Source organism: Arvicanthis niloticus, chromosome 6 (assembly GCF_011762505.2).
Source record: "Arvicanthis niloticus isolate mArvNil1 chromosome 6, mArvNil1.pat.X, whole genome shotgun sequence".
Classification (NCBI taxonomy): Eukaryota; Metazoa; Chordata; class Mammalia; order Rodentia; family Muridae; genus Arvicanthis; species Arvicanthis niloticus.
This window is the reverse complement of record NC_047663.1, coordinates 6,125,562-6,369,370: the sequence shown is the minus strand read 5'-3', so window position 1 is coordinate 6,369,370 and position 243,809 is coordinate 6,125,562. Positions and strand designations below refer to the sequence as shown.

Sequence of the window (243,809 nt, the reverse complement as noted above, 5' to 3'; positions counted from 1 at the left end):
TAGCTAGCGGATCCTGCTGCAGGAGTTAAACAGCAGGGTTTAAACAAGACCTGGAATAATTGAATGAAACGACAAAGTGCAAGACCAATGGTCAGGTAGGGCTTTCAAAATACCACGGACTCGTTTCAGCTAGTGAGTGTCTCCCCACTGCGCTGTAGTGAACCTAAATTCCATCTCTGAGATGCATCTTTTGCAGGGCTGGCGAGGATTGGGAGAGCCCCTCAGTTTCTGGGTGGCATCTTAGCGTATCTATCCTTAACCTTAGGAGATCAGTGTTTGGTTTGAAGCAGACAGCATGGTGCCCTACATCTTGGAATATTGTCACAAATTTGAGGCCACCTTGGGCTGCATAATGATTTCCAGACCAGCCTCAGCTACAGAGTGAGACAGTTCTGGGAAATGGCGGGTACATTATTGCAAGGGACACTTCTGTACTCTTTTTTGCTAGGTGCATTCTAATAAAAGTCAAATGGCTACAGATTATTGTTTGGTTGTTTTTTGAGAAAGAGTCTCTGGTAGCCCATTCACATCTATAACTTGTTTTGTACCTGAGGCTGGCCTTGAATTACTGTTTCTCCTGCCTCAGGACAGACTTGAGCCACTATGCCTGGATAGATTCATTCATACATTCATTCATTTATTCATTTAATATACAGGGTCTCCTGTAGCTGTTCTTGGCTTATTACTGGCTATGTAGCCAAGGATAACTCATGTCTCCTGGCGCCCCCATTCCTGAGATTACAGAATCACATCATGGAAAAGCACTGTACTAAGCTGGATCATGGTCGTTCACCATGGTCTGTAACTCGACTCCAAGCAGTCTGATGTCTTGTTCTGACCTCTTTGGGCACCTACATTCACACACACACACACACACACACACACACACACACAAATAAAAATAAATAAAAGCCGGGCAGTGGTGGCACACGCCTTTAATCCCAGCACTTGAGAGGCAGAGGCAGGAGGATTTCTGAGTTTGAGGCCAGCCTGGTCTACAGAGTGAGTTCCAGGACAGCCAAGGATACTCAGAGAAACCCTGTCTCGATAAACAAACAAACAAACAAACAAAAAATAGAAAAAAAGGAGGGAAATCCTTTCCTGGGACCAAAAAATCTTTCCTGACACCCAGAGCTTTGCTAGCAGGACAGGTGCAGATTTCCTCTCAGGACCAAGTCTCTAAGAAGAAACACATCTCTAGACTCGGATAATATCTTGCAGTGGTTGAGACTCACTGAAGTCACTGGTTTTGCCTCTTGACCTGAACGTTACGATGGGCAGATAACTTATGAACAGCCTTGTATGGGCCAGTTTCCAACCACTTGACTCAATAAAACCAAAAGCCTGCTTCCTTGAGCGGACTGTTGGCCTCGCCAGAGCGGCGTTTCCTGATCAACACTTCTGTTCTTTGTAGACAGGAATGTCTAGGGTAGGGTAGCACAGGAATCTTTGCTTTATTTAAACTTCCTCTTAAGAATAATTTTAATTTAGAAATTTTATAAATTTGATTTAGAATTTTTTTCTTTTTTTAACTTCCTTTGTTTCTTTGGTTGTTTTGGTTTTTTTGAGAGAAGGTTTCTCTGTGCTCTGGGCTCATTCTGGAACTTGCCCTGGAATTCACTCTGCAGACCAGGCAGGTTTCGAACTCACAGAGATCTAACTGCCTTTGCCTCCAGAGTGCTGGCATTAAAGGCATGAACCACTATGCCTGGCCTGATTTTTTTTTTTTTTTTCTGTTTGTTTTGTTTTTTGAAGCAGGATCTTGTTATGTAGCCCTGGCTGGCCTAGAACTCACCTTCTAGACCAGGCTAGTCTTGAACTCAGAAACATCTGTCTCCCTCTGCCTCCTGAGAACTAGGGCTAAAGATGTATTTGCCCTGCTCAGCCTTCTTTCCCCCTTCATTTTTAATTTCCTTGTTGGTTTTGTTTGTTTTGCTTTTGTTTTTAACTTTTCATTGGTTCTTTGTGAATTTCACATCATGCATCAGCCCCCACTCATCTCCCATCTCCTCACACCTGCCCTCTGCCCTTGCAACCTCCCACCCCTAAAAGAAAAAACTCTCATGTGGAAGCTGTAGTGTGTCACAGTGTGTCCCACAGGATACCCTTTTGTCCACACGTTTCTGCTGGCTAGTGCTCACTGGTCTGGGTCTTGGCCCTCTGCTACCCTTTTGTCCACACGTTTCTGCTGGCCAGTGCTCACTGGTCTGGGTCTTGGCCTTCTGCTATGCTATCAATGCTGGAGTGTCAATGTGACTCTTCTCCGATGTTCTGTGGTCGTCATGGAGATTAAGCAGCTTTGGATTCTGCAGCGTTAGGACAAGCCCCTTCACCAGCTCTAAGCAACTGATTGATTATTAATCACTGATGGGTTAGATGTTACGATGGACCCACCCAAAGCCCCAGACCTGGGCCTGGAAGGTATCTGAGCTGCTCAGCCTACCAGCTCCCCAGCACCCACACCACCAGGGTGAGTCCCCCAGCACTGCTCATCCAATGCCATAGCCAGCAAGGGGTTGGGCCAGCTCTCCAGAGCTCACCTGTGCCCACACCATCAAGGATATCTCAACTCTGCTGTCCAGGCAAGGTGCAGGGTCCGCTGGGGGCTGGGGTGGGCTGTAGCGACCAAGGGGCTGGGCCAGCTCTCCTGCTTGAACACCCATGGGTCTGCTTCACCCACAACCTGCGGAACCAGGGCCAGCTTGATTTCGCTGCTCAGGCGAGGTGCAGGGTTCACTGTCCCCAGTACTCCAGCTGGTAAGGGTCAGGGCCAGCTCTCCTGCTCTCTTGCCCTCAGGGCTAGCTCTCCAACAATGCCCAGGTGAGGGGTAGAGCCAGCCCTCAGACATCAACATGGCCCTGGGTGGCATTTGATGGTAACAGACCCCTGCTGTTACAGGGTCTCAAGCCTAGATATGGCCATCCCTGGCATAGGCCAGGACATCACCATGGCCTTCAGTGGCATCACCAGCTACTCACATCAGACTGTTCCTCACTACCCTTGAGTCTCCAGTTCTGCCTGTCTTCATTGTGCCCACATGCTTCTCTCCCATCTCTCCACCACTTACTTGCTCATCTGAATGGGCTTCTGGGTGTCTGGGGTCAGGGCTACAAAGTAAGATCCTACCTCAATTTTTTTGTTTTCTTATTTTTAAAGATTTATTTTTATTTTATGTATATGGGTAATGTGCCTGCATGCTCACATATGTGCGCCACATGGTTGTCTTTGGAAGTGGAGTTACAGACAGCTGTGAACTGCCATGTGGGTGCTGGGATTTGAACCTGGGTCCTCTTAACCACTGAGCCATCTCTCCAGCCCTATTTTCTTCTTTTTATGTGCTTTACTGTCATTCATTTTATATATATATATATATATATATATATATATATATATATATATTATAATTTTATATACATATATGTATATATACACATATATATGTATATATATAATATATATTATGTATGTATATATATCCGTATGTATATGTGTGTGTGTAAATATAAATATATATATATATATATATATATATATATATATATATGCTGCCTTTGAATTTACAGATTTATGCTTGCTTCTGCCTCTCAAGTACTGGAACAAAGGCATATACCACCATAATACAACTTTGTTTGTAAAATCTTTAAAACACCCCATATACAGCCAGGTGGTGGTGCTACACACCTTTAATCCTAGCACTCAGGAGGCAGATGCAGGTAGATCTCTGTGCATTGGAGGTCAGCCTAGTTTTCAGAGGGAGTTCTAGGACAGCCAAGGTTATGCACAGAAACTCTGTCTCAAAAATATGAAACCAAAAACAATAACAAAAATTCCACATATATATGGGTGTATATATATGTGTGTGTGTCAGTGTATATTGTAGTAATTATTTTTAAATGGCAGCACCCGATCTGGCTTATAGTTACAGAGCTGCCATGTTTCTGAGTAGCCTAGGCCTGAGGTCACGAGCTGCGGAGAAGTGTTCTCGCTGCTGCTTGGCTCAGGCTGCCGGCTCAGTTACACCGGCCCTCTGCCTAGAGACGCCAGCCAGCGTAGGAGATGTCTCTGCCAATCTTCCACACTGTCTCCACAAGGCTGGGCTGAGCCCAGACCATCCCACCATCCACTCAGCCCGGTATAAATGAGACTCTAATGCTTAAAGATTATCCAACGGCTTTATAAGTTTGATAATGCTCAAATTAACAAGATGCCCACACAATTGGAGGTGTTTCCCAATTAACTAATCTAGGTATAAGTTGTTACCCAGGACTGCTCTCCGTACATGCATGGTTCTCCATCCTCCAACCTCTCTCCCTAGCTCCTCCTCTTCCGCTCCTCTTCCTCTCCCTAGCTCCTCCTCTTCCTCTCCTTAATCCTCCTCTTCCTCTCCTTAATCCTCCTCTTCCTTTCCTTACTCCTCCTACCTTAGTTCCTCCCAACTTTTGGGAAAATATGCCCCTACATGTGTGTGCATTATGTATGTATGTATGATGTATGTATGTATGTATGTATGATGTATGTATGTATGCACATGGTTCAACAGATGCTGCACTTCCAGAAGACCTGGGTTTGATACCCAGCACCCACATGGTAGCTCAAAGTCTTCTGTAATTCCAGTTCCAGGGGATCCAATACCCTCTTCTGGCATCTGAGGACATCCCTGTACATGTGATGTACAGACACCCATACACATAAAATAAAAATGATTTTTAAAAGGATTTATATTATTTTCAACTATGCATCTATGCATAGGTGCAAAGAAGTCCAGGTGCCTGAAGAGGCCAGAGGTGTTAGATCTGTAATTGTGAGCTGTCTGACGTGGGTGCTGGGAGTCAAACCTCAATCTCCTGGAAAAGCTGTATGTTCTTAACCACCTGACCATCTATCTCTTCAGCCCTGTTTATAATTTATTGCTTTATATCTTTAAATATTAACCAGGTTTGTGAGCCTTCAGGAGGCTGAGGCAGGAGGATCATGAATTTCAAGTAGCCTGAGCAATCCAGAGGGCAAGCATCCAACTTTACATTTAATAATAAACTGCAAAAAGAAGGGGAAACCCAGTCAGCCGTGGTTCTGCAAGAATGCCTATAAAATGGCGGAGAGTCGGGTCCAGCCCTCTCCTTACCAAGCAAGTGTTAGAAGCAGAGTCTGGCTCTGTGGCCCTCAAGCGCATACAGGTTTGGAAGTCCTCTTTTAGAAATACAGCGCACTTCTTTGAAGAGAGACATTCACAAAGCCGCACTGGGCCTCCAGGCGGACAGGAAGTGTTTTGGTGAGGAAGTTGGGGAGTTAGAGATAGCAAGCTGTATCGGCTCACAGGACCAACTTGGAGAGTTTTAGAGAAACAGATGACCATGTGACACATTACAAAAACAAAACAAAACTGGAGAGGGTCCTAGGAGGAAAAGGAGCGAGGGTGGCAGCGAGGAAGAGGAGAACCTGCAAGCTGAGCTTCTCAGCCCACCAGTTAATCTCAGCATCTGAAAGATGAGTGAGGGCCCAGGGCCTCAAGGTCGTCTTCGATGGTGTAAGACCTTGTCCCCCCAAATAAACAGCTATCCAAGGAATGTGGCCTTGCTGTGTTGCCAAGGCTTGCTTCAAATTCCTAGATTTAAGTAGTCTTCTTGCCTTGGCAGACAGAGTAGCTGTGACTACATGTGTGGGCCACTGTGCCCAGCTTCACAAGCCAAGCTGAGGGAGCATGGCTTAGGTAGGGTCACAGAGCCGTCATAAAAGGACCTGTCCACCACACAGCAGGTTTTATTTTTATTCCTTTTAAATTTGTGTGTATGGTACCATATTGTGTAGGTAGAGTCCGGAGGACAAATTTCTGGGGACCAGTTTTCTATCGTTTTTACAGTGTGGGTCCCAGGCTTGGTGGAAGTGCCTTTACTCACTGACCCACCCTGCTAATCAATCCAGTTTTCCTTTGTGTGTGTTTGTGTGTTGTTGTTTGGGTCCCTCTGTGTAATTCTGGCTGTTCTGGAACTCACTATGTAGACCAGGCAGACCTCAAACCCATTGGGATCCTCCTTCATCTGCTTCCTACTGCTTAGGCCACCGTACTTGACTCTTCCTTCTGTGTAAGCGTGAGTGTGGCGGGAGGAAGGAGGGACATGACAATTGTTTTTTTGTTTGTTTGTTTGTTTGTTTGTTTGTTTTAGACAAGGTTTCTATGTATAGCCCTGGCTGTCCTGGAACTCACTCTGTAGACCAGGCTGGCCTCGAACTCAGAAATCCACCTGCCTCTTCCTCCCAAGTGCTGGGATTAAAGGCATGTGCCACCACTGCCCTGCACGACAGTTTTTTTTTTTTTTTAAGACAGGGTTTCTCTTCGTAGCCCTTGCTGTTCTAGAACTCACTTGTAGACTAGGCTGGTCTTGAACTAGTGTCCTCAATATTTAGCCTGTTCTATCGTTGAACTCAAAGTCGTTCTTCTGCCCAGCCTCCTGATTGCTGAGAGTACAGGAGACACCCTGTTCAGAAGTTTGATGTCTTTCTTTTTGTTCATCTTTGTTTTAAAAATCTATTATTTTATGGGTATGTGTGTGAGTCTGCATGAACTTATGTGTGCAGGAGTCCTCTGAGGCGGGAAGACGCTGTTGGATCATACAGAATGGAAGTTACAGGCGAGGCTGTGAACTGGTTGGTGTGTGTGTGTGTGTGTGTGTGTGTGTGTGTGTGTGTGTGTGTGTGTTGGGACTAAATCCAGGCCCCATACAAAAGCAGCAAGTACTCTTAAGCACTGAACCATCTCTCCAGCTCCTGGGAAAGATGTTTTATAGGAATAGAGAGTTGTCAGAGAGCCAGGGTCGGGCCAGAGGTCACTGGGCTTCTGATCAAATGACAGCCGGGTAGAAAACTGACTTCCTAGAACAATGATAATCCCGTTCAAGTTTATCTAAGATTATTCCAGCATTTTATCATGAATGTCATTTTTGCCAGAAGGAGACTAGGACTTGCAACCAGCTGAGAAACACAACAACAGAAGCAGTGCCCAAGCCAAGTCAGGAACTCATTTTTTCTTTTCTTCCTTCCTATTTTTTTTTTTAAGATTTTATTTATTTTACACAAATGAGTACTCTATTTGTATATACACCTGCATGCCAAAAGATCTCATTACAGATGGTTGTGAGCCACCATGTGAGTGCTGGGAATTGAACTCAGGACCTCTGGAAGAGCAGACGGTAGACAGTTCTCTTATACATTGACCTATCTCTCCAGCCCCTGGAGTTAATTTTTTCTATTTCTCCTTTTTTTTTTTTTTTTTTTTTTTTTTTTTTTGTTATCGTTTGTTTCTTTTGAAATAAAAGAAAAGGGAAGGTTTGAGATAATGCCACGTACCTGAGGCATTGAACTCTTTGCCCATAAGAATCTCGATGGTTAGGGTCCAAGAACAAACATCTTGAATGGCTCGGGCAGAGTGACTGAGTGCACCCTTAACTTCCCGTGGCAGGACTGCTGGCCTAGCTGTTAGGATTCATTTCATACTTTGTTTGGCAGGAGAGCCAGAAGGCCTGTAATTTCAGCATTGGGAAGCAGAGGCTGGAGGACCAAGAGATACACGTGTTTGGGCTGCAGAGCATGGAATAATAAATCACAAGCTGTTTCTTTCCATGGGGCTTTCTCATCATGGGGCTGAAGAGAGAGCTTGGTGGTTAAGAGCACTTTCTGCTTTTCCAGGGGCCCTGAGCTGAGTTCCCACCCCTCACAGCTATCTGTAACTCCAGTTCCAGGGGATCTGGCACCCTCTTCTGGCAGCCATGGGTACTGCACACATGTGGAACACAGACATGTGCAGACAAACACTCATGCACATAAAATAAAATAGAAAAAAAAAGAAAGACAGTGTCACAGGTCTATGACCCAGCTACTCTGGAAGCTTAGGAGGCAGGAGGATTGAAAGGTCAGGGCTACAAGCCTTGGTAAGTTAGTGGGACCCTGCCCTAAAACACAAATTATAAAATGGGATGGTATTATAGCTTAGTTAAGAGTGCTAATTTACCATGTATAAGGCCCTGAGTTCAAATCCCTATTACAACCAAATATAATAATAATAATAATAATAATAATAATAATAATAATAATAATAATAATAATAATATAACAACAACAACAACAACAACAATAAAGCCTTTTTCTAGTTCTTAGGGCAGCATCTTAGTTTTTCTGTCTCATTGGACTTTTTTGGGGGGTGTGTTTTTATTTGTTTGTTTTGCTTTTGTGAGACAGGGTCTTATGTAGCCCAAGTTGACTTAGAATTTCTTCTGTAGCCAAAAAAAAAAAATGACCTTGAACTTGGGACTCTCCCGTTTCCACTTACTGAGCACTAAGGTTACAACACATGCCACTGTGCCCAGTACTGGCTTTTGGTGTGTGTATCTCTGTGTGTGTTTTTCTCTGTGTGCGTCTCTCTCTTTCTCTCTCTGTTTGTGTGTGTGTAGGGTTATTTTTAATTTTTTTAAAGTTTAGAAATATTTATGCACATGAGTGCTGTATCTGCACGTATGCCTGCATGCCAGAAGAGGGTGTCAGATCCCATTACAGATGGTTGTGAGCCACCATTCAGTTGCTGGAATTGAATTCAGGATCTCTGGAAGAGCAGCCAGTGTTCTTAACCGTTGAGCCATGTTTCCAGCCCCCTATGTTTTGATCTTATAGGTTCTTAGTGTGTACCTTAGGTCAACCCTCAAACACCTACCCTGCTCAAGAAGACTTGGTGTCAAGGAGACTTGCTGTTGAATTGTTGGCATGCACCTTTGGGTCATGGGTGTTTTCTTTCTATATATACATATAATATATATATATATTGTTGTTAGGGTATTGCATCTGGAACTGGAGTTACAGACAATTGTGAGTCACCATATGGTTACTAGGAATTAAACCCGAGTTTTCTGAAAGACTAGCCAGTGCTCTTAACCTCTAAGCCATCTCTCCAGCCGGCTCATAGTTTTCCCAACTGTCCGTTTTTGTCTTTTTTTTTTTTTTTTCAGAGCTGAGGACCGAACCCAGGGCCTTGCGCTTGCTAGGCAAGCACTCTACCACTGAGCTAAATCCCCAACCCCCCAACTGTCCGTTTTTAAGACTGCCATAAATTCAGTCTTAAATTAAGACTGCCATAAATTCAGGTCTAGGCTTTAGTTGGGGAGGCAAGGCCTATTGAATAAAGAGGCAGCGTGGCTGGACTCCGGGGAAAGAGAAACTTTACAATACTTCAGGAGAGGAGTTTAGGGGGAGGTTATTGGTGGTTCAGCCTCCTGTCTTGCTCCCACATAGTGGTGTGTGGTTGCTGGGGGCCCTGAGATGTGTTCTGGAGTGTGTCAAAGGATCTGGGTAGGGGAGAGGCCGGGTTGGGATTTAACATTTGTAGCTTCTACTAGCTATGTGAGCAGGGCAAATTGTGTAAGGAATTAACTAGGAATTGGTCGTGGGTGACGATATGCACCTCTAATCCCAGGGCTTAAGACAGAGATGTAGGAGGATTCTGAGATTGAGGCCAACCTGGGCTATTTAGGAAAAAAGAAAACAGAATTATTCTAAGGGTTTTAAAAACAACAGGCACCACTTCCAAACCCAAAGGGGATGTTGAAATTCTTACAACAGAACCTATCTTACAGAACCCCACACCAGGGCTGAGAAGGCACCTGTGCCCAGTGCTGGTGTGTCTTTGATGCTGATTGGGAGGTAGCGTAAGCAAGGGAAAGCAGAGTCAGGGCTCAACAGCTCCTAGGGAAGTGGTGAAGATCTGGGAAACAGTGAGCAGACTGGAAGCACCCAGCCTTTCCCAGAGCGCCAGAGTCTGGCAGCCATGGCAGCAGGAAAACTAAGACACCTTCCAGAGAACCTTAGACATAATTTCTCACTAGGGAGAGCTCCAGGCAAAGATCAAGATGGAGACCAACAAGCCAAGGATTGTGGGTTGCCAAACAAGGTCAGCAAGCCATCTACCAGATGTGAATCGTTCCTTGGCCCAGGGAAGTGGGTGGGACAGTGGATACAGTGAGGAGCTCTTGGGCTCCCACAGAGGGTACCGAAGAAACAGCCCTGGTGGGTAGACTATGAGAAGTGTTGCCAATTCCCCAGTACCATGTGAACCCCAGGTGGTTATTCCATAGGAGAAGACATGGCACCCAAAAGAACATGCCTGGGGTTAAACTCCTTATCTTTTTGATAAGAGGTGGCTTCTTGGTTTCTTCTCCTGTTGCTGTGATAAAATACTCTGACACAAACAACTTAAGTGAAAAGGGTTTATTCTGGCTCACAGTTCAAGCATATAGCCCAGGGGCTGGCGAGATGGTTCAGTGGTTTAAGAGCTTGTATTGTTCTTGCAGGAGACTGGAGTTCAATTCCCAGGACCCCATCAGCAGGCTCACAGCTGCCTGTAACTCCAGATCACACTGACCTCCTTGTACATAGATAAACACAGGCACGCATAAAGGAAGAAAGAAAAAAATTGCAGCCTGTCATGGTAGGAAGTCCAGGGGACAGCTTGAAGGTCAAGGTCACATTGGAAATCAGGAGGCAGAGGTGAGGAATGCAGGCTAGAGCTCTCTCAGCCTCTGCTTTATACAGAGCAGGAAAGAAAACAGAACGGACATCTCCCCCACACTGGGAGAAACCCAAGAGTTGTGGATACTAAGCAAGCCCTCAGTTTCTCTAGCCCACAAAGAGACTCTTTTAAAAACAGATTTTTATTGAATTTGTTTGGTTAGTGTGTTTGTGTGTGTATGTGTGTGCACATGTGCACACGTACATGTGTGTGTTTGTGTGTACATATTCATGTGTGTGCACGTGCGCTCAAGTGTGTGTGTGTGCATGTGTACACATGTGTGCCATCATGTGCATGTAGAGGTCAGAGGAAACTATGCTTGTGTGTGTGTGCATGCGTGTGCATGTGTGTGTACCATCATGTGCATGTAGAGGTCAGAGGAAACTATGCTTGTGTGTGTGTGCATGGCATGTGTGTGTCCGAGGAAACCTTCCTCTGTGTAGATTCCAGTGATTGAACTCAGGTTGAGTCAAGACACCTTGCTGCCTGGATTTCTCTTGTACCTGAGGGCTATGAAACGATTCCTTTTTTTCTGGATTTCTCTTGTACCTGAGGGCTATGAAACGATTCCTTTTTTCCCTTCCTAGTCAATTATCTTCCGAATAAACTAAGGAGAGACAATCCTTGGAAAAGCCTTCTCACTGCCCTTTGCTGTTGGCCGAGCTGAGGTGGGGCGGCAGAGCCATGTGGGATGGCTGTGCAGATCTGGGCTATTTCAGGGCAAGGCCTTTTTTGGCCACATGTATTTGAGGAACAACAGGTCCCTGCTCCATCAGAGGGCAGGGCCAGCACATGTTGCAGGCTCTTTCTGGTTGCTATGGACAGGGGCCCCACCCTTGGGCTCCCAGCCTGAACCTCTGTCTACTTCCAAATCCCCAGACACAGCTGCAGTTTGTTCTGAGCGACTCCTGATGGAGGAGTGTTTATGCAAGCCTCTGCTGTTCACTTCCCATTGCTGCCCACCCCCAGGGCCCAGAAATCCAGAGTGACCCCCAAAGATGGCTCCAACACCATTACTGAGGAGTCAGGGCAAATCGGGGAGGATTGTCATAAATTCAAGGATAGCCTGGGCTATGTAGTAAGATAGTGAGACTCTGTTTACCCCCCTCTGTGTGTGTGTGTGTGTGTGTGTGTGTGTGTGTGAGAGAGAGAGAGAGAGAGAGAGAGAGAGAGAGAGAGAGAGAGAGAGAGAGGTGGGGGGAGAGACAAGGAGAGTGTATGTGTCTCACACACAGGAAATGACTGAAATAGGAACTTTTTAATCTAATCATTTGTGTGAATATACATACACATGCATGTGTTACTCTGTGTGTGTGTGTGTGTGTGTGTGTGTGTGCGCGCGCATGCGCGCTGTGAATGTGTGCTGGTGTGCATTCGTATTCATGTGTTGAGGGCAGAAGTTGTTATCAGGTGTCCTCGTCCCTCACACTGTGTCTCTCCCTGAGCCTGGGGTTCACTGATTTAACTAGACTGAATAATCACAAGTCCCAAGGATCTCCTGGCTCCGCCCCCCCAGTGCTGGGATTCCAGGTGCTCCCCGTGCTGGCTTTTTCTTCTGGCTTTTCAGAATCTCTCATTCTGACGTTAGCATGTCAAATGCTCTGCTGCCTGGGCCATTCCTCCAGCCCTGAATGGAGACTTTCTTTCTTTTTTTTTTTTTTTTGGTTTTCCGAGACAGGGTTCCTCTGTGTATCCCTGGCTGTCCTGGAGCTCACTCTGTAGACCAGGCTGGCCTCGAACTCAGAAATCCGCCTGCCTCTGCCTCCCAAGTGCTGGGATTAAAGGCGTGCACCACCACCGCCCGGTGAATGGAGACTTTCTAGTTTCACACTTTTTGGTACTGAGATAAACACCTACAGCCCCTTGCTTTCCTCTTTCTCTTTGGGTTTTATTTATGTATTTATTTAGGCTTTTTAAAAGCAGGGTTTCTCTGTGTAGCCTTGGCTGTCCTGAAACTCACTCTGTAGACCAGGCTGGCCTCCAACTCTGCCTACCTCTGTCTCCTGAGTGCTGGGATCAAAACGTGTGTCACCATTACCCAGAGATTTTGTTTTTATTTTATGTGTATGGGTGTTTTCCCTGTCTGAATGTCTGTGTACCACATTCATGCAGTACCTGAGGAGGTCAGAAGAGAAGGTCAGATCTCTGGGATGGGAGTTACAGACCTTTGTGAGGCACAGTGTGGGCCCTGGGAGCTGAACCTGGGCCCTCTAGAAGAACAGCAAGTGCTCCTAACTGTTGAACCCTCCTTTAGGTTTTTTGTTTGTTTGAGAGTTCTAGGGATGGAATCTCTGACGTCCTTCATCCTGGGTAAGCATTCTCCATCAGAGCCACTTCCTGGGGCCCTGTCCTGAGGTCTCCGGTTCCCACCCTAAAGATATGCTTGTACAGAAAAGGAATGGCCTTAGCTTCCAGATTCTTCTTATTGTTGGCAGTGGGTGGGAACGTGTGTGCTGGCCATACGGCAGGATGGGACAGTGACTCTCCAACTAAAAGTTATTTTCCTTCCTGGGCCCCAGAACAAGCTGAAGCCCAGTCCCGAGTGCACTCAGCAAACCTCAGCCACACCCAGCTCAGCCCATCTTTCTGGCTAGGCCCAGTCGCTTAGCCACAGGCTCTGTCTGAGAGGAGGGAAAACAAGTGTTCCTGGAGCTCAGGAGGGAATGAGGACTGAGGGCCTCTTCCTGGCGCTCCAGCAGGGAGGGCCTGAGGGCCTGAGGGCTGCAGGGCCTGGCAGTGTGCAGCTGCCAAGAGCAAGCGCGGCAGAAGTCCATCCTCAGGCTGTTGTTTGCACTCTGGGGCTTATTTTCCCACAGAAACAAAGCTCAAGTAGAAGTTGGCTCCTTGCCTGGCTCTGAGGAACTGTATTCAGTTCATAGCTACAGCCTCAAGCCTTCTCCCCTCCACATTGTCTGACTAGCTAGGGCTCTAGCAAGGGAGCAGCTAAGACCACAGACCCGCAGGCACCTCTGCCAGGGCTGTGGAGCTGTGGGAACTGGGGCCCACAGAGAACCTCTTTCGTTTAAGCCTTTTGCTTTGTTTTTCTTTTTCCTTTTGGGGGTGCTAGGGATCTAACTCAAGGCTTCTTGTCTCCAAGGCTCAGGTTCTACCTCTGAGCTTCTCCCCAGTGAGGCTCCCTGAGCCAGGGGTGTCCTGGACAGGAAGCCCTGCACTGCTAAGCACTCAGCCTTTCTCATTTATACCAGGTAATGGGCCAGGCCACACTTGCCTAGCTTTTTCCTCTTTTTAACATTTTTCTCACGGTGGTGTATGTTTACAGTCCCAGTACTTAGGAGTCAGAGGCAGGAGGATTGCCAGGAGCTGGAGGCCAGCTTGGGCTACATAGCTCATTCCCAAGACAATGTGGGCTTTAGAGTGAGACCTTATCTTAATTTTTTTTTTTTTTTAATAATCTTTTGGTTGTGTTTTGTTTTAAGGTAGGGACTGACTCTGTAGCTCTGGCTGGTATAGACGCTAAGTATCCAGTATCTTGAGTGCTGGGATTCCCTGTGTGAGCTGCTACTCTGGGCTTCAAGCCATTTTGAATAAAACAGATTAAAGCTTTGGTTAGTGGGTAAAGGGATAGATTCTCATACTACCTATGCCTTGGGCGGTGGTGATGCAAAATGTTGCTATACTTCTTTCTAAATATTCTTGGAGAAATACTGGAAAATTCTCAGGGTTGGACATGCCCCCTTACTCAAGTATTCAACTAGTCAGACATATACATGTACATATATGTGCACACATGTACATACAACATACATGCATGCAGACAGACACTAACCCACACTGGCATTAGCTTAAAGTGCAGAGCTGTGTGTCACATTCCAGATGGGATGGGCCTATGATCTGAACCTGGGGCTTCTCAGCCCCTGTGCAGCCATGGGCCAGCCAACACCGCTCTCTTCTCCATTTGGAGCACTAAAAGCTGCACCATGGGGACTTGGGGTAACAAAGCTTACTTTGTTTCCTATTTTACACTTGTTTATGTTACGTGTGCACACGCATGTATGTGGGTGCATCCATGACACGGCCCAGGCATGGGAAATCAAGAGAACAGCTTGCAGGAGTCAGTTCTCTTCTACCGTGTGGATTCTGAAACTCAAACGCAGAACGCCAGGCTTGGCAGCATCTACCACCTGAGCCATTTCACTGGCTTCCATGACAGTCTTTGGAAACTGAAAGTCATTCTACAAGTAAGACACTTATGAGTGGCTGAAACTGTAGCTATGAGTGGTAGGGCCAGACTGTGGGAGAGAAGCTCTGGCTGCAGGGCCCTTGCCTTACATTCCGGGGCATGCCAGGGCTTCCTGCACTCGGGGAGCAGAGGGTTGGAGCAACAAAAATATGTAGGGTGGAACCTGCCCAGCTGGTGGAGGAGGGAAGACAGCACAGGTGGTCTAAGGATGCTGGGCTTCTGTGGAAGATGGAGGCTGTTTGCAGGTGAGAAAAGACTCTAGGAAGACCAAGCTGGCCCACTGTGTGGGATGGTGGAACACCCTCCTGACAGCCCCTTGGTTGGATGCAGGGGGACCTATGGGACCTGTGGCTGCCATAGCAACAGGGTTGAGAACATAACCCTGCAGGAGCAGGGAGGCCCCACCCAGAAAAAAAACATCCTGGCTGCCCTGCCAGGCCAGGCAGGCTCTGTGGGAGGGGTTATTTTTAGCAGTTCAGGCGGCTGGGGCTGGACTTGTATGGCCTTGCTGTCTGGCTGCATAACTCACCCATTGTCCTGTCTGACCTTGGATAGCTGCTGGGGGCCTCTCTGTCTGCCCCCTGCCCTCTGGGATGCATCTGGGGCATAAAGAACCTAAGAGGGAGCTAGCCTGGAAATACAGCCTCCTTCTATAGCCTAGGTTATCCCAGACAGGGCAGAGAGTTTCTGGGGGTGGTGGAGGGCACTGAGCCTTCCTGGAAACCAGCCAGAGGCTCAGCTCTTGGCTTTCGGTGTGTGACTTCTGTGTGTAATTCTGGATACAATACACTCAAAGTAGGTCCAGAATTGGCTTGTGGCACCAAGGATGAGAAATACTTGAGATTACCCTCATCCAAAGCAAATGTAGGCAACAGGGGTGGCCATGGTGCTGGACTCTGGGAGAATCCACTTCTCGCTGCCTTCATAGAGCCAGGGTGTCGCTGAAGGACAGGCAGCCCGATTCCTCCCGGGCAGGGAGCTCACTCTCTCCTACCTGCTCACTCTGGTCTTTTCATCTTGTTTTTTTGTTTGTTTGATTTTTGTTTGTTTTGATGTGTGTGCAATTGCATTTTGGTGTGTGTGTGTGTGTGTGTGTGTGTGTGTGTGTGTGTGTGTGTAAGGTCTCAGATGTCATATATCCATCTACCTTATTTTTTGAGAAACAATTTCTTACCTGAAGCTCACCTATTATCTCAGGCTAGCACCCAGTGAGCCCCAGTGACCTGTCTGTCTCTGTCTCTGTCTCTGTCTCTCTCCAGTGTGGATATTACAGGTTTGATTCTTTTCGGGGGCTCAAGCTCAGGTCCTCTTGATCTTATGCAGCAAGACTTTACCAGCTGTGCTACTCCCAGTCCTGGTCTGGTCTGCTTTACATTTATCTGTATTTATTTGCCGTGTATGCATGTGTCCCTGCCTGTGCTTGTGGCTCAGGCACCAGGGCATGCAAGTGGAGTCAGAGGACAAGTAGCAAGAGGCAGTTCTCTTTATCTACTATGTATGGTCCAGGAGTCGAACTCAGGCTCTAAAGCTTGGCCGCAAGCACCTTTACTGGCAGAGCCATCTTGCCTGCCCCATCCTCAGATCTTGAAGGCTGAGAAGTCATAGGGGTTTCTGGTAGATGAGGAATGAAAAGGGGACTCATTCATTCAACAAATGTTTATTGAGCACCTACTGTGTGCCAGGTAGTTCTAGAGACCTGGAAAAGAAGGGGCTGGGGCAGATGGGAATTGTCCTCAAAACAAGTCCTGCAAGGGCAGGGGCTGGGGACCCCACCCTTGCCTTGCAAAGTGTAAGGTCTAGTTATGGAAGGCAGAGGCCTCAAAAAGTAAGGCAGCTAGGAGTATGGCGGTCTGTACGGCTAGTGCCTTCTTCCAGCAAATATGGACAAAACCACTGCAGGATCAAACAGCCCTGCATCACCTCCTCTTCAGCACGGATATGCATGATTTCTTGAGGGGTCCAATCTGCAGATGGGCGTCCACACTCTCCAGGAAGAAAGCAGGCTTGAGCCTGTGGCTGAAGAGCCCTGAAAAATGACTGTCCAGGCGACTCTGGAAAGGGTCAGTGGGGGAGGCCAGGGCACCGCTGCGGCGAGGCCGAGAGGCTTTGAGCCTCCGAAGAAGACTCAGCTTTCCGTCCCGAACAGCATAGAAGGCCAGGGCATGGTCCGCATACTCTAGGCAGACCCCCACAGTAGGCGAAAAGGCATGGGGTAGCGGGGCCTCCAGCCCGCAGAACCAGACTGAGAAGCCACGCCCATTCCACTGCAGACAGCATGAGTGTGCGTTTCGGCCCAGCCGGCCCCGGTCATAGGGCTCTTGCGGGGAGAAGCCCTCGGCCATGACACCCACACTGACCCATCCCTCGATGATCTCCACCTCCCAGTAGTAGGTGCCCCGGTCCAGGGCACCCTCTCCTAGCACCTGCTCGCAGTGTGTGAAGCGGGTGGGTGACTCCGGGTAGTTGATGGGGCACAGTACTCTCTTGACCCCTTTGGTTCCAAAAAGCTGCAGGAACTTGTCTGCTGTGTCACTGTCCAGGTCCACGATGTAGGCAACTGACCCCAGGGATGGGAGAGAGTGGCAGATCACAGCCAGGCTCCGATGGGATCGCTCCTCCCCTCCCCCCAGCTAACCCTCCGCAAACAGCCAGAACTAATGGAGACCACCCATGGAGATGACCTTGTTCGCCTCAGAGACTAAGGAGCCTAGCAGCTAACCGGAGGCCCCTTGGTAGCAGCAGGCTGGGTACTTACACTTGAGGAAATAATCCCTGGGAGCCTCACTCTCCAGCATGTTGGTGCTGTCAGGGTCCTGGGACTCCACATCTGCTGCAGAGGAAGAGGAAGCCATCTCTCTGGAATACCTGTGGCTGGGTGCAGGACTACCCTTGGTAGTGCCACACCCCCACCTATGGATGTAATTCCCTTCTACCCTCCCCTCCTCCCAAAGCCTGCAGACGCTTGGTGTTTGGTGACAGACATCCATTTGGGACCATGTTCTCATGCAGGTGTGGTGTTTGAGCCCCCCCCTCCGGGGGGCTTCTTGCATGCAGGACTTTCATCCCTATGCAGTCCATGGGTGAGCTAGAATCCCCTCTGTCCCCAGAAGGCATAGCTTCAGTTCCTGGCAAGATTACAGACCTTCCCCTAGTGCCTGACACTCCCTCCTTCGTGCCTGGATGGACATCAGATCTAGGGGGCCGCATGGTCTATCTGGGGGAAGTGAGTCATTGTGGAGGGGCACCCACCTTCTGAACCAAGTTTCTGTAGTCCATCCTCATCACCGCCCAGCCCCCGCAGCTGCTCCCACTGGCTGGCACAGGCTGAGACAAGGATGTCTCTCACTGCTCTGGCCACTTGGGAGGACTTGGTGAAGCTGAGTTCCCTGGGGGGCCCAGGCCCAGGGCCGCACCCCTCCTCCAGGGCCAGTCGTAGTGCCAGGAGCTCCTGTGTCAGACAAATGCCTAGTAAGTCTGCTGGCCACAGCATCTCCCAGCCAGGGAAGGTAGCAACTGTTATGGAAGGCCAGGCACCCAGGCACCCATTTCTCAACTCCACCCCATCCCCTCAATTCCCTCTGTGGCTCCCGAGCTGCCCTCACCTGGAGAAAGCTGACTGAATCTGCCTCTGGAACCTGACTGAGGTTGTGCCGCGCCTGGCTTAGGCGGCTTCGCTGTTCCTCTTGTCTACGCAGGTCACCCTGGGAGCGGCCCAACATGGTGGTCTCTCCCTCCTCGATGAACCCCAGCACCTCGGTCTGGAAGCTCTGCAGGGTGGCTGTGGCCTCCGCAAACATCTGGCTCACCCTCTCACGCTCTGCCACAGCTGCGCTCTGCAGGAGAGGGCGGGGGAGGCAACAGTGAGGGCAAAGACCAGGCTTGCCTGCTGTCTCCATCCATGACTGCTTGCGCCCACCCAGCCCCCCACCCAGCCTCACTCGGAGGGCAGAGGACCAGCCCCAGCCTGCTCTGGTTCTGAGCCAGTTAGCAGGAAACAAGGTGCTCCTGCTGAGTAGGGACGAGCAGTCAATTGGGCATGGCTGGCTAGAGTGGTGGTACCACAGTGAACGCTTATGTGTGATTTCAGAGGCCTGCTTCGGGTGCACAGGGGGATTAGGCCCTGACCTTGATGAGGGCCACTGTACGGCGGGACTGTGCAATGCCGGCGCTCAGCTCATCCATGCGGTCCTCCACGGCGCTCAGGACTTTGGACTGCTCCGCCTGTGGATCAGGCTTTGTGAGATTGGTGTCTGATAAAGGTCCCTAACTTGCAACACATCTCAGAATTTGGGGGGCTAGGCAGTGACATTTGTGAATGAAGGGACTGAAAATGGCTATGATATCCCAGAATATCCCCCAAGGCAGCGCTGGTCCAAGCTGGTGCTATTTCCAAAAGCCCGGCTGTTGGCATCACCTGTTGATCAGAGAAGCCAGAGGCCACCTATGATTCTCTTTTTAGGACTGTCTTTCCCAGTGTGGAAGAGGCAAAGTGTGAGAGGGTGGGGTGTGACTGAACCAGAAGAGAGGCCACTAAATAGTTCTGGGGATTAGTTTCAAAAGAGCCTTCACCTCCCAATCCAACTCAGAAAAATGGGGATTCCGGGCAAATCCCTCGGGTCTTATGAGTCACAGCTCCAGGCAGGAGAGGCGGAAAATCCCAAAGCTAGAGGCGCCAAGACCGGGATGGAGGCCAAAGGAAACTGGGGGCGGGAGGTAGCGGGACACTGGGCACACGCTCCCAACGGGCCGAGCATTCGGACAGAGGAGAGCTGTGTGACCAGCCCAACCTCCATCGCTCTCCTGGTGCACGCCACACCCATCCAAAGTGGCTGACTCAGTTCAGGACAAATCCGAATTGGGACCAGCAAGAAGAAGGCATCAACCATGGGACCCCGCCCGCACCCAGCGGCTCCTGACCCCCAGGGCCTCCAAGGGCCTAATGCAGATCCCTCTCGGCTTTACACCTAGACTAACCTAGCTTCAATTCTCGTTTGTGTGTTCTCTCTCTCTCTCTCTCTCTCTCTCTCTCTCTCTCTCTCTCTCTCTCTCTCTCTCGGCTTTTTGCCAATCTTTCATCTACTCACTGGTCCCTCCTGACTCCCCTTCCATCCACACCAACCCCAGGGAATGACAGTGTAGACCGGAAGAGGTTACAAAGATCCTCAGGATAGAGGAAGAAACTAAGTCTATTATTGAGTCAGAGAGATGAAACCCGCGGAAAGGCCAGAGGAGAGAACCAGCCCCACAAAGTGGCTTCCTTGATCTCCATGTGCACAGCCACAATGATAAAACAAATATATAACAGACACACCCTGAGAAGAGTGAGGGACTAAATAGCTCTCCTGCCCTGCCTGTCACCCATCTCCACGTGCCCGCTCAAGGTACCCCACCTCCTGAAGCGCGCGCTCCTGTTCCAGCGGCACGAGCTCGTGGCCGCGATGCTCCTGAGTGGCACAGGCCTCGCAAAGGCACACACGCTCCACGCGACAGTAGCGCTCCAGCGGCCGCAGGTGGCGCGGACACAGGCTCTCCTCCAGCCGGCGCAGCGGGGGCACCAGCCGGTGGCCGCGCAGGGCCGGGCTGCGTTCGTGCGGGGCCAGATGCGCGGAGCAGAAGGAGGCGAGGCAGGAGAGGCAGGAGAGCGCGGCGGGCAGGGCGGCGCCCTCGGGGCACGCGTCGCAACGCACCGGCTCCTCACCCGCGGGCCACGGCTCGGGTGCGCAGGGAGCCGATGGCTCCGGAGCCGGAGGTGGTGCGCTGGGCGCGGAGGGCTCCGGCGTGGCGCCCCGGGCCGAACTTGAAGCTGGGGCGGCCATGGGTCCCGGGCCCGAGCCCTGGCGGAGCTGCAGCAACTCGGACAGCGTGTGGTTCTTGCGGAGCTGCAGGCCGTCGGGGAAAGGCTCCTGGCAAAGTGGGCAGCGAGCCGGACCTCCGGAACCACCGGTGCCGCCCGCGCTTCGGTGCGGCCAGAGTGCGCCCAGGCAAGCGAGGCAGAAGTTGTGGCCGCAGGGTAGTGTCACCGGCTCCCGGAGCGGTTCCAGGCAGATGGGGCAGCTGAAAGGCCCGCTGCCGTCCATGACTCCGCCGCTACCCGGGCACCGCCTGTGCTGCTCCCGCCTGGGAGGGACCTGGGACGGTTCGCGCCGGCACCGCCCCCTGGGACCCAGGCCAAGGGTCCGGCCCCCTCCTACCCCTCCGCAGCTCTGCTCTCCCCAACGCGGCTCTCCGCCGCCCCACCCACCGGTCAGCAGATGCCGCGGGGCCCCGCCAGCCTTCCAGGGGAGCACGACCCTCTTGAGCCCTTCACCCAGAGTGGGCGGGGCGGTGCGACTGCCAGAGGGACATGAAAAGGAGAGGACAGGGAGCGAGAATGTGAGAGGATGCATGGGAAGGAAGCTGAGAGAACATTCCTCCTCCTCCATCCTCCACCTTGGTCAGCCCGGTGCCTTGGGAGAGGTGGGCGTGCACAGCTGTGTAGCCAGCACCTTTCCCTTCCTCCAGTCCCCTCCCAGGTACAGTTAGCGAAGTTCCCAAGTTGCTGATATATAGAAAAAATTCTTGCTGCTATATGTCTGTTTTGACCCCTTAGCAACTTTGTTTACCCGCGCTGGGGAACTTAGCCTTGTCCAGATCTGAAATGGGAAGCTGACATCACTTGACACATCCCTTGTCTGAGGAATTTACTTCCGTTCATGGACACTCGCGATTGCCTGAAGTTCCCCCAAAGAGGGCACTGGTTAAGACCTGCCCAACTATGCATTTAGAACAGTGCGTCTAGTTGCAAGGACTTGCGTTTGAGATTTAGTCTCTGTATGTAGCCCAGAGTGACCTAGAACTCTTCATCATCCTGCCTCAGCATCCTGAGTGCTGGGATCGCAGGCTTATGCCATACATCTGGCTTCTTCCTGTTGTCTTTGAGATAGGGTCTTTCTTACATAGCCTTGGCTAGCCTAGAGCTTCCTATGTTGGCCTGACCTACTGATTCCCATCCTTCACTTCTCCGGTGCTGAGATTTCGTGTGCACGCCACCATGCCGGGTAACCTGACATTGTAAATTATACTTTAAAAATGCAATAGTGTTAAGCTTTAAGCTATGTAGAATTCAAATTCTCAAAATTATTTTTAATGCGTTATTTACTTATTTAATATATATGAGTACACTGCCACTGTTTTTAGACACACCAGAAGTCCATTATTATTATTATTATTATTATTATTATTATTATTATTATTATTATTAAAGAGTGGAGCCCAGTGCTGGAGAGATAGCTGTTCAGTTGGTAAAGTGTAAGGACCTTAGTTAGACTCTAGCCCCTGGTTAAAGGCTGAGCATGATCCAAAAAAAGAAACGAATTTTAAAAAGTGGGTTTAATAGTGTTCTTATAACTGTCGATAAAAATTAAGCACCCATGGGGGCTGGAGAGATGGCTCAGTGGTTAAGAGCACTAGCTGGTCTTCCAGAGGTCATGAGTTCAATTCCCAGCACCCACATGGTGGCTCACAACCATCTGTAATGGGATCTGATGCCCTCTTCTGGTGTGTCTGAACACAGGGACAGTGTACTCATATAAAATAAATAAATCTTTAAAAAAAAAAAAAAAAAAAAAAAAGAACCCATGCACCTGTGCTGACAGTTATACATAAGTGGGTAAGTGAATACGTAGGGGGCCAGTAGATACCTTTCCCAGCAGTGGAATCCCAAATAGTGTCTGTAAGCTTCCCAAAGTGACACCCTGCTCCTTACCTGCCATGTTCATTTGCCAGGCTGTACACAAGGCTCATCAGTTAAGAGCACTGGTTACTTTTGCTGAGGACTCAGGTTCAGTTCACAGCATCCACATCATTGTGCTTACGACCATCTGTAATTGCAGTTTCAGTGATCCCCTGGGGCTGGAGTTACCAACAGTGGGTGCTGGGACTTGAATCCCAGGCCTCTAGAAGAGCAGAGCAGGTTGGAGCCCTCCCTCCAACCCTTAGTTTATTTAGGATGAGGGTTCAAGGGCTAGAATTCAGCAAGCACCTTCAGCTGATGAGCCATGTCACCTGCCCAAAATTTCCTCTTAAAGAAATAAACAGGGGTTGGAAAGCTGTTAAGAACATGTTGTTCCTGCAGAGGACCTGAGTTCGATTCCCAGCATGTACTTCAGGCAGCTCATAACCACTCGTAACTCCAGCCCCAGGGGATGCCTGTAACCTCAGACACATGTACATAGGCAGACATCCACTGTGTACATGTGAGTAAACAACACTACTAATAAAACGCTTAAAAAAAAATAAACCAAGCCCGGCAGTGGTGGCGCACACCTTTAATCCCAGCACATGGGAGGCAGAGGCAGGTGGATTTCTGAGTTCGAGGCCAGCCTGGTCTACAGAGTGAGTTCCAGGACAGCCAGGACTACACAGAGAAACCCTGTCTCAAAAAACCAAAAAACAAAAAACAAAAAAAACCAAACAAAACAACAACAACAAAAAAAACCAAATATTTCCTCCTTATATAAAGACACAAGAAAATGAGTTAGGGCCCACACTATTCCGCTTTGTTCTCGTTCTAACTTGATTAAGATTGCCAAGACCCTATTTCCAAATAATGATCCAGCCCAAGGCTTGAGGGTTGGAACCCGAACATAGTAATGGGAAGCGTGTGATGCTGTGCAAGTGAGGGAAAGTGTAGAGCCACCCCTCAGGGCAGCGGCACCAGAGGCGGCCGGCCGTTCATGTCTCTCCTGGGTTCCCAGCTCTCTATATATTCTGGGGCCCCGCTCCTTGCACCCTGACTCCCTGCCCACTCCTCCAGCCAGACCTGTATCCGCGCCTCTGGTTCCCCAGCTGTTTATGCTTAGATGTGAAATTTTTCCTTCAGTTTCTGAGACCAGGTTGGAAATTTTTAGTAAGTACTTAAGAATCAACGGGAGAAAAATAAACAAAACAGGGCCCCTTCATACCCACACAGTCACGCATGCACACACACACACACACACACACACACACACACACACACGCATATATGCACGTCCCAGGTTGCCCTGCTGGCTTTTTTTTTTTTTTTTTTTTTTTTTTTTGGCCCTGCTGGAGATTGAATCCAGTTCTTTGTGAACGTTAGGCAAACACTTTACCACTGAGTCACACCCAGTGCTGGCTAGGTTATGTCAACGTGACACAAGCTGGAGTCATCTGAGAAGAGGGAGCTCAACTGAGAAAATGCCCCCATTAGACTGGCCTGAAGGCAAGCCTGCAGTGCATTTTCCTCTTCCTTGTCCTCCCTCCCTCCCTCCCTCCCTCCCTTCCTTCCTTCCTTCCTTCCTTCCTTCCTTCCTTCTTTCAGAAACAGGGTTTCTCTGTGTAGCCCTGGCTGTCCTGGAACTCACTCTGTAGACTATGCCAGCCTCAGACTCACAGAGATCTGCCTGCCTCTTTGTCCTGTGTCGGGATTAAAGGCGTGTGCCACCACATGTTGCTGCAGTACACAGTGCATTCTCTTAATTAGTGATTGCTGTGGGAGATTCCTGCCCACGGTGGCGGTGTCATCCCTGGGAAGGTAGTCTTGGGGTGTTATGAGACATGGTTGCTGAACAACCATGGAGAGCAAGTCAGTAAGCGGCACTCCTCCATGGCCTCTGCATCCATCCCTGCCCCGACTTCTCTGGATGATGGAGTATGAATATAAACTAAAATAAACTCCAGGTTGCTTTTAGCCATGGTGTTTTATTACAGCAATAGAAATATAGCAAAGACATATCCCGAGAGAGAGTCTGAATTCCCAGAAAACAGACAGGCATTGTGGTGCACATCTGAAATCCCAGAGCTGGGAGATGGGGACAAGAGGATCCTGGGAGTTTGCTAACTATTCAATCTAGCTGATAGATGAGATGCAGATTTATTGAGAATCTCAAAAAATAAGGTGGAGGGGATGGATAGATGACTTAGTAGTTCAGAACACTGGCTGATTTTCAGAGAATCTGGAGTTCAATTCCTAGCACCCACATAACTCATAACTGTCTGTAAATCCAGTTCCAAGGGATCCGGTACCCTTTTCTGGCTCTGCAGATACTGTATATATGTGGTGAACAGATATATGCAGGCAAACACACACACACACCCTACACCCATGCACCCACATCCACACACACCCCACACAAACTCAGGTGAAGAGTGATGGAGAAAAGCATCTGACACTGACTCTGACTTCCGTGTGCACACACATGTGTGTGCACACACAATGAAGTGTGCAGTCTAGAGCTGGCATGGTCAACAACACTTGTCAGGTAAAGGCAAAAGGGTCAGGAGTTTAAGGCTAACCTCAGCTACTTAGTGACTTTCTGGTTAGCCTGGGCTACATGAAAGGCTGTCTCAGAAAAGCATAAAATTAAAGTGTGTGCTTTAAACCTGGTGGTGGTGACACACGCCTTTGATCCCAGCACTCAGGAAGTAGAGGCAAGAGGATCTGTGAGTTTGAAGCCAGCCTGGTCTACAGAACAAGTTCCAGGACAGCCAGGGCTACACAGAGAAACCTGTGTTGAAAAAAAAAAAAAGGCATGTACTTTAGCTAATGTGTCAGTACATGTCTGTTATCCCAGCACAGGAGAGGCTAGGTTAGGAGGTCCAGTTCAAAGCCAGCTGAGGCTATATAGGGAAATAGTACCCCCCCCCCAAAAAAAAGGAAAAAAATACAATTCATTACAAAAATAAAATAAAATAAAATAAAATCAGGGTCTGGGGAGATGGCTCAGTGGTTAAGAGCACTGACTGCTCTTCCAGAGGTCCTGAGTTCAATCCCCAGCAACCACATGATGGCTCACAACCATCTGTAATGGGATCCGACGCCCTCCCTCTTCTGGTGTGTCTGAAGACAGCGACAGTATACTCACATACATGAACTAACTAACTAAATAAGTCAATCTAAAAATTCAGTGGATTCTTTCTCTGGAGCTGTCTTGGGCAAAGGTAGGATGGTGAACCACATCCCTGGCTTCTAGTCAGTGGATGACAGGAGAATCACCCAGTCATTATGGTCAAAATTGCCCTCAGCCACTGCCTAGTGTTGATGGAGGGCTGAGTCTCTCAGCGGAAGACCACTGGTTTTTCCCTCTACTTGGTACGGGAAGCTATGTTTTCACGGGTCTCAGGAAAAGGCAGGTGACTGTCCCCTAAGCTTCACCTCCCTGTGTGTACAAGACTTTACCCTTCAAAGCCTGTGTGGATCCCATTTCTGGACCCACTCTCCCAAGGCTATTGATGAGCTGTGGGCTGACAGAAGACAAAGAGCTGTGGAGGGGCCAGTCTCTCTGGGAAGTAGGCACAGCCCCTGCCTCACGGGTTAGGAACAGAACACAGCAGAATGCTTCCTAGACAACAGCTCTGTTTTGGGAGGTTGCAAGGCTGAGCTTTTGGGGAGGGCCAGAGCTGCAGACTAATGATGTTACACTGGGGATTATCATTATCTTAATTAAAAGTCTTTATATTTTTAAAGTTTTTTTTAAGATCAAGCTTTATAACAACAACAGATTTTTAAAAAAGATTTTATTTATCTTATGTATATGAATATACCATTGGTCACTGTCCTCAGACTCACCAAAAGAGGGCATCTGATACCTTTACAGATGGTTGTGAGCCACCATGTGGTTGCTGGAAATTGAACTCAGGGCCTCTGGAAGAGCAGTCAGTGCATTTAACCACTGAGCCATCTCTTCAGCCCCTAAAGTTGTTTTTATTTTATTTGTATCTTATGTGTATGATGTTTTGCCTGCCTGCACGTCTGGGCATCGAGAGCATGCCTGGGACCGTGGGAGTCAGAAGTAGGCATTGGATCCCCTGAAACTGGAGTTATAGGCAGTTGTCAGTCACCATGTGGTTGCTGGAAATTGAACTCAGGGCCTCTGGAAGAACAGCCAGTGCTCTTAACCACTGAGCTGTCTCTATAGCCTCCTCTTCTTCTTCCTCCTCCTCCTCTTCCTCCTCCTCCTCCTCCTCTTCCCCTTCCTCTTCCTCCTCCTCCCTCTCCTCCTCTTCCTCTTCCTCCATTTTGTTTATGTGTGTATCTGTGCATGTAAGGGCTAGTGCTTGCAGGCACTTGGGTGTTGGATCCCCCTGGCGCTGGAGTTAAAGGTGGCTCTTAGCTGTCTGCCTTGGTTCCTGGGAGAAGAATTGATATTGTAGCAGAGTAGGGAGTGCTGTTGAGTGGTGAGTACCTCTCTAGCCTGTATTATTAGTTTTTATCTATGTCAATGTTTCTGTGTAAGCGTATGCTGTGTGTGCTTGAAGAGGTTGGAAGAGGCCATCTGATCCCCAGGAGCTAGAATTACATGTAGGTGGTTGAGAGCCAGTGGCTGTTGGTGCTTTAATCCATAGTTCTTAGGTAGGGAACGAGAGTCAAAACAGAAGCACAGTGATGCCTGGGGCTTCCTGAGTGAGGATGGATTGATGGGACTGGTGAAGTGACAAGTTATGTCTGAGCTGCACGGTCACAAATGCCAGAACTCAGGCGGATAGGGACAGGAGTGGGAAAGGCCTTCTGGACAGAAGGAGCTGTGTGGGAGACGGCCTGGGTGGACCCTGCTTGGCAGGAAAGCACATAATGACTTCCATACGTCGGTCTCCACAGGAGCTCCGGATCATGACTGCCGCATTTGCCAAGCCCCAGGCGTGGCTGGGAGACTGAGCCACACACAGCACCACCCTTCTCTGTGGTTTGGTGGCCAGGAGGCTTGGGCTTGCATAGATGGTAGATTTGCCTGTTTCCGAAGAGGAGAAGGTGTATTTAGGATGGTCCTTAAAGAAGTGTCCAAGTGACCCTGATGGTCTCATACAGTGCTCACTGTCCCCCTTGCTGCCCTAGAAGGCAAGCCTGGAGATGTGATTTGTCAATATTGGTATTTTTAATTTTTGAATTTTTCCATGTCTCTGTAGGTGTGTGTGTGTGTGTGTGTGTGTGTGTGTGCGTGCATATGTTTCATGTGTTTCTGACACAGATTGCAAAGATTGAACTCAGGATCATCTTGCCTTTCATGGCAAGAACTTCTTCGACCCACTGAAGTACCTTGCTGGCCAAGGGCAGACACTGATAAACATATTTAAAATTCTTAGGGCCTGGAGAAATGGCTCAGCAGTTAAGAGCACTGGCTGCTCTTTAGAGGACCCCAGATTTTATGCCCTGCACCCACATGGCAGCTCACAACCATCTGTAACCCCAGTCCCAGAGGATTAGATGCCCTCTTCTGAATAGATTTACAAGTAGGCAGAACACCCATACAAAAAAACTCTCTCTCTCTCTCTCTCTCTCTCTCTCTCTCTCTCTCTCTCTCTCTCTCATTTGGTTTTTTGAGACAGGGTTTCTCTGTGTAGCCCTGGCTGTCCTGGAACTCACTCTGTAGACCAGGCTGGCCTTGAACTCAGAAATCCGCCTGCCTCTGCCTCCCAAGTGCTGGGATTAAAGGTTTGCGCCACCACTGCCCGGCTCTCTCTCTCTTCTTTTTCTTTCCTCCCCCCTCTCTTTTCCTTCAAGTTTTAAGTGCTACAGTGATGGCTCAGTGGTTAAAGTATTACAGTACAATAGTGAAGACCAAAGTTCTCACCCACAGAACGTGCCCCTACCCAGAAAGTTTCTGAGCTTTGATGTGTCTGTAAATGAGGTTTTTGTAAGTTACCTTTTTGTTTAGTGCCATTTTAAAGAATTCTTTCCTTTAGTAGTATTGTTGTTGGTACCACTAGCTTGTGCTTTTGATGTTCATACATAGAAGTAGTATATATTTATCATATAGATCTATATATCACATATATAGATACACAATCTACATATGTATTTACACATGTGATTATATATAGGTTATATATCTACAGATCACATATGTACATTATGAGTCACACAACTCATAATCTATGATATTAACTAAACTGATAGTCAAGTCGACACAGCCTGGGTAAGAAAGCCTCAGTTGAAAATCACCTTGATCAGGTTGGCTGTGGGCATTTCTATAGGGGATTGTCCTTGCCCACTGTGGGAGGCACCATTCCCTGAGCAGGTGGTCCAAGGCTGTATAAGAAAGCTACCTAAGGGAAACAGTAGTCAAGATACATTGTGTAATATATGAAATTTATTTTTATGTTGTTTTGCCTGCATGTATGTCTGTGTGAGGGTGTCAGATCCCCTGGACCATCTGCTGCCATGTAGGTGCTGGGAATTCAACCTGGGCCATCTGAAAGAGCAGCCAGTCTTTTTAACTATTGAACCATATCTCCAGGCCTCAAGACAGGGTTTCTTTCTTTCTCTTTCTGTCTTTCTTTCTTTCTTTCTTTCTTTCTTTCTTTCTTTCTTTCTTTCTTTCTTTAATAGTCTTCTAGTGTGATGTGACCAAGTATATGTGTTGGCAGGAAAGGAATATGGATTTTTTAAAATTTATTTATTTATTTATTTTATACATGTGTACACTGTCGCTGTCTTCAGACACACCAGAAGAGGGCATCGGATCCCATTACAGATGATTGTGAGCCACCATGTGGTTGCTGGGAATTGAATTCAGGATCTCTGAAAGAGCAGTCAGTGCTCTTAACTGCTGAACCATCACTCCAGCCCAAGACAGGGTTTCTTTTTTTTTTTTTTTTTTTTTTTTTTTGGTTTTTCAAGACAGGGTTTCTCTGTGTAGTCCTGGCTGTCCTGGAACTCACTCTGTAGACCAGGCTGGCCTCGAACTCAGAAATCCGCCTGCCTCTGCCTCCCAAGTGCTGGGATTAAAGGCGTGCGCCACCACTGCCCGGCTTGGTTTATTTTTTTTAAAGCGTTTTATTAGTAGTGTTGTTTACTCACATGTACACAGTGGATGTCTGCCTATGTACATGATTTTTATTTTTTAAAGTTATGTCTATGTGGGACTGGTGATGTGGACATGTGCTGGTTCCCGCCAAGGCAGGAGGTTGAAAGCTGCCTGATGTTAGGGCTGGGAACCGTACCTGTGTCTGGGAGCAGTACAAGCTGTAAACTGAACCGTCTCTCTTATTTCTGATGATTAGAGTGGGCGTGGTGTTTGAACTTTAAGACAGGAAGTTAACAGCATGACAGTGTCCATAACATGACAAATTGTCTGGGCCACCCCAGCCTACGGCTGTTGAGTGATCTTTTTGTTATTATTTTGGGTTTTTCGAGACAGGGTTTCTCTGTGTAGCCCTGGCTGTCTTGGAACTCACTCTGTAGACCGGCGGAAGCCATACTGTAACTTACAGGAGAAGCACATGAGTGTGCCTTGGCAGGAAGTTGAAAGCTGCCTGATGTAAGGGCTGGGAACTGAACCTGTGTCTGGGAGCGGCTGCAGACCCTGGCACTGATCCTCCGGTGGGTGGGAGCTTCGAGCCCTTCTAGCTTCAGATGTGCTTGCTCTTATGGTAATTCTTAGTTTGCTTTGTCAGCCGCCAGAGTTTCCTGGGAACAAAAGCCCCTCAGATGAGTCTTTGATAATTTTTCTAAAGTTTCAACAAGAAAATTAAGCCTCTTTGCAGTGGCTCCTCCCGTTGACCCCAATGGCCTCTGCAGTCACCGTGACTAGGCAGGAGGAACTCACTAAGGTTTCTTCTTGCTTAACTGTTCTAAGAGACAGACAGACAGACAGACAGACAGACAGACGCTATATCCCAAGAACGTAGGCAATAGTTTCCTAAAAGATGACATCAAGAATTTATAGAATGTATAAAGGAGAAATAAAGGGTGTAAAAGTTCAGACTTTGCTGGCTGAAAAAATACAGAAGCAGCGCACTGTTGAAGGCTAACCCCTGTGCTTGCCTGTCTTTCATTTCTGTAACAGCATGTCTGCTGCCAGCCTGGGCACAGCATGAATAGGTGGTGCCTGGCTAGATAGAATCATTTGGCTTACAATATAAGATTCATGCTTAGATATGAAGTAAAGGTTAATTAATGTTTAAAAATGCAGGGGAGAGGTCCATTAATAAAGGCATGGGAGCAGGGAAGGAGGAAAAGAAACCAAAATGGGTAAATGTTAGTGGTTGTTGGAAAATGGTTAAAGAGGAAATGAGTTAAAACGGCTCGTGCTTGAGTGTATTAAAACGTGTATAGATAGGGTCTGGAGAGATGGCTCAGTGGTTAAGAGCACTGACTGCTCTTCCAGAGGTCCTGAGTTCAATCCCCACCACATGGTGGCTCACAACATCTGTAATGGGATCTGATGCCCTCTTCTGGTGTGTCTGAAGACAGCAACAGTGTAAAATAAATAAGTCATATATATGTATATGATGTATATGTATGATGTATATGGTGTATGTGTCTATGTATATGTACCTTGAGCTATTCAGAGCCATCTGATTGAAAGATAACCAGTGGTCAGACTCCTCATTTTCACCGACTTACACAGACTTACACATGTGTTCTACAGCCCAGAACCGAAGTAGACCAGATCGGCCCGCCTCTGCCTCCGGAGTGTGGGATTAAAGGTGTGGGCAGCACTGCCCGGCTCGAGTGAGCTAAAGGGGGAATAGATCCTCTCTGCTTCCCATTGAGATTTTGAGCAGTTGAAGCTTTTCTTTTTTACACTGTTAAATTTTTTAGGTTTGTCTTATGTGTATGAATATTTTGCTGCATGTATGTCTGGGCACCACATGTGTAGTCAGTGTCCATGGAGTTCAGAAGAGTGTGTCAGATCCTCTGGAACTAGAGCCACCATGTGGTTGCTGGAAACTGAACCTGGGTCCTCTGGAAGAGCAGCCAGTGCTCTTTACCAGGGAGCCATCTCTCCAGCCCCGGGTGAGATTTATTAAAGAACTTAATGACCATTGCAGATCCTAGGACACTAGAGGACAATGAACACAGTACTCATCTAAGAAGACAGTGAGCTCTCGGAAGTCATTCAGGTCTATGGTGCATATCTTGTTTATATAGAAAGATCTGGTAGTGGTAGTGTTCACCTGTAACCCCAGAAAATAGCATGTGCAGTAGTCCAAGGTCATCCCTGGCTACATAGCAGGTTCGAGGTCAGCCCGGGCTATGTAAAACTATCCCCACAAAAGGGGGTGTGTATAGGTGTACATTTTTCCCAACTTACTTTAATAAGTGTTCAGACTTCCCTCTAGCCCACCACACACCAGCGTTATTAGGACGTGGGGAAGTAGACCTGTTTAGAGATAGTTCTTTGGGGGTGAGTCTACTCTTCTTTGTCAGGGTACCTGCAGTTCAGTCCAGTAGCGAACACCATGCATAAATCAGAAGCTGCAGTCCAGTCTTCTCGGCAGACACCACACACGAACCAGCAAGGGACTTTCCAAAGAAGATTCCTCTTGGGGTGGGGTGGGGCAGGAAGTGCTCTGGGTGTGGTGGGATACACCTTTAATCCCAGCATTTGGGAGGAGAGGCTAGCCTAGTGTACAATCAACTTCTAGATCAATAAGGGACACGCAGTGAGATTCTGTCTCAACCCTGCCACCCAAAAAAGATATCAAACCACCCAAAAAAGATACCAGTTTGTAGGTAGCCCGGTGGTGGAGCCACACCTATGATTCCTAAGACTCAGGTTGTCATATTTATTAAATATGGGTCTAATAGGGTATAAGACAGGGTCTCACTGTGTTGTCCAGCCTGGTCTGGAAATAATGGGTTCAGGCAATCTCCTGCTTTAGCCTTCTCAGTAGCTGAGTATATAGGCACACATACCCAGAATGGTAGTAGCCTCTTGTTTTAGGTTTTTGAAACAGGTCTGTCACCGGCGGTGGTGGCACACGCCTTTAATCCCAGCTCTTGGGAGGCAGAGGCAGGTGGATTTCTGAGTTCGAGGCCAGCCTGGTCTACAAAGTGAGTTCCAGGACTACATAGAGAAACCCTGTCTCAAAAAAAAAAAAAAAAAAAAAAGAAAAAGAAACAGGTCTGTCTATGTTGCCCTGGCTGGCCTGAAACTAGCTATTCAGACTAGATAGAGATCTGCCTACCTCCGTGTTGGGGTTGGTCTTGTGGGCTGTCTATTCAGATGCTCAGTTCTGTGCCCCAAGACCACATTGTTCTGACCAATGTGCTGTAAAGAATGCTCCCCACAATCTCTGATTGCATAATTAAAGGCCTATGGTGGGGCAGGAGAGAGGAAGGCGGTACTTTCGATGAGTGGGGGAAGGGTCTCAGCTAGGAACCAGGAGAAGGAAAAAGGTAGGGGAAGGAGGTGGCCATGAGGCAGGATGGACCACGAGGATGGACCATGAGCATGTGGCCAAAAGAAAATCACCCTGAGGACACACATGAGCAGAGCACACAGAGCAAGTTTCTCCTCTTTGTGTAGCCCCAGGTGTCCTGGAACTCCCTCTATAGACCAGGCTGGCCTTGAACTCACAGAGCTCTGACTTCTGTGCCTACTGAGTGCTGGGATCAAAGGTGTGAGAGATTGTTTTCTAATGTCTGCAGTCTTTCAGAATTGTTTTGACGTTAAGGGCACAAATAACAATTCATAGCGCTGCAAGGATGTGCTCATACCTGCCTCTAACTCCATCTTCTCTGTGTAGGAGAGGCAAATGGAAACCCAATGGGTTACACACCTTGCCTCAGCTAGCCACGCAGAGGAGGTGGGGCAAGTGTGTGGTTGCCCTCCTGTGTAACTCTGGCTGGCTTCAGAAACAATAGCAACCCACACAAACCCAGCAGGTGGGGTGGCTCATAGGTGGGGTGGTTCACAGGTGGGGTGTCTCACAGGTGGGGTGTCTCACAGGTGCGGTGGTTCCCAGGTGGGGTGTCTCACAGGTGGGGTGTCTCACAGGTGGGGTGGCTCACAGGTGGGGTGGCTCACAGGTGCGGTGGTTCCCAGGTGGGGTGGCTCACAGGTGCGGTGGCTCACAGGTGCGGTGGTTTGCAGGTGGGGTGGCTCACAGGTGGGGTGGCTCACAGGTGGGGTGTCTCACAGGTGCAGTGGTTCGCAGGTGGGGTGGCTCACAGGTGCAGTGGTTCGCAGGTGGGGTGGCTCACGGGTTATGCTTATAATCCTAACACTTGGGAGGCTAAGCAGAAGGATTGCCACCTGACTGAGGTCAGCATGGGGACACTGCAAGTTTCAGACCAGCCTGAGCTATAGATTAAGACCCAGTTTCAACCTCTCGCCCAACAAAAAAAGTCAAGGATTCCAGGAGGTAGAGGGAGGAGGACGCTGCCTGGACCACAGTGAGTTTGAAGCCAAATAGGCTTTATAGGGCGCTACACCCAGCTAGGTGATACAGCAAGACCGGCTGAGGGCTAAAGAGATAGGACCCAGGTTTGGTTCCCACCACCCTCTTCTAGCCTCCTTAGGCATTGCTCACATGCACACACACAATAATACATGTGGGCATGTGCACAAACACACACACACAATAATACATGTGGGCAAAATACACATGTGCATTAAAAAATTTTAAAAAGCAATGCTTAATCACTTGTATAAAACGTGTATATCTTCCCTGGGGGATATATTACTGCACATATAACCCTTTAAAACCTCTTAGAGGTCACTGATGGGGGTTCATGACTTTAGTCCCTGCACACAGAAGGCAGAGGCAGGCAGATCTTTATGAGTTGGCCAGCCTGGTCTACATAGTTCTAAGTCAACCATGGGTACATAGAGATACCCTATCTCAAACAACAAAAATCTGTTATTGTTGGGGGAACTCTGCAGGCAGATGTTGTGCTTGCCACAAGGTAGGAGAGAGCTGACTCCTGCAAGCTGTCCTCTGACCTCCACATGTACGCCACGGCGTACACAAGCCACCCCACCCTGAGTCCCACACTAAATAAACATAACAGAATCTCTCAAATCTTTTATTGTGAGATGTTTACCCACGAGCATACAAAACAAATGCTTAAGGAATTACAAAAGAAAAGGAAAAAACATTACAAAAGTGGGCATCCTTGTAACTACTGCCAACATCAGAAAATGGTACATCTCAAGTAAATAAATTATACCAGGCTGTAGATGTCAGTGAGAGGTCAGAACTTTGAATGCTAGCATTCAAAACACTTCAGGCTCTATACCCAGGACAAAAAAAAAAAAAAAAAAAATCTCCTTCCAGAAATGTGAGGAAAAAAAAAGCCAAACTCATCCAGGCCCTTCATCTTCCATGAAGATATTTGGGACTAGCAAAAGCAAGCGGTTTACATCTGCCGCACCTGTACCCATCACCACACTGGCTGTCTACAGACTTTGCATAGTCCCCACTTGGTGGAACTGTTTGAGAAGGATTAGGGGGTGTAGTCTTGTTGGGGGAAGTGTGTCACTTGGGATGGGATTTAAGGTTACAAAATCTTATGCCAGTGTCCCCGTCCCCTCTGTGTGCGTGTGTGCGTGCGCGCATGCACACACCCAGTGGTCAGGTTGTAAAGCTCTCAGCTACTGCTCCAGTTCTGTGCCTGTCTGCTTCCCACCATGACAATCATGGACTAAACTTGTAAAACTGTGAGCAAGCTCTGAGTTAAAGGCTTTCTTCTGTAAGAGTTGCCTTAGTCATGGTGTCTCCACACAGCAATAGAACAGTAACTCAGATAGATGTCCATGCAGTGCCTGAACTTGGTTCTTGCTTGGAGCTGGGGCTTCCTATTTAATTTCTTTCTGGCCCCTGGCCCCTGGCCCCTTCAAAGAGAGTAAAAAGTAAAGTTTGATTTAGGGGCTCCTCTCCCATCTCTGTCCTTTGAGTCAACAGAGAGGCTTGCAGCTATTCCTTCTAGAAGATTGGCCTTTGGTTTCCAAGTCAGAGGCTGATCCACTTTTGGGCACACAGGCACAGTGGCACCTGTCTGTGCCTTCCTCAGCTGGATGCTGTGACATCTTCCTGGGGCCTTGGAGGGAGCTTGGCCTCAGGCTGATGGCAAAGAGTGAGGGTCCTCCCCTCAAGGAGCCAGAAGACAGGGTAGACAGGCTGGCTGAAAACTGCATAGAAAGTGTGCAGCTTTTGCGTGTGTGGCTCCAGACTGTAGAAGGTCAGGCGCCCAGAGGTCAAGTTCAAATCTATGCCCAGGAGTCGTCCAGGCACCCCAGGCAGACGCTGAGAATTGCCATTGTGCCAGGCCTGGATACTGTCCTCCTGGATGCAGAGACCCCAGGAGTAGGGTCCACGACCAATGTTATCCGTGTGGGCCCCCAGCTTTTGGCGTGATAGCTTTGGGTAGGTGACACCCAGAGTGACGGAGTGATCAGAGGCACGTACCTCCCAGTAGTGTTGTCCAGTCTGAAAACTCTGGGTACACTGCACCTGCCACAGCTCGAAGCTGCCTGACCTGGCTGGGCCCTGGGCCTGGAAATGGTGTGTCACCTGCTGGTCCTTGTGAGACAAGTGCAAATACTGGTTGGCAGTCTCTGGGTCAAAGGTCAGATTGCGATAATCTATTGGAGAGAGATGAACAGAGGTGGGCAAAGGTGTCATTTTTGCTGGGCAGTGGTGGCACACGCCCTTAATCCCAGCACTTGGGAGGCAGAGACAGGCGGATTTCTGAGTTCGAGGCCAGCCTGGTCTACAGAGTGAGTTCTAGGACAGCCACAGCTACACAGAGAAACCCTGTCTCGGAAAAAAAAAAAAAAAAGGTGTCATTTTTTTCCCTAGAGCATAGGGTTACTGTGGCTCCGTCTGGACAGTTTTAATGTCTACTGGGCATAGTGGACCGGACACCAGGCACCATCTTACTAGTGAATCCCTCATGGCTCCCTCAGAGCTGGAATCCTGCCCCATGTTACAAGAGGGGAAACTGAGGCTCAGAGAGTTATGCTCACATACTGTTAAGAGGGAAAAAAATGGGATAGACCCCAGAATGTGCCCTTTTAACACTATGCTGGCTGAATCCACCTCAGGGTTGATGTGGACAAGGTTCTTATCTCCGTGGGCATGCGGAGATGGGGACAGGCCCAGGGAGGAGCGTGGACAGGACAGTTAGAGCAGGTAGCCCCCCCATACATACACAAGCATATGCATGCATTCACACGCTCTCACGTGCACACAATTGTCACATGCACACACACAGGCATTGTGTCTCCTTACTCTGCCAGAGCTTCTTCCTCAGTGGACACACTGTGCTGGGGACTGGTGACAGGGGACCCAGGGCCTCTAAAGAACAAAGCAGAGGTAAGGAAGACAGTGGGGATTATCCCTGACTCCCTGCTTCTACCCAGTAGTGGGGGTGGGGTCGGGCCCAGAGGGCAAGGAGAAGTCAGATTACCCATAGGGCCAGCATCAGCCGATTCGGCTGCCACCTTGGGGAGGTTTTCTCTGAGGAGGAGCTCACAGAGTGGGCTGAGCAGCTGGTTCACACTGTTCAGCTGCTGATCTTCATCCCACTGTGGAGAGGTCAGCGGCCCGAGGGACTCTGTAGGCTCAGGGAGCTGCTGTAGCTCCTGAACCCCGGGGACAGAGGCAATGAGTGGCATGCAAGGCGTGGAAGCAAGGCCCTACCCGCTGCCCTGATATCTGGTACCTGGAAGAAGATGTAATCATCCCCCTGCCCCAGGAGATCCTGCACACTGTGGTCATACTGAGACAGGGCCTTTAGGTGGTCAGTCAGCCGCTGTTTCTCATTCACAACTTGGTCCAGCGCCTGCTTCTTGGCTACCTCTATATCACCCAGTGTTGAGGCCTGCTGCTTCTCCAGCACCTGAAGCAGGCTACTGAATCTCCTGGAGACAACCGAGGCCAGGGTGCAGGCTGAACTCTGCGTGGGCACAGGAGGAACCTCAGGGGGGCAGTCTCCACAGTATAGCAAGGCAGGCCAGGCCCTCAATCACCCACTTGGCTTGAAGGGTGGGGACATGTGGAGTCAGTTAGGACCCTTGCAACCTCTTCCCCACTGGGGCCTGGCTACCCACTCCCTGGCGCTGGGAGGGATTTGCGAGGCAGCTCACATCTGTCGCCTGCAGTCCAGGGAGCAGATGGTGAGGCCGGACTGAGCACATGGTGAAGTACCTCAATCCGACTGCTTTGTAGCTGCAGCTCCTGAAGCTGGGTCTCTGCCTGGGTGACCTGTTGCCGGGTAGCCAGTAGCCTAGCTCTCAGCTGGTCCTGTGGCACCCATCCAGAGGGCAAGCAACAAAAGAAGGTTAGCATTGGTTATAACCTTCAAGCCGCCACTACCCATACAGGTGCTGGGTTCTGTCCTCATGCCCCTGATGGTAGTAACTGCCTCGTAAAATCCCGGAACTAGGTCAGAGTTCCAGGGAGACCTGGAGAGGGACCTGTCTCTACATGGAGCGGGACACTGTATGAGGAATGTGGAAATCTTGGGTTGAAGACCCCACTTCCAGTCTCACTCCTGCGTCTTGCAGGTTGAGTGACCTGGGCAGAGCTCCCACCTTCTCCTGTCTGTAGTCTCATCCGTATCCCAGGCAACAAAGGAGCGCGGTCACACTGGCTTACAGAGCCTGGAGCAGAAAGGGAGACTGGCAGAGTTATCTGACCAGTGATCAGTTCGGCTCCTAAGAGCCCAAAGGGAAGGCATGATTATCATTTGGTTGAGTTGTTTGCCCTGGAGACCAAAATGAGCTGTTACAGGAACTGGGAACACCATTCTGGTGCCTGAAACAGATACTTAACCTGGCTAAGAGTCTCATTACCTGTTTCTACTCCTTCCAACACTATTTCCGGCTGGGGCCCCTTAGCATTGTTGCTGAGACAGGGTCTCATTATGTAGCCCAGGCTGGCTACATAATGACGTAGCCACATAGACCAGCCCGATCTTGAACTTACGGAGATCTGCCGACTTCTGCCTCTAGAGTGATGGAGTTAAAGGCATGCACCACCATGCCAGCTAACTTATTTTTTTTTTTAATTTGTGTTTATGTAAGTGTGGGTACATGCATACATGCCAGCGTGCACATGTGAAGGTCAGGGGCAACCTCAGGTGTCTCAGTCTGTGCCCTGTACCTTAAGACAGGGTCTCTTGCTTGCCACTGTGTATGCGAGCCCTTGGGCATCCCTGCCTCATATCCTCTCCTCTCAAGCACAATTCTGTCCCCTGGAGCGTGAGCCATCTGGCTGAGGTGTCCTCCGTGCTGTGGGCTTCTAACCTCCAGTGCTTGGTCTCCTACACTTGTCACGGGCGGCAGTGCCTCAGCCTTTCTCCTTGGGGCTTCAGCAGCTCCAGGGCACCCCACCCCCTGAAACTCCCTTCTTTCCTTCTGTCTCTGCTACTCACTCTCCGACCTCACCCTGACCCTGTCACCAGCTCTAAACCGTGCCAAGCATCTATCCTTACCCCCACTTTCCACCCCTCACTGGTTCCTCCCTGCCTGTGCTAGTCCTCCAGTGGCCGCTCAGCCCCTTCTTCCCCATCTGTCAGTCACTCCTTGTCCATGTGCTGTGTCTGTTTGTGCCCTACCGTCCTCTCCTCTGTCCTAGCGGTGATGGCCATGGGCACAGGCCACCACCATGGTGCCAATTTCATGCTCTCTTTGCCTTTAAGTCAATCTCTCAGCAGCACGGGGCACCTGGAGAACTCTCCCTCCTGTAACTGCCTGTGCCCTGGCCGCCATCTCTGAAGCTCTGTCAGGATGTAATCTCCTGCGGGACCTCCCCTGTTCAACAAATTCCCACTCCTTCTAGAGAACTATAGTGACTTCCAGTTTTCTCCTTGCTGCTGGCATCTCCCTCAAACTCTCAGCAGATGCCCGTCACCCACCTCTTCTGTGTACCCCACTGCATCCACATAGTGCATATCCCAAACCAATCGCTCTTCACCCACCCTTGGCACACCAGTCTCCCGCAGAAACCCTTGTCCTCAGCTGTCCCCATGTCTTACTCTTTCCACTGGGCACCGAGTTCCCACTCACTTCTCATTTCTTTTGCTTTGCAGCTGTGACCTCCTTCCTCTTATCTCTCATCGCTTACCCCCTCCACACCCCAGCTGGGGCTCAGACTCCTGAAAGCGGAAATCTGATGACATCATCGCCCTTTCTCAAGCTTGCGAAGGCTCTGCATATCCCTAGAGGAAGAGTCACCACCACCATGCCACCCATCATGGTCTGGTCCCTGATGAGCTGGGAAACCTGTCTGGAGATCTCAGGAACCTGCCCATCATCTCTGCGCCTCGGCACTTGTCCCTGCAGTCTCTTTTTCTCGCTGCCGCTTCCTCAACTCTAGGAGGAACCACCTAAAGAGCACCTGCCACTCCTCTTAAGCAGGGCTGGCCTGGCTGTCTTTATAGAATGAAACCTTCACGGTTTGCTGACACACTATCTGACCCTTGAGTAGATCTTCAGTCTCTGAAGGACAGAAAGCACTGACTGCTGGCCACTTTAGCAAAGGGGCTGCCAGCCCTGGCCTAACACTGGCTCTACTTTATTCAGAGGACTGCTTATGCGGCAGTCAGGTGCACGTGCCCTCTGGGTTCATACGGGACCCCGCAGCCTCCTGCTGCAGCCCCTGGCCCTGGCCACAAGCGGTCCCGGCCCTCCCGCACCTCGCGCACGCGGCGCTCCACGTCCAGCAACGCCCTCTCGTGGTGGCTACAGTCGTGCACCGTGCACGCGCTGCACACGCAGAGGCCCTCCGTGCGACAGAAGAACTCGAGCGGCCTCCCGTGGCGTGGGCAGCGAGCGCTGTGACCTGTGGCGGTGTCCGGACGCGGGATGGCGGCGGGCAGCGCCTGCAGGACGCTGGGCAGCGCCTGCAGCAAGGTGCTCAGCGTCACGTTGCGGCACAGCTTGGCGCCCTCCGGGAAGGGCTGGCGGCACTCGGGGCACGTCTTCTCGCAGCAGCGCCACGAATCCTGGATGCAGTTCCCGCAGAAGCTGTGCCCGCAGGGCAGCGTCACCGGGTCCCGGTAGCGACTTAGGCAGACGGAGCAAGTCACCTGGTCCTCCTCCAGCAGCTGAGCGGCCATGGCGGAAGTGAGGCCGGGTGCGCAGAGCTCTTAAAGGGACCGAGGCTACCAGTGCGACTTCTGTGGAAGGGCCAAGGACAGTCCAGGAAGACGCCGCAGTGCGCAGGGCATGGGGCGCTGCACTCTGGTTCCCTAGAACGTTCCTTGGCAGGGATCCAAGTCACACTTGCCCGACTTCTGACTCACTGGGAGCTTGGGCGCGGCTCCCTCCGCTTCACCCAGATGCCTCAATGTTCCTGCTCTAGACTCTTATCTCCGGCTCCTGCTCTTCCTCCTGAGGATCTGGCCTTACAGGCTTGGAACCCCACCAGGCCCGGGGCCATCTGTTGTCTCTGGCATGTTTGCCCAGACATTGAAAATTGGAGCGAAGCATGGAGCCTGGTGATGCTTGATAAAAGCGCCTCACCAGGTCCGTGGTTTTTTTGCAGAACAGGAATTTAAGCACTGGGGTCTATCTCCCCTCTCTGGGAAATGTGTAATTTTGGTTCTTTTAAAATAGTGACATGGAAATTTCTGGTTACTAAAACCCACTTAACCTTTTTAAAAGACCCTTTATCCTTTATTCAATAAGGTTTCACTAGCGCCTAGTGGCCTGTGGACTCTGGCTCCAGCTACTTTGCCTGGTTCCCCAGCTGTTTTCACACCCCATTTCATAAGGTGATTTGATGGTTTGCATATGCTTGGCCTAGGGAGTGGCACTATTAGGAGGTGTGGGTTTGATGGAGTGGGTGTGTCACTGTGGGTGTGGGCTTTAAGACCCTCATCATAGCTGCATGGAAGGAGCCTTCAGATGAAGATGTAGAACTCTTAGCTCCTCCTACATCATGCCTGCCTGAATGTTGCTGTGTTCCCACCTTGATGATAATGGACTGAACCTCTGAACCTGTAGCCAGCCCCAATTAAATGTTGTCCTTTTAAGAGTTGCCTTGGTCAGCCGGGCAGTGGTGGCGCACGCCTTTAATCCCAGCACTTGGGAAACAGAGACAGGCAGATTTCTGAGTTCGAGGCCAGCCTGGTCTAGAGTGAGTTCCAGGACAGCCAGGGCTACACAGAGAAACCCTGACTCGAAAAACAAAACAAAACAAAAGGTCTGTTTGCAGCAGTAAAACCTTAACTAAGACAGGTGACTATCTCCTCTACAACTGAACAGAGCAGATGGGGGTCCCAGTGGGCAGTATGAACCAGAGATCATGTCTTTCTAACAGACTAGGCAGAGCTGACTTGTTTGTAGAAGGCCTATGCTTTGGTGCAGCCTCACAGTGGGGACTCCAGGTCTTGGAGCCGAGGCAAACAAGCTGCTGCCAGGGCTGCCAGGGCTGCCCCAAGCCCGGCGGCAGGACTGATTCCTGGGGCTGTCTTTCACAAAGCTTCCAGGCTGGGCAAAGGTTCACTTTTCATGTGTATCTCCAGGTCCCAGCCACAGAGCACCTACAGCTTCACTAAAAGGGCTCTGGGTGCGTATACATATATACATATTGGCATCAGGAAAAAAAGATTTATTCACATATAATCAAAGCACCTTCACAACAAGCCCCTGGGTCTCCTGGGAGGGGCCAGCAAGGGACTGTCTCAGTTGGCTTCAGATAGCTCGCTCCTGAGGTGTGACCTTCCAGCTGGGTCAGTTCACCCTCTGAGATGACTGTACTGTGCCTCTCAGTAGATTCCATAGGTGGGCTCATGACTGTCCCTGTATCGGTCCAGATAGCGTAGGGGCTGCTTGTGGGGGAAGCGCTTCTGGTTGGGGTGGTAAGGGGGTGGCCGTACAAATTCAAACACAGGTTCCCGCATGTCTGCAAGAAGAGTAAGGGGACAGGGGTGGACTCCTGCTGACCTGGGCCTCCTTGCCTGTGAGGCTGGAGTTCTACCAGGCACTTCCCACCTTTCAAAGGCCACCTTCTGGCATGGCAGGAGAGGTCTTGGCCCTCAGGCCTGCCTGAGCCCTTACCCAGAAGCTGGTGGAAGGTATGGGTGACAGAGTCGTCCCAGCGGCACTGGAAGAAAGCCAGACCAGCTGGAGTCATGGCTTCCTGGTGTTTCTTGTAGAAATCAAAAGTGTGGAAGGTCCTCTGGGCCAGCTCGTAGCTATGAGGAGATGGGCAGCAATTGAGTGGGAGGGAGCATGGTAGTCTGGGAAGCCCCTGGAGTCCACCCAGCCTGCATGTGGGACTGCTGCCAAGTGCAAAAAGGACACCAAGAGGAGGAAGGAGCAAGAGCCACCAGCCCGGAGAGCTGGCTTGAGGCTTGGGGACAATCAGAGATGTAGCTTACCAGGGTGAGGGACGGGTGTCCTCAGAGAAGTTGATTGGCTTGTCCTGCTTGAAGAGCAAGAAGGCCAAGCGGTGGAAGCCAGAGCCTTGAGCAGGGAAGGGGGGCAGGTAGGGACAAGTCTCCTGTCCTTCACCCACCCTATTGCCTGGGATGTTGGTTCTGGTAGGAGGAAAATACCCATTGGTTGCCATGCCGACAAGGTGGCAGGGGAACCCCAGTGTTGTACCCAGAGGCAGTCCCTCCCAGGGCCACTCTTGCACTCGATGACCAGGACCTCCAGGATCTCAGGGACATGCTGCAAACAGACTAGGGGACAGTTGTGGTTCAGAAACCAGAGAGGGGCTGGAGATGGCTCAGTAGCTAAGAGAACTGACTACTCTTTCAGGGGACCCGGGTTCCATTTCCAGCACCACCATGGAGGCTCACAACCACCTGCAATTCCCAGGGAATCCAAAGGCACAGGCATGCATGTGGTGCACATGTAAAACACTTGTACACATGAAATATTTGTTTATTGAGACAGGGTTTCTCTGTGTAGCCTTGGCTGTCCTGGAACTTACCCTGAAGACTAGGCTGACCTCAAACTCATAAAGAATCGTCTGCCTGTCTCTAACTCCCAAGTGCTGGGACTAAAGGCATGTACCACTACCACCCAACTGATACAATAAAATTAAATCTTAAAAAAATAAGAAAAGACTGGGCTTGGGATCTTCTGCAATTTACTGGCATTTGTAAAAATAACAAACTCCCTTGTGGTGACAAGGCAGAGCAGCTGGCTCACTCCTGGGTAGGTAAAACATTTGGTACCATCACCAGTTTCATGGGACAGAAAATAACTCCAGAGCAAGCAATGAAGAGGCTTGTGAGACTGGCCAGGGCCTGCTGCACATTTTTTTTTTTTAGACTGGGTCCCATTTTGTAACTTCAAACTCACAGAGATCTGCCTGCCTATGCCTCCAGGGTAGATACCCCTGGCATCTGCCATTTTCTCCTGTACCCGTGTTAAGAACATTCTTAGATCCCAGGGCTGCTGGAGTCCCCTAGCTGGCTTCCCACCCAGATACTCACAGCAGCCACTGAACGTACTCAGCATCTGGTTCCAGCAGGTGTCCGTCTGCAGAAACACAGAGAGAACCTTTTAAAGGAGCCAGGGCATGCCACCCTGCCCAGATCCCCAAGTTCTTGGCTCAGGGGAGAGAGAAGTGGGAGGCTGGAGGCCAGGTGACCCCCATACACCTACCCAAGTTGATGAATAGCAATGTCCACAAGGAATCCTTGTCTGCCTCATAGGTCACCTCCGGAGCCTGGGAAGCCTAACGGGGAGATTGAAGGAGCGTTCACCCTTGCCAGGGTACAGTTTCTCTGTAGAGGGCTGGAGCTTGTAGGGGGCTCTGGAGAAAGGAGTGTGCACCCCAACTCAAACCAAGACCCCTGACAGCTCCTCACAAGTGACAGGAAAGAGATGTTTATAAAGGCTGCTGAGCTGCTGTCCTGAGAGCTGAACTCTTAAGGACCACATGCCAAGAGAGATGGTCTGGGAGGCCACGGCAGTGGCTGGTCACAGAACAGGCACCGATGGCTCTTCTCTTTGTCTCGTTTCTGAAACTTCCCTGACTGTGATTTCTAGGAAGTCACAGGCAGTAACAAAGCTTCAAGCCTCGGTCCTGTGATGCCACGATCGCTGTACCCATGCATTCACAAGGCTGGGACAAGGGCACAGGAGCTGTACCTCAGTCGGGGTCACTTCATTGCCGTGATACACCGGGATCAGGTCCTCCTCTCCCACGGCATAAGCCACGTGTAGGGGGACCCAGGGCACAAAAGTGGCACCGTGGAACAGATCCCGGTAGAGGCCGTAGTACTCGGCCAGACGCTGCTTGTGGTAAGGTCCACACGTCCTCTCCCACTCTGCGCGCACGGCCTCCAGGGGGATGCTGGCTGTGAAGGAACAGCACTGTTTGGGTACAGTGTGGAGAGGGTACACCAGGGGCCCCTCCTCTGGGAGGCTCACCCGTGCGGAGGCGGGCTGCCCGCTCTTCTTCCACGTTGGCACGGAGCTCCCGGAGAAACTGTTTTCGCTCCAATAGCTTTTGGGTCCGACTGACTCTGGGTGGAGGCAGCCCGATGTCAATTTTGTCTTTGGGATCTAGAGAAGTAGGACATGTTGGGATAAGCAGGGTCAAATCTTCTCTTTAAATTGAATCCTTAAATGTGTGTGCAGTTGTGGATGTCCGTTTGTGTGGAACAAAAGGTTGAAGTGTTTTGCTCCAATACCCTTCATTCCACGCTGGCCCCCACACCCCCAAACAGGGTAGCCCTGGCTGTTGTGAAACTCACTCTGTAGACCAGGCTGGTCTTGAACTCAGAGATCTGCCTGCCTCTGCATCCTGAGTGCTGGGATTAAAAGTGTGTGTGTGCCACCATGGCTGGCCCTCAGTGTTGGCTTTTTTTTTTTTCTCCTGAGACAGGGTCTCTCACTGAAGCTGTAAATTGATGATTGGTTAGAGCGGCTGACCAATGTGCTCCTAAGATTTGTGTGTTAGGTCACCCCTTGTGGGGCAAGTGGAATTGTGTCACCAGACAAAAACTGTGAAGGTTGAATGGATTTAGAAACCCCGGTGTCCTCATATCTGAGAGGTAGGCGTTTCATCTGCTCCCGACCTGGTTCCTGGAGTATATGACCACGACACGACACCCCACCTGAGGATGTGATCACTAGTCACAGTACAGGATGCAGTTCTCCATGCTAATCAAGATGGGCTGGCCTCAAGGGTTTAGCCAATGAACCTTCCTGGACATTCTTTCCTACAAAAGGAATTTAATCTCTGGTCCATTCTGAGTAAGTTGTATGTATCCATTTTCACCACCAATAAACAGTATGGATAAGCAAGGACTGTTTCCCTCATCAAGAAGCCTTCATCATACAGAGCTGCACTGCCTGAGTCTCCCACAGAAGGCCCCTATGCACTGCAGGACACTCACCCCTCAGCTAAGCAGATTCCCCCCTCCCCCTCCCCAGGCCCAAGCTCATCAAAGGCCCTAGAAGCCCCCTTGTTCACAACTCCATGCAGTTTCTCATGGTGACTGGATCCCAGGAATTTGGGAGCCTGTCTCCTTGGCTTCAGCCTGCCTCATTTCTCATCCAGGCCGGGGAAGTTAGGCTTCATTTGTAGCTGAATACTTCCCGTTTTGTCCACCTGAGCAGAGTTCACATACCCCGTGTTGAGATGGAATGGGGAATCACAACCCCTAGCACTGGGTTAGAAGCAGACACTATACCTGGCTTCTGTGTGGATATGGGAGAGCCTACCTCAGGTCCTCATGCTCTGAGGGTGGGGTGGGTACAGGCACTTTCCTGACTGGTCCAAGCCCCTGGCCCCAAATCAAATATCATTGTTGGGCAGCCTGTCTGTATCTAGTTCCAGCATCCTGACACTCCAGCAAAGGATGGAACTATCCCCTTGATCCACTAAGCTAACCTGTGCTATCTGCTTCCCAGAACTGAACAGGGCTCAACTATTAAGCAAATCAGATATAAGGTAAAACTGTAGCGATAGGTCCCAGACTGGGTCACAGAATGGGAAACTGAGGCAAATGGACTTCCTAACTGGTTATCAGAATCACCTTTAAAATGACTCAAAGGTAGCTGGGCTAAGGAGGTTTGGTCTACTGCTGTATTATGCTAAATATTGGCCTGGTTGTCCCAGGGAGGAGATTCTCATGTAGACCCTAGACACGAGTGATGCTATGTAACCTTGCCACTCACGTTATCCTCGATTGGTGGATAACTAAAGATGCCTACAGCTGGGTAGAAGAGAGATAGGTGGGATTTTGGTCCCTGGGCTGGGATGTGGGGACTAAGGGAGATAGACAGAGAGAGAGAGAGAGAGAGAGAGAGAGAGAGAGACAGAGACAAGACAGACAGGAGAAGATGCCATGGGGTAAGGGGTTGCCAAAACTGGCCTGAGGGCAGTCCAGCTGGAGTAAGAGTGACCAAGGAGAAATATGGCAAGTTCTATCTCGGGTTACTGGCAGGGAAGTAGACTTGTAACAGTACAGAGAGTGGATGTTTGCTCAGCTCTAGTGCTTTTAAGGCTTTGAGTCTTGTATCTAGGAACTGAATGATCAAAGGTGGGTAGAATCCCCCAAGTGAGATTAAATCATTATAACACTGGGCAATGGTGGCACACACACACTTTTAATCCCAGCACTCAGGAGGCAGATCTCTGAGTTCGAGGGCAGCCTGGTCTACATATAGTGTGAGTTCCAGGACAGGCAGGGCTACACAGAGAAACCCTGTCTTAAAACAACAACAACAATAACAAGAAAGAAAGAAAAAGAAAGAAAGAAAGAAAGAAAGAAAGAAAGAAAGAAAGAAAGAAAGGAAGAAAGGAAGGAAGAAAGGAAAGAAGGAAAGAAAAATGCGATTCAAAGGTGGTTACAAACACACACCTAAGTCTTGGGTAGAGTTAGTAAGAGTTTCAGGCAGATTTAAGGAAACGTGACTCCAGCGGGTGGCAAATGCCTTTAATTCCAGAACTTGGGAGGAGGCAGGGGCAGGGGCAGGGGCAGGGGCAGGGGCAGGGGCAGGGGCAGGGGCAGGGGCAGGGGCAGGTAGATCTGTAAGGTTGATGCCAGCCTGGTCTATACAGTGAGACACTAGTTTCTAGCCAGGCCTTGGTGGTCCACAGCTGCAACCCCAGTAACTGGGAGGCAGAACAAGACAACCAGAGTCATCCTCAGTTACATAGTTGAGTTCAAGGCCACCCTGGGCTAATAAAACCCTAATCTCAAACAACATAAACCAAAAAGCAAAACAATGCATCTTATACTCCATACTACCACCTCCATCCCAAAGACAGGGTTTTTTCTGTGTAGCTTTGACTGTCATGGAATTTATGGTGTAGTTAGGCTAGCCCCTAAGTCAAGAGCTCCACCTGCCTCTGCCTCCTAAATGCTGGGATTAAGTGCATGGGCCTCCACCACCTGGCTGAGTCTCAGTTTTACAGAGATTAAACTATGCACTTATCACTTGGACGTTTGTTTAAATTCAGAACTACTCGTCTGGAGGGCAAGCAGGTCCTCCTCGTTCCGGGGACAAACGGGGACCAAGCTGGGCAAGAATACGCTAGCGGGTCTCCAGCCTGCCAAGCTCCGAGCCCGTCGCTCCCGCACCTGTCTCCTTCACGAAATGCTCCCGGTAGGTCCGCCACCAGTGCGGGGCGCGCGCCTCCTGCTCCGCCCGGCGGCGGTACCGCTCGAAGCTCCGGTACTTCTCCAGCTGCTCCAGGTTGCTCACGTCAATGTCCTCGTTGGGCATGGGCCCGAGCGGGGGTGTCCGCCGGCTGAGGGAGGCTGCGGGCACAGATCGGGGCGTCACGCAGGCTTAGGGCCGCGACTGGAGCTACAGCGGCCCAAGAGCTCCACAACCCCACACCACTCACCCGACGTGCTGAAGCGCCGGCATCTCCCAACTCCGAAAACCGCGGCACGCCACCAGGGCGCCGCCATCTTTCCTTCAGGTCGCCAAAGACCCCGGTAGGACCCAGACAGAGGTGGCCAGAGAGAAGCCTGCGCGCCCCGCGGGAGGCTCCGCCCCACCCGCCCCGCCCCCGCAGGAGGCTCCGCCCCACGGAGTCAAGGGCTGATTTAATTCTGAAATCCCTGGGACCTTCTTCCCAACGGCCCAAAGCTTAAGAGATCTGGTAGTACGGACCCGGAAGAGGCTTGTAGGACCGCTGCGGGGCTGAGAGCTGCCACTAGGGAGCAGCACGTACGTGTAGCTCCAAGAACAACTATGGGTTTTGACCCCAGGAATCCCACTCAACTTCCTCTGCCCCTGACACAGGGATTGATGGAGAATGATTCTGGAGTCAGATTTGGGAATAAAACAGGTAATAATAGTGCCCGCTTCATAGGTCTATTAGGAGGATTTGCACCTTGGTGTATCTGTTATCTCTTGATCATCTCCTCTTTATAGTTCTAGTGATCTCTTTTTGTCCCTACCTTGGCCCTTCTCCTTTGGAACCCAGGTTTCCAGTACAGCAAAGCTTTACTTCCTCAGCTTCTCCCCAGATCACAGGGTGTCTGCAGTGCTGTTGTGTCTTTTTGCTCTGTGACCTGCCTGTCCCCAAGTGCTCCCTCCAGGAAGTCCTGACATCCTCAATCCAGGCCGGTGACCACTAGTTGTTCTACTAGCAGAAGTCTGGCCCTTGAGCTCACAGTGAGATGCAATGAGGTCCTATATCCAGCAGAAATGGCCACAGCTTAGATTCCACAGCTCCCAGACAGCTAAGCCTCTCACTGTTACTTCTAGTTCCTCCAACAGTGAGCAGCTGCTGTCTGACAAGTGTCTGGTCAGGGGACCAGAGCCTTGCCTTGAGGAGGTGATCATTAGTGAAGGGTTCTTGCTGAGTGTTAGGGGGAACTGAAGCCACCTGCCGTGTGTTTATATGGTCTCACTTGCTCTTCACATCTTCCTGACACATGTCAAGGTCACTGGAAGCATTTCTGGTGCCCCTCATGCCATCAGGTGCGGTTCTGCCCTCTGCCTCTTCCCCTGCACGGCAGTCTTCCGACACGCTCACTCTTGCCCCCTCTCATCTGGATCACTGCTCACAGCCTCAGTGGGTTTCCAAATTGGTTTTTGAGACAGGGTTTCTCTGTGTAGTCAGGCTGCCTGCCTCTGTTGTCTGAGTGCTGGGATTAAAGGCATGCATGACCACTGCCCGGGCGTCTCTTTTATTCTTTTTATGAGACAAAGTCTTTCAGTGTAGCACAGGCTCTCCTAAACCTCAAGCCTACAGCCAGCCTCCCGTGTGCTGGGATTACACGTGTCACCAGCAGAGCCAGCTAAGCTCTCTCTTTAACAAGACAACACAAAGCTGACCTCACCTGCTCCCTACCTTGCTAAGCTTGCTTCATTACTCAGGAAGACCAAGGTATTGGGGAGTCTCTGCATTGCCTTTCTTCCTATGTGCTGGAAGTCACCCACTTTCCCTGTGGGGATGGCAAAAATGCAGGGTAGCCCCATAATGCCAGTTGATCCTTTAGACCCACAGTTTTCCATACAGGTTTGACTTGGGACTGCTTATGTGTTATGAGGACTGAGTCCCAGCAGGCACCAGGCTGCCTTGTATGTCAGTCACATTCTCCACTATGGGGCATCAAGGAGATGTGGTTGACAGCCTGCAGCTTGGCCTGGGCACAACTCAAAACCCTGCCCTGCTATTTGTCACTTTGTGCAGGGTTTGCAATCCCCAAAGCTTCCTTTCCACCCTTGAGGCAGGGATAGCAAATATTACCTACTCCAGGTGTCCTGAAGGTGCCAGAGAAAAGGGTGTAAGATCATGGCAGCCTTGGCCTGGCTACCTGAATAGGTCGCCTCTGCAAAGTCTGTTTTCTAGCAGATTAACAGGAGCAGAAAGCAAACATTGTATTCTGCTTTTTCCTTTTTCTTTTCGAGGCAAGGTCTTTCTACATAGCCCTGGCTGTCCTAGAACCCACTGTGTTGACCAGGCTGGCCCTAAACTCAGAGGTCCACGAAGTGAGCACTACCTTTCATTCTGTAGTCCAGGCTGATGGCTTGGAACTTCCTGTAGCTCAAGCTTGCCTTGAACTCAGGACAATATCATTCCCTCAGACACCTGAGCCCAGAGATTACACACGAGAGCCACAACACCTGGCCAAGACAGTCATTTTCTAATAACTAAGGACACATTCCAGGGGGCACTGGCACATTCCAAGACTGCAGACACTAGGAGCATAGCAGATGAGACGCAGAGGCGACTCAGGGGAAGAACATTTACCTCGAGGATGCGCCGTCCCAGGTCTGATCCCCAACAATGCAAAACCAAAACAGAACTTGAAAGAACACAGCAGTTTAATGGGTTGGATAGCAAGGTTGCAGGTCCCTCCAGGAGAGGTTCTGAAGAGCAGGGCAGCTGTCCCTTATCCTCTGGCGTGCCCTCCTCTTCCCGCCTGCTCCTGTGGACGCGCCCTCTCAGGTGGGAAGAGAGGGAGCTGCTGTGTAGCAAGTGCAGATTCCGAGTCCTAGGTCCGCTGGGTCGTCTCCCCTCCGAGGGCCCTCCTGATTCCCTGCTGGAGGGTCTTGGCACAGTGGGTTCTGGAGGAGCAGCAGCTGGCCCCAGGGCTCCTTCCTAGTCTTCAGGGAGTCTCTAGCACTCACAGTTTCCCTTCCTCCTCTACTTCTCCACACACAGCTCTACTACAACTCCCCACCCCACCTCTGGTAGGGACGGGGATGGCGCAGAAGAAACCAGTGTTGCTGCTGAGTTATCAGGTCCCTGGGTGAGCTGCCTGCGCGTGAGATGAAGTGCTGGATGAAGTCCCAGAATCCATCTGACATGGTCCGCCCAGCACAGTGCCACCCTTGTCCCTGGCTAGGCCTCCCACTCACGCAGCTAGAAGGCCCTCTCCCTGTTCCCATTTGAAAGACCTCTCATGGAGAGTAAAGGCTGATCGTGGTGTATGACCCTACTGCCCTGAAATAAGCCCCTGCCTCAAAAGTAGCCCAGGCATAAAGACCCCTAGTGGCTGCCATGGAAGGCGGTGATGAGCTGGGGTCTTATTATGAGACAATTGTGGGCGATGGGTGGTAAGATGGCCTTACTGTCACTGCTCCCTGGGGGAGACACCTGCTGCCTCTTAACTGCAGGTCAGAGCGCCTGGGAAGAACACACAGATATCCTGTCCACAGAGAAGTTGTAATCAGGCTCTGGGCAGTGCAGTGCTTCCTAGGAGCCTTTCTCAAGCCGAAGTGGGCGGTTCAGCAGCAGATGAGAGTTCCAGGGCCCGATGTTCGATGAGGAGGCCGTGGGCATGTTCAGGCAGAATGGTACGCCATATTGTAGGGCGCTTTCTTCAGCGTCTCCAGGAAGAACTGTTCGTTTTCCAAGAAATCGTGGTCCTGTGAGGCAGATTCAGATGGGCGCTTGCACTTATGTGCACTGACGGGACTCCTGATACTGGAGGAGACAGCCTGCACTTGGGAACCCCCTCTACGCACGCACTGGGTATGTGGGAGCTGAGGCACGGAGTGAGACAGGCCGTGGTCTCAGTCTTGGTAAGGACTTGAGAGCCTTGGAATTTATCAGCAATGACCTCATTTCTCTGGGCCCCAGTGTCTTTGTGTGCGAACTGGGGATAAGAACATCTCATATGTGTGTGTGCTGATTCACACCTGCAGATAACCTGTGACACCAGTGAGGAGCCCAGGGCATGTCCCACATGCTGGGCTCAACACTGAAGATGTCATGCGTCATAAACGTCCTGAACTAGACCCTTAGCGGTTTCTCTTCCCTTTCAGACCCTGATTCCCTAAGCTCAGGGGCAGCTGATCGGCACAGCCACCCTCTCACAGGGCTGTGAGAAGGACGTTTATGACGCATGACATCTTCAGTGTTGAGCCCAGCATGTGGGACATGCCCTGGGCTCCTCATTGGTGTCACAGATTATCTGCAGTTCAAGGGGGCATTGTGACCCTTGTGCCCACAACAGGCTGTACCAGCCATGTATGCAGTGTGCCTCCTCTGCCTTTCTTTCTTTCTTTTCTTTCTTTTTTTTTTGTCCTGGCAGGTTTCACTGTGTGGCCCTGGCTGACCAGGAACTTGCTATGTAGACCACTCAGATATCCATTTGTCTCTGCCTCCAAATGCTGGGATTAAAGTTGTCTGCCATTTTTTTTGTTTGTTTGTTTCTGTCCCACTCTGTAGACCAGGCTGGCCTTGAACTCACAGAGATCCCCCTGCCTCTGCCTCCTAAGCACTGGGACTAAAGGCAGGTGGCACCATGTCCAGCTTCAAAGTCAATTTTCAACAGGGGTCACACTGGGGACTGCGTCAGGGCCCTGTACACGCTAGACAAGAACTCTACCGCTCACCATCCCCAGGCCTCACCGGCTACCTTATTCTTCCCCTCATGAACAGCATGTGTGCTCCTTGCCGCCGTGGGAGTCTGCTTGTTGTGAATGTGAACGGGACCCGGCCCGGTGGACACTCACCTCTTCTGCTGTGTGCTTTAGCAGCAGCAGTTTGGCAAGAAGCTGTGTGGGCACCTGGGCAGCAGCTGCCTGGCCACACTGAGGAGTGGTGGAAACAGGGGCCTGGACAGCTAAGGAGAAAGGTAGGAGCCAACGTCAGGGGAACCGAGGGGCCTGGCTTTTCTCTGGAGGACCTGCACCTACACTGCCCACAGGAAGAACCAGGCCCAATGCCCAGGGGACTCTTCCAGAGAAGCCAGGTTCCATTCACAGCATGTACATGGGAGAATACAACCACCGTAACTGCAGGGCCAGGTCTCTAATGTCTTTCTCTGGCCTCTGTGGGCACAGAACCCACACACAACATTTTTTTTTCAAAAGGACAAGACAGACTGCTCGAGCAGGACACCCAGGAATCTCCTGTGGGCTCTGCATATGCACATGTGCACACACCCACACAAAAGAAAAAGGAAGCCGGGCGGTGGTGGCCACGCCTTTAATCCCAGCACTTGGGAGGCAGAGGCAGGCGGATTTCTGAGTTCGAGGCCAGCCTGGTCTACAGAGTGAGTTCCAGGACAGCCAGGGCTACACAGAGAAACCCTGTCTCAAAAAACCAAAAAAAAAAAAAAAAAAAAAAAAAGAAAGAAAGAAAACGGAAGAGAGAAGACTTGATTGGGGCCTGTGGTGGCAGAGCACACCTGTAGTCCCAGCACAGAGTAGCAGAGGCAGCAGGATGACTCTGAGTTCAAGGCCTGCCTGGTTTTCAAGATAAAACTCCAAAGAAACAGAAACAAACACTGACAACAGAAAAGAATGGTGGCTCATTAGTCCCCACACTCAGCAAGAGGCAGAGGCAGGAGAATCTCTGTGACTTCAAGGGCAACCTGGTCTATACAGAGAGTTCCAGGCCAGCCAAGGCTACATAGTGAGTCTCTGTCTCAAACAAACAAACAAACAAACAAACCCTCCCCTCAGAAAGGAAGGTGGGGCTAGAGAGCTGGCTCAACAGTTGGCACACCTGTAATCTAGCATGCAGGGTGCTGAGGCAGGAGGATCCGAGTGTAAACCTAGCCTGGGCAATAAAGCAAGATCATATTTTCAAACAAAACCCAAAACCAGTAGCTCCAGCAGCCCCTAAATTGAGTAGCTGGGGGAGGTCCTGCTGCTTCCTGCTCCAGGCTGTGTCCTGTCCTCTGGCGTCACTTACCATCCAGGCTGGAGGCTGCTGGGCCCTGGAGTCTGGAGGGCAGCCCTGGAAGGCTAGAAGGCACCTCCTGCCGCACACGGTCCAGCTGCAGTCTCTGCTGAGCCAGGCTCAGATGTTCCTGTGCCAATGACAAAGAGATGGACTCAGTGGGAGGAAAGGAAGGTGGGTATGAGGGACGGAGAGGGATTGGAACCTTGCCTGGTGCACACGCTGCTCCTGCTGCCGCAGCCACTCCTGCTGCCGCTGGACTACCTGCAGCCGGCCCTGCTGCTCAGTCTGCATCTGCTGGGCCTCCAGCAAGGCCTGCTCACCCTCCTCATACTTCTTGGAGGCTACCTGCATGGAGGCCACTGGGTCAGGGCTGGCTCGAATCAAAGGGTGGCTTGTACCACAACCCTGACAAGGCACACCTTACTCATGTGTTCCACCTCCTGTGCACGGGCCTGGAGGCGCAGGCTGGCTTTGTGTAACCTGTCCTTCTCCAGTCGGAGCTCTTGGCGCTCTCTCTCCAAAGCTTCCCTCTCAGCAACCAGCTTCTCCTCCTTGGCCCGGAGCTCACAGGCCCTAACTGTCAGCTCTGCCTGCTCCTGCAGAATCCAGTCATTGCAGCAGTCACTGATCCAGAGCCACACCAGGTCTATGCAGCCCTTGGGGGTCTCCGCCCCCTCCCCTGCCTCTGGAAGTGGACAGTAGAGCAAGGGGTTTCTGACATAGACCAGAGAGGCCTGGGACCAAGCCTGAATGGCTCCTGCACAAGCCACACAAATTGTCACGTCCAGCTTCTCTGAATATAGAACCAGCTAGCAAATAAGAGAAATATGTATAAAGTACCTCAGAAGAGGCACGTAACCTGACCTGCTGAGCACTGCCCCAATTTCTGTACTCTTCTATGTCTTTAGCTGTGCTCTTAGTTCCCAGGTCTGGACCTTTTGTATCCAGGTAGGAGGGAGTCCAGGGCGCCCTGGCCATGCTTGGTCCTGAAGGCTCTGGGTCCTACCTTGGTCAGGCTGATGATGGTGCCCTCTCGCTGGGAGTCTGCATGCATCGCCCTCTCAGCCTCACGCTCTGCCCGCTCCTTACTCAGCCTCTGCTGTGTGAAGTAGTCCGCCCACTCTGCTGCCAGGCGCCGCCGTTCCTCTGCGCACTTACTCATGACTGACTTCTGCTCCTCTAGCAAGGCGCTCTGTGTGGGGCGGGGCAGTGAGGGCCGTGGGAGTGTCCTCGGGCAGGACCGAGGTGGGTCCTGGTTGTGGTTCTGGACTCACCTTGGCTCTCTCCAGCTCTTCCCTCTCCATGGCAATCTGCTGGAACATGATCTTCCTCTGCTCCTCCAGAGTGCGTTGGGCTGATTCTGCCTTGGACTTCTCGGCAGCCACCCGCCAACGTTCCTGCAAGGCCCAGGGCAGGGCTGAGGGCTGACTCCCCATTCTGTTTCAGAGGAGCTGGGCAAATCTGGCTTCTCTCATGCTGTCATAAACTCCTCATTTCCAAAAACATGTGAAGTGACAGACATTTGGGGAATACTGTCCAGGTCCAGCTCCTGCAATTCTGAATTGGGAGGCTCCAGTACTCTAGTACTTAGGTCAAACTGCACCTCAGAGAAGGTTCAGGAGTGCCCTGCCCTGAACCACCAGATCTGGCCCATCACCTAGCAGCCTCAAGCACTAGGAACCCAGTTTCCATAAGCATGAGGGCAGAAGTTCAGAAAGTTTAGTCTTCCTTAAACACTAGGCCTTAGTGCTGGAGTCATGGCTCAGCAATTAAAAGCACTGACTCTTCAGGGGGCTGGGGTTCAGTTCCCAGTACCCCAGAGTGACTCACAACTGTCTGTAACTCCAGCTGCAGGGATATGATGCCCTTTTCTGGCCTCTGAAGGGAAAGCAACCCATACATATAAAAACAAAACAAAGAAAGACTAACGCTTAATTCGTCTATGAGTGACATGTAGGGAGTTCAAACATCCTTGCACATGAGGGGCTAAATGACATTTAGTAAGCAAGTGTGTCCATCCCAGAGCCACAGCTCAGGTGACAGGTCTGAGGAAGGGGAAAGTACTGCGATGGTGGGTCTGTAGGCTGGCCCTGAAGCTGGTAGCTGCCGTCTGGTATTTGGTGGCCCAACCCAGGGTTGAAAACAGAAGCAGGAAGAGACAGCAAGAGTAGGCCTTGGCCACTGCGTGTTTGAGTGGATGTCAGAACAGCTGACCATGGGTTTGGCCTATTAGCTACGATCAAATGCAGAGTGGCTGAGCTCGTCCCAGGTGGCCCTGAAATACAGACATCCTGTCCATCAGGACAGACTCACCTGTTCCAGGAGCCGGCTTTGCTCACTCAGGCGCACTTCCATCTTCCCAATGACCTCCTGTAGCCTGCTACGCTCTTCCTCCACGTCTCGTTGTTGCCAGCCCAGCCGCTCCTGCAGAGCTGGAGGAAATACACAGGGCAGTCACTGCCTGCCCTCTTTCCCAACACGAGCCCCTGTTACAGAGAGGGGGCTACCTCGCAACTGCTCATCTTGCTGCCGGATGCCCAGCTCTCGTTCCTGTGAGGTGGTGATGTGCGAGGCCTCCACACGGGAGGACAGCGTGTTCAAGCTGCTAGAGAACTTCTCCATCTGCTCGATGATACCGTTCAGGGACCTGGAGGATCGTCAGGGCATCTCATCCTGGGGACAGCCAGGACACCCTTGGGTAGCAGCACCAGGCAGCGCACGTACCGAGTATGGGAGGTAGCACTGGTGACAGCATCGATCTCTTGGTCCTTCAGCATCTTCAGCCGCTGCAGCTGGTGCTCATGGTCCTTGCGCATCTCCAGGATGGATGCCCTGAGGAGACGGCAGAGGCAAGGAAGGCCAAGGGTCACTGTGAGGGGTCACCCAACAGATGACACCAGAGAGGAAGAAAGGAACACCTCTGAGCACTGTCTCCTCTTCCTCCTTCAGGCACAGCCTCATTGCCTCAGTTTCCCTGGCTCTTCTCTCTCATCTGTTGCTGTTTCCTGCCACAGGCACCCTACTGCTCAGCAAAAGCCTTCCCCAGAGCAGGAGGAAGCTGTGTGCCTAACCCTGTGTGCTGGTCCGTGGGCTGCTCTGTCTTCCGGAGCCCTTAGGTATCTTAGTTTCCTTCTCAGTCAGAAAGGCTCAATGCTTGACTTCCCAGACTCTCCCATCCCAGAGAGTGGGTAGACCCCTACCCTTAAGGGGCAATGGACTGGTGTGCTTGGCCTTGAGCCTTTACCTCAGTGGGCTGAAGGGAGAGGTGAGTGTGCCCAGGCTGCAGAGCCACACTGCGGTCTCATGTGCACTGCTGTCTGCCAGCCCATCCTGTCACAAGCGGACTCCCCAGGCTGTCTTGCCCTCTGGCCAGACCTTGCAAAACCACTCCCCTCCACTCCCCTGTCTCTTGCCCTTACTGCTGAAGCTCTCGAAGCCGTGCAACCTCCTGGTCCTTCTCCTGTTCAGCCACAGCCATCTGCCGCTGGTGCTGGGCTATGAGCTCAGCTCTGGCCTGCTCAGCTTCCCGGCAGTAGGATGTGTGTTGAGCTGATAGCACCTCCTTCTCTCTGCGGAGCTGCTCCTCCCGCTGCTGGTAGGATGTTTCTAGCACCTTGACATGGCTTCTGTCAACAGAACACCCACCTAGAGGGCCACACTGAGCACAATGGCATGCTCCTGGGTCCAGGGAGATCTGAACCTGCTCAGGCAGGCCCCGAGGCTGGAGCCACTGGGTACCTGTGTGCATCTTCAATGAGCTCCAGGTCTGCCTGGTGCCGCTGCTGCAAACTCTCCAGCAGCATCCTGTGCTGGCTCCGCTCCAGCTCCAACTTCCGCACCTAGGCATGCATCCATCAGTAAGACTAGGTTCTTCAGCCACTAGACCCCATGCTTGTGCATGCAGTCCCTCCTCCCTCCTGGTGATACTTCCAACCACTTCCCATGAGGAAGTGGTCCCTGCTGCTCTGTAGCTCTCACCTGGGCCTCCAGCTCTGACACCTTGGTCTGGCTCTGCAGCAGCTCAACCTGCAGTTGGGCAGTGCTGCTCTGAAGCTGCCCTTGGGCAGCCAGGAGCTGCTTCTGGTATCCCGAGCCTGGCAGCAGACTGTGCATCATGGACTCTGGGAGGAGGGTCTGTGGGAGGGGATGAGAGCATGAGAGCTGTTCTAAGGTAGAGCTGACAGGATTCCTGCTGACCTTCCCCACCTTCAAGTTCTCTGCTTTTGGCTCCTGCAGGATAGGACCTGAGCGAGTCCTCTGCCTTGCAGGGAAGTAGTCAGAGCTCCCTTGAGCTCCAGTCAGGAAACTGAGCACCTTCCCTCCCCACGGAAGTCCTCCTCAGTGAGGAGATGTCTGTACCTCAGTTATGACAAAGCATCTGACCCTGGCCCATTAGGTTGGGCCTAAAGGCCTATGCTGACAGTTGGTTCCAGTAAGCTGCCCTTCACCCACTGCTTCTCAGGGACACGTTCCTAGCTCTCATATCTGCAAGGCCTGGTGTCAGATGTGACTGTCCTGGCTGAAGCAGTGGGAAGATGCAGTGACAGGGAAGCCAGGGCATCTATACCTTTTTTCCCCTCCCTCCCTTGCTTCCTCCCTCCTTCTTTCTCTCTCTCTGTAGTGAGGGCCCAGGCTGGCATCAAGCTTGATTCTCCTACCTCAGTCGTTTGGACTAGGATTACAGGGGTGTGAACCGGGCATGGTAGTTCATGAATGAGAATGGCCCCCAAAGGCTCATTTATTTATATACTCGGTCCCTGCGTAGTGGAACTGTTTGGGAAGGATTGGGAGGTGTGACCTCATAGGAGTCGATATGGCCTTGCTGGAGGACAAATGGCACTTGAGGTGGGCTTTGAAATTTCAAAAGCCCATTCCAGGCCCAGTCTCTCTCCCTCTCCCTTCCCCACCCCTTGCCTGAGGAATCAGGATGCAACAGTAACTAAGACAGCCTTTTTTTTCCAAGCTGGGGACTGAACCCTGGGTCTTGCACATGCCAGGCAAGGTTTCCTCTAGGGAGCAACCCCCTCTGCGCCCCCCCCAATTCTTGAAGCCAGGCTAGGCTGGAACTCACTATGTAGCCTTAGGCTGACCTCAAACATATGGCATTCCGTCTCCAGTTCCCTACGAGTGCTGGCAGAGTCACACCAACTCACTCGGGAGCATGAGCCTAAATGCTCAGGTAAGCACTGATGGGGGACGACATCCTACTGGACAGAGCCGTGTACTGTGGCAGAGGGTCAAGTCCAGGTCCTAGTCGCCTCTGAGCAGGGGAGAATTGTTCTCTGGGCCCACAACCTGTACCTGTTTGTCCTCCTTGCTTACCTGGATAGGCACAGAGAGCCCCGAGGGTTCCTGGGAATGTGGAGTGTAAACTGGAGGCTCTGAAAGTCACGACAGAGAAGGAGGAGGCTCAGAGGCCTGCAGAGCTCACTCGGCACCAGGGAGGGGCTAGGGAGAGCCATCTTCTAGAGAACCCAAGGGAGCTTAAGGTACCCTCATCACCCAGGGCTAAACCCCGGGCAAAGAAGGAAACAAACCTCTGCTAGAGAAGTCCCCGGAGGCGGAGGCCACTCCTCTCTTGGGGTCATCTGTAGGGAGAACAGTAGTGGCTTGGCTCCAACTCATGGAGGCCCTGGGGATGGAGAGATGAGGGAGGGGGTGTTGAATAGCTTCTGTGTGAGACAGAGGCAGGGAAGGGGAGGCAGGAACACACTGGGAAACCCAGTGTCCCACTGCTGGTTGGGTAAAGGACGTGATGTGTGCCCTTAGACAGTGCTGTCATAGGTGACCAGGCAGAGATGCTGGCTATGTCCCAGCCAATAAGCCACCTTGGGTCCCAGCACAGCAATGCACTGTCTGTTTCCCTGGAGGGAGGCCTGGCTGGCCCCACCACCTCTCACCCACTCAGCCCTGTCTTTGGACATACCCTGTGACACCAGGCCTGACAGCTGCAATTCCTTGTGTGGTTGGTCTCAAGGCTTCTCCAGCAGTGGCCTGTTCAAGGACCTGAGTGCCAGCAACAGGCAGGCTGAGGAAAGTCCATGGGAAAGGTGAAGGCTCGTGTGAGCTACAGGAACACAGTCCCAGAGAAGCTCCTAGCGTAAAACTTAAGGCAATCCTCTTCCTGTGGCTCTGCCCCCACCACTTCCTCAGAATTCTTCCCAGGATGGGCCCTGGAGTTTAGGGGTTGCCTTTCTCTTCTGTGGCCTGCTGTCCACCTTAGCACCCATCATGGTTCAGTAACACACACACTGGAGTTAGGGTCAAGCTGATTTATCTTTGCTCAGCCTTAGACTCCAGTGCTGCTCCCAGCATCTCTGTACCCGCGGGTCACTCTTCTCTCTCCTCTCTGTCCTGGCTCCCAGCCTCTCTGTACCCGCGGGTCACTCTCTGGGTCACTCTCCTCTCTGTCCTGGCTCCCAGCCTCTCCGTACCCACGGGTCACTCTCCTCTCTCCTCTGTCCTGGCTCCCAGCCTCTCTGTACCCGCGGGTCACTCTCCTCTCTCCTCTCTGTCCTGGCTCCCAGCCTCTCTGTACCCGCGGGTCACTCTCCGGGTCACTCTCCTCTCTGTCCTGGCTCCCAGCCTCTCCGTACCCACAGGTCACTCTCCGGGTCACTCTCCTCTCTGTCCTGGCTCCCAGCCTCTCCGTACCCACGGGTCACTCTCCGGGTCACTCTCCTCTCTCCTCTCTGTCTTGGCTCTCGGGGCCACAGCTTCCCCTCAATCTGAGGGCAAAATCAAAGCCACTCTCCCAAAACTAGGACCTGACAAGTCACACATCTCCTCCACTCGTCAGAGCTACAAGGCTGTTTCTGCTACCTCTGGACGTGGTCTTGTCAGCCCCTTTGCCTTCCTTCCTACAAAGGTCACTTACTACCCACCCTCACTGGACTGCCATCTTGTAGTTCCCAGGAGCTGCCCCTCAGTGTTCATGTTTACTCAAACACTTCCTAGAGGACACAGGAAGCTCAACTCACACATGTGTTAGCCGCTTTTAACCCAAGCTAAAGAAAACCAACACTTGGCACAGTGAATCTCTTTTGAGCGCCAGTTTGACAGGTGCTGTGGACAGAGCCTCTGCTCACAGGAAGGGACAGTGGACCTGCCACCTCAAAGCATCCTTTGTTTTTTCTTGCCTAATCCAGTCAGCACCTGTGCCCATGGCAGTCAGGTGAAGTGTTCCCAGCCCCTGACTGTCTGCATCTGGGCAGCTCTTTCTCTTATGCCCGTAAGGAAGAGGAGGAGAGCTGACTTGTCATCATTGCTCATAACAGTATCTCTAAGAGACAATGGAGCAGGTAAGGTGAGTGAGGCTAGCCCCTCAGACCCTGCCAAATCCTTCTTACCAACCAAAGTAGCCCAAACTCATACCTGCTAGAAGGGGTCTGAGCCAGTGACCCCAATGAAGTCAGATCCTTCGTGGGCCCAGCACGCTCCTCTCTGGCTAGACTTTGGGATTTCTTCTGAGATATGACATGGCTCAACCAGTCATCTTCTTTCTCCTCAGATGCTTTCAGTGAGGAGGCCTGGCTGGCTTTGACAGAGGGCTTGGCACCCTTGGCTGGTGGCTTTGCTGCTGAGGGAAGTCCAGTTGGGGCAGACTGTGGCTCTGGGGTTGGGGGCTGGTTTGTAGGAGGAAGGAAAGAGGGTGTCATGGCTGAGTCTTCCTGTTGGGCCTTTTGAACAGGAGAGGGAGACAGGAGGTCCAGGTCATCATCCTTAAGGCCTAGCCAGTCAGCTCCTCCTTTCCTGGGGTGGATAGGGCTGGAGGCTGGGGGAGAGCTCTGTTTGTAGCTTAGGGTTTCTCCCTTAGGGTCTGGGCCACCTTCTCCCAAGAACCTGCTTTAAGACAAAGAGGAGGGAGTTGGACAGGGGAAGAGACCCATCCATTCATTAGCTCGCTATCAGCCCCACTCTCTGCTGTTAAGGGGGTGCATATCTAGCCCGTAGAAAACTGGGCAGGGGAACTCACACCTGCAATTCCAGCACCCAGGAACTGAGGCAGCACTGCTGTAAGTTCAAGGCTAGCCTGCGCTACAAAGACCCCATGTGAAAATATTAGAATAACCACAGTGAAGCTCCCACAGCAGCTGGAGCACAGCCAGTTGGTGGACCGCCTGTCTAGCCTATACTAGGCTCTGGGTTCAGTCCCCAGCAGCACAGCCAGGCAGACATGGTGCTGGACGCCTGTAATCACAGCACTCTGCCCAGGATAGAGGCAGGAGGACAATAAAGTCATGGTCACCTTTGACTATATAGCGAGTTAGAGGCTAGCCTGTCTCAAAACACAAGTCAGTTGTCATGTGAGCAGGGGATCTGAACTCCTCTTCCTCCCTCCTCAGGCAGGTACATACATAGTACACAGACGTACATGAAGGCCATACACATAAAAATAGTGAATAAATTATCTTTAAACAAAGATAAATACTCAGAGAAAAGTTATAAATTCAGCCATTGCTGGTCTGTTTCCATTGCAAATGAGGAGCGTGCAAATGGGGACACGGCCAGTGGCAGGGTTCCTGGGAGTCACTGAGAGGCCCCACAGTGCTGCAGAGTGGTGGCTGAGCTACTCCTGGGCTGAGGTTCCTCTGGGGAACCAAGTGATGTAACAGCTTTTCATGACAATCAGAGCTTCACATACAAGCAGGCCCACCTCGTCCTTTTGCTTCTGCATTTAGGGGTGGGAGTGAGATGCTGGTCTACCCACCTCTGCCTGGACTGTGGGGAGCTCCTGGCCTCCCTCTCCCTTTTGCTCCTGTAGACTCATGGCTGCCAGGTGGGCTACGCTGTCCTTGGGGCAGACTTGCCTGTAGGTCTTACCTGACTGACTGCCTGCGGGACTGGCGGCCCTCAGAGGCCACCGTAGGCTGGTAAGCCCCAAAGGTGAGGATTTCATCACCCCAGCTATCTTCTTTGTCTGTAAATTAAAGGACATGAACACAATGGAGAACAAGGAAAGCCAAACTCTTTACAGGACCTGGCAGATGCTGGGCAGGTGTCTGCAGCCCCAGGGAAGACAAGTAAACAAGTGGTGGCCATAAGTTAATCAGCAGGCACAGAAACCCACAGAGTGCTAGACAGCCTATGGTAGATTAGCTCATGACAGTGTTTAGCAACGTGTGTTCCAAGTGAAGCTCTTGTTATAGGTTGTGGTAAGACTGTGGTTTGAGCTACATCTGGTGGCTCACACTTACAATCCCAGCACTTGGGAGACTGGCACAAAATTATCATGAATTCAAAGCTAGCCTAGAGTAATATTCTGTCTCAGAGAAAGGAAAAAACTGGGAATGGTGACTCATGCCTTGAATCCCAGCACTGGGGAAGGCAGAGGCAAGCAGGTCCTTGTGAGTTCAAGGCCAGCCTGGTCTAAATAGTTCCAGGTTAGCCAGGGAGACCCTATCTTAACAAAACAAAACAACACCAAAACCCAAGGGGTTGGGGGGCCAGACAGAGAGAGAGCAGTCACCTCATAGCCGGTACAGACGCTTTCCCTCCCATCCTCCGGGCAGCCTCACCCTCTGGCTTCTGATACTTCTTGTCTAACTTGAACTCTCTGCGGTCCCCAGTGCCTGGGCGAGTGAGAAGCTTGGCAGCTGTGCCTCGACCCAGCAATTCATCCAGCTTGGATCGAGCAGGGGGGGGCCCTTCCCTGTGGGACAGATGCGCCATGACACAGGGTTCCCACTGCTACCCCAACCTTTGAGCTTTCTCCTGGGCCTTCAGCACCAGCCTGGTCAGGGGCTCCCCCTTCATAAGGACCCTTACTGTTCTCCTGTCTTCTTCCCCTCTGCCTTGGGGCTGTCTTCAAAGCCCAGGGTCATCATGATGTCATCCCCTTCATCAAACAGCTGTTCTTTCTTCCGGATGGGCGTATCCCCAGGGGTTAGAGGAACAGAAGGACCTAGGAAAGAGAACCAAGGCCGGATGCTCGGTGATGAATGGGGTGGGTGGTAGCAATGGTTGACATTTGTCTGGTTTATCCAAGGACCTGACTGACTCTAACCCTGCTCCAGGCTCACACATTCACCTCCTCACTCTGGGAGCCTGATAATTTCCTGATTCTGGACAGAAGACACAGGGGCCTGTGTGCTGAGGTCTGCCTCTGTACTAGGAAGCTGTCAAGATCCCCAGGACCAGGAATAAACCTCTCTATTCTACCTTGGCCTGCTGCTGTGCTTGGGTTCTTGGAAGCAAGTCTACTCTCCATCGCTGGTGGCTTCTTGGCAGTTTCTTCTTCTTCATCAGAGAGAAGTCCTGCCAGTGGGTCTTCAAAGTCTCATGGCCAGAAAGAAAGACAGAGGTCAGACTGCTGTGCTTGGCTTAGGAAAAACAAGCTGGAAGCTGGGCAGCCGTCACTCATGCTTAACAAGCTCTGAGCATCCACAGAGTGGGGTCTGTGGGGGACAGCAGACACAAAAGAGCTTGCATCCACAGAGTGAGGTCTGTGGGGGACAGTAGACACAAAAGGGCTTGAGCAAGGAGGCAGGGGGTTGGGTGAATCCTGGGACTCCTAGAAATATTCTTAAGACATGAACCCATGGGCTGGAGCGATGGCTCAGCGGTTAAGAGCACTGACTGCTCTTCCAGAGGTCCTGAGTTCAATTCCCAGCAACCACATGGTGGCTCACAACCATCTGTAATGGGATCTGATGCCCTCTTCTGGTGTGTCTGAAGACAGTGACAGTATATTTACATACATGAAATAGATAGATCTTTAAAAAAAAAAAAAAAAAAAGACATGAATCTATTCATGAAGAAAAGGGACTTTGCCTTATATTTCAGAAAATCTTCAGTTTGATGCCTGGCTTCAAAGTCTTTGCGAGTAAGTTCCTCAAACACCCTGGTGGATAGAGCACTTAGTCCCTCTGGGAATTCTTGAGGACTAAATTGTGACCAGTTCTCTTGACTTAACACAAACACTTGGCTTTCAGCATCATTACCCAGACTGCTTCAAGCCACGTGTTCCAGAAAGTGGGTTGGGGGAGACAGGACTCTGATACCTTCAAAGGAAAACTTCTTATACTGAAGCCCAAACTTGCTGGAAGATGGTGGTGCCTTCTTAGTGGGAATGGTGTCCCCTATAGGAAGAACAGAGAAGGCAATCATGGGACTGTGATTTCTCTCTCTTTCTTTCTTTCTTTCTTTGTTTCTTTCTTTCCTTTTCTCTCTCTCTCTTTTTTTTTTCTTAAAGCATTATTTATTTTATGTATATGAGTACACTGTAGCTGTCTTCAGACACACCAGAAGAGGGCATCAGATCCCATTACAGATGGTTGTGAGCCACCATGTGGTTGTAATAAAACTGTAACGTCAATATCTAATATATAGGCTGATAGGCAACCCCTGTGAAAGGGTTTTTAGGTTCCCAAGGGGGTCGTGACCCACAGGTTGAGAAACAATGCTGTAGACCATGTCTTAGTGACCAATGGGGAGGGCCTAGCACCTTCTGGGTGGGGTCACCTCTAGTGGTCCTGGGTTCTATAAGAAAACAGGCTGACAAGCTATGTGAACAAGCCAGTAAGCAGCATCCCTCCACAGTCTCTGGATCAGCTCCTGCCTCCAGGTCCCTGCCCTGTGTGAGTTCCCGTTGTGACCTCCTTTGATGGTGAACAGTGATTTGGAAGTGTAAGTCAAATGCACCCTTCCCTCCCCCAGCTGCTTTGGCCTTAGTGTCTCATCACAACAACAGTAACTCTAACTATGACAAGGACTGGAGCAGACCTTTCTCCAGGAAAACACACACACAATTTGACCCTTGACCTCTTCATCCGAGGCTTGGGTGGTGGTGTGAATAAGATGGCTCCCATAGACCCATACATTTGAAAGAATTACAAGGATTAGGAGGTGTGGCCTGGTGGGAGTGTCACTGGGGGTGGGCCAGTGTCCTCTCTCTGCCTGTGGGTCAGGATGTAGCTCTCACATACTAGGCAGCACTATGTGTGCCTCCATGCTCCCAGCCATGATGACAATGGATGAAACTTCTGAGATGGAAAGCAAGCCCCCAGGGAAATGTTTGTTTTTTATAACAGTTGCTATGGTCGTTGTGTTTCTTCACAGCAATAGAACATTGACTAAGACAACACAGAAAACTCACAAGAGCTTCTTCCACACACATACCTTTCTCATTAGCTGTTAATGTGCCCGCAGGCTTGGGATTGCTAGGTACTTCTTTCCCAGAACCCTTTGCAGTTCCTTTGCCGGGGGGTGTGTGAGACTTCATCCGGCCAAACAGATCATCATCCATGCTGTCCAAGTCCTAGGGCAACAGGGAGAGCGGAGCCTGGTGTCTGGGAAGGTGCTGTGTGGTTTGATGTCTAGGATCCCCCAAGGTCCCTAAAAAAAGTCTTGGCTCAGGGCAGTGGTGTTAGGACCTGGGAACCTTGTAAAACTCCCTGGTCATTGGTGGCAGCCCCTGAAAAGAACTGCAGAACCATACCTACACACTTCTCCCCTTCTGCCAGAGTCTAAATCAAATCCTGCTCCCAACTCATCTCCGACACTGAACCTCCCAAACTGAGCTAAAGAAATGTCCTTTGTGCCGGGCAGTGGTGGCGTATGCCTTTAATCCCAGCACTTGGGAGGCAGAGGCAGGCAGATTTCTGAGTTCGAGGCTAGCCTGGTCTACAGACTGAGTTCCAGGACAGCCAGAGAAACCCTGTCTCAAAAAACCAAAAAAAAATCCAAAAAAAAAACCCCAAACCAAACAAAACAAAACCCCCGAAATGTCGTCTGTAATGGAGTGCTTTGCTGTGGCAACACAAAGCTGAATGGGAGGGAGAGGAGGACGCTGGGCTGAGAACTGTGAAAGCAACATGGAGCCAAAGGCAAGCAGAGTGGGCCGTGGGAACTTGGTCATGAGACTACGGAAGAGCCATAAGGTCACCACAAGGCATAACGTGAAGACATGAAAGTCACGCCCAGCACCAAGCTCTGCTGGCCCTGGGGAGACATGGAGACAAGAAGAAAATGGACACAGAGCTTCACAAGGCTGGAACCAAGAGCTCTGCCTTGACCAGGAAACCATGGCAAAGCAGGACAAGAGTGCTGCTGACTGAGGAGTGAGGGCCGGAGCGCTGAGGTGCAGGCCCGCTCCCTGGGCACCAGCGCCTAGATGCCTTCTGAAGAGCCCTCTTGGCAGGGGGTTTGGAGTGACACATGGGAAAGGCAGGGACAGGCGCTAGAGGGGACTTTTTCCTGCTCTACTCTTTCAGTTGCTAGTGGATGTCAGAGACCCAGTAGACATCTCTTGGCTCCCACTAGACCTGCGGCATAGACTTTCCAGGGTCCACAGGGAGAGTTATAAATGAGAAGTTCCAGTGGTGTGGACTGCTGACCGTTCACCCCGCCCCAGCCTTGAAGACACAAAGCTATTTCACTACCTTCATGTTCTGCAAAAAGACTTGCGGGTCTGCATCCGAGACGCTGGAGACCTGAGTCCACAGGCGGTGAAAACACAGGAAATGATGTTAGTCAGGACCCAACAGCACTCGGGGTCCCCAGCCCTAGTCACCCTGCTGTTCAGCTCGTGCAGAGAGCCTGACTGACAGAGCATAAACAGGAAGGTCTCTTATGCCCACCCTCCAGGGATCAGCTTTTTTAAGTTGCCCCGCTTTGGAGACCCAGAAAGTGTTCTCATTGTCTGTTCCTCTCAACTGCAGAAGCCGTTCCCACCACAGGACTTGAGGAAGACTACTTCTTAACCATGCAGCCAGACAGCTTGGACTTTCTCATGGGAAGAGGCGATCCCCAACTCCTGCAGTTGGGAGGGCTCTACCATCTGGCTCATTGTTCTAGTGGGAAGCAAATGGATGCTGTTTGGGTCCATGGACCCAATCCATGGACACTGCTCTACTTTAGGAATCAAGTACAAAGCTGGGGGTGTGGTGTCACATGGCACAAGCTAGCCAGAGCCACACAGCAAGACCCTATCTCAAAAACCCCAAATGAGCCAGACAGCGGCACATGCCTTTAATCTCAGCACTTGGGAAGCAGAGGCAGGTGGACCTCTGAGTTCGAGGCCAGCCTGGTCTACACATCAAGTTCCAGGACAGCCAGGACTACACAGAAAGATTCTGTTTGAAGAACCAAAGCAAACAAACAAGAAGAAAAAACAAGTACAGGCTGTACATGAGCTTGCGCATCTGTAATCCCCATTCTTGTCTGGGGCTGAGGCTACAGTTACAGGCTGACTGAGGCTCGAGTTACGGGCTAAGGCCACACAGTGAAAACTCTATCTCAGAATGAAACAAAATGATCAAACCCCCTGACTTTTCTAAACTCTTCTGTGAGCAGCTCTAGGCCACTCCAGTCTCACTGTCTGTGGGACATTACGAAGGCCAGGGGCTGGGGAATGGACCAGGCTCACCTCAGCATCAGCTCCTGCCAATCCTTCAACAGTGTCTTTTGGGAGGAACCTGCAAAGAGATCGACAATGGTCCCTGTGTCTGGATCACTAGATTTTAAAACATTAAGACTGAGCTGTGGGGGTGTAACTCAGTGCTAGAGCATGTGTTTAGCATGTGTAAGGCTGTGAGTTCAATCCTGGCATCAAGAAAGGAAGGAAGAATAAAAAGAAGGGAGGGAGGGAGGGAGGGAGGGAGGGAGGGAGGGAGGGAGGAATGAAGGAAGGAAGGAAGGCAGGCAGGCCGGCCAGCCAGCTGGGAGTAATGGCATATGCCTGTAATCCCATCACTTGGGAAGTAGAGGCAGAAGCGTGCCAACAGTGCTTACTTTGCCTTTGAGGACGGCCACTGAGGCGAGCTCGCTGTGTCTTTTGCATGTGAAGATGGCTTCTCAAGCAGTGTGGCTGGAGCAAGAGAACAAGAAAAGACAAAGCTGACCACTCACTGAAGCAACAACACAGGGGTGGCGGCTCCCCCACTTAGCTGTCTCCTACACCTCCCACAGGAAGGACACGGCCTGATCCCACCCCTGAGAAAAACATGAGTGAAAGAGGGTACAATTCCAAGTAGGAAGCTAATCCCAGATCCCAGGAATGCATGGACAGGTCAACCCACCCTCCCTGTGCCACATGAAAAGTCAGAGACACAAATGCTTCCCCATAGTCCTACCCATAGACTCAAATACACGAGTTCTCCCTGGGATCAGGAGCCTTGCTACTGCTCGGGAAGCTCTATCCACCCTCAGCCCTGCTCCTCAGTGCAACAACATGGATGGACACAAACAATAAGTGGCTAGCTGCCATGGCAGCTCATACAAGGGAGTCTAAGGCAGGAGGGTTTCCACGAGCTTGAGGCTAGCCTAGGCTACACAGTGAGACCTTGCCTCAGATACCCACAGAGTAGTTGTCTCTGACTTTCACATGTGTGCTATGGCGCGAGAGTGGACCACCTCTCCAAAACCAACCAACCAACCAAACAACCAACCAACCAAACAAACAAACAAAAGGAAGACTCTATGAGGAACCTGGGGCAGGAGGATGTGGCTCGTAAGAAGCACAGGGCCTGAGCTCCACTCCAGCACCACAGAAAAGCCAGAAGAGAGCTCTCAGCTGTGTGCCCCATTCACAAACCAGCAAAGCCTCTGAGCCTTTGTCTCCAAAGATGACCAAGATTGTTGTAAGTGTCACACAGGAAGATACTCAGCAGCAGTGGGAACAGAATCCCAGCCACTCATGGCATGGCCAAGACCAAAAAGATGGAAAAAGCAGACCCAGTGGCACAGCCTGTGCTCACAGCTGCTCTGAAAGCACAATGGGAAGCTCAGTGGCTTCCTGAGTCTGTGAGTTCAAGACCAGCATAGGTATCACAGCAAAAAGTAATGACAAATGAAAATGTCACAAATGAAAAGTAATAAAAGTAGGGTCAGGGAGCCAAACACTGCTTGGTGCTACAATGGCTACCTAGCATGGATCAGGCCCAGTCAATCCCCAGCTCGACAAACAAACAAATAAGAAAACACAAATCAATCAGACAAGCAAAGCGAGGAAGTGAGCACTGGCTGTGGGAACAAAGCGGGAGCGTCTTGCTTGGTTGTGGGCTGTACAATGGAATGGCTGCCGTGGGAAACCATCTGACAGTTTGTGAAAATTAAAACAGGGTCCCCACATGGTCCAGCAAGCACTATGACAATTTGTGAGAGCTGCTTCTCTCCTTCCCCACGCGCGTACTGCGGTGGAACTCAACTGGCCAGGCTTACACCTTCGCTGGCTGGGCCTCTTACCGGTTTCCCGCTCCTGCCCGGGAAAGTAAGGGGTACTTACTGTCATCTCCCAGGAGATCACCAAGGACATCATCAATGGATCCTGAAAACAAATGGGCCATCACAACTTCAGAGAGCAAGAGTGGCACTTATAAACCTGAAAGCCTGAGACTTGTGTCCCAGAGTTCCCTGATCCCAGGCCTCGGCTGACATCAGCTTTCCCTGGTCAACAGATGATTTCTAATGGCAACAATTGATGATACCTTGTTGATACCCTCGGCTAGTTTAAAATAACTTAAGAACGATGGTGGTTTGTCAGTGAAATCTCCTTTTACCCAACCTCACCCAAAACACAAATGCCAGCACTCAAGTCTTCCAGCCTCTAAGGGGGCAGCGTGGGCTCTGCACACACTCGAGCTCTCTCTCATACCCCTTGGCCTTCCATTTGACACCACCTCGAGCTGCACTGGCTGCACCCTTCCAGTTCCTTTCTGACGGAGACACAGTGGGTGAGCACGTTGGAAACGATCCTCCCAGCCAGCTTCACTTGCCTTCACCTCCCTCAACCTCAAACAGCATGTCTCTGGGTTCAGAGCTCAATGAGAAATGTTTTTTCTAAAACTTCATTTATTCACTTGATTTGAAATGTCGGGCAGTACAATCAGCCCTGTGGCTCTCTTTGGTGAGGGCTGCTCTTTCCACCCCTTCCTCTAGGAGGAGTGTATCAGCAAAGTCTGGCTTTATCAGACTCAGCCTTCTTGATCCTCCAGCTTTTTGTTCTTTTGTTTTATGACACAGGGTCTCCCTCTACACAGCCCTGGCTGTCCTGGAACTGTGTAGAGCAGACTTACTGACTCAGAGAGACCAGCCTGCCTCCTCCACCTGAGGGCTGGGATTCCAGTGGTGTACTAACACAGCCAGCTTTTCTTACTTTTTTTAAATTGGAGCAGCAATGTGTGTCATGACCTCCCATGGAGGTCAGAAGACAGTCTGCAGGAGTTGGTTGTCTCCTTCCAGGCTTAGGTCCTAGGGGCTCAGGTTGTCAGGCATCAGACACCTTCACCTGCTGAGCCTGCTCACCAACTTGTTTTGTTTTGTTTTGTTTGGGAGGGTAGGGTGGGGAAGGCTCTCAGCCAGGCAGAGAGGACTGCCAGCACTCCGGCAGAGGCAGGCAGATCTCTCTGAGGTTGAGGCTGGTGAATTCTAGGACAAAAGAAGAAAAAGAAGAAGGAAGAAAGAGAAAAAAGAAAAGGAGAAAACAAGGAAGAAGGAGAAGGAAGAAGAGGAGGAAGAGGGGAAGGAGGAGGAGGAATACTTAGATTAAGGGTGATAATCTACATTCCCACTTACCTTTCAATCCTTTCTTGGTTCTTAGTGCCTACAATGGGGGAGCGGGGAGAATAACATAAAAAAATCCAACCGTGAGCATGTGTTAGAATTGGGCAGGAAATATGCTTTGCCTTTCTCTAGGCCCCCAGAGGAAGGAGCACTTACAGACAAAGTTCTGTTTTTCTGCAGCTTCTGAGATGAGCTAACTCAGAGCCCAGAAGCAGTCTTTACTAGCCAGCAGAGCCAGATACCACACATAAAAGCCTCCCAGACAGATGCAATAATTAGAACATTTTCTTCTGTGTGTCTGAAGGGTATCTAAAACACTTCCAGTGTCCCCCAACAACTGGATGGGGGCGGGGAGGGGGCTGTCCCCGACTCTGCTGCCTGCCTATGGATCCTGTTCCCCTAACTGAGCTGCCTTGTCTGGCCTCAGTGGGAGAGTACTGGCCTAGTCCTGCAGTGACTTGATATGACAGGATGAGGTGATACCACGGGGGACCTCCGCCTTTTCAGCGTACAAGGAGAAGGAGGGGCTGCATGAGGGAGGATACCAGGAGGGAGGCCTGGGATTAGGATATAAAGTGAATAAATAAATTAATGAAAAAAAATATGTTTCTGACAGGAAATTCAGAGGACTCAGAGGCTCAAGATATAGGCCAGTGTGGCTCTCACCTTCAATTCCAGCACTTAGGGTTCAGAGGCAGGAGGATCTCTACGGATGCCAGGCCAGCCTGGTCTTCTACACAGCAATTCTAGGACAGACAAAGCAACAGCGAGACCTGGCCTCAACAAAACAACAAAAATTGAGGCTTAAAAGAAACTTTGCTCACTGCTTAAAGGTTTTTGTTTTGTTTTTTTGTTTTTGTCGGAGGAGGGCTGGGAGGGGTCTTCCTGTGTAACTACTGGCCTGGAATTACAAGAAATCCACATGCCTCTGCCTCTTCCTCCACATTCTGGGATTAAAGACCCAGCTCAATGCATAAGTGTCTCCAATGCTGCCCTACCATGGGACCAACTGCTGGTCCTTCCACAAGACCAGGATGCAGCCAGGATGCTGAGGGTCAGGGTGGGGTGGGGTGGGGTGGGGTGGAGCGGGTCTATCTTCACATATCTTATGCTGTACTCTGCCTACCATCCTGGGCTTGGGGCTTTCTGCAGCTCCTCACAGCACTGTCCAGTCATGGGAATTCTTGCCCAGTAAGTTCATCTTCCCTAATAGAGAAAATCAAAGGAACTGCTTAAAAGCTGGAGCTGAGAGACATCTTAGGAGCCAAGAGCACAAACTGGTTTTGCAGAAGACCTGAGGTGGGTTCCCAGCATTGTGTTGGGTAACTCACAAGCCCCCAGAACTCCAGGTCCAGGGGAATCCAGGCCTCTGGCACCCATGGGCATCTATACCCACACGCACACATACATTCATATAACTAAAAATAAAATCAAGACATGGCATAATCCTGAAATACCAGTACTTGGGAAGAGGTTAAAAAAAAAAAATCCAGAAGCTCAAGGCCATCCTTAGTTACATAGCAAATTCAAGGCCAGCCTGGGCTACATAAGTCTCAAAAATAAATAAATACACTAATAAATAAACAGGTAAAAATTAATCATTTCCCAGTGCTTGACTCCAAAGCTATTATGAATCCTTTACTTAAGAGATCAAAACTCTGCAGGGCAGCCAGGACACACACCTTTAATCCTAGCACTCAGGAGGTAGAGGCAAGTGGATCTCTCTGAGTTTGAAGCCAGCTTGGTTTACAGAGCAAGTTCCAGGACAGCCAGGAATAGGTCAGATTTATTCCTATAATCCCAGAATTTCTGAACCGAATGCCATTCAGTGAGTAGCGGTGCTTTTGGCACCATACCTACTACCTGAGTTGGGTACTCCAGGACACATGACTGAGGTAGAGAACTGACTCCTGAAAATTCTCCTTTTACCTCTATGTGCATGTGTGCCCCACTACCCCAAATGAATAAGTGAAGTTAAGAAAAGAATTCCTGAGGTGGGTATGATAATACACACTTAGCATCAACCCTAGAACTTCGGAGGCTGAGGCAGAAAGGGCACACGTTCTAGGCCAACCTGAGGTATGTAATAGAAAAAGTGACCTGGAGATGGTGGCGCTCAGGAGGTAGAGACAGGTAGATCCAGATCTGGGTTTGAGGCCAGTCTGGTCTAGAGTGAGTTCCAGGACAGCCAGGGCTATACCGAGAAATCCTAACAAACAAACAAAACAAAACTCAAAAGAGAGACAAGGTGAGCAGGTGTTGCTCTTCCGGATGAGCTGGACTGGATGCCCAATACCCACATGGGTTTACAATCTCTGTCACTCCCATCGGGGATGGAGGAATGGATCTGATGCATTTTCCGACTGCCCAAACACTTCGTGCATGGTGCACAGTCAGACACACAGACAAAACACCCATATGCATAAAATTAAAATTTTAAAAAGAAGAAAATGTTAGGCATAGTGCTCCATACTTGCAACCCCAGCACTTGGGAGGCTGAAGCAGGATTGCTATGATTTAGGGAACGGCTTTAACCATAAAGTGAGTTCTTGGGCTAGGGTGAGCTTCTGTCTCAAGACACAGATTGAGGGAGGGGGGAGGTAGAAAGAATATATGAGAATTCCTTATTCACTTATTAGCCTCTCCTTGGCTTGGAGAGTATTTTAAAAGTAGTCCATATCCTTTACCCTGGAAGCCACATCCTGGCCCAAATCCCTTGCCAGAAAATTCTCTGTAGGCAGTATCCAGCACAAAACCTGACAGTGAGTTCTGGTTTCTCCTTTCACAAATGATAGACATTTCAAACTGGGAACAGAATTTCCCAGCATTTCCTACCTTCCTCTTGCCTCTTTCACTTCAATCAAACCCACCTTCACATGCCTAGGAAGAAAGGCGGCTGCGGCGCTCATCTGTCTTCTCGGTGTGCCTAGCCTCTTACTAAAATGCAAAGTGTATCTGGGGTTGTGGACACAGGGGAATGCTTGTGTTTCTCCTGTGCAATGGCAACTTTAGCGACCTACAAGTCCAAACGCGTTTTGGGTCCTATCACATCAAGAACTTCTGCTATCTCCTATGCATTCTGTCGCAGCTTCCAAAACAGGGGGACATATTCTAGGAGCGGCTTGTAAGGGCCAGAATAATGTCACATCTTCACATATGCAACCAACTCCATGAAGGCATTTTAAAATTCGCGAGCCCGCTTCTCAGCCACAGCGGTTCTGGGAGTGTCGCGCCAGGCCAGGCATGGTGCCCCTCAATGTTCCATCCCCCGCGCGCCCATCCCATCTGAACCCAGACACAACAGCGCTTCTCCCTAATCCCTAGGGGCCCTGTTAAGAGCTGTCCTTTCAGAAACAAGGCCACGGAAACCCAGCCCAACCAGAGCCCCGGTTTCCGACTCCACTCAGTCCGCTCTGTTCGGCCAGGCCTACCACCTCTACGCCGGCGACAGTCCCACCTCGCCGCCTCCGGCCCAAATAGAAGGTGGCGTGGAGGATTCTAGGAACTGTAGTCCACCGCCCGTTCACTAGCGAGTAGAACCACAGAAAGTGCCGGGAAGGACTACAACTCCTAGCGTGCCCCGCGGCGGGGGCAAGGCGTCAGTTGGATGCTCCGCGAGTCGCTAGGAGCTATCTCAACGTCACTCCGGTGAAACGCAGGGAAAGCATCTCCGGACTCGGTGCAAGCGAGTTCCTCAAGCTTGGAGAGCTAATTGGTGATCATAACCTTCTTCTTGGTCAATCATAAAGTCAAAGCTGCTCTGTTAGAAAAACTAAAACCATCAACAAAGGCACACAGAGGACGCGCCACGCCCAGAATCATAGCGTTTGTAACCTAGGCTGGCCCTGGCTATACATTTTCTAGGTCAAAACTGGTTGTAGCACAAATTTGAGGTCAGCTACATCATAGTGTCTCAGAATTACAGTTAACACACTTTCTTAGGTGCAGTCGAAAGGAGTAAATAGATTTCTAGCCAGAGGTAGGGTGGCGGCTCAGTTAACACAGATGCTGCTACAAATTTTTAAAACTTTTTTGTCTGTGCCGATGTTTAGATCAAATTCACCCTCCATTGTACTTGCTTCCCATAGCTTTTCCCCTCCCAACTTCATGTGTTCTTATAGACAACAATTCAGTGCTTCGAGTATGTGCACAGGTACACTAGCACATGGGCTGTCAGGGGAAGAAGTCTTTGTGTGTGTGTAGGAGGGGCGAGAGGGTTCTTGAATAAAACTGGCACTCGTTCTCCCATCAGCCATCAGTTGCTCCTCAGCTAGTGGTGATACTATGTAAGCCTCTCCTCAATCATGTTGAAAGCTTGGCTGGCTTGAGTCAGCCTGTGAGTTCCTGTGTGCAGCAGCCCTCTCACGTTTGAAAAGTGCGTGTGTGTGTGTGTGTGTGTGTGTGTGTGTGTGTGTGTGTATTAGAGATGTTCCATTTAGGACTGCATTTTGATAGTACCTTACTCTGCACACTGATCAATTGCCTCTGTTAATTGCCATCTATTGCAAAATGAAGCTTTTAATAAAATTAACCCAAATTTAAATGGATAAACCAAACTGCACTAGAATCTAGCAATTTGCAATCACTAAAAAACTGGTTTATAACCAAAAACATGGCTTGTTGTATTTTTTACCATCATGGACTACCGGAGTGTTTAAAACCTCAGTAAGCTGCCTGTCCTGGTGGTGCTTGCCTTTAATCCCAGCACTCAGGAAGCAGAGGTAGGTGGATCTCTGTGAATTCAAGGCCAGCCTGATCTACAAAGTGAGTTCCAGGGCAGCCAGGGCTACACAGAGATACCTGTTGTCTTAGTCAGGGTTTCTATTGTTGTGATGAACAACCATGTCCAAAAAAGTTGAGGAAAAAAGAGGGTTTTTTTGTTTTTTTTTTTTTTGTTGTTTTTTTTGGCTTACACTTCCATATTGTTGTGTTGTGGATGGCAACATTGCTGTTCATTATTGAAAGATGTCAGGACAGGAGCTCAAACACAGCACGAACCTGGAGGCAGGGACTTATGCAGAAGCCATGGAGGGGTGCTGCTTACTGGCTTGCTTCCCATGGCTTGTTCAGCCTGCTTTCTTATAGAACCCAAGACTACCAGCCCAGGGATGGCACCATTCACCATGGGCTAGGTCCTCCCCCATCAATCATTAATTGAGAAAATGCTTTACAGCTGGATCTTATGGAGGCAATTACTCACCTGAGGCTCTTTCCTCTCTGATGACTCTAATGTGTGTCAGGTTGATACACAAAACCAGCCAATACAACTGACTTAGAAGAGGAGGAGGAGAAGGAAGAGGAGGAGGAAGAGGAGGAGGAGGAGGAGGAGGATAATCTTGTACAGTTTGTAGGAGGAAAATGGAACAGATTCAGCAGAAAGCAACTGTACAATGGATGTCAGCAGGAAGCTGATTTTCAGCAGTGTTGCATAAAAGGAAAACAGGGTATCTCAGGTGTACCACAGACCAAGCACAGGACAGTCTTGGGACTGATAACTCAGTCTCTTCAGGAAGGAAAAGTCAAGTTCCCACAAACTGAATCCTTAATCCTTCAAGGCCCTGGCCCCAGCCTCTGACTAGACCTTGCCAAGTCTGCCCCTGGGCGGGGCACAGACCTAGCAATCCTTTTGTCCTTTCATAGGGAAAGCCTTCCCACAGGTTAGATGATTAGTTAAGACAGAGCTCGGATGAGACCTCCAAACTGTAACAGGGCCCCAGACTTAGTAGGCACCAAGACCTTAACACAACTGACGCCATGATGGAAGTACCATTCAGGCTATAAAACTCAGTGAGCAGACAGCACCTTCTGCCAACACTAAAACAAGGACTCCATCGAAGTCCATAGTTCTGAGAACGTCTCAATGTACTAACCTTGTTTTTTGGATTCTGTAGTTCCACTTCTACCTGTTCTTAACTGAAGTATGTCAATTCAGAACATGGCTTTTGTGTTTAAAAGCTCATTCTGAGAAAGGCTCAGGGCTACACTAGGATCCCAAACACCCAGTATAGTTGCCAGCCAGCTAATAAGGACTTTGTATTGGCTTAAACCCATGTTCGAGCAATCTTCTCTGGTGGATACTCCATGACACTGACCCCAAATGTTCCTTTCTGTATTTCCTGATCTCCTGGTCCTTCCCCTCTCAGGAACCTGTCACTGAGGAAGCTGCTGGCCCTATACCTACTTCACTTCCTTTGAAGATACCTCTAGATGATGAATTTGTAAAGTTCTAGGCTGCAGCTAAAAGCTGTTCTGTGAAGGAAAGCCAGGAATTAAGATTAAAACATGGAGCTGGGTGGTGATGGCACATGCCTTTAATCCCAGTCCTTGGGAGGCAGCAGATAGCAAGGGCTACACAGAAAAACTGTATCAAAAAACCAAACCAACAAAACAAAACAAAAACCCCACTAGGACTTTTGGAGTTTTAGGGTCCAGGAAGCATGGCAGGTTCTAAGCACTGTGAAACCACAGAGAAGTCTGCAGGCGTTAACAGTAAGCACAGCACCTAAGCTGCCTTATCCAGAAGGTGAAAACCAAGGGGCATTGTGAAGCTAGTGTTGTCAGCTTATCTAGAAACATCTGGAAGATGGTGTGGGTATGTCTGGAGGGGACTGTCAATTGATGTGGGAGACTTCCCTTAAAAGTGGGTGGGCCGGTTCCTGGGCAGGATATTCTCTAGTGGAGAGAGTTGAGCAACAGTAATCTTTTGTTTCTTCCTTGCCATATGTGTGTAATGTACACGTTTAGAAACACTGCTAGTGCAACTCCGGCTGCCTGGAACTTAGTGTGTAAACATGGCTAGCCTCAGGCGCACACACACCTATCTGCCTCTGTCTTTGCCCCCACACTTTTACTCATTGTTTAGCTGGAGGTGGTTCTGGGGTGTAGATGCCCTCCTCAGCGCTGCTAAGAACCAAGGCCTATGCATCTGAATACGGTGGGTGGGTTCACAGAGCAGATGCTGCACACTAACAGTCACCTCTGTAAACAGTATTTAAATTCAGAAGTAAGTCTACATGTAACAGTCACGATTCAGTCATTTTAAATTTATTTGTTATTTTCCAGAGTATGAATTACTGTCAATAGAAACCCAACAAGGTGACATACTGTTTATTGTCAATATTCAGGGATTATCAGTCATTCCAGGAGAAAGGTTAAGGCTTGTGTCAACAAATTTGATGTTTTTGATTGTATGTCAGAGGTTGACATCATTTCCACTCCAGTTATACTGTATTCTCAGAACTGTTCTAAAAGAAATGCCACAGATACAGACTTAATAGGTTACAATGATCTCTCTACTGTGCTTTTAAGAACAAAGAATTCCGATTAGCCAGGCATGTCAGCACACACCTGTAACCCCAGCATTTGGGAGGCTGAGGATCAGAGTTCAAGGCCACTCTGGGCCCTGTCTCAAGAAAAAAAAATCACCACACAAAAAATGCACACACACACACATACTACAAAAGGTGCACGTTTCAGCTTTAAAGTCAGAATGACTGCAGAGGCTGCTGTGCGTATGAAGGGGCCATTTTACCACCTCATAAGACTGCTAGCAGCTTACCACAAAGCCAGCTGCCCAGTGAGAAAACTCCCCACAGCTTGCACTCATTCTTCAGCCGCTTCAATGATCCATCTTCTCAACTAACACTCTCAGCCGATGGCCGTGGCCCAGGGCTTTCCTGTTATTTCTGGTGTAAAAGGTGACCTGAGTGATTTATTTTTTTATATCAAAGACTTTGATGACCACTGAGCATTTTAATAGCTATGACAACAAGAAGATAGCATCTTTCAAATCTGGATTGTCCCCAGGAAATTTACTTAACAAAGTCACCAAAATAGAGTAATACCATAGCTGAGGGGTCTCCCTATACTTAATCTATGAGGAAGACCTGGTACTATCTCTATTATCTCTTCCAGGAGAAGGCAAACAAGCCAGGGAAGGTCAGCCACCATGATTGAAGCCCAGGCAATGGCTGAAAGCCTGGAGGTAAAGACAAGCAACTAAATTATGTCAGAAAGTGGGGTTAAAGGTGCAAGACCCACTACCAGGAAGACTGAGCCTGGAGTGGGTGCTCACTCCCACCGGGAGCTCTGGTTTCTTGGTGGGTAGGTGTTTAAGGAGTCCTCTTGTTGACTATGGTAATGTGACAGTTAAAAGGGGTGACACACCCACACAGCAGGCAGCAGGGGCACACATAATGGCCACACACCCACAGCAGGGTTTCTATTAGTTTCCAGGCCCCTAAACTCCTGTTCTTAGTGGGAGATCAGAAAGCCTGGAAAGTTCTACTCTATATCACACCTTTGTTTAAAAAACATATATTCAGTGATTAGCAGTAAAAATGTGAAAATAGCTAAGTATTTAGTAGTTAAACTCTGTTAATTCCCCCAGAGTCAAGGCCTACAGAGCTTAGCAGCAGTACAAACAAATGCAAGACCACAGCCCTGAAGCTTTCTGGGTTCCTAAGTCTCTGCATTGCTACACTTAAAATGCTGAATTTCTCATTTAATGTCTAAAGTCTGTTCATTTCTCTACTTAGAGAGAGGAAAAGGTCAGCCCATCATTTGCTCTATAGCTACACAAATTTGATGACGATTTCACAAGGATTAGTGAATCAAGGAGAGAATTCCTGGTGCTTTGTGGAACTCAGATTTGTCCCCAGAAAAACTTCAAAGCTTGGACTGCAGGGGCTTCAAGTGCTTGTGGTAAGATTCGTGGACCTACAGGAAAAGTGGAGACCATGAGTAAGGTACTTTCTTGGTAAATTACCATTTTTCTTTAAAAAACAAAACAAACAAAACTTTTAATTAATAAAATATATCAGTCTTATAAAAAAACGAATTCAAATATTTTTGTGTTTTGGGGTTTGTTTTTTTTTTTTGGAGACAGGGTTTCTCTGTGTAGCTCTGGCTATCTGCAACTCACTCTGTAGACCAGGCAGGCCTCAAACTCAGAGATCCACCTGCCAGGACAGCCATGGCTACACAGAGAAATCATGTCTTTAAAAATTAACTAACTAAATAAATGTTTTCAATTTTCCCATTTATTTATGTGCATATGTCTATATTAGTATGTTCCTTTGGGTATCCTTGGAAGTCAGAAAAGGTGTTAGATCCCCTGGAGCTGGAGTTATAGGAGTCTTTTGCCTAGCACCTGCCAGGGCACCCTGAGGTCCATGCCTAGCACCTGCCAGGGCACCCTGAGGTCCATGCCTAGCACCTGCCAGGGCACCCTGAGGTCCATGCCTAGCACCCAGGGCACCCTGAGGTCCATGCCTAGCACCTGCCACGGCACCCTGAGGTCCATGCCTAGCACCTGCCAGGGCACCCTGAGGCCCATGCCTAGCACTTTCACAAAATTAAATGAAAACTTCAGAAGCTCAGAAGAACCTTTTGGTAGTCTCACCTCTGTTTTGTTCAGTGGGGATTTCTTGGCCCACTCAAACAAGTTTTCATACACATTCCCATCATAGCGGCCGAGAACAGAGCCAAGTGTCATGTCCTTAAAGTCAAAGGCATCCACCAAAGCAACAGCATTGGGGCGGATCAGTGTGAGCAGCTCCAGTATCCGAGCGTTTACTTGTGACATCTGCGTCCCTGAGATGATGTTCCCCTAAGAATGAGCACAGAGCAGACAAGTTACACACACAGGACTGTAAGACAGACAACAGTTACATCAAACAACAGGCACGCGCACACACACAAAGACTCGTTTCAAAACACTGACCTCAAGAAAATCTCCTCCTTTCTGGCTGATCCCATAGAGAGAATATAAGAGACACAGATTCCTGAGCACAGCCTGCACGGCTTTGTCTTGAATCTTGGGGAGTTTATCTGAAAAGACCTTAACGGTCACGTAGTGGCAGTGCGCCTAGAAGAAAGGGAAACAGAGGGGCGTGGGGATCCTTGGAAAGGAGGGTGCGGTGCTTATGCCTCTGATTCCAACATTTGAGAGGCTGAAGCAGGACTACCAGGAGCTGGAGGTCAGGGTTAGCTACCTGGTGAGTTCCAGACCAGCCTGCCTCAAGGAAGGCCACCACAGTGACCCAGCACTAAGGCAGGGCAGCAGAGCGGGGTGAGGGGAGAGGCCACCACTGACCTCACTTGCCCGAACAAGGTCGACAGAAGTCAAGTTCCATGCCACTTCCTTGCTCTTCCTGTGACTCACTTGAGTCTGAAGGTTTTTTGCAGCAATTTCTACCAATCTGTTAAACAAGAAGAAAGCAGACAGCTGAGAAAACCATGGTTCTCCAACCTGGCCCCCAGCCAGGAGGTCCCTGCAGCCAGCCTCTTACCCACAAGGGGAGCTCACCTGGCTGCACGAAGCTTGTAGGCTTCGGTCAGGCTGTCCAGACTGTTGATGTCCACCACAGCTGGCCAGACTGCCACCTGCTGTGGCTGGATCCGCTGACTCGGCAGGTCATTCAAGTAGGAAACCATACCACCCACCAGCTTCCCCGACTGCACCTGGTCATAGATCTTCATCAAGAACCTAGAAACCACCAGAGCACATGCTTTTAGCAACTCTACTGAAATGACTTCACACTACATGACAGGCATTCAGTACCTGCTAGGGTGACCATACGTTATGGTGACTAAATTTATGTCAACTTGATACGGGCTAGAGTCATCTGAGAGAAGGGAACTCAGAAAATGTCTCCACAAGACTAGGCTGTAAGCAAGCCTGTAGAGCAGCAGTCTTCAACCTGGGGGTCATGACCCTTTGGGGTCGGACAGCCCTTTCACAGGCAGGGGTGGCCTAAGATGACCAGAAAACACAGATATATATATGCATTATGCTTCACAAAAGTAGCAAAATTACAGTTACAAGGTAGTGACGAAAATAATTTTATGCTTGGGGGTCACCACAACATGAGGAACTGTATTTAAGGGTCACAGCACTTGGAAGGTTGAGAACCACTTCTGTAGAACATTTTCTTAATTAGTGACTGATGTGGGAAGGCCCAGCCCATTGTGTGTGTCATCTCTGGGCTGGCAGTCCTGGCTTCTGTAAGAAAGCAGGTTACAACAGAAGAAGGTGTGCCAAGTCCTGCTGCAACCTGATATGCCAAGGAAGGGTGATATCCTCAGAAGGCCTCCCCTACTCTGAGGAGAATGAGAAAGGAGGGGACGAAGGGAGGTAAGAGGGAAGGACTGGGAAGAGGGGCAGGGGAGACTTTGATCAGGTTGTAAAGTAAATAAATTAATGAACAAAAAAAAAACAAAGCAGACTGAGAAAGTCAGGGAGGATAAGCTAGTAAGCATCTGTTCCTGCCTCCTGGTTCCTGTCAAGTTTGAGCTCCTGTCCTGACTTCCTCTAATGATGAACCAAGTGATGTGGAAATGTAAGCCAAATAAACTCTTTTCTCCTCAAGTTGCTTTGGTTGTGGTATTTCATCACAGCAATAGAAAATCCTAACCAGGAAAGAAGTTGGTACCAGGAGTGGGCTATTACTGTGACAGACCAGACCACGCGGTCTTGGGAGGACTGTGGAAGGACTATGAAACTTTGGCCTAGAAAAGCCATTGAGTGCTGAGAGCTCAGGGAGCTGTCCTGTGGGAGCCTGCATGGTGAGAGAGCAGTGCAGACAACAGAGGCCTGGCTTGTGATGTCTCAGAGGGATGCAAAGATTCTACATGCATTTTATGTGATGAGTCTGTGATGTCTGGTCAGCTGGGGCTGAAGAATCAGCTGTGATTAAGAAGAGACCAGCATCACTGAGGTGAAGTCTTATGAAGTGTTTCCTCAGGGTCAGCACACAGAAGCTGTGGTCCAGAGGTGGCCAACATCGTACTTCTGACTGGCAGCTGAACTGGGTAGTGTAAGAGTCACCCAGGTGGTGCTGGTTTTGAAGGCAGGAAGGAGTCATGGAGAGCAGCTGAGGCTTGACACTGTGTGACAGGGTTGGAGTCCCTGAAGAAAGCCCAGCAGAGGCTAATGGTGAGGGAGCAGCCCAGTTGCAGCAAGTGACCCCAACAGTTTGAAGATGCCAGTGCCATGGGATGACCACCAAGAACAGCAGCAGCAGCAGAGTGGAGCCAGCTGGAGCCTAGAAGGGTGGCTGTGTGTGCTGCACGGGGAAGAGCTGAAGTGACCCAAGCCACTGAGGAGCCCAGAAGATGCTGAGGGAACCCCAGACATTGGACATTGCATTATTTATACTGCTGGAGTTTGGGTTTGCCGTGATCAGACTGTGGTTGTGCCCTGGTTCTTCCCTCTTCAATAGGAAGGGATTTAGCTTACTTTTGATGTTACAGGAGCTCACCAGGGAGACTTCAAATTTCTAAGAGATTTTGGATTTTTACAGAGACTAAACTTTTTTTTTAATTTATTTTTATTTTGTGTGTTGCTATTTTGCCTAAATATCTGTCTGTGTGTGGGTATCAGATCTTGTCTTGGAGTGACAGACAGTTGTAAGCTGCCATGTGGGTGCTAGAAATTGAACCCGTGTCTTCTGGAAGAGCAGTCAGTGCTCTTAACTGCTGAACTATCTCACAGGCTAAACTTTTAAAGTGTTTGAACTGGTAAAGACTGTGGGACTTTCAAATTGTAATTATGTTGTTGTTTTGTTTTTGTTTTTCGAGACAGGGTTTCTCTGTGTAACCCTTGCTGTCCTGGAACTCACTCTGTAGACCAGGCTGGCCTCGAACACAGAAATCAGCCTGCCTCTGCCTCCCAAGTGCTGGGATTAAAGGCGTGTGCCACCACTGCCCGGCCATTTGAGGTATTTATTAATCTGAGATCTTGAGGATGAATCAAAAAAAAAAAAAACAAAAAAAAAAACAAAAAAAAAAAAACAAAAAACAGGACAGGTTAAGTCTTCAAAAACCCTTTCCTCCCCCAAGTCGCTTTGGACACAGTGTTTCCTCACAGCAATAGTGAGCCAGACTAAGACAAACCACAAGGTAAGCGAGTCAGGATGGAAGCAAAAGCCTGCCTGTATCGTGGTGGAGAAAGCAAGGCAGCAGAGCCTGTGAACAAGACCCCGGGAGGAGAAGCCAGCGGTGTGACTCTCACCTGGCTGTCTGGAGCATCATAACAGTGTTCTCTCCCTCGAAGGTGCAGGCTGGGGTGAACGTGACGTAGATATTTGGGATCCCACTGCTGTGAGAATAGCCGTGCCCACCGCAAGCCATTCGACATTCTTCGATCCCAGCATTGGCTGTCCAGGTAGTAAAAGCCTTCAGCCCAGCGGTGAGGGCATGAAGCTACGGGACAAGCACAGGCCATGAGAACCCTGGCTTCAAACCCACCTTCTAATGAGAAAACACATCCTCTCCTAAGGGTGCTGCTCACAGTCAGAATAGGCTATGTGCACGACAACCCAGGAGGCAGTCACCTGACCCATCGGAATTAGTAGTGATAATCTCTCATCTTTCTCAACTGCTATATTTGGCCAAACAGTAATCTCTCTCCTTTTAAATTCTATTAATAAAAACTCCATCTTGACATCTCAGCTTTTAATGAAGAAAAGTTCCAGGATTTTGTAATTCCTTTCAGGAAATTCCAACATGCAGCTTTTGGATGGCAGACACGAACCTAAGAGCACCCCTGGTGGAATAAGAAAAGCGAGGAAAGCCTGTCTGTACATACCTCAGGCAGCTCACTCAGGTCCCCTTGACCAATGCTCTCATTAATTCGAAGGTAGGTCTCCTTAATGTATCGTCCTACAAAGTGGAAGGCATAGGCAGTGGCCAGGAGCGGGAAGAGTTTATACTGCTGGGTTTGAAAATCCAAAATCTGTGGTTCCGGGTCACTAATAGGGGAAAAAAAAAAAAACGGTAAATGTTTACCTGCGACCTTCCAGGTTTCAGTCCAAGTGCTCTACACAGCAGTGAGCTCCTCCTCACAGACCCTCCCGGAGGCAGTGCTCCCGCTGCTGTCATCCTACAGCTGGGAAATTAGAGGTTAGGGAATCTGCCTGAGGTCACACAGCTCACAAAGACAGTCCCTGTCTCCATAAAGTCAGAATCTTCTCTCTCTCTCTCTCTCTCTCTCTCTCTCTCTCTCTCTCTCTCTCTCTCTGTCTCTGTCTCTGTCTCTGTCTCTGTCTCTCAACAGGGTTTCCCTACATAGCCCAGCTGTCCTGGAACTCACTCTGTAGACCAGGCTGGCTCAAACTCACAGAGACCTGCCTGCCTCTGCTTCCCAGATGCTGGGATTTAGGGCAGGCACCACATCCTCGGCAGTGCTCTGGCTCACTCGACTGCACTGATAACAGGACAGTATTCTAGCCGCTGCAGTGTTTCCAGTATGACTGATGCAACTACATTTCCAAGCGACCCAGAAACCCAATGGTCCACTCATATGTAAAGAGCATGCTATAAAAGGCCCAGCCTACCACAGGGGTCAACACACTGCATTCTAACCACAATCCTGGAGATGTCCTCACTTCCTTCCAACATGCATACTAAGTGCTATATCCTTGGAAGGCCTGGCATGTGTGAGGTCCTGGATTAACACCTAGCACCATGGGGCTAGTGCCAAGGGAGGGAGCTGGATAAAGTGGTTATTCTCATCTTTCCTCTTTTTTAATTTTCAGCATCTGCTAAGCAGCATAAGTACATTAGTAGAGACATCAGGGGGCAGAAAGGCAGAGCCGACTTTTGGTATGTTGACAGAGCTGTTGAATTATTTCTCTGAAGTAAGGGTTTAAGGATGTTCAAATGGATATTCAAATGGTACATAAGTTTGATTTATAAAATGTTAATTATCCTAGTATTTATTTTAGTATTCCTTTTTTATTTGATATTTTATTATTTACATTTCAGATGCCATCCCCCTTCCCCATTCTCATCTTTCCTCTTAAGAACAGGGTGAGAGCAAGCCTTCAGCACTGAGCTTCTCTCAGAGCCTACCCTCACCTTGGCTTGATTTCAGACTGGCGCCTCACAGCACTGTATCGTATGGCAATGGTGCACGCCTTGGACAGACTCTGAGCTGCACTTCCCACGAGGAAGGACCTTACGAAAACCATGGTCCCGTATGTCAGCTTGTTACTCAAAGGTTTTACATACGTGCCGTCAGGTTTCACCTGGAAAACAAACAGGCTGAAATGTCTTTCTGTGAGGTTAAGAGACCACGTCCTGGCTCTCCAAGCGTTTTTCCTGGAACAGCAGGGATCCTGGCTTCATTAGGGCCAGGCAACCCATCTGAAATACTAAACTCTGCTCACGGCTTGATTTGAGGACGATGGAAGGGGACGAGGAGGAGAAGCACGTGGCCTGGAAAAACCGCAAGTTATGAGGGATCTCATGGAGGGGATAGAGTATCGCAGTGGTGAATCTGCCCAATCCAGGTGTGCAGCTTGTATTCATAATTACTGACTTGTGTTTTCTTTGACCAGTCTTATTTAAGTTGGAGATTTACCACAACACATGGGCTCACTATGTATCTCAGGCTGACCTTGAACGCATTTCCGCCTGCCTCTCAAGTATACACTCTACTTGGCTAATGATCTGAGGTCTAACTGGCCTTTCAGATGATTCTAAGTTACTTAAAGGCTTAAGAACAACAGGCTCACCACATAGGTGGCTCACCACGTAGGTGATATTTTACACACACACACACACACACACACACACACACACACACACACACACACCAACTGCTTCTACGTCACTGTCAGAAGAAAAAGCAACTGGGCCAGAAGGACTGTTCTGACCCTCAGCTCAGCTAGTCTGGGATATACAGTGAAAACCTGCTTCAACAATAACAATCTACTACCAAAGAAAATAAACAAATAAATAAATATACCTGGGCATATTTCATCAACATGTTCTCTCTAGGAATACGGTAATTGTCCATCTTCAGGTAGCCATTATCCATCTCTTCATAACCAAACTTGGGGCCAATATCCCCAACAGTGATGCCTACCACAGACAACAGGAAGCGCGTGATTCTCATGCTTGTGAAGTCCCTGCCTCCCTCAGCTCTGGTTAATGGCGCCTTACACTTCTTGCCGTTACTTATTTTCATAATTTTGTTTTATGTATGTGGGTATTTTCCATGCATGGATGCCCATGTACCACATGCATGCCTGATGCCCCAGGAGACCAGAAGAGGGTGTTGGATCCTGTGGAACTAGAGTTACAGCTGGTTGTGGGCCACCATGTAAATGCTGGAACCGAACCCTGGTCCTCTGAAAGATCAGCCAGTGTTCTTAACTGCTAAGCCATTTCTCCAGCCCCTTGCAGTTTTAATTTTTACCTTGACATCAGATGAACAATTCTTACCTGGCAAGGGCTTGTGGGTCCCAATTTCACGGATAGGGACAACAAAGGCATGTAAGCCGTAGCACTCCCCTTGAGTGATGAGCTGAGCCAGAACTATAGCGTGATTGGAAGTCTTCCCAACTGCAACAGCAAGAAGTGGGAACAGGAAGTGTGGGTTCCTGTTTAAGGTAGGGTCTCACCTCCTGATCTTCCCACCTCTGAGTCCGAGTGCTAGGATTGTGTGAACCCCTGATCTTCCCACCTCTGAGTCCTGAGCACTGTGATTGTAAGTGTGAACCCCTGATCTTCCCACCTCTGAGTCCGAGTGCTAGGATTGTGTGAACCCCTGATCTTCCCACCTCTGAGTCCTGAGCACTGGGACTGTAAGTGTGAACCCCTGATCTTCCCACCTCTGAGTCCCAAGCACTGTGATTGTAAGTGTGAACCCCTGATCTTCCCACCTCTGAGTCCCGGGCGCTGGGACTGTAAGTGTGAACTCCTAATCTTCCCACCTCTGAGTCCCAAGGGCTAGGATTACAAGCGTGTACCACACTTGGTCATGTTCTGGTATTTTGATTTTTTTATTCTTATTGCTCTCTGGTTGCAATGCAGGCTTTGGTTCTGGACCTGTCTTTGCCCTTTATCTCCCTTCCTTTCCTGGAGGCGCCTTTCTTCTCTTTAATAAACTGCCTCTATCTCTATCATAACCTCATAAGTCCTCAAAATGTTCGACAGTAACAACAGACATCCAAAACATGTTTAAAGAAAAAAAATTCTACTTACGTCCCCCAGGCCACCACTTAATGGACGTCACAGTGGGGCTGTTGAGTATGAACTCTTGGGTCTTGGGGTCATATGTGGCTGTGGTTTCCAGGCCTCGAAGATGAGTTCCTAAGGGCAGATCACATGGCCTCAGTATAGCAGAGAAGGAAAAGACCAAGAAAACAGACCAGCCGAACCTCAGAGGAAGCTAAATACCAGCAATGAGTCTGCAGACGAGCAGTGACTGACGGGCACAGCACGGTTACTGTCCCATTAGACAATTCCCACGAGGCCACAAGCAGCAGTGTCCTGAGCGTTCCACTTGTAAGTGTGGCTCAGTGGGTGTGCCATATTTATTGAGACTAATAAAAGAAAATGTAGAGGCAACTTGTGCTTCTCTGTGCAACAGAGATGGCTACTTTCCTTTAAACCCAGTTCTTCTACATTATTTTTTAAATTACATTTCCACTGGGCAGTGGTAGCACACTCCTTTAATTCCAGTGCTTGGAAGGTGGAGGCAGGAGGAAGTCTGTGAGTTTGAGGCCAGCCTGGTCTACAGAGCAAGTTCTAGGAAGGCCAAGGTTATACAGAGAAACCCTGTCTCAAAACACAAAAACAAACAAACATTACATTTCCTCTGTGTACATATATGTCGTGTGTGCAACATTTCCTCTGTGTACATGTGTCGTGTGTGCAACATTTCCTCTGTGTACATATGTGTCGTGTGTGCAACACTTCCTCTGTGTACATGTGTCATGTGTGCAACATTTCCTCTGTGTACATATGTGTCGTGTATACAACACTCCCTCCCTCTGTGTACATTATGTGTCGTGTGTGCAACATTTCCTCTGTGTACATATGTGTCGCGTGTACAACATTTCCTCTGTGTACATATGTGTCGTGTGTGCAATATTTCCTCTGTGTACATATGTGTCGTGTGTGCAACATTTCCTCTGTGTACATATGTGTCGTGTGTACACATGAGCCCCAGCAATTACTGGGAGTCACTTTTCCCCTGCCAAGTGGGTTCTGGGAATAAAACATGGGGCCTGGCAGAAAGTAACTGTCTTTAGCACAGAGCCACCCTGCCAGCCTGGGTCCTAGTCCTAAGTTTTACCATGACAACTTTGACTACTGAACTGTTTACCTCTGTACTTGTGAGAACATTAAGCAATGTGTGATAGAAGCAGACTCCAGTTAGACCTCCTGTACAGTCACAGCAGCTTGACTTCCTATTTCTAACAGTAGTGTTAGAATGACCACTAAAATGAAAACTAAGAACTTGAAAACATTTAATAATTTATAGGTCCAACAAGGCCTGGGTTCACTCTGTGGGCCAGGCTCCACCTCAGTGCTTCTCATGAGGAAGTTCGTCTTTAGTCTCATGTGTTGCTGGAGATGGACCACTATACACTGTAATTCTTTGAAAAGAACTATTTTAACATGCGGCTGGCATTTTATACTGAAATAAACTCTGAGGACCCTTTTAACAAGCTACTTTGAGAACCTTTGAGGCCTCACTGAACACTTTGAAACATCTAGAAATTTCCAAACTGAGCGACAGAAATGGACAGTTTGTGAGCCACAGCCTTCAAAGGAGAAGAAACCAGGCGCTCAGTAAACCCTGCCGCCAAAAAACCGTGGGGTCCATATTAGACAGCACAGTAAAGAAAAGAAAAGAAAAGAAAAGAAAAGAAAAGAAAAGAAAAGAAAAGAAATAAAGCACAATGAAGTGTCCTCACAGGCACAGCTGAACTCAACTAGATGCCACGCTGCATCCTGTGAGGAACCTATAAAATACTATTCAGCACCAAGGAGGCTGTGTAGAACACACACTTTGACTCCTCAGAACTTGGGGATAAGCTGACAGATGCAAACAAATGGCAGACAGACACCAATTCAGAAACCATGAGAAAATCACCACCTCCAACCCCTCCTAGGCAGGCCTGCAGAAGGTAGACTAAACGCACTGTACCATGACCCATCTCTGTCTGCGCATAAGTGCCCGTGATCTCCAGATTCCAGGCTGGCATGAAGAAGCGCTCCTGCTGCTCTTCGGTGGCCTGGTGAAGCAAGGTGGGCAGGAACATGCCCAAGTGAAGGTCCAAAGGCTCAGGATGCCCTCGGTGCACAGAGCTTCGAGGAAATACCAAGGACAGGCATTTGAGGGAAGTATCACCGGGTGTGTGAGGATCAGAAAAGTGAACAGACAGAGCAGGGAAGGAGAAAAAACAAACTGTGAGTATGAATCGATCAGGTGCACTTCACCACGGATGGGAGCACTGCCCTTTTCTGTATTAGTTATGATTCTTAATAACGTTCATCTTTCTTACATTGGCAGAGCCAACAATGGCATCATTCTGAAGCAGCAGGGATGGGCTTTGGAAACCCAGACCCATACAGCACAGAACAGTATGTTCAAGGCAAGAAGACTCTGGCCTGGTGAGTAAATGAAAGGAAATAAAAATTTGAAAAGGAGATTTGAATGGGAGCAAAGGTGCCCTTGGGTGGGGCAGAAACAGGAGAACATGGCAGTTCTCTTAGTGATGAAACGAACCCTGGCTAAGGTTCCTGGATGCGATTTCAGTGAAGTGTCTAGACTGGGATACTGTTTGTTCAGAAAATATCTACGACAGACCCACAGTCTTCACATAACGAATTCAAGCTCACCATATCAAATATTCAGCCAGGATCTCCTGATGCAAATTAACACAAAAACTGACAGTGCTCTTCATCCCAATAATGGCAGCAGTTAAAGACATGCAACTTCTAGGACGACCATTATAGCTGCTAATTACAGACCTGTGCACGACAGGCTGTGTTACATGACGATGCTGTTTCCTTATCTTAAGAGATGAGCCTGGACCACATACCTTTCATCCTCTCCGTTTGCTCCATCTATGCTGGGGAGGAGACAAGCAGCGCTTACCAGGTAAGCAGGAGCTTACCAGGCCCTCTCCAGGACAAGCAGCTGCACTTCCAGCTAACCATTCACAAGAGATACAGTGACTCTCCCCCACTCATAGAGAATAAAGGAGCGTGGATGGCCACACGCCACATGTGCATCAGAAAGATGGTGGCAGACCAGGACAAGGGTTTGCAATCTAGTCCTGTCTCTGGTCTCTGGTTGGCGAGCTTAATCTCCAAGTCCAACATGGGTTGAGACCATTCAAAATCCACATGTTCCTTAGAAACATCAAAACTGGAAATCCCGAAAGGTCGGCCATGCAGAGAGGGTGAAAGGTCTGTGGGACGCTTGGGCTGCTTTTGTACTTCCTATGAATTTGCAGTCATTTTAAAATTAGAGAAACCAATCAATGGAACTGATTGTGATGGTGTGCATCTGTAATCCCAGCACAGAGGCAGAGGCAGAAGGATTCAAGTTCAAGGCCAGCTTGAGCCACATAGAGGAATCCTACCTTAAACGACAAACGAAATCAACCAAATTGCATCTTGAGATGCCCCCCTTTTTTTGTTTAATATATAATTTATTTTTATTTTATGTTCATGGGTGCTTTGTCTGTCTGTATGTCTGTGTAAAGGTGTCAGAGGCCCTGGAACTGGAGTTACAGTCAGGGATGTGAGCTGCCATGTGGGTATTGGGAATTGAACCCAGGTCCTCTGGAAGAGCAGACGGTGCTCTTAACCGCTGAGCTGTGTCTACCGTCCCAAGATGCCTTGTTCATTCATGAGCTTTCCAAGCTTTAAAATGCCAATGCTGGTAATGGTGGCACAGCACAGTGATAAAACAATTGGCCTTGGGTTTGTTCTATCACAAACAGACAAAAGCCAAACCACTTTTAATCCCCCACACCCAAACCTAGAACTCTTACAGGAGGCCCTGGATTTAACTAGAGATGGCGTGAGTACCAGGCTGTGGGGACACTCAGGGTAGAGCTCATGCTCAGTGTGCTTAGGCCCTGGTTTAATCCTCAGCACTCCCTTCCCAAAAGGATAGTACCCAGTAAGAAAAAGAAACACATGCCAGGTCCCCAGAGCAGTAACCCTGACCTAGCCGGGGAGCCTGGAGGCTGGGAGCACCTGCTTTCTGCTTTGGGGAGAGCTGCTTTGTGTTGCTAATAATCTGAGACTGAGAGGAGGAGCCTGGAAGCAGCCTCCTTCAGACTCGGAAGGTTTGTATCTGTGTGGGGTGCTGCAGAAGGAACAGCACAGATATTGTCAAATACACCGGAGAAGGCGGGGAAGCAGTACAGTCAGACGCTGTTAGAACGCCTCTTGTAGCTAACAGAAGTCTTAGTTGCAATGGATAACATTAGGAATGTACAAAGCGTGTGACAGCTTCTCTACTGAAGTTGCTCGTGCACGACAGGGATACACACTACTGTGAGATAATCTGTCATAAGTTATAAAGCACCAGCATTACATTTGGTGAAGTGTTAAAGTCACTTCTTTTAAAGCTGTTATGTGGAAAGGTCCCTTCAGTCTCTCCTTCCATAGGCTACAAAGCTGGGCAGGCTGGGAAAATGCTCTGGCCGGGAGCATAGCTGAGCCTTCAGCACAGTGGCTGCCTGCACGAAGCCAAGTTCCAGGCAAAGAAAAACCAGGCCTGGTGACTCACGCCTATAATCCCATCAGGCAGGAAGATCCCCACAAGTTTGTGGCTGGTCTACAAAGGGATTTTCACAAGCCCTGTCTCCCACAAACACCCTCCTCCCAAAGATCTGACTAACAGGAAAAAGCTAGTTTCTGCCTGAGACGAGCATGAAAGAATTACTTCCAAAGACAATAAAAAGCTTTGCCAGAACCCTAACTCAAATTCCTGCAATATTTTTTTTTCAGCTTGACAAGCTAAGATCAGAATTCAAAGTCAGTAGCTGGTGCTGCACCCTAGGTGGGCAAATGCTGTAGGTGAGGGAGGAGCACCTAAAGGTTGAAGCTAGCCTGGGCCATCCCCCTCTGTGAGGTGCTGCTGGGCAATCCTGTAATCCCCATACTGCAGTGGCAGAGGTGAGGACTGATGAGAATTCCAAGCCAGCCTGCTCCACGTAATGAGTTCCAAGCTACTTAGAACCCAAAAGAAAAAGCAAAGGAGGGGCTGGGGAGATGGAGACCAAAAGACCTGAGCTCAGGTCTCAGTGCCCATGTAGAACTCACCCAGGACTTCCAACTCCTGGAACTCCAGCTTCTGTTTTGTTTTATTTTTGAGATAGGGTCTTACTGTGAATCCCTGATCAGCCTAGAACTTACTATGTAGACCAGGCTAGCCTCTACCTCACAGAGATCTCTCTGACTCAAAAAAAAAAAAACAAAAAACAAAAAAAAAAAAACCAAAAAACTCTTTTCTTCAATGAAGTAATTCATTTCTGATAATAATAGACAAAAGGCATAACCCCAAATAGTATATATGTTTATAAACACATATCTGTGTATATATAGTTTTTTTTTTCCTCTTTCCACTGCAGTGCTGGGAGTTGAACTGAAGTCCTCCTGTGTTAGGCAAGCATGCTCTTATAAAGAAGTTAGATTACAGCAGCAAGGAAGGACTACGAATTCCAGTCAGTGGTAGAGTGCTGCTCTAACATGCACAAAGACTGGGTTCCATCCCAACACTAAAGGAAAAAGAAGACAGACTGACAGAATAAAGCTGAGAAAATTACAATAACCCAAACCCAAGACACAAGTCTCATGGAAACCTACAGGGTCCAGTCAGCTTGGGAGAGCTCAGACTAGGACGGGGACAGCAGTGAAGCCCTGATGCAGGAGGATTAAAGACTCATGAGATCAACTTTGCTATCTTTCAAGTTTGATGGAAGAAAGGACCCTGCCTTCCAGGGCAGCATCTGTATTACAGAAGCTTCACTTTCCTAGACAAAAGCAGTATTGGGAAATAAGGCAGAAGTCACAGTCCCTATCAGTGGCAAGATCTTCAGCTGTCACCTGCTTTGTGACCTGAAGAAGGTCTGGCTGATTTCCATACTGTCCCTCCAACACTGGAGCCTGCAAAGCACCTTCCTCAGCCCAGGCCTCTCCTTGCTTGAGGCTCACAGACCCAGAAACAGGTCTGTCAAGATTTCCTGGTAGGTCTGAAGGGACAGGAAGGCGTAAAAGGGAAAAGACAAAGCTGACAGGGCTGTCATATGTAAATTAACCAACAGATTTGACCTCTTAACCTGCAGAACTGAATGAGGGTAGGGTGGAAAAGAAGACCAAAAATTAACAAAACACCAAGAAGCAAAACTTAACCCTCTACAACTGCACCCTGACAAAGCTCTATGGAGATAAACTCAAATGACTCGAATACCAAAAAAATCCCAAATTAGAAGCACACAAACTTGTCCAGAGGAAGAAGTATGAGTTCACTTTCTGATCTCAGCTAGGAGCTCAAGTCTTCAGTCTATCCTCTCTCTAAACCTAAACAGAAAGATTAGGCCAACAAGAGAAGACTAAAAAGACATATTAACTTCCTTACATAGGCCTTCACACAGGCCTCCTATGAAGAATCAAGTCAGTACATCCAGAAAGGAAGACACAATATTATAGCTTTCTCCCCTGGGAGATGTTCTTCTGGGCCTGCCCTTTCAGTGTTGCCATCCTCAATCAAGCCTTGGGTGTCGGTGATATAGCCCACACACCACCTACGGTCTCCTGGAGATTACACTGCAGATTTGTTCAGCATCAGCACCCCACACCCTGCATAATTCTCTGAGGCAGTTTAACTTCAAAGTCCAGGTTCACTTCAAACTTGCAATCTTCCTGCTTCGGCCTCCCAAGTGCTGGGTTATAAGACTGCTCTCCCATGCCCAACTCCCTCCACCACGGCAGTGACATATGAGGCAACCATCTCAAATCTAAAACACTCACTCACACCTGCTGGGCATGTGGTGCAAACTTACCATCACATGGACATGGGGGGCCAAGGGAAGAAGACTGCATGTTTAAGGGCAGCCCAGGCTAACAAAGCCTTGTCTTTAAAAACCAAAGCAGCCGGGCAGTGGTGGCGCACGCCTTTAATCCCAGCACTTGGGAGGCAGAGGCAGGCGGATTTCTGAGTTCGAGGCCAGCCTGGTCTACAGAGTGAGTTCCAGGTCAGCCAGGGCTACACAGAAAAACCCTGTCTCGAAAATAAATAAATAAATAAATAAATAAATAATAAAAACCAAAGCAAACAACAAAAGCTAAAACATGCACACTTACCATGAGTTTTGTCTCTGAAAACAATCCTATTCAATACTGAGACTGCAACTTGCTGACTTAGCACTTAGGAAGGATGTAACCAAAAGCTACTGGCAGCAAAGGGTCCACAGACATTCACGGAGGAACTGTATGGCAAACGCCAGAGAAAACCACAGGACTCACTCGTTTTCACAAACTTCGGAGCAGCTAGCAGGCAATGCAAGAGCAGAACAGTTCCCTGCCTTCACCTTGTCACCACAGCCTCTGTGTCACTCTGACGTCACCTCTAGACACTGGTGAGGCGTCAACACTAATGCCATCTCTCCCAGCTGCACAGCATCTGTGCATTGTTAACAGGCATCTGTGACAATGACAAGCGCTAAGATGCTCATCAGAACCCTGGACCTATTTTATGAGGAAATAAACTCAGAAAGAGAAATTGGGTTTTGATGGAATAATTTAAAAAAGAAAATCCCAAACACAGCCGGGCGATGGTGGCGCATGCCTTTAATCCCAGGACTTGGGAGGCAGAGGCAGGTGGATTTCTGAGTTCGAGGCCAGCCTGGTCTACAGAGTGAGTTCCAGGACAGCCAGGGCTACACAGAGAAACCCTGTCTCCCTGTCTCGAAAACAACAAAACAAAACAATCGCAAACACACAGCGGCATGAGAGGAAGGAAAAAAAAATCCAACAGCAGGAGTCACTTTTCTTGAACTCGTTAAGTGGTCACCCCAGGACCCTAAGATGTGGACTAACCGTGGCCCATCTCCGTCTGGGCGTAGGTGCCAATTATCTGGAGTTCTTGGGACGGGTGCATCCATTTCTCCTGCTGAGCAGTGGTGCCCTGATTCAGCAAGGTAGGAATAAACATGGAGTAATTGAGGCCAACAGGTTCCACAAAATTGACCAAATGTAGTCTACAGGAGAGAAAAGAAAAGTGTCTCAGCCTCACGCTACAGACTATGTCCGCCACACATTCTCTTATTATCACTTTATTAGGATTAGTGTGTGTGTGCATGTGTGTGTGCATGTGTGTGTGTGAACATGACATGGGGAAGAAGGCATGTGTACCACAGCACACATGTGAAGGGCAGAGGACAACTGTGTGCAACCCTTCTCCACTTTTCCACCTTTACTTTCCAGAAACCACACTCCATCCGTCAAGCACCGTGAGCCACTCTGCCAGCCCCTAACCTCACATTCTTGACAAAAAAAACCAATCTTGCCGCTAGGATGAAGGATGGAAAATGGAAGGTCTCTTCCATTAAGTGAAGTGTAAAACCTACGACTTTATAAGCCAGGAGCCAAGAGCAAGGCCTCCGGTACCATCTCTTCTCACCGACACAATCGAAGACTTCTTGTTTCGTTTTTAAAAAAGAAGTCTTGTATAAATTCTACACTTATCTAAAACAATGGACTTTGTTGTTGCACTGGCTGTTCTGAGTCAGTGTGAGTAACTTTTGTGTTGCTCTCAGGTTTAACTCTCTGAAGGAAAGGCACTCCACAAACATTCTTTACAGAGCTGTTAAAAAACAACAGAGAATAACTTAAAGAAAAACATTTTTTAAGACAGGGTCTCACTACATAACCCTGGCTGACACAGAATGTATTATGTGGGTCAGTGTAGTCTCAGACGTCTGGGCACCCGCATCCATTAGGTCCAAGTGCTGGGATTACACGCACTCACCATTGGACCTGACATGGGGAGTAGAACAGTCTCTGCCCAGATGACCTAAGCATGTGCCCTGAGGAACAAGTATGTATTTCAGGGCAGGATCACAGATCTTTGAAGGTCTCCATGGTATCTAATGGGAGCATTAAAAATCACCCCAGTGGCCAGCAAACACTGCTTCAGATTAAGGAAACTGCACACAATGCTGAAATCTGGCCCTCGACTGCCTTTTCAGAAAACAACCCACGCAACAGTGAAGACACAAACTAAGCACACCAGTCACATGCTTCCTACGAGTCCTGAAGGCTCCATCTTACATTTCAGCCACTGTGCACTGAAAGAACTGGAAGTACAAATGATCTGTCACCTAAGTGACTTTGAAGACTTCTCATCCAGGAGACCTTGGGCTTCATCACAGGGCCTGACTATGGTAGGAAGGGAAGACTGTCACCCCACAGGGACCATCACCATAAAGCAGGAGCAACAGCAACCAGAGCAGCTGCCTACTGTCCCATTTCAGAAGTAAACACCACAAAGCAGCCCCGGACTCTTCCTGCTTTCCGTCCACCACAGCCACTCCGAGACACCGAGGCTGAGACGGATGCTGCCAATCAACACACATGAGCTCATGCAACTACACGTCTACCAGAGGGAGCGACTTCTGCAGTCCTGGGGAATGTTAACATGCTGCTCAGTGACCGCTCGCTCCGCCATCAATGGTTTCAGTTGTGTGGTGAGGGAATGAAGGTCACCTTTCAGCTGGGGCAAGATATTTGCCTGGCTTTGTCTAACAGAAGACACTCTGTTCACTGCCCAGCAAAACAAATAGATTACTTTTGGGGTATGCTGGAAACAAATGCCCTAAAGCCTATGAGATAGTTGACTAGCCAACATACTAAGTACATAGAAGTGCCAGGCAATGGTGACTGACTTTAATCCCAGCACTTGGGAAGCAAAGGCAGTAGATCTCTGTGAGTTTGAGGCTAGGCTGGTCTACAGAGAGAGTTCCAGGTCAGCCAGAGCTACATAAAGAAACTCTGTCTTGAAAAGCAAAACAGAACAGTACATAGATGGTAATACAAAACTCCCAATGCTGAACTGCCTTTTGTCTCTGATTTCCCTAACGTCATATTCATCAACTGTTATTTTAAACTGTGTGGAAGCTGGAGTTGAACATGCTTATAACCTCAGGAAAACAGTAGGGGGCTGAGGCAGGAGGATCTTGAATTTGAAGACAGTCTGGGCTACAAAGCAGAAACCAGATGGGAAATTGGAGGAGAGCGGAATCTAAAGGAGAGAGGAGGCTAAGCGCCAATAGCCTGATGAGAGGGACAGATGCTCACACCACCTCCAGCACAGCATCCATCCTAAGGTGTCTGAGTCTCACTAAAACCACTACCTATTCACACACTTTCTCCCCACTCCCTCATGGATGGATGGATGGATGAAGTAGAAAACACGGGAAGTTCTGAGAAATAAGGTCTAATTGAAGAGCCAAAGATGGTAAATATATAATGTACCCACATTTCCATGAAGGAACTGAAAAGACTGAGCAATTCAGTAAAATAGTCTGAAAACTGGAAACTGTAATTATAAGGATATTAACCCAAAAGCTCCTGTGCAAAATGAGAGGAACTGGGCATGGCAGCATATTCTATGAGCCTGGTACTCAGAAGGCAGAGGCACCGGCTGCTCTTCCAGAAGACCTAGCTTCAGTTCCTAGTACTCACAGGGCGGTACACAATCATTTTAACTCCAGTTCCAGGGGACCCCACACTGCTTTTGACCCCTCTGGCACCAGGCAAGAAAGTGGTATATAGACAAACACGCATGCAAAACATCCATTCACATCAAATATTTTAAAAAATCAATTTTGTAAAAATAACACATTAAAAAAAAAAAAAGAAGAAGAAGACAAACCCCAAACGACGTGAGAGAACCTGTGAAATAGCAGAGGTGAAAAGATAGCTTAGGGCTGGAGAGATGGCTCAGACGTTAAGAGCACTGACTGCTCCTCCAGAGGTCCTGAGTTCAATTCCTAGCAACCACATGGTGGCTCACAACCATCTGTAATGGGATCTGATGCCTTCTTCTGGTGTGTCTGAAGACAGCAACAGTGTTCTCATATACATAAACTAAATAAATCTTAAAAAAAAAAAAAAAAAAAAAAAAGATAGCTTAGCAGTTAAAAGTACTCCGTGTTCAATTCCCAGCACCCACATGGCACCTCACAACTGTCTGTAACTCCAGTTCCAGGGGATCTGACTCTCTCATACAGACACACATACAGGCAAAACACCAATGTACACATAGTATAGACAAATAGATTTTTTTAAAAGAAGCATTATTTGAAGAATTAGGAGGAGGAAGAAGAAGGAGAAGAAATAGTAGCCGGGGGCAGTGGTGATGCACACTTTCAATGCTAGCACTCTGGAGGCAGAGGCAGAGGCAGGCATATCTCTGAGTTTGTAGCCAGCCTGATCTACAGAGTCAAGGCTACACAGTAAAACCCTGCCTCAAAAAACAAAACAGATGGAGGGGGTTAGTAATAAACACATAACAAAGAGAACAGTAAACGCCCTAAATTCCTGGAAATCCCCCTGCCTCAATTCTAGTACTCAGCCCTCGTTGAGCATATCCACTGTATTCTACAATTATGGTAAGGGTTTTTTTTTTTTCCTCTAAATTTTTATTACTAGATGAAAAATAAGCCATCTATATCAAGTGACAAGAAACTGGGCTAGAGGGCTGGAAAGAATGGCTCAGTGGTTAAGAACATGTACTGTTCTTGCAGAGGACCTGAGTTCAACTTCTAGCACCCGTACCAGGCAGCTTGTAACTCCAGCTCCATGGAATGCCCCTAACCTTGGGCAGACACACACACACACACACACACACACACACACACACACGTACATGAAGGTAAATAATGATAATAAAAATTAAGAAAAAAAAAAAGAAACTGGGCAAGAAAGAATAATGATAAGTTTTTCTTGGGAGCACATAAAATTCAGTCAGAGTTCAAGACACAGACAGACCTGTATGCTCACAATAAGCCTTGACAACAGTAACTACCAAGTCTAGCTTCCAGTCTCCTCCTACAACTTAAACAGATCTCCCCTCACATCCTAGGAACACTTCTCTGTCTCAAAGGGCACTGAAACGTATCGCTAGTATTTCATTCGAAAGTAATGCACAGTGTGGAGGAAGGACTTTGTTCTCGGTCTCTGGGACCTCACTTGAGTCTCCTGGGTGCTGAGCAGTTACAAGGGTCATGAAATATGCTGTGTCATCCACTCTACCAAACAAAACCGCACTCCTCCATGCTGTACTGAGAAGACATAAAATTTCAGCAGTTTTTGGTTGTGAATCCAACTCAGTCCATTTTGTAACACTCTCCTAGGACTTAACTCAAATCCCACATATCATAAGCTTTAGAAACAAAAATAAGTATTTGGAAGTTGGTGAGTCTTCTGATTTGGGCTGCCAAAACTAAGCATGAAAAGTTGTAAATGTAGCCTGGACTGTCCTCAAACTGGAACTACGTAAGAGTGACTTTGATCTGCCTCCACCTCCCATGTGCTTAGATTACAGGCACAAGCAAACTAGTATTTCTGGCTAGTAAGATTAAGTGGAGTTCTGAGGAAGGCCTAAGGAACAAAGCAAACCATTTCATTGTCACAGTAATGAGTAAACTAAGTCACAAGCAGACTCTGAATGCATTGCATCTTTAACTCAAAGAAAAAAGAAGTGACCATTACCACAGAAGGGCAGGACTTGCAGTGTTTATATTAGTTCTTGAAAGCATATTTTTAATAACATTTAATATTTCTAAGCCAGGCAGGGTGGCTCACATCTGTAACCCAGCAGTTAAGAAGCTGAGGCAGAAAGAATATTTGGAGTTGGAGGCCAACTTGGACTACATAATGACTGAGACTAATCTATCTCAAAAAAACAAAACAAAACTTCAAAGGAAAACAAAAACAAGATCTTTTGCTGTTGCTAAGGTGTCTCAGAGTTACTCTAGGATCTCCAGCATGCTAGGCAAAAGTGGGTGTACTTCTGGTCTCAAATTTTCATTTTGTTTTTTTAAAAAATTAATTAATTAATTTATATATATGAATGCTCTGTCTGCAAGTATACCTGTAGGCCAGAAGAGGGCATTAGGTCCTATTACAGATGGTTGTGAGCCACGGTGTGGGTGCTGGGAATTGAATTCAGGATCTCTGGAAGAGCAGTCAGTGCTCTTAAAAGCTGACTGACCCCTTTACTATCTATCTATCATCTGTCTGTCTGTCTGTCTGTCTGTCTGTCTATCTATCTAACTATCCATCTGTATCATCTATCTATCATCTATCTATCAATCTAACTATCCATCTCTATCATCTATCTATCTATCTATCTCTAGCATCTATCTATCTATCTATCTCTCTAGCATCTATCTATCTATATCATCTCTCTCTGTGTGTGTGTGTGTGTGTGTCTCTCTAGCATCTATCTATCTATCTATCTATCTATCTATCTATCCATGTATGTTGGGGATTGAACCTAGGTAATTGTGCATGCTAGGTAAGGGCTCTACTGTAAAGGTGTATCTCCAGCCTCCCAGTTTCACCTTTATTAATGAGAACACTGGATAGTTCCTCTACTATGTAAAACCCCAAAAGAGGTTTTAAAGGAAATAAAGGAGAAGCAGCAGAAACACTGCAGGCAGAAAACCCTTGTGCTGGAATGACTTTAAGGATGGGGGGTCTTTATACGTAATTTTTAAAAAGTATTTTTAGTGACTTATTTATTCTTTGTGCATTGGTGTTTTGCCTACATGCATGTCTACATGGGGGTGTCAGATACCCCCTGGAACTGGAGTTACAGACAGGTGTGAGCTGCCAGATGGGTGCTGGGAATTGAACCTGGGTCCCCTGGAAGATCAGTGTTCTTAACCACTGAGCCATGTCTCCAGTCCCCTTATGTATAACTGAAAAGCAGAGAGCAACAGGATGAGTGTCTAAGAAAAAGCTACTTTCCTCAACAACAGGACTCAGGCGGGTTTTCCGGGCAGGACAACCAAGAGGAACCGCCGTCATCACATCCAACAATGTGAGATTCTTAGAACGAGGTTCTGAGACCATCAGGTCCATTCTGAGGCCTGAAGAACTCGAGGCTCGCTCTCCACGCACTCTCACGTTTCCTATATTCTATACTCAAAGTACCCATTATATAAAGACAGGATCTCCTAGTGTTCCAAAACAGTTAATGTCTGGTCTTGCAACTACAGCTCCTCAGAAAATCAGTGGGCCGGTTTCTTCCCTTTTTTTTTTCCTTCAGTGCTGGGAATCAAACCCACAGCCTAGTGACACTACGCAAACAGTGTCCCACTGAGCCACACCCCTGGTATCAGGAAGCTTGCTTACAAAGTGCACATTAACCTTGCACTTAACTTTCATTGGGATGTCTGGAACAAAAGGCTTTTTTAGTATTTGCCTGTCTGTCTCCCCTAGTCCCTGCAGGCATCTGCTAGTGTTTGTCCTGCCTTCTGGTTCACCCTCTCCCACAGCTTCACTGTGTAACTCTGGCTGGCTGTCCTACAGACAGAAACAGACAGGATAGACAGGAATTGACTCTGCTGACCATGCTGGTCTCAAAATCAGAGATCAGCCTGGCTCTGCCTCCTCCAGAGTGCTGGGATTAAAGCATGGGTCACCATGGCCTAGTTCAAAAGAATTCTTTAAATTAAATTTAAAACTTAATTTTATTGTGTGTGTATGTGGGTATAACAGCCACCTCTAGCAAATGGTCAGAGGACAATCTGAAGGAAGTGATTCTCTTTCAACAATGTGGGTCCTGGGTATTGAAATCAGATGATTAGGCTGGGTAGTCATCTCACCAGCCCTTAAAATTTTTTAAAAATAAAAAAACAAATTTGGGCATTATTACAAATATGTTACACTATCCCAAGACCCAGATGCAAAAGTGATATTATTTTTCACACATAAAATTGAATCATGAAATGTTCAATTTAAGCCTTTAAAAGCCATGCAAGATAAAAAAAGACACCCTCCCCGCCTCAAGACTGCAGCTGTAGTTTGGGCATACACTATAAAGTACACCTACTTTTTAAACCACATGATTTCTTCAGGGTCTGAGATGCCAAATTCTCTCATCTTCTTCACCATGGTGGCACTCTTCTTAACAGCCACTTCGTAACGCTGGCTTCGAGTAAGGAAGTTATAGTCTTCATGCTGGAAGTCTGGGTCGTTCAGAATCAAGTTCTCTGCAAGAGTTAAATGACATCAAGAGAAACAGGTATTCACCCTCCCTGAATCCCAGCAGATAAGAACGGAGGACGATCCCCTCTCAATCCTGCCACCCGACGCCCATCGAAGTGCCGGGGTCTCGGCTTTCTCTAAACTCCAGAGGCCCCAAATCCTCATTCACGGGGGGTGGGGGTCTTTCGCCTCTTTCGGTAGAAGAGAGAGGCCCGGCCCTCCAGTCTCACCGATTTCTCGACGGCGCCGGGTGTTCTCCGGACTGCCATCCAAGATGTACGTGATTAACTCCGGATTGAAGGTGGCGGCGGCCCGCTCCTTGCGCAGGTCGGGGTTCATGACGGAGGCCAGTGTTGGTGGCAGAGGAGGTGGCGACAGAAGTGACAGACGCCAAAGCGATAATCCGTGTCCCCAGCTCAAGCGCTGACGGGGCCCTAAGAGCTGAACCAGACAGCCCTCCCTCGGCCCCGCCCCCTCTGACCGGCCCCGCCCCGCGGCCACTCCTCACGTGACCAGCTGCAATCGGGGACGCTGGAACCGCCCGCCGGACCGACGAATCCCCTGCTGCGGGCCAGGGGAGGTCCCTGAGCGGCTCCACGCCAAGGAGAGCAAGGTAGAAGGTCAAGAAACAGCGGTAGCACTGGAAAGGGAGTGGGGCTCTTTCCGGACGTCACTTCTCCAGGTTCACGTGATCTTTCCGTGCGGAAAAGAGCCCAGGAAACGCGCGCAACGGATTGGCCAGGGCCTTGAGGGGCGGGATTGCGCCTGCGCTGTAGGGCTCACCTGCTTTCAGGCTTGGGCGGTAGAGGCGGGAGTTTTGGGGTGGCGGTGGGGGTTCTGTCGCTAAACTGTCCCCGGAAACGCGAAGGGAGTGGGTGTCAAGGGTCTCGGGCGGGGTGAGGAAGCCAATGGGGGAAAGTTGTTGATTTTACTGGAACCCAACCAAATTGGAGCCAAAGGGTACCAGGACAAAGGTCACGTTTGGGAGACCGGTTCATTGTCGTTGGCTAAAAATATTGCCAACTAGACTGACTCTTAGAGGCATGGGATGCAAGGTCCTGGTGCTGCGAAGCTTCCCGGTTTATGCAGTGGGCCTGGATTTAAAGCGAGAGAGAACAGGTCCAGATACTCTACCTTTTATAATACAAGACTTTTCCCACCTAAACTGGCAGGTCCTAGACATTTTGAAATCTAGACTTTACTTTGTGGTATCGTTATCATCGTCATCGAAGATGTAAAATGTACACACGTCTAAGAAGTTCTATCGTCGGGTTGATAGCAAAGAGTTCCTTAACCTCAGAGACAGCCAGTTTTCACCCGTTTGTTTTTTAGTTCTTATTCAAAAAAAAAAAAAAAAAAAAAAAAAAAAAAAAAAAAAACCGCTTAGTAGGCTGGAGATGTCTAGCATGCACTAAAGCCAAAATCTGATCTCAAAGCACAACATAAACTGGGCACAGGCTTGCAACTTCTAGTGAAGGTCTGAGGATCTCGAAGACCAAGATCGTTATCAGATGTATAGAATAAATGAAGGCAGCCTGGGCTGTGTAATGCCTTGTTTCAAAAAGCCTTAAAGTGCTAAGTAAAATGCACACTTTCCTCATTTGATTTCATGCTGCAAAAAGGAACTACATTTCTTTTTTACCTCTCTAGCTTGCCCTTGTAACTACCTAAGTAAGACCCTTTTACATTAACAGTGCTGAGAACGGGTTAAATGAATGACGGCTTTATCTTGAATACAAAATTTAAGGGAGCCCCCAGAATTCAGTATTTTAATGCACTTCTTTTCCTTGATGCAGGAGATAGACCCCTGATCTATAGCCTCATCTCCACAAAATTAATAAGTTCAAAAGGGAAAATAAGGAAACTTCTGAAAAGTTAAATAAAGACCATATCATTGTTGTTGATTGTACCTTTGGATTCAGGCTCCGTATGCCTGAGCAAGGGTCTGTTGCCGACCTTTTCAAGGACACTTGAGCACTGATATCTTGTTTAGTTTGGTTATTGTGAATTTTATTCCTCTTAGCAAAAGCTTGGATCCCAACTACAATTAAACCAGTTATTGATGAGATAAAACCAAGGTTATTGCTTACTGGGGTAAAGAGAAAAGACTACACGGCAAACCTTTGGCAGTGTCTCAGAGAGGGAAACCTATGGTCAGACTTATTGACAGTTGGAAGTTTGACCTGGCCTTTTGGCACAGGCCTGGAATCTCAGCTATTCAAGAGGCTGAGGCAGAAAAGATCGAAAGTTCAAGACCAACCTGGATTGCAGAGAAGTGTTCATTTGGTTTAAGGCAGCAATTTCAGCCATGAGTTTTAATTATAATTTTACAAGAATCGAGGTACAGGTTGGGTTGGGTGGTGATGCCTTTAATCCTACCACTCATGAGGCAGAAGCAGATGGATCTCTATGAGTTCCATGCCATCCTGGTCTACATAGCGAGTTCCAAGCCAATCAAAGCTACATATTTAGGCCCTCTCTCAAAATAACAACAAAAACAACAAAAGAATCAGTACAAAATTGGGAATGGCAAGGTGAAGGGATTCAGATAGCCTCTGAGAGTGGACTGACAGTTAATGTTGAAGCCATCAACCTGGGTGGACAGCCCACGAAGATCTATCTACACGTGCTGATAAAGGCAGACGCTGGCAGATTAACACTCACGTGGGTAGCAAGGTACAGTGGGCTCAGTGCCAAGAAAGTGTGGGATGGGTGTTTTGATTTCTATTCTCTTCATGGATCTATTTATCCATTCATAGTTAATAGTGCCCCATGGGATGGTAGGCATGGGCTGGAGAGATGGCTCAGTGGTGAAGCGCACTGACTGTTCTTCCAGGGGACCTGGGTTCAGTTCCCAACTCTTACATGGCAGCTCACAACTGTCTGTAACTCCAGTTCTAGGGGATCTGACACCCTCACACAGACATGCATATAGGCAAAACACCAATGCATATAGCATAAGAATAATTTTTTTAAAATCCTGGTAGGTGCAAAGAACACAGTCATCAGAATCCCTGCTGTTATGGGGGTGATAATCTGGTGAGCAAAATCACGTTATTTAAACACATGACACTATTCGAATCTGATTACTCGGTGCACTGCAGTGAATGAGATAAATCAAGGTTGGGGCACAGGGAGCAGGAGAAAGACCCACTGTCAAAGAGATACTTAAAAACAGCTGATATAAAAAGGGACCTGGAAGAGAAGAGTCATGGAAGTTTGGAAAACAAAACAAACTGTTCACATTGGACTGCTGAGATGGATCAGTAGATTGCGACACTTGCCTCCTGAGATGCAAGCCCACAGGCCTGAGGGCAGCCCCAGAACCCACTAAAGGTTTTCAAAGAGAACCAGCTCCACGAGGCTGTCTTCTGACCTCCACGTGTGCCCTATAACATGCACATACATGTGCACACACACACACCAATAATAAATGCAATTTATCTTGTTAGAAAAGACCATTGTCAGGCAGCAGAGGCAGGGTGATCTCTGTAAGTTCGAGGCCAGCCTGGTCTACTACATAATATTGTGAGTTGCAAGCCAGCTAGAGCTACATGGCTGGTTGGTTGTGTTTGTTTGTTTGTAGATAGGGTTTCTCTGTGTAGTTCTGGCTATCCTGGAACTGCCCCCTGGCCCTGCCCCTGCCCCTGCCCCTGCCCCTGCCCCTGCCCCTGCCCCTGCCCCTGCCCCTGCCCCTGCCCCTGCCCCTGCCCCTGCCCCTGCCCCTGCCCCTACCTCCACCTACCAAGTGCTGGGATTAAGGCGTGAGCCGCCAACACCCAGCTGCCACATATTTTTGTCTAAAACTAAATGAATAAAACCTGTTTTGAGTATTAGGACCAACTCAGGTACAGGTCCTGAGTTTGTGAACCAGAAGGAGACAGGAAATAAAGGTTAAAGCTAGGCAATTTCCCACCCAGTGTAGCACCATGGGCCAACCTAAGACTGACTTCTATTGGTTATAGTGCGAGGTGACCTTTCATACCATTTATAGGGAGTTCTGTAGTTTGACCACCAAATTACAGATTGTTTTGTTGTTGTTGTTGTTTGGTTTTGTTTTTGTGAATAGTCAGGAATCTCAATAAGAGAATAAAGAAGCAATCTACCTTTCCCTCAGAAGGGACAAGTGTGGTAGCTGAGTAGCTCCGAGCTCTCTTTGTTCTGTATATGGGTCAGTGCGTGATGCAGGCTTGTGTGTATGCGTGTGCATGTGTGTGTGCGCATGTGTGTGTGCGTGTGTGTGTGTGTGTGTGTGTGTATGTATGTATATCTGTCACTTTCTAAGCCCTTCCTACTGGAGCTAGTATTGTGTTTTATAAAAAAAGAAAGAAAGAGCCAGGATGTGCTTGGTAGAAGCACAGTATGGTGAGGTGGAAGGGGTGTCTCTGAGGGCCCATGCTGAGGCATTCCTTCCTCCTGAGGTACCAGTCATATGATGGATATAGTAAGGAATACAGTTTATTTAGGGCATGGGAAGGGGAATTGGGGAGGGAGTAGAGACAGAGAAAGGCAGAGAAAGAGAAGAGAAGAGGAGGAGAGGCCTGCCAGGAACATGTGGAGAGGGGAGAAGGGGGATGGAGAGAGAAGGAGAAGGGGTAGGAGAGAGGGGGCAGAGAGTAAGATATCAAGGAGGGTCCAAACAGCCCCTTTATAGTAAGCCAGGCATTACCTGGCTATTGCCAGGTAACTGTAGGGGGGAGCCTAGAAGAAATGCTAACAGCTAGTCTTCCAGATATGGAAAATCTCTCATGTCCTTTGGTTGGCTTGGTTTATCAGGAATCTTCACATTTCCATCCCAGCTATTTGTATCCTGGTGCTGACAATGCTCCCGAAACCTGGGATCTATTACTTCCCCTGGGAAATCAGTGACGGCCAAGTCCCTGAAGGAAGCACACTGCGAACATTTGGCAGGTAAGGGTCATCTCTTCGTGTGGTAGGAGATAGCTAAATAGCCCCCCTTTCTACAACACTCTATTAAAATGGTTTTAATATAATTTTGCCTAATTATAAACATACACACACACACGTAATTGTGGTAGTCGTATATTGTTATGTCACAAATTACCTGAGAGTAAAGTGACACAATCATGGGACATGCTGCCCCCCAGTTTGGGAGGCTGGTGCAGGAGGATCTCAGGTTTAAGGCCTGCTTAGCAATGTAGTTTCTCAAAAGTAAAAAATAAACCGGACTTGGTGGCTCACGTCGTTAATTCCAGAACTTGGGAAGCAGAGGCAGGTGAGTTCAGGGCCAGCTTGGTCTACATATTGAGTTCCAGACTAGCCAGGGATACATACTAAGACCTTGTCTCTAAAAAATTTAACAAAGTTCAAAGTTCAAAGCAAGAGTAGGAAAATTAACAAAGTTCAAAGCAAGAGTAGGAAGTTGTGGTGGCGCACGCCTTTAATCTCAGCACTTGGGAGGCAAAGGCAGGTAGATTTCTGAGTTCGAGGCCAGCCTGGTCTACAGAGTGAGTTCCAGGACAGCCAGGGCTACACAGAGAAACCCTGTCTGGAAAAACCAAAAAAAAAAAAAAAAAAAAAAAAAAAAAAAAAGTAGGAACTTGAAAGATACCCTATCTGTATGGTAGCAGGAAACACTTGTTCAGGTCTGTTGCTTATATTTTATTTCTTAGACCAGATTGAGGCCACGCATGGACTTCCTTGTATTTGCTGGCGTCTTCAAACGTTTGGAGCTTGGTGGTGGGCTTGTCTATGAGTAGGATTGATCACACTTCCTGTGCCCTCTAGGTTGTATCTCTATGACATGACACGCTCCCTCGTGACCCTGGTAGCTCCGCAGAAACCTGATCAGTGTCAGCTGCTTGTCTGCACCAACTTGGTGGAGCCTTTTGAGGCGCATGTGAACTTCCTGTACATGGTTCTTGGGGAGCTGGAGCGTGCAGAGGGTAAGCTGTGCTACCTCCAACCTGCTTCACCCTGGTCCCTGAGCTGGGAGATCTTTTCTGTAAATTGAGAATGCACTGGACCCAGAACATGTGCCTTTTAGTCTCAGCACTTGGGAGTCAGAGGCAGGTGGATCTCTGTGAGTTCAAGGACACCCAGGGCTACATAGAGAGGCCCTGTCTAAAACAAAAACAAACAAAAGAACCAGGGAAATGGGCTAGAGCTATAGCTCAGTGGTTAAGCGCTTGCCACAGAAGTGTGAGTTTCCCAGAACACAATGAAACTCAATAGAGTTCTGATTTCAGTGCTCCCACAAGGAGATGGGAAGCAGAGACGAGAGACCAGACTGGTGTACACAGGGGTGAACCAAGGGCCTAACCTCAAACAAACAGTGGAAGACAAGGTCCGACACCCATGGCTAGCCTCTGATATTCACACATGCGTCGTGGCATGCACAAGCTGACACACGAAGAATAAATTAGGATAGGAATGGGCTGGGCCTGTCCTGTTATCTAGTGGGATTATCCTTGCTTACAGATCAGCCCATGCAGTCAAGGCGTCTTGGGAAACATGTGTGATTAGTCTGGAATGAACCAGCCATGGGATGCCAAATCAGAAAGAGGGTTGGTGAAGAAATGTCACCATGGAGACGTGACAAAGGAGAAGACCCAGGTTCTGAGGGTCTGTATATGAGGCAGTTTGCTTAGATCTTTCCTAAGATGCCCACAATCCCTTAATCTCCATCTTATGACTATTTCATGGAAACCAAGGCTCAAGAGAAGAGGGGCCTGGAGTAACAGGCCAGGAAGTCCAGGTGAGAGAGAGAAAATGCAAGGGGGGAGTTTAAATAGTCCGGAGCATCGGTCTCTGTGGCAGAAAGCATCAGAAGCCAGGCTGAAGTATGGGTAAGTGGCAGATACCCAGCATGCATCAGTCCTGAGCTCTATCCCCTGCTTCAAAAAACATTACAAGAGTCTTTGAGCAGGTTGAGCTCCCGGTCATGGAGAGGGGCCCAGGGGCTTCTCTCTCTCCTGGGGGGTTTATCAATGACATCGTTGGTGTCTGTTTGTCAATGACATCGTTGATGTCTATCAATGACATCGTTGGGTATCTGTTAGCATTTGCTTCCCTAACTCTCTTATCAAAGGAATGAGTGTTCATTGCAGAGAATTCAAAGAGTAGAAAACAGAAAAGGGGCTGAGGATGTAGTTGAGTAGAGGAGTTCTTGCCTGGCGTGGGTAAGGCCATATTTAATCGCCAACAGTGCAGAGGTGGAGGGAGGAAAAGGGAAAGAAACAGAGGAGGTCACCTGTAACCCTGCCAAGAGCAATTGCCATTATTAACTTCCCTCCAGAACTTTCCAACTTTGATTTTTTAGAAAAAATGTCTCATTATATCATCCTGTCTGGAATGTTCGCCCCGAGCTCAGCTGATCCTCTTGCCTCAGCCTTCTAGGTAATTGGCACTACAGGTACTCGATGCTGAACCTGGCTCCCGCAGTCAGTCTGTCTGTCCATCTCTCTCAGCAAGCAGCAAGCAGTTTTATTTAAATATTTAAATTTACTTATTTAAATAGTACAAGGGGCTGGAGACATGTCTCATCAGTTCAGAGTATTCATTGCTCTTCCAGAGAAAGGACCCCAGTTCGATTTCCAGTACCCACACGAGGTCTCATAACCATCCATAACATCAGGCTCTGGAGATCTAACACCCTCATCTGGCCTCCACAGATACTGCATGTATGTGGCACACAAACATGCATGCAGGCAGAACACCTATATGCATAAAATAACAAAATAAACAAATCTTCAAAAAATGATTGAAGAGAGAGACAGTAGAGGATCCACTGGGGGAGCAGCACGCCATGTGGCCAGAGTGTTCCGGAGTGTTCCGGAGTGTTCCGGAGTGTTCTGGAGTGTTCCAGAGCTTCCACAGTGGTTTTCTGTACCATTTTCTTTACATGGCTAATAGCACACTGTACTTCGTGTCTGTGGGTGTTTTTTTGTTTTGTTTTTTTTTAAAGTTTTTAAACATTTGAAATTTGTTTTTATTTATGTATTTAGTGTGTGTGTTGTTTTTAAGACAGAGTCTCATATATCCTGGGCTGGCCTCAGAATGGTAGTATAGCCAAGGCTGGCCTTAAACTTGTGATTGGAATGGAGAATGGCTCAGCGGTTATGAGCGTTTGCTGTTCTTGCAGGTGACCATGCCTGTTATGATGCATATTTCCAGCACCCACATGGCAGCTCGTAACTGTCCATAACTCCAGCTTCACAGGACGTGACTTGTCTGATCTCTGCACAGACATCCATGCAGATATTCATACACGTAGGGAAATATAGCTTTAAAAAAAAAAAAAAAAAAAAGCTAAAAACTATGATCTTCTGCCTCTGCCTCCCTCATGCTGGGATTCCAGGCATGTGCCACTGGGCCCAGCTATGACATGGAACTCTTCCTCCCTTTTCCTTGCTTTGAGACAGAGTCTCTCACTATTTAGCCCAGGCTTGCTTGAATTTGTGATCCTTCTGCCTCTAACTCCTGAGTACTAGGATTCTGCATATGTGTAACCACAGCCATCCAATCTATAGACTTTTCTTAGCATTTAAAAAATTGATTTTAGGAGCCAGGCAGTGGTGGCACATGCCTTTAATCCCAGCACTTTAATTAATGTAATTAATTCATTAATTAAATAGTGCTGGTTTTAATTATATTGTCTTTAATAAAAGTTCCTCATACACAGATTTAAAATTTGAAGGTCAGAGTTCCTGCCTCCATAACTGATTTACTGATTTGAGAGTGACATGAGAGGAGGCACTAAAGGCCTTTCATCTTAAAAAAAAAAAAAAAACCAAAAACAGAACAGAACAAAACAAAAAAACCCTCCTTATTTATAGTGTGGGCACACATCCCATGTCTGCCTCGCTGAGCATAGTGTGCTGGTCCGGTGCTCTCTAAGGCCGGTGTTCCGGCTTCTGTTTGATTTCCTTTTTCAAAACTTTTGAATGCATTTTCTGAGTATTTATTTGTGCCACTGTGATCTGGAGTAAGGAATTAAAGAGCGAGCAGTGGTTGGAGCCCTGAGTTGGCAGAGTGTGACCACACCTGTCCTGACCTCTCACCTGGGCAGAAGGTAGGAACTGTGTGGTTGCTTTCATCTTTCCTGGGCCTGGCCCTAAGTCCTGGCCAATACAAAGGTCCATCAAACATGTGTTATGCCCTGTGTCCAGGTTGAAAGTTCTGAGGACAGAGGTCTGTCACAGGAACCTTTCTCACAGTTTTTGCATCTGGAGCCAGCCAGGAGACAAGTGTGGAACTGCGCCAGCTATGCAGTCAACTCCCGGGATCTGACACCTCTTGCTACCGTCCAAGGACCTGATGGGTCCCTGTCCATGTGTTTCTAAACACCTTCCCGTTTTGTAATTAGTAATAATCACACCTTGTAAAAACTTACTGGCTGTGACAACTGCCACCTCACAAACCTCTTTTCTCATCTTTTAAAAACTATTGTAAAAACTTTTAATTGACACATGGTGATTGTATATACATACTATGGGGCACAAGATGACATTTCAGTATGTGTCCATGGTAGGTAATGAATGATTTGATTACATCAGAACAATTGGCATATCAATCTCTGTAGACATTTATCTCGTGTGTGTGTGTGTGTGTGTGTGTGTGTGTGTGTGCGCGCGTGTGTGTGTGTGCTAGGAATACTTAAAATATCCTCTCTGTTTTGAAATATTCAAAGTAGTTGGCAACAAGGAGGCCTGGTGTTACAAGACTGTGATCTTAGCTACCAGGAAGTTCAAGGCCTACCAGAGATGCAGAGTGTGTTCTAGGGCATCCTAGGGACCTTGGCAAGGCCATACCTCAGAAAATTCAGAACAGAAAAAAGAAGAAGCTGGGGGAAGGAGGCACAGCTCAGTGGTGGCAACACAAAGGTAAAGGAATTTTTCTAGGAGAGACAGTTTGTGAGGCAGGAGAGTTACATGTTTGGTAATGCTTACATAACTCACAGAGGGTGAGGCCAGGCTAGCCAGGACACAGAAGAATTTCTAGGCAGAGAAGGGAAGCTGCTCAGTGAGATAAGACCTTGAAGTCATTGTGTTAGATGAATCTGTTCCGGGGTCTGTGGCCTTTCTGCACTCATCAGTGGATGTGAGCAGGGAGGGATGAGGCTAGGGATGCCTCAGGCAGACACAGGTCAAAGGCAAAGGCTGATTCCTACGATACCAGGAAAATGGCGGGGAGATACTTAGGGCCAGCTGAAGGGACAGAGAAGGTGAGGGACTCCAGGAGACCCAAGGGCTGAAGAAGCCTGCAGTGGGGCGCAAGGTCAGGAAGACACTGACAACAAAGTTTCTACAGCAGGGGTGGAAGATTCTAGAGCAAGCAGTTCGAGGTGTGAGGTGGGTGTGGGAGGGAGAACTGGAGCAGAGGTGAACAGTGCTGTAAATGGTTATTAGTGGGAAGGAGACAGGCGTGTAACATGAACTCTGGACTCAGCTCCTGCGCAGTGGGGAGTGTGTGGTAGGAGGACCGGTTGGTGTGGATAAAGCCAGATTTCAACCAAGTCCCAGAGAAAAGGTGAGGATGTTATAAAGACACTGGGAGAGGGAGACACAGTACAACACAGGAAGGACACAGGACACAGGAGTGTGGACAGGGATGAGAACTTGGTGGGGTTTGGGATGACAGTACAAGACCTACTTCTGATGTCATCGAGAGACTGCCATTAAGGAGCACAGGCCAGCCCTAGTGGCCTCCGCACTAGGCTGCACTAGCAGGGCAGCAGTGGTACCTGATAAGTGTGTGCCGAGGCTTGACCCTGGGCCTCCCACATGCTAGGCATATGGTTGTGTTTTACTGTTTTTAGATGGTCTCTCGTGTACAGCAGACTCCCCGCAAACTGGCTGTGCATCGGAGGATAACCCTGACCTCCTCACCTGAGTGCTGGGACTACAGGCATGTGCTATCGTGTCTGTTTTATGTGGTGCTAGAGGGAGCTCAGATCCTAGGCTGAGTGGGTGCTAGCCTGGTGCTCTACCTGCTGGGCTGCATGCCCAGCCTTTATCCTTCATGCCCAGCCTTTTCCCTTCTTTTGAAGATTTATTTTACTTTTAAGTGTGTGTGTGTATGTGTGTGTGTGTGTGTGTGTATGTGTATGTGTGTGTGTGTGTGTGTTCCTGTCTATCTGTATATAGGTATATATACATACATGCCCATAGAAGCCCAAGGCCTTGGACTCCCCTGGAGTTGGAGTCAAGGGGCTGTGAGCAATTGGATGTGGTGCTGGGAACTGAACTCAGGTCCTCTGAAAGAGCAGTGTGTGCTCTTAACCACTGACCCATCTCCCCCCCCCCCCCCTTTATGTTAGTTTTTGGCAGTAATGAAGGTCAAACCCAGGTCCTTGCACACACTAGAGGGCAATCGATTTATTTTTTGAAATGAGATTTTTATTCAGCCACACCCTGCCAAGGGCTAGGATTCTAGGCAAGCCCCTTCATGCCGGTTTACCTCGCACCTTCTACCCCAGTTAAAATTTCGGCCACAGGCTGCATCCTCAAATACTACACATGAGCTTCCAGAAGTTTTTCCTTCTTCCATCCAGAGTGGGCTGAAGCACCTGAACTGCCAACCGTGGTCTGATTGGGCCACCAATAAGCCCTTTAGAGGGGCTGGAGAGATGGCTCAGTAGTTAGGACCACTGACTGCTCTTCTAGAAGGTCCTGAGTTCAGTTCCCAGGAGCTGCATGGTGGCTCACAACCCTCTGTAATGGGATCTGATGCCCTCTTCTGGTGTGTCTGAAGACAGCAACAGTGTGCTCACATACATTAAAAAAAAAAAAAAGTAAAAAACCCAGTCTAAACCTAAGTAGGGGCTGGAGAGATGGCTCCAAGATTAAGAGCACTCACTGCCTTTACAGATGATTTTGGCTCCATTCCCAACACTCATACAGTGACTCAGGACCACCCATAACTTCTAGAGGATATGACGCCCCCTTCTATTGTCTGGGGACACCAGGCACACATGGGGCACATATGCCTCTATGCAGGTAAAAGTGTCCACACACATAAAGTAAACATGAACATGAATAAGTAAGTATGGGGCTGGAGAGATGGCTCAGTGGTTAAGAGCACTGGCTGCTCTTGCAGAGGACCTGGGTTTGATTCCCAGCAAGCACATGGTTGCTCACAACCACCTGAAACTCCACTTTCAGGAGATCCAATGCCCCCTTTGCCCTGCCAGGGAACTGCATGCACACTGTGCAGCTGCACACATGTTGAGTGAAGAGCCACGTGGGAGTGACTCACTCACCCCACCATGGCCAAACTCGCTGGAGCACAGTCCCTTGGACTTATCAAACATGGTTCCTCTTCACCCCTATTTTCCATGACACTGGCCCCAGAGTGCCTAAGAGGGCTTTTCCCTAGGGCAGAAGTATTGCCTCAGCCCTGGGCTTTTGGAAGGCAAAGGAATACCAGTGGGTGGGATATGTGGAGGGACAGCCTCCTGCTCCTGCGGTACAGGGCAGGCCCGGGCTCTGCCTCTTCTGGAAGCAGATTGCCAGCTTCCTTAGTGCCTCAGGAGTGAGCTAGTCTGAGGAGACCAGAGTCATCGAAGTCCCTGCTAACGCCTCTCCTCGCATCTGTCTTTCAGGTGGCTCTTTAATGGTGAGGGCCCGACTGCTCACCTGTGTGGAGGGGATGGATCTGTCCTTGTTAGAAAAAGCCATCTTGGATCAGAGGCTCCACCTGAAGAAGAGGCAGGAGCCAATAGAAGATGCTAACACCCTGCAAGCCTCTCCACCTGCTCCTCAACCTCTTCCCAGTGACAGCCCTAGTCTGGAACCAGAGATCAAGGAGGAGGTGCCCCCTCCCCAAACTCTGGACTGACCAGAAAGCTCACCCAAGCTGGCCATAGTGGCCCATACTGCAATCCCAGTGCTGAGGAGGGAGAGGCAGGAAGAGGCGGAGTTTAAAGCCAGTCTGAGCTACATGACCCCCCCCCCCAAATGAATATGATACCCCACCCCAGGGCCCTGGAGCTGTGGCTTGTGAGGGACATGAAGGGTTCCTGAATGCCTCCTGAATAAAGAGTATGAGCGTGCAGTGTGTGTGCTGATGCGAAGCCGGCTGCAGCCAGAAGGGGCCAGCAGGGGGAGCCACAAGCAGACAGCTTGCTGACAGAGAAGCTGCAGCCTGTTGAGGGCTTCTGGTGAATTCTGGGCTAGGAGGCTGAGGGGAGGATTATAGGTACCCAGGGTCAGAATTGGGAGGCCAAAGGACAAATTGGGGGGCCCAGGACACAAAGGGCTCACTTTTACTGAGGTTCTGACCTCATTGGAGACTATGAATCGCCAAATGGGCAAGGCCGAGGCCCAGGGTCCTCATGTGTGACCCAGGGTAGGATTGTGGTCTTAGAAGCCTTGGCCAACTCCTAACCTCTGCCTCATGCTGTCAACCCTCCCCTGTACAGCTTTTATGGGTAGATTCTTGTGGCCCCAGAGTGTGGGTTTGCCTGGGCCCAGGTGTGGGCTAAGGTAGAAGTTTGGGCTCTCCTGCATTCCGTAGCCAGGCACTGGAGAAGCCGCCTGGAGCTGGGTTAGGCTGGGCTGGACAAGAAGCAGTCTTCAGCCTTGAACCATCTTCTCAAGCAAGATGGGTGGCAGGCAGTGCATGGGGAGAGCCAGGCCTGGGCTGGGGCTGTGGTGGGCCTTATGTGTAGACTGGAGTCCGGTGGAGGGGATGAATTCTTCCTGTGAAATTTAAATGTCCAGATGTGGTCTGTTTCCCCCGGACAGCTCTACAGACATGGATGCGTTCCAGAAGGTAGAGAGGATCGGAGAGGGGACCTATGGGGTGGTCTATAAGGCCAAGAACAAAGTGACTGGGCAGCTTGTGGCACTCAAGAAGATCAGGCTGGATCTGTAAGTGTTGGGACTCTCCCCGACACCCTGTCTGTCTCCCAAGGGAATGCCCAAACTTGTTCTCATCTCCGGGGCTTGCACCCAACTTCTAGGGTAGCCATGAAGGGTCGGCCCCTACCTCCCTGCCCCTCTACTAGCCTTTGTCCTGGGTCCAGCTCTGTGACGTTTGGTGGCTGTAAAGTGTGTTGGGGAGCACAGGTCCCGCACTTGGACAGGCCTTCTGTAGAGAAACGGGGAAAATGGTGTGAGGTACGCACTCACATACCCTGGCCAGAAGTGGCTCCTTGTGCCCATTGGTGCTTCATCCTTCCTACAGGGAGACCGAGGGGGTGCCCAGCACTGCCATCAGGGAGATTACCTTGCTGAAAGAACTGAAGCACCCCAATATCATCAAGTGAGCTGGGAAAGGAAGTGGGGGGTTGGGGTCGTTAAATGTCATGTCCTGAGACTGTACCCTCCCTGGCAGACTGCTCGATGTGATCCACAGAGAGAAGAAGCTGTATATGGTGTTTGAGTTCCTCACTCAGGACCTGAGGAAGCGCATGGACTCCTCCCCCACCTCAGAGCTCCCTCTGCATGTAGTAAAGGTGCCCAGGGGAAAGGGACAGGGTAAAGCCACACCCAGACCCCTGCCAGCCACCTTCTGCCCCATGGCTTTTCTTGGTCATTCCCACAGAGCTACCTCTCCCAGCTGCTGCAAGGGGTGAGTTTCTGCCACGCCCACCAGGTCATTCACCGAGACCTGAAGCCGCAGAACCTGCTTATCAATGAGTGTGGGGCCATCAAACTGGCTGACTTCGGACTGGCTCGGGCCTTTGGGATTCCCCTGCGCACCTATACCCATGAGGTAGTGGAGGGCAGGGGATGAGAGGAACAGCCAAATGACGTCCCTGGTAGACTCGGCCACCATGAAGGATGCTGGTTCTTGTCTCCATAGGTGGTGACACTGTGGTACCGGGCCCCCGAGATCCTCTTGGGCAGCAAGTTTTATTCAACAGCTGTGGATATCTGGAGCATTGGTTGCATCTTTGCAGAGATGGTAGAGGGGACAAGCTGGGCTAGGGGTGTCTCTCAGTGGCAGAGTGGTCATCTAAGCTGGTGATAGCCATGGCCTCAATTCCCAAGACTGCAACAACAACAACAACAAAAAAAAAAAAAAAAAAAAAAAAAAAAGAAACAAACTTTGAGCTGGTGACCAGGGACATGGCTTAGTGGGTAAAAGTACTTGCTACCCAACCTGACAACACGAGTTTGATTCCTAGAACACTCGTGGTGGAAGAAAGGAACCAAAGTTCTCATCTGACTGCCACACATGCACTGTGACACACACACACATACACAAACACACATGCACACATGCAAATCAATACATGTAAAACGAAAACATTTTAGCCAACAAATTTGAGCTGGGCATGGTAGCAGGTGCCTGTCATTCTAGCACTTGGAAAGACAGGATAATATGCAGGATAATATGGACTTGAAGGCCAGCCTAAAAACAAGGGCTAAGAAAGCAGCTCAGGGGTAGAACAACAACAACAACAACCAGTAGTTAAGGGGAAAGGGGGTGCCCTGAGACAGGAGGATCTCCTATGGGTCAAGGCCAGCCTGGGCTACACAACCAGGGCAGCCCACCAGGATCCTACTGTGGTTAATACTTCTATTAGAAGTGGGTTGAAGAGTGTATGTGACTGGAAAGCCTTGTTCAGAAATGATGAGAATTTTAACATAGCCCTGGGAAAGACATCTTTATTGTTTATTTTGAGACAAGGTCTCACTGTATAACTTTGGCTAGCCTAGAACTCACTATGTAGATCAGGCTGGCTTTGAACTCAGAGAGATCCATCACTAGTATCATACAGAACACACATTTCTCTCCTGCTCCAGGTGACTGGCAAAGCTCTGTTTCCTGGTGACTCAGAGATCGACCAGCTCTTTCGGATCTTTCGCACCCTGGGGACCCCCAGTGAAGCCATGTGGCCCGGAGTCTCCCAGCTGCCTGACTATCAGAGTAGCTTCCCCAAATGGAACAGGAAGGGGCTGGAGGAAATCGTGCCTAGCCTGGGACCGGAAGGCAAGGACCTGCTCCTGGTAGGTACAAGTAGGCAGGGACAGCATCTGAGCCATCTCTCCAGCCCTGTGTCTGACTCTCTTGTGGGCTTCCTGCCCCATCTGGGTGGAGCAGTTCTCTGAGCAGAGGCCACACCTCCTCCTGCCTCAGTTTCCCCCATAGTCCATCTTCACATAGGACTGGCTGTGCAGAGCGTGTTCTTCCCTACCTGGTGGACCCCTGCTGCTCCCCTGATCCTTCAGCTGCCTACCAGGCCTCAGAGCCAGCCCTGTTTGCTCACAAGCCTGCAATCCCCATTTCTGGGTTTACCCATGTTGGACCAGGGAGGAAAGGGCAGGGCCTCCATCGAGGCCCTAGTCAGCTTACCAGAAGCCTGTGTGTGTGTTGTCTACCAACCTAGTGCCACCAGGAATGGCATGTGCTTCCTGCTAAGGTCTTTTCCTTCATAAGCTATTTCCTGGCATCCTGCCTGGGTTATGATTGCAGAGAGTGAGCTGCACCAGCCTGGTCCTGGGCTGTGAGCTCCTCCTTCACTTGCTCTATCCTGCCCCACCTCGAGTGCACACTCTTTGGACGGGTTAGGGACTCCTGCTTACCATGAAACACACTGTTCTCAACCAGGAGTGGGTGGAACCTGGATGGGTCGTAGGCCTGGAATCCAGACAAATTGTTTAACCTCAGTTCTGGGAGCGTCCGGACCTGGCTTAAAAGCTGGGACACACGGGCTAAGATGGTTCCGTTGGCCAAGTGCTTGCCACACAAACCTGAGAACTTCAGATCTCCAGAACCACACAAAGCCAGGGGTGGGGTGGCTTAGTGGGTCAAAGCTCTTGAGGCACAGTCATAGTACCTAAAGCTGAACACAGAAGCAGGAATCTATAACTCCACTGCTCCTAGAACAGGATGGGGGCCCGAGACAGGGGGATCCCTGAAGCTCACAGGCTAGCCTGGCCTATGCTGTGCTGGCAAACAAAGAGACCCTGTGTGGGGGCTGGAGAGATGGCTGCTCTCGCGAGAGTTCAGTTCCCAGCACCCAGACCAAGTGTCTCATAGTCAACTCTAACTCCAGTTCCAGGGGACCTGATGCTTCTGGTTTCAGGCGCGCGCGCGCACACACACACACACACACACACACACACACAAACACACAGAGCTAAGAGGCAGCTTCACAAAGTTCTGGGGTTAAACAGCCTTTCAGGGACATGGCCCTCCCTCCCACTGGTACCTGTTGAAGGGACTTCCTCTGTCTCCTGATTTGATCCAACAATCTTGTCTTTCCTTCCCCAGCAACTCCTACGGTATGACCCCAGCCAGCGGATCTCAGCCAAGACTGCCCTGGCCCATCCTTACTTCTCTACTGAGCACTCCCTAGCCCCCCAACAATGCACGGGGGAGCATTTCTACCACTGAGAACACATATGTGGCACCCGCCTCCCACCCACTTCCCAAGAAAGCCTTTCTAGGGAGAACACACCCCGAGGGGCTTGGGTTCAAATCGCCTGCAGGCTGGCAAGCTCCTGTATTGTTTGTTGGATTTAATGGTGCACTTTCAAAAGGCTTGCAGGTGCTCCCTGCATGGGGGCGGGGCTGGTTACCCCTCTGATAACAGGTGTCAGGTTAGTTAAGAGACCCCAGCCCTTCACCTTCACTGCACAGCCAGGCCCCTGCGAGAGGGTACCCTCTGCTGGTTAAACAGTTGGGGCAGGGCAATTCTCTGATCCTAGGAGTGGTTACAGCACTTGAGGGTGTTGTAAGCAGTCCCATCGTCAGAAATAGGCTGTTGATGTCCTTCTGTGTGACACATGGGAAATAAATGTAACTTGTTCCTGAGTTTTCTGGTGTCAGTCTGCGTATAGGGACATGGCTTGACAACAAGGGGGATCTTGACAGAGGGCTAGAGACAGTTCTGGCAGGACCTGAGGGGCCAGGGGGCTTCCAAGGCCTCGTTTCATGACCTCCTGTTTCTCAGGCAGGTGAGTTGGGCACATCCACCCCACATAACACATACTTGTAGGGAAAAAAAAAAATCCCCAAGCAACACTGCTTCTGGGCTCACACCCTAGACATAGTGACCCTGCAACCCCAAATGAGAGTGAGACACAGCACCAAGATAATTCATTTATTAGAAGCACGGGGTGGAGTGGGGTGGGGTGGGGTGGGGTGGGGTGGGACAATGGGGCTTCCCAAGTTTGGGGACAGAGCCCAACACCACAAATGATCGCGCAGTGAGGTGGATCCACAGGCCGAGGAACCGCTACCTCGGATTATGCTGCTCTGGGGAGAGGCCTTGCGCATGCATTCTTCTCCCTTCTGCATAGCCCTCATCAACGCACACAGGAGCGCGGCAGGGTGGGGGAGGCTGCGCGGTAGCAGCGATAGCCTTCTAGCATGGCCGGAAGTAGTAGCAAGCCACTTAGAGGATCTTTGCGGCAGCGCCCCATGGCCTCCTTGTAGCTCAGCCTCTCCTTGGTGATGGGGTCGGTCAAATCCTTCTCGTAGCTGGATTCGTCTTGCAGGAGCTGGCCCAGATCTTCGGTGATCATCCCGTAGAGCACAGCCTGAGAGACAGGGATGCGTCCTGTCTTCTTGGGGTCGATGAGGCCCCCAGTCAGGTGCTGCACCAGCAGATGGGGAAGCACGCTTTCCTGGGGCATCCAGCCCTTCTGGATGGCCTCACCCACTGACAGCCTCTTCCTGGTGACTGGGTCCTCAATGCCAGTGAAGGCCTTCTGAGCGTTGAGTAGCCGTTGAGTCGAGGTGTTCTCAATGAGTCCCCGCTCCACTGCCTTGTGTACGGAGTATCGTTCTCGGCTGAGAAGGTCTACAATGCCTCCTGTGGCTGCCTGGGCCTCCAACAGCTTCTGCCCGGTGATGGGATCCAGCATGTTCTTGGCCACAGCTGCCTTGATGCTACACTTGTTGTCTGTGGTTGTGTCGTAAATCCCAGCGATGGGGAAGCTATCCTCAGTGAGCCCAAAAGAGAGGCCTGGGGAGAAGCTGGTACTCTGGGGGCCTGGGGAACAGACTGGCGACTTGGAGATGATAGACCCAATGGAGAGTGAGGAACTCGGTTTGGTCTCCCCTGCCACAAGCAGGGCGAATTCGGAGATGGGGAGGCGGCCATCTTTGTACCTGTGGTACTCTTCTTTGGAGATGCGGCGGCAGCGGAGGGCGGCCTCAATGGAGTATTGCTTCCCGCTCTTGCGGTCCAGGAGCACGGACTCCTCCCCGCAGGGGCTGGAGGTGGTAACTTCTTCCCAGTCACATTCCAGCTCCTGCAGCTGGAGGTACTGGCTTCTGTCGATGATACCTCTCTTGTAGGCCTCGTAAGGAGACATGTCATTCCCAGTCTCCGGTTCCAAAATGCAGATCTTGGTGGAAACGTTGGTCTCCCGTGTCTGGGTTTCCTGGTTGAGCTCCTCCCGGCTCACCTTGGTGTGCAGGTCCCTGAGGGTCCTCTCTTTCTCGTAGATCTTGTCCTTTTCGTGGAGAATGGCAGCCTCGAGCTGCGTGACGGCCTGGCTCCGCTGGGCGGCCTTCTGGCGCTCGCTCTCCGTCTTCTGGCTAAGCAGCTTCCCCTCCTCCTGTAGCTGCAGGGCTTTCTGCTGCTTCTGCTGCTCCAGCTCCCGCAGCTCTCTCTGCAGCCGCCCACAGTCCTGGCTTGCCTGGTCCCGCGCCTTCTGGAGCTCAGTTTCCTCGCGGGACCAGGACCTCCTCAGAGCCTCCGCTCGATCGATGCGCTCCCGCAAGCTCCGGACATCCTCCTCCCGGCCCTTGCGGGCGGCGCGCTCCCGGTTAAGGGTCTCCCACACTCGGGCCCTCTCGCCCTCCAGCACCGGGTCCTTCTCGACCCTGATCACTTCCTTGTATATGGTCTTCTCCTGTGACTTCGTTTTCTGAAGGAGGTCGATCTGAACCTGCAGGCCCTTGCACTCGCGGTGCAGCTCGGTCACCCGGCTCTTCTCCTGATTCAGCCCTCTCCGCAGAGCTTCTGTAGACCTCTCCAGATCGGGATCCTTCTCTAACTTGACTACCTCCTCCATGATGATCTTTTCCTGCAGGGCAGGAGGCCGCTTCTCCAACTCCTGGATCTTCAGGGTCAGCTGCCGCAGCTCCCTCTCAGCGGCCAGCTTCTTGCTGCGGTCCTCCTCGAAGCTGAGCGTGGCCTCCTCCTCCTCCACACTGGCGGCCAGCTGCCGCACTTCCAGCTCCAGCTGCCGCCGTCGCCCCACCTCCTCATCCAAGCTGCGGCTCAGCCGGCTGTGCTCCTCGCGCAGCTTCGGGTCCTTCTGGGTGACCACCACCTCCTGCACTACGATCTGCTCCTCCGGCCGCCTCCTCTCCAGGAGCAGATACTTGTTCTGCAGCTCATAGACGGCATCCTCGGCGGCTCGCCTCTTCTGGACAGCCTCCCGCACCTCTTGCCGCAGCCTCTCGGCCTCTTTCTCCAGCACCGGATCCTTCTCGTGCCGCACGACTTCTTTGCTCACCATCTTGGTCTCCACCTTGGACCTCTCTCGCTTCCACTCATCACGTTCGCCCTGGAGCCGGATAAGCTGCTCCTGACAGCGTCCGTTGGTGTTGACCAGTTCATTGAGCTGAGCCTTGAGACGGTCGATCTCCCGGAGCACCTCTGGGTTCTTCTCGTGCCTCACCACCTCCTGAGTCACCTCCTTATATTCCACCACGGGCTTCTGAGCCCGCAGGACCTCCAGCTCGGGCAGTAGCTTCTCCACCTCCCGCTCCACGCTGCTCTTCTTGCTGCCTGTCTCCTGCAGCTGGGCCTGGAGCCTCAGGATCTCCTGCTCTGTCTCCGGGTGCACCTGGAAGATCTCGCTGACACGCTCCTGCAGCTGCACCTTAGGCTTCTGCTTTTCCACCACCCTGTACTTGTCCTGTAGCTCCTGAAGTTCCCTGGCCAACGTGACATTGTTCTTCTTCTCCTCCTCCAGGAGGCTTCTCAGCCTGGAGGCTTCCTTGAGAAGGCTGGGGTCCTGCTCCACCCTCTTCACTTCCTTCACAATGACCTTGGGCTCCACCGAGCTGATCACCTGCTCCAGGTCTTTGATACGAGCCTGTATCTTGGCAACCGCCTCCTTTGCTCTCTTCCTCCGTGCAGCGTCTTCTTCGATCTGAAGCCTTAGAGTCTGGGCCGCCTTAACCATTTCCAGATCCTTCTCCACCTTAACCACCTCCTTCACCACGACCTTCTCCTTCACATTCATCTCCTTCTGCTCCAGGGCCAGTAACTCATCCTTCAGTTCTTCCAGCCTGGCCACGAGGACTGCGTTCTCCCCGTGCAGCCGATGCATCTCATTGTGGAGCTGGGTGACCTGGTTGTCCAGGCCAGGGTCCCTCTCAATTTGGGTGACCTCTTTGGTCAACAGGTGCGGCTGCATGGTCTTCCTCTTGCCCTCCAAGTGGACAACCTTTTGGGCCACCACCTCCAGCTCGGCCTGTAGGCGGGCTCGCCTCTTGCCCTCTTCCTCCACCTGGGATGATGCCTGAGACACGCTACTCTCCAGCTGGGGGTCCCGGTAGAATTCCACCACTTCCTTCTCCTCCAGCCTTGCCACAGGCTGCTGGGTCCTCAGCTGCAGCAGCTGCTGCCTCTGCCCCTCCAGTTCACGCTGTACCTCAGCCACCCGCTTCCTCTCTTCCTCGAGCTGGGTCTTCAAGACCTCTGCCTCCGTCCTTGCCTGTGCCGGACTCTCAGATCCTTGTCTTGTGCTGTGGATGGCTTGGATGTCCTCACTAAGCTCCTTCTGTGGTAATGGGAAAGAGAGTCAGTACTGGGGTGATCAGAGAAAAGATTGGAGCCCCATCATTTTTCTGCACCCCACCCCTGAAGTCAGAGACCTCAGCCTGCTTTCTTAGACTTCCCGGTAGATCCTGAGCAGTGAAGCTGACAATTTGGGATATTTGCACAGGGATTTTGAAAAACTCAGTTAGATGCTATTAGGATACAAAGCAAGGTCTGGGCCTCGGGGGGCGGGGCTAACCTTCTCCAGTAGATACTGAAAAAAAAAAAAAAAAAAAAAAAAGGCGCAGGAAGAGAAAAGCGGGCAAGTCACGGGCAGCACAAAGAGTTCCTGGCTTCTGCTCAACCCCCGATGGAGACCTCAATGGCCTGTTGCTGATGTGACTGGGTCCTAAGCCTGGGGACTATGAAACAGTTCTTGGTTCTCTAGAGCTCTCTTGTCCCCATCAGAGGACTTGCTTATGGATAAGTGAAGACTGGAGAGCACCCCCAGAGCCTGCTTGGAATAGACACAGCCTGTATGACCTTCTGGAGAAATCTACACGCCCAGGCCTGTCCAGAAGCTGAGGCTGCAGGGGAGAAAGGTGGCAGCCGGGTCCACAGCAGACCAGGTTGGCTGCTGTGACCACAGGGTGGGCACCATCTTTTTACCTTCTCCAGCATCTTTTTAGCAAACTCCAGCTGGTGCAGCCGCTGCTGCTCGGCTGCGGCGACTTCAGTGTAAGCTTTGGCAAGGTTCTTCTCCTGGGGAGCAGAGTGGGGAGAGGGACAGCAGAGTCAGCTCCAGCCTGAGAAGCTGCAGAGATGGTGCCAGGAGATGCTAAACCTTGCCAGGGTCAGCCTCACCTGAGCCTGGATGCTCTCCCGCAAGGAAGTCACTCTGAGTCTCTTAGGGGCAGACACTGCCAAGGTGGGCTCCAGGGAGCAGCGGTAGGTATCTGCTTGCAGCTCATAGTCCTGAGGAGGGAAAGTCATTTAGAGACACTGGGCATCGGGGATCAGGGGCTGGAAGAAGGAGGGAGGCTGGCGGGATAACGGGGAAGAAGCCTAAGTAAAAGTACTCACCTGCAGGGCCTCCTGCAGGTCCCGGGTGAGGCGGGACACTGTGGCCTGGTCCTGCTCACGCCCCAGGATTTCTTGTATCAGCCTCTGCCAAGGAGGAAGCAAGAGTCACAGGGGCTGGGGAAAGTTCCTTTCCCCCAAGCTGGTATTCACACAGCACCACAATCAGCCAGCACACACAGGCAACAGGGACTCGGATGCCTCCCTTCTCTCCGACATTCTTGTCTGATGGCCCTAGAATTCTGTCTTGGCCCCGTGGCGCTTGTGTCATTAAGCCACAGATTTGCTGGATCCAACTGCCCAGTGAGACCCTGCAGCCCTGGGCCACTACCTGAGAAGAAACATCTTGGACAAGCTTCCAGGGAACAGCCTCTGGAAACCACTGCTTACCCAGTAATTCTGAACCCTGGACATACATCTTGATTCATCTAGAATCTAAAAGGAGGAGGAGGAGGGAAGAGGAAGAAGAAGAGGAAGAAGAAGAAAGAAAGAAAGAGCAAGGCAGGCAGGCAGATTTCTGTGAGCTCGAGGCCAGCCTGGTCGACAGAGTGAGTTTCAGGATAGGCAGGGCTACACAGAGAAACCCTGTCTCAGAGAAAGGGAGGGCAGAAAACACGAAAGAAAAAAAGTACCAAATGCTCTGAGAAATGAGAGAGAGACAGAGAGAGAGAGAGAGAGAGAGAGAGAGAGAGAGAGAGAATGAAAGAAAAAAGTACCAAATGCTCTGAGAAATCTAGTTTCTGGAAATGGTCCTGCTCCCGCCCCCTTGGACTTCTGTCCTGGCTCCTCAGAGGCCTTCATAATGTCAAGAAGAACCTGGATGGTCTGTCCCTGCTTCCCAGGAACCATAGTCCTTTGTGTGGGGACATTTCTCCTCTGCCTCCGGGGCTTTTTTCCTCACTTGCCCTAACTCCCACATGTGTCCACCAGGGGGTGCTCACACCAAGCTAGTGGCTGGCCGGTCTCTAAAAGTGTTTCTCAGCCACAGGGATGGACTTCCCCAGCAGGTGGCGTGCCTGAGGGTGTGGCTCGGTACCCTCCACTCCCACCAGGGGAAAGCAGTGTTGAGAACGCTGTGGAGGGGTAAGGTCCACCCCACCACCACCTCCTGATCTGACCTATGAAGCCTCTTGCATTTGAGCCTTGGCCTCATGAATACAGCTGTCCCTGCTGGGAGGTGGCTGGAAAGGAACAGGTACCTGGAGGCCCCGGCTCTAAGCCAGGCCCTGACTCAGGTAATGTCCACGCCATAGCCCCAGCCCCTCACCTTCTGTGCTTGTAGCTTGTAGGCAATCTGGCTTGGCCCGTCATTGGGCTGCACCTGGTGATGGGGCAGCTGCTCCAGCCAGGAGCTCAGGTTGTCCCTGCCATTCTTGAGCTGCTGGTAGGTGAGGCCAGCATCCTGTAGTAGCTTCTCCCTGCCAGAGGACAAGGTTCCGTACAGGCATGAGAAGCTGACCTCCAGGGATGGGTTGGGGGATGCACAGAGGAGGCTGGTGGATGCCTCCGTCCCGAGACAGAACGGAAGCCCAGAGTGACAGACAGGCCATGAAGGTAATGGAGATTGTGTCTCAGAGACACAGTGAACGGTGCCCGCCTGGCACTCGTGAGGAAGGGAATTAAGAAGAGTTATCCATTTTAGAGGCAAGGAAACAGCCCCGGAGGGGGTTAAGTCACTAGTTCATTGGCATCAGTACCTAGGCACCCCTTCCTTTCAGCTTACCTCAGATCCAGCTGGTCCCCCACAGCATGGTAACGGTCAGTGAGGGCACGCACCTGGCGCTGCTGGCGCGGCAGGTCCTGGCAGAACTCTTGGAAGTTGTTCTGCAGCGCGCCACAGGCATGCTCAGTGACCTTCAGCTGGCGGTGAAGCCCCAGTACACAGGCCTGTTGCTGGAGGAGCTCTTTCCGCTGGCGCTGTGGAAAAGGGAGACAGAATGGAGTGTGCTCCAGGCTCCTTGGGATACCCAGACCGCTCCTTGCTTTCCCTCCCATCAGGAAGCTGACGCTAAACCCTACCTGAAGCTCGCTGACCCTCTCCTGCAGTGCCCCAGAGCCTTCAGGGATGGGGCCCTCCTGGGCTAGGGCAGCTTCAAAGCCTTGGATGACCCTGTCTGCCTCCTGGATCTGCTTCTCCAGGCCCAGAGCAGCCTTGGCTCTGCAGTGAGGAGGCAACAGTCAGTTAGCTCAGTCACATACTCCAATGATGCCCTTCAGATGGCCCTCTCCCGAGCACTCACTTCTCCCCATAGAGGTGGCACAGGCTCTGCACGTCACTATACTTATTCTTCACACTGTTGAGGACCACAGGCAGCTGCAGGGCAGCTGAGCCCGTAGGCTTAGTAGACAGAAAGGCCTCACACTCCTGCTGGGCTCCCTCCTTCTCAGCTCCCAGGCTCTGAAGGCTCTGTGCTGTGCCCTGGATCAGCAGTGGAGCAGGCAGAGAGAAAACACAGTCAGGGATTTCTGGATCACCTAACCCTATGCCTGTGAAGGCACAGTACAAGTGTGGGGCCAGGGATAGCCTAAGGCAAGACCTTTCTCAACCCCCCACCCATACCCTTAGCCTCCTCTCTGCCGAATGATGGATGGGGGGGGGGCGGTGAAATGAGATCCTGTATATGAGGTCCTTAGCAACAAGAACCAGGCACACCATGGCCTGTCAGTCAGTGTCCTGGTCACTGTCAGGCCTTACTGTTGCTTCAGGCTAGGTAGGCAGAACCCTGGCCGAGTTCCCTCAGGGCAGCTGCTTTCAGTCTCTCATCATAATTCACCTATTTTCGGCAGGGTCAGCCATCAGCCTCTGGCATCCCATACCCATACCTTCCCTTCCACCAGTGTCCCATCTGTGAGACCTTCCAATGAGCACCCAGCTTCCTCCCCCTACGCCAGCATCCACATGTGTAGCCCCTGACTTCACATCCCCCCGCCCTTGGGAAGCCTCTCCCCTTCCCCTTGGCCAGGCTGGGCTGCTGTCCTCTCCCTCCCCCCTCCCTGTCCATACTGCATGCTAGACAGACCAGAACAGGTTAGACGGCAATGTGAATGAACATGGTTCACATTTTTTTAAAAAAAAAACAAACACTAATGGTATGCTATATTTGAACAGAAACCAGTTTGGAAGGCTAACTAGAATGCTTGGGGCACTTTCAGGCTGCGGGGTTCATGTGTCAGAGAACAAGGTCATCCATCACTAGCTGTCAAGACAGTGTTTCCATCCCTCCAGATAGGCTTTCCCTATATCGCTTAGAACTCTTCCACTATGGGATATCCCTGGCTCCCTTGCTGTTCCCACAACTCGCATTAGAAAAAATGTCATGTGTCCAGCCTCTACTCTGGCCAGGCTTTGTCACACTTTCACCTCCAGGATGCCCAAAGGATGTGGGTACCACCCCAAAGGTGAGAAAACCAAAGTCAGAATACTGACTTGTCCACGGCGACAGAGCCTGTCGGTGGAAGAATCAGGATGGGAGCCCTATTTTCTGAGTGCATGGCCCCAGGAGTGTGTACACCCTCAGGACAGGCAGGCCCCTTTCTTCTCTCAAGGCCACTCACTCACCTCACAGCTGTGGATGCGGCCCTCGAGGTCCTTCAGTGGAGAAGCCTGGTTCAGCGGGCTCCGAGCCCAGCTCAGCACCTGCCTCTCGATCTGTCTCAGATCCCCATCTAGCTGGCTCATCAGTGACAGGAGCTTCTGAGCCTGTGGGTCAGCTGGGGCTGAGCCTGCTGGAGCTGGGAGCGGGAGTGCTAGTGAGGATCCAGGCCTACCCAGGTCTGCCTAAGATGGGCCCTCTCTGGGTGCAGGCAGGACCTGGAGGATGGGCGGGGCCTAGCTGAGGGAAGAACCTTCTAGTGGTAGAGATGGGAGTGCCTCCTACCCGGCATGCCCACCCATCAGTGCCCTCCCTGACCATCCTCTGGTACCCTGCTGGCCAGGCTGTAAGTGTTCTACAGCTGCAGCCTTCAGGCGGCTCTTCTCTGTAGACAGTTTCTGCTTCAGGGTCTGCAGCTCTGTGGCCAGCCTGGAGAGGGTGAGAGGAGGGTGTCTGTCTGTGTCTCTCCAGCCCTAGCACCCACTGCCTCAGAGTTAAGCACTGGCCCTGAGGCGTGTGGGCACCCTGGGGTGAGCCACCTGCAGGCTTTGGCTACAGCTTCCGAGTCTGGGGCTGGGATGCAGAGGCAGGCAGCTGGGGCACTCTTGGTCTCTCCTCCAGGGCCCTGAACCACCCACGTGTATGGGTCAGCATTATCCTTGAGTGTGTACCGCTCTCCCCGAAGCAGCTGCACCTGAGGATGGAGAGGACTCTTGTGGGATGGAGGGTTGGGACTGGAGAGGTGGCTAGGGGCAAGATGGGCAGGTGTTGGGGCCAGGGATGGGTGGAGACAGCAGCTGGAACAAGTCTGGAGGAGAGGTGGGAGGGGCTGGGGTAAAGACAAGGACAGATCAGAGGTGGGACAGGTTTGAGAGGGGTGGGGCTGGGTCAGGGAAGGAGTGAGAAGAGGGAGGGGAAGGGAGGGGTGGGTTAGAGACTGAAGCAGTGTGGGGAGGTAGGGGACAGAGGCTGGGACGGGTGAGGAGGGCAGGTGGATGGAGCTCGTACTTCTCCTGAGTCCCAATCACAGATGCTGTCCACGTGCAGGGACTGCTTGGGTGGGTTCCTACGCTGTGGCAGTGGGGCCACCTCCTGGCTTCGCTGCTGCAGCTCCCCAACAGCCCTCTCTGCTTTGGCCAGCTGCTTCTCCTCTGCCTGTCCGGGAGACCCAGGCAACAGGAGCTCAGGCCAGGCTGCCATAGAAGCCGCCTGCCTCCTTTCCATCTCCCAAGAGGGGTGTGGGAGAAGCTAAGTCAGACTGTCTGCATGGGCAGAGGGTCCAGGAATCTTGGGTCACAATACAGATAGCATACCAAGGTGTAGGCGGGTCAGGGCTCCTGCTGGAGCAGCCCCTTCTCCTGGGGCTTAGGGCTGCACTGGGAACCTCTTTTCTAGAGAGAGAAAGCTCCAACCCAGGAGCAGGATACAGATGGCCCAGCCCAGCGGGACTGTCTCACCTCCAGCTGTAGCAGGAGTTCTGTGGGGGAGCCGGAGGAGTCCCCAGCGCCTAAGCCGTACTTGGTGTCCAGGTTGGAGCGGAGCTTTGCAAGGGTCTGGCTGACTGAGTCCGCCTCTTCCTGGAACTAAGGTCAGTGGGTGGTCAAGGGGAGAGCCAGGGGGCGACCTACTACCCACTGACCCTGCAAAATAGCTAGACAGGGACCAGGCTGAAGTCATACTAGGATAAAATTCAAGTCAGGGTAAGCCCAGGCCAGCTACACTCAAACCAGCTTTAAACAACAACAATAACAAAACCAAAACAGATTAAATCTCAACCAGCTTAGCAAAGACCAAGTACACCTACCCAGACCATGGAACCTTTTTAAAAGGGCGTGTCTGCAAATGGGACAATTTTGGTTCACTGAAAATAGCATAGTGTCATAAGACAATACGCTGGGTTTGTACTCAAGGGTCTGGTGCGTGCCAGTCAAATCTAATACTGAGATATACCCCTAGTTATTTTATCTTCTTTTTTGCAATAGGGTCTCACTAAGTAGCCCAGGCTAGCCTCAAGCTTGTCATCCTGTTCTCTGCTCCCCAAGTGCTAGGATATATGTATGACCTTTCAGTTACAGTCACCACACTACACCCCTTCTGTTATGTTTTTTATTATTAGGTTTTTTTTTTTTGTTTTTTTTTGTTTTTTTTTTTTGAGACGGGGTTCTTACTATAGTCTTAGTTGGTCTCAGATTTGCTAGGTAGACCAGACTGTCCTTAAACTCATAGAGATCTATCTGCCTGCTTCTGGCCTCTCAGGCACCCACACTCACGTGACATAGTCACACACAGACATACACGTGTATACATAGCTTAAAATAATAATAAAAAGAACAGAAGAAAAGGAAAAATAACTCAGGGGCAGGAGATACAACTTAGTGTGTAGTGTTTATAGAGAGACCTGGGTTCAGGTCCCAGCATGACATAAAAAGGTGTGGTGGCACATGCTTTAGGGCCTGCGCTTAGGAGGAGGGTCGGAAGTTCACGATCATACATAGTGAGTTTGAGGTCAACGTGGATTACCCGAGACTGTCTCAAAATAATTAATTCGTTAATTTTAAAAATTAGGAAAACAAACAAACTCACTTGCTACGGGTGAAGTCCCCCTGCTGAGAAGGTCCTTCTTGATATTATTCCCCCTCAGGGACTTAGGCATAAAGGCCCAGCTCTGTCTTTTCAGCGGCCCCTATGTGCTTCATTGGCCTTGAACCCCTCCCCCTCCTCTGCAGCCACCACCCCGGTCCCCGTCCCCGGGGCACAGGCTCACCCTTCGGTAGTCCTCCACATGTTGCAGCTGGCTCTCCTGACAGATGCAAAGGTTTAGGAAATTCTGCCACTCCATCTTGAGGGCCTCTTGGTGGACCTGAAGCACGGCAGGTTGAACACTGAAATCTTGCTATACCCACCAGCCCTCTGTTCTGTTTGGGGAGCACAGGGTAAGAGAGGACAGGCACGGGCGGGACCTCCACACCTGGATGGGCCCAATGGCCGGGTGCCCAAGCTCGACCATGCGCTCTGCGTCATCCTCCAGCTGGTTTATGCTCTGCTCCTGGGCCAGCAGTTCCTGCTGCTTGAAGTGCTAGAAATGATGGAAGCGGGGACAGCCATGAGCAAGAAGATGGCCCTAGACACCTCCACTGCCCAGGCCTGTCCCCACAGACCTCATACTCTCGCCTCACGCCAGTGGGGTCAGGCATGAGGTCACTCCAATCCTGCTGCAGGATGCGGCCTTGTTGATCTGCCAGGGCGCTCAGCTGCTTCGTGCAGGCTTGCAGGTGTGTGTACAAGCTGCCCAGACTCTGTCGGCGCCACGAGGCCGCCTTCTATGCTCAGGAGAGAAGAAGGTGACAAGACGTAGTGTCAGGGCCCTCAGCAACAGTGACCCCAGGAAGCGTTGAGGCAAAGAGGTCTCACCAACAGTAGCACCCGGCCCCGGCTCACCAGTAGGTCACGGTATTGGTTCCTGATAGTGTTTGCATCCTGCCTCAGCCAAAGAGAGAAGCAGGGGTTTAGTGTGATGGTTCCCCACGTATAGGCTGACCCCCCACCAACATGTCTCCTCTTTAACTCCCCCTTTACGGCCAGAATATCTAGGCTGATTGTGATGAGAAGGGGGAGGCACACCAGGCTGGACAGAGATGCACCCACCGGTCCCACCAGCGTCCGCAGCTGCTGTCCGTAAGCCTCGATTTCTCTCTGCAGGATATTATGCTCGGCCACCTGCTGTTCCAGCTCTGCCATCCCAGGCCCATAGAGGCCCTCACAGACCAGTTTCTGCAGAAGAGTCAGGTCCTCAATCCTAGCAAGGAAGGTCTGCATCCTACAGCCCAGAGAACCCTTCCCACCCCACCCTCACAGCCACCCCACCCGTGCCCTCCCCACAGCAGGAGAGGCAGAGTTAGTCATAGATGCAAAGAGTGCACAGGCCAGGTAAGCAGCCTGGGTGAATGGCAGCTGTCCCCCAGTGTGGGGACATGACGTTCTCATGTGGCCATCAGAACTAAGGCTCTGAGTCCCACTGGTTCTCAGAACTCAGGGCTCACACTATACTCTTGTGTTAGCCCAAGCTTCAGCAGCTGCTGCCTAGACATGTCCAGCCAGACCCAGGACCTGCCCTTCCCCACAGTCCCTGATTGCCACCACAATGAATCAAACACAACTGCTCAGTGTCCTGTGACTTGGTATGTCCACTGTCCATCCTACCCCAGTCCTCCCAGTGGGAGCCTTTTGCCTTCCCAGGAGGTTCCCCCTCGTCACTGTGACCCAGCTAAGTCCTTCCACCCCTCAGTGCCTTCCGCAGGAAGCCTCCCCTTGGTGATCCCTGAGCTAGTCCCAGGTAGACACTTGCTGTCTTGCTCTCTGACTACACCTTGAGAACGTGTCCATGTATGACTGCCCCTGACCTGTTTCTGCTCCAACACACGCGCCCAGTCGACCCTGGGCCCCACATCCGGCGGCAGCACCATCTTCTCATACAGAGCTCGATACTCTGCACACTCCTGGGTCACCCGTTCATGCAGTTGCTTGATGCTGCCAAGGGGGAGCCACCAGGTCAGAGCTGGGCTGGGTTCTTAAGGGATCCCCACACCTCCATTAAGACCAGCTCACTCACTCTTTCTCAATCTCCTCAGCCTGTGGGTGTTTGAGCCTCCGAGCCTTGTCTACATCCAGGAAGAGATCTTTGAGGAGTACCTCTGCCTCCTTCAGGTTGCGGCCAGTCTCCTGCTGGTGCTGTAAAGCCTGGTTCTGCTCACCATTCTGCCGATCCTAGTGAGACAGGACCCACGTGCAGGGCTCAAAGGCTCACAACTTCCCTGATGTCCTTGTTCACCTGCCCCTGCTGGACCGACCCCTCCCCACCAGGCCCTGGGATTGGCTGTACCAGCCCACCTTGGGGGTCACCAAGCAGAAGGCTAGGGCATCCATATGGCAGGTGGCAAGAACACCTAGGTCAGATAGCAAAATGTCCCTCTATTTGACTCCCAAAGAAGAGACATGGTGCGGAAGGAAAACCCTCCCTTCTGCTGTGGTGGGCGGTGGACAGTTGAAGACTAGACTATCTCTTCATGGGAGACCCTTTGAGAACTCTCAGTCTTTACCTGCTGCAGCTTCTTCTGCGTCTCCAAAATGTCCCTTTCCACCTGGTCAGCGTTGGCTTGCATACGGGAGATGAGCAGAGCCAGTTCCTGGGTTGCAGCCCTGGTTGGATTGTCAGGGGCACAGGGCAGCAATTATGAAAAGGTCCTCGGTGCCAGCCATGTAGGACCCACTCTCCCCACCCCCACCCCAGCCTTCTACAGGGAAGAGTCTGTGATCTGAGCTCTGAGAGGCTCAGCCTTAGATGGAGGATGAGGGTACTGTCCCCCGTAGAAGGTTTAGAAAGTGAGAGTCTAGGTTGTGTGCGGCTGCCTCAGGTACCCCACCACCTGCCCAACGCCTGCCTGCTTCCTGGGGTGGTGGCAGGTGGCCCAGAGAGAAAGGAAATTACCTAAGACAGCCTGTCTGGCTTCAGGAGAGGCAGTTGTGCTGACTGAGGGCAGGGAGTAGAGACAAATCCCCAGCCCCAACCTCTCCCCACCCCCTCAACCCTGCCTTGTCTGCTTTCCCCCATTCTTCTTGCCCAAGGGGCTTCAGCAGTAAGGAGATTTTAGTGACTCCCTGGAGGAACCAGGCAGGGAGAGTCCAAGAGATGGTTGGGGTACCCCAATATCCTCCTGCTGACTTGGGGACTCAAGAGCCTCCGACCCACTTGGCTCTGTAGCACACCCTGAGGAAGCCTGTTGCTCACTCCCCAAGCTTCTTGTCCTGCAGCTTTCAGAGTTACTACTGTGTGCTTGAGCTCTGGGGTGAGAATCAGGCAGCTTGAGTAGGCACCCTTGTAAGCACAACACCCTGCAGGAGTCACACTCGGGGCCACGGGGAAGTGTAGCTGAGCTGAACCTGGACCCTTTAAGGGAGTGCCAGTGAAGAGAACTGCCTGACAAGTCTGTGGCCAAGACAGGTTTGGTCCTTCTTACGGGTACTCAGTACGAAGGCAAGGTTGGCTTGGTCATCCTGCCTCCTCCTCCTCCTGAGGTCCTGAGTCCACAGGCCTATGCTACCACATCTGGATTTACTTATTTAATTTTTTTTTTAACCTTAAAAAGACAAACAACAGTAGGGCAGTGGTGACACACGCCTTTAATCCTAGGAGGCAGAGGCAGGAGGGTCTCTGTGAGTTCGAGGCCAGCCTGGTCTACAGAGTGAGTTCTAGGACAGCCAGGGCTACACAGAGAAACCCTGTCTCAAACAAACAAGCAAACAAAATAAAAAACCAATAACACCCCCCCCCCAAAAAAAAACTCCCACAAACAATAAGAACCCACAACAACCAAGTCTTATTCTATAGCCCAGGCTAGCCTGGAACATACTATGTTGCCCAGGCTAAACTATCAGCTTCTGGAATTACTATTGTGAGCCACCATGCCTGGCTAAGTGGGGTTTTAATATCTCCAGCACAGGCTTTGTTTTGCTCCCATGAGACAGGATCTCACTATGTACCCTTGGCTAGCCCAAACTCACTAAATAGGCCAGGCTAGCCTCAAATTCATAGAGATTGTCTGCCTGAGCCTTGAGTGCCAGGATTAAAGGCATGTGCCACTGTGCCTGGCCCTGAGCACAGGGGTCTCCTAGGCACTTGAGGAATTAGGCCGTGGGAAGCCACCCAGCTCAGGGCCTCGTACCCAGCATCCAGTATGTCTTATTTTATTTGTATGTGTACAGATGTTTTGCCTAAATGTGTGTCTGTGTATCACTGAGGCCTAGTGAACACTAGAAGAGGACTCCCTGAACCTAAAGTTACAGACTTGTGAATAGAGAAGCTGGGAATTGAACTCAGGACCTCTGGAAGAACAGCCAGTGCTCTTAACCACTAAGTCATCTCTCCAGCCCCCAGTCTCACTGTGTAGCCCTAACTGGCCTAGCCTCCAACTCACAGATCCGCTAGTCTCTGCCTCTGGAGTGCTGAGATTAAAGGCAGCGTGTTAATTTTTATTGTACGTGAGCAAGCATCTTCAAGGTAGGGACAGCAGCGTTTTGCTTGCAGGGCATTCCCAGAGGCCAGGGCAGTCGGGGAATACCACAGCTCAATAAAGAAGGGCTCACTGAGCTGACACCTCTGAGGGGACAAGGAGCCCTCAGCAGGACATGTGAATGAAGCTGCAGGAGTCAGGGACTGGAGCCAGGAGGCTTCTGGGAGTTCAGGGAGAGCCTGGCCTCAGTTTGGGGCTCCTGGGAGAGATGCCTCTGCTGGGAACTAAGCACTCCACCCTGGGCTGGGCTCAGTGCCTCAGGGAGACAGGTCAGTCCAGTGAGAGTCTTAAGTGCTGTCTTTCCTGTTGGCCCAGATGCCCAGCCTCTGGGTTGGCACCCTGATCCCTGTCGAGGTAATGGGTACCTGGATCTCAGCCTTTCATCTGCACTCTGATCTTGACACCTCTGCACCCCGACACCTCCTACAGAGGGCTTGGGGCCAGTGAGCGGGATGACCGTGGTCAAATGTCTCTGCAGAGAGGTACTGACCAGAGCAAGGTACCACCTCCTCTCACCCCCAAGAAAAAGGCCTCCTGAGTCTTGAAGGAGACAGCCAAGGCCCAGGGCGGAAACCTAGTGTTTTTAGGTAGGATGAAGTCTAGCTCAGAAACCCCTCTCTTAAGCTTCTTACTCCTGCCCACCCTGTATCCATACTCGCTCTAAGTTTTATCCAATCCAAGTGGGCCATTAGGGTTGACTGACAAACAGGGAGCCAGATTCTGCTGTTCCCAGTCACCCTGTCCAGCACCTCTGAAACGGCACCCTTCACCTGTGTCCCCCACACCCTTCTTCCTCAAGAGAATGGGGATGGCAGCAGGGTATTCATCCCTTGCTCAACCTGGGCCCCAGGCAGGAGAGAGGCCACCCTTGGGCCCTTGGCCTCAGGACACCAAATGCCAGAACTGGGCTCTGCCGCCAACAGGTAGCTGGAACATACCTGGGCCCTGCACCACCCTGATCCCAGCACCGCTACCCAGGGCCCCGGCTCACCGATTGTGTTTGTTGGGGGAACCCTTGGGGGACCCCTTGGCTGGGGAACCCTTAGGGGACCCCTTCCCCTGGGAGCCTTTGCTCAGCCCCTTGAACATGGTGGTGAAGCAGGTGCCGGCTCAGGCTGGGCTCTCCTGGGAGGAGGGCGGGAAGGCGACGCGCGTCTTCTCTGGCTACTAGCCGGGCTCTGGAGAGGTGGGGCGGCAGCCCGAGAAAGCAGTTTCTGGGAGGCTCCTCCCTGCAGGTGCGGTGTCTCTGACAGGCCCGGCCCGCGCATGCCCCAGCGCCCGCCCCGACGTGCGCGGCCAGCTCCTGAACAACCAGTCTGGGAGGAGAGGGCACAGCCCAGGGGCGGGGCGCCCGCGCGACTCCCACGGAGGTTTGGACTTGTTACACCCACATGCCCAGCCAGAGAGCAGCGATCACACCCAGGTGGGGAAGTGGCCAGGCTGGAGCAATACGAGACAGACTGACCCAAGTACATGTGCGGGCCCTGGCTCAGCGAGTCCTAGAGATTGGGTTAGCCAACCCCTAGGGCCTTTGCACAGAGGTCCACTATCAACCGGGCCCCCACCCATAGCTCAGCTTTCCAGGAGAGGTGGAGAGGTGGGGCCACCCCGGCCTTGCTCTGTCTCCCGCGGAGCAGCTGGTAGGCATTCACACCAGGCAGCTAACTTTTTTTTTTTTTTTTTCTTTTAAACTTAAGACAGGCTCTTGCTCTGTAGCCCAAGCTGGCAACCAATCTTACGGCCTCAAGTGCTGTGATTACAGGTGTGAACCACCAGAACTGCTCTGTCCAACCTGATATTTTTAAAATATGGGTACCACCCAGTTGGTTCCCCATGTTCAGATAGGACCCTCAGAAGATACTCAGCCTAGCTTCTGAGAGGCCAGGCTACCCACCTCCCTGAATCTCGACCAGAATTGATCAGCCCTGCAGCCGAGGTCACTGTGAAGTCCACAAGTGCTTGGCTTGTTCTGTCTGGTTTCCAGGTAGAAAAGCCACCGAGTGGTCCTTGTAGTTTCTACCAACTCAGACTGTCTGATGATCACATTAACTTATGGTTTAGTGACTTGTCCCTCACATCTGATGCCAAGTCAATTCCTGTTTCTAGTAGGGCCTCAGAGCAACAGCAGGGGCCCAGCTGTCTTTTGGCTGCATCTCACTAAGAAGCTACTGAGTACGGTCACTGAACTAGAGACAAGATTCGGTTTTCAGCTCCTGAAAGGGGTTGCTAGTGGCAAAGGGGGCTGAGGAAGGCTGAGGGAGGCCCTGACACAGCAATCAGCCACAGGAAACATGGTGGCCTAGGGTGTCCACTGCTCCAGGCACAAAATGATTAGTGAGATGTCATCAGGGGTGCAAACCACTTAGCCTTCAACCCAGCCCTCCATTTCAATCCCAGTGACAATTTCCTCCTAAACACTGGTGTCACGCCTGCAATCAGCTCTTCTCCCAAGGTGCTATTTATATGACCGCATGGCCCGAGGTCCGCACTAACTACCACCTTTCCCCCAGCCGGGTGTCCACACAGCTGTCTTCACCTGTGAGACAGGGCACTTCCCGGGAGGTAGTAGCTGTGGGAGGTGGGGTGGTGGAAGGTACTCAGACAGCAGCTGGTCTGAGCCATGGCTCCACTGCTCTTCAGAAGCCTCCCAGGCAGTGGACCAGCACTGTTGGGGGCTGAACACAGCTCCTAGGCTCAAGGGCTAATTGACTCACTGCAAGAAAAAAAAAAAAAACAAGACCCGGCTTCCAGGGGTGACTGTCCTCTGTCAGATGAGGGTTGGCCAGCTGCAGGCAGGAAGACTCAGCTCTGAAGGGAACCCTTCCTGCAGGGGCTTCCCACTCAGATGGCAGGGACTTTGGTCCCAGGAACAAATCGCAGGAGAAAGCTGTGACTCTCTGTATTCCTGTCTCTATTGAGACCTGTACTGTTGCCCATGGCAGCCATCCGAGAACATGCCCACACCAAAGTGAGATGTATGATGCAGCCGTGTACAAAAAGGCTTTCTATGAAAAAGGACAAAACGTCGCCCTCTTTCCCAGCGTTAATGATACATTGCAATGATATTTTGAATATATTGAGTTAAATGTGTTAATCCTCCCCATACCCCACCCCACCTTTTTTTTTTTTTTTTTTAAATTTGGCTTTTACTATTGGGGATGAAGTGCAGTCAGTAGCATGCCAGCCTAGCATGAGGCCCTGGGTTCAATATCCAGAGCTCCATGAACCCAGTGTGGTGATACTTACAATTCAAGACTGGATTGGCAGAGGCAGGAAGATGAGTAGTTCAAGGCCATCTCTGCCTATTTATTGAATTTGAGACCAGCCGGAGCTACAGGAGCCCCTGTCTTAAAAATAAATAAGTAAGGAGGGGGCTGGAGAGACAGCTCAGCAGTTAGAGCACTGGCTGCTCTTACCGAGGACCCAGGTTCAATCCCTAGAGCCCACGTGGTGGCTCAAAGCCCTCCGTGACTCCAGTTCCAGGGGATCTGATGCTCTCCTCCACCCTGAGCCTTGTATGTCTGGTGTGCACAGGAAAGGATGTAGCAAAACACTCACATAGAATTTAAAAAATAAAATTCAAAATAAGTAAGTCTATGGCTTCTAGCATACTTCTAGCATAATACAGGTGTCCACAGCTCAAGTTGGATCTGAGAGACAGGCGGGAGCCCAAGCTTGCTAGCCCAGCACTGGAGAGAAGGGTTAGGAGTTCCAGGTCATCTTCACCTATGGAACAACTTGAAGGCCAGTTTGAATTCCATGAGGCTGTCACAAGACAAAACTCTATGGCACAAGCCAGTAATGGTGATATATTCTTCTAATTCTACTATTTGGGAGGCAGAGGCAAGAGATTAATGCAGAATTTGATGCCAAGACCCTGTCTAAACCAGAAAGAAACAAAAAACAAACAAATAGAAACTTAGCAGCATAGCTCAGACCTACCAGTTAACAGGGCGGACCCCAGGTGCCCACTTACGGCCCCGTGGGGCATGGTTTCTGGTCCTCCCTGCCCCTTGCCCTCCTTCTTCCTCTGTGGATCCAAACATTTGAAATCAGCTGGGTTTTCTAGTTCCTCTTGCCCTGTGACTTCAGTGGCAGTGCGTTCATGTCCCTAGTCTGCAGCTGGGCTGAAGCCGGGAGCTCATGTGAAGCCAAAGGGCCTGTGGCTTCTGAGAACTGAGCAAACTGAGAACCATATAGCATAGCTAAGTACAAAGAACAACTAGGCCCTGGGGAATACTTGGCAAACAATGCCAGGCCTCAAGCCCCCCCTTCAGTGGGTCTTGGCCCTTGGAAGCAGATAGTGGCAATTAGTTCTCTTTTCCCAGAAACAGGAAATTGCCCTTGGTTTGCACAGAATCTGCTGCCTGACCCTTGGACAGCCTGAATCTCCTTCCTTCCTTTGTGCTCTCTGTCGGCTGCAAAGCCATCCACCAACTGGGTCTGGAGAGGACAGCCAGGTGGGGTAGTTAGAAAGAGAAGCCTCCAGTGGGCAGTGGTGGCGCACGCCTTTAATCCCAGCACTTGGGAGGCAGAGGCAGGCGGATTTCTGAGTTCGAGGCCAGCCTGGTCTACAGAGTGAGTTCCAGGACAGCCAAGGCTACACAGAGAAACCCTGTCTCTGAAAAAAAGAAAAAAGAAAAAAGAAAAAGAAAAAGAAAGAAAGAAAGAAAGAAAGAAAGAGAAGCCTCCTTCCTTCAGTCAGACACACAAGGTTGGGCCCCAGGAATCCGCATGGCTGCCTGGCAGAGGTTCTTCTGGCAGTGTGTCTATAAAACGGAATCACCAGAGGAATCAAAGGTGGCACAGCCCACCTGACAGATAGGGGCAGCATGAGAGGTGTGGAGGGCGGAAGCTGCTCTTCTTTCGGGGCCTTCTACACAAGGGGACTGGAAGCTGAGTTTCAAAACTAACCCAAGCCGCCCAGGTTCTAATCACAGCACTCCAGAGATGAAATTAAATGTGTCATATAAAGTTTTTTGTTTGGTTTATTTTGGATACAAAGCTAATAATCCCTCTGTAGACATCTGCAGAGCCCTTCCTGGGCAGATGACACAGGGAGAAGTCAGGCATCCACTGGACTGGTGGGTTTCTGGCTTGCCCAGGAGTGTCCCTGACCATAGCTTTCCCCAGGCTGTGCAGACTTCTGGCAGCCATCACACAAGTGTGTCTAATGCTAAAGGAACAGCAGGTTAGACTTCCAACTGGTGCTGTCAGGATGCAGGCAGCTTCCAATTTATTCTCTGGAGCCTCGGTAAATTCTACAGCTAAATCTGCTTTCTGTCTCCTTTGTAGCAACAACTGTCTTCAAAGAAAAAAAAAAAACACCTAATAAATCAAAAGCAGCACATATCTTTGCTATTTTTGGGTATTTTCTTAGCCCTCTTAATGTTCAGAGTTGCAGGCAGCAAGAGGCTACTCTGAATCCTGCAATCAACTAGCTTTTCTGTGTGATGAGCTGTTATGGATGGTTAGGGCACATGAGAGTGAGCAGGGCCCTTCTTTCCTGGACAGGGGGAAGCCAGTACCCCAGCTTTTAAGAAGACCTGTTTCCTGTGGTCCAAGGCTACTGAGGGACAAGGGTTGCTCACAAGCTGTCAGCACACTGCTCTGGTGAGACCCTCGGTTGCTACAGGGAAGGATGCAGGCCTGGCAATCTCCCACTGCGAGCAGGAGTTCCAAAACATCACTCTTGATATGAAGCACAAAGGGAGAGACATACATCAGGTGAGGGTGTGATGGGAAATACACGTAGGAGTTTCTGAAGGACTTCTGCCCCAGTGTCCCTTGTCCCAGCAGAACCCTCACTACCTCTTGCAGTGTCCCATTGGGTAGAAATGAAGCCAGTGAGTGATAACAGGGGCAGAATCTCCCTGGAGCCCTCTCTCAACTCAGGGAGACAGCAGACAGACAGGGGATCCTTCCAGGAGGGGACATGAGCCACAACAGAACAGGGCCTATCCCCTGAGCCTGAGGTCTGTGAGACAGACTGCCTTAGTGTCTGTGGATCTTGCCTGTATGAAAGTGTTTGTGAGCTGGCTGGAGACCTCAGTCCTGACCCATCCTGAACCTCTCTGACCACCCCCTTCCCCCAAGACACACACACACACCCACACACCCACACACCCACACACTCTCTGCACAGCAGTGCCTCAGAGCAGTGCAGAGATGCAGAGCCTCAGCCAGTATGGCCTGGGGCTACAAGGGGAGGAGGGGAGAGGGAAGAATAAAGGCCCAGCACTTCAGTGACCTGATGACGGTAGAACTCCTGCCCAGCATGGGCAAGGCCTGGGTCCCATCACCAATTCCAAAAGGAAATGCAGTGACGCCCAGCACTGCCTCAGCCCATCTGGGACACTGACCAGAGCCTTCAGGACTCTCTGGAGCTGTCAGCCTGTAGCTATTCATCCTTCATAAGGAAGGTCAGAGTGGAGGGAGGGAACAGAGGGAAGAAAAGGAAACTCCTAAATCATAGGCAGATGGTGAATCCTAAACAGAACAAGCTCCATGACAGTGTCTGAATGGCTGCGGAGCTCCGGTACTTAAGCCATTCCCCAGGGGAAGGTAGCCCCTCTGAGTATCCCAGGCTGGCCCAGCATGTTTGCATAACCCTTTCTAGATCTTCCACCCTTGGTGTGCGTGCAGGGATCCATCCTCAAGAACACACCCTCAGAACCTCAGCCTCCGCCTGCCCTCATACTATCCAGCCTGTTCTGAACCACATAAAAGCAACATTTCATTCCTGGCAGACGGTTGCTTTCCAAAGGGACGAGGGACCGTGCAGTTCAGGTTTATGCTAGGTTTATTCTTTCTTAATTTTTGTGATGGCTGTTACTGAATCTGTCATGGAAATTAAAGAAAAGTATGTCCAAAGCAAACAGCCACAGGTAGGGGAGGAACGTGCGAGAAAATGTGGCAGCATGCAAACTCACAGATGAGGACACTGAAAACTGCCTCTAAGGCACACCTGGCATCTGCCACATCTGGCTGCCAGCAAGGCAGTATGTACCTGCCCTCATAGTTATCCACCAGGTCCCGGAGAGCTGGGTGTGGGTGAGGGAGGACATGCAAAGACCAGGCACAGTCTCCATCACCTTTGCCTTTTAATACAAGATTTGGTTTCGTCATTTACGAGTGTAACATAGTTAAAAATAGAGCACTCTGCATGTTCTCGGAAGGGGTAAGGCTGACCACAACTCTGGGTGACACTGCCCGTGTTTCAGTCATTGACAAACTTCAGGAGACTCTGGACGCTCACAGTAAGGAGGTCGTTTCAAATCCAGGGGACTGAGGACACATGACAAACACTCCCAAGCCCCCCAAGCCTGGTGTGGACCTCAAACATATATTGACCAAAAGTGATCAGCCATGGCTTACAAGGGCAGGACAGCAGCAGTCCCCAGGAGGCACAGGGGACACTGAGACCCTGACGCTGGGCCCAGAAGATGACAGGCTACAGAAGTAAGTCACAAACACACAAGATGAATGGCCTTTGGGCTGAGGGTGCTGAGATCTGCCCCAGCCAATGCAGAACTGGATTTAATGCCATGGAACTTGCCGGGTCTGTCTCAGTACAGAGTAAGTCAGGTCCTCCCTGCCCCTGAGGAAGAGCCTGGTTAGCTCCTGAAACCAAAGATGCCCTTGATGTAGCCTGTGAGGCCGCTCTTGGTTTTCTGCTCCAATTTGTCCTCAAGGGGTGGGAAGGCCACATGGTTGAGGGCCAGGTCAAAGAACAAAGGCTTGCAAGGGATAGGCTGGAATCCCGGCGGGAAGTGCACGAGGTTGGCTTGCTTGGTGACGAGGGAAGGGTCCAGGCAGAAGGTCTCAAACCGTTCAACCAGAGGCTGGAAGGCAGATCAGAACGTCAACCAGAAGGCCACGGTGGGTACCTGAAACCAAACCTGGGTCCCCTGCAAGAGCAGCAAGTGCTCTTAATTTTAAGTCATCTCTCCAGCCCTGTGTCTTTCATTAGTTACCGGCACAGAGTAACTTGGAGGGACCTTCCTCCACTTCCCTAGGGGATATGGACCATCACCAAGCCACTTGAATAGTTTTTGAGTGTCTGGGCAAGAAAAGAAGAAGTAGGGTGGCTAGACCCAGGGACAGAACACTCCCTTATCCTCAGATGCCACAGCTGGCCTTACCGTATTGTCTCTGACTTGGGAGGAGGTGTCTGTTTGATGGGAGTCGTTTGCATCTGAAAATTCCACAGGGATTTAGTAAGAACAGGGACTTTGTACACTCTTGCCACAGTGTGGCTTTTCATCAGTGGTTAACAGGGCTCTAAATCCCAAGTAAAGCTAGTGAGTAGGAACACAGAGAGGGATCCACTGTGGCCAACCCACAGGAGCTGCAGAGTTTGGAAGATGCTAAGGAGAAGGGACAGTTCGACGAGTTTTCCAAATTCCTCTGCACAGCTCAGTGCCTGGTGTAGCGGCACTAAGGCTAGGAAATAGCAATCTTAAGAGATTAACCAAAACAATGCTTCTTAAAGTAAAACAGTGGTGTTCAGTGTGGAAGAAGAGTGGCAGAAAAGAGTCTGGGGACACAGCGGACACTAAGGAGATGGCTCACCTAGGATGGCTGCGGCCTGCAGGGAGCACTTCTCTGACCGCACTTGAGTGGTGAGCTCTTGCACGTCAGGCAGGTCCTGCAGTAACAGAGAATTCATCACCAGCAGGCCAGGTGAGCAGTGAGCCCCCAGGCCTGGGGTAGCTGATCTCACTGGGATTTCAGCATATTTTTTTAGACTTAAAAAATATGCAGAAGGCAGAGGCAGGCAGATCTCTTGTGAGTTCAAGGCTAGCCTGGTCCACAGGAAAATTCCAGAACACAGAGAAACCCTTGTCTCAAAAACCAAAATAAAAATGTCTCTACTATAAAAAAGTAAAATGAAAAACCCAAATACATGCTGGGTCTGGTGGCTAATCCTAGCCCTTGGGAGGTAGAGGCAAAGAGAACCAGAGTTCAAAGCCAGTTTCAGCCACATAGTGAGTTTGAGGCCAACCTGGAGACCCCATCCCCGCAAACATCGGAAACCAATACCAACACTGCCCTGGCTTCTTCCAAGTGGGAAAGGCTGACACAGCTTGAGAACAATGCCCGAATGAGCAATTCTCTGCTTGCTGAGCTCTGAATGCAAGCTGACACCCAGAGTGTACACACCTGTTAAACTTCACGAGCACTCTGGGGTGGCCACTTGAACTTGCATTTGGCAAATGAGAGCCCTGAACCTTGGTAAGGCTAAAGGCTGGGTCAGCCACACCCCCAAGAACAAAGGTGGGTGTAGAGTCAGACTCAAGTCCCCAGTGTGGATTCCAGATCTCACACCAGGCGGTAGCACTCTATGGGGCGCAGCTTTTTGAACTTTGCCAGGTGATTTTGGTAATTTTGGAGGACAGTACGTGGGGTCTGTCTCCAATCTGAGGACAGTACAGGGGTCTGCTTCTCCTCAAGCAGCAGTGCATTCCCTACCCTGTCTCTGCAGACAGGCTTTGCTGTGACTCTGAGCTTGCTTTGCCGCCTAGACTACCTTCAAACTCCTGATTCTGCAGCCTCAGCCTCTTCAGGGCAAGGGTTACGGGTGTGTCGACAAGAGCTGGCTGAAACGGCTTCTGTCGTAGCTAAGCCCTCTTCAGGCCCAGAGCAGGGTAGGTTACAGTACAGTGACTCAGGGTGAAGGGAGGAGGAGGGCTGCCTTAGAAGCTGCCAGCGGCTGCACCCACACAGTCCCTGTACCTCTCTGTAGCACTTGGAAACACAGGGGGGCCACCAGCTCACCTTCAGGCTGTTCTTGAAGGCTCCACCATGAGAACTCACTTCATTTGCATATTTGAGAACTCTGTCATACAGGACGAGGGCTTCGCTCCACTTCTTCACCAGCACATAGGACTGAGCAATGAAGAAACACCTGACGGACAGAGTCATCTTCTAAAGCCAACAGTTGCCCAACACCAGGGCTGTCCTTTCTGGCAGGCTTAATGTTAAAGCTGGAAACAGGATTTCTAACTCTGGGTCACTGCCTGCAAAACCCTAACACTTTGCAGGCAAGCTTCCAAGTGTCCCAGCAATTTCAGATGGCTCTGCAGGTCCAACACGAGCCCCTGTCTTTCACTGACTGATGTCAGAGGAGGCAGCTCCCCAGGATGGTGGCAGCTAGAGGCAGGCCAGAGAGGAGTGCTCACTAGACCCAACAGAACCCCACTCGTCACTGTCTACTTGTCTACACCATAACTATCTATTCAGCTCTAACTCTATCTTTTCAAAAAAAAAAAAAATCACATAACATTCTACAGGGCCAACAGAGCTCTAGTGCTGCCCTTGGCATAGCAGGAGGAGCATGGGCAAAGACTGGGCACCCCGGGGAGACCGAGAGATGACATGCACACTCCTCTGCCATCTGCCTAGACCCCTGTCCTTGTAAGCAGTCACTTTCAAGTGAGCCATACGAAGACTCAGCTCTTGGTGTGAGGATCTGAGTTGCTCGATTTTACCCCAGTTCAGCTCGGGCTCCCTGACCCGGCTGCTCTACTTTGCCAATGCCTTTGCAACGTGCCGCTCTCTCAGAGCTTCTACTAGACAGAAACTGAGGCTAACCCCAAAGTCTTAGATGAAGAACTCTGGAAACTCACGGCTGCCATCTTTGCTGAGGATATCCTTTAAACATATTGCACTGAGTGTCACCTGCATAGCTGGCAGCACAGCTAACTGTAAATGACTTGTGGGAGCCACAAAGCTTAGTGCTAGAATGCAGAGCAGAGTCCTCTAATCCTGAAGGATGTTACCTGTAAGCTTTGAACACCAAGGTCTTGAGACCTATCTCTTTCTGGAAGGTTCTGTCCTCCTCTAAGCCAGGAAGCTGCAGCAATTCCACCAGATTCTGTAAAACAGATGAACAAGAAAACCCATGAGAAGCCCCAGACTGGCCTTGTCAGAAGACCTTTCTGGAACAGATTAAGGGCAGAGAAAAGGAGAGGCCACAGCCAAAGTGACTGCAAGTCAGTGGTGTGGCCTGGCAGCATTTTACCAGTGTCACCAAAAGCACACTTGTCCCTTACCACTCAACCCACCTCTCACCAACCTTCAGAGAATTCCTGGACCACATGGACAGGAAAATCGGCACTACAGATGGGTCCTCTTACTTGACAGCGACAAGCAGTGTGTGTGTATGCATGTACTTACATGTATGTACACATGTTCGTATGCACATGGAAGCCAGAGGTCAAAACTGGGCATTTTCCTCAACTGTTCTCTGCTTAATTTTCCTTCCTTCCTTCCTTCCTTTCTTTCTTCCTCTTGAGACAGGGTCTCTCTATTATGTAGCCCTGGCTGTCCTGAAGCTCACTATGTACACAGACCCAGCTGGTTGCCTCTGCCTCCCCAGTGCTGGGATTAAAGGCACACACCTCACACTCGGTGTCATCCTTTTCTTTCACATGTTGGTTTTACTTATGTGTCTATGTTTGCCACATGTGCAGTGCCCAAAGAGACCAGAAAAAGGTTTTAGATCCTCAGGACCTGGAGTTCAGGTAATTGGGAGCCATCTGACTTGAGTTCTGGGAACTAAACTCAGGTTCTCTGAAGAGGAGCAAGGGTGCAGGGTCTATCTGTGCAGCCCAGGCTGGCCTAGAACTCAGAGATCTACCTGCCTCTGCCCCTGGAGTGCTGGATAAGGGTGTGTGCCACCAAGCTTTGCAATGGTCTTTAGCACTTTCTTTTGTAATTTTTTTATATATGTGAGTACACTGTAGGTGTCTTCAGACACACCAAAAGAGGGCATTGAATCCCACTGGTGAAGGGGGCGGTTCTAATGCTAAGGTCCTGCTCCTCAATTTGTTCTTGATCCATCAATATCTTCTTTGAACCAAGAGGGGGTGTCTTTTATCCTTAGATTCAAAGGAAGCCAGGTGAAGGCTGGTAGTGTGGTCATCTCCCAGAGCTAAAGGTGGTAGCGTAAAACTACAGGGAACACATTACAGATGATGGTGAGCTACCATGCGGTTGCTGGGAATTGAACTCAGGACAACTTCTGGAAAAGTAATCAGTGCTTTTAAGCACTAAACCATCTCTTCAGCCTGACACTGTTGTTGTTAAAAAGTAGTTTTATTTTATTTATGTGTGTACACATGTGTGTGGAGGCTGATGGAGACCAGAAGAGGATGCTGGACTCCCTGGAGTGACACAGCTGTGAGCTACCCACACTGGTGCTGGGAACCTAACTCCTGTCCTCTGTAAGAACTGACCCTGCTCTTAATTACCGAAGCTCATCCCAGCTCACCGCGAGCACTCTTAACTGCAGAGATGGCCTTTTAGACCCCTCCCTCACCTTATTTTTTGAGACACTCTGTCACCAACTTTGCTAGACTGTTTGGTCACCAAGTCCCAGGGACTGTCCTGTCTTTACCTTCCTAGTGCTGGGATCACAGGTCCTCGCTGCTGGATGTTGAGCGAGGATCCAAACTAAGATCCTTGCAGCAAGTCCTCTGCTGAGCCACCTCCCCAGCCTAATCTCTGTTCATTTTTCTGGAGATTATACAGCCCTGGCTGACCTCACGCTGAGCTTACAGTAGGCAAGCTTACTAACTGACCAACAGGTTAACACAACACGGATTCAGGTCTCTGGATGCCCTAGCACCTGCAGAGTACCTCACACGGAGAAAGCGCTGAGTGAATGCCTGTAGGTGCACAAGTATCTATCCCTCAAAGTGCCTGAAGTAGTGACTGCTGGGCTGTGAATGACCTCAAGACCCTTCTCTGTCTCCCACCAGCTACAAGTCGTCCCAGGCTCTCAAAGGCTCTTCACTAGCCAAGTCATTTCATGTTCAACATGGCAGAGGGCAGCTGCCTTTCTAGTCCCCAGGGGTTACCTGCAGAATGATGTCATAGAGCCGGATGAGGTCCTGAGGCCTGGGAGAGCGCTTGCTGTCATCTTCTGGCTGCTGCTGCAGCAGAGCCCTGTGCAAGCCTTTAGCCATGCTCTCATTTCGCCTGATTGCTGTGGACAACTTGATGTAGGTCAGGTAGCTGCAATGTACCACACAGCGGCACAGGTTACACTCGAGGAAGCCCATGCTCTGGAAAGAATGCTACACTGACGTGGGACTGGCCTAGGGGTGAGGGGTGCCGAGTATCACAGAGCAGGACCATCTGACCCTTCACACCCGTTCCCAAAGCCACAAGCTCCCAGTTTCAGAGGGCACTGCTAGTCCTCAGACAGCAGCAGCCAATTCTGATGGTCAGCTGCTGGGCTAAATGACACAGGGGCCGCGCTGTCACCGTGGCCCCACTCACAGTAGTCACAGGGGCTGCTTTAAAGACCACACATGGATGAGAAATGAGGAGGCAGAGAAGACCCAGCTCAGTGGAGCGAGCGCAGAGCAGGGGAGGCCATGGCTACACTAGGCATACAAGTTACCAAGTCAAGACCAGCTACATTTTGAGAAATAAGAGAAGTAAATGTGCAAAGAGTGTTAAAATAACTGAATAAGTTGAATTTGAGAAACAGGTGATGAGTACGGGAGAGATTTCCCTAAAAGATTTTCCTGTTACACACCATTCATGAAAACACAAAACCTACCAGATTCCTGATGCACCATTTCTGCCCCAAAGCTGCCCTCTCAACCACGGACATCTCAGGAGAGTGGAAAGCCACACCCTGAACCAGCCAGCGCTGAAGGTGGGAAGGTCCCACGTGTCCTCAGTCTGAGTGGAGGTGAGGGGTCAGAGGCCCCTTCCAGGTCAGGTGAGCTCAACTCTGACTCTGGGCTCTAAACTACACAGACACAGAGAGGCACAGCTCTCCAGGAGCGTCTTTCTCCTCAGGCTGACTAAACAGATAACATCTATGGCGAACCCTGTGCGATATGCCGAAGACCTGAGTCATCTGACAGTCGTTAACATCTACAAATACCAAACCCCAAGAATGGAGACCAAGTGTGACAGGGAAGAGACAGACAGAGAGAGAGAGAGAGAGAGAGAGAGAGAGAGAGAGAGAGAGAGAGAGAGAGAGAATATATGAATGTCTGGTGACAAGCGGGCACACAAGCTCAGGGCCCTGGGAAGACAACTACTGTGTTACTGCACAAACAGCAGCAGCAGCAGCAAATGCAGAGGGAAAGAGAACCAGCTACCAGGCAGACAGGGTGCCAGTGCCACACAGAAGCCAGGCAGACCCTGGTCTCACACGGAGGCTTGAAGGTGGTAAATGTAAAAGTGATGTAAAGGGCAGAGCTTAAAGCAGAAGGGAGTGAGCCCTAGGTCACAGAGGCTCCAAAGTCCCTGGCAGAGGATAGCTGTGCCGGAGGCTGGCTGTGCCAGTTCATACCTCAAATTCCACCGTACTCAAGAGTTTGAGACCAGCCTAGATTACCAGTGAGATCTTGCACGCGTGCATGCACACACATACACACACAAACCAAAAGCAAGGCTGGAGCAGTGGATTCGCTTGAGAGGAGGAGAGACTGGCAAGGAAGGTGCTGCTACACTCACCTGGCACCTCATGTGGGAGGAGACGGCAGAGACAGGTGGATTGCTATGAATCTGGAGCTAGCCTAGTCTACACAGTGAATTCTAGGATAGCCAGGGTTATGCATTGAGATTCTGCCTCAAATAAACAAGCAAACAAAAAGGAAGACAAGGGCTCAAGAGTCAGACAGGTGCTTAAAAGCACTGGGTGCTCCTGCAGAAGACCAGGGTTAGATTCCCAGCACCCACACGACAGCTCACAACCATCTATAACTCCAGTTCAGGGGACCCAACAACCTCTTCTGGCCTCCAAGAGCAGCAGGGACACGTGTGGTACACAGATATGCGTGCAGGCAACTGTATATATAAAATAAAATTTAAAATATAAATGCATATAAACACACACAAAAGTCAAACTCACCTGTGCAGGTACTGGAGATTCGATACCTTCCCTGACTCTCCATCAAGGGTATAATCTCTTTGTTTCTGAAAAGGTAGCAAAGGTAAAAAGTAACCCTCTTGGCCTGGCTCTCAGTGCCCTTCAAGTACCGTGGGCCGTAAAGTTCTCTCCGTAGAGCCACAGTCTCTACCAAGTGCTGCCATGCCCTCAGAATCAATCAACAGAAGGGCACGATTACCCTGTTGCCACTGACAGCCAACACCAGGTCTTGACTGAGAACGCTGACAACAGGCAGTGAGGCTTCCTGTCCTCTGCCCCTGTCCTGTCCCAAGCTCTACAATCAGACAGTCCTGTCAGGTGTGGCACACACACCTGCAGTGCTAGCTATCACGAGCCTGAGACAGGAAGAGCCTGAGTCTGATTACAGTCCAGGAACTTAGTGAGAGCTTGGCTCTATTTTATTTTTAAAAAACCCACCAGACTTGACTAGCATGCACAAAGCCCTGAGTTTAATGTGTAGAACCACAAAACAACAACAAAAACCAGTGAGACCAGAGCCCTGCTGTTGGCTCTGTTACCACGGCCTACTGTAGGCTCTGAGACCATGGCACTGTTGTGTATGCTGTGACCACGGCCTACTGTAGGCTCTGAGGCAACAGCCTCATTGCTTTAGACCCAAATTCTACCATCCCTGTGCGCCCGGTGCCGTCACACCCGAGCAGGGCTGCCGACCAGTCCCTAGGCCTCCCACATCCTTCACCTCCAGCATCCATGGAGACGCTACTGCACGTGGTAGAAGACGCTCTGGGTGTGAATACTTAAGTGTTTTTCAATTACCAAACCAGCAGTCCTCCAGCCTCTGCCTACAGAACGTTACAATTACAGGTGTTCACCACCTCAACTTTCTAACCATCTCTGTATAAGTTAAAATGCCATTTAAGAACAGGTGGAAACCAGTCATGGCTCCAACTTCTGCAAACCTAGCAATAGACAGGCTGAGGCAGGAGGCGTGCATTGGAATCCATCTTGGGCCACACAGTTAAGATTCTGCGTCAACAGAAGACCAACAGGGGAATCATCTACAGGGGACACCTCATGAGGGAGACACTAGGGTGTGGTATAAAGCGGGTTTCAGGTTTTCAGTCCATAGGCCTGGAAGAATCCCAGTAATGGCACCATTAGGAAAGATGGCACCCTGGAGACAAGCGGCTGGGACCACTGGGCGACTCAAGAATGGCCAAGAGAATGAAGTGTGACCCGGAGCCCAGAGGCCTCTGGTGCTTACAAGCAGATCAATCTGCAAACAGCCCAAGGCTGAGTGATGACCTCTGGGAGCACCCTCACCCCCAGGACAGCACAGACTGGGGAGGACAGAGGACCCAGCACAAGGCAGGAGATGGGCTGACCTGATCAGGCTTGAGCTCCTCCCTCACAGCCTGGAGGGCATCTCGGCACTCACTGAGCATGGACTCGAACAGACGCTCCTTCGTTTCTTCACTTTCAGCCTACACAGTGGGCAAATGGACCAAGAGACTGTTTCAAGCAGACTGGAGGAAGAGAAGGCAGTAACTCCATCCTCCCAGACATGTGCACACTCCTCTTCCCCATGATCCTTTAAAAGTTCTGTGTGTATGTGCATCAGTACAGGGGCCCATGGAGGCCAAAAGAGGGTGTCAGATCCCCTGGAGCTAGAGTTGTGAGCTACCCAATAGTGTGCTGGGATCTGAACCTGGGTCCTCTGAGAGCAGCAGATGATCCTAACTCCAACCCTCACTGCCCTTTCACGAGTCAGTGTGCACACGATGTGCTTACCTCTCATGCACAGTGCAGTGGGAAGGAGAGTGAGAACTCCAGCACACTGAGAAGAGCCATGTCTGCAGGCACCTCAGCTGCCAGGGCCCTGGTACTCTGAGTGCCTTCCACCGCTCAACTTACCTCCAATGACGCCGCCTCTGCAGAGGGCTGTCACCTAGCACCCTGGAGAAGCCTAGAGATCCCCTCAGGATGCTGCTTCCTCACAGTGAAGACAATACACCAAAGATTTCCCCTTTTCTGTTGTTAGGCTGTTACATGCCAACAGAACTGTCCTTTGACTGCTAAAACTCCCTGCCTAGATGAAAACATGGATCTCCCCCCGCCCCCCGTCCCAGTGACCAACAGACAGATGTACAGTTCCACCAAAGTTCACTCTGGAGAACCAAGGAGTTTATCAGTTTTACTTGCAGAGCAGTGGGTGAGGGGCTACAGACAGATACGGGTGACCTTAAAGCTGCCATGTTGGAAGCTCTGCACCCAACAGGGATAATGACTCCTCCAAGCCTGAGGAGGAGTCCCCACCCTTAGCTAGTCCCCAAGGCCCTGTGCTATTAAGGCAGAACTGCATACAACTTGCAGACAACTGATTGGGAGGGAGGCGGGACACTCAGGTGAGTCCTAGGACCCCACTGGCACCCTCCTTCAATGAGGGAATGGAGGCAGTCAGCAAGTCCATCTACGACAGTCTTCCGTGGGCAGGCCTGGCCAAACTCCTGAAGAAGGTCTCACAGGGCTTGGAGGCTATGTCTGCAAACCTTTACAGTTTCTGGCTTCTTTCAGATTCAAGCAAGAGACAGACATTTCTAATCAATATCCAACCAGAAAGCTATTTCTCCTAAATGTAAGACTAAGTTGTCTTCTCTAGACATTCTGGGTCCAATGTTGTACATGGCCAACTCTTTGAGAACAACTTCTGGCCAGGAAGGGTTGACAAGAGGTGACAGTCTTTGCATAGTACTAGGCGTCACCCTCACTACACCGCTTGAATAAAGGACAAAGTGATTCATTAACTGAATGCCTGCCACACCATGTTCCCGACCTAAAGAATCTGACCAAGCAGGGAAGCCACAAAAGGCAGAAAGCAGATGGCCCTGTGCCACCGGCAGACCCACTGAAGTGAAAGCACAGCATTCCACGGTTATGTTTGACTTTCCACAGAACTAACAGGCAAGCTGAAAAAAACATCAGCCTTCAACTGGCCTCTCAGGAACTACAGAAGGCCGCCCAGAACACCTGCCCACTCCTGTGAGAGGTGAAGGAGCTCAGATAAAACTTTCTGAAGATCTCTCGTGTTTTTCGTACTTTCTAGTGTAAAGACATCCTACAAATTGCCCAATACATTCCATAGACACTTCCACTAACTTCCCTGTCCCTCACTTGGGAAACAATCAGGGCCACGGCCTCCCGTAACCTGAAGCCAGCAAGGCTCCATCAGCCCACTTCCCACCAGAGCAGTGCCTGCTGCCCAACAGATGTGCAGGACGGACACAAGCTCTAGCCACGGTCCACAATACAGTGGGCATCAGCATATGCACTGCTGGGACCAAACATCTACGCGCTGTACAGAGGACACACACGGCAAGGTGCTGTGTCCACTGTGACTCCAGAGAAGATCCCTCTTCCTCAGCTAATCAGACTCTGAGGCTCAGTGGAACTGTGAAAGCTGAGTAAGACAGGTGAACCCCCGTGCAGCCATTTAAGGACCATGACAGTCACCACAAAAGGGGTCAGCCCTAGAAGCCAAAAACACACACAGCACTGCCTCAGATGGGTGGGGCTGAGCTGTCTGGCAATGGGCAATAAATAAGGATCTGTCCTCTGTCCTGTTGGTAGGAAAGTTCAAATTTAAAAATCAAAGGAAGCCAGACCCCTAAGCCTTGGCACCAGAGTGCTGAGGACAAACTTCCTACGCTCCCCCACTTTCTATGTCTCAGTAAGGATTTATGAAGATATTCCACAACAACCAAGGAAAAAAGGTATGTCTGAAGGGAAGGACTTAATGGGATGTTTTCCATGTGCCGCCCACGCTGCTGAGTGACTCAGAGACCAGCAGTATCTGAGAACTCGCCACAGATCTTCCCGCCTAGGGCAAAATGTCTCCAAACAGGAAGTCTTCATGTATTCACTGCTCTCCTTTACGCTAGAACCTATACTTGATGCCAAGATGACTCCCGAAAGGAGCCACGCCTTCCAACATGCAGGGGCAGGACTTCTCAGTTCACAGCCCAGCCTGGCACATCTGCTGCCAAGCCAGTACACCCTGGCTCTCCCGCATGAGAACGTGTGGCCCAGCTGGACCCTGTTCTCGGTGTGCCAATGGCACAGTGTCTGAGCCTAGAAATGATGACACCCACTAGTCTCAATCAATCAAAGAAACTGCAAACATTCAGGGTGTGCCTCAGGCTTTCTTCCCCAGTGACACTTCTAGGCCAGCCACTCAAGGAAACTCCCACAGTATCTCCCACTACTACAGACACTTGTGGGTTGTTTTCACTGGTTGACAGGAATTTTGGTTTTGGGGAGATGGTGGTGTGTAACTAAGAGACACACAGGCAAGCCTGGCTACATTCTTCACCACACCCACGGGAGAATCATGGGGACAGGAACCAAGTCTCACCCAGCCTGAGAGAGAGGTCCAGAAGAAAAAAAAACACAAGGAAATAAAGGTTGGGGTTTTGTTGTTGCTGTTTTTTTCCTTTAAAGAAAAAGGGGGAGAGGGGCTGGAGAGATGGCTCAGTGGTCAAGAGCACTGACTGCTCTTCCAGAGGTCCTGAGTTCAATCCCCAGCAACCACATGGTGGCTCACAACCATCTGTAATGGGATCTGCTTCCCTCTTCTGGTGTGTCTGAAGACAGCTACAGTGTACTCACATATATAAAATAAATAAATAAATCTTTAATTAAAAAATTGAAAACTTTTATTTAAAAAAAAAATGAGTTGCGGGAGAAGTGTAAATACTGTCCACTCTACTCAGTCTTTCAGAAGCTGGGTGAGGTCACCTGACGAAGGGGAAGTCTCACAACCGAGTTCAGTCATTGGGATTTGCATGGTGGAAGAAGGGACTGGCTTTTCTCAGGTGCCCTCTGACACCAGCTGGGAGCTGTGCCACAGCTCCCTCATCCCCACAAAAGTACATTTAAAATGTAATAATAAATAAATGTAACAAACAAAATGAAACCTGGGTTGTTGGTTCCCTCAGCACCGAGTGGGGTATAAACAATCAAGCACGCAAATGCTTAAAACCTCTCAAAATGACCTGCCCCAAATAACCGCACAACACCACTGCCAGTGGCCACTGCGGACTGAGCAAGTATTAATATAAAATGAAGCCAGGTGTGGTGACGCACGCCCTTAGTCCCAGCGCTAGGGAGGCAGAGGCAGGTAGATCTCTGTGAGTTTGAGGCCAGCCTGGTCTACAGAGCAAGTTCCAGGGCAGCCAGGGCTACATAGAGAAACTCTGTTTCAAAAAATAAAACAACGTATGTGCACGCACGCAGAGCCCATCAGACAGTAGGCATGAAGGGTGGCATGTTCTATCTCCCCAGTTCCTTCTCCCCTCTACTTTCCAACTGCCATTTCAGTACTTCTATGTCATGAATGAGGATGGCTACCAGGAAGAAATCAGCCAGGACAACCAAAATGGCATTCTGTTTCCTAGACAGCGGAGGGACCGATACCAAGTGAGACGTCAAAGCTGACATTAAGTAGCCTGTATCTCTAGGGTGCAGGTAACACTTGAATCCCTGAATGAAGAGCAACAGAAGCCATCCAGGTGGCCCTAATCAAGCTTCCCCCCCAACCCCATGCAGTCTCCACTGCACATGTGCTAACAGCCTGTCTGCTGAGAGCAGCTACTCACAACCAGTGAGAACCTCAGACATGGACTGCCTCAGACATGGCTACACTCCAGACCCTCCCTCAACACAGAACCCTGCACCAACTCTCTGGCACACAGCGTGTTCAGTAAGAGAGAGGGAGTGCTGGGTCTGTCGGCACTCCCCTTTAATCCAGAGTTAGAGGCAAGCCGGGTCTATGTAGAGTTCCAGGCTAGCTAGGACTACACGGTGAGAGGGTTCAGTGAGAAAATCACTCACTACACGTTGCATGAAGAAGCTCCTGTATGATTTCACAATTAAAGGGTTAAGTAGGGCTGACAAGACGGCTCAGGGTAAAGAAGCTTACCCCCAGCAAGGGCAGCCTTGCTAACCCTGGTTCCATCCCTAGAACCCACATAAAGAAAAGGAAAAACCAACCGCACAGAGTCCCTTCTGACTGCCACGTATGACACACACCAGAGCTCCTGAGTACAGATGGCACTGCTTGCACACGCACACTACTGGCTTGGCATTCACCAGAGCTCCTGAGTACAGGCGTGAGTGCATATTTGCTAGTACAGACAGACACACACACACACACACTTACACATACACACATATGCACACACGCACACACACGTGCGCACCAACATATATGCACCCACATACACATATACCACACACGCACACATGCATGCGCACACACATGTACACATACACACACGCATATATACCACACACATTACATACACACACATTACATACACACACATTACAAACACCACACACACACACACACACACACACACACACACACACACACACACAGCCCACACACAATGCTGGCCCTGAGGTGGAACAGCCCCACTACAGAGCTTGTACTCCTGTGGAGTTATTTGTTGGCAGCTCCTTTTCTTCTTCAGAAAAGGCTTTAAGTTAAGACCAGAAGAAACCAGTACAAGCCATCAACACTGATGTCCTGTGGCACAGCAAGCCCTCACTTTTACAGCAGGAGGCTGAACAAAAGCTTCAAAAGAATGAATAACTATTCACTCCGGAAAAACAGACCAGAGCTACTCATTTTATTTTAAACAGGGTGTCCCAGTGTAGCCCTAGATGGCCTCACTGACCTGCCTGCTTCTGCATCCCTGGGAGTAGGACTAGAGGGTGTTTGCCACCAAGCCTGTAAACCTGAATTCAATTCCTAGAAAGCACACAGTGGAAGGAAGAAACTAACTCCTTCAAAGTTGTCCTCTGACTTTCATATGTGTGTATGTGGCCCCACACATGGTAAAAAAATAAAATATAATAAAAATTTAAAACGTAAGACAGTGATCTTAGTTTGAGAAATCTTTTCTCAATAGTAATTAAAAACATAGGAAAAAAAACTCTTTTGATCCCAGCACTTGGGAGGCAGAGGCAGGTAGAGACAGGTAGGTCTCTGGGAGTTCGAGGCCAGCCTGATCTACAAAGCAAGTTCCAGAACAGCCATTACTACACCAAGAAACTCTGTCTCAAAAGGCAAAAAAAACAAAACCAAAAACAAACCAAACAAACAAAAACAACAACAAAAAAACCAAAAAACCAGGGAAAGGCAGGTGTGGTACTCTGGTCTTTCATCCAGCACACAGGAGGCACAGGCAGGCAGGCCTCTGTGAGCTTGACACCAGCCTGGTCTACTTAGCAAGTTCTAGGCTCAGAATAAGAACCTAGTTCAAATAAAACAAAACATGGAGCAGGGCTGAGGTGTAGCTCCACGGCAGAGCAACGGCCTAGCATGCTTTTTAGGGTCTGAGTCTGATCTCAGCCCTGCAAAACCGGAACCAAGCAGAGAAGAAAACCTCTTCATGCAGCAAAGCTCTGCTGCGTCATCATTTAGGGGCTATGAACCACTGCAGCGTGAGACTGCGAACAGGCAACACGCAGGCTTTAAGAGCCACACGTGCTGTTGTCGGCACCTGAGACCGGCAGGCCACCTCCTGACTAGACCAGCTGACAACAGTTGGCTAGACTGTCTTTCTTATTTACTCAAGACTGGAATAAGTTCACTTCACTTGTTTTCTTCCCGATATTCTCTGGTATGAATACACATGCTGCCCGTGGGCTGCACCCCGGCCCAAGCTGCTTTACGAGTGTCTATCCAGATGTTAGCCCTTAGTCACAAAAAATCCCGCCATGTGTTTACCCACTACGTGAGAACCCACTCACAAAATAAATAAACGTAAAAACCTAGCATTAGCTCTCCAGTCCTCTGGTTTAAGAGAAGCGAACTTCCTGGTGCTGTTGGATCACTCCACTTTAGGCAAGGAAAAGAAGGTGGCAGGGCAGCACCCAGCACATAAGGAAACCCTTCAATCGCTAAAGAGCTGCTTCCAACCCAAAGCAGCCACGGTGGGAAGTGGTTGTTAAGTCTGGATGCTCACATCCTCATCCACACAGGTCGCAACGCGGCTCCAGTAAACGGCAGGCTTTAGCAGCTCCTGACCTGAGAGGCCAGCGCACCTCAGTGTTTTCAGACGCCCTCGCCTCCTGTGGAGGAGCTCTAAAGGGCCACACTGTTGCCTCAGGAGCCCTCCAGGACCCCTATCTGTGGGGCTACATCTGCTTGTTCACAACTGACAAACAGGTAATTATGTCAATAAGCAGCTTCAAGTACAGCTCTGCATGAGCATTACGTGCAGACCACACACAGAACCAGATATTCTGGTTCACCCAGGCTCTTGTGAATAGCCCAGGAATGAGGGGTGGCCCTGAGGGCAAGAAGGTGAGGACAGCAGGTCAGACTCCAGCCCTGACAGCAGCTGCCCCCCTGCTGCCCCTGAGTATCCCTCTGTGGTGAGCCAGCCTCTTAGAGCCCCTTTCCCCATGACTGTCACTGTAAATCTGCCCCATAAATGTAACTCCTTCATACCTGACTTTACAAGACGACCTTCAAATACACAGAGGCGAGCACCAAGAGCCCCTCCTCACCTGGACAATAGCGGCTTCGTTATCAGCCAGGCCCAGTAAGAAGATCCTCACTTTGTCAATCTTCACAGGAACCGTCCTGCCCCTCCACTCCACCTCACTCATGGTCGCTGCCTGCTTGGCTCGAGTCTGAGTGATCAAGGCCTGTACAGTAGATTTTAGAGGTTAGAACTTTAACAGTGACTCTGTCACAGGCGGAAACAGGACACTTGTCAGCCATCTCTTCTACAACCGACAACACACACTTAGAGCAAAATTCCTCATTTTCAATTTTTCCCTGATATCGTGAATTTTAGTTTATGGAAAGTCAAAATTCTTCCCCCAGTTTTTAAATTTCTTACTTTTTCTATGAATCTATGTTACTTACTAGGGGAGGAAATAGGTTGCCAGATATAATGGCTCCTATCTGTAATCCTAACACTTATAAGGCTGAGGCAGGAGGATTACCATGAGTTCAAGATCAGCATAGGTTATAGAATGAGCTCACATATACATTAATGTGTAAATATTAGGGAAAAGGTTTCCAGGAGTGGTGGCACACACGTTAACCCAGCACTCAGGAGGCAGAAGCAGGTGGATTTCTGAGTTCAAGGACAGCCTGATCTACATAGTAAGATCCAGACCAGCCAGGGCTACATAGTGAGATTATAAATCAAGTGTAGTGACATATACCTTTGATGGCACTCAGGAGGCACAGCTAGGTAGATCTGTGATTTGCAGGCCAGGAAGAATTACAGCAAAAAGGCCAACACACACACACCACACACGCATGCTGACAGTAAACATACATATAAGTTAAAAACTTAAAATATTTAAGGAACATCTTAATGTAGATATAACTATAAATATACATACAGTAATAGGAAATATCCCCAGAGACTGGATTATGGGTTATGTCTAGACTCTTCCATGACCTTTCACAAACATGTGCATCTAGATTACCTCAAGTTTTTCAGCAAGGAGCCCCTCTGTGCCCCCAGATCTCAGTCTCATCTGCATGAGCTCATTGATAGCTGACTGGTCCCCTGAGTGAGAGAGAAAGAGGGGGGATTGTTTAGGGTTTTGTCCTTTCTTGACAACCCCTCAGTTTAGTTCAGATCGCCAGCTCCCTCCCCTTTAGTGAAATGGAGCACACCACAGCAGGCCTCAGTATAATCTGCTCTGAACATGAGTCTCAGAGCCTGACTGGAGCCTTGGGAACATGGCCTCACCCTGGTCTAAGTTCTCAAGAGCCCCATGTCAAGCTGAGCCCTAAGATGAGCTGTGGACTTTGAGAAACTATGGTCTGTTAATGAAGGCTCCACTGTACAACAGCACTACCCTGGGGCTGGAGACGGCTCAGCAGCGACTCTCTCACACAGGATCCCAGAGGACCCAGGGGACCTGATACCCTCCTCTCACCTCCTTAGCCGATGCATGCACACAGGACATATAAACACACAGACACAGATAGTACACATCTTTAAGGAAAAAAAGTCCCACTCTGTGAGAGACAATGGGAAGGGAGGTTGTGCAGGTTTGTGCTCAGAGAGAACGTAATTCTCTCATCTTTCACTTAGATTTACTGTATACCTGAAACTCCTCCAAAAACGTAAGATAACATTGGCTCAAAATTCTAAACTGTTCTTGGTGAGTGGAGAAGACAGGGATGCAAACAGAAGCCAAACAGCCAAGGTCTGTAGACTGGAGTGGGGCTGTTAAAAGATGTGTCTCTGCCACTCTCGTGTGTGTGTGTGTGTGCGTGTGTATGCCCGCGCGTGTGCGTGTACGCCCGCGCATGTGTGTGTGCGCGCGCGCGTGTGTGTGTGCGCGTGTGTGTGTGCGTGTGTACGCGCGCGCGTGTGCGTGTGTGTGTGTGTGTGTACACGCGCGTGTGCGTAAAACACATTGTACATCAGACAGCTCTCCTATTACTATCATTAAAACTAAGGCTAACCCAGCTGTAGTGTGTGATATACACCCTTAATCCCAGCACTTGGGAGGCAGAGGCAGGTGGCTCTCTATGAGTGTGAGGCCAGCCTGGTCTACATGGTGAAACCCAAAAACAAACAAGCAAGCAAACACTCAGGCCATTGCTAGATGCTGAAACACAGGGAAGCCACATAAATCTCCTAGCAGGCCAAGTGAGGTGAGGAGCACCTCACTGGAACACTGCATCGGGGCCTGCTCACCAATGTTGTATGCACAGTAGCGAATGTTGGGTGAGATCTCCTCTACACGCTGGTTGTACAGCACAGCCTGCTCCTCTGTGAATGCACTGGCTAGCTTCTCATAGATAGTTCTGCGAGCAAAAGAGATGTCAGATTTTTAAAATATGGAAGCCATATTTTAAGAAAAGAAACTCAGGAGGACCATGTGGTCAAAACCAAAATCCAGCACTTTGAGGGTATTTTTGACCACAGAGGGGCATATTCTAAGGACAAAAGGGAAAAAGAAAAGGCCCTAAGTTCCATGAAGCCAGTCACAAGGTTTTGCAGCCTGCTGTGGTTGTACCTGTGACTGGCTGTCACTTGGGGACCAGAGGACTCACTTGCACTTGTTAAAAGCCTCCATGGCAGTTTTCCACTCTTGGTGCTCAAAGCGTAGCATTCCTGAGAGGTAAGCGGTGTAAGCCTGTGCGGGAATGAAAGAACCACTGAGCAAGGAGCTTCTCAGCTTTGCTTGTCACTTTTGGGGTACTATGGAAGGAACCCAGACTTCCAGGCAGGTGCTCTACCACTGAGCTCCATGCTGAGACCACAGAGAACTGACTGCTTCAGCACAGAGGACCCATGTTCTGGCCCCATGCCTACAATGGCTTCTATGGTATCATGTGCATGGTGGCTTTCTCTCTCTCTCTGTCCCTCCCTCCTTCTTTTCTGGAGACATGCAGTTTCTCACCATGCAGCTCTAGCTGACCTAGAAACCACTATGTAGATCAGGCTGCCCTTGAACTCACAGAGTTTCACCTGCCTCTGCCTCCTGAGTGCTGGGATAAAAGGTGTGTGCCACCCTGTTTTGGAATCAAATTGACTTTTCTTTCTTATTCAAATGTGTGTGGGTATTTTGCCAGCATATATGTCTGTGTATCAAATGTGTGCCTGGTGCCCAGAGACAGCACCAGAGCCTCTAGAACAGGAGTTACAGACAGCTATGAGCTGCTGTGTGGGGGCTGGGAATTGAAACCAGGACTTCTAGAAGAGCAGCCAGTGCTCTAACCACTGAGCCATCTCTCCAGCATCATCAAGTTGACTTTTAAAAAGAAAAACTTACTAAAATAATAAAGTGTGATACTTTTATGATTCACTTCTCCCCAGGAAAGAACTTCAAAACAAAAAACATCCAGGGTACAGCTCAGGGCAGAGCGTTGTACTCCAAAGGACATGTGTTCATTTCACTTGATAACTGGTTTAGAGACCATCACATAAGCAGAGGCTCACCACTGGGCCATGGAGCTGCTCAGGTTAACACTGCTCAGCGGGCAGTGTTACTGTGAGAGGCTCAGGTTGACTCGAACAGGTTTCTTCCACAAACATCTCATCCCACACCCATGACACAACAGTCACTTTTGTTAACTTTCAATACTGTCAGGCATGACAGTGTACACCTTAAAATCCTTGAGGATTCAAGCGGCAGAGGCAGGGGGAGTGTGAATCTGATTGTAGCCTGGACAGAAAACCTGCACTCTCCCACACAATTATAATCTTGGCACTTGTTTAGGCTTGGCTATATGGTTGAGTCCAGGTTAAGCCTGGACTATATTAAGGCCCAGTTTAAAAAAAAACAAAAGTAGGGCTGGAGAGATGGCTCAGTGATTAAGAGCACTGACTGCTCTTCCAGAGGTTCTGAGTTCAATTCCCAGCAACCACAGGTGGCTCCCAACCATCTGTAATGGTGTGTACAGTGAACTTACAGACATAAAATAGATGAATAATTCTTTAAAAACAACCCCACCGAATTAAATATAAGGTTTACATCTCTCCCTCTCGCATGCACACAGAGTGTAGACACGCAGGCAAAACGCTGCCCACAGCAGATAACGTAAACATTGAACATAGCCTTTATTATGCTCACAGAGGCGGGGTTATTTATCATCTCTAAAAATACTCATTGCCAAAAATATTCTTGGGAACTTTCTGAGATATAAAATACAGACTTTCCTACCTATGCACTAAAAGAAGCCTGATCTTTGTCAAAAGACTAGAACTAATAAAAAACAAAAAGTTGAAAAATAAGGTACACTAACAGCCTTTCAAAGAAAAATGAGAACTGTAGTGGTAGAGTTTGTGCCTAGTAAGAAACTACTGTTTAGCTGCGTTTTGTTTTGGAGTCAGCCTGGCCGTTAGCTAAGACAGCGACCTGAGCCTCGAGCTTGGTCTTGGCGTCCACTCGGCTGCTCTCACACAAGCGTTCCAGTTCCTCGGCATGCTTCACAGCCTTGCGAAGGCGAGACAGCAAGTGAAAGCGCTTCCGGGGCTCGGTGTTGGCTTCCTGTTTGAGCTGCATGGCGTAGCTCCAGGCTCGCTCAGCATCCATCAGGACGAGCAGCAGATATCTGCACAGAGAGTCGTGTTGAGGAGTGTTGACCGGCTGCACTTCAGGCTGTGCTGGAGGACCTGTGTCTCCACTTACCAGCTGTGTGACTGGGAACACTGATCTTTCTGCACCTCCCTCTGCACACAACTCTACACAACACCGACACCGACCCAAGCCGGCACTTCCCAACGGATGAGCACTGCAGTCTGCCACGATCCTTGGGAGGCTTTAAACTACAGTCTCATTATCTTTCTCCTCTTTCTTCTAATGGAGATGAAACCCAGAGCCAGCCTCACAGTGGCAAAGCTCTCTACATCTGAGCTAGGTGCCCAGCCACTAGTTTGTCTGTCTGTTCTTTTTTCTTTTTTCTTTTTTTTTTTCGAGACAGGATTTCTCTGTGTAGCCCAGGCTGTCCTGGAACTCACTCTGTAGACCAGGCTGGCCTCGAACTCAGAAATCCACCTGTCTCTGCCTCCCATAGTTAATCTTTTTAAACTCTGCCCAACCAAGATAAAGGATCTTGGGGCTGAAGTGGCTTAGTGGCAGAATGGCCCTGGGTTCAAACTCTGAAATCACAAAAATAACCAAGAAACTTCATCACAAGCAATTCTAACTAGACCTCCTGGGATCATCGCTGTCCTTCCTGCTCCTTCCATCACGGGCTCCACTTCGAGCGGTCTGACCACGTACCCCACACCAGGCTCCCAGCCCCCGTTGCCCGCACAGGTCAGCTTCTAGAGTTTTAGTGTTCCTTCGGTCCTCAGACTCACCAAGCTGCTCTCCCTCCCCACAAACCCTTCAAGGGTAGTTGTCCTCCATGTTGAGTTTCCTCACCAAATGCTCCTGGCTCAGTCTCCCCTGTGACTGGACATGCTTAGACGTGCTCCCAGTTTGCCTCTGACCCAGAGCTCTCAGCAGGAGCCATGCCTACCTCCTCCCCTCTCGTGTGCAGCATGGCATCTATCTCAGCCCTGGCTATGCTTCTGGCCTGACCTGTCTTTTCCTAGGGAAGCACAGGCAGGGTGGGGTGGTGATGTTAAGACAGGGTTTCCTGTATAGCCCCAGCTGTCTTGGAACTCCTTCTGTAGTTCAGGCTAGCCTCAAACTCAGAGAACCTCGTGCTTCTACCTCTCGTGCTGGGATAAAAGGCACGTGCCACCACCCCTGGCTATAAGACTTCTTTTGTAAAGAACTCATGCTTTAGGTTCTGAAGACCTCAGTCTATCATTCTTCTAACAAAATGTAAACAATACTTAAATAAATTAAACAAACCTTTTTTTTTTTTTTTTGACAGGATTTGTGTAGCTTTGGCAAGCCTTCAATTTATAGTGATCTGCTAGCCTCTACTGCCCAAGTACTGAGATTAAAGATGTGCACTTTAATTTGTGTGTGTGTGTGGTATATACACCTGTGTGAGCAAGTCTATGTGCGTGCACTTGGAGGTCAGAGGTCAACACTGACTGTCATTTCCAGTCTGTCTCCTCTTTACTTTTGAAACAGATCTCTTGGTGAAGCTGGAGTTCACCACCTTGGCTAGACTGGCTAACCATCAAACCCCAGGGATAACACTGTTTCCACCTTCCCGGTATTGGGTTACTGGTACCCAGCTTTTTACTGTGGAGCCAGAAATTCAAACTCAAGCTCACGTTTGAGTGGAAGCACTCTACCGACAAGCTGTCTGTCTCCAGCCACAACTTAATTATACAAACAGGCAGCAAGAAAACCGTCAGGTCCAAACTGAAGTTCCCGGAACTGACACTCAGTGCACATGACCTCACAGACGGATCTTTTCTCGGTGGGAAAGGGGGCAGTCTGAGACAGGATGTAAAAGAGTTCATGCTGCCCTCCAAGCTACTCAGTAGCCAAGGACTGCCCTGAATTCTTGTCCTCCTGCCTCCATTCCGCAAGCGCTGGGAACACAGTGTGTATGCTGGCTCATCCATGTTGTGTGCTGCTGTAGACCTCAGCCAGGTTTCTGTGCATGGGAGACAGGCTCTGCACCTACTGAACTACACCCCAACCCTAGCACAGCTGTTGAGCAAGCTACTGAAGCCTCTTCACCTATAAGTGCAGCCACCCCGCAGAGCTGCTCAGAGGACACAGAAAAGAACTCAGGGGCTGGGTGTGCTGTCTGGCACTGCTCAGTCTAGGTCAGCAAGGCGGACTTAGAGCCGGCACCTGTTATCAGTCAGAAGCTCCTCAGTCACTTTCTTCCCGGTGAATTTGTGTCTGTTCCCCATCTTAAAGTTGAGTGTTTTCCGGAGACGTCTTTGTCTTCGAGAACAGTAGCCCCTGCGATGAAACATAAATGAGATCCCTTCAGCCAAGCTGGTAGTGCTCTGAACATAATACTCTATAATAAAGTAAGGGCAAAGTTCAGAGGACTGTTCATGGTGACTACAACATAATGCCACCTGCCTACAGCTAACACACACGGGCCCATGTGACTGCCACGACAGAAAACAATGAAATTCTCACACCCATAAATCATCTAACATGACACAGTATGATCATATCCCCCACTTCTTGGTTTTCTGAGATAGGGTCTAACACTGCAGCACAAGCAGGCCTGGAACTCACTAGATAACCCAGGCTGGACCTCAGATTCCAAGGCAATCAGCCTGCTTCTGTTTACCAAATGCTAAGATTACATGTGTGAGCCACATGTCTTGCTTCAAATATTTAAATATTGCCCCATTATCACAGTTTTTTTTTTTAAAGAAAAAGACTTTTTTTAAAAAAAAGTTTTTTTAAAGAAAAAGTTTAAAAAAAAAAACAAACTTTTTTTTCTTAAATTTTTTATGTGTATGTCTGTCCATCACTTGTATGCCTGGCATGCTCAGAGGCTAGAAAAGGAGTATCAGAACCCTTGGAGTTAGTTGTGACCAATCGTGTGGGTGATGGGACTCAAACCTGAGTCCCCTGGAAGGGCAGTCAGTGCTCTTAACTGCTGAGCCACCTCTCCAGCCCCACAATCAGTCTTAAAGCTTCCAGGAGATAGACGAGTAAGCACAGAGCCAGGTGTGGCGGTGCACACAACACTCAAGAGACTGAGGCAGGAGGAGCAGGGTTCAAAGTAAACCTTGTCTACACAGTCAGCCTGAGTTATGGGACTTTGTCTCAGAAGCCAAGTAAATAAATGAGTAAAGTATAAATCTGAAATCTATCAAAATGTCCACCATGCTTACTTATCTCTGAGTCTCTGACAAAAAAGATTCTTTCATTTTGTTCCACTGTTGTAACAGTTTCTAAATCCATGCTATGTGGAACTCACAAAAAGAAGGAAAGATAGAGCCGGCCCTGTGCCTTGGAGTAAGAAAAATACTAAGTAGGGTGTGTCACTACAATCTCTGCCTACAGAGGTGATGGACACTACGGAGCACACTAGAATACTTCAACTTTTGTTGCTGGAAGGAAAAGAAAAGAAAGTGTGGAGGCAGTCTCTGTGGAGGGGTGGGCTGCAGGAGAAGAGACAGTCTCTGTGGAGGGGTGGGCTGCAGGAGAGACAGTCTCTGTGGAGGGGTGGGCTGCAGGAGAGACAGTCTCTGTGGAGGTGTGGACTGCAGGAGGAGAGACAGTCTCTGTGGAGGGGTGGGCTGCAGGAGAGACAGTCTCTGTGGAGGTGTGGGCTGCAGGGGGAGAAACAGTCTCTGTGGAGGTGTGGGCTGCAGGGGGAGAGACAGTCTCTGTGGAGGTGTGGGCTGCAGGAGGAGAGACAGTCTCTGTGGAGGTGTGGGCTGCAGGAGGAGAGACAGTCTCTGTGGAGGTGTGGGCTGCAGGAGGAGAGACAGTCTCTGTGGAGGTGTGGGCTGCAGGAGGAGAGACAGTCTCTGTGGAGGTGTGGGCTGCAGGAGGAGAGACAGTCTCTGTGGAGGTGTGGGCTGCAGGAGGAGAGACAGTCTCTGTGGAGGGGTGGGCTGCAGGGGGAGAGACAGTCTCTGTGGAGGGGTGGGCTGCAGGGGGAGAGACAGTCTCTGTGGAGGGGTGGGCTGCAGGAGAGCACAGTTGTGGAGTGGCAGCAGTGGCCAGACCAGTTCAGAGCTGCCCAAGTCCTCAACGTAAGGACAGTAATAATCAGCATATGTTTACTAGCAACTGCCAGCCTAGCGAGGCGCATTGCTGTGAAAATCTGTTGTGTCAGGAAATCGTGGAGTAGAGCTGCTCCCAACTGTCATCAAGCAGCGCCTCATTAAACAACAGGGATGTGCAAGTCATGTGACTAGACAATAAACACACAAAGCCCTAAACAAGGGGAGAGTGAGTTAACAGGTTCTTGCAGGAAAGGAGCCGCTCCATACGGACATTTCACAGGTCATGCTAGTGCAGGAGACCTGAGTTCCAGGAGTCTGGCCTCACTCTGACAGGACACGTGTACTCCATGCAAACACCCAGGCAAACTGTCCCTGTAAGTGGAGGGCAGAGCCTCTTCAGCTCCTTGTTCCCTGCTCGCTAATCGCTCGCTCGCTCTGCTTGGACTCTAACCCCACTGACTCTTCCTATGATGTCATCAATAAGGCCCAAAGTGGGGCCAGGGAGATGGCACAGTGGATAAGATATCTGCCACCAGGCAGATGACCTGAGTTCCAGCTTTGGGACTCACATGGTGGAAGGAGAGAACCGACTTCCTCAAGCTGCCTCCTCAACCCCCACAAGTGTGCCCCAGCAAGCATGCACCCATATACAAACACGTGGACACAAAACAAATAAAAAACTACTAAGAAAGAAGTGACTGCAGAGACAGCTCTGTGGTTAAGATCAATCTCTGCTCTCCCAAAGGTTGTTTTCAGTTCCAGCGGCTCGTCAGGTGCTTCCTAACTGCCTCTAGCAATAACTCTGGTTCCAGGGGAGCCAACCCCCTCTTCTACACTCCACAGACTCCTGCCCAGAAGACAGCATCCGACTCCCAGGAACTGGAGCTACAGATGGCTGTGAGCCAATCTGTCAAGCCAGCCCAAGCCAGACTGTGAGACGCTGCCTCACAGAAAGCAAGGTCCTGGGATGCACACAACAGCAGAGCACTTGCCCAGTGTCTAAGGCTCTGGACACAACCCCCAGGACCATAGAATAAACAAACAACCTGAGACTGGCAGGCCTGGAGAGCCACACCTGTGCGACTACCATGTGGTAGGCTAACTCAAGCAGATCCTAAGTTAAGGTGAGCCTGGGCTACATAGCAAATTCTGAAGCTAGCCAGAATGATATTGTAAGACTCTCTTCAAAAAAACAATGAAAACCTGAGCCAGGTGCCCACCAGTAAACCAAGCACTTGGCAGGTGGTGAGAGCAAGCTGGAGGCAGGCCAGTGGGAGCAACACAGATGCTAGTTCAGAACACCTAACCCAGACATCGTAGCCAAACAGATGCACTCAGAGGTGGAATGTAGCTTAGTAATAAAGTTCTCACCAAACACGCAATGACATTGGGCTCTATCCCAATAAAAATGAAGTTGCATTTGAAAAGGGCACATTCTAGTATATGCAAAAAAGGTGACCACAGGACACCGAGCTAAGTAAGGGGAGACTGGGGTCGGTTATGTCAAAGAGCCCAGTTGAGAGGGTTTCTGCTGACCAAGCCCGAGTCAACTTAAGCATCAAAATAATATTAGCTTATAAGTCACACAATCAACTGGACACTACAGAATACACATGAACACACTATGAACCTAACAAGAATGGATATTCACAGAATTTCAAAGTTCTTTCTTATGAAATGTTTAGTATTAAAAAATATATAAAGTAGAGTGACTTTGACTAAAGCTCCTTAAAGACAAAACAACCTCAGCAAGCACTCAAACCATACAAAAATGATTATTTTTATTCTTTATGTGTGTGTTTGCCAGAATGTATGTCTGTCCAGCACATGCGTGGAGTGCGGGCAGGGGCCAGGCGAGAGCTTTCACCTCCCTGAGACTGAATTCTACACATGGTCGAGAGTCACCTGGGTGTTGGGAATCAAACCTAGGTCCTCCGGTGCGTTTCACACTGAGCCATCTCTCCAGCCCTCATAAAATTGAAACTTAGAATACATACCTTCTGAAGATGCAGTGTAACGCTGAACCATCTAGGCACATGTTCCCATACAGCAGGGGGAGCAGAGTAACAAAAGCAGCTGTGTCAGAAAATGCCACAGTTACAGCCACACACGGCGTGCAGGACACTGACCTGTACCGCTGGAAGTCTCCGTGCCGTAAGCCATGCTGCTGCTGGGACTCCTTAATGATCTGCAGAACTAGGGCCAAGATCAAGGAAAAGCTTATAGCGGTGAGAACCCAACAGGTCAAGCGCTGCACTGACAGCACACTGAACTTATGCAGGAGCCTAAGGATGTTAACCATGGATCTTTTTGTAACTTTCCAATAGTTACTTTACCAAAGGACAAGGCTAAGTTTATACACTGTGAACTGTCCCAACTGTAACTATTTTCAGACAGAAGGGGAGGGCAGTGTTGGTAGGGAGTCTCAAAGCCAGCAGATCAAACAAAGCTGCTGTGCTCTAAATGCTACCTCTGAGGTGTCCACCCAGATCTCACACATCACTCATTCAAACAGACTCCAGTCATAAATGTCAGGTACTAACTACACAGCTGTGTGCCACCTACTATATGCCTAGCTATATGCCGCCGCCAGTGCTTGCCAAATTTAACTTCCCAACAGCAGTAGCGCTTCCAAAAATCTGATCGGCATGTACCAACCAAGATATACCAATTTCCATTTAAAAAAAAAAAATCCAAGTGTTTCTTCTTCCTGGGCATATTAACATGTAGTAAGAACAGTATTACCAGAGCAAAAAGCAAAGTACGGATCCACGAGAATTTACACACATAAAAACCCTGCATGTTTTATTTCAGAAATTCCTATAAATCATCTCCATTAGATATGCATCTCAGAAAGCCACACAGGACTACAGCAATGGCATATGCCTATAATCTCAGCACTCTGAAGGAACAGCCATGAGCAGCAGTTCAAGGCCAGAAACAAACAAACACACCGGCTAGAGAGATGGCTCAGTGGTTAACAGCACTTGCTACCCTTCCACAGGAATCCAGGTTCAACTCCCAGCACCCACGTGGAGGTGCTTAACATCTGTAACTCCAGTTCTAGGGGATCCACATGTTCTTCAGGCCTTTGTGGGTACCAGGCACACATGTAGTATACAACCATGCAGGCAAACACACACATTTTAAAAAAAAATTAAAAGTATTTAAAATAACATGTACAACCCAAAGAGCCACATACTACTATTGCAACTACACAAATGATATATAAAGTAATGCAAGCTGGAAATGATTCTGAGGGTTCGGGAGATTGCTCAGCTGGTAAAGGACCTGCTGTTAGCGAGCATGAGGTGATGAGTTGGGATTTCCCAGAACCCATGTAAAAAGCCCACACTGTTGCTTTTGCAGGTAATCCCAAAGTTGGGAGGGCAAGAGACAGAAAGATCGCTGGATCCTACTGCCCACAGTCTATCCCAGGTAGCGAACTCCACTTTTGGTGAGAGACCCAGTCTCAAAATAAAGGTAGAGAATTAGGAAGACGATGTTGACCTCTGACCTGCACACACAGCACCGGTGCTTACACACCTACACCCATACCCACGCGGAGTCCTACACTCAAAAAAAAAAAGTAATTCCTCCAGTTCTTCCAGAAGAGTCCAACAAGATAAAAAGTCTTACAGACCTACTTTAAAAAACTATATACAGGATATTAACAAATTAAAGTAACTTATATTCAAAACAGGTAAAAAAGCTTTTCCGGAGAGCACTCGACCTCCATGTTCAAAGCATCTGGCTGTTTCATTATCCAGTATACAACAGCTGTCCGACAACAGCCCTACGCCGAAATGTTAAGGTTACAGTTTCCTCTCCACAGTCAGGTGGCTCAAGGTACCAACTAGGAGCTCTGCGGGGTGGGCAGAGTGTCAATCCCAGCTCAGCCCTCCAACTGGACATCTGAGGGGCAACAGAAAGAAACCTGTCCAACATCTCTGCACCGCCTGCAAAAAAGCTCTGGAAAGCGAGGAGCTTGCGAGGAAAGTCCGGACGAGAGGCAAACCATGGACAAGGTAATGCCGAAAGTGAAGAGCGAGAGAAACGGCACCCCTCGGCCTCCGCACCCCGGGTGCCGGCCCCGGCTGCCTCTCCCGCCCGCCCCCAGCCCTCCAGATCGACACGTAGTCATTGCGAGTTAGGCCACTGCTTTAGGATACTCTCCAGACTCAGGCTGTCCCCGAACTCTTTGTTCGCCTTCGATCCGGCTGAAGGGCGTTCGTTTTCTTTATTCTCGTCTCCTCCGGCACTGCGTCCACCACCGCTCCCTCCGCCGCCGCTGCCGCCGCTTCCACCACCACCACTACTACCACCCGGGATCTGCTTCTCAGCAGCCATCTTGCCCCTGAGCCGCAAAGCAGGATGGGATGGAGCAGGCGAGACGACCAGCGGCGGGAGAGAGCGGCACCTTCCTGGCCGGGCCGATGGTACACTGACGGACTCCACCGCCGAACGCGTTTTTTCCCCAGTACCTTTGCAGCGTGTTGGTGTGCGCCTGCGCGTCCCGCGTTGAGCTGGTGGCTGTAGCTTGATCTCGGCGTTCCTGAGGATTAGCCTTCGTCCAAGTCCTTCAAGGATGGAAGGACCCGAGAAAGATATCCACCTTGTGCATCCCTGCACCCAGAGAGTGGTAGCGCAGGCCTTTAATCCCTGTACCGGGGAGGCTGAGGCTGGAGGATTGCCTTGAGTTGAGGTCAGCCTGGGCTGTACAGTTAGACCTTATTTCAAGAAAGAGAGAGAGAGAGAGAGAGAGAGAGAGAGAGAGAGAGAGAGAGAGAGAGAGGAGGAAGAAGGAGAAAAAGAAGAAAAGAGAGAAGAAGAGAAGAGAGAAAAAATAGCGAAACTCTAACACTTCGGATTCTTGATTGTAAATCTGAAAAAGAGGTTCCCCATTCTAGGGAACAACTGGCTTGTATGTAACCACTTACACAGTTCTTTATCTCCCCCCCCCCCCCCAGGTTGATGGTGAAAAGCACGTGCCTCGGTCAGAAGGCAATGTCCCCAATAGGAGCTTGAGCCCCGTGGCTTCATCTAGATTGTGACCATCCAAGGATGACTTTTGAGTCTTTGCGGACGGGCACTCCAGGAGTCTTAATCTTGTGCCAGTCACCACAGGTGCAAAGATGCTGGGCGAGTAATTCAGTCTGCCCCTTTGTGTTATTAAAGTAGGTTGCAAAAAAATTATGTCTACACCCCTCCCCCATTGGAGTTCAGAAACCAGCTTGTGTGGAGTCTGTAGTTCTCCAGCAAAAGCATCAAGAGAGACTGAGCCTGGACAGATGGTTCAGTGGTTCAGTGGTTCAGTGGTTAAGAATACCAGTTGCAGCCGGGCAGTGGTGGCGCATGCCTTTAATCCCAGTACTTGGGAGGCAGAGGCAGGTGGATTTCTGAGTTCGTGGCCAGCCTGGTCTACAGAGTGAGTTCCAGGACAGCCAGGGCTATACAGAGAAACCCTGTCTTGAAAAACCAATCAATCAATCAATAAAATAAGTAAATAAAAGGTGTCCAGGGAACAGGGCAGGAAAGCTAGCTCAGAGTGTGTTTGTGTGTCTGTGCACCGTATGTGTGCAGCACCCTCAGAGGTCAGAAGAGGGTGTCAGATCCCCAGTAACTGGAGTTCCAGATGGTTTCAAGTCACCACGTGAGTGCTGGGAACTGATCCCAGGCACTGGAAGAGCAAGTGCCCTTAACCACTGAGCCATCCCTCTGGCCCCACAACTCTTTTTTTTTTTTTTAAGGATATTTGTCCTTACCTCTTGCCACTTTCTTACTCATTCAATTGAGCCATGCCAGCCATGACTTAGGAACCCACCACAGAAGAGGGAATCAAACCTCCTGGAACTGGAGTTAGAAGAAGCTGTGGGTGCTGATATGTAGGTGCTGGGAACCGAACCTGGGTCCTCTGCATAAGCTGCAAGTGCTCTTAACAGCTGAGCCTTTTCCCAACCCTTGTAATATTTCTTACTTCACATTCTTTGAAGGCAGTGTTTCCAGGTCATTCCATTCCAGACAAGGCAAGTGAAGGTCACAGACATGGTCATAACAGTACAGCTTCAGTGAACCTCTGGTTAAGATGGAGGGAAAATACTTAGCAGATGAAAACTTCCATTCTGGCCAGGCATGGTGGTGCATGGCTATAATCCCAGCACCACAGACTGATGCAGAAGGGTGAGTCAGGACAAGTTTTGGCTCCACAGAGACACTCTGTCTCAAAATAAGAAAAACAAACCGCCCTTCTTTCTGCCTCCTCTGGGTCGTTCTCTGGAGTTCCTGTGTGGCAGGCTGAGGTAGTCCTAGGAGTTAGAAATGGGAGAGGCCTAGAAAGTACGGCGGCCATTCCACTTTGCTGGTTGTGTTTAGGGGCTGGGGGTGAGGGGCGCAACCATGGCGCTAGTAATCAGTGTCAGTCCCCTCATTCCGAGTTAATGGGGTGGATCCCTTAAAGGCGCTCCATGTTCGGCACGCACCCTTCCCCCCCCCCCCCTCCAGGGGCAGTGCAACAAGCCAGTGAGCGACTCAGGTCTAAAGAGGAGCGAGTCCCAGGACTTGAGTGCGGGAGGCGGGAGGCGAATGGAGCCAGGGTCATTTGATAGCACCTCTCTCCAGCTGCAGGCCGGAGCGGGGTACCATCCTACACTCTGGGTGCTCGCTCCTCCTCCAGTCCCCCGCGCACCCCTGCTCTGGCTTTTGGAGCAATCTCGCTGGGGCGCTGCAGCGAGGGAGCTGCGCCTGCACCGAGACCGAGACCGGGACGGCTGTGGGAGCTCCAGCTGCGTCCGCTTTGGTGACACCATGAATGAATCAGGCAGTCAGGGGTCGGAGGACACGAGCCAGGAAGGTGGTGACAGCGGCTGGCAGCCCGAGGCGGTCCTCGTTCCCCTGTTTTTCGCGCTCATCTTCCTCGTGGGCACCGTGGGCAATGCGCTGGTGCTGGCGGTGCTGCTGCGTGGTGGCCAGGCGGTCAGCACCACCAACCTGTTCATCCTCAACCTGGGCGTGGCCGACCTCTGTTTCATCCTGTGCTGCGTGCCTTTCCAGGCCACCGTCTACACCCTGGACGACTGGGTGTTTGGCTCACTGCTCTGCAAGGCCGTTCATTTCTTCATCTTCCTCACTATGCACGCCAGCAGCTTCACTCTGGCCGCCGTCTCCCTGGACAGGTGAGTGAACATTCTGTTGTGTCTGAGAACTGGGTACCTAAGTAGGAGCTTGGGCTGGAGTCGCTCCGCAGGGATTCAGAAGGGATGCGCAGAGTGGGTGAGAACACTGAAGTTACGAAGTGGCCTGAGGCCGTGAAACGAAAGGAGAAAGGGTGACTAGGTGACTAAGAGTGTCGCCACCTCGGACCTCGACTGCGGGAGAAATAAGTTCTCTGGGGTCTTTACATTATTATTGCTTGAGCTATCTGTGTCTATAAAACACTGCAGTACTCAGACCAGAGCTGGCATGCAAGTAACTTGCCAGTATCCAGATGCTAATTGAGAGTTGTAAAGAAGCATCTGCTTCTTGGCACCGACCTCAGCACCTGGAGCGTTGTCTGGCGCCTTAGGCTTAGGACTGAGTTGTGCTTTGGGGAGACCCATGCTGAAGTCCAAGGGAATGTGGGTGAGGGCTCCTACCTGACACCCAAAGCCCTCCAGGCCAAGGCTCCCCTCCCAGAGACCCCAGCAGTTTGATGCTCCTTCCTGAGCTAAAGTAGCCAGAAAGAGAAAATTTCAGAATGCCCTGAAGGGATTTTGACTGTAAAAGACACTAGAAATAGGTCCTGGGGAGGAAATCGTGCTCCGCTGTCGCTTTCCTTAGTTCCCTACCTGTTCACATCACGTGGACCTTCTCACAGAAGAGCAGAGCGGTGAAGAGAGGCTGTGGTCCTCATTCTCCTCTGGTTTCCGTTGAGTGCAGCCTATGAGTTCTGAGTCCGCTGATGAGACGCACAAAACTTCAGCTTTCTTTAGGAATTTCCTTGCTGTAGTTTGACCTAAGTCTTCTCCAGGTCGTCTGTCAGAGCTTCAGGCATTAGGGATCTGTCTCCCTGAGTTATCACGAGAGGATGATAATCACTGCCCCCAGAAGTCCAGGAAGAGTCTACAACTTTTAGTCTTTGGTGGTTTGAGAGTCCTCTTTCGCATGGAGTATGTCGGTGGCCACATTCCCACAGTTGGCAATGGCCTAGCAGTGAATCCTGTCGCTTACCTGATGCCGTCCCCCTCTCCCCGCCCCGCCCCCCCGCGCCCCACTGTCCCCACAGGTACCTAGCCATTCGCTACCCGCTGCACTCCCGAGAGTTGCGCACACCTCGAAACGCACTGGCGGCCATCGGGCTCATCTGGGGGCTAGCACTGCTCTTCTCCGGGCCCTACCTGAGCTACTACCGTCAGTCGCAGCTGGCCAACCTGACGGTGTGCCACCCAGCATGGAGTGCACCTCGACGTCGCGCCATGGACCTCTGCACCTTCGTCTTTAGCTACCTGTTGCCAGTGCTGGTCCTCAGCCTGACCTACGCGCGCACCCTCCGCTACCTCTGGCGCACAGTCGATCCAGGGGCTGCGGGCTCAGGTTCCCAGCGCGTCAAGCGTAAGGTGACACGGATGATCGTCATCGTGGCGGTGCTCTTCTGCCTCTGTTGGATGCCCCACCACGCACTTATCCTCTGCGTGTGGTTTGGTCGCTTCCCGCTCACGCGTGCCACTTACGCGCTACGCATCCTTTCACACCTAGTTTCTTATGCCAATTCGTGTGTCAACCCCATCGTTTATGCTCTGGTCTCCAAGCATTTCCGCAAAGGTTTCCGAAAAATCTGCGCGGGCTTGCTGAGCCGTGCTCCGAGGCGAGCTTCAGGCAGAGTGTGCATCCTGGAGCCTGGGAACCACAGTGGCAGCAGGCTGGAACAGGAGTCCACAGACCTGACACAGGTGAGCGAGGCAGCTGGGCCCCTTGTCCCAGCACCCGCACTTCCCAACTGCACAGCTTAGAAGTTTTCATCCAGCCTGTTAAAGGATGGCTTCTGTACAGTGTGACCCGAGGATATCTGAGAGTTATGCTTGGCTGTTACAGGGTTACAGCTAAAGACTGAGGATTATTATGAGGATTGGGGACCTTCTGTTATTAAACTGCACAGGTTGCTAGAGTGGTGACATAGCCCTTCAATCCCAGCACTTGGGAAGTGGGAACAGAAGCAGGAGCAAAGCCAGCCATCGACTTTGAGACCTGCTTGAACTACCTGAGATCCAGTTTGAACAATAATAAAAAATTGAAAAGGCTCAAACCATTTCATATGCTTTGATGCGTGTGGGACTTCTGTTGCAAAACCTCAAGCCCCAGGGTAAAAAGTCTCTGGGACTTGACAGGGTGAGAGAGGATTCTTGGTGCGGGGTGCTTAACTTAACAACTAGAAGACAGCAGCTACAGCAGAGAGCCACCATGATTCTTATCAGCTATGGATTCAGTGATGCCTAACATGTGGTCACCCAAAGGTGCTAGTTGTTCATATATCACTAAGTCATCAGCCAACTCATATGATCAAGACAAGCAATACATCTGAGTAGGTTGAAGTTGACTGACAGACGACAGGAATTACTTGTGTTTCTGTTTTAGTTTATCCATGCACACGTTCAGGAGGGCTCTCATGGGCTACTTGCTCCCTGGGGCCTAAGTCTGGGCAGCCTGATTAGTGCCTTGTTTTTGACTCTCCTCCTCCCACCTGCAGCTGGGCAGGATCAAGTATACAGCATCTTAATTTTTGCTTGTAAAAAGTCATTTTCCAGCAAGTTCCATTCCTCATACACTACCGTGATTGATTCTAAGTTCATTTAGGTTGGGGCAAGCTAACTCAGCAGAACATGAGTGCCCCATGGTTTCACTCACAAGTTGGTTTCTATCTGTCCCTGAGTTCTTGAGCCAAGGCACTTTACATAAAACCAGAAGTGTCTAAGGAGTAAAAGGGCAAAGATACCTTCATCTCACATCACGGAGTGGACTGACTTTGGCCGAAGTCACTAAAGCACACAGCCTGCACCCCAACCCCAATTAGGGCCATGTAGAAGAGATAAAGTGAGGCTGGAGAGATGGCTAGGGAGTTAAGAGCACTAGCTGCTCTTCCAGGGGTCCCCAGTTCAATTCCCAGCACCCACATGGTGGCTCACAACCATCTGTAATGGGATCCGATGGCCTCTTCTGGCACACACCATATGTGCACACAGAATACATATACACAAATAAGTAAAATTGAAAAAAGAAAAAGAACCAAAAGGCTTGTCTCATAGCACAATGTGTTCTGGGTGCTGGAAATGGAGCAGGAAAAGACATCTAGCCGGGCGGTGGTGGCGCACGCCTGTAATCCCAGCACTTGGGAGGCAGAGGCAGGCGGATTTCTGAGTTCGAGGCCAGCCTGGTCTACCGAGTGAGTTCCAGGACAGCCAAGGCTATACAGAGAAACCCTGTCTCGAAAAACCAAAAAAAAAAAAAAAAAAAAAAAAAAAAAAGACATCTAGGCAGGTGCAGTAGCTTGGGCTGGACCCTAAGCTTTGTCTTTGAGTGTTTGTAGAACCGGGTAGGAGAAGGCATGCTTAGTCCAAGGCTTAGTCCTTGCACAGAGCAGCCGCCTTGTGTCCGCCACATTTAATGTGGTGAATCCCCCGCTGATGCAGGAAGGCACAGGACCCAGTGCCAAACTGGGGAGAGGGCAAAACTCAGCCTTGGCTAGTGCTTGGGCTTCCTGCTGCCTGTGACAGTAACCAACCCAATCGGATGTCCCCTCCTGGAGGACATCCTGCAGTTCAGTGTCCTCTGTGCTGATGCTAAGGCTGGTAAGCACCCACCTGAGGGAGGTAGGGGTGGGGCCACACTCCAGTGCATCAGCCTTCATCAACATAGTAAGTTTAAGTACACATATATGTGGAAGGCTTCACTGGAGTCCTGGTGGGGCTGGCAAAACTGGGGTCTTTCCAGTTCCAGCACAAGAATAGGTTGGGCTCTGGCCATGGTGCTTCTCCCTGAAGGCTATGGGTGGACCAGGATGGCCATGTGGAGTTAACCTGGCCCTAAACACCAAGACCAATTGCAATTTTGAGATCCTCCATTTCCAGGGACCACAGTGACTGCAGCCTTGGTTTCTACCCTTTCAGCAACACTGGTACTCACTCACAGATCCTGGAGTGGGAGACTGGGTGGGACATCAGAGGGGAGACTGGTCTCCAGTCCACTCTGGTACAGCACTCTGTGGTCTATTAGACTAGTCCACTCCCCTCTACCCCATCGCGGCCTTACGGCAGCGGAATGGTACCCAGAGCCGCACAGATTCTCCATCTCCCAGCATGTACCAGCATGTTTACATGCATCTCTAGTTCTCTAGAAGGATCTTCACCACCCTCCAGTGTCACAACCACAGCTGTCACAGCCGCTTCACAGCAGCTGGCTCCTGTCAGCCACTTCAGTCTTTCTCCCCAGAGCGACTGCTCTCCACAGCCAAGACAGGCTACAGTGTGTGGGCCAGGAGTGCCTGAGTCAGAGGCTCATTCCCAAAGGCAACCAAAGAGGCAGCCACCCAGTCGTATGCCCAAACCCACCAGATGTTGAATTGGTAAAGCACTTCCAGGAAGCCCACAGCTGCTGCCCTGTGGACTCTAATGTTTCTAGTATGAAATGTGGGCAGAGATGGTCTGTAGTCACTTCCCTGCCATGAGGTGATGCCAAGTGCATTTATTTCCACAAGGAAAACTCATGTCTGACTCTAAGGCCCTTCTTTAACTGGAGACCATCTAATGTGCTTCTAAAGGCCAGGGAGACCTGTGTGTTAGCCCCTCCTGCCTGCCCCCCAGAGGCCATCAGAAGCAGCCTCTGTGGGCTCCAGTCTCTCCTCCTAGTTCTCCCTTTTTGCATCCCATCCCTTTCAGTGATGGATCTAATGGAGTTTCAGTCCCATGTGGTAGACTCTCGAGATTGTGTCAAGAGAGAAGACATAGTTCATGATTTGAAAGATCAGGTCCCACCAGCACCCATGCCCTGCCTCCAGGTGACAAAGTCCACCTGGAAGAGACCAGTAGGACCTGGTAGAGGGGAGGGGATGGTATACACCCAGGGCACTGGCACTGTGGTCTCCCTGCTGTCTGATCCCTCTACATCCTAGGAAATGCCTTTTTTCTTTCAGTGGAACATAGAGCTCAAGTCCAACCCGGTGCTGCTGGGTCCCAGGAAGGCACTGCTGTCAGGCAATGCATGTAAGGGTCGCTGTCCCTCTGAACCACTGAATGTGTTACCTACAGTGACAGCACTGCCCGGGTCCCTTGTCTTTCACTCCTCCTCCTGCAGGCTCTGCTCAGGAAGCCATGCTCCCTTGACTCCCTGCCTCACTCACCAAGGCTCTGTGGCTGGGCCCAGGCACTCTGCTCTTCAGTAGCTACGGCTTCTCCACAGCGCCATGGTTGCTGTCCACATACAGCCTTAGAGACAAGAGCAGCCCCAAACCTGTGCCCAGAGGGTAACCTGAGTAAGAGAACCCAGGACCTAATATGGACGGTAGGAAAGCCTAAGGATCATTTCGGCAGTGGAGGGTCATGAGGCACGAGGCATGGAGAGACTTAACAGAGTGACAAGCTGCACACCCACAGCGGCCAGACCTGGATGGCTGGGCCTGCTGCACTGATGGAGACCTGGATGGCTGGGTCTGCTGTACTGATGGCTCCCAGCATTTACTCTGCTGGTGCTTGGCTCTGGGCCCCACTTTGTCCTCCTGAGGTGGAAGCAGCTTTGAAGTAGGACAGATTCATCCCTCTAAAGGCCTCAGTGGCACCTGAGAGAAGTCCATGCCCGGCAAAGTTCTCTGAGAGGGTGTTTCCCCCATTGGAGGAGGCTTAGGATGGGCCAGATCCAAACTTTAATTATTTGAGCATCTAAAGAAGGGAGACTGGGCCAAGAATTCCTGCCTTTGACCACTCTGCTCTGGAAGAACATTCTGGAGCAGCCAAGAACAGTTCCTTTCCCTGACAGTAGCTCTTAGAGGAGAGAATTCAGGGAGGGGCGGGGCTACAGCCTCTGACCACACCTTCTTCCTCATGCATGAGGCTGTCTGCATGTGAGCATGTGCAAGTCTGACCCAGCCCCTGGCAAGGTATGTGATGGTGGACAGCCTGGTCTGTAACAGAGCGGGCCTAAGGATACAGAGTTAAGGGTGAAGTATAGGCCCTACAGCTGGGTGAGGGTCATGAGTGTCTCAGAGACACGTGTCAGCTCCATTCTCTAACAGGAGGCTCATGCATCCTAACTTTCCCTTCTATGTAGAAAAGAAAAACAAACCATCTCCCAAGTGCACGGTAAGGGTCTGCCCTGTTTGAACACAGTTACTCCCAAGTGCACGGTAAGGGTCTGCCCTGTTTGAACACAGTCACTCCCAAGTGCACGGTAAGGGCCTGCCCTGTTTGAACACAGTCACTCCCAAGTGCACGGTAAGGGTCTGCCCTTTTTTAACACAGTCACTCACTGCCATCCTAGCAGTAGGGCCCAATTTTACATTCATGATCTTCCGGTTTGATCCTGGATTGTTCTGCTTGGGCCCCCTAGTTCTCTGTCCCTCATACTCTCAGCCTAAAGCTCCTCAACCATTGCTGCATGGCCTGGGTTGACGAGCACAGAAGCTGGGGACAGGGAACAGGAGCCTGAGTGGCCAGCTCCCAGAAGGGGTTCAGAATCCTCCAAACACTTTGAAGTGCCTAGATCAAAGAGACCAGAGACAGAGCAGTCCTGCTTCCTGACACCCAGCAGACTCCCAGGTGTCAGAACACCCCAGAGCTCAGCAGGACAGTGCCCTACTTAAGGCTTAGTGGCCTTTCCTCCAGGTCTGCTGGCTGCAGTCTGGCCTATTTCTTGGAGCCCATTCTCATCTGTGGGCTGAAGAGATGAAAGCAGACCAGGGTGAAGCCTGCCATGCTATTCTTGGTATCCACATGGCAGCCTGTCTGCCTTCTCTAGAATCTCTCGCCTCAGAAGCCATCTTGTGGCCCCTGGCGGATGCACTCCATCATGGAACCCAAGGCGTGAAAGGACCTACGTTCTGGGTGAGTACTGGTGTGGTGGATGATGGCAGATGATGGCTGCAGGGAAGACGGAAGACGCCAGGACTATTCAGGGTGGGGCTCCTGGGTGGGGCACACAGGTCTGTTCCGAAGGACTTCACACTCGCTGGGCTTGGAAGTGTATTACCACTGGTTTATGAGTCCGCTGACATGCTAGGCATGCCGGTGGAACTGGACAGAAACACTGGCAGACTTAAGCAGAGGTGTCGAAAAGGCGATCGATCATGTCGCCCACCTGTTCCACGCGGTATTTGATGTACTTCTCCGGGTTTTTTGTGAAGGGCACACTGCCATACCTGACCAGACATGGTGATGAGAGGTCAGAGGAGAGTCGTCTCTACCCTCAACTTAAGTCATCCCTGACAGCGCTAAGATGGTGTGGGTGGGCCTGAATAAAGTCCCAAAACCCAGAGAACCAAAATGTGCTATCTACCCCATGACCTCCATGACCCCCATGACCCCCGTGACCCCTTTGTGTTTCCCTGAGTAAGAGCACGTGGGCCACCTGAAAAGTGAGCAGCAACGGCCTGGGAGGGGGTGGGCTACCTGTGCAGAAAGGCCCCATAGGTCTCCTTGACAATGCTTTTCTGAGCCTGTCGAATCTTGTCCCTCTGCTCTGTGTCTGGAATGGCCCAGGCCTTCTGAATCTTGCACAGTTCTTCAAGTCCATCATTGAAGCCCTGACCACCAAACAGGTAGGAAGGAGGGACCAAGAGACAGAGTTAAGGCTGGGTATGGTGATGCACACCTTTAATCCCAGCACTAAGCAGGCAGAGGCAGGCAGACAGATCTCTGTGAGTTCGAGGCTATCCTGGTCTACAAAGTGAGTTCCAGGACAGACAGGGCTACACAGAGAAACCCTATCTTAAACAAAACAAAAACAAATTAAAAAACAAAACTAGCAACAAAAGCTCTGTGCCTCTGTTGCCACAGCTGCCACCACCATCCATGCAGGGAAGACCCTGACTCACCTTGAAACGTTCCTTTATCATCTGCCGCTCCTTGTCCCGGAGCTGGAGATCCAGAGAGCAGAAGAAGGCAACAGAGAAAGCTTTGCTCAGAGCAGAACCACTCTGCCCTCTCCTGCCCCAAGCACTGTGTGGCCCGCCCTCTCCTGCTCTCCTCAGGGCCTCAAACATCTCTGTTGCCAAGAGATGCTTGTCCATCTCTCCTAAGACACAGGTATCCCATCTGCTCGACATGCATTCCTGGCACAAGCCCAGGGCTTTACCTTGACTCCAGGCTGGAACACAGGTAGATTCTTCTCTGCGATGTAGTCAGTCACCTTTAGCCAGCTGCCATGGCAGGGTGAGAGGGCAGAGAGGGGCAGCTTCAGACAGCTGCCTCTTCCCTAAAGCCTGCTTGCTTTGCTTTGCAAAGTTCTCAATCTATTGAATGGGGGGGAGGGGGGGCAGTAGGAATTATCCAGGTCAAGAGTAAGCAAAACAACAGGGATGCTCTCCTTGGGAACAGACAGTGGCTAAGCTGCTCGCTCTGACAATTAAGAACAGGAAGCAGAAGGCACTCAATAAACTGAGCAAATGCTGTCGATGTGGCTCACATCAATATTGTGGCAAATTAAGACAGAGAAACAGATGGGGAAAGAAGCCGGATAAACAGGAAGAAAGCGGGAGATACTCAGGAAGAAACAGGCGGGGGAAACTAGAGGACCAGAGAAGTAGCCGGATCCTTTCCAAGCTCAAGGGCTCTCATGACCCTGCTGTTCTCTAGGGCTAAACACTTCACATCTTTGACAGTTCGCTCTTAAGCTATTCTTAGCCAGGACACTTGGCAGACCACTCTGAAGAGGCTTTGTGGCCCCAGGGAGCAGCTACCAAGGCGGGGGTGGGGGTGGGGGGGTGGGGGTGGGCAGAGCTTCTCTCCTCTCCCCCGTGAATTAGATTTAAAAAATAAGTAGAGAAAAAAAAAATGCTAGGGACTCAACTCAGTGGCAGACCCCACACTCAGCCTGCAGACGGCCCTGGCTTTGAGCTCCACCCTAAAAACAAACTCCAAGGACAGAAAAACAGGTGGTACCAGGGCTATACCTGCACTGTCGGGCCTTAGCTGTGGCCCTCACTCTAGGAGGGGCTGAGAAGGAAGCATGTGAGCTCTGGCTGCTGACCTGCGCTGGTAGGTCTGGATCTGCTGCTCGATGTGCTCCCGGTACGAGCGCTCAGCAGTCTTCTGGGTCACAGCCACGAGCTGGATCAGCTCAGACCTGGGGGAAGGCAGGGGAAAGGAGAAAGGGAAAAGTACACGGAAGCCTTGCGTTCTCTGGCCGTGCAGCAACCAGGAAGGAGGCCTCCGGCCAAGCCTTCCTGAGCTCTAAAGTGGGCGCTCCAGCAAAGAGAGAAACTGAACAGCCAGTCCCAGGAGACTGTATGGTACATCCAGCCCTGGAGGGAGAGGCTGCCACGACTGCCCAGCTGAGGCCAGGCCACTTACTTCTCCAGGGACTTGAGGATGTAGTTGTAGTTGTTGTGTAAGAAGATGGCACTCAGTGCTGGGTCCTCATACACCTTGGACTTACTTAGCAAGTTCAGCTGCAGGTTGCCCAAGACCTTGCCTGTACAGAAAGATGGGGCTACATCGACCAAAACTGTCTGATCCAAATGACCCGACTATAAAAGTATCTTTTATTCAGCCTGATATAATTTTCATCTCAGAGGCTTACTGCCTCTGTCTGCTAACCTAGGCCTAGGCCTGGAAGCTTCTAGCCTCCATACAATCTAATCTAAGCTTAGAATGTTTCAGCCTCCAAGACTTACTGCTGAATAAGCTCACACCTTCCAAGTTCTTTCCGAGCTCTGGCTGGCTGGTCAACTCAGCTGTCCTGGCTCACACTCCTCTCCAAGGTGACTGATATAATCTGGCTTCTCTGGGCTTCTCCTTAATTACTCTGCTTGGCCTCAAACTAACTCTAGCAATCTGTTCTAATCTTCTGGTTTCTTCTCATTCTCTGGCTGTCTACCTTTACCTGTGTCTAGCGTGTTCTCTCTCTGCAACCTGCCTCCCTCTCTCTCTCTCTCTCTCTCTCTCTCTCTCTCTCTCTCTCTCGCTGTCCTCATAAAACTGCCTCTTCCTTCTTTCTCTCTACAATGCTCTAAGCAGCCTCCTCTTCCTCTCTCTTCTCCTGAGAGTTGGGCATATCCTTTTCTGTCAGATCTTTCTCTGATTCCTCACTTTGTCTACCACTCAATTAGACATCACTTCCAAACGTGGGTGCTTCCTTCCACAAGCTAACTTTACCCTCACTGTCTGGGATTGAGCTGAGCCAGACCACGACTAGAAACAGGGTTTTTTAGTAAATAACACAATCTCAGGGTTCACAGTGTGATCAAATATCCTGTGGCAGCTGACCTCCAGGGCCTGCTAGCCAGTCTCTAACAACTGCTCCTTGTTCTTCTGCCTACCAGGCCTGTGGAGCTCTCTAAAGCCCTGGGTCCTGAGCTAGACCTGGCCAGGAAAGGACCAGGAAGAGACAGGGAGGGAGCTGAGAAGGTTCTGGCAGGGTGGGGGAGGGGACTCACAGATGTAGGTGCTCAGCAGCCGCTTGCTGAACTCGGAGCTGTAGCTGGTGGCCGAAGAGCTGGTTTCTGTGAGGAAATATGCTGTTACTATGGTGGCAATGGCCAAGACCCTTGATGGCCCTTCCCACACCCCAGGGGCAGAGGAGGAAATGCTGGAACAGGCCGTGGGCAGGCGGAACTGAAGTGAGCGCTCAAGCAGAGATAGCTGTGGAGCCACAGGAACCAATGCTAACGGTCTAACAAGACTCTTTCAGCATCCCAAGGCTGTCCTCTACAGTACTGGGTTAAGGAACAAGCCCATGATAGCAGGTAGGCAGTGAGGAGATGTGCGGGGTACCAACTCCTTCCCAGCCTGGTCCCTGACATATGATGGTTACTGTCTATTTGCCAACAGCAAGGTTGGGACAGGGTTACCCAGCCTTCCCACTTTCTCCTCACAAACCCCTGCTACCCTGTCACCCCCAGCATAGGGACCTGCTGATATAGAGCAGAAGGCTGAGAGGAGGGGCTTGGCTAGCCAGGGGTTGTTCCTAGCCAGGGACCCATCAGGGTGCAGCCTGGATAGGCTCAGAGACAAAAGGTAGCTGTGAGGGGAGTCGGGGGAGATGAGGGCACCCTTAAAGAACTCATGTCCCTTTGCCCTGCCCCCCAGTGGCTCCTGAGGGTTGGTCCCCTGGGAACCTCACCCACGGGTTTTGGAGGGAGGATGGGTCTGGGGAGTGGCACTGCTTACCTCGGGGGTCTAAAGGAATATTGTATGTGTCCCCAAGAACTACGGAGTGACAGGCAGTGCACACAGAGGGGGAGGAGAGAAACAGAGGAGGGAGAAAGATGCAAAGTGCAAAAAACAGGTTAGAAGTGGCTGTGTCCCCCAAGCCAAGCAGACTCCTCCCCCAGAGCAGCCAGACATGGACAGCAGCACACACCAAGCCGGACTAACTCAAGACCAGAAACACCCTGCAAAGTGCAGCCCAGGACAACTGGCAGCTCTTGGCTTCTTGTCCTCAAAATAAAAGCAGACAGGGCGCTGGGGACCTCAGTGCTTGGGATGACCCAGAAGAACACTCTTCCTTATGTGCCAACTCCCCCACCTCCAAGTTCCAGTCCCACCAAGGGGCAGTGAGGAGATGAAGTGACAGAGTAGGCAGACAACACAGCAGCAAGTGGAGAGGTATGGGGTGGGGCAGGGCGGGACAAGCCCCGAGCCCTGCAGTGCCCACCCAGGACACCGACGGCCAAGGCACAAGCACAGGGTCAGGGCTCATAAGGACACCGACAAACCCGGCCCTCATTCCTGCAAAGTCCATGGGGCTTTGGGTCCCCACAGGCTGGAGGGGACGCAAGTCAGTGCCTCCTAGGGAGCTAACTCCATGTCCCTAGGCAAGAGGGGACAGCAGGCACAAGCAAGTCCAGCCCAGGTGCCCAGTACCTTGGGAGGCCAGCATGGCACCTGCTGTCTCCTGGAAGTCCAGAAGCTGCTGCAGGAACAGGATGGCCTGGTGGAGAGATCACACACAGAGGGTCAGGCCCGGCAATGGCTCCCACATGTACCCTTTCCAACAAGCAGGGACGTCCTGTACCAGGGGTCTGCAGAGTGACAAGGACAATGGGAAATTTCAGGTGTCATCCCTGGACGCTGGCTACCTGAGAGGCCCTGTATTTCTGATAAGTTAGCCCTTCACCACCAAGGCCTGCTCATGAAGGCCAGGAGCTCTGGGCCAGCCAGGCGGGGTTCCCACTGTTGCTGTCTCCCCAGAGCCTGAGCTGGAGGCTGCTGCACACCTCTCCAGCGGAGTCTGAGTAACACCTACGTTACTTGTGAGCTCATGAACGGTGCCGTCCTTAGGCATGTTGTATTCCTTGTCTGGATCATTCTGTAGGAAAACAAACAAAAGAGCTTCTGGGTCCCTGAAAGGGCTCTGACCGGTAGCCTGAGTCACTGAGCTCTAAGTGCTTATGGCGCCATCTACTGGCACATAGTGTTAGCTGCCCTTCCGCCTCAGCACTGAAAGGAAGTCAGCTGCAGAGGGCTTCAGTGCCTGGGAAGAAACAGAGGAGCTCAAAGGGCACCGCGGGGAGCCAGCACTGCAGGGCCTTTCTGAGAGCAAAGCTGACTCTCTGGAAGGCCTGCTCTCTGAGGAGTCCCCAGGGCTCGTGAGCAAGCTGGACCTGGGAAGGGAAAAAGGCTACGGACCTTGATGTTATCAGCAAAGTCTTCTAGAGCTTTGGCCCCAATGGTCTCCATGGAGGTGATGAGGCCTGGCAGCTTGTTCTTCGTGCTGGCTGCTGTACCCTGAGGAAGGACATAGCCCTGAGGGTAACTCCTTCTAGGTCCTTCCCAACCCTCAGCCTGGAGGCTGAATTCTCCAGGTGGAGATTAACCACAGCTTTTCTTCTGTTACCTTGTGAGCATCTTCACTCCAAAGCCCCTTGGGAGCCACTCATAAGAGCTGTAGGTGAGTACACGAAACAATTTCCCAGAAGGGGGTAAAGGGATGTGTGTGTGCGTGTGCGTGTGCGTGTGTGTGTGTGTGTGTGTGTGTGTGTGTGTGTGTATGTGTGTGTGTGTGTGTGTGTGTGTGTGACAGAGACAGACAGACAAGGACAGAGAGCGACACACAGAGAGAGGCCCTCAGGACCTCCACTCACTCACATACCTGGAGCACGTGGTCAAACTCGGGCTTGGTCTGCTTGAGGTGCCGCAGGATGGGAAAGACGGTGAGCACGGTGGAGAAGTCATGGCGGATGATAGCTTTCCTGGCAGCGGACACGATATTCTCCCCTTCAAGCATCAGCCCGTCCAGGGCATCCTAGAAGAGGGACGAGGACAGAGTTGGTTCCTAAGGACAGTGGGCCACTTTGTGGGGCATGAAGGAAAGCCAGAATGCTGTGCAGGACGGGGGAGGGGACTATACCAAATAGAGTTGAGGGCTCAGGGCAAGAGGCCTGCCCCACCCTAGATTCTGCAGTAACAGTTACACGGGTGGGTCATGCTCAGAGCAGCACGGCGGGAGTAGCACCTGTATCAAGGAGTCGAAGGTTTTCTTCTGGTGGTGCTCAGGGATGACCTCCATCAGCAGCTGGTACTCGCTCTGGGCCAGCTTCACAAAGGCACTGACGCAGTGGATGTAGGCGTCCGTTTCCACATCCAGCATGTCATCTCTCCCTAGGGGGACAGCAGTGACCCTGAGTGGCTGGTCTGGGGAAAACCACTCACTCTGCTGGGGGTACGAGTCTCCCCAGCTCCTGGGCTGAGCCCAGACAAGCAGCAAATGGGAAGAGGAGACTAAGCTGACAGGAAGCCATAAGAACTGTTCTGGCAGACCTGGGAGAGCAGGTGCTGAGTCCACACCGTGTCCTGGTTTTCAGCTCAGCACAGGCAGCATTTATGTCCCCAGGTCAGACACTAGAGGTGGTGGGAGAAAGCACCAAGGAAGAAAAATTCCTAAACCAACTTCCTGGATGAGGTTGTCTGACCCCAGGTCTGAGGATTCTGAATTGCTTAAAAGAAGGCAGTGTAGGATAGGCAGGTGGCAGTGTCCATTTTAAGAAGGGGGTCACTATGGTCTTCAGTCTGGGAGGTGTGGTTCCTACGAAGGTCATTACCAACTGCATCGGGCCCTGAAAGTTAAGGGAGTGGTGGGCTGTGACCTATAAGGCTGGCTGGTGTGTAGAGGAGAGCTAATTCTAGGAAGAATGAGCTGGCCAAGTATGACGTACAACCATGATCCCAACACTCCAGTGGCTGAGGTGTGGTGGCCGAGCTGAAGGCCAGCTTGGAGTACATAGTGAGGCTCTACCTCAACAAGACAGAACAATCTGAGAAGAGATAAGTGAGTCTCAGCGGCTCCTTGTTGAGCTGCCCCAGGAGAAGACAGCATCCCACTATTAGATGAGCAGGCGTGCCAGGATAGAACACTCCGGTTTTACAGGGCATGGATAGGCTCCAAGAAGTGCGATATCCAGGTTCCTTGACCTCAGAGGTCACCTGCCCTCCTGCCTGCCTTCCAAGCTCAAACTACAGCTGCTCCTCCGGCCAGGCCCCAAGAGCCAAGCATGAACTCCCATCTCACAAGAGGCAAGGAGACCTTGGGCCCAAAGGAACCTGGAGAGGGAGCGAGACCACAGGCCAGGCCCATCCTCAGAGCAGAGCAGGCCATCCAGGGAACTGCTTCAAAGGCAGTGTCTGGCTACCCTGGGGCTGGGCTACGGTACTCACCGGCCAGTGGCCCGCGCTTGTCGTTCAGGGCCTCCGATAGGTGCTTAACTCGGAAATCATGCTCGTGACCTAGCAAGATGTTGGCCGCACAAACACAAGCAGCATTTATCCAGGGCCAGGCAGCTGCCCCTTGGGTACGGGGAAGAAGCCCTTGATCTCCAGGAGTGGAGCATAAAATGGGGCTAGGGAGGGGGCATTGAGGAGGGCTCTGAGCCCCTCCACCACCTTAAACCCCACTGGGAACAGCCGTTTCAAGCCTGACTCTCAGGGAGCCTCAGGACCATCCCTGGCTGTATGTTTCCTGACCAGGGAGACCAAGAGAAGGTGTGTGGCCCCAGGGAGACAATGAAAATGTCACTGGTGAGTGAATGAGGACAGCCTTGCTTTGTAAGGGGCTGGGTCCACCAGGTCAGCGGATCTAGCTGTCCCTCCCTTGACAGGAGAGGAGGGACATGTCCTTCAGGCAGCCTGTCCCCTTAGCTACATGAAGTACTCTTTGTACAGAAGAAGGTAGCCAGGAGGCCCTGGCCAACTTGGTCCTGCCCTGCTGATCTGGGCGTGAAAGGGCTGCCCCAAGACAGTGTTCTCTGAGTTTACACAGGACACAAGGACAGGGACAGAGAGGAGGAGCCTTAGGAAGGGCAGAGCCAGACAGGATCAGGCCAAGGCCATGAAACTTGTCCTCCGGCCTACTGAAGCCTGAGGACCATCAGGGGTTTGCTTCGCCCACCCAGTCCCCTCAGGACCTGTCCCACGGCCCTCCTGGGGGAGGCTCTGCCCTGCCCGATGAGTGAGCGACACACAGTGGAAAAGGGGGGAGCACAGGGTGATTACCTTCCAGAGGAATGAGGTTAGAGCCCCCCTTTTTCCCATCTAGACCATGCTGGGAATACTGTTTCAGAAGGTTCTGAGCCTTACGGATCGTCCCTGTCACCAGAGCCACACAGAGAGGAGAGAGGAAGACCTAGGGAGTGAGTGAGAGAGAACAGCGGCGGCCCTCCACCTGCCCCGCCCACGCCCACCCGCGCCCACCCAACAGCGAGCATGCCCCTTACACCTCTGCCAGCAGGCCCTGCCAGGGTCACTAGACACCCTTGAGGACAGAGAGAAGAAAAGGTATTCAAACAACCCTGGGCTCTACACTGTCCCTCAGGTCTGGATCTGAGTCACTTTGAAAGGGACAGAAGGTGATAAAAAAAAGATGTACAAAGATCCCCCAGGAAAAGTAGATTCTACTGAGTGCCATACGAGTCAGTGGAGGGGCTAACAGAAAGCTTGCACACTTAAGGGCAGGACAGGGCAACCTGGCGGTTCCCTGGAAACCAGCCTAGACTCCAGGCTGAGTGCCCTGCGCATGCTCAGTGTTGGGACCTAAGCCAACAGCAGTCCAGGGCAGCAGCCCCTCGGGCTGGAAGAAAGGGTTACGTTTCCTGGGGAGCTGTAAACAAGATGGAGGTTCTGACACCCAGAGGCGGAGGCTCCCACATCCTGGAAGGCACTTAGCCCACACAGCAACGGTAATAAGCTGAAAAACTAGGGAAGGGCCAACAGGAGTCACCCCCTGCAAGGCGAGCCACAGTAAAGAGACATGCTCTTGCCGTGGGGAAAAAAGATCAGTTAGTATCACAAGTGAGTACAAAGGAAATCCTGGCAGCCGGCCTTCCAGACAGCCAGGTCCTGCAGTGAGACATCTTGGAGCCCACAGTATGCAGACATAAGCAGCACTTCAGCCACAGGGCAGCTTCTAGTTAGCAAAGGGAGGTGCGTCATCCAGGAGCTTAACCACACTGCTTTCCAGGAGACTCCCACCACCATACCTGACCCCAGCAAGGTTCCTATCCTCATAGTACCCAGCAGGCAAGGAGGGGTGGGGCAGGCTTCAGCTGGCTCATTTCTCTTTCTTTCTACCACACTGGAATTAGCTACTGGAAACTTTTTGGCAGGCCAGCTCACATCTGCTTCCCTCCATGCTCCCTCCTCTCTGAGAATCCTAGTAATGAGTCAGTCAGACGACTCCTGCTGCTCCACAACCTACCCAGGAGCAGATGGGCTGTGGGCTCCACTGGAACCTAACCAGCACGCTGGCTGGAAGGGTACGGGGATGCTGACCTGGCAGCAACCAAGTCTATCAGGTACCCAATTATAAGGACAGATGCTGAGGTCAGTGCCTCATCACCAATGGGGCCAGCAGTTCTTCTGTCCTCAAAGCAGGGACAGATGTCCCAAGGGCCTGACTCCGTCATCATCACCTCAGTTTTAAACCCACTCTCTCCTGCCAGCTCCTGAAACTCCACAAAACTTCAGGGACCTCACAGCCAAGATGCTTTGCATCTCTGTGACAAGGACAGATTAAGTTCATGGTGAGCTTTCAGATCCCTCTTCCTGAAATGCTGGAACCTGCATGGTCGGTGGAGACTGGGGAGGGACAAAGAGGCTTCTGGAGCCTCCAGTGGGCTCGTCAAAGGACCAGCAGCAAAAGGGAGAGAGCGGGGAGTAGCCTCATGGACACAGCTCCTCCCACACAAGGAAGGCACGGAGATGGACTGGCCAGCCATGCAGGCAGATGGAGCCCAGCAGGGAGGGTTAGTAGTCACTATTTGTAGCAAGTTCTCTAGTGAGGAATCCAGGCAGGACACTCTCTGAAGGACAGAAGACAATGCAATTCCTGCTGAGGCCATCAAGCCCTAAAGACAGCCTCTCTTGGCCATGTCTCCAAACCCTCAGCAAAGCCTGAGGTCCAACAGGTGACTCGCTGTTCTCTGAAAGGTTTAGGTGGGTTGAGACTGGAAAAGGAGGGTGTAAGCCCTGCTCAAGGCCTGTTGCTAGCAGAGTGTGTCCCCTAGGCGTGCGTGAGCAGCAGCTGGAAACCAAATAGCTTTCTCTCCTGGCGCCACTGCAGTAGCCCCAATCCTGGAGCGTCCTATCTCTCCTAGAGCATCTTGTCTCTCCTGAGGCAACGGACTGCCAGGCTGACAGACCGTGGGTGTGAGGTGAGGAGGGGTGAGCAATGGCTGCTTCCAGAACACTGCAGTCTCACTGCCCACAGCTGCCCACCTCTCAGCCATGCTGAAGTTTATGCTGCTCTGGCTTTCTGGAAGGACAGAGTGCCTGCTGCTTCTCACCCAATGGGACCACACAGTGATGGGGAGGAGCTCTAGGGAGTCTCTCTCACCTATGGCCTCTGCCAACCTGACTCAGAGACAATAAAGCTTACAAGTGGCCCTGCCCCCACCCCCTAACCCCCCAACCTTATAGAAATCACCCAGCTGCTCTGTGTAAGAACTTCTCTACCGAGCCTTACTGAGTAGGGAACACTGGCTCTCTATCCTGTGTCCCTGTGAGTGGGACATAGCTCACAGGCATGAGCTCCAGAAGGCTGACTGCTCACCCAGAGTGGACGGAGATGATTCAGACTCCAGGGATCCCTCTGCTGGTTACTTAACCCATTAAGGTGGGCGCTCACCTGGCCGCTTGACAGGCTTCTTGGTAGGCGTGTCTTTCCTCTTATTGGGGATGGCGGGGGAGTAGGGAACCCCAGAGGAAGAACTGCTTTTCCGAAAATGCTCCTTCAGACCCTTGATGGAGCGGTCCAGCTGGCTAGAACGGATCTGGTAGTAGACATTCATGAAATCTGGAGAGAGAGAGCAAGGAAGGTACACCATCAGGGCCCCTATGCCTCCTTCACTTCTACACAGTGGGCAGCAGAGTGTGCAACCACACTGGTTAATTTCTTCCTAACGCTTGCTCTGGCTTCTAGCTGCTCACGTGGCCTCATCTCAAAGCAAGCAAAGTCTCAGAGGGTGAAGCCATCCTCCAACAGGGCGAGCACTGGTTTTGTTGTTTTGTCAGGTTGGAGGTTCAAAGCCAGGACTTCCTGTACGCTGGGCAAGCACTCTTTCACAGAGCTAGACCACCCGCCCCACCAACTCAGACTTGTGTTTTGTTCTGTGTTTGTTTTTGTTGTTCCGAGTTTTATTGTTGTTCTATGTGTGTGGGGTGTGAGGTGTACGTATAGGTGTGTGTTGTTTTCAGGCGACCTGAGTTCGGCTCCCAGTACCTATGGCAGGTGGCTCACCAGCACCTATAACTCCTGTTCCAGGATATGATTCTCTCTCCCATCTGGCCTCTATGGGCAGGTGCATGCATGTGACATGTACTCCATATGTTCACAGACACACAAGGTACATGTAAACAAAAGGAGAATAACTCTAAAACGAAAAACAAAGGCAACATCCAGATTTAACTTTGTCAAAAGAAGTGAGCAATGGCTGGGCTGGCAGTGAGCACTCATAATCCCAGTGCTCAGGAGGCGAAGGCATCGTCTGTGAGGTCGTGGCCATCCTGGTTTACATACAGAGTTCCAGGACAACCAGGGCTTTACAGTGAGAAGCTGCCGTTCTTCTGACAGAGAGAGGGAGCACTCTCACCTTGGTTCCGACCATATTCCACCAGCCAGCGGGAGATGCGGACCACGTCCTGGAGCACACTCTCAGGCAGGTGCTCCAGGACCACATCCTCCTGGACCTCCAGTTCGTCGTCACCACTGATGAGATCCAGGATGAGCACAGGGGAGACGACCTTGCTGTGCCGGGTCATCAGGCTGCGGAACTCCGATTCCAGTGACTCCTTCCCTCGCTCAAACAGCAGCTTCTGCAAGGACAAGAGGAGGAGAGTTGGTGCTCCTGAGCGGGTTCAGTGTCCTCTCTGGCCCTCGGGCCTCCACAGATCACAGCAGCTTCTCCTTTACCCCACAGAGGAAACACTGGGAAGCCTGACTTGGTCATTTCTTTCCCTTCTGTTTCTCAAAACTGATGGTCATTCCAAGTGTGGTAGTGGATACTTTAATCCTAAAACTCAAGAAGCAGAGGCAGGGGGGTCTCTGAATTTGAGACTTGCCAGGACAACACAATGAGGCTCTGCCTGAAAACAAACAGAAACACTTTGCAGGCCAAACTCGGCTTAACGAGCATTGATAATTTATTTATTTTTTTAATTTTCACTGTTAATTGAAATGCTTGTCAGAAAGGAATTTGAAAAAAAAAAAAGTAGGTAAGTGGGTATACTGGCTAGCTTTATGCCAACTTGACACAAGCTAGCGTCACTTGAGAGAGAGGAGCTTCCACTGAGAAAATGGCTCCATGAGATCCAGCTGTAGGATGTTTTCTTAACTAGTGATTGATGGCAGAGGTCCCAGTTGACTGGGGGTGGAGCCATCCCCTAGGCTGCGGGGTCCTGGGTTCTATAAGAAAGCAGGCTGAGCAAGCCATGTGAACAAGCCATTAGGCACCACCCCTCCATGGCCTCTGCATAAGCCCCTGCCTCCAGGTTCCTGCCCTGTCTGAGTTCCTGTCTGGACCTCCTTCAAAGATGGACAGTGATATGGAAGTGTATGCAAAATAAGCCCTTCCCACCCCAAGGTGCTTTGGTCCTGGTGTTTCATCACAGCAACAGAAACCCTGACTAAGACAGTTGGATTACCAAAACTTAGTGTCAGGTGTTATCAACAAGAAAGTGAAAAAAAAAAAAATAACTGAGAAAATATTTACAAATCATGCATGGAAAACACAAAGACTCAAACAGCAGAATTCAGGATGGCAAGAAGCAGAAACAACCCAAACGATCATAATGTGATAAATCGCTGGGCACATGGAGGATATTAGGTAGGCCAAGACAGCTGACGGTTCAGTGGGCTTGGCGCCTGCTGCCACGCCCTGAGAATGACTGCCCCAGGGCAGGAGAGAGGCAAGCTCTGTAAGTGTGCCCAAACACAAATAAAATGAATGAATAATGTCTTTCTTTTATGTTTTTTAAAGAACTTATTTATTTTCATTTTATGTGCATTGGTGTTTTGCTTGAATGTATGTCTATGTGAGTGCGTCAGATCTTGGAGTGACAGACAGTTGTGAGCTGCTGTGTGATGCTGGGATCTGACCAGGGTCCTCTGGAAGAGCAGTCAGTGCTCTTAACCACCGAGTCATCCCTCCAGCCTGAATAAATCTTTTTTTTTTTTTTTTTTGGTTTTTCGAGACAGGGTTTCTCTGTGTAGCCCTGGCTGTCCTGGAACTCACTCTGTAGACCAGGCTGGCCTCGAACTCAGAAAGCTGCCTGCCTCTGCCTCCCAAGTGCTGGGATTAAAGGCATGCGCCACCACTGCCCGGAGAATAAATCATTTCTTAATGTGGCATATCTATATTATTTGGTAATAAAAGAGTATTTAGTCCTGTACTGATATAGTATGGTGTGACTCAATGACCCTTAAAAACATTATGCTGCCCAAGGTGGTGGCGCATGACTTCAATCTCAGCACTTGGTAGGCAGGGGCAGGCAGATCTCTGTGAGTTCAGGGCGAGCCTGGTCTATAGAGCTAGTTCCAGGACAGACAGAGCTACACAAAGAAACACTGTCTTTTTTTGGGGGGAGGGGGGAGGGGAGGGTTCTAAGACAGGGTTTCTCTGTGTACCCCTGGCTGTATAAACTAGCCTCAAACTCAAGAGATCCACCTGCCTCTACCTCTCACATGCTAGAAGAAACACTGTCTTGAAAAGAACAAGCAAAACTCCAAAATACAAAATAATCTTTATGCTAAAACAAAAAAGCCAAGGCTAGGAACACAGGTCAGTTGGTATTCTGTGTGCCATGCAGGCATGAAAACCTAAGTTCTTTTCCCAGAACCCACATAAAAAGCCAGGTATGAGGTTGGACATACCTTTAATGCCAGCACTTGAGAGACAGAGTAAGACAGATTTCTACATGGGACCAGTCTCGAAAGTCAAAAACAAAAACCTGTGTGCACACGCATGCTCTGGCATATGTAGAAATCAAAGGATGAGTTGTGCGTGGTGAGTGTTTTTAATCCTTGCTCTGGGGGCATGAAGACAGGTAGATTCTTGAGACTCAGTAGCTAGTTGGCCTAACCAGTGAGCCACAGGTACCAGCAAGAAACCCGGTCTCAGTAAACAAGGTGTTATTACCAAGGAACAATACTAAACAATACTTGTTTAGCTTCTGGCCTCCATATACACGTGCATACATGTATATATGCACACACAGCCTTTATAAATAGAACCAATGTAGAACAGACATTTAGATGCGGGAGGGAAGGCAGGGCTGGCACTTGGTGTCAAAGGCGTGCACAGGGTTTTGTTATGTAGCTCTGGCCATCCTGGAACTCACTATGTAGGCCAATCTGGACTTGCTGCAATCCTCCTGCCTCACCCTCCTGAGTCCTAGCATTACTAGTGTGAGGCACCATGCCTGGACACAGAATATATTTACCACAGTGAAGAAACCCACCAATGTGCATATAAAAATCAAATGCTAAACTTACATTTGAAATGGTGAAAATTATATCTACAAGTCCCGAGGCACAGGACCTAACGTGTACATTCTGAATGCTATGTATCATCCTCTTTTACATGTTTGCTCCACTACATAACCCAGGCTAGTCTGGAATACCACATGTCCCAGGCCGGCCTCAAACTCACACGTTCTAGACATGAGCCACCACACCTGACTTCTACATACTTCTTTAAATTGTCACATGTTCCTCATGAGACTGGGACAGGGACTGATGTCCATCTGTCTGTCTCACACTAGTCTATAGGATGCTTACCACTTTGTTGAGCTCTGGGCTATCTGGGCTATTGTCCTGAAAATACTCCACAGCCTTCTGGATTTTGGCCATGCTTCCCAGGTACTCTTCCAGCCTACCTGTCGGGCTGAGAAAGAAAAAAAAAGCTGGCTCAGACTTGGAAGGCAGGGATTAAATAGACAGACTACGAACATGGTTTGCAGGAGAGGACGGGAATTCATATGAGGGGCTCTACGCTCAAATATGTTTTACTTGGAGCCATGGGTCCAGGAGGCATTGCTTCTGTGACTCTCTGTGTGTAACTCACCCCTCCCTGATGATCTTCTCAGTGTCACTAGCTACGTGGTAATAGCTGATAACATGGTCCAGGCAGGATAACGTCTTTTCGACATTCTCCTGCAGCCTCTGTAGGTTCTCTGTCTGCTTGTGCACAGGGATGATAGAGTTCTCCAGCTTCATGAGTCGGCTTTCAAAGGACGACAGGATGGACACCTGCAGGAGGAACTCCTCTGGCTCATGGCTCTCAGGGCTGTCCTGGAAGCACTCACAGACATTTTTTGTCTTTTCTTGGTTTTCTAGACAATAAGCTACACGTGAGGAGGAACAGAGTGGACTTGTGTGCTCCCACTGTGTCCCTAGTCTGGTATGTGATTCAATATAAACTGGCTGAAACTTCATCCTAAGGCAAGAAAAATACTAAACTAGTTCTTCCTAAGATAATCACTCCCAGGGAGCTGGAGAGATGATTCTGCTCTTGCAGGGAACTTGTACTGAGTTCCCAGCATGCATATCAGCCAGCTTACAACTAACTGCCTGGAACTCCAGTTCCAGAGGATCTGACACCCTCTTCTGACCTCTGCAGGCACTGCATATGCATGGTGCACAGACACACGTGCAAACACTCATACACAGAAATTTTCTTTAAAAAAAAAAAAAAAGATAATCAGGCTGGAGAGATGGCTCAGCAGTTAAGAGCAGTGGCTGCTCTTCCAGAGGTCCTGAGTTCAATTCCCAGCAACCACATGGTGGCTCACGACCATCTGTAATGGGATCCGATGCCCTCTTCTAGCACTTGGGCATACATACAACCAGAACACTATACATAATAAATAAATAAATAAATAAATAAATAAATAAATAATAAATCTTTTTAAAAAATCATCTCAGGATAGCTTTCTTTCTACTCTTGAAAGCTGAATCTCAATTTCTGTTCTCTCTGAAGTTTTCCTAAACTGAACAGAAAGTAGCGTCACCCAGAATAGTTGCAAATATATTACTGTTACCAAAAAAAAAAAAAAAAAAAAAAAAAAAAAAAAAAAAAAAAATTCCATAAGGGTAAATCACATTAAATAAGTATTACAACTTTATTATGGTGACTAAACACAAATTCAAACACTTTTAAAGCATCTGCCATATACCAGACAGTGTGAAGCATGTATAGGCCCCTTCACAGACACACTGACATTATCTGTTTTACCAGATAAATTAACCATAATTCAAGCCTTACCCACCAGGAACCACATAAGTAAGATGTGGGACATGGGGTAGATCTAAGACCCATTAGCTCTCTGAGATGGTTCTGTTTCTAAAGTCTCTTGGGACTTCTCTACCTCGGTAATCTTACTGGATCAACCTTCAAGGTGAACATGCATTGCATGAATTTGACAATGGCATGGGACCAGTAGTACCAAACCATGTACAAGGTATCACTAAATGTTTGCAGAAGGTCAGACAGTAACAGGTCCAGGCCAGCGGAATCCTCAGTGAGGGAGTGGAGACTGAGGAGCAGAGATACCCACAAGAGATGCCCACATATTATCACAGTTTACTACCCACGCTGGAATCTCTGGGCTCAGGCACAGGACACGTCCTCTGGGGCCCGGGAGCCAGTCTGCAGCCTCCCAGCTGAGAGGCTACTCACCATGTTCTTAGTGAGCTGGTCGCTCTTCTCCAGGCTGTCTCGGATAAAGGACAGCGTCTCCTCCTCCTGCGAGGAGTGGAGAGGAGGACATCACCACAAGCCGATGGGGAATGGGACCACCACCACCCAGCACCACGGCCTACGCCTAACCCCGTCTCCCCTCCCACCCCAGTTCGATGTCCCTACGCCCTTCCTTCACTTTCTCCCTAACTTCACCTGCTTCAACTTGTCCTCAATCTCCCGCCGCCGAGCGGAAGCCTCCTGCGGGGGAATCATCGCAGCGGACAGCGCTGGTCCCACTCCCCGCTGTCTTTGCTCCAAGCCCCGCTCGGCTTCCGTCCCTGTCACACCCACTTCCTCCCTCGGCTCCGCCCCCGGACGCTCCGGCGGCGCCATGTTGGGAGTGGCAAGCGGAAGTGTGTGCCGGCCACAGCTCGCGAGCCGGCTGCGGATCGAGGCCATCTTGAATGTGGCTGGAAGTGCCGCTCACCTGAGGCATAGATCCTTCCTCATAACCAGAGGCTGGTTTGTCCGCTTCTTTGAAATACAGACCCTTGCTGGGAGTGCTGGCTCACATCTTCACACGCTCAGACTGGGAGATGGAGGCAGGAGGCCATTCACGAATTCGAAGCCAGTTTGGATTACATAGCAAATTCCAGGCTAGTCTAGGCTACAGAGGCAGACTCAGTCCCCAAACCACAAATCAAGCAAATCAACCATATACCTGAATTTTTTTTGAGACCGTTTTGGCTGTTCTGGAATAGGTTATGTAGACCGGGCTGACTTCTGCCTACCGCGTGCTGGATTAAAGACAGGCGTGCTTCGCCAAACCTAGCTCACCCGATAAAAAGCAGGGCGGTGGCAGAAGGTACAAGGCAAAGGCTGGCGCGGAGTGGGTACACAGGGTATACAGTTCTCTCCTTCCCACGTGTGGGTCCCAGAGGGATTGAATTCAGGTGTCAGGCTTGGTGGAAAGTGCCTTAACCTGCCAGCTCATGATTTATGGATTTGTGTGTGTGTGTGTGTGTGTGTGTGTGTATGTGTGTGTGTGCATAGATGTTTTGCTGGTGTATATATGCCTGTGCTGTCACTTGCATGCTTGGTGCCCTGGAAGGCCAGAAGGTTATCTGATCCCCCTGGAACTGGAATCACAGTAGTGAGCTGTCACGTCACGTGGGTTCTGGGAACCCTAACCCAGGCCTCTTGGAAGAGCAGAAAGTGCTCTTGACTGCTGAGCCATCTTTCCAGCTGGCCAATCCCTGATTTGTGATAAAACCTCTGGCTGAGGTGACAAATTTGTTTCTGCAGATCATATCTTAACGGTTCAAGTCTGGAGACTGGATCCCGCACAGTGACTCACAATAGATACTTCAGGGCTTTGGGGGAATCCCACGTGGGGTTTAATAATAAAGACACAGAGATATCTGTATAGTATAAGGCTGTTTGCCTGTTTGTTGGGACAGTCCCTCAACTAGCCCACCAGACTCAACCCAGATTCCCTGCCACTCAGTATGCGGCATTCTCTTTGCTCTACCTCCCTGCCCTGCTCCTGGTGTGCTTCTGTCCCTCTATCTCTCTCCTCCTGCTCTGGCTCCAATGGCCAACTCTTTATTCCTCAAAGGCACACTCCTTACTCATCTAATAGATCTGAGCCAATCAGCAGCAGGACAACGCCTAGTCTGAACCAATCAGCAGCAGGACAACGCCTGGTCCATATCTCTGTATTGTCTTTTGGCATTGAAGGCTATGTGACCTTCACCAGGAAGCTTGCGTTTAACAAGATAATCTCAGAGAATCATCATTTGGGCAGGTGAAGAAGGACACGTATCTATATATTGAAAGCAGGTAATGGAGCACAGAAATGAGAATGATAAATATCCTGCCGGCACTTGGCTCTGCCACCACAGAAATTAACAAACTGAAAATACAGCACACAACTGCATAGCCATTTGATGCAATATGTGTGGGTTTAATCATCCCAACATCTCCCCCTTTTAGACCAAGAAATGGCTTTATCTCTAACATCAGTAAACTATATACAATTAAGAACAATTGTGAAAACTCTCGGGGTAAGAATTATATTCACAATATCAAGGCCATTTGTGCCGTCTTGGTGAGTTCAAAGTTCTGTAGAGGATTTGTGTCAAGTGGTGTAGGGAAAGAAATCTGAAGCACATATACCTTAAATCATTTTCTTTTAAAAAAAAAAGATTTATTTATTTATTATGTATACAGTGTTCTGCCTGCACCGCCAGAAGAGGGCACCAGATCTCATTACAGATGGTTGTGAGCCACCATGTGGTTGCTGGGAATTGAACTCAGGACCTCTGAAAGAGCAGCCAGTGCTCTTATCCTCTGAGCCATCTCTCCAGCCTCCTTAAATCATTTTCTTACTGCCATTTAAGCTTTTACCTCCTCTGTTTGCCTTTGCTGACCTTAAAACACCTTCTTAGCCCCCAAACCACTGTCTTAGATCCCTCACCCTTTCAAGCTGGGTAAACCTTACACCTCTCTTGTGAGTTTCTCTTTTCTGAATCTGATAACAAGGAAAGCTGTAAGACAGACTCTTAGCTCCAGGAGAGTGAGGCCTGGGGCCTGCAGTTTACATGTGAAGGTAACCACATTGGCAGCTTAAGCCTTGGTTGCTACTGAAAAACTGATAAAGCTGTAACCGTCCAGCCTTCAACCCCCTGAGAAGGATAAACGTCACCTGAGTAGGCAGGAAGCGCTCAGCCTCTGCGTCTATGAAAATGAAAGACACTTACTGGCTATCTGGATCGTCACCACGGTTCCTCTGTAGTCCATGGAGCATCTATCTTCTGCCGCTAGGCCAGAAGATTTGACAGACTTTCCTGTGAAGTGGGAACTTGGGGGGCAGTCCTACCTAGTCTAGGCAAAGTGGGACACTCAACTCCCCAGTGTCCTGTCTGTTCACAGTTTGCACAATGTGAGGTCAACCAATGAGGTAAAGGGTAGTTTGTAGCCCAGTGCTGGCAGCTTTGCCACATGTGAAGCAGGCCCCAGCGGTGTTCTTCTCTATCCATCATCTTCTTAGGAGGAGGTTGGGTGCTACCAAGAGCTGATTTGTCTCTCTGTCATGAAAAGTCTTCTTCTATTAAAACATCTTAGATAGCATGTTCTGCAGCTCTCTGAAGTGTTTGAGGACTATCTATCTATCTATCTACCTACCTATCTAAAGTATATCTGAATACACAAACCTTGCTTGATTTTAGTTAGTTGTTTTGAAAACACAACAGGGGACTTAATAAGGCTTATTCCTGTAATTAACTACACTAGTTCCTAACATGACCACAAGTATAGTTCTGAACACATTAAAGGATTATTGAAACCGGGCAGTGGTGGCACACGTCTTTAATCCCAGCACTTGGGAGGCAGAGGCAGGCAGATTTCTGAGTTCGAGGCCAGCCTGGTCTGCAGAGTGAGTGCCAGGACAGCCAGGGCTACACAGAGAAACCCTGTCTTGAAAAAACAACAACAAAAAGGATTATTGATTATTTATAGGTGACTGACTACTAACTTGCATTTCTTAAATATCCTTAACAGTTTACAATAGTAGACTTCGTAAGACTAGGACTTTAATATTGCATTTTAAGTGAGTTACAATGAAGTTATATGCACTTATATCCTCAATGAGAGTTCAATCATATATACATTATATTGTAGCAAATATAACCTTAAATTTCTATCATCATACAAAAATCCATATCAGTCTAAGATATCTGAGACTTGTTATGTTTTTAGTTTAGAAGGAGATACAATAACGTAATAATCCACTCTTATTTTCTCTTTCCCCCATTTTTACCCCCTAGCTCTCCTAGATAGGAGAAAAAGAAGGATAGAGGGGGGAAAGAGATCCTTGAATCCAAGCTCCTTTTTTTTTTTTTTTTTTTTTTTTTTGTTTCTTCCCTGACTGAAGCCCATTTACAATCTGCAACCAGCCCCCCTAAATGACAACCATCCATAACCCACCAAACAACCAATAACCACCCACCCCACATCTCTAGAATTAGGGTGTTATGTTCTCTTAATTGCTTCCTGCTGTCTGGGAGCAACAATATCTTTGGGTCTCCAAGAAAATCGGGATGCTGACCAAGTCCTGGGAGAGCTGGCTGTTACACTCGATGTCCAGGCTCTGTGGAATCATCTGCCACTAAGAACATGCAGGGTTTAGCTGAAGTCCTGGCTGAAGCCGTCTGTGAAGCTGGACCATCTGGGGCTAGCTTTGAAGCTGTCCTGGATGTCCTTGGTAGGATGCTGGAATAGATGTATGTCTCAGCAAGTCAGCATCCATCTCCGCATCCTCGGGAGTGAATCTTGTCAGGGCCGCTTTAACTTTACTGGTGCCTGGTTGTTTTGCTCTGAAAACACATAGCTTTTAAAAGTAACATAATAGGGACACTTTTGTATTGACACATGTATGGAATCTGCGGTGTGGCCAAATCAGCTATTGATGATTCTCTGCTCTCTGCTGGAGCAGGTGATGGACATCTGTAAGTTTGGACTGCATAACTAAACTGTAATAGGGTGTTATAAATTCCTATCTATACCAAATGAACAGGTGGCACATAAGTCCTGAACATGAGGTAGTGAAAACGATTCATTGCAGAGACATTCACGTCTCCTCAACTTACCCCTCTTATAGTCAGAGAGTTAGATATAAAAATTTTGAGCCTTGTTACCTGTATAGTTACCATAGATACCATAACTAGAAATAAGTTTGCAGCATTCAAAGTTGTTTCAGTCTGAGGAACTGTCACCTCTCCTCTATCCCGTTTCTTGATCTATTCTCAAAGGGATTTTCTTGAACTATTCTCATGTAGGGGGATCAGCATTTGTGTCACATGTGTGCACACACCCACACACACACCCACAAACACACGCATATTGCCTATGCACACACACACACCCACAAACACACGCATATGTACATGCACACACACACACAAACATACATGAAGTTCAAGGTTATTTTTGCCAACAGAAGCTGGGATATAAGAGACCCTATGGCAAATTAAACACATATTCACTTTGGATCTAACAAAACAAGGATGTGTGAGCCTTTCTGCATGTTTCTCAAACACCTTCAATGTCTAAGTGTGACTTGACAGCCAACTACCAAGCCTTCCGTTTGCACATCCATGTTACAAGGCCTTCCTTGCATTATCTCTTGTAATCCGCAGGGTAAACTAGGAGACAGGCCCAGCTGCCTCCCTTCTGAGCCAGAGGAAGTAGCTCCCTTCAGTTGTTACTAAGTCAACACAGCTGGCTCAGAGAGGGGAGAGCTGAGGCCTCTGCCTCCCCAGCTAGATAGTGCAGGAATTTGATTGCTATTCTTTACCTGGCTTTTGAGAAAGTCCAGTTTCTCAAAAAGTCCAGTTTTGAGAAAGAAAAACAGGGTTATGTTCATTTATAACCCTAGCTACTCAAAAGTGGATGGAATGGGGGAAAGTTTAAATTACTCTCACCCCAATGCCCAGTTGTAAGTCTCCATTACATTCACCCCAAACCAAACTATGCAAAGACGCCAAGCATAGCTGCAGCACCCTAAGGGCTACTCACAAAAAGTCTCTTTCAGGAAGGAGGATGGCCCCGAAGAAGAGAGAAAGAAGGGTGGGGGAGGTCCCTCCACCAACCCTGTGTTCTTTAGTTTTTTTTTATTTTTTTGAGGCAGGGTTTCTCTGTGTAGCCCTGGCTGTCCTGGAACTCACTCTGTAGACCAGGCTGGCCTCGAACTCAGAAATCTGCCTGCCTCTGCCTCCCAAGTGCTGGGATTATAGGCCTGCGCCACCACCGCCCGGCTGTTCTTTAGTTTAACTTCCTTTGGGCTTTGTGTCTTTCCTGGGAAATCAATTGTGTAATTTCTCCAAACTAATGTTTCCTGGCCCTGTAGCAAAAGTGGAAATATGTTTAAATAATAAGTCTTGCTATGTAGCTCTGGCTGTCCTGGAACTCATTGTGCAGATCAGGCTGGCCTAAAATACATACATACATACATTCATACATACATACATACATACATTCATACATACATACATATTATACGAAAGCATTTTTTCCTTTTATGAATAGTTTTTCTTTGTTGCTGGTATTTCTCTCTGATAGAGTTTATTCATTTATTGATTTATTTTCATGAGTGTATTTGGGGGTGAGGGTGGAGTGTGGCTGTGGAGGCCAGAGAGGGTGTCTAGTGTCCCCTCTACCACTCTCTGACTATTCCTTTGATGTCTGTTTTTTTGTGACAGGCCCTCACTGTGTAGCCCTGGCTGGTCTAATACTCACTATGTAGTCCAGGCTGTATCAAATCCACAGAGACCCCCACCTCTGCCTCCTGGGTGCTGGCACTAAAGGCCTGCATGGACCACCACCTCCAGCTTTGCCTACCCCTTTGAGGAACAGTCTTACTCCACATCTGGGGTTTGCATTTTCTCGACTAGGCCTAAAGCCAGCAGGTTCCAGTGACCTGTCTCTGTTCATCCCTGGAGCTTAAATATAGGTGTATGTGATGATGCTTGGCTTGTTACATGGATGCTGGGATTTGAACTCTGGTCTTTATGATTACTATAATTACACAGCAAGTACCCTTAGCCACTAAGCGAACTCTCCAGGCCTTAACTTTTATTTATCCGTATTTCTGAGAACCTCATGTAGCCCAGGTTGAGACTCCAGCCCCCGTGTAGCTGAGAATGATCTTAAACTTATCCTCCTGCCTCTACCTCCCGAGTGCTGGGATTATAGGTGAGCCACCTTTCCCAGCTTCTAGTATTTTCTTTTCAAACTCTTACATCATTGAACCATCTGAATTTTCTCCCTGGTGGAGATCCAGCTGCTCCTGTACCCTTCCTCAGTAGTATGATGTAGGAAAAGGTACTTGGACCTTTTTTCTGGGATTTGCTTGTACACTCAGGACAGCACCAGAGTGGAAGCCCGGTAGACTAACACAGCTTGAGAACTGAGTTTTATACCTAACACTAGCAGGGAGATGCTTTCTTAGATTTTCATTTCCCAAAACACAAGTTCCTAGATTTTATTCTTTTGATTATTATTTTTTTAGGTGTGCTTTCTTCTGTTTTGTGTTTTGTGTGTTTTTTTTTTTTTGGAGACAAACGATACGTATCGCAGGCTGGCCTCAAACTAGAGATCCTCCTGCCTCAGATTTGAAATCGCTGAGATTATAGACGAGGATTGGCTTGCCAGGTGCACTTTAAACTTGTGCTTATGGCCAAGCAAGATGATTCTGTGGGTAAAGGTGCTTGCTGTCAAGCCAGGGGACCTGAGTTTAATCCCCAGAAACTACTGAATTGGTGGACGGAGAGAACCAACTCCTGTGAACTGTCCTCTGATCTCTACACACATGGTGTACACACACACACACACACAAATAAATAACTATACTTGAATTTTTAAAATTGAGCTCTCTGAGCAAAGTGGTTTGAAATTAGGTTCTCCAAGTGTCGGGGGCATCATTACAGGAATCGTGCCTCCTGATGGGGTGGATGTCCTATGAATCATAACCCTCATGTGGGAGGACCCTCACATGGACCTGACCATGGGCCTGGTATTGACTTGGATGTGGCAGCAAGAGGGGGCACAAAGTCAGCAAACAGTTCCCTGGGTTTCGCAGGCAGGAGCTAGGATGAGGAGGGACCAGGCCAGTGGGAGCCTGCTGGGCTGATCAAAAGCAAGCAAAGGGTCCCTGTCTTCTCAGCTGACCAACACAAGGAGGAGGTCAGCCAGGCCACTGGGCTGATGGAGTCACCATAGTAACCAGAAAAAGCCAGCTTGCCTTCCCAGCTGCTTCCCAACCCCTAGCCTTGACCCTACATTGTAGGTATTTAGTATACTCAATAAATCTATGGCTAACAGATAAGAGACACATGCATAAAAAGCTAAACCGCAGAGTCTGCTGGGTCCTTTGTGAAGTGGGAGGGTTTCTCTGTGTAGTCTTGGCTGTCCTGAAACTTACTCTGTAGACCATGCTGGCCTCGAGTTCTAGGATTAAAGGTGTGTGCCACCACTGCCCAGCTTCCTTTGAATCTTTTTCTTCTCTCATTTCATGCATATATGTCTGTGTGAGGGTGTCTGGTCCTCCGGAACTGTAGTTACAGACAGTTGTGAGTTGCCACATAGGTGCTGGGAATTGAACCTACGTCCTCTAGAAGAGCAGCCAGTGAGTTTAACAGCTGAGTCATCTCTCTGCACACCTCTGAGCCGAGCTGGGTCAGACCTGTGTGACACAGATCAAAGAGGCGCTCACCTGGGCCAGAGGCCTGTAACCCAGCTCCTCAGATGCTGAAGCAGAATGACCTTAAATTCAGGACCTGCATGGACTACAGATGGGCTTTGTCCATGACTAAAAAGCAAGTTAGGGAGGAAAGGGTGAATTCAGTTTACACTTCTAGATTATAATCCATCATTGGAGGAAGTCAAGACAGGAACTCAAGCGGGGCTGGAGACAGGTGCTGATGCAGAGGTCATGGCCGGTGCAACTTAGTGGCTTGCTTCCCTTGGCTGGCTTGCTCAGCTGCTTTCTTATGGAACCCAGGACCACCAGCCCAGAGATAACACCATCCACAATAAGTTGGGCCCTACCTTACTGATTACTAAAGAAAATGCCTCACAGCTGGATCTCATGGAGGCATTTCTTCAGCTGAAGCTCCTCCCTCTGATGACTCTAGCTTCTGTCAAAGCTGACACACAAAACCAGCCAGGACTGGCTTCAAGACCAGACTTTGTAGGTTCAGGGTCTCAGAGCCTAGATGAGCACCTACTACCGCCGTTTTCCTAAACCAGTATAGTTTCTAACTATATTCTAAATCCGTAGGCCAGGGGCTGGAGAGATGGTTCAGTGGTTAAGAATACTGGCTGCTCTTCCAGAGGACCCATGTTCTAGTCCCAGCACCCACATAGCAGTGGTGTATGTAATACCTGTTTCGGGGGATCCAATGTTCTCTTCTGGCACACACATAATGCACAGACATGCCCATATAACACCCAAACATAAAGTAAGTAACTTTTATATAGTTAGATCAACAGATGACCATAGCTCCCACTTTTCGTCAAAGAAAGATTTTCTTGTTTTAGTTTTGTTTTTCAGATGGAGACTGTTACAGACACCCACAGCTGGATCTCAGGGAGGCATTTCCTCAGCTGAAGCTCCTCCCTCTGATGACTCTAGCTTGTGTCAAGTTGACTGTATCAGAATGCAGAGAATTAGTGACGGTGCAACTCAACCTGGTACATATGCAATGCAACCTACCCCCAGGGCTCAGGGAAAGTCACAGTGAGAGCACTAAACGGTTGTAAGAACCCGAAGACCAGAAGACAATGTCTTGTAGATATGACAGGGAAAATTTACACCCATGAAATCCCAACAATATGGCTGCCTAGAGAAGACCAGCACAGTGACACCAGTTGGTATGCAGTGTGAGAAAGTTCTTAAGGTCTCACCCCTGGGGGGAGTTGAAAGGGGAGGGGCATGGTGGGAATGATGTAAATACAGTACCCATGAATGAAATTCTCAGATAATTTTAAAATGTAAATATAAAAGAAGTTAAAAAGAGCAGGTGTGGTGGCAAACACCTTTTACCCGGAGCTCAGGAGGCAGAGGCAGCTACCTGCTGTGAGTTGGAGCCTGGCTTGGCCTACATAGGAAGTTAAGTTCCAGTCTGGGCAAGACTTCATGGTGAGACCTCATTTCAGAAAATAACACAAAGTTAGAAAGAGAGTGGCGTGGCTAACATCCGAAGCCCTAGGTTTAATTCCTGGAGCATCACAAAAAGAAAGAAGGCATTTAGAAGTTACCCAACCGTCCCTGGACACTGGAGGCCACTAGACTACACCCTGCCCTTGCCCACCACGATCAATCACTTAACTACACACCAACCACCCACCCAGCGCTCCATTCAGGGGCCATTCAGACTCACACTAGGTGCGCGTCCATACCACATCCATTCACACATACACAACACTTATTTACACACGTATCATTTCATGGGCTCACACACGCATGCACACTGGCTCACACCTCTATCTTTTCAGACCACGGCCTTTCCACCATCCTTCTATCCCGGGCTGGCTCTGAGACAGTGGGGACTCAGAGAAGGGGGCCACTATTCCGCTGTGCCTCCCTGTCTCAGCAGCTACACTCAGAGCCCGGCGGCCATCGCGGAGAGGGAGGCAGCGAGCTGGACGGCGGCCACCAGGGGGCGCGCGCCGATAGGGGGAGAGGGGAGTGCAGGCCGAGCCAGGCAACCAGAAACGTCGTCGGGAACTTGTGGCATGAGGGGCCTGACACCGGAAGCTTGCTGGGAGTCCTGCGCCCCCGGGATCCCGTGATCCCTAGTCTCCTAGTCCAGCCGGTGTTGCGGGGGAGGTCAGCTGCTAGCTCTGGCCCGGACAGCGGCGCCCTCACAACCCTGGGCGTGCTCCCTCAGCCCAGGTGCACACCAGTTTCAGTCCCCAGCGTTCTCCCATAGCCCAGTTGCAGCTCCCAGCGCGATTCCACACCCCAGTTGCAGCTCCACGCATGTTCCCGCAGCCAAGCCCAACCCCCGGGGCGATCCCGCAACGCAAAGGCGGCAGCACGCACTGAAGTCCCCGGGGTTCCTGCTCCCAGAACGTGACTCAGCGCTTTCGCGTGCAGGGCAACATCTCAGGGTTAGCTTGCAGGGTTCGGTTCAACCCACACATAGGGACCCGGGAGCTCCCTGGTTACAGGCAGAAGGACCGTTGCCCTGGTTTCTGTGCAGGTTTATGAACCTAGCTGGGGCTTTTAAATAACCTGTCTCTGTAGGTGGGAAAACAAGGGAAACTGCAAGAGAGGCGATAGGACCCCTCTTCCCTTCTAAGACTGCAGAAAAAAAGTCCCTTTGAGAATTTGGGGTTCACAGCAAGTCTATGTGCTGCCAGTCACTGGAGGGACAAGGACTGTGGAGAGTGGTTAGAAGAAAACCCCCCACAGGGGAATGGCATAGGTGTGTCCTGGATTCTGAGGGATGGGAAGGTGATTCCCGGGAAGATATCTGCTCTGTGGGATGTAGTGGGTATCAGCTAAGTGAGGTAAGGCGCTTTACAGCAGCTGACTGCTGTGGTTTTCACCTGATCCACACGCCTTTATTCCCTGCACTCGGGTGGCAGAGGCAGGTGGATCTCTGGGTTCGAGGCCAGCCTGGTCTACAGAATGAGTTCCAGGACAGCCAGGGCTACACAGAGAAACCCTGTCTCACAGCAGACAAACAAAAAGAATGTGGCTTCACCGTGACTGGGACACATATGTAGAGGCCACACTAGTCCCCCAGGTACAAATGGAGGTGGCTGGGCAGAGATGAACCACATTCAGGCTGGGGTTTCTGGAGCTGCTGGATAGGGGTCGGGTTTCCCGGAAGGCCAGGTTTTCTCCTCCCCAGCACAGGACTTATGGATCCTTCCACTGTGGTGAGAAGTGGGAGGTCTTATTCCCTTCATCCAGAACTACCCTAAGGTAGGGGTTCCAGGACCAAGGCTTGGTTTTACTTCATGCGTTTAAGTGTGCTCTGCATACCCACAGAAGAATCTTACAGCCTGAGGTTTGTTGAGTGACTGAATGAAAGGCCAAAGAAAGGTGTATACAACAGCCATCAGTGTACATGACCTGGAAAGAGATCACACACAACCAGTTGTCTTTAATAAAGGCTGTTATTTTATGGTTCTTGGGACTGTCTTTGCATGTAGCCCAGGCTGGCCTAACTCATAGGCTTCCTCAGCTTCCATATACTACCAGGCTCAACTAATAGGGGCTTTAAAATAAGGTCAGGAAGGAGAGCTAGGTTGGGATGTGAGGCCTGGGGTCCCCAGGCAGGGAGGAGCCTGACCGACATCTCCCTGGGTCGCCACCGCCTGCCCAGCTGAAAGCTCCACTCCAACCTAGTTTTGCCAACAGGTCACTGGATCTCGCACTGAGGCGCCCACTCCACTGTGCTAAGTTCTCTACACTACTCTTGGCAGGTATCACGGGGAACCCACCCCTGCCCTGCTCACCCTGAGCTTCCCATCACACACGGGAGTCTGCTTCTGTAGTAAAAGGAAAGCAAGGCAGATAGATGTCCACACAGTGCCAGTGTGCCCGGAAGCTGGCCTCGCCTGTGCTGGCAGCCAGAGCTTCCTCTGTATCTCAGTGTCCACATCTGTAGGTAACACTAGAAGGATTCTGTGTCCCAAAGGCTGAAGACTGCCCCTTGCTTCTATGATCTACCTTCCTGCTGCAGACCAGCTTCCCTGTCTAGGGACCAGGGCCTGCAGCTCACCAAAACCAGGCTTTGAGCCTGAGATTTGCCAGAGGCCTGGGCAGCTAATGTGGCAACCTCCCCAAACTTACCACTCAGCACAAGATTCTCCCCCAAGAAGTGTTGCCAGAAGCCCCAAGGAGGGGGCTCTGTGTTTCCCTAGAGGAAGGCGAGAGTCCTGGTTAGGCAGCAGGCAGACAGTGCCCAACACTTGAACTATGACCTTGACTTGGGGCAAATGTGAGGACAAGGTAGGAAGGTGACAATCATCTCCCAACTAAGCCATAGAGCCACCAGGCTGAGGACCTGGGTGGACTAGGGGCTCCTGAGACTACAGAAGGAAAAGTGAAGAAAGCAGGAAATGAGGGGCAGTCCAATGTGGCCTTCACGGTGGTGCCTACCCATACCGGCAGCCCTGAGGAGGCCGAGGTTGGGTGACAGGCTTGTGGGACTGTCAGTGTGTGTGTGTTGGGGAGGTGGAGAGTCTTCCAGGTGTTCTTGCCTGAGCTGCATTTGACAGGGTCCTTGGCCCCATATGGAGTAGCCAGCAGCACCCTGGACACACTGCTGGGCTTCACATCCAGACCTCCAGACACCCTCCCCCAGACCACTTTTCTCTTTGCATGCCTGCTGAATACCCAAGCCTGCTCTTTTAAGGTCACCTTGACGTGGCCCACTTGAACATGGCAGATAGCCCATATGTGTAGGTCTTTCCCTCAACCTGCCAAATGAAACACGAGAGAGAGAGGGGGGGGACTTGTTTACAGTAACCCCACACTGGAAACAACTCAGATACCCATCAGAGAAGAATGGGCAAAGAAGCTCAATACTACTCATCCATAAAAAGGGAGAAACTGGAGCTGACAAGATGGCCCCATGGGTAAAAGTGCCCGCAGCAGAAGTCTGGGGCCTCAGCTCAATCTTTGGAACCCACGTGAAAGTGGAGGGAGAGAGCAAACATGGAACTCTGGCCTCCAAACACACACACACACACACACACACACACAGATACACATACACATGAGACAGAGACACACACACAGACACACACACAGAGATACACATACACACAGATACACATACACATGAGACAGACACACACAGAGACACACAAAGACAGACACACACACAGACAGAAACACACACACACACACACACACACACACACACACACACACAGAGACATTCAGCTCCTTCAAATAAACAAACAAAAACCTGGTGGACTTCCTGCCTGAGCATTTGTCTTATGTGACCTTTACTTCAGTGAAGAATGAGGAACAGGAGAAGGAGGGGACAGAGGGGAGAGGAGATGGCAATGAGCTGACAATGGATCAGAATGGGGTGCAAAGTGGCATCGTAGCACATGAAAGGACTCCTGGAGCCTTCAGGAGGGGTGACAGAGAGAGGTCACATGGTTTTCTCCCTAGACTCTGCAGAAGGTCACAACACAGCGCTGAAGTGTGGGTGTTTAGTCTGTACCCCACGTCTTCCCATGCTGCACCCACATAGTCCATTCCATGATGACGATTCACTCTTCACAGCAGCTGAACCAGGCTCTGGACCAAGGGACACCAGGAGCTGTATGTGGGAAGAGCACTGTGTGTGGGAGGAGCACTGTGGGGAGAGGAGCACTGTGTGTAGGAGGGAGCACTGTGGATGAGAGAAGCACTGTGTGTAGCAGGGAGCACTGTGGGTGGGAGGAGCACTGTGTGTAGGAGGGAGTACTGTGGATGGGAGGAGCACTGTGTGTAGCAGGGAGCACTGTGGGTGGGAGGAGCACTGTGGGTGGGAGGAGCACTGTTTGTAGGAGGGAGTACTGTGGGTGGGAGGAGCACTGTGGGTGGGAGGAGCACTATGTGTAGGAGGGAGCATTGTGGGTGGGAGGAGCACTGTGGGTGGGAGGAGCACTGTGTGTAGGAGGGAGCACTGTGGGTGGGAGGAGCACTGTGGGTGGAAGGCATCAGACGCTGGTCTGAAAAAAAGGCTGTTAAGTACACCCAGAGAACTGAGATCCAGATTCATTCCTTGAACTAGAAGGCACACAGTGTCTACTTTTCTAGGAGTACACGTGATGTTTTTTTCTTTTTTCTTTCTTTGTGTAGCCCTGGTTGTCTGGAACTCACTCTGTAGACCAGGCTAGCCTCAATCTCAGAGATCTGCCTGCCTCTGCTTCATGAACGGTGGCGGTCACGACGTGCCCCCGGGCTCAGCTGATTTCTCTTCTTTTTAAAAACTGTTTTTGAGACATCTCATACATCCCAAGATGATCTTGAACTCACTGTAAAGTAGGAGTGACCTTGAGTCTCACTCCTCCCATCTGTGCCTCCCCAGTGCTGAAATGACTGCTGTGCTCCATCTCATCTGCTTGGGATCAGACCCAGGGCCCTGTGCACGCTCGACAGTCAGTCTTCAACTGAGTCGCGCCCTCAGTCCCCGTATGTAACAAGTTTATAAAGACAACAGGTTTCTAATTCAAATTCAGGTAACCATATAGTTTTTTTCTCATTTAAAAGTTAAAGAGGCCTTGGGAGGCAGAGGCAGAGGCAGGTGGATTTCTGAGTTCGAGGCCAGCCTGGTCTACAGAGTGAGTTCCAGGACAGCCAGGGCTACACAGAGAAACCCTGTCTCGAAAAACAAAAACAAAGAACAAACAAACAAACAAAAAGTTAAAGAGGCTGGGTGGTGGTGGCACAATCTAATCCCAGCACTCAGAAGGCAGAGGCAGGCGGATCTGGATGCAAGGGGCTGGTCCCCCCTCCTCGCTGTCTTACCCTCTTACCCTCGTCCCTCTGTGCCCTCTCTCCCCATTTCCCTCTCCCTCTCTCTCCATGTGGTCATGGACTCTCTCTCTCTCTCTCTCTCTCTCTCTCTCTCTCTCTCTCTCTCTCTGCCTTTCTCTGTCTCTACTGCCTCAACTCCCCTGGCTGGTACCTCAGGAGGAAGGGATGCCTCAGCATGAGCCCTCTGAGGCACCTCCTTCCCCACACCATACCTCGCTCTACAAACCATACCCCGGCTTCCTTTTCTTTTTTTTATAATACACACAGTAACGAGGACAGTGGCCAAGGAGACTGGGTGGGCGCTAGACAGGTGTCAGCTAAGCAGGTGGAGGGTTTGAGGTGCTGTGGCATGTTTGACAGGTATCTGCAGTGCACGCATCTCCCACAGGGGATCATACTTGGTGTACAGAACCCCAGGAATCTGGTTTCTCCTTGCAAAGACAATTTGTTACCTTGTAATAATGTCTGAGGCTCAGGACACTGCTGAATGGGAGAAGTCTGTGTAGATTTTCCTTCTGGAGCCTCAATGTGTAAAAATAGCTAACCTGGTGAGAGGCTGACCCTATGTCCAACACCCAGGATCCTCTCTGAGGGCAGGAATCCTGCCTACCTGTCTGAATCTGGGTAGTTGGAAATTGGAGGTACTGGGGGGCAGGGTACTGGCCAGGCTCCTGGTGTTCTGCTCCCTCCCCATCTCCCTTCCCACCTCACTCTGGACTTTGCTGCCCTCCTCACACTGCCCGCCAGCCCTTAGCTCCTGCTGTCCATCCAAGTGGCCTCATACCCTCCTCCTTTCGTACTGTTTATGACCTGCTGAGACGCTCCTCTTCTGCTGGGGACACAGTCTCGGGTCTCAGGGTGCCTAACCAGTGTCTTCTGCCCACCCCTCCTGCCATGGGTACTTCTCTCCTCTAATCAAACTCGGATCGTCCCCTTCCCAAGGCTCCCTTAGGCCTGTGTCCATTAGAGCCACTCTGTGGCTTCGTCCCCTTTGCTGCTTGCTTGGAGGTCTGACAGTGAGTGGTACCCCGTTCCTCAACCCCTCGACTTCTGAGCAAAGGAGCCTATTCTGTGGAAGGCCAGGGGGATCTCCAGAGCCAAGCTGGCTTCCTGCAGGCCACACTGAGGCCGCTCAGCAGTACTGGCTCTGTGACTTCGCCTGCAGGGCAGTGGGCGGGGCAGGGGCCCCAGAGCTCCCCAGTCTGCAGTGCTGTGGTCTCCTTCTCCAGGGTTGATCAGTACTGGTCCTTTGCCTAGTAGTGACCCTTCTGGAAGTTTCAGCCAAGCTCCCTGATCTCTCCCCTTTCCTCAATTCTGGAAGAATCTCTGCTTTTTATCATCATGGTCCCTATGACTTGTCTGGGCCCTGGATCTGTTTCCTTCAGGTTTCTGGTAACTACCTGCTAAAGATTTCTCCTCTAAATAACTTGGGGGGCACTTATAGGACTCACCAGAGTAAGCCTCGTCTTCCCCACCCCTGCCCCTGCTGGATCCATCTCATGTATTCATAAAACTTTTCTTTTGAGACAGGATCTGGTATAGCCTAGGCTGGGCTCTAACACACTATGTAGTCTAGGATAACCGTGAATTTTTGATACTCAGGCCTCTGTCTCCAGAATGCTGGGATGACAGGCCACGCCACGACACCAGGTCAGCTGAGCTGCACCCTCAGACTAATCTTTAGCCAAGCACCAGGTATCGGGCCCTCAGGCTCCTCCTGGATCTCCCCTGCCCTTAGGATAGGATGCTGGCCTCACAGGCATGGTCACTTCACTCAGTGTCTTACTTAGTGTGTTCTTTGCTGTAATAAGACACCACGACCAGAGATGACTTGTAAAGGAAACAGTTTACTTCCGTTTACAGCCTGTAGTCCATCATCCAGAGAAGTCAGGGCAAGCAGAGGCCATAGAGGAATGCTGTGTAATGGCTTGTCCAGGCTGCTTGCTTGCATTCTTCTCCTCTTCTTCCTCCTCTTTCTCCTCCTCCTCTTCTTCTCTCATATATTACATTCTGACCACAATTTCCCCTCCCTCCCCTCTTTCCAGTCCCTCCCCCAGATCCACTTGTCCTTTGGCCCCCTTAAAAAGGAACAGGTATCCCAGGGATATCAACCAAACATGGCATATCAAGTTGCAATAAGATTAACCGCATCCTCTCACATCAAGGCTGGACAAGGCAACCCAGTAAGAGGAAAGGATCCCCAAAGTAGGCAGAGGATCAGAAACAGCTCTGCTCCCACTGTTAGGACAACAAGCTATACAAGCATAACATGTACGCAGAGGAGCTAGGTTAGGCCCACACGGTCAGGCTGCTTTCTACACACTCCCAGACCACCTGGCTAGGGATGGCATCACCGACTATGGCAGAGGTTCTTAACCTTCCTTGTGGTCTTTTAATAAAGGTCCTCCTGTTGTGGTGACCCCCACCTACAAACTTACTTTCGTTGCTACTTCATAACTGTAATTTTGCTACTGTTATAAATTGTAATGTTGTAATGTAGGACTGGAGAGATGGCTCAGAGGTTAAGAGCACTGGCTGCTCTGCCAGGGGTCCTGAGTTCAATTCCCAGCAACCACATGGTGGCTCACAGCCATCTGTAATGGGATCCGATACCCTCTTCTGGTGTGTCTGAAGACAGCAAAAGTGTAATCATATAAATAAGATAAATCCTAAAAGAAAAAGTTGTAAATATTTGGGTTTTCTGATCACCATAGGCAACCCTTGAAGATTATTCAACCCCCAAAGTGGTTGCAACCTACAGCTTGAGAACCTCTATACTATGGGCGGTGCCCTCCCACATCAATCAAGAAAATGTACCGTAGGCTTGCCTACAGGCCAATCTGGTGGGAGCAGTTTCTCATCTGAGGTTCCCTGTTCCAAAATGACCCTGGCCCGTGTCAAGTTGATATAAGAACTAGCCAGCACAGGGAGGGTAATAGGAGTGCCAGGCCCAGAAGCCTCAGGCTCTGTTCTGTCCTCGGATACAGTGGAGTGCAGCTAAGTGAGGACAGCTGAGACGGGCACAGCTCTATCCTGGTGACCTTGTGGCCAGGGTACAAACGGATGAACGGCTTACATGCCGCCCTGACCTGTTTGGATGGAGCAGCCCTGGTGCTGCCTACCTTCTGTGGCTCCCACTGCCTCCCAATATGGCTGCAACCAGGCCCTAGGTGATCGGAGTCCAGAAGGACCAGGTCTTTGCCTTTCACAACACTTCCTTCCTCCTCATCTGGCTCACGTCTTCCCCAGATCCTGGGCTAGGGTAGCCTCAGTCAACACTCAAGGCCTCTGATGCCTCCTCCACAGCTAAGGAACCCAAATACGTAGAGTCGGCAAACCGGTCTCTGCCTTGCTTCTACAAGGCAGTGCCGGTTAAGCCTTCAAATTCTCCCTGGGTCTGGATGCTCTGGCCCAAGACTCTGTGAACCCTTAGGTCAAACCACAGCTTCATGAGTTTTGGGGATGTTCTCAGGAACCTGTTACATTATTAAACGCATTTTTTCGAAGGCTGTGTTTCTGGTTTTTACTCCAACAATCCATTCACTCATACGGCCACTGTTCAGCACACTGGCTACTGGGTTTAATGCTTTCAGCGTAGGTTAGGGCAGGATGGACGCTCGTCTGCCCACAGGACTCTGCTGACACAGGAATGGGAGTGTGAGATTAACGACTCAGACTCTGAAACCCACTTTACCCTCCCTAGCCCAACTTACCCAGTTCGTCTCCAGCACTATTTGTTTAAGGCGAGTTAGAGGGAACCTTGACACTGTATGGAGAAAGGGCAGAGCCGGGCAGAGTCACAGTTAGAGCTTGTCAGTAGACCTGGGCAAGGAGAGGACACTGGGCAGCTTCCTGGCCCCGGCTTAATTCCTTGGACACACAGCAGCACTGGGAAGGAGCTGGTGGTTTAGTTTTTTTTCTGTTATCCTTTGTTGTTTGCTTGGTTTTGAGACAGGGTCTCTCTACATAGCTCTGGCTGTCCTGGAACTCACTATGTAGATCAGGGTGCCCTCAAACTCATAGCAATCCTCCTGCCTACCGTGTGTACCACCATGCCTGGCTAAGCCTACACTGGCTAAGCCCAGTAGTCCCAGACAGTCCCCTAGTCAAGTACTCATTAGGCCCAACCCTGCTTAGCTTCCAAGATCTACCAAGATGGAGATTGGGAGCATTCACGATGGCGGCCTTAGCAGAGGTGGATCCCGACAGGGTGGGCTGATGGGGGTGGCAGTGGCAGGCCCTGTCTGGTTCCTGGGACCTTGCTTTCCTAGGAGCTCAGTGGAGCTGCCTCCAGGGAAAATATCTTGGGCCTCAGAACTGAGGATCCCACTCTGCCTCACGCAGAAGACTGGGTGGGCCTTGGGTCATCCATATAGGCCAGCAGGAGAGCTGCAAGGGTCAACAAGGAAGGCCCTTCAATGTCCCTCTTTGATTACTGCTTACTCTGACCTTGCCAGGCCAATTCAGGCTCCTTGGCTTCTAGAGACGTTGTCCTTTGAGGTGTCTTTGCGGCTCAGGCCCTAACTTGCCTGCCTGTCCAGGTGGCTCTGACCTGTCTCACCCGGGAGAAACGGGATGAGATGGGCACATGTCCCCTGGGAGGATGGCAGTTGTCCTCCCCCCTCCCCCACCAAGGGCTTCTGTGTACTTCATCTCCTGCTGAGGTGTGGCTCACACTTCTTAGCACAGGCCTGGCACTGGTGGCCTCCCAAAGTCCCCTCCCCTCCCAAACCTCTCCCCCTCCTCAGGCACCTGTGTTTTCTTTCTCCTCACACAAGAATGTGTCTGCAGGATCTGGGCTGCCGTCCCATCCCATTGTTAACAGTGCTGCCCTTCCACTCCCCACAGGACAGGCCCAGGCCTGCCCCAGGGGCAGCCCATTACCCCCTGCTGGAGTCCTTATACACCTGTTTACCTTTGGGGCTCAGCCAAGGACACAGCAGGAGCTACATCTGACTCCTGACCAATGTCCACTTCCTTCCTGTCCCTTGCTCTCCTTGCCGAGCAGGGTTGGGGGTGGGATCCTTCCCGGACTCTGGAGCTTCTCAGGTTCAGTTCAGCTCTGAAGGGGGGGGGGGGTTTCTAGCTCTAAACACTATCAAGGGCAAAGGGATCTCCCTAGGGACTTTCAGATGAGAGTTGCTGGACCCCATAGCGCCCTTTCCTATAGAACTAGAGGCAAGAGTGGGAGGTCCCCACGCTCCAAGCTTGCTTATGGCCACCTCCTGTCATGTTCCCAGCTGGTAGTGAAGAGGACACATAGATGAGGGAGAAGCTGAGAGAGAACGGAAGTCTGGGGGCAGGAAGGACTGCTCCTTGCTTTGGAAAAGGGTTTCTCCTAATTCTTTTTTTTTTTTTTTTTTTTTGAGACAGGGTTTCTCCGTGTAGCCCTGGCTGTCCTGGAACTCACTCTGTAGACCAGGCTGGCCTCGAATTCAGAAATCTGCCTGCTTCTGCCTCCCAAGTGCTGGGATTAAAGAGATGGGTTTAGGGATTGGTGGCTGCAAAACTGCGGTTTGAAGTCTAGAAGCCAAGGCCGGGCAGCTGGGCTGGTGGAGCAGGCCTGGGATTACTGATGCTTGGGAGGCTGCAGGCAGTGGGAAGGTGAAAGGTGAAAGACCTATGTGGAGGGCAGAGTGAGTGCATGACTGGAGCTAGCACATAGTGGGGCCGCATCTCACAAAGGAAAAAGAACTACAACTGGAGCTGGGGAGTCCAGCTCAGCGCCAGAGTGTTCGCCTACTGTGTGGAAAGTCCTAGGTCCAAACCCCAACACACAACAACAGGCAACTCAAAAATATAAAATAAAGCCATAATCACGAAAAAAAAAGGGGACCCTTCATGTCCTGCTAAGAGAAACGTGCACAGACAAGCTGCCGTGGAAAACAGCACCTCTAATAAACCAACCAATAAATAAAATCCAGACACAAAACTGCCGCGTGTCTAGCACTCTAACTACTGTGGAGGAGAAGCCTGTTCTGAGAGCTGGAGTCCTGAACACAAACACAGCCCAGAGGCTGTCAGAAAGGGAAGCTGAGTCGTAGGCCGGTGATGCTGGCCCAGTGAGGCACTGTAGGGCAGACCTGCACTGTTTGAGGAGTTCTATGGAGGGCAGAGTGTAGAGTTACATATGCCTCCCAGTTTTAGGGAAATATGCATGAATCACTTAGTGGTCGTGGGTGCAGTGCTTGTCCGTTAGTGCTTAGTGATGCTGTCATTAGTTTGGCTGAGATAATACTGAACCTATAAATGAGATGAGGAGATGGTTCAGGGGCAAGAGGGCCTGATCTTGTAAGCCTGAGGTCCTGAGAACATGTCCCGAGCACCTGTGTTAAAAGCTGGGCATTGCCACACACCTGTAGCCTCAGCACTGGGGATGGAGACACATCCATTGCAAAAGAACTTGATGTCCTGGCCTGGTACAGTGAGCTGTGGTTCTTTGGGAGCCTCTGTCTCAAGGTACTGAGGCAGACAGTAATGGAGGAAGGCACCTACTGTCCTGCTCTGGAGAAGACAGGTGCCCCACCCCAGCCCCACCAGCAGCGCATACCCTCACAGAAGTATGTGGGGACTTAAGAAAATCTATGCTGGGCCCATGAGAGATTCTGGTCTGTTGGTCCAAGGTGCAGCCAGAATTTTCAGGAACTCAGAGGGAATGTCAAGCATAGCTGCGGCTTTGTATTCATGCGAGGGGCGGTTCTGCTTGCCCCAGACATTGCCTCTCTTCTTCCCAGCATAAGCCTGGGGCAGGCAGTAACTCGCCCCACTGTCAATCCAGGGTGTGCCCACTTTGGCCAGGGCCCGAAGGCCGATCCTAGGGGCTAACGGAGAAGGCTGGGGCTGCCTTTGTTCTTTTTATGGCTGTGGTCTGTAGAGAAGGAGGAGGTGGGGGGAGGCGGTGGAGAGAGTAGAACAGAGGCTTTGGTTGGGGGACAGCTCCTTCTGTGTGCTGGGTGAAGGGATGGGCTGTGTGAAGGCCCAGCCAGCCTGCCCTACTCAGTGTGAGCCCTTCTGGAATATTTGGAATAATTAGCAAATGAAAGTACCCTGTAAGGCAGGGGAATGCCAGGCTGGCCTGGGGCCAGACTCAAGGACTGAGGAAGAAAGAGAGAGGGGGCCATGGAGGCTGGTCAGGCTCGCTCTGGACGGCACTGGGCAACGCTGTTTCTCTCTGCATGTTGTTGTTCATGTGTGTGCACCTGTATGAGACACGCTGCTCACAGAGGGGGGCTGGTTGGGCACAAGGATGCTATGTAGGGTTGAGTTGAGAGGTAGTAATAGAGAAATGGGTCTCAGGCAAACAAACCTAGGACAAGGGGCCCATCCAGAAATGAGCACCCTGTCTTGCTGTCAGAGCTCTGGTAGCCTGGACTTTCACAGTTAGGAGGGCAAGTGTCAGCACTGAGCCTGATTTTAAGGTGGCCTTCTGTCTCCCTAAGCCTGTAGCAAGCTGGGTCTGGTGAATACATAACAGAGCAGGATGTGGGGCCTTGGGTCTCCTCTGACCTCATACGCTGTCCCTCCAGGGAAGGACCCAAGGAGGGTATTGCTGGAAGGAGTCCCGGGACTCTTGGGCAGGCAAGCCTGGGCAGGCCCTCATGGTGGGGGATGGCTTGAGCCAGGGCACACTGGCCTTTGTGAATCCTTGGGGTGAGGTGGGGCCATTCTCCCTGCCTCTTGCTCTGCTGGGCCTGTAGGCTCAACCGTCCCATTGTGCAGATGGAGGTCCTGAGGAATGGAAGGGATCCTGAGAGCGCCACCCTTTGGCCTTTTCCTCCCTAGGGGCCTAGCTTCAGGGTAGCTTGACCTTCTACAAACCCTCTCTGTCTTGTTTCCCCAGCCATTCCCCACTAGATAGGTAAAGGAAATCCCTCAACCCCTTCCTCCCAAAGCCACCATGTTTGGCTCCTCCCCTTTCCCAAAGAAAGCTTGAAGTATGACCATATTCAGAATTTTTTTTTAAATTTTATTTTGAAAAAAATTTTATTGTAAAGAACTTTCCATGAAAAAGGTTAAATTGCTCCATGTGGAGGGTAGATATAGGTCCCAGCCCCAGGGGTCAAGGTGGAGCAAGACCTGGTCCCCCCCAAGTATAGACAGGGGCCTAGGGCTCGTTCCCTTCCTGGTCCCAGTGTTCCCGGTAAGCCGGGCATCCCTTCCCCAGTTAAGTCTTAGCTATAACTACATTCACTATATTAGTCTCTCCCCCCCCCCACCTAGCAGCTTGGCTGCCCCTGCCCCAACCACCCCGAACGAACCCCAACTTCTTGTTGCTCTCAGCCTCAAGTCAGGCTCAAAGGTTTGCAGTCTCCCTTCTGATGGGCCAGGAAAAGGCCCCGGAGGGCTTAGAGACCATCTTGGCCCTACCTGGTTTCTGCCTCCTCTTTCTGTTCCCTTCCCCTCCGTCTCCCTGGCCAAGGCTGCCGGGGCCTCTGGGGAAGCTCTGCCGGGAGGGGCCTCCTGGGAGTTAATTTGTTATCGTCTAACGAGCATTTGTTGTACCTGGGAACTTTCTCTGGGTAGAGCCCCGGAGAAGCAGCCGAAGTGGGTGAGGTGAAGCTTTGGTAAGGGCCCTGTTCAGTTCATCCCTGGCCTGGTAGGACCCCTCCGGGCTTCAGCTCTCAGAGTGCGGGGGGTTGAGGGGGGGCAGGCAGGGGCGGGGGTGCTTTTGCCAATTCTTGGACTTGGGGGGACATGGGTGGATGAAACACTGTGTGTATGAAGGTTACTGATGAGGGGGAGGCAGCCGTTTTGATCCTGGGTCCCTAGTTCCCAGTCTTCTGGGCTTGGATATGAGGGCATCCCCAGCTGGCAGCAGTGTGGCCTGATGGAGCCAGCCTTCAGAGACCTGGCCCAGTCCCTGCCTGGGTGCTGAGATGTCCACGGGCCTGTCTTGGGAGGCAGTTCTGGGCCCTGACTTGAGCACTGTCCAGAGATGGGGTGGGGCCTGACCTTTTACAAGAAGGCACCCACACTGGCCCAGTCCTGCAGGTCAGCGGCCAGGGTGGCATCCCCTGCTTCAAAGATGGGTTCTGGGGGCAGGCAGCCACTACCACTCTCATCCCAGGGATGCTGGAGGAAGGATGTGGCCAGGAAGGTCTCATCAAAGTCCAGGCTGTCAGCAGCCTGCTCCACTGGAGGTCCCCAGGTAGCAGGGCAGTTGATGTGTCTGCCGTGGACTGTCAGATCCATATCTCCATGTGAGTTGGGGCTCAGCGGGGGGCTTAGCTCCAGACCCTCCAGGGAGCTCAGCTCCTCACCCAGAGCGCCAGCCTCAAAGATGGCCTCCCAGTCAAAGTTACCTTTGAGGGGTTCCAGCTCACCCTGCTCTTCCTGGGTCAGCAGCAGGGTGCTGGGAGACCGCAGGACCTTGGCCACCCTCTTGGGCAGCGGTTGCTTTCGCTTATGCCCCAGCCTGCCCTCTCCTGTGCCCCAGCCCCCCTCCCCTGTGGCCTCCTCAAACTCCTGCAGCAGCTGCTGGGCCTCCCTGTTCACGGTCAGAGGCCCACCCCAGGGGGCAGTGCTGGGTTCCTGGGAGGCCTGGCGGGCGAAGGCAGGGTGGATGTGGACTGGGGGCAGCCTCCGCTTCTTGAAGGCCCCACTGAGCAGGCGCTCTGCATACTGGGGGTCGATGCGCCAGAAGCCCCCCTTGCCGGGTTCATCCTTCTCCCGAGGCACTTTGATGAAGCACTTGTTCAAGGACAGGTTGTGGCGGATGGAATTCTGGATAAAGGAGAGAGAACAAGAGGAAAGGCATAGGGGTCAGGGATCGGCAGCAAAGTGGCACCGGGTGCTCCTGCATCCTCCCTGCATCCTCCCAGACAGGGGAGGGGTGGATCAACCCGATGCCATGACCAGGCAGCTGTAGCTCGGGGACTCTGGGACACCAGCCACAGGGTATGAGGAGCCCGGAGTGCATGGGGGGGGGGGGGCTTTTGTTCTCTGTTGCTGGGATATCTGCCTGCTCAGTCATCCGAGCTCTGAGCCACAGGGTGGCTCTCAGTGCCACCCTCTGTCATCCTCCCTCCCTCCCTTACCCTGTTGCTTGCAAGTCCTGGCCAAAGCCCTCAGCTCCCCCACGGCCTGGACTGCCATCTCCCTCTACTTGGCTGGTCCTCTCTGTTTGTGAAGTGGGTGGGTTAAGGGAGGGGGCTGGGTGACCAAAGAGTGGGTGAGTATGTGTGTGTGTGGGGGGAGATTTAGTGGCTCGTTGTTTGCTGAGCCAGCTGCTGATCTAGGCCTTCACCCCCTACAGTCTTCTCTTCCCACCCAAACCTCAGTGGATTATTACCCAGCCAAGTGAAGAAGGTTCATTTCTGGGACCCGAGTTGGCAAAGGCCTTGGGTAGGGAGAAGACGGGGATCTTCTGACCCAGGGTTAGGGCCATTCGGAATGACTCAGGACTGTGATCCTGTCCCCTGCCCCTTGGCTGCCTTAGGGAGAGTGGGCAACCTCACACCTCGTCTCTAGCACATGGAGCGTGATACTGGAGGACGTTCAAAGTGCTGTCTACTGAGCCTTATCTTGCCCTATCCATGCTTGGCAGCTTAGCTCTGCTCACGCCACACTGGTGTCCAGGGGCCCAGGCTATGCTAGCAAGGCAGGTAGGTGGGCAGTGGGCGCGCCTTTGGCCAACAGAGCTGGGGTGTTTACATGGCAGCCTGGCCCACTGGCTGCTCTGTGCCAGATTCTGGAGACCTAGAACCAGAAGCCAGGGCGGCAGCAGCAGTGCCCCTGTGGAAAGCACCTGGCTCAGGTAATTGCCCCCCTAGGGAGGCTGGCTGAGAAGGTGGGGGTGGAGGCAGGAAACTCGGTAGGAGTTGAGGTGGGAGGCTGGGTTAGTGGCTTCAGGATGACCTCATGACCCCTCCCCCTGGACAACTGATCTTTGTATCTATCCATAGGGCACTCATCTCTGTCCTGCTCTCTGTACCAAATGCAGAAGGCAGGGTGCAGAACCTGGCAGGGAGGCCACCTGGGTTCCATTTCAGAGTCCAGTTCTGACTAATTCCTTGGGCAGAGCATTGTCTAGGAATTCTCGGACATGGGACGAAAATGTGCCTTAGCACACGAGGCTACACTGGACCCATTCGGTTCCTTTTCGTCAACTTCCCCTGTACTTCCAGGGCCCTGGTTCCAAACACAGGGACATTTCCAGAACCTGGCAGGGTTCAGGCCTCATGAGAGGCCTGACCTCAGAGCCAGGTGCCTCCTTGGCCTTCCAGATCTGGTATGTGAGACTGGCTAAGTGCCAGAAGGAGGGCGTGAGGAGGGAGTGGTCCCCGCTTTCCCTCCCCCCCACACCTCTTCTTCCATACCTGCCAGGTGGGGTCTGCATGGCGGAAGTAGCAGAAGTTGTCCGTGATCCACTTGTAGATGGCCGACAGAGTGATCTTGGTGGCCTTGCTGGCTTGCATGGCCATGCAGATGAGAGTGGCATACGAGTAGGGCGGCTTCACATGTGGGTTGGTGGCATAGTCCACGTCGTCAGGGGGCGGGGCCTGCAGCCCCGGGGGCGCGCTTCGAGATGTGCACGACGATGTGGGCTTGCCGGGTGTGTGTGGCTGCCCAAGGCAGGCAGGGTCTGCCGCCAGCGGTGACCCGGGCGCCACCAAGCCCGGCACTTGGTGGTAGCCGTGGGGGTCTGTGCCTCCCGGGGGAAGAGTGGGGGCCTTGGCGTTGAGAATGGAGAATTCCTGCAGCCACTGCAGGCTGGTCAGGCTGTCATCCAGGGCGTCCGGCTCCTCCATGCCGCCCTCCGGCCCGGCCTCCTCCCCGGGCCCCGCTCCGCAGAGGCGCAGCCAGCTCTCCGCCATGTCTGCGGGGACTCTCCGAAGGGGCGGTCAACATCCACAGGCTGAGCCGGAGTGGCCCGCCGCGCTTTCCGGCCCGCTGGTACCGCAGACTCCAGTTACACAGTCTCCAGAACACTCACTTCCATTCTGCGACCCGGGGGGTCGCCTCCTCCGAACACGAATGTGGGGCCTGCGGGAGCACCACGGAACTGAGAGCACTCTTCCCCTACCCCGAGAGGAAAGAGGCGCCTTAGGGGGGAGCCCCTCACATTCATCCCCGCAGCCTGTGGCGAGGTCAGGGAAACACAGGACCCTGGTCTGACCCCGCGTCTCCACCTCTCTCCATCTGCCCTTGGAGAGTTCGTTGGCCACAACGAGGGAAGCGAGTAGGAAGGCCCAATCTAACTCTTTTTCCCAAAGAGTAGAAAACTAAGATCACACCCCAATAGTCCAGGGGGGCAGTACGACGCGGGTGGGGCAAAGTAGGTCATCTGATCCTTGGAAAGAGGTATTAGGATGAAGGGTCCCGGGAAAGGAAGGTCACAGGACCGAGTTATGGAGGGGCAGGAAGCGATCTTCCGAACTCCTCAGATTTCATTTACTGGCCCCACTACTTCCGTGGGCGACCGATGGACTGGATAGCCAGCAGGTCCCGACACCCTCCCATCCGGTGGTCCACAGCCCTCCCAGTCCCTTACCTGGCTCAGAGCGCAGCCGGCCAGAGGAAGGTTCTGGAAGAAGTTCCTCCCACCTCCCGCGGCTCTCTGTCCCCAGCTCGAGGGCTCTGCTGGCGCCCCTCTTCGTGACCCCCCCTCGCCCGACGGCGCTTCTCTGAGCGCCGACGGCCCGGGGACCGGCATTAAGTAGACGCTCCGAAGGCTTCTCCTGCTGCCATGGCGACGCTCCGCCCCCATAAACAGCTTCCGCTGCTGTCATTGGCCAGCACGTCTCCAAGGAGACCGCGGGCCCTTGCAGCTCCTCTGGCGGCAACTCTCTGGAACTCTCTGGTTCTGCCGCCCTCTCCCGCGCCACCCAGCCCCCTACCCGCCACCGAGATCCGACTCTGCATTCCCGCCCGAGGGCCCCGCGCTGGGTCTCAAGGCGGGCGCTCGGCTCCCGCTCGAGGCCCCGGGAACCCCTCCCCCACGCGTTTGACCGCTGAGGGGACCCAGCCCCGGATTCTGCAGACCAAGTCTCGGGAACCGTGCCCTTGAAGTCTTTCCCCTCACCGGGCTGCCAGTGGCCTTTGTCTGGTCTCTGGGGCCTTTCCCTGGTCCCTGAGTGTCTTCTCTGGTGCCCACAGGCAAGTCTGACTCTCTGATGCCACCTGTCGCTTATAATCCGCAGAAACGGCCACACAGCTCGCAGACACACCGAGGCGGGTAGGGTAACCCAGCGTCTCCCGGTAAGCAGCTCGCCCACTCACCCTGCTCAAGTTCCCGGAAGCTGGCATTCCAGAGGCATCTGCGGAGGTGCCTCTCCTTCCAGACAGCCTAGGAAGCAGAGCCAGCGGGTAAAACCAGAAAAGCCGTGGGCCTGCAAGATCCTCTCAAAGAGGTCATTTGTTCTACTAATTTAGCCAGGAACTGGTTAAATGACAGGAATAAGCATGAGACACTCTGGGCCCTTGCTTTCCCTACCGCCATCAGCTTTGGGGTTCTTTAATTATTGACGAGCTGCAGGATTGAAGTGATCAGGTTTAAGGCTGATGCAGAAGCAGGTAGGGCTCAGTCAGGAATGGAGCTGGGCGTGAGGCCCTGTACCCAGACCTGCAGAAATACTAAAAGAGTGCCTGAGCCACCGAGAGAAACGTTCACAAATGAATTCACGTTGTAGTTAATGGCTCCCCTGCCCCTGTAAACAGTTTTATTCACTTTTAAGAATCATGCAGCAATCCATAAATATTGCATCTTGATGTCCCCACTGTAACGTGCCCACAAGTGTACTCCAGGGAGTGTGAGGGGTACACAGATGGCAAAGACAGCACGCACGCGCGCGCGCACACACACACACACACACACACACACACAACCAACTTGCACACACCAGGTGTGCAGGCCCTAAAACGAAGTGAGCAACCAGCACGCCAACACCAGGTGGACAGGACTTGCTCCCCAGTGAGATGGCTTAGTGTTTGGGTTTGTGCCCGGCAGATGCCACAGGGGGTAAAAACTCTGGTGGGATGAAGTTAGGTAAAGCAAAAAGGTTCTTTGAGGAGACAGAGATGGCTACAGTACCAAGCATGGAAAGGTGCAGATGTAGTGTGGTGAGGCGCCAAAGGCACCAGGAGAACGTGCCCGACCCTATGCTTGGACCCGACAAAGGGATTATTTCCAAATAGACTGGGTTGAGTGTGGCAGCTGACTGAGAGCTAACCCTGTGAATGGGCTATTTCTGCTTGCTAAGAAGTAAAAGGACAGATTGAGGGGTTGAACTAAGCAAAGGGTACGCCGCTAACCTGGGGGCCTGGATTATGGAATTCAGCCTGAGCACTTGTGAGGGAAGAGGGAAGGGCTGATTATAATGGCTTTTTTTGAGGGTTCCTGGCCACTGTGGCTGTTTACCTGAATGTCCTTCATCCCAGCTTCTTCCCCTGCTCCTCCCAGGTCACAGCACTGTGAATACCTCTTACCTTCTCCTGCCAGGGGGGAGGTGGGTCTATGTGCAGCCAGCCCAGGCTAAGGGAACTTCCTTGTTGCTTCTGCTCTGTTCTTTGAGGAAGTGAGGTTATTGCTCAGCTCACACTGGTGGAAATCTTAAGGATGAGAGGGGCTGTCGAAATGTTGGGGAAGTAAAAGGCATGAAGTAGGGATTGAAATGGCAGGGTGTTCAGAAAGGGCGATCGGGGTCTCAAGCTCAGCCTATCACTCTCCAGGCAGCACAGCAGGCTCTCCCTGACAGTGATTCCCACGGAAAGGAGGGTCGTGTACTGGTGCAGGCCTGTAATCCTAATGTTTGGGCAGTACAGGCAGGAAAATCAGAAGTTCAAGGTCATCCCCAGCTCCATTGCAAGTTTGAGGCCAGACTCTCCACCCCTCCCCTCCCCTCCCCTCAGGGTCCTGGGCACTGGTGGTTTTTTTGAAGGGGGGAGAACCTTTCTTGGACCACACAAGTCAAAAGCCCCTCAAACCTCACCTTCATAAGTAACTGTCCTTAAGCCATCTCATGTTCCACTGAATAACATGTTCCAAAAGCCAGTAGACAGGCATCTACTTTAGAGCCATGTAAAACCCACTGACTGAACAAGAAAGGTGTGCCACCCAACAGTCTCCTGCTAGCTTGCTGCCATGGCTTCTGTCTGAGTGCTGACTGGATCCCATCTGAAAGGCAGGGAGGAATCACTAGGGTAGGGAGGTCTTCTAATCCTCTGGCCCCAGAGCCTCTGCCATGCCTTTGGTGTTCCTGTGCACCAGTTTGAGAACCACTGGGCCTCAGCTTAGCCTAGTTCTTCAGCTCTGACAAAGGAGTCAGAGAAGTGGTTAGCTGGGTTTGAGACTCCCCCTCAGTGGCTGTAGTGGAGACATGGGAAGAGCCAGCCCCTGCACTGCATGGTGGCTCAGCAGGCCTTCCTGACTGCACCTGAGGACAGGCCTTGCAGGGGATCTTCCTAACTGCAGATACAGGAGGTGCAGGAGACCAACTCTGGCTTCCAACCAACACTTCAGCAGCTACCCTCTCCCTTAGGCTCGGGTAAGGAGCTCCTGGCGTTCTGGAGCCAGTTCTTGACTGCCTCAAGTTAGGTTTCTAATTGCTTATGAGGTGCCGGAGACCAAAACCTGTCCACAGGTGTCTAACAAAGCTGCCAAACCCTTCAGTCTTCTTGGGCTCCACTCAGAAGAGAAAAGGCTACAGAAACAACCAGCCCTGACCCTTAGCTCAACTGGCCCACTGGGTTTGGCTGGCACGCATCATCCCACAGGAGGAAGGCTTCTGGTTCTTTCTGAGAGGGTAAGAATCACGGTTACAGGAGATGAGGTGGGCAGAGATGCTCACTGTCCTCCCTGCATATGAGTATAAAGTCCACGTCTTGTTGAAGGTGCTCAGAAGGCCTGTGGTCCAGTGAGGACAGATGGACAGCAAGGACAGGAGGGGAAGTGCAGGTATGGGTGCAGATGCCCTCAGACAGCCATAGGATCCCATACACAAGGCCTGTTCTCCTCAGGGTCCTCCAGGCTGCTGGAGGATAAGCGCCGGCGCTGGGCATGGCGACGGTTGACAATGTTATCATCATGCTGCCAGGCACCTGGAGAAGAAACAACAGAGGTTCTAGGAGCCATTCCTTAGGCTAAGAACACATGATGTCCCCAGTACAGCAGCACAGGAGTCAACACGGAATCTAGCAGCATGTGTGTACCCTGAAATGCCTGGCAGTGTGAGCCACTCGTGTGAGGAAGAGCGAGGAGGAGCAGCTGCTGACAAGTGCCACAGCAGTCGCTGCCTGTGACCCATAAACAGATGGGGACACTGCAGGTGTTCTTCATTCTTGAACTTACCCAGCATCCACCTTGCATGTTACGTACTTGGTCCAGGACTTGAGAATGTTAGTTAGGAGGCTGGGCTGAGCTGCTTCCTGCATGGAAGGTGGCTGTGCAGAGAGCACACTCTGACATACAGCCTGTGTCTGTAGGGGGAGGGAAGGGAGGCCTTGGGTGGGAGAATGTGTGTGTTCAGAGCCCTTCTCTTGTACCTCTCCCTTGCCTGAGCATCCTTGGTCCAAGATGCTGGTTATCACCCTTACCTCTCCCAGCCCCTGGATGCCTCTGTCCCCAAAGTGGAGACTGCACCCTGTTGCTTCTCTGCTTCATGCTCTGATATAACCTACCTGCCTTGTCTGCTCTTCCTACTTACATCCACACCTGCATCTGCCTGGGCCTCAGCTCAGCTCAAAGGTTCCAATGGTCTGGTCTTGGACAGATCACCTTCCTTTGGCTCTACTCATAGTGCCAGCGAGGCAAGTGTGGCACTCATAGATGTTCTGTGAGGCCTGCATGGGGCGGCATGTAAGGATGCCCAGCGTACCTGACTCAGAGATGCTTGTGAGCAGTTCTTGGTTGGGGGACCCTCCCGTGTTCCCTAGGTCCCTCTGACTGTCCTCTAGCTGGCAAGTTAGCTCTGTTTCATTCTCTCCCGGAGAGCTACTGTGTTTTATACAATGACAGGCCCTACTCCTTCCAGGCTTGGGATGTTCAGGGGAGGCTCTTCATTTTGTTGGCTCTGCAAGCTTCTGCAGGAACTATTTATATATAGATTTGCACCCTGGAGCTAAACAGGTATGTGGCCCTAGGAGTGGGATGGGGGATGGGGCTTTTCTAGTAAGTGAGGCTAGCTAACTGTATAGTGTGTAGTCTTATAAGTCCAGCTTACAGATGGCTAGTCAGCCCCAGATTCAGCGAGCTGAAGACAAAGAAAGCCCTTAATGGCATTTGCTAGGATGAAGCAGATACTGATTGCTTATTTTGCATGAATGGTCTGGTGTGGGAATCTATCCTGAGGTTATAGTAACAGACCTCAGTGAAGCCCTGGGAAAGGAAGGGAACAAGGTCTTTCACACCTTAACTGCCCACAGGCTCTCTACTCCCGAGCGTGAGCCAAGGGTCCTCCTTCCCTTTCACAGGTGGCACTCTGGGTGATGGGAAGAGGATCAGGTAAGAGGATGTTCGGTTAGGAACCCCAGGTAAAATGAGTGGTTTGTTCAGTTATATAATTTGGTAGATGTCATACCTATTCCTCAATGTTTATGGGGCAGGACTCCGGAACTGCGGCTGTTTAGTAGGAGAGACCAAAAGCAGATGGTAAACGAGAGAGAAGACACACATGCACACACAAGTCAAACAGCAGTGGCCACTTCACTACCGACATGGTCACTGCTGCCGGCATCTGTGACACGGGGCCTGACACTGTCCTGAACAAACTCACACAAGTCCTTATGCAACATCTTCCAACCCAGGAGCCCCAGTTAGGGCTGCAGATTGCTTGTAGAACAGTCTAGGGTGCAGATGGGCCATGTGTGGGACATGGCGAGAGAACAAGAGACGTCCTTTGCCCTGGAGGGACCCCAGGATCCATGGCAGCCCTCATGTGCTTGCCTCTCCACAGCCCACTCAGAAGGCAGCCTGGTTCCCTGGCAGATATCTGAGTGTGCCCTCCCATTTGGCTGGGTCCAGGCCTTCTGGCAAGAAAATGGAGTTTGGAGACTGGAACTCCCTCCAGGGAAGGGACAAAGTGCTTTACATTTGGTTCCCTTTGGGGGATCAGAAATGAGGGGAAGAGACTCCAGAGACCAAGTTGAGGATACTTGGCTTACTTCTCTGCTGTCTCTCCTAATGTGCTGATTAACTCTTTAGTAGTTAAAATATGCGTATCCTGTAATTTCAGTGTGTGTGCTGCAAACATCCCATTTTAAAAAACAAAAGCGCCGGGCGGTGGTGGCGCACGCCTTTAATTCCAGCACTTGGGAGGCAGAGACAGGTGGATCTCTGAGTTGGAGGCCAGCCTGGTCTACAGAGTGAGTTCCAGGACAGCCAGGGCTACACAGAGAAACCCTGTCTTGAAAAACCAAAGAAAAACAAAAACAAAAAAAGAAAAAACCAAGAAAACAAAACAAAAAACAAACAAACAAACAAAAAAACCAAATAAAAAACAAAAGCACAGGGTCTCACTTTGTATCGCTGCTGGCCTGGAACTTGATATGTAGACCCAGGCTGGCCTCAGACACATAGAAAATCTGCCTGGCTCTGCCTCCTGAGGGCTGGGATGAAGAGTGTGCATGACCACATCAGTTTTTTTTTTTTTGTTTTTTAACTATTTATTTTTATTTTATGTGTATTGTATTTGCTTGAATGTATGGCGTGTCTGTGTGAGGGTGTTGGATCCCCTGGAACTGGAGTTGTGAGCTGCCATGGGGTGCTTGGATTTGAACTCAGGTCCTCTGGAAGAGCAGTCAGTGCTCTTAACTGCAGAGCCATCTCTCCAACCCCACGTGACCACATCTTAAGCCTACATCATGAGGCTTGAAGACAGAAGTGGATCTCACTTCAGGTCTGTTTGTTAGATTTTACTGCATAGGCCTACTCCTGTGTTGCTCAGTCAGCTAACAACTTAGTTTTCACTGAAAGCCCCTTCCTTGTCTTCTGAGCATGCTCACTACCCACATTACTCTCCTGCCAGCCATGGAACACTCTTGGAAGCCACGCAGACTGCACGGCCACACAGTTCTAACTATAATCGCATCCCCTGTTAAGCTGGGTTATCCCCATGGGCCACCGGCTCTAGCATAAGGAACCAGAAAGCTGGCCTCAGCCTTGGGCCTTTGAAGCTCTGGAAGCTTCTTAGAGGGAGAGGAGCCGGAATGCACAGGCCCTCTCCAAGGCCCTCACAAGCATAAGGAGGGTCATATGGCTTCCTTGGCTGAGTGTGACACACATGATCCAGGGAAGGACCCTCTGCCCTTCTTGGCCTTCCCCTGCCTGCTCTCCATGTGTCCTCCATGAACAGGGTGACACCTATTTGAAGAGGGAAACAGACTCAAGCAGGGGCAGGGTCTGTGGGAAGTGCTCCTCATGGGAGGAAAGAGCATTAAAGAACAGGGAGGCACAAGCCACCTCAGCTCTCACGGCCAGGTCAGATGAGCACATGGTGGAGTGTGAGCTTAGTCCGGAGAAGCTACACAACAACTCTCCTGGCTTTGACCTAGGAGACAGACAGACACCCCAGAGTACCTTGGCACCTTTGTTACTGGTGTGATTCTAACAGATGCAGCAGAGGGGACACGTCTCCTCCCCATAAGAGCCCTTGGCCTTTTTCTACAGATATTTAATTCGTATAGACGTAAGAGCTGTTTCTACCTGAGTCCCTCCCCTGACACGGCCGCAGGTGACTGATTCCATGTTTGGCCAAACTGGGAGCTCTGTTTAATCTCCAAACTGCCGACTCTAGACATTCCCATAAGGAAGCCATGCTGCTGCTTCCTGCCTGGACTCTGCTGTGCCCACACTGCCCTCCTCCCTGTAAGTGAGGACGCACTGACAAGCAGGTTGTTGGGAAGGAGGCTTGGCGAGGAGGAAGCAGAAAGAACAAGCTTGGTCTCCATGGCACTGTGGGCTCCAACAGTGGCAGCAGCTCCCTGTGCCAAAAGTGGGGCTCAGCCTAGAAGTCCTTGAGGAAAGGCTGGCCGGCAGAAAGCCACCAGACACAGGCAGGGCTAGGCAAAGGCACCACCTTTACCCTAGGACTAACCAACGATGCCTATCCCAGTCTTTGCCACAGAAGTGTGTCTATTTTTGTTAAACAAGAGTTTTTTTTTTTTTTTTTTTCTTTAAAACTCAGTGTATTGAGCATAGGCCCTTGCCAGTTAGGAACTGGAAGCTTGTCTACAGCCCTAAGCGAGAGCCCTTCAAGTGCACACAGCAGTAAGCTTGGTGTCGGCTGAGCAGAGGCAGGACGACAGTGCTGGCACAGAGTGAACATGAACTTTCACACAAGTCAGAGAACAGAAATGAGTTAAAAAATGAGCAAACCAGACAGACAGACCTACATTTGGCATAAAGACATGGAACATAAATGGACGGATGGAAGCAAGGCCAGGAGCGGGAAGGCAGGGGTGAGCGTGCCTGGTCTCCAGCAGCTCCAGTCCAGCCTTAACTGGGCAGGAGGTGGCCATACGGATCAACGCCCTCCACCATGCTTGGACAGGAAGGGAGAGTGCCTGGGGCCTGTGAGGGAGAAGCAGGTGATCTGATGCTGTCTCTCAGGTCTCACGGAAGCCTGGGACCTGGGCAGTATCTTCAGGACAAACTAAAGAGAGAATGGCTGAGGTGCCCTTGGAAAGGCTGGAGAAAGTTTCTCCTGAGCAACTGGCCTCCCTTGCCACAGGCGTGCATGGGGCCAGGGCCTGCTGGGACCATGTCTGGCACCGGCTGAAGGAGAGTGGCAGCCACAGAAGGGCCTGTGGCCTAACACTTCAGCTACTTCGCTGAGCGAGTAAAGCACTGGACCCCGGAGTGGCTGTTCTGAAGCTGAAGCAGGTCTTCAGTGGGGGACACTGGGGGGATACTGGGGAGACTATACAGGGAAGTGTACAGGGATCTGCTGAGGCCAGGAAGGGACATCTGTCCCAGGCAAGGCTCTTGGTGGGTTTTGCTGCTGCTGAATGGGCACACTGAAGTCAGTGCTCAACTGTGACTGATTTTATTTTGGGGTTTTGAAGACAGTTTCTCTTTGTAGCTCTGGCTGTCATGGAACTTGGTCTGTAGACCAGGCTGCATCAAATTCAGAGGTCTGCCTGCCTCTGTCTCCCCAATGCTGGGATTAAAGGCGTGCGCCACCACACAGAGCTATTAATTTTGCTATTTCTTGAGGGACTGGGTCTTGTTATGTAGCTCCTGGCCAGCAGCTTGCATCATGGGGCTGCCCGTTTGCCAAGGGTGGGGTTGTAGGCCTGTGCTAGCGTGCGTGGACTTGGAGGGACAACTGACATGGCTGCTCTGCAGATTCTGTTTGAGGTCATAAAAAGAAACAGGGCACGCCGAAAAGCTGGGGCCTTAGAGAGCCGCGTCACCCTGCTTCCGCCTTCTCCTTTGGGGTCCAAGTCTTGCATGTGTGATCACTGGTGACCTAAAGCTCGCTGGATCAGAAAGCCATTCGCTGACCTACAAGGTGCTTCTAGGCTTCCTTGAAGAGCTACAGCTTCAGTTCTAAAGGCTCAGGCTTCTTTTCCAAGGCCTCCACGGGAGAGCGGGGAGGGCGGAGGGGTGTCTCCCACCAAGTTCATGTTCAGCAGACGCCACTCACCGGGTAAGCAGACCTCAGAGCACAGCTTATTGTCCAGTGCTTTCACGCTTGCGACGTCAAAGTCATTGTTATTGTCACACTCCATGCCTAGAAATGCGCATGTCCTCTGGCCTGCAACGGAGTTAACGCAGTTAGACGGGCTGGCTAGGTTTTCTCTACTTTGCTGTCCTTAAAATAAAAGTTTTAAGATGGAGACAAAAATAAAAAAAAAAAAAAAATCAAATCATGTGTCAAAAAAAAAAAAAAAAAAGAAAGAAAGACGATAAAATCAAGTAAAGAGTGGACAGAATAACCGAGTAGTGTGGGCATGTCGGGTTCTCGCGGGCACCCTGGTTTGTTTACTTAGTTGGCCCCTTTCTAGTTGTTCCTTAATAAGTCTGATCCCTGAGGTCAGGAGGGCAGCTACACCCAAGCTGGCCTGACCACACTGTGGCCTGAGGCCTGGAGACGGTACCCTGTTCAGGCCTGTGACTCCCAGGCATGAGCGAGGTGTGCTTATGACCGAAGGGTCTGCAGAAGCATACACAGGAAACAAGTCATAGCTTTGGGTTCCATAATTTTGCACACTGTATCAGAATGACTGTTCACAAAATTATGTTTCACTCTCTCGGGAGACTGAGGTTGTTACTGTATGTTCTCAGTAACCGTCTAGAAACCTGCAGTCATATGAAAAGACAAGGGAGAGTTGTCTGAATTGTTTTTTTAAGCTCCCCCTTTCTTTCTCAGTGAAAGGAGATGGGGGGGGGGGAACTCTCCATGGAGACTATGAAGAGTTGCGTGCCAACAACCTGGCCACCATGTGCATCTTAGAAGACAATGTTCTTCAGGAAAGCCGCTCAGGGTGTGGGGCTTTGGGTTCTGAAGTATCTTCAGAGGCAGTAAAGCTTCTAACCCTAGGCAGATGTGCTCCTGTCACTGGGACTGTCAAGCCCACATGCACTCCTGATACCCCTGAAGCAATGGCAAAAGCAGGAGCATCTAGGATGACCTCTGCTGCAGCAGCCATATCCTGGGCAACCGTATGCAGGCCGTGGCACACATATGCCCGGGAGCGGAGAGGAAAGAGAGTCTGGCTTCTGGGATAGGCAGAGTGACTTCTCTAACCCTCTTCCTCCTCCCATATCTTGTAGGGCATGCTTCTTTTCTAGGCTCACTGGAGACAAACCTCTTCTAACTGAAGACCAAATGACCGTCTACAGTGCTGCCTAGGCAAGCCCTGTGGGGTGCAGTGCTTCCTCAGCCCTCATCCTGTGAGCTGCTTGCGATCTCCACCAAAGCCAACCAGACAAGCTACCAGAGTGTAGCTCTGAGTGTGGCTCTCACGGGGAAGAGTCCACTACCCTACTTGGGGTTAGGGCAGCCCAAAGGCTCACCTAGACAGCTGCCACAGGAGGCGCTGTGGGTACAAGGGACATAGTGCCCTCTGCAGCATCCCCATCCAGGGGAGTTTGAGCCTCAGGGGGAGCTGAGAATGTCACTAAGGTCACTGATATCTGATCTGCCTGACATGCCATCAAGATACCATCCCCCACAGCCACGCACTGCCACTAAGTCACAGTCCTTCCCCTTTCTCCCCCTTCGCAATACCCAGGAAGGAAACATGAGCGTGAGCAAGGACCGGGGTTTTTACCATCTTCTTGCACAGGTGATCTGTCTTCTTCCTCTCTGATATCATTTCCCTAGGACACAAGAAAAGCCCCATGATGAGTCTACTGTAGAGTCAGAGGCACCAAGCACACACAGGACAAATCACCCCCGCAGTCACGACTTCCGTGGTCTACCTCCACGGCACATACTTCCCACCATGGCCAGGGGGTGCTTGATCACTGCAGGGCTATGCTTAGGATGGGTTGTAAGGAATCCGCTTACACTTACATACAAATCCGAGTTAAGTTAAAGAGCAAATAAAAGCAGGTGTGGGAATAGACATATAATTTCAGAACTTGGGAGACAGCGGCAGGGAGGTCACCTGAAGTAAAAGCCAGCTTGGTCTACTATAGTGGTTCTAGGCCAGCCTGAACACTTAGGGAGAGCACATAGTTAAGCCCTGTTTCAAACCAGCAAATGAGACAAGACATAAAAAGAAAATCATGAGGTCAGAAAGCTTTCAGAATTGTATCAGCCAATCACTACCCAAACGTCCTGAGAGGCCCTCTGAGAGAGAAAGTAAAGGCTGGCCTACACAGTGACGGTGCACAGCACACCCGGGGCATCTCCACCCACAGCTGTAATCCTGTCTGCCTCTGCCCAAGGCTCCTGGGTGGGCAGTGGAGATTGCAGGAATCTGTGCATGGTGCTACAGAGGACCTGAGACCCAGTGGCCCCAGTAAACAGGCCTAACTGCATGTCAGCCAGCACATCCCCCAGGCCTGTCAGGGTCTGGCATGGGAAGTTCACTCCCTATGGTTCATGGACCCGGTGTCCCCTGGTGACAGAAGAGTGCAGCAGGCCAGAGGTGGAGGCCACTCACACTCCTAAATGATCTAGACACAACATGAGGACGGCTTCTCCAGTGATCCTTTGCCACAGTTGTCCCCAGCTCACAGCACAGGAACTGAACCTGGCTGTGGGAAGGAGTTGCTGCCTGATATTTAGGTTACCTCTGCATCCTGCTCTCCAGCTGGAAGGCCAGCAAAATTGCTGTCTGGGGACTCTGCTGGTGTCTCCTGTAAAAGAGCAACAATCCCCAGGGTGTGGTCAGCACAGGCTCTCCAGTTAAGCTATTATGGCAGCAAACCCAAGCCCACAGCTCTCCTCAGTACAGAACCAGATCTAAGGGAGCGCCTGCCTGCCATCCCCCCTGAGCATTCCTGCCAGCACATGGGCCTTTACAAAGCTGCCCCCCCCCCCCCCGCCACCCCCGTGTGTGTGAAGCAGAGAGCAAGGCAGATCAAGGGCTCTTCCCTTACCTCTCCTTCTGAAGGGGCCCTGCTAGCAGCTCGGGGGGAAGGCAAGGCCTCTCCGTCTTCTTCTGTGCCAGGCGCGATGTAGGAGCCAGACATGGAGGACACGGTATCAGTGCTGATCTGGGAGGAAGCCATGGACATGACTGACTGGGCCAGGCTGCTGCTGGCTGGGTCTGTGGACACAGAAGTTGGGGCAGGGGACAGGACCGTGACTACTGAAGAGTAGTACACACTTCCTACACTAGACCACGAAGAGTCTCCATTTGCCCTGTGCTGAGAAAGGTTTAGACTAAAGGTATTCCAAGATTCTGCTCTGAAACTCAAGGACCAAGGGCCTGCTCCTGATGTCACAGCACAGAGGGAAGCACATCATGGGAGAGGGTGGATAAGAGGCCTCCCTTCTCCAGTGTGGGCCTGTTTAGTCACCAGCTCACTGCTCCCATCCCCAGAGGAAGTCACGGCACAACTGTGGACCAGGTAAGGGAGGTGCATGCAGTTATACCCTGGTCCCTTAGGTACCTTCTGGGGAGGAGATGGTAGAAGAGAGCGGAGTCCCTGTGCAAGATGACTGGTCAACAGCCCCTGAGGAGGACAGGGTGAGGTTCTCACTCTCTGGAGTCACATCAGGTCCCTGAGGGCGAAGGACACATTGGAATGTGAAACCAGCACAAGCCCTGCATATGGGCAGAAGGGGAAGACCAGAGCTGGGGAGGATGCAGGAGGGACAAGGTCCTCTTGTGGGCATGGGTGACCGGAGAGGCAGGCGGTGCTGGCTTCTGTCAGCACTCCTTTTCAGCCAAGGCCTGGAGTGACTTTGTCCCAGGGGAGTGCACACTTCAGTCAGCACCTCCTGCCTGAGGCCCAGCATCTGCTGGGCACACAAAGGCGGCAGCTCCAGTGACACAGGTCACCCAGCAGCTGTCACAGAGGGATATCCCTGGTTTCCCCGGGATTATGAACAGCTTTCCTTTAGAAGGGAAAGAACACAAAACCCACAGGGCCCTCCCTGCTCACAAGACCCCTCCATATGGATGTCTGGAGTTGCTGCTCAGTGGGTCTGAAACTAACGTCACCTCTGCCCTCCACACACCAGTACCCTGGACACAGCCTTGCCGTCTGGGGTCCCTGCAAAGGGGCAAGAGCGGCTTTCCAGCTCCCAGGGAGACCTCTCTCATTTTAGGTCAAGCCGGTGATACTAAGGCTCTTCCTGGCTCCACTGGCCCAGCCGTGACTGCAGGGACAAGACAGAACTATCACTGAATCTCTCGGCCTGTTCCAAGCTTCTTGATGCTTCTCTCCCTTTCATGTTTAGGAACTTTCAAGGTTCAGCCAAATGTGACTCCCTCCACAACAGTTTTTTCTGATGTCCCCCACTAAAGGGAACTGCACACCACACTATGACGCTTCACGGTTTCCTCTGAGTACACCGTCTGACTCGTCTCTCTTGAGACAGCCTCAATAACCGGCTGGCACTGAACTTGATATGTGGCCTAGGCTGACCTCAAACTTATGACCCCTTGCTTTAGTGTCCAGAGCTGGAACTATAAGCAGCTGTAATCCTACCAAGCACTTGGCAGGTGAGGCAGGAGGGGCTATATAGTTATAGTTTGGCTGTATAGTTAGTTCATGGCAAGCCTGAGCCACATAAGATGCTATCTTATACCCATGCGTTTATCTAAGAAGTGCAGCGACAGTGAGCCACATACAGTGCAGGTGGTTGAGTACAAATGCTATCCCAGTTAGACATGAGCCCCAAGGACGGAGCACTGCCCTCTCCGAATGTCCTCTGCTCCTAGCTTGTTCCTTTGGACAGTGCACTCTAGGTAAGGTCTGTGTGAGGGACATACAAGGTGGAGAACTCATGGACCTCAGAAAACCTGTGCAGCCACCATCTTGTAAGGCACTGGAAGGTCTCATGAGCAGATAAAAATCAGGAACCAAGGAGCCATTCAGACAGATGCCTGGTGCCAGTACACAGGGAGGGAGGAGAAAGCCAGTTACCTCTTCAGGATGCTGGACTGACAGCCTCTGAGAGAGCTGAGTGTCTGACTCGCTGCAAGAGCGCTCATCTTCCTCTTCGTGAAGCACAGAAGAATTTTGGGAAATGGATCTGTAAAAGCCCAGAAAAAAAGCAGCTGAATACAGCTCTTCCCTTACTCTCCTTACTCAGAGCACAGGAGGACTGGAGAAGCCAGGTCCACTCTCAGGAGCAGGATGGGACAGGTTTATTGTAGCGGGGTAGAGACTCTATCTCTAGCTTCTAAACTAAGAAAAACACTAGCACCCCCACCCTTCACCTGCATCTCAATCCCTTGATCTGTGAGGTGCCCTCTTTTGCCACAGAGTGTGGGCTATGATTGTGTCCTATGGATTTAGATGCTTGGGATACAGGGCCAGGGCCCCAAGGGATTCTGTCTACACTGTTCAATGTCCTCTTTCCTTTCCTCACCAGCACCCATGCCTGCCGAGAGCGCATGCTCCTAGTGCCCATGCACACTCTACTTCTATCTCTGGGGGAAACTGCCCCTCCCTCACCACAGCAAGGCTGCTGCTCAGTCTTCTGTGAGAGTGAGCAGCGCTGTGGAGGTTTCTATCTAGGATGTGACTGTCACAATGTTGAGGGAAAGACGGTCTTGAAAGCTCTCAGATGGCCCTGGGTGACACTGGTGGGCATCAACCACTTACTTGGAGAGACTCTTTTTGAGTTTGAGTCCTTGGCTGTTGCAATCAGACAGGCGGTCAAGGGGGGACAGTGTCCTTACAGGGGGCAGGTGGCCGTCACTGCCATAGGACGGTAGCTTTCCTGAGAGGTGGCCATCTCCAAGGACGTGAAGGGGAGGTACTGCTGGGGATGAGGTGAGGGGCCCATTGAGGGCCTCCAGGAGAGACACCACTTCATAGCCTGGTGGGATATTCTCTGAGGACTACAAGAATCAGAGATAGGCCAAAAATTAGTCAGGCACTTTTGGTTTTATGGCACAATCATGTTTCCTGTGGGACATTAAAAGACGCATTTTGTTTTTAAGCATCTGCCGTGCCAAGAGAAGTTTCTGTGTTAAACATAAAGACAGGGAGAGTGTGAGGAGCCACGGGCGCCTACGTGATTCTTCACACAGTCTACCTCGCTGATGATAATACAAGTAAGTACTCACTAATGGAAATTTGTAAAATCAAAGAAGAAAAGATCACCAGTAACCAACCAGCCAAAGTACCTTTTGTTGGCAATCTAGTACATTTTTAAATTATTTTATCTTGTTGCTGATTTATGATTAGTCTTCAAAGAGAATTAATTCTAGGGGCTGGAGATATGGTTCAGTAGTAAAGAACACTTGCTGCTCTTGAGAGGACCTGAGTCCAGATCCCAGCACCCATGCCAGAGGCTCACAACCACCTGTAATTACAGCTCTAGGGGCCTAATGCTGCCTCTGACCACCCCTGTACCTGCACTCACCTGTGTGTATTCACACACAGACACATATACATAAATTAAAATAATTCTGTATCTTGCTTATTTAAACATAAATGTTTCTTTTTTTCATAAATATGTTTCTTATTTATTTATTATTTATTTTTGAGACAGGGTTTCTCTGGGTAGCCCTGGCCATCCTGGGACTCACTCTGTAGACCAGGGTAGCCTTGAACACAGAGAGCTGCCTGTCTCTGTTGGGACTGAAGGAAACTTCACAGGCCAGAAGATGGCACTGGATCCCCCTGGAGTTGGAGGTGGTTGTGAGTCACCTGAAGTGTATCTCCGAGAGCAGTGCCTACTCTTAATTGCAATCCATTTCTCCAGCCTCCAAAATTTTATTTTATTGCAGGCCTAGAGATGAACCCAGGCCCATTCATCAGTAAGATAAGTAATCTAGGTAAGTACTCTACCACTAACCCGTACCGTTAGCTTAGATTTTAATCTTAAAAATTCGTTTATTTAAAAGACTTTATAGTGTTAGTTGTTGGATCTGAGGT

At 50.5% G+C, this 243,809-nt stretch overlaps 13 protein-coding genes, 1 long non-coding RNA gene and 1 other non-coding gene across 37 annotated transcripts in view; 4 read left to right on the top strand and 11 right to left on the bottom strand.

Moving 5' to 3' along the window:
• Nucleotides 1-16,389: 16,389 nt before the first annotated feature.
• Nucleotides 16,390-20,926, bottom strand: Trim47 (tripartite motif containing 47). Of its 2 annotated transcripts, none has more exons than XM_034504462.2 (6): nucleotides 20,139-20,926; nucleotides 18,874-18,969; nucleotides 18,351-18,581; nucleotides 17,998-18,196; nucleotides 17,504-17,578; nucleotides 16,390-17,305 (listed from the first exon to the last, which is right to left on the bottom strand). In XM_034504462.2, exons 1-6 carry the CDS (start codon nucleotides 20,823-20,825, stop codon nucleotides 16,665-16,667), a joined length of 1,929 nt encoding a protein of 642 aa, XP_034360353.1. In that variant the 5' UTR covers nucleotides 20,826-20,926; the 3' UTR covers nucleotides 16,390-16,664. The 2 variants fall into 2 exon arrangements, with proteins under 2 accessions (XP_034360353.1, XP_034360354.1); XM_034504463.2 differs by having other exon boundaries at nucleotides 17,504-17,575; nucleotides 20,139-20,925.
• A 13,562-nt stretch (nucleotides 20,927-34,488) lies between these two features.
• Nucleotides 34,489-40,985, bottom strand: Trim65 (tripartite motif containing 65). The gene is made up of 6 exons (XM_034504465.2): nucleotides 40,121-40,985; nucleotides 37,630-37,725; nucleotides 37,145-37,378; nucleotides 36,890-37,064; nucleotides 36,712-36,777; nucleotides 34,489-36,062 (listed from the first exon to the last, which is right to left on the bottom strand). Exons 1-6 carry the CDS (start codon nucleotides 40,541-40,543, stop codon nucleotides 35,488-35,490), a joined length of 1,569 nt encoding a protein of 522 aa, XP_034360356.1. The 5' UTR covers nucleotides 40,544-40,985; the 3' UTR covers nucleotides 34,489-35,487.
• Nucleotides 40,986-42,024: 1,039 nt separating this feature from the next.
• Mrpl38 (mitochondrial ribosomal protein L38) lies at nucleotides 42,025-48,413 on the bottom strand. The gene is made up of 9 exons (XM_034507742.1): nucleotides 48,256-48,413; nucleotides 47,987-48,166; nucleotides 44,823-44,957; nucleotides 44,541-44,749; nucleotides 44,052-44,124; nucleotides 43,880-43,925; nucleotides 42,812-42,970; nucleotides 42,489-42,625; nucleotides 42,025-42,333 (listed from the first exon to the last, which is right to left on the bottom strand). Exons 1-9 carry the CDS (start codon nucleotides 48,320-48,322, stop codon nucleotides 42,197-42,199), a joined length of 1,143 nt encoding a protein of 380 aa, XP_034363633.1. The 5' UTR covers nucleotides 48,323-48,413; the 3' UTR covers nucleotides 42,025-42,196.
• A 2,262-nt stretch (nucleotides 48,414-50,675) lies between these two features.
• Fbf1 (Fas binding factor 1) lies at nucleotides 50,676-74,997 on the bottom strand. Of its 7 annotated transcripts, XM_034506794.2 has the most exons (30): nucleotides 74,382-74,996; nucleotides 72,638-72,717; nucleotides 71,524-71,551; nucleotides 70,235-70,276; nucleotides 68,743-68,818; nucleotides 68,378-68,426; nucleotides 67,392-67,442; nucleotides 66,130-66,268; nucleotides 65,013-65,090; nucleotides 64,171-64,287; nucleotides 63,778-63,913; nucleotides 63,528-63,661; nucleotides 62,833-62,929; nucleotides 61,384-61,854; nucleotides 59,936-60,037; nucleotides 59,547-59,641; nucleotides 59,332-59,390; nucleotides 57,988-58,143; nucleotides 57,748-57,848; nucleotides 57,429-57,635; nucleotides 56,734-56,841; nucleotides 56,517-56,656; nucleotides 56,323-56,441; nucleotides 55,284-55,406; nucleotides 55,016-55,201; nucleotides 54,429-54,605; nucleotides 54,217-54,354; nucleotides 54,019-54,136; nucleotides 52,833-52,942; nucleotides 50,676-51,740 (listed from the first exon to the last, which is right to left on the bottom strand). In XM_034506794.2, the coding sequence occupies exons 2-30, from the start codon at nucleotides 72,638-72,640 to the stop codon at nucleotides 51,657-51,659; spliced, it is 3,444 nt and encodes a 1,147-aa protein (XP_034362685.1). In that variant the 5' UTR covers nucleotides 72,641-72,717; nucleotides 74,382-74,996; the 3' UTR covers nucleotides 50,676-51,656. The 7 variants fall into 7 exon arrangements, with proteins under 7 accessions (XP_034362685.1, XP_076791567.1, XP_076791568.1 ...); XM_076935452.1 differs by having other exon boundaries at nucleotides 72,638-74,996; XM_076935453.1 differs by having other exon boundaries at nucleotides 61,384-61,851; nucleotides 72,638-74,996.
• LOC117712158 (small Cajal body-specific RNA 4) lies at nucleotides 70,817-70,944 on the bottom strand. The gene has a single exon (XR_004607227.1).
• Nucleotides 74,998-78,539: 3,542 nt separating the features above from the next.
• Acox1 (acyl-CoA oxidase 1) lies at nucleotides 78,540-103,999 on the bottom strand. 2 transcript variants are annotated; one of them, XM_034504758.2, is made up of 14 exons: nucleotides 103,788-103,999; nucleotides 103,403-103,562; nucleotides 96,376-96,536; nucleotides 88,507-88,614; nucleotides 87,745-87,864; nucleotides 87,266-87,381; nucleotides 86,374-86,543; nucleotides 85,103-85,265; nucleotides 84,527-84,717; nucleotides 81,821-82,000; nucleotides 81,608-81,713; nucleotides 81,236-81,379; nucleotides 80,915-81,121; nucleotides 78,540-80,229 (listed from the first exon to the last, which is right to left on the bottom strand). In XM_034504758.2, exons 1-14 carry the CDS (start codon nucleotides 103,894-103,896, stop codon nucleotides 80,179-80,181), a joined length of 1,986 nt encoding a protein of 661 aa, XP_034360649.1. In that variant the 5' UTR covers nucleotides 103,897-103,999; the 3' UTR covers nucleotides 78,540-80,178. The 2 variants fall into 2 exon arrangements, with proteins under 2 accessions (XP_034360649.1, XP_034360648.1); XM_034504757.2 differs by lacking the exon at nucleotides 96,376-96,536 and adding an exon at nucleotides 90,461-90,621 and having other exon boundaries at nucleotides 103,788-103,927.
• A 32-nt stretch (nucleotides 104,000-104,031) lies between these two features.
• On the top strand, nucleotides 104,032-116,574 carry Ten1 (TEN1 subunit of CST complex). Of its 2 annotated transcripts, none has more exons than XM_034504761.2 (4): nucleotides 104,032-104,170; nucleotides 108,334-108,468; nucleotides 109,306-109,463; nucleotides 116,123-116,574. In XM_034504761.2, the coding sequence occupies exons 2-4, from the start codon at nucleotides 108,380-108,382 to the stop codon at nucleotides 116,356-116,358; spliced, it is 483 nt and encodes a 160-aa protein (XP_034360652.1). In that variant the 5' UTR covers nucleotides 104,032-104,170; nucleotides 108,334-108,379; the 3' UTR covers nucleotides 116,359-116,574. The 2 variants fall into 2 exon arrangements, with proteins under 2 accessions (XP_034360652.1, XP_034360653.1); XM_034504762.2 differs by having other exon boundaries at nucleotides 104,043-104,170; nucleotides 108,357-108,468.
• Nucleotides 116,552-121,290, top strand: Cdk3 (cyclin dependent kinase 3). Of its 2 annotated transcripts, XM_076935436.1 has the most exons (8): nucleotides 116,552-116,680; nucleotides 117,267-117,392; nucleotides 117,709-117,786; nucleotides 117,859-117,979; nucleotides 118,069-118,239; nucleotides 118,330-118,431; nucleotides 119,277-119,480; nucleotides 120,748-121,290. In XM_076935436.1, the coding sequence occupies exons 2-8, from the start codon at nucleotides 117,277-117,279 to the stop codon at nucleotides 120,868-120,870; spliced, it is 915 nt and encodes a 304-aa protein (XP_076791551.1). In that variant the 5' UTR covers nucleotides 116,552-116,680; nucleotides 117,267-117,276; the 3' UTR covers nucleotides 120,871-121,290. The 2 variants fall into 2 exon arrangements, with proteins under 2 accessions (XP_076791551.1, XP_034360651.1); XM_034504760.2 differs by lacking the exon at nucleotides 116,552-116,680 and having other exon boundaries at nucleotides 116,720-117,392.
• Nucleotides 121,291-121,565: 275 nt separating this feature from the next.
• On the bottom strand, nucleotides 121,566-138,263 carry Evpl (envoplakin). Its single transcript, XM_034506272.2, has 22 exons — nucleotides 137,935-138,263; nucleotides 134,973-135,072; nucleotides 134,486-134,640; nucleotides 134,277-134,403; nucleotides 133,522-133,647; nucleotides 133,315-133,353; nucleotides 133,035-133,196; nucleotides 132,845-132,952; nucleotides 132,641-132,736; nucleotides 131,334-131,459; nucleotides 130,885-131,031; nucleotides 130,416-130,570; nucleotides 130,208-130,305; nucleotides 129,843-130,015; nucleotides 128,524-128,702; nucleotides 128,303-128,441; nucleotides 128,007-128,200; nucleotides 127,551-127,701; nucleotides 126,287-126,370; nucleotides 126,068-126,178; nucleotides 125,873-125,965; nucleotides 121,566-125,225 (listed from the first exon to the last, which is right to left on the bottom strand). The coding sequence occupies exons 1-22, from the start codon at nucleotides 138,030-138,032 to the stop codon at nucleotides 121,785-121,787; spliced, it is 6,102 nt and encodes a 2,033-aa protein (XP_034362163.1). The 5' UTR covers nucleotides 138,033-138,263; the 3' UTR covers nucleotides 121,566-121,784.
• A 5,766-nt stretch (nucleotides 138,264-144,029) lies between these two features.
• On the bottom strand, nucleotides 144,030-173,330 carry Srp68 (signal recognition particle 68). The gene is made up of 16 exons (XM_034506600.2): nucleotides 173,123-173,330; nucleotides 171,080-171,146; nucleotides 167,098-167,211; nucleotides 164,743-164,938; nucleotides 162,935-163,017; nucleotides 162,576-162,685; nucleotides 161,347-161,429; nucleotides 160,408-160,548; nucleotides 153,213-153,311; nucleotides 151,828-151,892; nucleotides 149,810-149,966; nucleotides 147,728-147,822; nucleotides 146,724-146,853; nucleotides 145,518-145,593; nucleotides 145,088-145,140; nucleotides 144,030-144,787 (listed from the first exon to the last, which is right to left on the bottom strand). Exons 1-16 carry the CDS (start codon nucleotides 173,298-173,300, stop codon nucleotides 144,560-144,562), a joined length of 1,875 nt encoding a protein of 624 aa, XP_034362491.1. The 5' UTR covers nucleotides 173,301-173,330; the 3' UTR covers nucleotides 144,030-144,559.
• A 189-nt stretch (nucleotides 173,331-173,519) lies between these two features.
• Nucleotides 173,520-178,198, top strand: Galr2 (galanin receptor 2). 2 transcript variants are annotated; one of them, XM_034506534.2, is made up of 5 exons: nucleotides 173,520-173,655; nucleotides 173,921-174,077; nucleotides 175,569-176,122; nucleotides 177,211-177,874; nucleotides 178,081-178,198. In XM_034506534.2, exons 2-5 carry the CDS (start codon nucleotides 174,015-174,017, stop codon nucleotides 178,099-178,101), a joined length of 1,302 nt encoding a protein of 433 aa, XP_034362425.2. In that variant the 5' UTR covers nucleotides 173,520-173,655; nucleotides 173,921-174,014; the 3' UTR covers nucleotides 178,102-178,198. The 2 variants fall into 2 exon arrangements, with proteins under 2 accessions (XP_034362425.2, XP_034362424.2); XM_034506533.2 differs by lacking the exon at nucleotides 178,081-178,198 and having other exon boundaries at nucleotides 177,211-178,070.
• Nucleotides 178,199-183,140: 4,942 nt separating this feature from the next.
• On the bottom strand, nucleotides 183,141-200,692 carry Exoc7 (exocyst complex component 7). 7 transcript variants are annotated; one of them, XM_034504666.2, is made up of 21 exons: nucleotides 200,509-200,662; nucleotides 200,293-200,358; nucleotides 198,679-198,863; nucleotides 198,393-198,498; nucleotides 195,208-195,430; nucleotides 194,244-194,411; nucleotides 191,615-191,707; nucleotides 190,781-190,849; nucleotides 189,582-189,727; nucleotides 189,219-189,371; nucleotides 188,756-188,854; nucleotides 188,373-188,435; nucleotides 187,991-188,057; nucleotides 187,295-187,333; nucleotides 186,562-186,627; nucleotides 185,477-185,597; nucleotides 185,154-185,249; nucleotides 184,260-184,323; nucleotides 184,000-184,041; nucleotides 183,575-183,708; nucleotides 183,141-183,324 (listed from the first exon to the last, which is right to left on the bottom strand). In XM_034504666.2, the coding sequence occupies exons 1-21, from the start codon at nucleotides 200,566-200,568 to the stop codon at nucleotides 183,222-183,224; spliced, it is 2,163 nt and encodes a 720-aa protein (XP_034360557.1). In that variant the 5' UTR covers nucleotides 200,569-200,662; the 3' UTR covers nucleotides 183,141-183,221. The 7 variants fall into 7 exon arrangements, with proteins under 7 accessions (XP_034360557.1, XP_076791550.1, XP_034360558.1 ...); XM_076935435.1 differs by lacking the exon at nucleotides 187,295-187,333 and having other exon boundaries at nucleotides 190,781-190,930; XM_034504667.2 differs by lacking the exon at nucleotides 187,295-187,333.
• A 22,606-nt stretch (nucleotides 200,693-223,298) lies between these two features.
• On the bottom strand, nucleotides 223,299-228,030 carry Foxj1 (forkhead box J1). The gene is made up of 3 exons (XM_034505894.2): nucleotides 227,847-228,030; nucleotides 226,672-227,338; nucleotides 223,299-225,076 (listed from the first exon to the last, which is right to left on the bottom strand). The coding sequence occupies exons 2-3, from the start codon at nucleotides 227,167-227,169 to the stop codon at nucleotides 224,309-224,311; spliced, it is 1,266 nt and encodes a 421-aa protein (XP_034361785.1). The 5' UTR covers nucleotides 227,170-227,338; nucleotides 227,847-228,030; the 3' UTR covers nucleotides 223,299-224,308.
• Nucleotides 228,031-228,972: 942 nt separating this feature from the next.
• The window catches only part of Rnf157 (ring finger protein 157), a 65,319-nt gene continuing 50,482 nt past the window's right edge, over nucleotides 228,973-243,809 (bottom strand). Inside the window, exons 12-20 of one of the 3 annotated variants that reach the window (XM_034505892.2) lie at nucleotides 242,529-242,767; nucleotides 241,845-241,953; nucleotides 240,363-240,474; nucleotides 239,847-240,016; nucleotides 239,538-239,603; nucleotides 238,568-238,616; nucleotides 236,938-237,048; nucleotides 232,870-232,910; nucleotides 228,973-231,391 (exon numbers count right to left, since the gene is read on the bottom strand). In XM_034505892.2, coding sequence (XP_034361783.1) covers nucleotides 232,870-232,910; nucleotides 236,938-237,048; nucleotides 238,568-238,616; nucleotides 239,538-239,603; nucleotides 239,847-240,016; nucleotides 240,363-240,474; nucleotides 241,845-241,953; nucleotides 242,529-242,767 — 897 coding nt within the window. In that variant the 3' untranslated portion in view covers nucleotides 228,973-231,391. The remainder of the gene's footprint in view (nucleotides 231,392-232,869; nucleotides 232,911-236,937; nucleotides 237,049-238,567; nucleotides 238,617-239,537; nucleotides 239,604-239,846; nucleotides 240,017-240,362; nucleotides 240,475-241,844; nucleotides 241,954-242,528; nucleotides 242,768-243,809) is intronic. The other 2 variants (XM_034505891.2, XM_034505893.2) reach the window with 2 other exon arrangements.
• Nucleotides 240,470-243,809, top strand: part of LOC143442606 (uncharacterized) — a 6,310-nt gene continuing 2,970 nt past the window's right edge. For 3 of the 4 annotated variants that reach the window (XR_013110904.1, XR_013110906.1, XR_013110903.1), the window contains exons 1-2: nucleotides 242,762-242,983; nucleotides 243,424-243,709. This is a non-coding gene — a long non-coding RNA (uncharacterized LOC143442606). Of the gene's footprint in view, nucleotides 241,421-242,761; nucleotides 242,984-243,423; nucleotides 243,710-243,809 lie in introns of those variants that run through there. The other variant, XR_013110905.1, reaches the window with a different exon arrangement.

What these genes read in the sequence shown, in the direction of transcription:
- Trim47 (XM_034504462.2), bottom strand. Translation starts at nt 20,825, where the DNA reads ATGGACGGCAGCGGGCCTTTCAGCTGCCCCATCTGCCTGGAACCGCTC. An exon ending in ATTCAGTCAGCTTTCTCCAG is followed by an intron (nt 18,197 to 18,350) that starts GTGAGGGCAGCT and finishes TGTCTGACACAG; the next exon opens with GAGCTCCTGGCACTACGACT. An exon ending in CAGGGATTATTTCCTCAAGT is followed by an intron (nt 17,306 to 17,503) that starts GTAAGTACCCAG and finishes CCCTGGGGTCAG; the next exon opens with TTGCCTACATCGTGGACCTG.
- Acox1 (XM_034504758.2), bottom strand. Translation starts at nt 103,896, where the DNA reads ATGAACCCCGACCTGCGCAAGGAGCGGGCCGCCGCCACCTTCAATCCG. An exon ending in GAAATCATGTGGTTTAAAAA is followed by an intron (nt 96,537 to 103,402) that starts GTAGGTGTACTT and finishes TCTCTCCTGTAG; the next exon opens with ACTACATTTGGTCAATTTTG. An exon ending in CCAGACGGAGATGGGCCACG is followed by an intron (nt 88,615 to 96,375) that starts GTTAGTCCACAT and finishes ATCTGCCCTTAG; the next exon opens with GAACTCATCTTCGAGGCCTG.
- Cdk3 (XM_034504760.2), top strand. Translation starts at nt 117,235, where the DNA reads ATGTCCAGATGTGGTCTGTTTCCCCCGGACAGCTCTACAGACATGGAT. An exon ending in TGCGCACCTATACCCATGAG is followed by an intron (nt 118,240 to 118,329) that starts GTAGTGGAGGGC and finishes TTGTCTCCATAG; the next exon opens with GTGGTGACACTGTGGTACCG. An exon ending in GTTGCATCTTTGCAGAGATG is followed by an intron (nt 118,432 to 119,276) that starts GTAGAGGGGACA and finishes CTCCTGCTCCAG; the next exon opens with GTGACTGGCAAAGCTCTGTT.
- Evpl (XM_034506272.2), bottom strand. Translation starts at nt 138,032, where the DNA reads ATGTTCAAGGGGCTGAGCAAAGGCTCCCAGGGGAAGGGGTCCCCTAAG. An exon ending in GCTGAGGAGATTGAGAAAGA is followed by an intron (nt 134,404 to 134,485) that starts GTGAGTGAGCTG and finishes CCCCCTTGGCAG; the next exon opens with CATCAAGCAACTGCATGAAC. An exon ending in GTGATTGGGACTCAGGAGAA is followed by an intron (nt 130,571 to 130,884) that starts GTACGAGCTCCA and finishes CTCCATCCTCAG; the next exon opens with GTGCAGCTGCTTCGGGGAGA.
- Galr2 (XM_034506533.2), top strand. Translation starts at nt 174,015, where the DNA reads ATGACTTTTGAGTCTTTGCGGACGGGCACTCCAGGAGTCTTAATCTTG. An exon ending in TCTTGTGCCAGTCACCACAG is followed by an intron (nt 174,078 to 175,568) that starts GTGCAAAGATGC and finishes ACCTCTCTCCAG; the next exon opens with CTGCAGGCCGGAGCGGGGTA. An exon ending in GCCGCCGTCTCCCTGGACAG is followed by an intron (nt 176,123 to 177,210) that starts GTGAGTGAACAT and finishes CTGTCCCCACAG; the next exon opens with GTACCTAGCCATTCGCTACC.
- Srp68 (XM_034506600.2), bottom strand. Translation starts at nt 173,300, where the DNA reads ATGGCTGCTGAGAAGCAGATCCCGGGTGGTAGTAGTGGTGGTGGTGGA. An exon ending in GAGGCTTTTAACAAGTGCAA is followed by an intron (nt 162,686 to 162,934) that starts GTGAGTCCTCTG and finishes TTTTGCTCGCAG; the next exon opens with AACTATCTATGAGAAGCTAG. An exon ending in GCAGGCCGCAGCCATCCTAG is followed by an intron (nt 145,141 to 145,517) that starts GTGAGCCATCTC and finishes TGGAATTTTCAG; the next exon opens with ATGCAAACGACTCCCATCAA.
- Fbf1 (XM_034506792.2), bottom strand. Translation starts at nt 74,420, where the DNA reads ATGAGCGCCGCAGCCGCCTTTCTTCCTAGGCATGTGAAG. An exon ending in CTCATTGAAGATGCACACAG is followed by an intron (nt 57,636 to 57,747) that starts GTACCCAGTGGC and finishes TTCTGTTGACAG; the next exon opens with AAGCCATGTCAAGGTGCTAG. An exon ending in AAAGCCGGCTCCTGGAACAG is followed by an intron (nt 55,407 to 56,322) that starts GTGAGTCTGTCC and finishes TGGGCCTTGCAG; the next exon opens with GAACGTTGGCGGGTGGCTGC.
- Exoc7 (XM_076935435.1), bottom strand. Translation starts at nt 200,568, where the DNA reads ATGATTCCCCCGCAGGAGGCTTCCGCTCGGCGGCGGGAGATTGAGGAC. An exon ending in GAAGCCTGTCAAGCGGCCAG is followed by an intron (nt 191,708 to 194,243) that starts GTGAGCGCCCAC and finishes CTCTGGTGACAG; the next exon opens with GGACGATCCGTAAGGCTCAG. An exon ending in TGTTCCAGCCTGGAGTCAAG is followed by an intron (nt 184,042 to 184,259) that starts GTAAAGCCCTGG and finishes CTGGATCTCCAG; the next exon opens with CTCCGGGACAAGGAGCGGCA.
- Trim65 (XM_034504465.2), bottom strand. Translation starts at nt 40,543, where the DNA reads ATGGCCGCTCAGCTGCTGGAGGAGGACCAGGTGACTTGCTCCGTCTGC. An exon ending in TGGAGCGCCGCGTGCGCGAG is followed by an intron (nt 37,726 to 40,120) that starts GTGCGGGAGGGC and finishes TGGGTGCCACAG; the next exon opens with GACCAGCTGAGAGCTAGGCT. An exon ending in ATGATTACATCTTCTTCCAG is followed by an intron (nt 37,065 to 37,144) that starts GTACCAGATATC and finishes CCCGGGGTTCAG; the next exon opens with GAGCTACAGCAGCTCCCTGA.
- Ten1 (XM_034504761.2), top strand. Translation starts at nt 108,380, where the DNA reads ATGCTCCCGAAACCTGGGATCTATTACTTCCCCTGGGAAATCAGTGAC. An exon ending in ACACTGCGAACATTTGGCAG is followed by an intron (nt 108,469 to 109,305) that starts GTAAGGGTCATC and finishes TGTGCCCTCTAG; the next exon opens with GTTGTATCTCTATGACATGA. An exon ending in GGAGCTGGAGCGTGCAGAGG is followed by an intron (nt 109,464 to 116,122) that starts GTAAGCTGTGCT and finishes TCTGTCTTTCAG; the next exon opens with GTGGCTCTTTAATGGTGAGG.
- Foxj1 (XM_034505894.2), bottom strand. Translation starts at nt 227,169, where the DNA reads ATGGCGGAGAGCTGGCTGCGCCTCTGCGGAGCGGGGCCCGGGGAGGAG. An exon ending in ATGCAGACCCCACCTGGCAG is followed by an intron (nt 225,077 to 226,671) that starts GTATGGAAGAAG and finishes TCCTTTATCCAG; the next exon opens with AATTCCATCCGCCACAACCT.
- Mrpl38 (XM_034507742.1), bottom strand. Translation starts at nt 48,322, where the DNA reads ATGGCGGCGCCCTGGTGGCGTGCCGCGGTTTTCGGAGTTGGGAGATGC. An exon ending in GCATTTCGTGAAGGAGACAG is followed by an intron (nt 44,958 to 47,986) that starts GTGCGGGAGCGA and finishes CTACTTCTCTAG; the next exon opens with ATCCCAAAGACAAAATTGAC. An exon ending in ATTGCTATTCATCAACTTGG is followed by an intron (nt 43,926 to 44,051) that starts GTAGGTGTATGG and finishes GTGTTTCTGCAG; the next exon opens with ACGGACACCTGCTGGAACCA.